Genomic DNA, 288358 nt, shown 5'->3' on the forward strand with positions numbered 1-288358 from the left:
ATCAGAAGCATTCATGTGATGGATGGGCATCTGCAATGCCTTTAAACAATCCATCTTTTTGCACTTCGGGTGAAAATAAAAACGAATTTTTGAAAGAAGAATAGTTTCCTGCAATAGGTGCAATCACACTTCTGTCTGGCTTTCGGCCCTCTACAGCTAATTAGTTTTAGCAAAGGTCAGGAGAGGATGGACTGACTCATTCTGAGATCTTCATGAATGCCTAGAGGGCTCTTCAAAACTTATCAACTAACTAATTTTGGATGTCTCCAGAGAAGTTCTGACTCCTGCACGTTCACAAGAGTATGCATTTCTAAGAGCACCAGCCACATTCTGCTGAAATAAAAACTCCCATTGATTTCAGAGTGACTTAAGATCACAAATGTACAGCATTTTGTACATTTTGTGCACTAAAATGTTCTGTAGCAATTCCAACAATACTACTGAATATAACATCCTTAGTAAATGAATAAGATCATTATTGAAAAGTGTGGTTTAGGATCTGGATATTCAAATACACCGTAGCTGAATATTGTTCACAAAATCAGGGCTGACATCAGGGGCAGCCTAGTAGGGCACCAGGTGAGGCCCATACGTCAGTGGGGGGGTCATGGCCTTCAGAGCCCCCTGGCCCTATTCCTCCTTCCCCTTGCTGTATGTTCACCTGCTCTCTCCAAGCGCATGAGCAGTAGGAAGAAGGAGCATCAGCCTCCACTGGCGTTGCCTCTCCCTCTGGGCTGTGGTGCAGGTTGGACCTAGAAGGAGAGGGCCAGAGAATGGGCAGAAGCAGCAGGAGTGAGGAGGAGATGGGATGTCATTGGTCAAGACATCAACTGAGGATGTCTTGACCAATGACCTCCCAAAAATCCGGAACTGACACTGCATGAAATGCACCACTTTCTTTAAGAGGGAAGAAAAAATGTATTTTTCAAGACCTATAGGTACTACCTACCAGCTAGCCCAGCATTAGCACCACTAAAATAAGCTGGGGCTGTGAAAGGACAGGCTTCATTTCCTTCTTAATTATTATTGATATTAGTCAGGATCTGAAGAACTGGGAAACCAGTTGTGGGAGCCAAGGAAGGGTTTAGACTTGATTTGCTCAAACAGGACCTGCACCCTGCCCCTGGTCTGTTCCACATGACAGTCTGCCTTTGAAACTGAGGGGGTTTGTGGTATAAAGGGCATGGGGATCAGGTTAAAGGTGTGTTTCTTAAAAAATCATATTATTGCCATGGGTTGCAATGGGTAGGATCCAATGGTGTCCTAGCGCTGGTGGCCAGCGCTGCCAGTTCCCTTTCATTTTGGAGAGGCACCATTACTTGGAAAGGAGAATAACAATAACTTCAAGCTGAGCAATTTGTAAGTTATGCAACACATTGCAGAATACAGACTGATTTTTAGCATTAGTATTTGTTATTCTTTGTTGTTTTATATTGTCTAGTTGGAAATAAATGTTTAAAACTCCTGTTAATATGATCTAGTTTTTAATGTACTGAAAAGTTCTAATAAGATGTAAAAAAAAAAGAAGAAGCATAAACAAAAATCCCATTGCACTGGAGTAAGTCCTTTCCATGAACCTGAACAGTTCTTTAGATCCTGGCCATTATGTTTAAGACTAGCTGCACTTGAAGCCCAGCGAGAGCGATTCCTCTTCCAATTTGAAAAGGTCAGCTTGCGGCCCAGACAGAAATCCAATTGATACATCCTTTATTACATCTTCCTTTCACAGTTGTCATTCATTCACCCAAGAGCAGAAAGAACTGTACTTGGTATTGGGTGTGGGGTGTGGGGTGGAATCCACATTTCAGTTACCGCTAACATTAATTTTGCAGATGCCAATACATCGTCATCTTCCTGACTAAGTCTCAAGCTCCCAAGGGAGAGAGCGAGAACAGCTGTGAAATTCTGTCTTTGCAATGTCTGCTTTTGAGTACATCAGCGCAGCTTCCTAACTGACTGTCATCTACGTGTAAAAGACAAACATACTCTCACTGTAATAAGTCGGTCCATAAGTGACTGGAAGAGTCCAAAGCTACATATCCTGATACCCCAAGAATAGCTGACTTAATCATGACAAGTCGGTAGCTCATCGAAAATGCTATTGTGGTATGTTAGAATTGCTTTTACGTTTGTACTCCACCCGTCCCTTCATTGCACGAGCACGTGATGATGTAAATGGGTTTATCCCACATTATTGTCACAGAACCATATAAGGTACATTAGACTAAGCCTGGGATCCTAACCCTAGCTGTAGTCCAAATCCAACACTTCATCCTTCAGTTTGCTCTCCCACCATTATGCAAAGTAGAAAAGCAGCATCAACCTGCTGTCCTCAAAGAAGGTGGAGGTGCTACTGAGATCAGTGGGATTTCGGAAAATAGCAACAGAGCTGGATATTGAGTTGGTTTTATGACTGGTATTCAGGCCTGTGCTTTTCACGGGAGCTGGTTGTGGGAGGACAGAGTTTGCTGTTTTGTACCCACTGCTTCCTCCTCTACCACATTTACCTTTTATATTAAAGCCCACGTTTAAATAGTGATGCCATGCTGGTCATCATATTCATTTCAATATTGTGGCCATTTTTAAATGCCTGCATCGCCTTAGAAAACAAGCATTGTGGTGCCCAGTAATGAACAAGTGGACTTGGATTCGGGAGACCAGATCACTGTTGGCAGTTCTGCCACTGATTTGCCATGTGGCCTTGGCAAATCACTTTCCCTCAGACCCAGTTCCCACCTCTGCAAAATGAGGCAAACTGATTTCCATCTCAGCAGGACATTACAAAACAATATGACCTGTAAGGCACTTTGAAAATTCAGCTTGCAATCCTCTACTCACTTTCCTGGGAGTAAATGCCTTTGAACTCAATGGGTTTTATTCCGAGTAGACACATAAAGGATTGCACTGTAAACTGCGCTTTGAGTGATAAACAGCAGCAGCAATGGCTGCAGTCATTGGAAATACAGGGCAACGGAGAGTAGGAAAGGTGTTGATGTTCTGAACCAGTCAGAATCTTGTGACCTTCAGAGTCCAGTTGTACATGTGGATTGTCTTCTGGTTCTGCTCCTGTGCATATCAAAGTGTGTTATGTAGGCTAAACAGTGTACATATGCTGCAGCCACTGGGAACTGTGTGCCCAGTGATCTGTGCTAGAGCAGGTCAGTGCACACACCGGCCAGACAGATAGACAGCTTTGCAATGCCAGTCACTTGTTTAGTGAGTAGCGGTGCAATTAAGTCATTTTAGGGTGCAGTCCTATGCATGCTTAGACAGAGAAAAGTCCTACAACTCCCACCATGCCCCAGCCATTAAGTCCAGACTCTGGACTTAATGGTTTGGTGAGGCTCCCCTCTTTAGGTGGCTAAATGGATCCCTTCACTGACTTCAGAATGCAGTGAGCCAGCCCGGCTGCGTTGGTGGGCCCTCCTCACTCGCTCTGGTGAGTGGCCCTGGGCTTCTACCCCAGAGTCCTGCCCTGACAGCACCACTGGGTGGGAGGACTGAGTCCAGGGCCGTGTTTCCACGACAATGGAAGGAGAAGCTAATGGGAGAGTACCAGATTTTTTTTAAAGGAAGCGGCTTGGCTGTGAGCCGGGTTCTCCGGACCAGTAAAAATCGCTTTACAGAACATACTTCCTGGTGGGGGTGGAGGTTGGAGTGAATGTCATCTGACTGGCAGGGGCTGCTCAACCAATAAGAAAGGCTTCCCCCCTCCTCCCTTCCCCTGAAAGTCCAGATGCACCTGCATTTCAGGAGCAGGCCTCATGGAGCACAGTGGTAGTTACTTCCAAGTAGACACACACATGCTTGTGCTGGGAAAGGGGGGGAGAACACAAAGAGGGAAACCAGCCCCCATTTTAATGCAGAGGACCTCATTGACCACAATGGGAGTTACTTCTGAGGAGACACTAATGGCTTTGTTGCAGGAAAGAAAGCATATACAAAGGCAGCAACCAGCCCCCATTGTAACCCATAGGATATCTATAAGGAAGCTGTGAAGGAGTTAAGGCAATGAATTGGAGCCTGGAGCCTCAAGATCGGGCTTAACTGCATTTAAGGAATTGGGCTTTGATATGTGCCATGTCAGTTGAGGGGGATCTCTGTAAGTTCTGATGTGGGTATTCAGGGGAGAAGCCTTGTTGAGCACAATGGGAGTTACTTCTGAGTAGACACTAATTGGTTTGTGCAGGGACGGGAAACACACAGGAAGCTCCCCTTGTGCGGGGGCCACGGTGAAAGGCACACCCCTGGGCAGGGCTCGCATACCCGAGGTCAATGCAGGAGTTGGGGCACAGAACAACTATACCAGGGAAAACCCGACTTGAGGAAAAGAATCGGACTTGAAGCAGTCTCAGGAAATCCGGTTTTCCCTTGATAGGCTCCAGGGTGGCTGCTGGATGGCCACGACGTCATATATCCCTGACGACCTCCACGCACAGCTGGCTTGGAGTAAATTGCTGGTGGAAACACCCCCCAGGATTCTGTCCCCTGCCCATTTGTCTGGTACTGTCAATACTGACCCCCCCAGTCACCTGTTTGGTGGGAGACGGCCAAGCCTGCTGCTTCTGCTGCACTCCAGAATGAGTGAATCAGGATCACAATCAGTACATGCAAGCGCAAAGTATTTTCCTATGCGCAGCTGTTCTTCCCTTCTAGCGAACTTTTCTCATACTTGGCAGCCAGATCTTGATAAGTCATAGTATTCTTCTAGCACCACCTTCCCTGACCCAGTTGCCCTCCAGATCTGTTGGATGACAAGTCCCATCATCCACAACAGCACAGCATAGGGGTTGTAGTCCAACCCATCTGGAGGGCACTGGGTTGGGGAAGGCTGCTCTAGCGCAACTTTCTGGTGCAGGACTGTGAAAGAAATCTTAGTGTCATGATCTTGATGTTCCTATGGCACCAAATTTCAGTTCTGAAAACATGTCATCCATCAATCAGCAGGCCAGGGGAGTAAGGATTCAGTTTCACAGCCCTGCCCAAGCCCCAGAGCCCACCTTTGTAAGAGCTCCAAGGAAGTAAAAGGGCAGCTCTGCACAGCTCCGCTTGTGCAACTGCACGTATACTATGCATGCAACTGCTTCACGGTACATACAGGTCTAGGGTTTGGACATGTGAGTCTCTTAACAGCTAACAAATATATGCCAGATTTATACACAGCCAGCTTTATACTTATGTCAAAGGTGAAATATTGAAAGATCTTCACTTTAAAAGTTTGTTCCCAAATATTTGCATTCAAGTCCAAATAAAAATGCTCAGGCTTAGATCTTGAGTGCCTGGGAACTGAACCCCACTGATGTAAAGGGGGGGTGTTGCCCATTCTCCCCCCCCCATCCCCCTTGCCCCTGAAAGTCTGCTCAAGAGGGTTTGGGGGGAGCTCTTTGGAATAGCATGGCGAGTGGCATGGGGGGCTACAGGGGGAAGGGCGAATGGGTGAAAATCCCCCCCTCCACTGGATTGAAAGCCCTTCTGTTTGCAGGAGGGTCACTTTGGATAAGTCCCAGATTCTGTGACTGAAATAAGTTGTATATTTAAGTGATTTATATTATTTTGTTGATAAAAGATGCTGCTTCCTCCAGAATATTTTGTTCCAGGTGTCTGTACTGTGTACTCTGAAAAGGGGGCGAGGACTCAGAGCCCTGGGCGAGGGGGCAATATGGAATTAAAGGTGGAGGAATCAGGGCAGGAACTGGAGGCCCCAGAGGTTATTTCTAAGCATTTCACAGAGACGGCTCACTTAATAGTATCTTCCCCTCCCCAAGCCCCCCAGATCATGAGGGCTAGAAGCTTACTCTTAAGTAATGAAATCTGCTTTGGGATAAAGGTGCAACTTAAACATTTTTTTAAAATACTATAAAATACACCTCAAATTTGTTGGCACTTCACAGGAGCCAGCCACCAACATACAACACATACAACCTTGGGAATCATTCCAAAACATACAGTCATGGCATTGAACCTTACAGTTATTACTCATCCAAACACTGGCCCTTGTTTGGCTCTTATCTTGTGCTTTGCTCAGACAATTGTACCAGCATAAAGTGAAATGCACACGATGCCGTTTTGATTCAGGGCTATTTTATAGCTGCTTGGCACAAGCCGCAGCAAAGTGGCTGTGTGTGCAAACAGTGTGGTCTCTGAGTGGCAATGACTGACTTTAGGTGAAGGATAGAAGCAAAGAGATTGCACATAAACAAATTAATCACATCAACCACACCTCCCAGCTCAACCTGTAGCAGCTGCCAAGAGACTTGTCCTGCAAATACTTCTGTGAGATTTTGGGCTTTCTGCTTCCATTTTAAATGCAGGATCACAACGGACACTGTTCACATGTGCTTCCTTCCCCCGCTTCCATATGTTTCATGGATCAAGCTCCTCTTCTTGCGGCTTTTCCTTTTCCATAGAGGGAACTCAAGCGGAACACAAGCGGGGTAATTTGATAACTCATTATCGCTGATCGATTTTAAATAGAATAAAGGTCATTTAGTGCTGGAGATGCCCTGGAGGTTAACGGCATCATCTAAAGGGCCCACAGACTTCCCTGAGCGAGCAATCTCAATAGCAAGATAAAAGCTCCGTATGAAGAAGCCATCTGACAATCCAAGAAACATATAGGAATGACAATGCCGACACCCAGAACCTTGTTGCAACTCACCCAGTGCCAAAGCAGCTCCTCCTGATGTTCTGAGCTTTGCTGCAAAAGCTGCTTCTTTAGGGAATGTCTGCAAACCCCCCAGCCCCCACCCCAGTCTTCCACTGACCAGTGCTATCTTGCCACACTGCACTAGCAGTTTCATTGCATTACATGGCAAGACTTCAGGGGTTTGCAAGAATTTTTGTTTGTTTTGTTGATCCATTTGTTTTTGTTAATAAAAAACATCATTTCTTTAGCTGTTCAGTCATTTAAAGTACATTCATTTTTGTTACTCACATTTGTTTTTGTTGGCTTTCTCCCCTTTCCATGGCCTTCTTTGCCACTTTATGTGGGCATGGCAGCTGGTGCCACTGCAAAACTAACTTTCATGGCCACTTCTTGGTGGCTACCATTTAATTTTCCCAGAATGCCCCAGATGTTGCATCATCATTCCAGGGCATTATGGGGAAAATGGCTGCCTCTACTGGCAACTGCCATTCCACCACACACACTTAAATGTCGGAGAGCAATGCATCATCTGGGACATTCTGGGAAAACAAAATGGTGGCCAAAGAAATCAGCTGCTGCCACTGAAGAAAGGTAAGACACCCTCCCCTGAATGAGTGACAAATGGGATAAGAAAAACAGAAAGTCCCTTGTTACGACAGCTTCACTGGCTACCGGTTTGTTTCTGGGCCCAAATCAAATCTGCCTGCCTTGTCTCTCATACGAGTCTTCCTGAGTTTTAACAACTTTGGGGGAGGCCCTTCTCTCAGTGCTGCTGCCATTAGAAGCGTGTTTAGTGGGGGCATGTGAGGGGGCCTTCTCGGTGGCTGCCAATTATGATGGGGTTATTTAGTAATGATGCCTCCTGTTAGAAAGGCAATTAGCAGAGAAAAACAAAAGACAAAACAGATGAGCGTTTACCAGTCCCACGTGCATACAGGCTATCTTACCATAATAAAAGGAGACCACACCCTTCTTTGGTGAAAAAAAGGTAAAATGGTTTTACTCACAAATGTTCTGGCATATAAAATGCAGGTACAGCATAGAGTCTCAAAAGAAGTTTGTTCAGTCGATTTTGTGCTCCGTTACACAGGCAGGAGCGAGAGCAAATACTTGTGCTTCCAGCAATGGTGGAAGTCGGGCGGGGGGCATGGAGAGGAGCAAAAGCAAGAAACAACAGGAAACCACACTGTAGGCTATAGAGATCCTAAGGCTAGCTGTTGTCAAAAGTCCCATGAATTAACTAACTACAACACTGCCTGCTTCCAGTAACTTGCAGACAAGGTTGCAACATTCCCAGCAAATTAAAGCGCATTTTGCAGCGATTCCATCTTTATCTCTTTAATGGATTTTTCATAGTAGGAAAAGGCAAAAGAAGGGGTGGAGAAACACAGGAGGGTTACCAATGGGAGATGTCCTTGTCTGGACCCCTCCTAATATTCTGTGTTTGAAGCAGGCCGATTGCTCCATAAAAGCAAAGTCATAGGATCATAGAATCATAGAATAGTAGCGTTGGAAGGGCTACTATCCAAGCCCCTGCTCAGTGCAGGAATCCAAGTCAGAGCATCCCTGATAGATGGCTGTCCAGCCTCATCTTGAACGCCTCCAGTGTGGGAGAGCCCACCACCTCCCTAGGTCATTGATTCCATTGTCGTATTGCTTTAACAGTCAGGATGTTTTCCCTGATGTTCAGCCGGAATCTGGCTTCCTGTAAGTTGCGCCCATTATTAAGTGTCCTGCACTCTAGGATGATCAAGAAGAGATCCTGGCCTTCCTCTCTGTGACAACCTCTCAAGTATTTGAAGAGCGCTATCATGTCTCCCCTCAGTCTTCTCTTCTCAAGGCTAAACATGCCCAGTTCTTTCAGTCTGTACTCATAGGGCTTTGTTTCCAGTCCCCTGATCATCTTTGTTGCCCTGCTCTGAACTCTCTCCAGCTTGTCTGCATCCATCTTAAAGTGTGGTGCCCAGAACTGGGCACAGTACTCAAGATGAGGCCTAACCAGTGCTGAGTAGAGGGGAACTAGTATTTCATGGTCTGGAAGCACCTTTGGTCCCATTTTTAGAGTAGCAACATATGCTGTTTGTCATCTTTTTTGCTGCGTTTGTGATGACCATAGGCTTCAGATCTTGTTGGCGTTGTTTGAGAGAGAAACACTGCAGCCGTCCTTTCACTTGTTCTCATTCGGCATCACCATTTGGTAAGAGTTTAAAACCCACTTAATCACCACCATGCTCATCTTGAAGCCAGCAATGATAATGCGTGTCAAGTAAATTTTAACAGAGGCCGAGTGTTTACGCTTTGTAGCTTTTGTACATTCTTAAGTAGCTTAATTAGCAATGTAATTTCCTGTAGACCCCCAGTGCACTTCTGAGAACAGAACAGAATTACAATTACAGCTCTCCTCCATTGACAGCGAGGAGCAGCAGGCAAGATCCAACAATGCACAGTCATTTTTTTCTGCAAAAGTGGCATAATGAGGAAGTGGCAGTGAGCTAATGCAAGCATATGGTGCTATTCATAGGCATGGCCTGTAAAGTAAAGGCACTGTGCGTCATTACATGTTCAGCAGCAGAACAAGCAGCTTGTGTGGTGCAAAGAGAAAGAACGGGCGTGTTATTAAAATAGAGGAGCAGCAGCCAAGATATTTGCTCTGGTTTGATTTGTATTGGGAGTTCAAATAATCCGCATCAGCCTTCCCCAAGCTGGTGTCCTCCAGGTGTTTTGGACTTCAGCTCCCATCAACTCCCAAAGCCAGCATGGAATGCTGGGGGTTGTAGTTCAAACCACCTGGAGGGCACCAGCATGAGGAAGGCTGATCTACCAGGAGCCACTGGTTACTCCGTGTTCTACTTCGCAGAAGCCCCTGGATGCACAGCCTACAGTTGGTCTGGAAGTTATACTCACTCTGGGGAGTCGCACCCCTGTGGCATGTTCATCGCATCATTTAAAACATGTAGGCCTACAAGAGTGCCATGAGAAAAGTCTCCTGTGAACCCAAAGCACTTGCCCACAGAACAGTCTGTCTGTGTGAGCCACTGCTCTGGCTGGCTGGCTGGGACCCCGACTCCAACCCCTGAAACATTTTGCTGCAGGTCCCAGCTCCTTCTCCTGACACAGCAAAAATCTCTGCAAGCAGAAGAGGAGTGCCCAGAACGGTCACTCACACCAAAAGCATCAGCAGTGAGGGTGAGTAGTTCTGACCCTTACAGCAGGGGTGGGGAATCTTTCTGGGTCCAGGGGCTGAATTGCCCCCCCAGTACCAATGCAATGGAACATGAAGTGGTGAGGCCCCTTTCCAAAAGCCCCTTCCATGATGTTGTCTTCCCCCACCCCACCTAGTTCTCCTTTCTCTGTGCAGAGAGGGCCATGGAGTGCCATTTCTCTCTTTCTCTCTGCATGGTCAAAGGGACTTGGCCCTTTGGAGTTGTTCCTCCAAGTGCCAGCCAGGTCGAGTGCCTTTTGGGAGCGAGCAGCATGGTAAGGGAAGGGCCTCAGCTGGCGCTTGGAGGAGCTGCTCCTCTAAGTGCTGGCCAAGTTGGAGACCTTCTTGGGGCAATCCGCCACTTAGGAGGGAACTCAGCCCGCACTCGGAGGAAGTCCTGTAGGTGCTGCCTGAGTCCCATTCTCTGTGCAGAGAGCTGTGTGCCTCTCTCTGCTCAGAGAAATGTACAAGTGGGCAGGGAGGATGTCAAAGGAGGGGCAAGACCCATGAGGGAGAGGGATGAATTGGGGACCTCTGCAGGCTGAATTTGGCCCCTGGCCTTGAAGTTCTCCACCGTTGCCTTACGGACTTCAAAAATAAATTGCTTTGTGTCAGAGAGTGCCTTTCCTTTCAACTCAGAAAAGAAGCATGTCTCAGCTATCAAAAGTTTGGGAAACACCCATTTCAAGCAACTCGCGCACTAAGCTTAGAACCGCAGTCTCCCGACCATACATGGGTTGGAATTATTTTTCTCTACACCTATCAACTGCCAGGAGATGATGCCCCAAACCTGGCCTTTGTTAAATGTATTACTTATTTATCTAAGTCATTTATACCTCGGGGGTCTACATATGATTCGCCAAAAGGGAGGAATACATCAGCAAAAAAAGAGGACAGCAATCTGTATAAAGTTTGCATATGCGAATTTATCTGTACAGATGCAAATTTAGAAATAATGATTCTAACTGAAATAGAAAGACAGCACCTCTCTCGCTACTGTGTGGGATAAGGCTGGCCCGGGTGGCCTGTGTGCCTTGCCCAGTCTGCCGTTCAGGTGCTGTTGACGGGCAGCGTCAAGGCCCAGCTCCTCCTTCTGATGGCCCTTTATCTTTAAACTGGACTTCAACCAGACAGTCATTTAAAGAGAGGACACCTCCAAAATAGAGGACAGTTGTCTGGCAGCCCTTCAAACGGAGAACTCTGCAAAAGAAGACACCTGCAAAAGAGGACACCTGGTCACCTGCCTGCTCTTCAGCTGGAAAAGTTCCCAGAGCAGCTTATAGATGAATCAAGACATTCCCTCCCCTCAGGTTTACAATCTATAGAGGCACAAAGATGGGAAAGGAAAACAAGAAAACTCAGGCGCCAATTCTTAATGTGATGCGGTTCCTATAATGGCCAGCTGGGATGGAAATGGGCTTCTCAAGGTTTAAAAACGGGCCTTGGTGGGCCTCCAAAGAATACCCTGGTGACCTGGCCTTCCTCAAATGGCTGCAATCACCCAGAAGTTGGTGGTCTTACAGGGTGAGGCCTCGATCTCGTGGGGCCTTGCTATCTTCTCGCCACGACCACCACTGCAGGCAGCGGGAAGGAGGGCAGGGCAGACGGTACCACCCCAGTCCTCAGAGCGGATGGACCTGCTGCTCTTCCCCACAGGTCTGTTGGTTTCAAAGGCCTGTGTGGAGGGTGGGGGAGACCCAGCCCAGCTGGTGAAAGCAGCGGTGAGTAGAGAGGGCTGTCCCTGGCTGGCTGTGGCTGCTGCTTTGACTTGAATCTATTTGGGGATTCACTGATTGTCCCCCCTTGTGAGTCTTACATGTCCGCTGTCATTGTGTTGTCTTACCATCACAGTGATAAATCCACTTAAACAAACACAGCACCGAGCAGTTTTCCAAAACTGAGTGGGCTACACAAAGAGAACAATGAGGCTATACATGGATTATCCATGGAGTAACACAGGGAGCAAAAGCAGGAGAACAATTATAGTAATAAACCACCTGCATCTGTGAGGTTTCAAGGGTGACTCATGTTTCTGGGGCTTAGCCAAAGGGATACGACAATCTGTCCCACTGCAGCGAAACTCCACCCACATTAAACACATCTCTAACCTTTGACAAAGACTGGGTGAGTACTCAAATGTGCATCTGGAATCTGAACTGGGATGCAAATCCACATTAGCCCCACACTGATCTTCCTTCCTTGCTGGGTCAGAGAATCTGTGTTTATGTTTGCCTGTTAATTAGCTCAGCAATGCTAAGATAACTGGGTTATCACTGAATATCTTTTAAAAGTAGTAATTATTTTAATATGGTGTTTTTATCATTTTATCCTATTTGTATTTTTCACCTCTCCAGAATCTGCCTGGGTGTGGAGCAATATACAAATGTTGTAAATAAAATAAAATAAATAAATAATTGAACACCATCATTGTGAATGGTAACTCTGCTGTTTTGCATGTGTTTAAACTTCTATTGAATCATAACAGATGACTTCTTTCCCTCCTTTTGTGCACGCACACTGGCCCTGTTCCGATGCGCATGGCGGCGGGGTGGTTAGAGTAACTACCGGTGTGTGGGGGGATGTAGCAAAACCACAACATGTGTGCCTGTCACATGACTGGGAACCACACGGCACTGCATGGTTCCCCAAACCACTCCCCTCCATAGTTACCTTAGTCATCCCCCTACCGCTGCTAGTGATTCCAGCAGCCACTCGCAGGGAAAACATGTGTGCCAGACACTCTGCCTGTTCCGATGTGCCCATGACAGTAGAGAAAGTCCATGCTGGCTAGAGCATCGCCAGAGGTAACAGACACTCTAGGCCACTGTCTATATGGCCATGGCCGGTAAACCCTCCAGAGGCTGTTTTAACCACCAGGGAGCACAACAGATGTCATGGTAAGCTACCCCGGGGCCCCTTAACCCTGCTGCAGGGGGGTGGTTAGTCCATGGTAGTTCCAAGAACCACGGTTAGTGAATTTTTCTCTCTGCACACAACACGCAAAGTCACCGTGGTTAGCGCAAATTCCCTAACAGTCATGGTTTCGTGTTATGTGTGAGCAGGGCCAGTGGGTGTTTCTACCAACACAGGAGAATGTTTTGTGCATCTGATGAAGTGGACTCTGATCCATGAACGTTATGCCGTAATACATTTGTTCATCCTTGAGGCACTACAGGACTTTCTGTTCTTTTTTGTTTCAGCAGACTAAGAGCTTCTTCACACGGAGCGTTTATCCTGCTATTGAGATTGGTTACTAATGGAAGTTTGCGAATCCTTTAGGTGACGTTGTTAACCTCCAGGGCGTCTCCCACACTAAATGACCTTTATTCCATTTTTTTAAAAGGTCGGTGATAATGAGCTATCCAATTACCCAGCTTGAGTTCCCTCCATGAAAAAGGAAAAGCCACAATAAGAAGAGCTAGACCACAGCGCCATCTAGCAGCTATATAGTGAAACATATGAAAGACTCAGATAAGGGGGAAAAGGAGGGGGAAGGGGGGGAGGAAGTGTGTGTAAAGGGAGTCTGTCATGATCCTGCGTTTAAAGCAGAAGCAGAAAGCCCTGTTTTAAATGTGGGATTTTAGGCTGGTGTAGAGATGCTCATACACAGCCAACCCTCTGGAAGTTATAAAATCATTGTACATGTACACTCACGATGTGCATGTGGCAAGTACACGTTTGCAAACATGTGTATTATATATGTACATATATCAGGAAACTGGGATTGGCCACCACTTCTTCCTATGTGTATTCTCTGTGTACCCATGGAAGCAAACAGGCAGTCAATAGGTACTCACTATATCAATAATAGTTTGATGCTGGCCAGTGTGTTGTTATGTTTTGTTTTATCATGAAAGCTAAATACTTTTTTTTCTTTTTAAGCAAGGTGGAATTTTTCCTCCAGAAACTAGCAGGTGCCCAAGAGTGGAGCCCTTCTCCTTGTGTGTCTTGTCATTTTGGTTTGTGAACCTGTCTCTCTCTCTCTTATTGATGTGAGCAGCTTTGGGGGACAATAGTTGTCTGAAAAGCAGGATAAAATAAATAAAGATGCAAACACTGGTGCCGCATCTTGGAAAGAAGTACCACAATGGGCATAAAATGGTTGTCTATTACTGTCATCCCAGAAAGATAGACAAATGGACCTGTAGCACTGCTTACTTACTGCATATGCTTTGGAAGGCAAGAGTCTATTTCCTAAAAAAAATGCATGAAATAGAAATGCATAGAAATGTTGGACTCGATGGTCTTATATTGGCCCTTTCCAACCCTACTATTCTATGATTCTATTAAATAAGTAAGTAAGATAGTCTTTAGGACTACTCTCTTTGTTCTCGTGTAGGAGGTGGATTTGGAATATGATATAAATTGCATAAGGGGCGGGGAGATGACACCAACTTAAAGAGCTTTCTGACAGACCCCTTACAATGGCAGAGGTTTCTCTTATCATCCTGCATTGAACTGCTAATGTTCTTGGCACCTCTCTTTAACACATATGGCCAGCTTGCCCTGGCTGAACATTGCATAAGAGCTTTGGCTGGTGAATGTCAGGAAGCTGCTAATTTGGCAAGAAGGTGTCAAGTGGTGACATATCTGCCCCTTCGGATTTTCCTCAGCTTGATGGGATATACACTCTTGGAATGGTAGCATCAATTTGTTGTCAAGGGCTTAGAAGCATTTTACAGTCACCTTTTGCCTTCTCTCCAAGAGAATGCAGAGCTAAAATTGGACCTTATATAGTCAGTTTTCACCGAAGGTACACATAAATTGAGTTCAAATGCTTTCTGACAATAACATACCTTTCCAGAGAAGGAGCCATGTTAGTCTGCTGTTGCATCAAAAATAATAGAGTGTCTTATTATTAGTCATGTTAGTCTGCTGTTGCACCTTAAAGACTATGAGTTGGATCCAGAGATACATGGGTAAAATAAATTTTGGTGGTGGTGATGGGGGTGGCACTTCTCTACAAACTGTTGTGCAACAGCTAGCAGAAGACTTTGCACAACACAGATTTTAATGCAAGCATACATCGTGAGACATTGTGCAAGACCTAACTGCTTGAATCTTGCAGATGAGAATCTGGCACTGTTAATGCCCTTCTGCTAATGGAAGACTCTACTGTTTGTGAAAGGGCACCTCTGGATTCAATCCTAACAAATTTATTATGGCACAAGCTTTCTAGTTCATAAAAGTTTATAGCATAATAAATGTGTTAGCCTTTAAGGTGCCATAAGACTGTTGATTCAACACAGATTGCATTAGTTTCTTCTTTCTCTGATAGCATGACCTGTGGCCTAAATCCTGATCCCAGGCCCTATGCTCAAGCCATGCATACCACATTCACCAAAGGCTAGGGCCAAATTACATGTTACATTAATCACACTTTTTTCATGCTGAACACTGCCATTTTTATTTTGAAGGAAAAGCAACCACAGGTATTTGATCAAGCACCACGTTCCCAATCTGGATCAGGGCTCATATCAGTATCCTGCCAAAAATCTCCCCATCTCAGACTACTTTTTACAACTGAAGATGTGAACTGCCCAGAGAGCCTTGGCTATTGAGCAGTATAGAAATGAGATGATCAGAACCACCACCACCACCAAACTGATACCAAACTTCAGTTACCAAACACGCCACCAGTAAGTGTTAAGGCAATTGCTTTTGAAGGGCACACTCCTCTCCCAAGGCGGCAGCAGTAACGCTCACCTCACAAGTCTTACAGAACAGGGTTTTGTCATGTCATTTAGCAATACAGACCTCCCCCCCGCCCGACACACACACAAACCACAGCAGAACAGTTATGTGATGTGGGCTCTAGTGTATCCTTTAAGAATAGTTTTGAGCTCACTCCTCTATCCCATCTTCTCTTGTTTTACAGGATTATCTCATGCTCCCCGTCTCTGAAGTAACCTAATTTTAAAGAAAAGCCATCTTTTCCAAATTCAGAATATTGACTAAACAACTCTTCTTCAAAAAGTTAGCTTAGGTTTAATTATTTTCATTTTCATCTTGCATCCAATTTTGCTAGCAAGGATATTCCTGAAAAAGCCAACCACTCTCCTGCTGTCTTCTAATAATTGTTAGTTCTGTATAATGGCTCCTGCTATGTTAGGTTGAAAATGCATGCATTTTAAGGCCCTTTAATTCACTTGAGAATCTTTCCCTACTTCGTTTCATGTGCAGATTATCACCATTCCCAAGCTACGCTTTCCCCTCTCAAAATGGCACCAAACCACTTCCACTTCTCCTCTTGCCCATCTTGGATGGTGCCCTGTAACTAGGCTTGGATAAAATCCACCAGTGTCCTTCTAGCCTTCTCTGCCACCATTTCCTTCCCCTCTACCACCCCTTGATCTCCAGTGAAACTGACATGGTGGAGAAAAAGTTTGTCAGTGTTTTAAAATAAAAATACAGCATTACTGTGTATGCATGAGTACTGGTGCATACAAGCCCTAAAGGATCTGGGTACCTTATGGCCCATGTTTTCCCACATGAACCTACCTGTGTATTAAGATCTTCCTCAGAGGCCCTTCTCCAGGTTTCACTGCTGCTGTGTGAGGAGGGTATTGACTGGAGCAGACAGGGCCTTTTCCATTGTGGTACTCTGGCTTTGGAAGCCTCTCCCAAAGGAGGCTCAACTGGCACTGGGTTTGAGAGAACTTCCAGTGTCAGGTGAAGAGCTTAAAAAAAATCCCAGGACTCTTAGATTTGTTTTAAACTTCTTATGCTGGCATGCTGTTGCTACTTTATTTTACTCTGTTGTTACTGTTTCACTCGTTTTATTGCTTGTGTTTTTTCTTGGAAGCCACGCTAAGAGTCCTTTTAAGGACTGAAGGGAGGGGATCAAATATTTAAAACAGAATAAATAAAGGGGAAAAAAAACCTCCTTCATTTCTCAGCAGCAAGGAAAATGGGGTGGGCTGATGAACTTTCCCTGTAGCTTCCCCAGCTTACATCCACGGAGAAAAGGTAACAATGTGGAAAAGAGCAATTCACAAATGTGTGCAACTCTATGGGGAAAAATAGATGGGTGGGTGGATGACAAATGCGCTTCTGATGGAACATATTTATTCATAACTGACAGAAAAAAAATGCAGCAAGGTTTGAATGCAACTGAAAATGCACATTCCATGGCCATTAAACAAACTGAAAAACCCTGACCCAAGAGCTGCATTTCTGTCTCTTGCCTATGCACACCAATGGCCAGACAAAGACTCAAAAGTGCCATGTGTGAAATCCATTTTAGCATTTTCACAGAGTCTCTCCCCCTCTTCAACATCCCTCTTTGCAAAACAACAACAACAAAATCTTAATCTTGATAGACTGGAGCGCTGGGCAGAAAACAACAGAATGACATTTTATAGGGATAAATGCCAAGTTCTGAACCTAGGAAAAGGAAACTAAATGCACAGTTACAAGATGGGGGATACGTGGCTCAACAACACTACAAGCGAGAAGGATCTTGGAATTGTTGTCGATCACAAGCTGAATATGAGCCAACAATGTGATGTGGCTGCAAAAAAGGCCAATGCTCTTTGGGGCTGCATTAATAGAAGCATAGCTTCCAAATCCCGGGAAGTACTAGTTCCCCTCTACTCAGCACTGGTTAGGCCTCATCTGGAGTACTGTGTCCAGTTCTGGGCACCACACTTTAAGAAGGATGCAGACAAACTGGAGAGGGTTCAGAGCCAGGCAACAAAGATGATCAGGGGACTGGAAACAAAGCCCTATGAAGAGAGACTGACAGAACTGGGCATGTTTAGCCTTGAGAAGAGAAGACTGAGGGGAGATATGATAGTGCTTTTCAAGTACTTGAAAGGTTGTCACAGAGAGGAAGGCCGGGATCTCTTCTCGATCATCCCAGAGTGCAGGACACGGAATAATGGGCTCAAGTGACAGGAAGCCAGATTCCGGCTGAACATCAGGAAAAACGTCCTGACTGTTAGAGCAATATGACAATGGAACCAATGACCTAGGGAGGTAGTGGGCTCTCCCACACTGGAGGCCTTCAAGACGAGGCTGCACAGCCATCTGTCAGGATGCTCTGACTTGGATTTCTGCATTGAGCAGGGGGTTGGACTTGATGGCCTTGTAGGCCCCTTCCAACCCTACTATTCTATGATTCTATGAAAACACACACACATATGCAGCCATATTTAGAAGCTGTTCAGAGGTAAGCTCCGCATATGACAACAATTTGGAAGACTGGTGAGAGGAAAAACAAACTGAGCCACTGTTTATATTTGTCCTGTACAAAATATTGTTACAGGGCAACATGAACATTTTAAAGTACTTTAAGGAGAGATGTTAAGAAGAAGGTGGGAGCACCTGTACACTGAAAGTGAGGAAAGGAGTAAGGGGGTTAAGCTTCAGGAAAATTAATGGAGTCTTTTTTGCAATGCAGATTACATTCATGGGAGGAAAGTGTTAAAGCCTCCTAATGTCCACACTATAGTCCTGCTCCGGAGCCCATGCTGGCTATTTGTCAAAAGCAACCACAACGCTGCATAAGGTTTGTGACTGCCACTTATAGGAGGAGAGGGTGAACAGCTAACGTCCACCTGGACGGCTTCTTTCTCTTGCCAATAGGGTGGCACCCACAACAGGGGCACTCCACGCCTAAGACAACAGGGCGTTAAACACCTGTGCACTCCAAGCCACTCTCCCCAGCTTCAGGAGGGAGTTGAAGAGGTTGTCACCTGTTATTCAAGTCAGTTAATGGAGGCTTTGAATGTGAGAAACTCACCCAGTTTCCCACACTGATTGGATTGGCAAAAGAACTGAGAAACCCTTACAACCTTTTACACACACCCTTTCCTCAGCCATTTATAATAATGTCCTTTCTATTCCAATTGTTAGATAATTTGGTCAAAATTAATACTTGGGGTAATTGTCTTCTAAGCGATTATGGCTTTGAAGGGGCGGGGGTGGCTGGGTGGGGAAGAACTTGTCTGTAATTAGCTTAACAATGAAAATGAGAATTCACATTGTACTGGTGCTGCCATTCACTTTCAGCGACAGTGTTTATCAACACAATAAGGTAAATAGTTTTTTACCCCACCCCCAAGAAGATGGAGAAGAAATGCATTGGTGCCAGAAAATAGAACTGGGCAGGAATACACTCCTCAGGGTTTTACTAGGAAGACAATTTAAAAGTTGAGCTGCAGATTTTCCAAGCAGTTATTTACAACTGCCTGACTGGAATTCTCGATAGAATAAGGTTCTCCACAATACTACCCAAGCATTCTGAAATGATGAGACACTGACTTGCTTTTCTTTTGATATCCCGGCATGTGCAATTTTTGTAATATCATTGATGTGGGGCTCTCAGAGAATCTCACGCACTTGTGCCACGTAGGTTCAGAATGGCGTTATGTATTAGTACAATCATTTAGGGCACAATCTGTTACACGTTTAGACAGAAAAAAAGTCCCACAATTCCCAGCAGGCCATGCTGGCTGGGGAATGCTGGGAGTTGTGGGCCTTTTTTTGTCTAAACATACATAGGATTGGCGCCTCCAGTGCCTCATATTTGCACTGTGTTGCTTCTAGGGCACAGTGCACTCACTGCTTACTGCAGGGCGTTCAGGGAGAAACTAGAGGTGACCACACATTTGTTTAATTTGCATATCTACCCCATTCATAGATATGAAATGGCACAGGTCAGGAGAACCAAACTTCTCCCCCGCTCCTCCTTATTTTGCTGTGCTCGATTGCTTCAAGCATTTTTCTCCCAGCCTGGCTCTCTTCCAGTATTGGAACTCAGATGGGAGAAACACAATCTGCCCCATCACCCTGGACATATTTAGAAAGCTGTTAAGGTTTCCCCAAAAAACTGTGCTCACCCTGTAAAGTGACTTTTAAGATGGAGAAGACACAGATCAAGCAAGGGACTACACAGAACTGTCAGGATCCAACTACTACCCCCCCACACACACACACTTTGGTTAGAGAGTTTTCTGTTAGTCTTACTTAGCAGCACCTTTCTTTCTTTTCTTTCTTTCTTTCTTTCTTTCTTTCTTTCTGCAGAGCACTGTTTTTTATATGTAAAACCTACTATAAGCTTACCTGCAATCTGGGCCTTCACCCTGGACCATTTAAAATGCTGCTAGGGTTTCCCAAAAACTATGCTCACCCCTGTATTGTTAATCCCCACACTGAGATGTAGAAGACAGACACAGATAAGCAAAGGAGTCTACAGAATATCAGGATCCAACCACTATGTTCCCCTTTGTTGTTAGATAATTTTTTTGTTAGCCATACACTCTAGACACATTTAAAATGCTGCTAGGGATCCCCCCAAAAAATATGCTCACACCTGTAAAGTGACTTTGTATCATTAATTCCCATTTTGAGATGTAGAAGCCACCCCGCAGATCATTAAGGTTATATTATTCAAAGTGTTGTTGTTGTTCAGTCGTTCAGTCGTGTCCGACTCTTCGTGACCCCATGGACCATAGCACGCCAGGCCTTCCTGTCCTGCGCTCTCTCCCGGAGCGTGCTCAAGTTCATATTCATTGCATCCGTGATGCTATCTAGCCATCTCATCCTCTGCCGTCCCCTTCTCCTTTTGCCTTCAGTCTTTCCCAGCATCAGGGTCTTTTCCAGGGAGTTTTCTCTTCACATTAGGTGGCCAAAATATTGGAGCTTCAGCTTCATTATCTGTCCTTCCAATGAGCACTCAGGGTTGATTTCCTTTAGGATGGACTGATTTGACCTCCTTGCAGTCCAGGGGACTCGTAAGAGTCTTCTCCAGCACCACAGTTCAAAAGCATCAATTCTTCGGCGCTCAGCCTTCCTTATAGTCCAGCTCTCACAGCCATACATTACTACTGGGAAAACCATAGCTTTGATTAGACGGACCTTTGTCGGCAAGGTGATGTCTCTGCTTCTTACTATGCTGTCTAGGTTGGCCATAGCTTTCCTCCCAAGGAGCAAGCGTCTTTTAATTTCATGGCTACAGTCACCGTCTGCGGTGATCTTGGAGCCCAAGAAAGTAAAATCTGTCACTGCTTCCATTTCTTCCCCTTCTATATGCCAGGAAGTGATGGGGCCAGATGCCATGATCTTCGTTTTTTTAATGTTGAGTTTCAAACCAGCTTTTGCACTCTCCTCTTTCACCCTCAACAAGAGGCTCTTGAGATCCTCTTCGCTTTCTGCCATTAGGGTGGTATCGTCTGCATATCGGAGGTTGTTGATAATTCTCCCAGCAATCTTAATTCCGACCTCTGATTCATCCAACCCAGCATTTCTCATGATGTACTCTGCATATAAGTTAAATAAGCAGGGTGACAATATGCAGCCTTGTCGTACTCCTTTCCCAATTTTGAACCAATCGGTTGTTCCATGTCTGGTTCTTACTGTTGCTTCTTGACCCTCGTACAGGTTTCTCAGGAGACAGGTAAGGTGGTCTTGTACTCCCATCACTTTCAGAATTTGCCACAGTTTGTTGTGATCCACACAATCAAAGGCTTTAGCGTAGTCAATGAAGCAGAAATAGACGTTTTTCTGGAATTCTCTTGCTTTCTCCATGATCCAGCGAATGTTGGCGATTTGACCTCTAGTTCCTCTGCCTCTTCGAAACCCAGCTTGTACTTCCGGTAGTTCTCGGTTCGCATACTGCTGAAGCCTAGCTTGTAGGATTTTGAGCATCACCTTGCTGGCATGTGAAATGAGCGCAATTGTGCGGTAGTTTGAACACTCTTTGGCGTTGCCCTTCTTTGGAATTGGAATGTAAACTGACCTTTTCCAGTCTTGTGGCCATTGTTGAGTGTTCCAGATTTGTTGGCATATTGAATGCAGCACTTTAACAGCATCATCTTTTAGGATTTTAAATAGCTCGGCTGGAATACTGTCATCTCCGCTAGCTTTGTTGTTACTAATGCTTCCTAAGGCCCACTTGACTTCACTCTCTAGGATGTCCGGCTCAAGTTCAGTGACCGCACTATCATGGCTATCAGGGACATTCAGATCTTTCCTGTATAGTTCTTCTGTGTATTCTTGCCACCTCTTCTTAATCTCATCTGCTTCTGTTAGGTCCCTGCCTTCTTTGTCCTTTATCATGCCCGTCTTTGCACAAAACGTTCCCTTGAGATCTCCAATTTTCTTGAAGAGATCTCTAGTCTTTCCCATTCTGTTGTTTTCCTCGATTTCTTTGCATTGTTCATTTAAGAAGGCCTTCTTGTCTCTCCTTGCTATTCTCTGGAACTCTGCATTCAGTTGGGTATATCTTCCCCTTTCTCCCTTGCTTTTCGCTGCCCTTCTTTCCTCAGCTACTTGTAAAGCCTCATCAGACAGCCACTTGGCTTTCTTGCATTTCTATTTCTTTGGGATGGATTGAGTTGCTGCCTCCTGAACAATGTTACGGACCTCCGTCCATAGTTCCTCAGGCACTCTGTCTATCAGGTCTAATCCCTGAAATCTATTCCTCACCTCCACTGTATATTCATCAGGGATATGATTTAGGTCATACCTGAACGGTTTAGTGGTTTTCCCGACGTTCTTCAATTTAAGCCGAAATTTTGCAAGAAGCAGCTCATGATCTGAGCAACAGTCAGCTCCAGGTCTTGTTTTTACTGACTGTATGGAGCTTCTCCATCTTTGGCTGCAAAGGACATAATCAATCTGATTTCGATATTGACCATCTGGTGATGTCCATGTGTAGAGTCGCCTCTTGTGCTGTTGGAAAAGAGTGTTTGCTATGATCAGCATGTTCTCTTGGCAAACCTCTATTAGCTTTTGTCCTGCTTCATTTTGTACACCAAGGCCATGCCTGCCTGTTATCCCGGTGATTTCTTGACTTCCTACTTTAGCATTCCAATCCCCTCTGATGAAGAGGACATCTTTTTTTGGTGTTAGTTCTAGAAGGTGTTGTAGGTCTTCATAGAACCGATCAACCTCAGCTTCTTCGGCCTCAGTGGTTGGGGCATAGACTTGAATTACTGTGATGTTGAATGGTTTGCCTTGGATTCGTACTGAGATCATTCTATCATTTTTAAGATTGTACCCCAGTACTGCTTTTCCCACCCTTTTGTTGACTATGAGTGCTACTCCATTTCTTCTAAGGGATTCTTGCCCACAATAGTAGATATGATGGTCACCTGAATTAAATTCGCCCATGCCTGTCCATTTTAGTTCACTGATTCCCAAGATGTCGATGTTCAATCTTGCCATCTCCACCTCCACCTCCAGACCACCTCTGGAGGTTTGACCACCTCCAGCTTACCTTGATTCATTGATCTGACATTCCAGGTTCCTAAACAATATTGTTCTTCACAGCATCGGATTTTCTTTTCACCACCAGACACATCCACAGCTGAGTGTCTTTTCGGCTTTGGCCCAGCCACTTCACTCTTTCTGGCGCTACTTGGAAATTCCCTCTGCTCTTCCCCAGTAGTATATTGGACACCTTCCGACCTGCGGGGCTCATCTTCTGGTGTCATCTCTTTTAGCCTTGTGATACGTTCCATGGGGTTTTCTTGGCAAGAATGGAGTGGGTTGCCATTTCCTTCTCCAGTGGACCACATTTTGTCAGAACTCTCCACCATGACCTGTCCGTCTTGGGTGGCCCTGCACGGCATAGCATATGGCTTCACTGGGTTACGGAAGCCCCTTCGCCACAACAAGGCAGTGATCCATGAAGGGGTAAGGGTTTTTAGCTGGAGGATTTAAGGATAGTGGTGGTGGTTGGGCTTTTGTAGAAACCTAAGTATTTGCAGAAGCTTTGTTAAGTTTGTTTTGCCTTGATTCAACCTCCAATCATGCAGCCTTTTGACAGGGCTATAGATTTTTAATCCTTCCCCCGAATCTCAGAATTTTGAACTGTTGAGAGACCTGGTAACTTAAAAACAAAAACAAATCTGCAGACCACCACTCTTGCTGAGTAGCACAAGATAGAAACTCGCGAGACCTTTGGCCTGTGTAATTTTTAATGCCATGTAAAGCAGCATAAACCCTTTTGGCCAGGCATACGTACTTCCACAGGGTTCTTTTTTAAAAGGTGTGATTTATAATCATTCTCTGGAAATGAGGCTTTTAAGTTTGTTTGTTTGTTTGTTTGTTTATTGCATTTATATCCCACCTTTTTTCCACCTTAAGGAACCCAAGGCGGCATACATAGTCCTCCTTCTCCTCCATTTTATCCTCATAACAACAGCCCTGTGAGGTAGGTTGGGCTGAGAGCCTGTGACTGGCCCAAAGTCACCCAGTGAGCTTCCATGGCCGAGTGGGGCTAGAACCCAGATCTCCCGACTCCCAGTCCAACACTTTAGCTAGCCACTACACCACACTGGCTCTCTTCATGCAGGTTTGTGGCTAAGAAGTTAGCATCTAAATGCTTTCGGTCTTACAATTTTTTTCCTAATGTATTCTTTTACTTTTGACCCCACATCTGAGAGAGGAATTTAACTTTTCTTTTTACAAAGATGCTGTGAAACCTTTAAGCTTTAACACAAAGCCTGATTATCTGTGGGATTGGTTTTTTAACAGCGTGGTTGCTAACGTGTAACTCGCTTTTACACATGTAGACCTCCTGATTTTAAACATGTGATGTGCTTTGTCAATTAAACCCCTCTATTAAAACATTATAGTTAGACTGGAGTTGCCTGCAATCGATTACTTTAAAAGACTTTATTATAATCCATAGAGCATCTTATCTATATCAGCCTCAATTTATTTGTGGTTGGATGGGGAGAGGACAGCAGGGTAGGGGGTTCTTGGTTGTGGGCCATATGTAAGGGTGACAGGGAGCTTCTTGCAAAATCTCTACAGGATGCAGCCTCCAATCTTCTGGGCAAAGTACGTCCCCATTTAAAATTACGTACAATGTAGCAACACTATGTTTTGCTACTTCTTTGTAGCTAATTCAGGACAGTAGCGCCTAAGTCTTATTTTGATCAGGATAGCAAGCTGCCTCTGTGTACCACCTCTTTATTATAGTTTCTTTCTTTCTGATTAGCTCAAGACTTCCCAAATCTGCTGGAAGCGCAGCATCCCGCATACAACAATCTTTGGCTGTATCCCAGCCAAAGACCAATAGGTCAAGGGAAATAGCATTGTCTTAAATATTTGTCTTACGACGTCCTCCCCCAAAGATGTAACTTTTGTAGTTGTTTGCTTGTAAGACTAGAGTCAGATTGCTTCAGCCACTGAACTTCAGAAAATATAGTTCAGATAGCTTGCGGGGGGCAAGCATCACTAAGATGAGATCCCCAAAGCAGGGGGCATTTAGCAAGAGTTGGGATAGTGACACTGTACTTTAAAATGGAAATAAATTCTCATTTTAAATGCATGTTGCCCACGTTTCCTTGTAAACTAGCTGTTAGCAGTTTGGTAAATTTATCAATCCAAACACCTATTCTTAGAGAGTGCAGGATTCCCTTATTCCTGAGTGTTTTAACAGGCTGCTTACAGCCTCCTCAAATTTTCCAGGAATTCTGTAAAAATGTCTACAGGTATGTTCTCTGCCACAGCTGCATCTTTTCTAGGGGTGTATGAAACACTTACCTGGCTGGGGCACTGCTGTGGGGGGGGGAGGCACTCGGTCCCCCCCCCCCGGAATCCTCCCCGGCCAGCTCCGCTCCACTGCGACTCTGTGGAACCACAGGCTGGGGCCGGCCATAGCTGGAATTCTGGCTGCTGCTGGGCTGCTGCGGCCACAAATGGTGGCTGCTATGCCGGCTGCCATTTGCGTGGCTGCCTTTTTCGTGATGGGCTACATAAATACTTACGTAGCCTATCGCGGCAAAGAGCAGGGGTGCAAATGGTGTAACGGCTGCCATTTGCGCCCCTGCTCTTTGCTGTGATAGGCTGTGTAAGCCATTTGCGGCTGCAGCAGCCCAGCAGCGGCCAGGAGACCAGCTGGAGGAGCTGCTGCCGCATCCGCTGCCAGAGCCACTGCTGCTGCCGCTGGAGCCACATCCGCCGCCAGGTAAGCTCCGTCCTGGGGGGATTCCATGGTGGGGGGAAGCCGTTCTGCCACGAATTTTGGGGCCCCGGATTCTAAAGAATCCAGCCTCACTGGAGTCTGTGGCAGATTTCTATGACATCCCTAATCTTTTCTTCTTACATTCACAGGAGCTATAGTAGGCTCTCCCTTTCTAGTTCTTTTTAAAAGTGTGTAGGCATTACTTGGCTTATGGTAGGGATGTTAGAGAATTCTGTCACGGATCCCAGGGGGGGCCGAATTCCAGTGATTTTGGCGCCACAGATCCCAGGGGGGCCAAATTCCAGTGAATTCAGCCCACCCAGAATCCGTGGTGGAACGGAGCACCCTGCCCCTCCACCCCGCAAAAGCCCCATGAAACGGAGCCTACCTGGCTGTGGCTCTGGCTGTGGCTTTGGCTCCAGCAGTGGTGGCAGCGGCGGCTCTGGCTGCTGCTGGGCTGGTGTGGACGCAAATGGCGTCCTGAGTAGGGGACACCATTTGCGTCCCTATGGTAGTCCGTGATAGGCTACATAAATATTTACGTAGCCCATCACGGCTAAAGCAGGGACGCAAATGGCATCCCCCACGCCATTTGCGTCCCCACTTTAGCCGTGATAGGCTACGTTAATATTTACGTAGCCTATCACGGGCTACCATAGGGACGCAAATGGCGTCCCCTACTCAGGATGCCATTTGCGTCCGCACCAGCCCGGCAGCGGCTGGAGGCCCCGCTGAGGGTTGGCCCAGCTGGTGGCTCTGTGGCCTGGCCGCGGAGCAGAGCCGGCCAGGCAGGATTCCGGGGGGGGAGGAACGGATTGCCTCCCCCCGCGTCGAGGATTCTGGGGGGGAGGAACAGATCACCTCCCCCCACCTGCGGAACCCGGCGGAGCCAGGTAAGCGGGGTTTCATATACCCCAAGCTTACAGCCTTTCTGTGGTTCAATAGTCAAGGGTGCCTGGCATCTCCATGTTCTCTATGCAGGAAACATGTCTGGACAAGCTAAATGGCTACATTGATCAAATCTGGCTGCACCTCTTCTGTTGGCTGATGGGGGTAGGATGTTTCTGGGCCTAAAATTGTTCCTATTGGCTGGTTGGGGGGGTGGGGATGTGAGCGTGTATGGTTCCAGGGCCCCTGCACATGTCAGGGGGCTAAAACCTCTTCCTATTGGTTTGTTGTGATGGGGCGAGTTCTTAGAGGGGTCACATGAACCCTCTGGGCCAATCCAGGGAAGGTTTGGAAATGGCCCTTTGAGCCATTTCTGCACCCGTACGTATTACGGCTATAAAACCTCATCCTATTGGTCTACAGTGGCATGACGAGTTTGTAGAGGGGTCACATGACCCCCATCAGGGTCATATGACTGGCAGGACTTCTGAAGGTGGGACTTCCAGCTAGGGCAGGACATCTGGTCTCCCAAAGGGGGCGGGGCACCTGTCACTTTTGGAAAAAGGGCATGGTTTAGAGTTTGATGTGAGGTACTCACTTTCACTACTTAAGCTATCAAATTACAGCACTTGAGTTCTGCTTCAGTTCCTTCCATGAAAAAGGAAAACCTGCAATAAGAGGCGGTAGGCCAATGAAACATATGGAAGACTCCGATAAGGGGGAAAGGTGGGGGAGCGCATGTAAAGGGAGTCCGTCATGATACTGTATTTAAAATGGAAGCAGAAAGCCCCTTTTTAAGTGCGGGATTTTAGGCTGGTGTAGAGATGCTCATGGTGGAGTGAAGTGAAGGCAGTCTTACTGCTGCACCCACAGCTTTTTCCAATCTGGGTGCATGCATGAGAGACACCAGTGGAAAACAAGGATAGCTGGGAAAGGACTTTGCCATTATGTTTCTTTCTTAGGTTGGGGTTGCCAGTCTTTTATAACAGCATTCCGACACCAGAATATCACTTCAGAAATGGTGGCAACTTGTATACCTGAGATACTTCTGCCTGGAGCATCAAAAGGTGCCAGGTTCCATCTCTACTTTCAAATGTAATGGGGGCTCCTTAGTTTTCCCACAGAGCCTGGGAACTTCTAGTGACGTTATATCAGCAAGTTTCAGAGGCTGAAGGATTTTGAGGTGGCTTCCATGAACCAGAAGATGACCTCACCAGAGGAAGGAATAAAGAACTCTTATAAAGGTTAATTATAAAGTTGTTTCTGTCTGAAAGCCTTTCCCTGCCTGGTTACAGCAGGGAAAGTTCGCATATCTTCCTATGCTTAATTCACTTTACATTTTAATCCTTATAGTTGACCTTTAGCAAAATGCACATTTAGGCAGAGAGAAAGGGGCCTGACAGTAATTTAAGCAGCCAGCAGCAGTCAACTGTTACCAGCAGAGCTTGAAAGAAAATGATGTTTTCTCCTTCACCTGCCAATTCAGGTCCAGCATCCTAGCATAACCCTTTGGCTTTAGTATGTATGTGCGTCACGGACACACCAGGTGGAATATTTCAAATGGGCCAAGGATTTCTTACAGCTCCGGTGCTAAAGCCTCAAGTATCGGGCCATGTGCGGGTTGGAGAACTAAGCACATAGTTCATTGTAATCTGGGGCTGCACAGAAGGTTTTTATGATTATTAATGTTGTTGTTGTTCAGTCGTTAAGTTGTGTCCGACTCTTCATGACCCCATGGACCATAGCACGCCAGGCCTTGTCATTATTTTAAAAAACTTTGTTTAAATTCCCATTTAATTCCTCAATGTCACCTGCCCTTCCTTTCAACACAGTCCTTGCGATTTCAAAACTTCTGTAAGAGTTCTTCCCAGTTTTTTTAAACCTAATTTTCTAAAAAGGAAGCTTTTTACACATTCAGCTACTATTCATATCTCCCTGCATATTAAAGAGAGAATCAGAATAACCAGAAAAGCCTGAAAGGGGGGCGGGGAGAGAGAGGTAAAAAAATGGGGAGAAAACCAGACAATCCTCGATAGAGCCTTCTTTGTACATTGCATTGATGTGCAAAAACGCCCCATATTTTCTCTCTCTCTCTCTCTCTCTCTCTCCCCCATATCCAGATTTTTATTAGGGATGAACAAATCTGTCCATTTTGTTTTCTCTCAGTTTCTTATTTTTCTAGTCTTAGATTCGGTTCATGTTGAACTTTGAGAAGTTCTCCAAACTTAAGTTCAGGTTGTCAGAAAGTTTGAGGTTTAAAAAAAAAAAAGTGTGGATTTCGTCTAATACATACATTTTGTATCCACTTTTGCCTAATGTATTTATGGCAAGCCATATTCCCAATATAATGCAATTTTGATCATTATTTCCCCTAACATATGCAGTGTTTATTGGAAAACTCAATTTCCCACGGGCAGCTGGCCGGCCACTCTGTGAATAGAATGCTGGACTAGATGGTCTGCTCCAGCATGGCTCTTATGTTCATTGCAAAATTCAGAGATTGCAAATTTGGAAGGATAACTGAGTTGTAGTTCAAAATTAGGTATGTTTGCATTATAATTTCTCCCCCATCCCCATTTTTATATTCTCTTTCTTCATTGACTGCCAGATTCACTAACTCCTAATAACTACGTATCTGGTTCAGTTTCACCTTCCCATGTATGTAGTACCTGCCTTTTGGCAACCGGAACTGCTCTTTTGAGCCAAGTCTGCCATTCCTCATATTCCAAACAGTTAGGGATGGACGAAAGGGACTTACCTTGTCCCGCAGCTTGCTTCGCGGTGGGGGGGAGGCGCTTCGCTTCTCCCCCCGAAGTTCAGGCCGGGGGGGGGAGGCACCCCACCTCGCCCGGCCGAAATTCAGGCCGGGGAGAAGCGCCCTGTCTCCCTGGCCGTGAAAGAAAAAGTGGGAAAAAAAACACCCCGTGATAGGCTAGGTAACGATTTACGTAGCCTATCATGGCTAGATTTCCAAAGTCAGCCATGATAGGCTACGTAAATCGTCACGTAGCCTATCATGGGTGACTTTGGGGGGGAAAAAAAAGCGTGTATGCATATGGCGGCGCCCCATGGGCGCCGCCATTTGCGTTCCTTATTTTGGCACGTCTAGTCTACGTAAAGATTTACGTAGACTACGGCGAAAATAAGGGAACGCTATTTGCGTTGCCCTTATTTTCGCCGTAGTCTACGTAAATCTTTACGTAGACTAGACATGCCAAAATAAGGAACGCAAATGGCGGCGCCCATGGGGCGCCGCCATATGCATACACGCTTTTTTTTTTCCCCAAAGTCACCTGTGATAGGCTACGTGACGATTTACGTAGCCTATCATGGCTGACTTTGGAAATCTAGCCGTGATAGGCTACGTAAATCGTCACATAGCCTACCACGGGTGTGTTGTTGTTGTTGTTTTTTTACTTTTGTATTTTGTAATGGCGGTGGTGGCAGCCGGTCGGGAGACCGGCCGCTGCCCCCGCCCTCACCAAAACGCCGCCGGGACCCGCCGCCAGGAGGGACATTCGCACAAGGTAAGTCCCATCTGGGGGGGGCGGGGGGCCGGCGGAGAATTTCCCCAACACTTTCGGGGGGCCGAATGCGTCGGCACTCGGCCTCCCGAAGATTCGGGGAGAAATTCTCCGCCATCCCTACAAACAGTAGAAGCTTGCATAGAGCCTGCTGCAGTTCTGCGGATGATTAGGAGTGAGGTAGACAAAATCAGAGGCAAGTGAAAATACCACTTTCCTTTCAAAGTGCCCATTGTGTCTTACGTGAGAACCAAGACTGCACCAACTAGATCACAGGCGGTGGGAGGGCCCCAGAGTAAAGGCCAATTGGACTTTTTCCACCTGAACTAGATGGTTATCTGGGAATTTGTTTGAAAGGTGGGGTAGAAATCCGTAAAGTAAATAAAATAAAAGAACCATTACTCAGGAGTCCCTTTATTTATAAAATAATAATAATTTATTAACTATTTATCACTATCAGTGGGCATGGGACTTTACAAAGCACAAAGTGACAAGTCCCAGCCCCAAGACATCTAAACATTTGCAATCTAAAATTTGCCACAGGTGAAGCAAAAGAGGAAGCAAAGGAAGTGAAGGTAGCTGGGGTAAACGGGAGCAATATGCTGTTATTTCAGCTGCATGTGCTTCAACGTAGTTATAGGCTGACTTATAGTAGGCCTCGGGTAGCCTCTCCAAAGTTTTAGACTACAACACCCATGGCCCCAGTCAGCCATGGCCAAGGCTCATGGATTATCTGAGTTGTAGTCCAAAACAAGAGCTGGCCAGGGAGTGGTCCAAAGGTTTTGCTGAGAGGAGAGGGAGGAAGAGTCATATTTCACAATGTTGTAAAGCAGGGGAGGACAACATGTGCCCCCCGGGTGGCATGCGCCCCACCCCTAATGCCCCCCACAACCCAAGAAAAGTTTTTTTGTTTAAGTTATGAAAAAAATTAAAAAACGATGTCTGGAGTACTATGAATTTCTGAAAAGGTCAAATCTAGCTTATTTGCAAGCTAGATTTGGCCCTTTTAAGGTTGTGCAGTTACTACAGAGCCCTAAAAGGGTCAGATTTAGCTTGCAAACAAGCTAGATTTGACCTTTTCGGTGCTCCATAGTGCTCTGGATGCCATTTTTCATAATTTTTTCCCAACTCATTTTTCAGGAGACTGTGGACTGTGGTGGTAGTGGGGAGTTGGGGGCAAAAATGGCCCCAGGAATGCCCAAAGTTGCCCAGCCCTGTTGTAAAGGGAGAAGTGGCATGACTTGGTGACAGACTGAATATGGAAAACAATGGAATGAGCGGAGTGAAAGATAAAGTCAAGGTTGCACGCTTATTCCCACGTCAGGGGAATGCATGTGGAGAGGAGGGTCTGGGAAGAAAGAGAAATATGTTCAAGATGGAACTTCCAACTTTGCGACAAAGTCTATAACTGTAGTGTGAAAAATCTACAAGAGTGTACATTATCTTACTTGTATTCAGTGGCTCAGAATACTAGTAAGGTAACCCTCTACCCATAAGAACATAAGAGCCATGCTGGATCAGTCCAAGGATTCACACAGTGGCCAACCAGCTGTCGACTGGGAACCCACAAACAGCGCTTGAGCGCAACAGCACCCTCCCACCCAGGTTCCCCAGCAACTGGTGTACACAGGCACACTGCCTCTGATACTGGAGGTAGCACATAGTCATCAGGACTAGTAGCCATCGATAGCCTTCTCCTCTGTGAATTTGTCCAATTCCCTTTTAAAGCCACCCAAATTGGTGGCCATCACTACATCTTGTGGAAGTGAATTCCATAGTTTAATTATGCACTGTGTGAAGAAGTATGTATTAAATGTGCACCAAAAGATTTATGAACTTCATGCAATTTTTTTTTTAAAGGTGGAAGCTTGTGGGTTGGACACAACATGTGCCAGTTTGGGGCCTATTGCATTCTCCTCCTCACCAGTTCCACCATATCTAAAAACCAATTCCATCATCAGGGGCTGGTGGGAACAAGGCTGGCTCCAGGTTTCTGAGGGCCCGTGGGCGAGACACCCCCAATGGGCCCCTCCCGCAGTGCGGCCAGGCTCTCTCCAGCTGCTGCTGCTGCTGCTCCTCATTGCTATCACTCGCTGGCTTGACAGGCAGAGAGCCAGTGAGCAAGGAGGCTGTGGCATCTCCTGCTCCTCACTGCCACCATTGTCTGGGCCAGAGCGAGAGGCAGATGAACAAGCAGGTTGCCATGGTGAAGAGCAGGAGCAAGACCAGGTGGGCTCTTGTCAGTGAGCCCCTGCTGGGGTGTGGGCCCTCAGCTAGTGCGCAGCCATGCTGGCCCTTGGCCCTGGATGGGGAAAAGGTGGATTATAGTTGAACAGAGCTGGCTTGGTATGGGCAGGTTCTCTAGGAAAGAAGGATCTTCATCATCCATATCCTTCATCACATCGTCAAAATTTTGCCTGATGACAGGGGCTAGGTTTTCATTTAATTTCTTTAAATAATGAAGATGAAATTGTCAGAACTTCTCCAGGGTTCCTGGGCCTAGAAAAAAATGCATTGCAGACCAGAGCTCTATTCAGCACTGTATGCGTAGCTGGATGAACCACAGGGCTAAGGGGGCTGTAGCCGCCAACCCAGCATCTCAGGGGGCCCACTGGCCAGCCCAGGTTCCCAGCTTTCCAATTAAAAAGAGCAAGTCTCTAGCCCTTGTGGTGGCCCAGATATGGGGCAAAACATTCAGACACGGTCCAATCATTTTGTGAGAAATGGACAATCATGTTGCTCAATTGTTTTGTTAGAAATGAGCCTGCTACCACCTTTCAGTGTGTTTAGCCAACCTTTGGCCACGGAGATAAGTATAAAGACTTGTCTTCAGAAGGGACTTCTGGGTTCATTTTGAACCCCCCTTTTTTCTTTGGGGGGTCTGTCCTTGTGGAATAGTGATTACTGCCCATAGAAAACAATTGGAAATAGTGTAGCTGTGATTGGGCAGTAGCATATCCAGCCCCAAACAATGGGTAGCATGAATGACAGGAGTCCATGTTCTTTCTAGCTCAGGTCTTATTTCGTGCAAAATAAACAAACAAATCACTTTTTTACTGCATTTGTAACAATTTTAAAAAGCCCTTGCCAATGTAAAGAAAATCTGCCATCATACCTTTACAGTGCGCGCGCGCGCGTGTGCGTGTGGGGTGGGCGGCGGCGGCACTGCGGCTGACTACACATTACGTCAGCACTGCAAAGTAGTCCATGGTTGTTATGTCAGTATTGCTGGGAGAGAGAGTAGTGGATGATATCACGGCAGAGCAGTCCAGCGTTATTAACTAGCCTGCTAGTGGGTTGGGCTTTGGGCGGGGGGAATGCCCTGGGGGTAGGCGGGCTGTGAAGTATTTAATAAAAAGAAGGATACTTTTCTTCAATACTTCCTGCATTTCATTTCCTTCTAACCTCATTGTTTACAGTTCTACCCCCACCCCACCATAGATACTGTATATAAACCTGAAAAGCCCCGTAGTGCTCCATGCATCTTATGAAGTGGGCTGTAGTCCACGAAAGCTTATGCCAGAATAAATGTGTTAGTCTTTAAGGTGCCACAAGTTATTATTATTTGTTATTTTTTTTACTGTTAATAAACTTTCTTTGAGTTGATGTTCATGCAGAAGATGCAGGCATGGGGTGGGGCATATGAGAAGCAAGAGGATGCTTTTCAAATTTTGAATGTTTTGTTGGTCAGTCGTTCAGTCGTGTCTGACTCTTCGTGACCCCATGGACCATAGCACGCCAGGCCTTCCTGTCCTCCGCTCTCTCCCGGAGCGTGCTCAAGTTCATATTCATTGCATCGGTGATGCTATCTAGCCATCTCATCCTCTGCCATCCCCTTCTCCTTTTGCCTTCAGTCTTTCCCAGCATCAGGGTCTTTTCCAGAGAGTTTTCTCTTCGCATTAGGTGGCCAAAATATTTGAGCTTCAGCTTCAGTATCTGTCCTTCCAATGAGCACTCAGGGTTGATTTCCTTTAGGATTGACTGATTTGACCTCCTTGCAGTCCAGGGGACTCGTAAGAGTCTTCTCCAGCACCACAGTTCGAAAGCATCAATTCTTCGGCGCTCAGCCTTCCTTATAGTCCAGCTCTCACAGCCATACGTTGCTACTGGGAAAACCATAGCTTTGATGAGACGGACCTTTGTCAGCAAGGTGATGTCTCTGCTTCTTACTATGCTGTCTAGGTTTGCCATAGCTTTCCTCCCAAGGAGCAAGCATCTTTTAATTTCATGGCTACAGTCACCGTCTGCGGTGATCTTGGAGCCCAAGAAAATAAAATCTGTCACTGCTTCCATTTCTTCCCCTTCTATATGCCAGGAAGTGATGGGGCCAGATGCCATGATCTTAGTTTTTTTAATGTTGAGTTTCAAACCAGCTTTTGCACTCTCCTCTTTCACCCTCAACAAGAGGCTCTTTAGATCCTCTTCGCTTTGTACCATTAGGGTGGTATCGTCTGCGTATCGGAGGTTGTTGATAATTCTCCTGGCAATCTTAATTCTGACTTGTGATTCATCCAACTCGGCGTTTCTCATGATGTACTCTGCATATAAGTTAAATAAGCAGGGTGACAATATGCAGCCTTGTCGTACTCCTTTCCCAATTTTGAACCCCTTGGTTGTTCCATGTCTGGTTCTTACTGTTGCTTCTTGACCCTCGTACAGGTTTCTCAGGAGACAGGTAAGGTGGTCTTGTACTCCCATCACTTTCAGAATTTGCCACAGTTTGTTGTGATCCACACAATCAAAGGCTTTAGCATAGTCAGTGAAGCAGAAATAGACATTTTTCTGGAATTCTCTTGCTTTCTCCATGATCCAGCGAATGTTGGCAATTCGATCTCTAGTTCCTCTGCCTCTTCTAAACCCAGCTTGTACTTCCGGTAGTTCTCGGTTCGCATACTGCTGAAGCCTAGCTTGTAGGATTTTGAGCATCACCTTGCTGGCATGTGAAATGAGCGCAATTGTGCGGTAGTTTGAACACTCTTTGGCATTGCCCTTCTTTGGAATTGGAATGTAAACTGACCTTTTCCAGGCTTGCGGCCACTGTTGAGTGTTCCAAATTTGTTGGCATATTGAATGCAGCACTTTAACAGCATCATCTTTTAGGATTTTAAATAGCTCAGCTGGAATACTGTCATCTCTGCTAGCTTTGTTGTTACTAATGCTTCCTAAGGCCCACTTGACTTCACTCTCGAGGATGTCCGGCTCAAGTTCAGTGGCCACACTGTCATGGCTATCAGGGACATTCAGATCTTTCCTGTATAGTTCTTCTGTGTCTTCTTTCCACCTCTTCTTAATCTCATCTGCTTCTGTTAGGTCCCTGCCTTCTTTGTCCTTTATCATGCCCGTCTTTGCACAAAACGTTCCCTTGAGATCTCCAATTTTCATGAAGAGATCTCTAGTCTTTCCCATTCTGTTGTTTTCCTCGATTTCTTTGCATTGTTCATTTAAGAAGGCCTTGTTGTCTCTCCTTGCTATTCTCTGGAACTCTGCATTCAGTTGGGTATATCTTCCCCTTTCTCCCTTGCTTTTCACTTCCCTTCTTTCTTCAGCTACTTGTAAAGCCTCATCAGACAGCCACTTTGCTTTCTTGCAGTTCTTTTTCTTTGGGATGGATTTCGTTGCTGCCTCCTGAACAATGTTACGGACCTCCGTCCATAGTTCCTCAGGCACTCTCTCTATCAGGTCTAATCCCTGAAATCTATTCCTCACCTCCACTGTATATTCATAAGGGATATGATTTAGGTCATACCTGAATGGTTTAGTGGTTTTCCCTACGTTCTTCAATTTAAGCTGAAATTTTGCAACAAGAAGCTCATGATCTGAGCCACAGTCAGCTCCAGGTCTTGTTTTTACTGACTGTATAGAGCTTCTCCATCTTTGGCTGCAAAGAACATAATCAATCTGATTTCGATATTGACCATCTAGTGATGTCCATGTGTAGAGTTGCCTCTTGTGCTGTTGGAAAAGAGTGTTTGCTATGATCAGCATGTTCTCCTGGCAAAACTCTATTAGCTTTTGTCCTGCTTCATTTTGTGCACCAAGGCCATGCCTGCCTGTTGTCCCAGTGATTTCTTGACTTCCTACTTTAGCATTCCAGTCCCCTATGATGAAGAGGACATCTTTTTTTGGTGTTAGTTCTAGAAGGTGTTGTAGGTCTTCATAGAACCGATCAACCTCAGCTTCTTCAGCATCAGTGGTTGGGGCATAGACTTGAATTACTGTGGTGTTGAATGGTTTGCCTTGGATTCGTACTGAGATCATTCTATCGTTTTTAAGATTGTACCCCAGTACTGCTTTTCCCACCCTTTTGTTGACTATGAGTGCTACTCCATTTCTTCTAAGGGATTCTTGCCCACAGTAGTAGATATGATGGTCACCTGAATTAAATTCGCCCATGCCTGTCCATTTTAGTTCTCTGATTCCCAAGATGTCGATGTTCAATCTTGCCATCTCATGTTTGACCACCTCTAGCTTACCTTGCTTCATTGATCTGACATTCCAGGTTCCTAAACAATATTGTTCTTTACAGCATTGGTTTTTCTTTTCACCACCAGACACATCCACAGCTGAGTGTCCTTTCGGCTTTGGCCCAGCCGCTTCACTCTTTCTGGCGCTACTTGGAAATTCCCTCTGCTCTTCCCCAGTAGTATATTGGACACCTTCCGACCTGCGGGGCTCATCTTCTGGTGTCATCTCTTTTAGCCTTGTGATACGTTCCATGGGGTTTTCTTGGCAAGAATACTGGAGTGGGTTGCCATTTCCTTCTCCAGTGGACCACATTTTGTCAGAACTCTCTGCCATGACCCATCCGTCTTGGGTGGCCCTGCACGGCATAGCGTATTGCTTCACTGAGTTGCGCAAGCCCCTTCGCCACAACAAGGCAGTGATCCATGAAGGGGTTTGAATGTTTCGTATGAGCTATATGAGTGGGTGTCAGTCTTCAGGTTCCCTCCCCAGGGTCTCTATAAGTTAAATTTTCAAGTGGGGTGCTTGATGCATCTTGTCTCTATTGCATATGCATGTTCAGAAGAGACTTCAGTGTGTGGCAGCCCCCGTTTTTTGGATCTCGCTGCCCCTGGAGGTCAGGCAGGCACCAAGACTGTGTTGTTTCTGGCGCCTCCTGAAAACAGCACTGTTCCAGGAGGCATTCCTTTACTGACCAGCCATGGTTTCTATTGGCATCCTGTTTTTTAAAAAGCAAAATTTGAATATGGTGTTTTAATATTTTTATTCTTTTACTGCTTTTGTGTTCACGGCTTCAAAATCTGTTTTAGATATGGAGTGGCATGCAAATCTTGTGAATAAATAAACAAACAAGCAAATAAGTGCACACAGTAATGCAATGCATAGATGGTTATTTTACTTGCTAGGTGGGTATATTATGAACATATTGCAAGACAACTATGTTTTTCTACTATAGAATTATTTTTGTTTTATTGTATTTACGTATTTCTTTTCCTACAGGAACTAAGGATCTCCCCCTTTTTACCCTCACAACAATCCTGTGAGGTAGGTTAGGCTGAGAGGTGGTGACTGGCCCAGATCACCCAGTGAGAAATGGGAGGCGTTTGCTCCTCAGGCAGCAAAATGTCCTGGGCCAGCACCGGCTGAGTCTGTGTGTGCCTCGTTTGGCTGTTGTGTCTGAATGAGTCAGTTGATGTCTTTTCTTTGAGTGAGTGAGTGAGTGAGTGAGTGAAAGTGTGTGTGTGAGAGAGGGCTTCAATGTGCATTTATGTTTTCAGTGTCTGTGTGCTGTATGCTGCAAAAGGGGAAGCTTGTATTTGTATTTGAGTTCTCTACTACTTAGGCTTTTGCTTCCAGGAAAGCATGGAAGAGGATTTCCACTAAAATATATACTGAAAATTTTTTGCATTATTATCGTATACTGTGGACTCTCTCTGTCTCTCCCCCCGCCTGCCCCTGTGTATGCACAAATGTTGTACGTGAGTTCAGTACTGGAGATAGAGTGGGGGCCCACTATAGACAGCTAATCCCAGGGCCCATCATGGACTTGATCCGGCCCTGACTGCATGACAAAGCCAAAGTCTAATAAGCATTTTCTTTCTCCTCCTACTATGACAAGGAGCAAAAGTGTGAATTGCTTTAATTGTGCGTGCGCCCATCTCAACGGTACAGCATTTCACTCACTTCACAGGAAGTTGCAAGAGCTTTTATCACTGCTTCTGTGGGCTTCGTATCTTCTGCTTCATCAGGCAATACAGGACAAGTAAGGAAGTGACAAAGCAGTCTTTCATGGTACCTGGAAAACATTTCACAATCTTCAATCGTAGCACACTGATTTGGGTGCAGTCTTTGGAGGAAAGGCAGCCTGATTTATCAAGACAGGAAGGGAGATGGGCCAGAGGCAGGTATACTAGGAGCTTTTTCTCATAAGGAATATTTTCCAGAGTCTCTATTAAAGCAGGGATAAATCATATGGCTCCTTCAACTCACTTTGTCATAGGCTGGACATGAAGGACATATCCTGCAACTGCTGCAGCAGTACAGCCCAGCCTCAGTGAGAACAAGGCCCCCATGTCACAAAAATGCAACATTTCTGTTACCAGGAGCAATCACCAGGTTAAATACCATGAGGACCTAGGACACACCCACTAGCAACTAGTTGCAGTGTACAGATGTGGGGTTTCACTTCCAGCAAAAAATGTCAGTTTGTAATAGTGCTGTGCCAAAAATTTCTCCCACATTATTTTTGATCATTCTTATTCAATTTGATAGAAAACAAATAGCTTTCAAAAAGAAATTGAAAAGAGAATACATTTTGGAGAAATTCTCTTGGATTGGGTTCAGGGTTCTTGTGCTTGCCTTGCAAATGAAGTGGCTAAGGAGTATGCATGAGTAACCTCCCTTTCATTGCACAATCATCTCTCCGCACCTTAGAGACAAGTTGTATCTGGAATTCATCCTCAGAAAATTAACATTTGGAAGATCCTGGGGAAGATGCTGAACCCTAAAGAACATCAACTAGAGCTCAGCCAAAATTTCTCAGAAGACATTTTCCTCAGAAAAGTCCTGAGAATTTTTTTTCTTACCCCCCCTAGAAAAAAATGCTACTTTGCAAAATTTTCCCAAATTTCTTCCCCATTTTGGGATGAGTTTCACCTTCCCTCCCTACCACAATACCCCAGAATGATGCTAGTTATGGGGTATTGTGGACAATGCAAAATGGCGGCTAGGTTGCCAGTACAGTTGCTGCTACTGCCACTTGCAATGGCAGTGCAAAAAACCCACAAAAAAATCCTTAGGGGGGAAAAAAAGAAGAAGCTGTGCTACAACCCCTGCATATGGTGAGCCCTACCTGTGAGAAATTGTCGGAGAATTTCTCCTCCCCTAGGAGAAATTTGGTGAAATTGTCTCCCCAATTTCTCTGCCCACAAATAGGGTGGAGGATTTCAAGAGGTCATTTGTGCACAGCTCACAGAATGCTGGACTAGATGGACCCCTGGTATGATCCAGCAGGGCTGTCCTTATCTTCTTCTGAAAGGAACTCTATGGATGCCCAGTTGATGAGTGGCTACTAGTCATGATGGCTATAGGCCACCTTCATGTCCCATGTGCAGTCTTCCTGGAAACATCTGGTTGGCCACATTGGAAAATGGGATGCTGAACTAGATGGACTTCTGGCTTGATCCAGTAGGGCTCGTCTCCATCATCATCATCATCAACCATATTCTGACTGGAGGAAGTAGAGCACAGGCACCCCAAAACTTTTACAGCTTCATTACCTGCCACCTGCCCCAGTATATTGGTAGTCAGACATGTTATTTTCAACATTGTGGCTTGGCACAAAGGAGAGGTTTGCATGATGCACCAGTTCCATTGTTTAAAAGTCCACTCAGAACTTAATCCTACAACTATCCTAAACATAATTGAATGGTAGTAAATCCCACTGCTTTCAATGGAACACGGGACTCATCCACTCAGCTATTTGGCTCTGTGATAGCTGCTATTTTTAGGCCGCAATCCTATGCATGTTTAGACAGAAAAATCCTACAACTCCCAGCATTTCCCAGCCAGCTTCCCCAGAGATGCTGGTTGGGGTGATGTGGACTCTTAACCATATTGTTTACATGCGATTTTTCTTTCTTAGTGTCTAGCTGTTAGTCTTTAAAATGGGAGCCTATGCAGCTTCAGCACAAATGCACCTGGCCTTTTTCGGGCTGGGTTCTTGCATTTCTCTGCAGTGGGAGGGAGCTGCAGCAGTGCTCTTCCTTCTCATGATGCTGGTGCAGCACATGCAGGAGAAACCCATGAGCACCTCCTTCCCACACTTGTAAGTCGCACTAACCCTTGGAAAATGGGGTTAGCACTTGCCTAGGAAGGAGCCCTCTCTTACAGAGTTTTCTCACCTACTCTCCATGTCTGACTTCCTCCCAGCAGCATGCAAAGGAGTAGCACTGCTGTGGCCCTCACCCCACAAAGGTAATAAGAATCCAGCACTGAAGGTCTTTGGGTAGTTGAATCTAAAACAGGGGGTTAGGGCTGAATTCCGAGAGCTGAATTCCGTCTTGGAGAAGCTCTTGGGGACCGCATTCCAGTGGTGGCTAAAGGCAGAAGGGGAGGGCCAAAATACCAGCATATTTTAGATTAAAGCTCTGCCAGCACCTAAGCTTTAGGAGAGGCATTTGAGAACGGGATCACAAAAGCCAGGAAACCACCAAATTATCAGTGGCCAGGGGAAAGAGGGTGGGGCCAGGGGAAGGGCTGTGGTCTTCTGGGGAACCCCAGAGAGCCCAATTGGGACCCCAGATGGGCCAGAGTTGGTCCCTTGTCCTGAGGTTCTGCACCCCTGACCCAAGGAAGCAGGCTGTTGCTGCCAAACAGCATGGAAGGGCATCCTCTTATGAAGTGATCTTGTTCATAATCTTGAAAAACCTGTTCATCATACAGAGCTTTTGTCATGGGTTGCAGCCGCTTCCCTCACCCGGGCCTTGTACAGGGAAAGACTAACATCCACAAACCTGCCCCACATGTACCAGCCACTCCTGTGTAAATCTCACACCGTACAATGTTTTGTGATTGTGCTTGCACCTATGCATACAGAAAAGCACAAGGTTTATTCCCTCTCCCCGCTCCCACAGCCCTCTTTTGAGCAGCCTTGACTGTGTGCGGTTGCAGGGGTTCAACCAGAGAGTAAGAAAGGTACTTACAATGTCAAGAACATATGTTTCCATCCCTTCAAAGTTGCAGAGAATAGTGTGCAAAAATATGATAAAGGTCCTTAGATGCTCCGAACCAGAGCTTCGACAGATCGAACAAGTATAGAAGATGATGGAAGCTTGGGGATAGGGAAGAGCTCCACAGACAATCTGGTTGCATTATTGTCTTGGTGTCTATAAGTATTAGTGTCCATAAACTGCTAGGCCACCACCTGCTCACAATGGAAGAGGCAAATGCCTTTTAATGTAGCCTTTCCCAGCTGTGGGTCCCCAGATGCCGTTGGAGTACAACTCCATCAGCCAGCCAGCCAGCATGGCCAGTCATCGGGGATGATGGACGTTGCCATCCAACAGCATCTGAGGATCCACAGCTGGGAAAGGCTGCTTTAATCCCTGCACTTGTCTGTGGCCTTTGTGGCTGAAACAGGCTCCCCAGGCCTCTTGAGAAGAGTCATCTCATCTGCTGGTTCCAAGACCTGATGAAACAGCAGTTGCCATTTGGCAGCCCTTTGAGCAGAGACTGTGCGGCACTGAGGATTCGTCCTAAGAGCATGACGACCTTGTGGAAAGCAAACTGTTCTCTCTGCTTACCAGAATCGTCACAGCGACTTGCCTCAACCCACATAAAATGTGGATAGCAGCTTGAGAATCACAGCATGGTATTTTTTTTAAGGGCTTGTTTCCGAGGGGTGGGTGGAGGGAGAAAGGGAAGAGAAGGAGATACACGGAGCAGGTGTAGTGGAGGTGTGCTGTGAACAACTCACTTCAGTCAACGAAGCTCTTAAATAGATCTATGAGCAAGTTGGTGGCTTGAGCTAGCATTCCTCAATCCCACGCTGGGTAAGACTTCCTGCAACACCAAGTCTCCAATGAAGAGTTCGTAGATACAATTCATCCATTTAATGTTCAGAGTCTAATGTTTAAACCTGAGGAATTTCATACCAAAAACTCCTTTTGAACATCTGGATACTTTTGTTGGAGACAAAACAGAATGGCGGGAGTTAAAGAACTGGCACAGCAAGAGGAAAACAGATCTTTTGCATGCAAGTTATTAGTGAGAAATGTTAATGCAAAGCATTCAAAAGCAAAAGCAACTTTTCAGACTGGAAATTCAGGGCCTATTTATAAACAAGAGGACTGCATGAGCAGAGACAAAACTAGATGGCAGGACAGATGGCAGTGTGGAGTTCACATCACAGACAGGAAGAGAAGGAACTCCCTCATATTCTGGCTCCCCCTTAAGAGAGCTCCCTCCCTCCTTGCATGAGGTCAGAACAAGCAAAGGAGAAGCAGGATGGGGCCAGTGTCCCCAGTACAATCTTACACTTCAGCTGTCCTCCATTTGTTCCAAGGCTGGTCTTGCAACAGCAGGACAAGTATGAAGTGGGACTTTGCTAGAGCTCCTTGATACCCATCACCTGGTTAACATTTGAATAAGAGAGGTCTCTTCCAGAGTTCAGATCAGTCTTCCCCCAACCTGGTGCCCTGCTGGCTGGGGATGATGGGAGTCCACCTGGAGGGTGCTGGGATGGGGAAGGCTAGCTTGGATCCTTTCCATCAGTCACTTCACCATGTTTCAAGAAGCACGGCTGTTGAGAAATTCCAGGGGGACAGCCAAGTTAGCCTGTTGCAATCTGCACATGCCCCCCCCCCATTTTGGCACATGGAACTGTAAAGGCTTTTTTTGGGGGGGTAGATAACTGTGGGCTCCTGTTTGGTAGTCCATACAGGTCAGGAAGCACATTGCACACTTGCCCTGCCTCAGGAAAAAAAAAAAAAATCCATCAAGGAGGGGAAGACAGAATAGCTGCACGGTGCTCTTGGATTGGGAGCGCCAAGAGTCATCCATCTAAAAGCACACTCGGGTGTCCACCATTGTGTTGCCTGAGGAAAGGACGACGCTCCATGTACAGAAGCCAGCTAGGTAGGCAGCCTTATTTTAATACTGGTAATGGGATAGCATCCTCCACCGCACCGGAGGCAGCAGGCGCGTTTCAGGGCCCCAGGAGAGGCTGTGTGGCAAAGGGAAACAGCCAGGGGCGGCTGTCACTGACCCCCAGCATCTGCTGCCTGAAGCAGTTACCTTATTCTGCCTAATGTTATGGCCGGTCCTGGTTTTCCTCCACTGGACCCCCAATCCACCCATTCAAATTTCAGTTAAAGGATTTCAATTTATCTTCCTGGTACATGCTTCAGTGCAAGGCCAAAATGGGATTAAACCCAGTGAACATCAAGGGGATTTTGGTGCATTGCCTGGACTGTTAAAAATGATGCATTGTTTTGAGTAAGATCCTAATGATACTTCCTTGCCCTCCCGCAAACAAAATATAGTAATACTTGAATGAAGCTTGCTCCTAAGTGTGCTTTAACAATCAGAGCCTTGCAGCGAAATCCTATGCATGGTTTACTCTGAAGTTAGTTCCACTGTGCTTAATGGGGCTCACTCCCAGGAAAATATGCTTAGAATTGCAGCATTAGTGCTTGCAAGGCTGAATTGTTGCTGCCATCTGCTGGAAGTTTTAAATTTATTCCAGAACAAGAGCTAAACTATTCCAGAAGAAAAATAAAGATGCTGCAGAAAACCTGTTGTATTTTTTAAATGATCCAGTGTGTTTTGAGATTAACTGCTTCCCTCCTCAAAAAAAGAAAAGGAAAAAAGTACAGCCACAACCACCATCATTTTTAAAAGCATTGAAACACATCAGGGCATTTTGAAAATAAAGGTATTTGTTTATGTACTTTTGGATATTTTCATCTTGGTTCTCCTGGGTTTTAGGTTAAACCCAATTACTTTGCCAAAATACACTTCCTTTCCCACCAGGATTAGGCAGACAAATCCATGTTAAGAATATCACAAAGAACTGATAAGGGTTCCCATTTTCCCTAACTCAGCAGAATGTAGCTTCATCAATATAGGAGGACATATTCTGGCTGGGGGACAGAACAAAATCATGCTAGTATGAAGTTCTATTTTTGTCATTGCTCATGGTTTATCCCTGGCTCATTTTCATCCTACCAGTCTACATAAATATGGTCAACTGCTCAAGGAATAAGCTATCTTGTAGACCGGGGTGGGCAACTTGTGGCCTTCCAGATGTTTTGGCCTACAACTCCCATCAGCCCTAGCCAGCAAAGCCAATGGTGGGAGGCAAGGGGAGCTGAAGGCCAAAACATTTGGAGAGTCATTACTTACTTACCCGTCATAGACCCTGCTGTAGAAAGAGGATACCTTTGAAATAAAATAAACATCAAGATGACACATACTGATGTCTCTAGATCTGCTCAGGTCTCTTAATTTGCATACTTCAGAACATGTCATTTTATGGAAGTTAGCCCAGTGGAGCCTTTGCCAACCTGGTGCCCTCAAGATGTTTTAGACTACAAACCCCAGCATTCCAGACCATCAGCTCTGCTGGGTGGGGATACTGGAAGTTCATGCCTAAAAGATATAGAGGACACCTAGTTGGGGAAGGCTGGCTCAGTGCATGGAAAGTGTTCCCATCTCACACCCTTTTCATTCCCAGGGGACAAGTATACACTGTTTTTTGGGTTAGTTCAATTCTGATTTGTCTGGTAAGGAAAACACTAAGTAGGAAAGGATTTGAAGAAACCTTTAACTCATGAGCATCACGTTGGCTTGGAACCAAACTGCCGTGTGTGTGAGAAAATCTTTCCCCACCTTCCTCCTGCTGGTTGCAACTCCAAAGCTGAATTTCATGCCATTTTAGGGAAACCCCCAATGATTAGCAGCAACTTTTCTGAGCGTGCAAGAGAATCAAGATGCATGATTCTTTTGGGTCTAAGGCACTACTGTAAAATGAGATGGGCTCAATGTGACTTTTGTACAGCAACTGGCACACTTTGGATAATATTTCAAAAAGCTGCCAGAGTAGCTGTTGTAGTTGCACTGAGCATAGAATTGGACTACATAACTTCCAGTGCTCCTTCCAATTTGGAACTTCTTTTTTGAGTTGTAGAAAGTCAGCATTTTCTCTTCCACTCAGATTTAAAAGGAGTGTCTGCTACAGAATGAGAATGGTTGCTCAGAGCAATGCATCTTTGGATGCTATGATGGACAACACCTTCTAAGATATGTGCACATTTTTTCCCAACCTCTGGACATGCAGGAATTAAAAATCACACACCAAGAATCACAGGACAAAAAAGGATGGCAAAATCCTGGCATGTTAAAATTTCAGTTTGTGAATGTTATGAAACCAATTCCTGCAAGCTCTCAAAGCATATCTTCCAGTCCAATCATGTTTGAATGTGCTGGAGGAGCCTGTGCTTGCCCACCCAAGTGGAAGAGAACTACTTCAGTGGGGCAGCTTTCCTCCAACTGGCTACTCTGAGCCCCCTCCCACCTCAAGAACTTCAGGAAATGCCAGAGACCCGTAAAGATCTTGCACATGCCAGGGTGGAAGATCACTGCTTGAAGTCCTGCAACATTTCTAACATTATGGCACACCCCCTCCCTATATGTTGTCTCTCTCCACCCTCCTCCCCTCCCCCTGTTCCATCTGGAATTGCCACTCCTTCATCCAGAAAGCAGACAGTCCAGAATCTTTTCTGAATCCCTCAAGCTACTCCCTTGCTTGGGGGTCATTCTCCCACTCAATTCACCTTAGAGGTCGTGCCATTGGGCCTGCTTTCCAAACTCTTACAGTTGGGCAAAGACAAACTAGAAGAATTTGGATTTTTTTTCAGTTTATCGTTATGCATCCCTCTGCTTTTCTACTTTTGATATTCAGTGTGTTAGACTATACCCTCCTTTGCATCTCTGTATTGTTGTTCTATATTGCCTTCGCAGCAGCCTCTCAACCATTTCAGACCTCAATGTCTTCATCTCTGACAATTTCCCTACTTTGCTCCTTGGCAATTTCAACATCCATGTTGATAATCTCTGACCCAGCAGCCTCCTGTCTCCTCTCCTATCCACCTCCTTCAATGTCTGGCTTTGGGCAGACTCCCACACACTGTCTTGGGCATTCTCTTAATCTTAGTCTTCGCCAAGAACTGCTCTGTCTCTGACCTCTCTGCTGTGGAATTTCCTCTGATGATCAATCTATCTCCTTCAGCATTGCTTACTGTCTGTTTCCCCCAGTTTTTGCATTCTTTTCTTTCCATGACCAATCCATTGATTAATTGGTGTTCTCCAAAGCATTGTCCTCCCTGCTGTGGCTACTTCCTGTTCGTTAGGCTCTAAACTTAAGAGTGGATCAGACTAAAGGCCTATATAGTTCAGCATCCCATTTCCCCACATTACTCTTCATAGGTATAAATATACAGAATGTGTATGTATTTTTTAGGAACATAGGAAGCTGGCTTATACTGAGCCAGACCATTTGAACATCTCGCCCAATATTTTTGATACTGACTGGCAATGGCTCTCCAGGGTTTCAGGCAGGAGTTTTTCCAGCCCTACATGGAGGTGCTGGCGACTGAACCTGCGGTCTTCTGCATGCAAAGCAGGAGCTCTACCAGTGAGCTACAGATCCTCCCTAGCTGTGAGAAACTAAAGGTGATAATAAAATAAGGGACAACAGAAGGAAAAAGGTTTTTTTTTATTTCAGTGTTTCTTCACTGTCAATACTGTCCTTTTCAATGCAACATGTTGCAAACAAATCTCCTCAGCTTTCCCCAGTTTTAAACAGCTACAATATTTACAAGCTGTTTCGAACAACACACACGCAGACACACACACGCACACACACTCACTGACACACGCCAAGTACACATACCCTTATCCCTGGCAAGATCTCCATATGCTGGTAGATGCAGAGTATATATTCTACTTTCCAACTTGCTATATTTTCTCCCTCCTCCCTCTATATAATCATTAGCAGTTCATTGTCAGGCTAAGGTTCATAAGGACACTAACATGTTTAACCCTCAAGCTATGCAATTTCCATGTGCTGAAGTCATAAGCTGAGCGACTTTACTGGTTTGTGTGTATACAGAGTAGAAACGTCTAAATGGCCTTTTTTTTTTAAGTGTGTGCCTATGAATGACGCATTACACCTCTGAAGCATTTTGGAGCAGCCATCTTAAAAATAGCCTTTAAAAAAATCTGGGTGAGAACTAGTCAAGGGTAGTAACTCCCACCAAGGTGTTATGTACCCACAAACATTTTACTAAGGCACATCTTAAATACTGCTATAATTTCTTACGCTGTCTAGCATTACAGAGCAAAGGGCATCAGGTTATCAAACACCGAGTAAGGCCAGACAAGTAGAAACCTATATAATAGGCAAAAAAATCCCTTAATAAAACTAGGTATATAATACCATGGTGGCTTAACCCCATACCTAATATGAAGTATTTCTATAGGCTTTGAAAGTATCTTCCATTTATACTAACTACTCCATTTGGTAGAGATATTACCATTTCTTAAAATGGCTTTGAACAGGAGGACTGACATCACTGGGTTATTTGGTCTCAGAATAAGACATTTTACTGCCTGCTTTGCTAACATTTTGTCCCAAAGCAATGTTTTCAAAGTCCTCTGTTGTACCATTCCAGGGCTATGTCTATTTAGCATTTTCACATAGTTTTGCAGCCACTGCCTCTCCAGCAGCAAGATGGGGAGGTAATGCCAAAAAAGAATTAAGAGTAAAAACATGTCAGATGCTCTTATAAGGGATGCCATTTTTTAAAGTACTTCTCTTCTCCTACTCAGGACTCTTCCATTTCCTAGTTTACAAGGAAGTCTACAACTCATTACTCCAACATTTGGTATGAGTAGGATTGTGTGTTCTTTAAGAAAATCAAAGCATTTCAAAATGAGGTAAGGAAAGTTCCCACTTTGATTTCCCAGGACATTAACCAGGAAGTTAGGCATGCTTTTCTGTTCAAAGACTCACCCCTAGATAGGTAGTCAGATTATTAAGTATAGATTTATAAATATCCACTGTAGAAAAACTATCATAAAATGTTCCTAGATATACATTACCGGATATTATTTTAAAAATAAAATAAATCTAGTGGATTAATCTAGTGGATTACCAGCTTCATATAAACATTGAGTATTAATGGCAAAGAGTTTTGAAAAGTTTTAAGAATTCAAAATATTCTTGCACATTTTGCTGGAGAAGTTATAATAAATCCACCAAGGTGATGAATTGTATTACAGCGCCACATAATGAAAGCTGTGTAGCAATTTAATCTTTTTGGCTTACAAACCCACCTAATGCAGTGAGCAAAAAGAAAAGCAGATGAGCTTTGTGTAGAAATTCCATATGCACTAAGTAGGTTGTCATACGTTAGAAACGAAGAATCCCAGAGCTCAATTCCCAAATTAATGGGATATGGGCAAATTAAGAAACCTGAGGGTAAAACTGCAGTTGAGTATCTTCTTGTGAGATATTTACTGCTAACTGGATGAGATATATAACCAATACTGGTGTAACTGAAACCATGTTCATCAAATAACTTGCAGACTGGAGACATGTGTTCAACAACTGAACTTATCAAATTATAAATGGGTCTGCATATGAACACACCAGAAGCCTTAAAATTACCATCTTTCTCTAAATTCTACTTTTAAACCTCAAATTAGATAAGTAGTGTCTAATATTCTAAGTCACAGAAATGTAGGGTGTTTGTTCCCAGCTAGATGTTAAAAATGGGTAAGCAAAATCCTGTTCTCAGAGAAATCGAACACAGGCAACTTGCCATATTACACTGAGGTTCATTGTCTCTTTCAAGTTGATACTTTAAAAAAAGTTTACTGATTGATGTAACTATGTGCAAGATCACCGATTATCTTCTGAAAAGGCTAGTTGCTCTTCCCCTTACAATCCTTGGGAAGCTCAAGATGTGGGTGATAAATGAATAAATATGTAATCGTCAATTGAGAAGGAAGCCAAGACCCACCACAATCACAGAGGTTGGTTTTACTGATGCCTAAAAATGATAAAAATGCAAATAGAGTCAGGTGCTAAATTGAAGGCATTTAGACACTCATGTCATAATTCACGTACACAGGCAGTAGCCCAGACCAGAGCAACAAAATCTTTTCAAAGGTTTTCTTTCATTCATGCATGTATGCTGTTGATTTTCCAAAATTAAGTATGGGATTTCACACTCATAGTATGAGTGATCTGCAGCAGTGAAAACCACAGTACTGGGAAATGAAAAACTCTGCATAGTGTGTGACCTTATCAAGATCATAAGTTCAATATGCTAGGAACAATATTTTCACCTTATTGACACTTTGCACAGCACAAAGGCTATTTTTCATGGCATCAGACAATGTGTGTTAGAACATTCCTTCACATTTTCTCACATGAAAACTTCAACTCCTTAATTAGGTATGTAATGATTTTGATTTCATAGTAATTCTTCCCTTGCAAGATCACCCATAAATCATTTTAACTTAATATTGGGAAAGTTAAACAGAATAAAAGATGGCTGCTTCTAAAAGCTACAATTGCAGACTGTGTTCAGTTTCCTATTGAGCCCCACAGAGTTCCAGATCATACACAGGAAACAATCACTACATATACAACTTTTCATGAATGCTGTGAGCAAGTCATAGAAGCAGCAAGTTAAGAAGCTGCAGCTTCCTCTCCTCACCCTGTTACTATTTGAGTAACTTGTTTCCCTGAAAACACACACTAAAATAACCTCAAACACAGTAAAACCTAAGATATGCAACATAAATCAATTTCACAGTTATACAAAGTACAATTATTATAGAATATATAACCACTGAAAATAAAATTCAAGTCACAAAAATAATAATGACTAAAGGGAGCTAAAAGGCGAAATGGTACAAGTAATATGACAGTCTGGCTGTGCCTCCTATATTTTTCCTTTAATTAAAAAAGCTCAAGTTGTTGCACCTGACTGAATATAGGAAGAAGCCCCAACACACAGAGAGACACACAATCCCATTTAAAATACTGGATCCTATCCAGTTTCCCTCAAGAAAGCAAACTTCTTCCAAAGGATGCTAATAGCATATTTTAGCTGGCTCCAGTTGGAAAGCAGCCGAAGGTAAAGGAAGAAAATGCACAATTGTGTGATTGGGCCCACCATAAAAGGGTGACATTGCTGCACATTTGCACCATCAATTGGTTTCACCAAAAGCAAAATCCTCTGATGTTTTATTCTATAGTTATTGGTACTCCATCATATATTGTGAATAGGACAGTATGAATGCACTGGTGTGCAATCTAGTGTATTAAGCCAAAAATGAATTAATGGCACAGTTCCTACCATCAATATGAATATGGAGTGGGAGGGGGTTAAATCCCAAAGGCAATTTAAATAATGGTTTTTTCTTCTTTTTATATATTTATATACATATAATATATATATAAATAAATGTTCTGAGCAACCTCAGAGGTTTTTTTTTTTAGTGCATTGCCATAAAAAAAAGTATTAGTGCAGTTTTCTCATTAAAATTTTTCACTCACAAGGAATAAGAATCTTTAAGTCTGGTCACTCTTGCCATGAATAAACCCTAAATTCTGCTTTACACTGAATTCAAAATGTGTATGCTACTCAGTGGCTTAAAAAATTAACAGAATCCACATTACTGTGACAAAACATGGCCATTTTTGGCAAAACATTTAGAAAAATGAGATGTTCCTATCTTAAAACTGGAAAATGTGTTTTTTAAAGCATTGCAATGCATAAAATAAAGTATAAAACAAAAGATATGTCATGTTTACCATTCATGCACAATGGTTTCCTCAGTAGCTAACTTGAAAAATACCCCCCAAAGCCCTGTTATTTATTTGGGGCCAGAGGTTGACACACCCACCCACTTGGTTTTCAAGTCTTTTCTTATTTCTTGAGGCATTAGGAGCATCCTCTTGAGATCCCCACCTCATTTCTAAACTTTTTGGAGAAGGGCAACAACTAATTAACTGTTAAAGCAGGTCACACTTCAGCCCCAAGTTCCAGGACTCCAGTTTCAATCACAGCAACGTATTTGTCTTCAATCTGGACAAGCAGGATGGTTTTGTCTATGTGAGATCTACTCCCTGGATCTCTGCTGCAAGGCACCCAACGGTGAATCACCTGGTGGTAGGTCAAACAAAGGGAAGAAAGAAAATTAAGGCAATACAGCAAAGTATAACTTTCATCAACCTGACATATTGCACTGTTCTAAGACAAGGCCATGACCCAAGATCAGCTGATCATGCCCTAAACTTCTCCTTAGGTGGTGGGGGTGGAGATTGAGATTAGGCTTCCATGTCCCATCCATCAGGTGTTCCTGTCTCACCTCAGAAATTGCTCAATGTCCACTCACAGAATTAACATTTGAACAGAACATACTCTGGTATTTTTCCTGATCAAAATGGTGGGACTGTATTTCACAAGAAACCTCTAGAAAGGCATCAAGAACTGGAACAGGAGACAAAGGGCAGCAAAAGTTATGATTTTGTGAATGGTGCAATTCTCTACCTTATTACATGTACAAGTGCTTTTTTTCCAATTAGCGTCTTTTGCATTGGTCTGCATAGGTATACTTCAGCTATGGGCCTAAGCTTAGCCTGCACACACAGAGAGCACTAAAACCCAGGGTGAGAGGTATTTTGTGATCTCACCTTCCAAGTGTGAAACTTGTACTGGGTGCAGAACTGACCACCTGGCATGTCTCAGGATTTTTTTTTAAAGTACAGGTTTCTAAAGATTATGGCTGTTAAATTCAGCTTGGAAGCATGTCAGGAAACTAAATGATTAGGAGCTTGGGAAAGATTTTTGGTGCCAGGTGAAGACCTTATTTTCCCAGGCATTTTAGTCTTTCAGTTTCTGTTTTAAATCTGTTGCTATATTTTAAATCTTTGCACTGCTGCTAGGTTTTATTTTGGTTTTTATATGTATTTTATACTGTAGTTTTAAACTTTTATATTTTATCATGTTATATTTTATGGTTTTAATTGTTTTGAACTGCCCAGAGAGCTTCAGCTATTGGGCAGTATAGAAATGCAATAATTAAAATAAATAAAAGTACCAGTGGTGAGACTTGCAGAAGCAGAATTATGAAAATCCCCCTATATTTGCCATTATTTACAAGTTGCAGAATTGGGCATTTTCTTAGTGCTCAAATTTACTTATTTTTAAACAAAAAGTATACAGCCCTGTGCTGTGTATGCATTCAACATGACCTTTACAACAAACATGCCAATCTCAAAAGTAAGTTGCAGGGTGGAACTTACATGGCCTTCCATGCCTTCCTGAGGACTCCAGTCTTTCCAGGCATTTCTCCCAGCTTTTAGCCTTATCATCTCATCTGGCCACTGCAGTTCCTTTCGTTTGGATAAGTTGATCCCTTCCAGTACCTGGCTGGGATCCATTATCTGCAACAGAAACAGCTAAAAATATTGGGGAACCAACCAATTTAAACAGAGGTGTGGAACTGGTGGCCCTCCAGATGTTGTTGGACAACTCCTATCAGCCCCAGACAGCAGGTTGAGGGGAGATGTTGTCCAACAATATCTGGAGGCTCTCCACTCTTGATCTAAAGGGAAATTAAACGCTTTCCCCCATCAGCTAGATGAAAAAGGATATGGTGCTGTCCTCCTGAGTCTGTGCCATTTCAAACCACAGGGCCAGGACTGCATAATTTAATGTCCCCTCTTATTATAAATCCCCTCTACACAGCTTCCAAATGTTGTCACCAGAACTCTGTTCTCTACACAGTCAACTCTAGGTATGCAAATCTATTCAGCATATAAACTTTGGTGCAAAGAGTAAAATAAGAACAAGTACTGCTGAAATTCTAGCCCATGTCTATAGGCACTGTTATCAAGTCCAAAAGGGCTGGTGACCTCAACTCAAACCAACCTTGTCTGTATGCAAAGGTATTTATTCTGAGCATAAACTTGCATTATTCATCGCAACAACCCTCTATTTGTCAGAAACTGCTAGCCACGGACTGAATCATATACATTTACTATTCAACTTGGGGGATGGGGAAAGAATGGGGGATGGCAACAACCCCAGGGTGGCCTTGTAGTCTTGGAACAGTACTGGAAATATATGAACCCCCCCACCCCAGTTTTATAGTTTCTTTGGTCAGCTACTTGGGGCCTGTACATATTTTTTAAGTAGCAGAATGCTAGCCCCTTAAATTGAATCACCTCTACAAATACTTTACAATACAAACCACAGCTCCACTCTATGGTGTGGCATTATAAAAGTGCAGGAGTGGTAAAAAAAGTTAAGTGTACCACAGGCTAGCAACAAAGGCTAGTGCTAAAGGTAAAATCAGATCTATTCTTCTGATTGATTCACCTGGATTCTGTAAACAACATCATCCCTTTTGGCTTGCGTCTGGTTTACAGGGCTCACATTTGTGCCCGGTTGCGTATCGCCAACATTGTTCATTCCATCTGTCCCTAGAAAGCCAACAAGGGCATGTTGTTTGCAGGCTGGGATGCTTTGACTGGAACTGCTTGAAGAGGGTAAGCCATGCTGCACATTGACAACACCTGTCTGGCTAGGGGGCTCCATTTGGTTCACCATGGACAGACGTGACTGGATGGATGATGGAAGGTTGCGAAGGGAGAGCTGGCTGGTGGAAGAACGTCGGCAAGGTACAAAGCCAGTAGCGGACGTGCGGAGGGATGAATGACGACTGCTGTAGCAATAAGATGACTGGCTGGCAACTGAGGCACGAGCAGGGGAATGTCTGACAAGGCTGGACTGCACAGAGTGAGCACTATGGCTGGTGCCTAAAAATGAAATAAATATGACCATGAGAACAAGAAGTAAATGTTAGTTTTTGATATGCTATGGATTTATTTTAAAATTTTGATATACAATTCTCTCTTGATCTAAACTTGATGGGCAAACTGGAAAAGCCTCACTTAGATACAACAGGGCTGGCTTTGCCAAAAAGTAAAACTGCAGTCTAGGTCAGTGCCTTCTAGAAGTTGCAGCAGCTATTATAGCTTTCATTCATACATTGGGATAAGAGATGTTGGACAAATGTTTTGAGATTACTCTCAACTTATTTATAATAAACAGTTAAGTTTCTCTTTCATGTCTTCTCTCAGGGCTGGTACACATTACAGTTGCCACATCAACGATGCTTTACTATTGCTCTACATGGCAGCTGCCACCACGTTATCAGCTATTTGTTTGCATTGGTCACTACTTGGATTGCGCAAAAATTTTCCATGCTACCAGATTTTGCTTGGCTTGGGGCATGACATGGAGAAAACCGACTGACCCATGTGGTGAGTTACTGCACATACAGAGCTCACCGAGGGTAGTGAAAACAGCCATCCAGAGCAATTTAAAATGACCTTGGCATGGCAGCTATAATGTCTGCAACAACTCCAAGTCCTTTGCTGGATGAATAAAATGCAAAAGCAGGCCAAGATAAACTTATTTCCACCAAACTGCTATTTTAGGTTTGATCCAAGAAGACCGTTCGTTAAAGTGAATGCTACTCCATGATAGGCCTATGAATAATTTGTCAAAGAATTTCTGGATCTTCTGTACATGTGCTGATCTTCATGGAAAAAAACCCCTCCCTCTCTCTTCTGCGACCCTCCACACCATGACCAAAGCAGTAAGGCACAGATGGGAATCTGTGACTCTCCAGATGTCGTTGGACTACAATTCCCGTCCTGCTGAGGCTAATGGAAGTTGGAGTCTAACAACAACTGGAGGGCCATAGGTCCCCATCCTGACAGTAAGGGATTTAAATGCTCTCTCTTTCATGCACTGGTTCAGCTTTACCTAGAGTAGCGGGGTGAGACGTGACAGGAGGCTGTAGCCCTGTTCCAGGTCCCTGTCCAACTGCTATATTCCCTCCTCCTCCTCCACCTTGTGATACGCTGCTCTGAGAGTCATTGGCATTTGCACTGTTACTTGTGCAGGAAGCGCCACCACCAGCATCCGAGTCTTCAATGTTTCCCCCACTGTTACAGCCAGCACCACAGCCTTTACGTAACCTGAACAACAATGGAGACCCAAGAGAAAACAGACTAGAACAGGAGTAGGCAACCTTTTGGGGTCTGAGGGCACATTTGTAATTTTTTTCTGGGTCTGGGGGTGCATTTGTAACTTCTACTGTTTTTTCAGGATTTCCTCATTTTTCCCCCTTCCCTGAATTTCCTCTTTTCTTCACCTGCTTCCCTATATTTCTTCTTCTCTTGCCCCCAGATTTCCTTCCTCCCCCCACAGCTCAGGATTCTCCCCCCGTCACCTCTTCTCCTGTCTTCTTTCTACCCCCTCGTCCACCACTTCTGCCACCACCACCCCTTGATGGCTGGCCCCTCACCCAAACGCCCACCACTTCTACTGCTTCACCTGTGTGCCTGATCACCCGCACACTCCTGCTGCCGCCTCCCTCGCCCACTTGCTTGCTTCTTTCTCTCCCACCGCCGCCGCTTCTTCCTACTGCTGCACTCACCTCAGGAACAAGGCAGAAGGAAGCCTGCCAGTGTCCTGCTTCCTTGCTGCTGAGGTGAGTGCAACAGTAGGAAGCGGCAGCAGCAGCAGTGGGGATGAGAGGAAGGGGAAATGGGGGTCCCGGGGGGGGGGTGCAGGCTCCAGATTCTAATACAAGCCTTTCAGAACTGTATAGAAAAAGCCATTCCCACTGTAATATGTTGGAAAACTTACTGTGGCCCTGACTTCCTCATATTAGGTAGCTGTCTCACCCTGCTATTGGTTGATGTTGTAGGGATAGGGAGATGCACAACAGGACAGCATTGGAACACACACTGTAGAGGGGAAGGGTAGAACTACAACATGGAAATGCTATTCCACCTTGAATTTTAAATTGAGTAAATGTTTTGATATATCTGATATATTTAGCAAACATTCCATAAGAATTTACAACAATGAGCATCAATAGACTTTTTATATTTTCAAGTTCTATAAAAGCAGAATCTCACACAACTGTCTAGTGTCTAGTTTTGATTGAGCTGTGATGAAGTATATTGATTTCAAGGAGCTCAGTCATGTACTTCTTGGTAAGCGGGCTCCAGGGACCCTCTGGATCTTTAGACAGACTAAGGGAGCAATCGTATTGGGATAGGCACTGCCTCTGAACTTGGAGGTGACTGCCTATCCAATGCAGGGAGGGTGGAGTGCAGAGGGGATCTTCGCAATAGGAAGCGTCGTACTGGCACTTCTGCACTCCATGTCCCTGGGAACACCCCCTTTTGCCCCACTCCGTGCTGCTCATCTGAGTGCGGACCTGGGGACGATCTGCACTGCCTATGAGGCAGCGGGGGAGGGGGCAGGGAGGTGGTTTTCCGGGAACTGAACAATCCTGTGGCTGTCTAGCCACTGTCTAGCGGCCACAGGATTGCTCCCTTCTACACTTTGTGATTAATTCATTTCGCAATGAATTCATTTTGAATAGAAAACAGGCACTATGCTCAGTTAACTTACACAGTAAGTTAGTGGGACAGCTGGGATAAACCCTCTGGGCATAAGCCATCCACACAGAGTTTTGTTGTGAATCAGCAGACTAAATATAAAACTCAAATTGACAAGGTGATTGAAATGGGCTTTTCACATCTCTAAAACTGTGCAACTCCATTGTTACAGCAAGAAACATATCTTGCATTTGCCACATAATGGAAAGTAGCGAAGCACAAAACTTTTGTAATTTAAGCTGCGTTCTAAGACAATTGCAGTGAAACATACTGATTTCAACAGACGCTCTCTGGAGATCTCTTGAATAGCTCACCTGTGCCATGTAGATACTATGAAGTTCTTGATGTTTCCCAAACTGATGGCGCCTCCAAGAATCTCTTTCAGCTGTTCATGACTGTCTGAGTAAGAAGTCGTCAGAGGTGAGACATAAATTGGATATCCAATAGGCTGATCACAAGATGAGTTTATCATGTTCCTCAAAGCTTGCTTCGCATTTTGGATGCTCCCTCTTTCTGGGTTCCGATTGCGCAAGAAGACCAGCTCCTGCTGCTGCCCAGCCCAAAGGCCACGCACACATTCCTTATTTACCTACAAGAGTACAGAAAGAAAGAAGGTATGTCATACTAGAAAATTCAGCATGAAAAGTAAGAGGAAAGAAAAAATAGTAGCAGTATATACCAGAAGTTATCAAACCTTGCTATAGTGGCTTTACAGTACTTGAGTGTTATGAGAACAATTTTTCACTGCCAATTTCACCAACTACTTGTATAGATAGATACACAACGATCTTAAATTGCACCTTTTTTTTAGGCGTGCACGCGCACACACACACACTGCAACACAAAGTATAAAAATGTGAAATGAGGCCAGCTTACCTTCTCCTACCTTATGGTTCTTAAGCTACAATCCTGAACACACTTTCTAGGGAGTAAATTCCATTGGACTCTGTAGGACTTACTTTTGACTAAATATTTATTTATTTAATTACATTTTTATACTTCCCAATAGCCGAGGCTCTCTGGGCAGTTCACAATTAAAACCATAAAATACAATACAATATAAATATGCTGAAGATTGTGATGGTAAGGTTTTACCTTTTAAAGATTTGTTTAATTTTTCTCCTCCTGTTTTAGGAATTTTAAACCAAATCCATCCCCACTTAATTTTATGGAAAACACACACCACTACTAAAAATCTGAAATCATTTGCCAGCTTTTAAAAGAAACAAAAAACCCACAAACGCCAGCTTCACCACCATATTGAGAATGGACCCCCATGTGCTACAGCTCACCCTGGAAAGTATTTGCATCAGTCGCACCACAAAAAACAACTTACTTTAATGACTCTGAAGATTAGGTAACGCTTGTTCAGCATGATGATTTTGTATTCATTGGTGCCATCATCCATCACATGGCGAAGGGCAAGCAAGGAGGGAGAATTAGAAAGGACAGCACTTCTCCAAGCAGGGTCCCCTTCATGAGCTATAACCAGATTTTGCTCATGGGATGTGATAGCTTCATAGAGAACAGCAGGGTCGTCGTATTCATCTGGAGAAGTGAAATGATCCTACACAGAGGAGTGAGAACAGCATTGTGCAGCAGGGTTTTTATTGTGAAAAGGAGAGTTAAAATTATGCAATTTTAGAACTATGCAATTATACAATCACCCCTACCATTTCACCAGCCCTCTAAACTGTTTATGGCAATATCCATGCAGATTAGCACAAATGTGTTTGGTAATTTTTTAGAGTTAATGTATTCAACATTTCAGAGACTGCTATCTAGATGTAAGAGGTAGGACTGGCTATGTATTCCACAAAAAAATTTTGTACTTACGAAAATTGGCCTACTTCAATAAAAGAAAGATTTTTCAAATTTAGGCTCTTTTTGGAAGTAAAACATGTACTTGGATAAGCTCACCTGAATCAACTGACAAAAAACTGTGCTTCCATTTAAAAAAAAATGCTGCTAAATGACATGTGAGCTAAGAATAATTCATACTGAAGTACAGCACTGAGCCAATTCTTATGGTACTTTTTGGCAGGCCAACTTTTCTATTAAATATTTTCCTCATATATTACTACATATGTGTTGTTTCCCCACCCCCATGGCCAAAATTTGGCCCCGACCTAGGTCTTTATGCTTAACAAGTCTCTATACAACAGCAGTGCAGCAGCACACTTACACACAACTTGAACTAGACTGACCTATCCTGTTTTCAGCTCTGATGCATACAAGCACAAGCAGTCTTCATACCTGATGCAGTTTTAATGACATGCGGATTCCAGGGACCACCACTTTCCTTAACAATTCCATGTCTGCAAAGATCCATTCGTCTCGAATTGATGAGATACGAAAATCTCCTTTAAACAAGGCATGGAGCCCATACAGAAAGGATTCCAGATTACTGTTTAGTTTGGAAAAGAAATCCACAGCATTAAAGTATTCAGCCTTCTATGTTAGCAGAAAAGAGCTGTAAAGAAACAAACACTTCCAATTCTATATGTACAACTGCCAATGCAGATTAGAATTGCCGTTATAAACAAGGTGATTCAGAAGACTAGGGAAAAACCTACAATCATTGTTTGGTTCTTTATTGGCCCTGGCTGAGTGTGAAGGGTCAGGTTGAGATGCCCAAGGGCAAATAATTGTCCTCAAGTTACCCTGCAGACAGCAGCTTCAATCCTTCTGATTGACAAGGGTAACAGCAGCAGTTCTATGTAGGAACTCTCACTACACTGAAATCTGCAATTATTCATTTGAAAACATCCACCTTATCCCAATCTTTACCAAAATGCTCTGATGGTTCCTGAATCTTTCACTTCCCTCAGTATTACTCTTACACATACTTTGTTCTTGAGAAGGTCAGGTGGAACTGAGATCTCCTGGTGCCCCTGAGGTCTCCCCATCCCTTGAGTTGTATTCACCAATACAATTTTGCTACGCTTTCAGAGAGAATGGCAGTATAGGCACAAAGTCATATTATTTAATACTGTCACTACTTTTAAACAGATGGAGCTTTCCACTGGAAAATAAGTCTCTTGAAATGGTCTAGATGAGACTGCTCCAGCTATCTTATACATGAAGTAAACACATTCTCTCTGTAATTACTATGAGAGGCTAGGCTCATTGTCTCCCTTTAACACACTGCAGGAATTAGTCATTTACTTTTAATCACTTTCATCTGCAGGCACTTATCAGTTACTCAGATGTTCGGGCTGCCTCACACAAGCAGTTTGGGATATAGGTTTACATACAAAAATCCCAGGGGCTGGCAAATGGAAAGAGGTATGAAATGACATAACTTAAATGATCTGAAGTTTGTCTTCTGTCAAGTTCTGGAATAAGGGATTTACATTACCTAGACATATGATGTGAAGCAGTCCCCAGAGCTCTCCGACCAAGAACACACAGACCATAGCAAAGAGTCACCACGGAAGAATCTTTATCTGAATTAAGGGACTTCAAGTAGAGAAGGAAGTGAATGGGTTAGGCAAAACAGATAGTAAGTTACACAACAGGAAATACTATTATGTTTACATGCACCTTAACCTGCAGCAATACTATCATTTTATGAACAATTTCCCACTATGATAAGAAAAACATCTGCTCTTTCAAGACACATTTTCACTTTAACAAAGGATGCTGAGAGGCTACCTATCATACATCTTAAGGAGATGGGATACTGCACCACTGGTACTGGATTTGGGCTAGTGCTAATATAGCATCAATAATAAAGAGCACTGCTTCTCGTACTACCTGGAAAGCCCCTTCAACACCTTCATTTACCTGGCACCCTGAGACTAATAATCTGTGCTAGTGTCCTCTGTGTGACTTGCTGGAATAACATCCTGGCAGCATCACTGTCATCCCATGTTGCAAAGGAGACTGCATTTGGGTTGCAGTCAGCTGAGGCACTCTGCCCAAGCCCTTATTTGCAGATGGAACAAATCTTGGTATCAAATCTTGGAAACACACTGCAAGCCATTTTGAGTCAAAAGCAATATGGCTATGGAACCTTTGATAAAAATGCAATGAATGTGTAAACACCAGAGTACAAGTGGGGATGAAAAAGGTGAATTCCAGGGCAGGAATTTTTAGGAGAGGGGCTAGTATCGAGAATGCAGCAGCTGCATTTGGAACTGTGTACAGTTGTGGATGCCATCTCAAAACTAATATTGCAGAACAGAAAAAAGTACAGAAATAGTACAACCAAAATGCTCAAGATGCTGGACACTTTTTCCTACGAGACAAGGCTGAAGTGGTTGCAGATTTTCTGTTTAGAAAGCCAAGATGACTAAGTAGTGACAGAATAGAGGTTTGTAAAACTATGCAAGGTATGGAGAAAGGGGAGACATGGTTACTGTTTCTCCCCTAACTCAGGGTCACCTAATGAAATTGACTGGTACAAAAAAGGAAGAGGTTCTTCATACAACACATAATTCATTTGAAAAGCTTGTTTCCAGGTGGTCCCTATTGGCCACTGGCTTAGACCTCTCTTCCATGAATTTATCAGTGGTTATTAGCCATGGCAGCTAAACAGAATCTCCATCTTTACAGGCAGCATACCTCTAAGCATCAGTTGCTGGAGGACAGACAACTAGAGGGTGGGGGGGGGCACAGCTGTTGCCTTCATGCCCTGCTTGTAGGCTTCCCAAAGGCATCTGACCACTGTGGGAAATAGGATGCTTGACTAATTTACTCTTGGTGGTGATTCAACAGGGTTCTTATGTTCTTAACCTATATTAAACTCTTCTCTGGGTTCCTTTACCAGGGGAAGTTTGTTATGTAGGAACAAGGGAGAAAGTCTTCTCAGCAGTGGTAGCCTATCTTTGGAATGCCCACCCCACAGAATCTTGAGTGGGACCAATGTCACTATCATTCCAGGTTAAATATTATTTGCCCAGGCATTGTAAAGCTTTCAAGTGGTTTTGCGCTTGGTCTGTACTGCTGTTTTATGCTTCTGATTTGCTTTTATTACAAAGCTCTTTTACTGTTTTACTGTATTGTATTTGTGGCATGTTTTAGTTTTTCCATGCCTGTTGTACACCACCCTGGTATCCACTCGAATGGTTTAAAAATAGTTTAAGTAAATAAATAATTACATTGCTTTAACGTGAATTCACTTCTTCATGTGCTTTTACCTTTTTAATATGTACCATTTGTCAGGGTTTAAATACTACTGGACCAGTAAGACATCGGATCTTCCTATTAGTCCTGAATAATTTAGAAGTGCTTACTTTTTCTCTCCGAGAGCAGCAGTATTCTATCCAGTTAAGATAAATGACACAAAAACTCTCTCTGGAGATCCCTGCTAAACGGTGGTCATAATCCTCATCAATATTAGGATTGAATGTAGGGTCCACATCAACATAATGTTGCTCTGCACATTGCTGCAGCCCTTCCTGCATTGTTTCATTTGATAACCATTCTTCTAGCTTGGGAGAGGATGTTACGTAATAGATGATACCCTGAAAAGACAAAAGGTGAAAGACATTAATACATGTGTACCTGACCACAACTCTTTATGATGATTTGTATATATTCTTGCAAAATGTCAGGTGAAGCAACATGAGCATACGGTGAAACTGTTGAGCCTATTTAATTGGTTTGTCCATAATTTCCTGACTAGGGTAGGGAGGAAAGAGGAAGAAGAAGGGGAAGAATGCAAAAATTGTCCTGATCTATTCAATTGTTCAGAAGCTTTACACAAACGACATTTTGGAGACATCTAATAGAACAGATATGTAAAATACTTTTGGAGATGGGTGAGGGGAGATTTGTACTTGATGTTCAGTCTATGCATGCTCTTTGTTGCATGCATTAAATTTCAAAGTAACTTCACTCAAGGCTCACGAATCCATTTCTAGCCATTTGTTTCAAAGGTGAAGCTCCACCTGTCCTTTTGAAATTAACTAGAATAGTGGGTATCGGTAACATCAACAGCTGGAACAAACTACATTATTATACGTTTGTGAAGAAAATGATTCTGCTTCTTTGGCTTACAGATCTTCCACTTTTTGTATAATACTGCATAACTTGTCATGACGATCACACTCTTCACTTTCAAGAATGAGTGTGTTAGGTCTGGAATTGTACCTTCACATAGTAAGTGGTGAGTATCTTCCTCAGATCAAAGACTTGAAGCATGGAAGCAGCACTGTTGTCCGTGATGCTGTAGCCCTCCAACACGTACTTTGTGACCAGAACCTCCCAGGCCAACCAGCGCTGGCCAAAGGCAGCATTGAAAGATAGCATGTGAGGGATGTGACCAGGTTCACAGCAACAAAACCCTTCATCTTCCTCTACACCCTCAGTGATAGCTTCTACTTCTCGTTGCTGACAATATGTTCCTGAAGTGAAAGAGAGTGACTCTTACAAATAGCAGTAGTAACTACAACAGCTCTACAAGGTAGACTAGTCATTATTATTTGTATATACACAGAGTAATGGAGGGGGGAAGAGAGATGTTGGGGTGGGCAACTAAGGTCACCCAATGAGTTCATGGCTGCCTTGAATCCGAGACTTTGGGCTCACAGCTCAGATTCTTAACTGAGGCTATAGCTCGGAAGAAAGATGCCAGAAATTACGAAAATGTGACCCAATTACTATAAAATTCAATAGCCTTGTGGTTCAAGTATATTAAGGAAAGTAAGATTGAAATGGTCTGATACATAATCTTTTACGCTGAATGTAGAAAAGGAAGCTTGTTCGCACCTACTGATTTTACCCAAATGGAGACAGTACCTTCTGACATTTAAAAAATGCATCGAACCAGAGGGCTATGCTTAAGTATGTGGCTTGCAATTTGAGATTTCTGAAGCAGGAAACAGGTTCAGGGAGACTGAATAGATGTTTATCCAAGTAGTTATTACCTCTAAATTCAAGTCCTCTCAGTTGGAAGGTGACCAATCCATTGCCTATCTCTATAAGGTGTACTAATGCATTGAGGTAATCGGAAGCAAGGATAAAGCAGTCTCCGGTAGTGTAGTTCCCCCATCTCCCCAGAAGCAGGTCTCCGCACAAGCTGTGCTGAAGGGACCGGGTTAAGTGTTCATAGAAGATTGAATTCAAGTTATTGTCATCTGAACCTGCATGGAAAAAATCCAGTTAACACTCATTGTTAGAAAGAAAGGTCTTTTTAAAATTTTCTTTTGCATCCCCTATTATAGGAACAGGGGACACACCTGAACCAAAATAGTCTAAAAACAAACCAAGCATGCTGATACGAGACTGTTTTATACGAAAAGATCATTAAAACCCATGAGATTAATGTGCAACTTAAATCTCTAGTGTCACTAAAAGGAATATGAACTTAATGATGTGCCATTACACAAAACAGCTAGAAGAATCAAGTGTCTGCTTTTGAGAACAATTACCTGGATTTCTGTCAAGCTGGGAAGCCAGTCTTGTGTTTGAGTGGTCCACTCGTTTTGTGCTGAAGAAAATGACAAAATATGAGGCATTTGTTCTCTTCAATAGCCTTGAAATGGAGCGCTGCAGAGTTGTTACCCACTCTCTGCTCCCGTTGCTGCTTCCCTCTGATTCTACCTACCATAAATGGGCTCCCTACCACCATGCATTTCCCCAGGACAAATGAGGAAAGAATTCCATGCAGAAACTAGAGCACCCAATTTCATTATCCCAACTGGTGACTATTTCAAATCCCCGACACACTGTTTGCTAAAAGAGAAATTGCTTACGAAGTAGCCAGAGCACTGTGTTGGGGAAATGCAATCAAATGCTATGGATACTGTCAGTTTCAGTCCTTCATTTCTCTGCCTGCCTGTCTCTCCCGCAAGGCACACTGACAGAGACTGCAGCCACAGCACTCCACTGTATTCTTCTGCACGAAGAAACACAGTTTGGGCATTGTGGCTGCTGTTGGGCTTGGTGCACCATCTCTGTCAGCAGGTGTACAAATGCAGTCACTACAGCTCTTCCGACTGGAGACAGACACAGATGTTGTGGGCTGCAGTGAGCCTAAGAAGGTCTTTGGACTCCAGGCCAAGTTTATATGCTTTTCAATCTTTGGAATCAAAAAACATCCCACCAGTGAAATCTTTTGATGTGGTTAGAAATTCTCACTGAACCTCAGAAAAGTCTCCCCACCTCTCGAAGTGCTGAATGACACTTATGCGAAGTTCACAGGAATTGGAAAACTAAAGTTATGGTTGCCATGAAAATCTATTTTTAGGGAAGCAGTAGCAACAACCAAGTTGAAATATTGACAATTTCAACTAAAAGACAATTAGACTGGGTGATAGGAATCACAGCACTTGAAGAGTTAACTTATCAAATTGGCTAGAAAAAGTACTGATTGTCCTGCAATTTAAGTAGTAACTTGAACTTCACACAGAGTGTAACTCTAAAATAGTTTGACTAGTTTTCCAGTGAAATTATTTTCCAATACATGAATGCACAAAAAGCTTATTCAAGCATCTTAGACTAAGCCAGGGTATTTCTGACATTGTACTCTGAAGTGTTTCCACTGTTTTTAGCTAAAGGTAGGCTGAAGTGAGGATATTGGTCAGCTTGAAGAAAGTAGTCTTAATTGTGCAGAAGTAGAGTTCTCCTGGATAACATGGAACTCTGAAATTCTTTCAACCCATTGCAAAAAGTGATTTGTCAAATACGAATATTTGAGGCTCTGCCAATTCAAATGCTTTTTTAACATTACATGTGCTTTTTAGTAAGTATTAACAAAAAGAGCACCAAGGCAATGCAAATACAAAAAGCCTGCCTTAAAAACTTGGTATGAACTACTCTAGTAATTGCATCCAGAAATATCACATTTTGTAAGTTTAAAAAAAAACAACACCCTTCATTACTACAGAGGGAGGATTTTAATGACTTCAGCATCACCTACTTGTAATCTCTCTCCCAGAACTTGACAGGTCTGACATAAGAAGTGATGAATATTGCACTTCCCAAAAAAGGGTTTAGTGGAGTAGAGAAAAAAGCAGACACAGCTGCTTGGACAAACAGCATTGCAGAATCTGTAGGGTAATAGAGTTAAGGAACTATTACCTGATTCCTTTGTGTCAGGTCAGGATGACACAAAGCATCAGAAGAGCTCAAAAATTACCCTTTTGGTTAAGAAAGATCTACCATAACCTACACTTGGCAACGACTGTATGCAAGATTAGAATAACTTCATTTCATTTCTTACATATCTATACCGCCCAATAGTCAAAGCTCTCTGGGTAGTTTACCAAGATTAAAAACCTTAAAAATACAATACTGTACATAGTATAAAAATTGCACGCACATATACACATGCATAGATCTAGCAATTTTAAACCATCAACAAGAAAATCCAGGACCAGATGAAAACCTTATCAGAGGCTACCAAACGCCTGAGATAGAGAAAGGTCTTAACCTGGTGCCAAAAAGATAACAATGTTGGTGCCAGGGAGGCCTCGTTGGGGATATTGTTCCATGTTCCAGAACTGGGGGGCCACCACTGAGAAGGCCCTCTCCCTTTTTGCCACCTTTGAACCTCCCTCGGAGGAGGTACCTGGAGGAGGGCCTTAGACGATGAGAATAGTAAATGGGCAGGTTCGTGCTGGGAGAGGTGCTCTGTTAAGTATCACGGTCCTGAATTGTGTAAAAGCTTTATAGGTCAAAACCGCCACCTTGAATCTAGCTTGGAAATGTACAGGCAGCCAGTGCAAGCAGGCCAGAACTGGTGTTATATGCTCAAAACGTCTTGTCCCTGCTATCAATCTGGCTGCCGAATTTTGCATCAGCTGCGGCTTCTGAACCAGCTTCAAAGGCAGCCCCATGTAGAGAGCATTGCCGTAATCTAACTTGGAGATTACCAGAGCATAGACTATTGAAACCAGATATTATTATTATTATTATTATTATTAAATTTATTAATCGCCCATCTGGCTGGTCACCCAGCCACTCTGGGCGATGTACAACATACAATAAAACAGTTTAAAACAATAAAATTCTACCATAAAAACATGTTCTAAAATACCCTAACCCACCCCAAATGCCTGCCTAAACAACCACGTTTTTAATGCACGACGGAAGCTCATTAAAGAGGGGGCATGGCGGAGTTCCCTAGGGAGGGAGTTCCACAGAGTGGGGGCCACCACAGAAAAGGCCCTCTCCCTCGTCCCCACCAGTCTAGCTGTCCTGGCTGATGGGACAGAGAGAAGGCCATCCGAGGCTGATCTTGTTAAGCGGCCTGTCTGGTGCTGCTGGAGGCGCTCCTTAAGATAGGCTGGGCCGGAACCATATAGGGTTTTAAAGGTCAAAACCAGCACCTTGAATTTGGCCTGGAAAACAACTGGTAACCAGTGCAACTCCTTCAGCACTGGAGTGATGTGATCTCGCCGGCGGCTGCCTTTAATCAGGCGAGCCGCCGCATTCTGTACCAGCTGCAGTTTCCGAACCGTCTTCAAGGGTAACCCCACGTAGAGTGCATTCCAGTAGTCTAAACGAGAGGAGACCAGGGCATGTACTACCGATGGGAGCAGATGGCTGGGAAGGAAGGGGCGCAGCCGCCGTATCAGATGGAGTTGATACAGCGCTGTGCGGCTCACAGCTGACACCTGAGCCTCCATGGACAGCTGGGAGTCCAAAATGACCCTCAGGCTGCGGACCTGGTCTTTCAAGGGTAGCCGTACCCCATTCAACACCAGGTCAACATCCCCTAGCCTCCTCTTGTCTCCCACCAAAAGTACCTTGGTACCAAAAGTACCTTGTCAGGGTTCAGCTTCAGCTTATTCCTCCCCATCCAGCCACTCACGGTCTCCAGACATTTGGACAGGGATTCTACAGCCAACCTTGGTGAAGATTTGAATGAGAGGTAGAGCTGCGTGTCATCCGCATATTGATGACACTGCACCCCAAACCTCCTGATGATAGCTCCCAGCGGCTTCACATAGATGTTAAATAGCATTGGGGAGAGGATGGAACCCTGTGGCACCCCACAAGTAAGTGGCCACGGGTCTGAAACCTCCTCTCCCAGGGCTACCCTCTGGTACCTGCCGGAGAGGAAGGACCAGAACCACCGCAATACGGTGTCTCCAATGCCCAACCCCTCCAGGCAGTCCAGGAGGATACCGTGGTTAACGGTATCAAAAGCCGCTGAGAGGTCGAGGAGAACAAGGAAGGAGCATTCACCCCTATCCAGAGCCCTCCTCATCTCATCTACCAAGGCGACCAAGGCCGTTTTTGTCCCATGCCCAAGCCTGAAGCCCGACTGAAATGGGTCTAGATAATCAGTTTCTTCCAAGTGTGCCTTCAACTGCACCGCCACCACCCGCTCAATCACCTTGCCCAAAAATGGCAGATTTGAGACTGGGCAAAAGTTGTTCAAAACTTGAGGATCCAAGGAGGGCTTCTTTAAGAGCGGTCTTATCACTGCCTCCCTGAGGGCTGATGGCATCACTCCCTCCTCAAGGGAGGCGTTCACCACTGCCCTGATCCCCTCACCCAGTCTCTCTCTGCAGCCCATAATGAGCCAAGATGGGCAAGGATCAAGTAAGCAGGTGGTCGGCCGCACAGATGAAAGCACCTTGTCCACTTCATCAGGAGGAAGAAGCTGGAACCGATCCCAGGGGTGATCGAAGGGGTGTAGCTTCCAGCAACTGAAGTTGGTAGAAGGCACTTGGTGCCACTGAGGTCACCTGAGCCTCAAGTGACAAAGATGGCTCCAGGAGAACCCCCAAACTATGAACCTGCTCCTTCAGGGGGAGCACAACCCCATCCAGAACAGGTTGAACAACCTCCACCCAGTCTGAAGAACCACCCACTAACAGCATCTCAGTCTTGTCTGGATTGAGTTTCAGTTTATTAGCCTTCATCCAGTCCATTGTCAAGCTAGCACAAATCCAGCATATGTAGCCTCACTTGATGAAGACGAAAAGGAGAAATAGAGCTGTGTGTCATCAAGCATATTGATGGCAACGTATTCCAAAACTCTGGATGGCGACACTCAATAGTTTCACGTAGATGTTGAATAGCATGGGTGACAAAAACGACCCCTGCAGAACTCCATACTGGAGAATCCATGGGGCTGAGAAATATTCCCCAAGCACCACCTTCTGGAGCCATCCATCCAAGTACGAGTAAAACCACTGCAATGAAGTGCTCCCCACTCCCAACTCAGACAATCATCCCAGCCATTGTCGATGGTATCAAAAGCCGCCAAGAGATCAAGGGGCATCAACAGGATCACACTCCCCCTGTCTCTCTCCTGACATAAGTCATCATACAGGACGACCAAGGCTGTTTCCACACCAAAACCTGGCCTGAACCCCAACTGAAATGTATCTAGATAATCAGTCTCCTCCGAGAACATGTGAAGCTGGCTGGCAACCACCCATTCAAGAACCTTGCCCAGGAAAGAAACATTTGCCACCAGCCTAAAATTATTAAGATTCTTCAGGTGTAGGGAAAGTTTCTTCAGGAATGGTCTCACCACCGCCTCTTTCAGGCGGCCCTGGGACACCCCTCCCCCCCCCTCGGAGGTAATCACCTTCCTGGCCCAGCTGCTTCTTCCCTCCCTGCCAGTTTTTATAAGCCAAGAGGGGCAAGGATTCAGTATGAAAGTGGTTGCTTGAATCTCTCCAAGCACCCTGTCAACATCCTCAAGCTCCTATTTAACCCACAGTGAACCGCAGTGCCTGCAGGTGCTATATCCAACCCCCACTCAGGGCCTGTCATGCTGCGCGAACCTGGTGGGCGTGGGTTATGTGAGGGTTAAACAACTCTCACATAAACCATGGTCTCTTTTAGGGTTATGCGAGGGTTGTTTAACCTTCCCATAACCCATGCTCCCCCTTCATGGATCACTGCCTTGTTGTGGCGAAGGGGCTTGCGTAACTCAGTGAAGCCATAAGCTATGCCGTGCAGGGCCACCCAAGACGGACAGGTCATGGCAGAGAGTTCTGACAAAATGTGGTCCACTGGAGAAGGAAATGGCAACCCACTCCAGTATTCTTGCCAAGAAAACCCCATGGAATGTATCACAAGGCTAAAAGACATGACGCCGGAAGATGAGCCCCTCAGGTCGGAAGGTGTCCAATATGCTACTGGGGAAGAGCAGAGGGTATTTCCAAGTAGCGCCAGAAAGAGTGAAGCGGCTGGGCCAAACCCGAAAGGACACTCAGCTGTGGATGTGTCTGGCAGTGAAAAGAAAATCCGATGCTGTAAAGAACAATATTGTTTAGGAACCTGGAATGTCAGATCAATGAATCAAGGTAAGCTGGAGGTGGTCAAACATGAGATGGCAAGATTGAACATCGACATCTTGGGAATCAGAGAACTAAAATGGACAGGCATGGGCGAATTTAATTCAGGTGACCATCAGATCTACTATTGTGGGCAAGAATCCCTTAGAAGAAATGGAGTAGCACTCGTAGTCAACAAAAGGGTGGGAAAAGCAGTACTGGGGTACAATCTTAAAAATGATAGAATGATCTCAGTACGAATCCAAGGCAAACCATTCAACATCACAGTAATTCAAGTCTATGCCCCAACCACTGAGGCCGAAGAAGCTGAGGTTGATCGGTTCTATGAAGACCTACAACACCTTCTAGAACTAACACCAAAAAAAGATGTCCTCTTTATCATAGGGGATTGGAATGCTAAAGTAGGAAGTCAAGAAATCACCGGAATAACAGGCAGGCATGGCCTTGGTGTACAAAATGAAGCAGGACAAAAGCTAATAGAGTTTTGCCAAGAGAACACGCTGATCATAGCAAACACTCTTTTCCAACAGCACAAGAGGCGACTCTACACATGGACGTCACCAGATGGTCAATATCGAAATCAGATTGATTATGTCCTTTGCAGCCAAAGATGGAGAAGCTCCATACAGTCAGTAAAAACAAGACCTGGAGCTGACTGTGGCTCAGATCATGAGCTGCTTCTTGCAAAATTTCGGCTTAAATTGAAGAACGTCGGGAAAACCACTAAACCGTTCAGGTATGACCTAAATCATATCCCTGATGAATATACAGTGGAGGTGAGGAATAGATTTCAGGGATTAGACCTGATAGACAGAGTGCCTGAGGAACTATGGACGGAGGTCCGTAACATTGTTCAGGAGGCAGCAACGAAATCCGTCCCAAAGAAAAAGAAATGCAAGAAAGCCAAGTGGCTGTCTGATGAGGCTTTACAAGTAGCTGAGGAAAGAAGGGAAGCGAAAAGCAAGGGAGAAAGGGGAAGATATACCCAACTGAATGCAGAGTTCCAGAGAATAGCAAGGAGAGACAAGAAGGCCTTCTTAAATGAACAATGCAAAGAAATCGAGGAAAACAACAGAATGGGAAAGACTAGAGATCTCTTCAAGAAAATTGGAGATCTCAAGGGAACGTTTTGTGCAAAGACGGGCATGATAAAGGACAAAGAAGGCAGGGACCTAACAGAAGCAGATGAGATTAAGAAGAGGTGGCAAGAATACACAGAAGAACTATACAGGAAAGATCTGAATGTCCCTGATAGCCATGATAGTGCGGTCACTGAACTTGAGCCGGACATCCTCGAGAGTGAAGTCAAGTGGGCCTTAGGAAGCATTAGTAACAACAAAGCTAGCGGAGATGACAGTATTCCAGCCGAGCTATTTAAAATCCTAAAAGATGATGCTGTTAAAGTGCTGCATTCAATGTGCCAACAAATCTGGAACACTCAACAGTGGCCACAAGACTGGAAAAGGTCAGTTTACATTCCAATTCCAAAGAACGGCAATGCCAAAGAGTGTTCAAACTACCGCACAATTGCGCTCATTTCACATGCCAGCAAGGTGATGCTCAAAATCCTACAAGCTAGGCTTCAGCAGTATGCGAACCGAGAACTACCGGAAGTACAAGCTGGGTTTCGAAGAGGCAGAGGAACTAGAGATCAAATCGCCAACATTCGCTGGATCATGGAGAAAGCAAGAGAATTCCAGAAAAACGTCTATTTCTGCTTCATTGACTACGCTAAAGCCTTTGATTGTGTGGATCACAACAAACTGTGGCAAATTCTGAAAGTGATGGGAGTACCAGACCACCTTACCTGTCTCCTGAGAAACCTGTACGAGGGTCAAGAAGCAACAGTAAGAACCAGACATGGAACAACCGATTGGTTCCAAATTGGGAAAGGAGTACGACAAGGCTGCTTATTGTCACTCTGCTTATTTAACTTATATGCAGAGTACATCATGAGAAATGCCGGGTTGGATGAATCAGAGGTCGGAATTAAGATTGCCGGGAGAATTATCAACAACCTCCGATATGCAGACGATACCACCCTATTGGCAGAAAGCGAAGAGGATCTAAAGAGCCTCTTGTTGAGGGTGAAAGAGGAGAGTGCAAAAGCTGGTTTGAAACTCAACATTAAAAAAACGAAGATCATGGCATCTGGCCCCATCACTTCCTGGCATATAGAAGGGGAAGAAATGGAAGCAGTGACAGATTTTACTTTCTTGGGCTCCAAGATCACCGCAGACGGTGACTGTAGCCATGAAATTAAAAGACGCTTGCTCCTTGGGAGGAAAGCTATGGCCAACCTAGACAGCATAGTAAGAAGCAGAGACATCACCTTGCCGACAAAGGTCCGTCTAATCAAAGCTATGGTTTTCCCAGTAGTAATGTATGGCTGTGAGAGCTGGACTATAAGGAAGGCTGAGCGCCGAAGAATTGATGCTTTCGAACTGTGGTGCTGGAGAAGACTCTTACGAGTCCCCTGGACTGCAAGGAGGTCAAATCAGTCCATCCTAAAGGAAATCAACCCTGACTGCTCATTGGAAGGACAGATACTGAAGCTGAAGCTCCAATATTTTGGCCACCTAATGTGAAGAGAAAACTCTCTGGAAAAGACCCTGATGCTGGGAAAGACTGAAGGCAAAAGGAGAAGGGGACGGCAGAGGATGAGATGGCTAGATAGCATCACCAATGCAATGAATATGAACTTGAGCACGCTCCGGGAGAGAACGCAGGACAGGAAGGCCTGGCGTGCTATGGTCCATGGGGTCACGAAGAGTCGGACACGACTGAACGACTGAACAACAACAAACCCATGCTCGCAGGGTTCACATGACACGACAACCCCTGAGTGGGGACTGCAGATTTAAAATGGAGCCTGCAGGCACCACGGCTAGTTGTGGGTTAAATAACCCATGACGAACCATGGCATGTTGCCCAAACCCGGTCACAGTGTCACTGTGGGTTAAATACATAGGTGTGTGACCTATGGTGGACTGTTGAGCAAACAGCCCCAGTGTTTTGTCTCTCCCCTGCCCTCCAGGTAACATCCTTTCCCGAATGTACATCCAGCACAACCATCCTTTCTAAATCAGAGATTAGTGCCCCATCAGTATTGGAACATAAATGAGTAAGATAATCTTCATTTCTGTATTCACTTACTATATCTATTTATCTACTACTGGGATTTAGACTTTGGAATTTCTTTTTCCTGTGATCAAATAAAGTTAGACTTAATATGTTTGAGCTTTACAAAGGATACGTGGCACAGCAAAAGGTTGGGCAAAAGCATGGAAAGCAGATCCCCATGTGATTTGCCAAGGAGCAATATAAGTGTACACAAATCTCAACTTGTAAAAGAGCTCCCAAAGCTACAAGGAAAACAGAAGAAAACATACATTTGTGATCATTGTTGGTAACACAGAATCAAAGTGAGTCAGTGATTTTATAGTATTCAGACACACATATGATTTCAGTTTCAGAGTAGTCGTGTCAGATGCACCACCACATCCCTTGAACAAACTATGCTGCCACATTGAGACAAACAAGCCCCTAAAATCCAAAAATGTAAAGCATAACTTTGGATTAAAAAAAAAAGTTTGTAAAAGTATGCATTCTGTATGTCATGGAAAAACAACTGATTCAATGTTGAGGGGTATGAAACATAAGAAAAGTAGATATCCCAGCGTTTATCAAATTTATCAAATTAAGTATTTAACCAAAGCAAGTGAGGATTCTCTACACCAGTTTGCTGCTGAGAGGATAAAATGTCAGAACACAACAACTGGCAGGTTTTTCTTCAACAAACAATGGAAAGAGGGAAGTGAGAGAATACCAAATATTTTGGCACTGATATTAACTCAACATATTCCAGTTCATAAGTCAAACTTTAAGATGATAAGACTGCCATCAAAACAAAACAAAGTGGGGATACTTTTTGGATGCCTTTTAAGATGGAGGGAAATATGACCATGACAGCTGCAAGATTTACCTTGCATCTGTAAAAACTAGAGAGGCTACCATTCCATTTTTATGGTGTGGAATACCAGAGTTTGGGCAATGTGTCTTATCTGACGTTACCTTGCTGAAGAGTATGGACATGAAGAACAGGTCTAGCAGCATAGTCTCCGAGAAACGTTTGTAGTCAAATGTAAAGAAAAGCACTGTGAAAATGACAGTAACATACTGGTACGTTGGGTTGCTGAAAGAGGAGCGCAGCAGCTTCATACCAGCTATAGTAATAATTAAAGCACCAAATCTACAATGAGAAAAGATTTGTCAGGTGTTGTAAACATCTGCTGGTTGAACAAGCTGATCTTATACTGCTCACTATCTCTTAAATAGTTAAAGTGATTACTATATTTTCTACTTTCCTTTAACATACATTACCAAACTGCCTCTGATCCTGGGGGAAGCATATAGCCATTGTAACTAGTAGCTATTGATAGTCTTATTAGTCTAGGAAAAATACACTTCAACGTGGGCAAAATTGTAACAGAAGTATTTGAAAGTGTTTTCCATTCAGAAATAATAGCTGATTAACATATCCAAAATCTGCCAAAATTGAAGCACAGGAACACCCTCAAATTTGGATTTCAAAATGGTGCTTATCTGCAGGTAAATGTAATTTCTACTTAAACTTTATTTTTCAATTTTGTAATATCCCAGTAATTAGTAATTGATGGTAAAGGTCTAAGAAATACAGAGGCTCAGGAACATGGTACTGCATTTATTGTATATAATAACTATATTATCTATAATAAAAGAGAATAGCACCAAGACTGTGAAACCTAGACACCTGAAACTTGGCATGTATATTAAGGGGATCCAAGGTGTATGCACCTTAGGGTTATTTGGTTTCTAAAATGCATTAATTAATTTTTATTAATTTAAATACGTCCACCTTTTTAAAGCCTGAAGTTACATTTTCAGTCAGTAGTTGGCAAATGTCCCTAACCAACGTATAGTTTTGCAGTTGATACAGTTTGAAGCCAGGGGAGATAGGCCAAGAGACAGTTATATGACTTCTCCCTCCCACCCCCTACTGTGGGGCAGTCCCCCCCTCCTCTCAAGGGGCTGTAGGGGTGCACCAACGCAGGGGCCATGAATAGGGGTGCCAGCGGGCATGTCTTCATTCAGGTGGAGTGAGCACAATGTGTCCTACTCTGACAGCTGTGTAAGTTTGCTTGAAGGTAGGGATGGGCAGGTGCCCCCCTTTCCGAGTTCTCCGGGCACCTGCCCAGCCCCTGCCCACACGTACCTGGACCTGTGCTTGTGCTCCCTGCTGCTTGCTGAGGCACCTGCACTCACCTGGGCAGCCTTGTCAAGCTCCGCGATTGCCATTGTTTGAAAAATAAAATGGGGATGTGAATGGCCCATAAACGCAAGATTACAGGTATTTGCTTGCCTGTAATCTTGTGTATATGGGCCATTCACAGTCCTGTTTTGCATATACACAAATGCACACATTTTCACAAATGTGCACATTTACATATGCACGCTGAGTAATGGGAAGAGGTTCCAGAAGGGAGAGAAATGAAGGGCCCGGAACCCCAGAGGCAAGGTGGCTGAAGGAAGAGTGTAATGAACTGAGAAACAGGGTAGATGAAGGAGGAGGGCTCGTTATGACAGCAGAGGGCTGGATGTGCTCGATCTCGTCTGATCTTGGAAGCTAAGCAGGGTCAGCCCTGGTTAGTACTTGGATGGGAGACTGCCTGGGAATCAGGCTTCCTGCAATGAGCAGGGGGTTAGACTCGATGGTCTTGTAGGTCCCTTCCAACCCTATGATTCTATGACAGGATTCTAACACCTTCTATGGCTTGAGGGAGAGGAAGTTGTAGGGAAGGCTATCAATGATTACTAGTCATGATGGCTATATATTACCTCCGGTATCAGAGAAAGTATACCTCTGAATACTAGCTGCTAAGGAACATGAGCAGGAGGGTGCTATTGCCCTCATGTCCTACTATGGGCTTCCCCATAGGCATCTGGTTGTCCACTGTGTGAACATAATGCTGAACTAGGTAGGGCTTTGGTCTAATCCAGTATAGCTCTTCTTATATTCCAATGAGTTTGGGGAATCTGAAGAAACCTCACAATGCTTAAGATCAAGGGGGGGTTCTATAATAGTGCTAGAGTGCTAAGGGACCAACCAAGCAACAGAGACCACCTTTTCAACATGCCATTTAAAAAAAAAGAATTAAAATAATAAACGTGCCATACATGCTCTTTTCCACTTACTCTGTATCCAGCCTCTTTGGACTACCAATAGCCTTTGCACTGCTGCTGAGCTCATTGAGGACTATCAAAGGGTAGATTATGTTCTTCTCCACAAAAAGAAGCCATATATGAAGTTTCTCAAACCACATCACATGTGCAGCATCTAAAAAGAATTCAGAGTGCAACATGGAATAAAATAGCTCAGGAGCCAGGAGAGAGTATCAGCAAACAAACCAAGCTCAACTGTCTACCCTTCCAATACTGCTATCACTGAGATAAGGTATCTGAACTACTTTAAACTGGTACAAAGTTATAACTTTTACTGCAAGGAAAAAGGTTTCTATGGCAGGAAATGAGCAGATGTGATTTAACTGTAGATGCAATGTTCTAATATCTTGTAGAATCAATATATTTAATGATCATAATAGCAATATTTAGTTAGACATGATGAATTGCAAATTGCCATAGGACAAGTCTTAAGAAAATTGTATACTTACTGCGGACTTCAAATTGATAATATTCCTTGGTTTTCAACAGTGGATGAGAAAAACAGTGCCAAGGGAGCTGTTTCCGGAGTTGAGGCAGCACGTAATGGGTCATAAAGCCTATGAAGCCCACCAATGCATACAGAACATAGCTCAAGACAGGCTAAAGGAAATGTTTAAGAAAAAAAGGCTCAGTCTCAAAAATCAGAAAATAGCAATTCCCTTCATATATTGTGTTTCTCCATTTTATGTGCAGAATGGTAGTGCTGGCTGAAAGGGTGTACTCTCCACCAGCTGTTCCTCTTCACTTCTGAAAGCATCCTAGGGCATATCGGAAACACCTGTCACAGCTCCACATCTGATCTCTCTGGTGTCCCTGGGTCTATTTTGGAGTTTTGTTATGGGGAGAAAATCAGTATCTCATTAAACAACAGTTTCCGGCATTACTCCTTGTGATGCCAGACAGACAGTGGCCAGGTTCACACATAATGATAACCCAGAGTATTGGTTGAGTATGGGTTGTCATTGAATTGCAGGTTGTCATTACATATGAACCCTGCACTATGGTTTAACAATGGGTTGTTAACCATGAACAACCCAGAAAGATAGCCCATGGTTTGTCACTGAGTTGTGAACTCTGGGTTGTTCGTGGTTAACAACCCATAGTTAACCCATAGTGCAGGGTTCACACATAATGCCAACCCACAATTCAACAACAACCCATACTCAGCTCAAACTCTGGGTTGTCATTACACGCAATCAGGTCATTATAAGGAATATGGTCCCTGCAAGCTTGCCCTTCGGATGCAGACTGATGTGCTTACTAACATCTGATTCCTGTTCTCCTTCTTCCAGCATTTCCTTCTTTGTGGCATCAGAGTACCAGACAAAAAAATTGAGATTCTTGACTGTTCAAGTAGCAAAGCTCCAGGGCATTGCACCTGTTTAGCATCCTAATTTCCTCATTTGCTCACATGATTAGATACATCAATTTGGATTGAGAATGTTAGTTATGGCAATTCTATTTCTAATCTACAAGAAACTCCTGGGGACACAAGTAGGAACATGGAGAAATGAACAATCTTTTGCATCTTCTGGGTAGCCAATGATCCTTCCTTGCCCCTACACAGTCCCGAAAGGCACGTAGCTCTTAAAATGGGAAAAGAAGGAGGGGCTTAAGAAAGTCAACCTCCTACATACTAAACCAGACACTATTAGCCAATGCAGTTGAGCAATCCCAAAATGTAGTAACATTGATATAGTACAGATGTCAAAACAATATTGTCCAAGAGGCACATACAAAAGAAAATGAGACACAAAAACAAGTTACCTGCAATACTGTGAATACTGTGCTGACATGAATTGCAAAGTAAAGTATACCGATGACTATGCACACAACAAGATCAGACTGCAAACGTTCACTCTAGGAAGAAAAGAGAAACATCAAAAGCACGCTAGCTTATTAAGATGGCGGCAAAAAAAATTTATGTTAGTTTTAAGTTCTCATTGTACGTATAATATAAGCAAAGGTTTTAAAAAAATATTTCCTGGGAATGCAAATGTAAGGCACTCTTGGAATAAGTGTTGCAATTAAACATTTACAGAACTCTCAAAATCAACTTGCTCCCATTTTCGTCTCAGTTTCCCTGCTCATAGAATTCTTGAGTGGAGGTACATAGTGACCACTATGTGGTACAGACATAGGGCAGTATCCAGAGGGGCACAACTACTAACATAAGTAGTATAACTTATAGTAGTTAGTAACATAACTACTGACATAAACTACTCTAGAGTAATGGCAATAGAGTTCCCTGGCATGCCGATTTCCTGGGGAATCAGTGTGCCAGCTAACACAGTTAGTGTTGCGCTAGAGTAGTTTACATTACCACAATGTAATTTATATTAGCAGTTGCACCCCGCTGGATAATGTCCATGATCACCTTTTGAAATTTTAACAGTTAATAAGGACTAAATATCAGAAAACCTTAATATAATCTGAAAAAGCTACTAGCATCTAACTAAATAGATACTTCTTTCTCTGAAAATTGCAGTTTCAAAAATACACTAAGCATTTAGGTCCCTAATATTTAGCACTCATAATAGCAAACTGGTCAACACCTTGATTAATTTGAGAAATGAACCAACTTACCACAGAATTTTTAAGCTTTTCAGGTAATGGGTCTTTAACTTCAGACAGTGGATCCTCTGGATTTTTATCTTCTGAAGTAGGAAAAAGCTTTGATTGCACTAAAGAGCTAAAATACAGACAAATTGTTTTCTTCATAAAAATTGTGCACTGATTGGAGTCCAAAACAAATGATCAATTTTAGAAAACAACTGCCAGTGTTTATGTGCTCTTTGTCTCCTTTCATGACAAAAGTCTCCATATTGAATCACCAACCATCTCACAGGTACCCATGACATTCACAGAACAACTTTCCACATAACACGTCCAACAGTATGGAGAACATTTTGCCACGGTTACAACTACAAAGGATGCAGATAACCACACAGCTGGACATGATGGGTTAAGAAAATGTTCTCTCTCCTCTTAGTCCCCAAATTCCTGATTAGGTAGAGATGCATGATATAGTTCTGAATATCATGCGAATAAATGCTACGTATTAAGACTATATGTCCACCAGAGCATGGTGCCATTTGATAAATGGCCATCCCTATCCAGCCACTCATGGTCTCACTGAAATTAATGCAGCTTGTAGGTCCACTACATTGTACTGTAAATGGATATTACTAGGTCACTATTAAGCGTTCCGCTATTGGATCTTGTCACAAATTGTTAAAAATGCTAAAATAAATTAATTCAATAGAACCCTTGCTATAATGTTATTAAACATTTAAGGAGCAATCCTATGGCCACTAGACACTATCTAGAGGGCCATTGGATTTCTCAGTTTCCGGGAACCAAGGTTGGAGTCAGGGATCTGAACAGGGCTCCCAGAAACTGCACTCCCTGCCCCCTCCCCATCATAGCTGGCACGGTTGTCTCTGCACCAGCTATGCCTCCGCGCTTGGAAATGGAGCGCAGAGATGGGGAAAAGGGGGCGGTCCCAGGGGTGGAGAGGAGATGGTGGAAGCTGCATTACACAGCTTCCTATGCACCACATGGCCTCCTTCCCTCCCCGAAGCTGCAGCTAGTCAGCCAAAATCAGCTGTCTAGCCAAAAATGCAGGGTGAACGGAGCAGGAAGGCGAGCATTGCTTCCGTGCTACAGCTGCCCTGCAATGGATACTTGGCAGCCTCCGACTTCAGAGGCTGCTGACTATCTCAACAGGATCGCGCCCTTAGATAATTAACAGATTCTGGCTATCTAAAGTTTTTCGGGCTTTTATTCCCCATGACTTTTCAGAACAGATTCCTTCTTCCTTATACAAATAATGGAACTTGACTATTCCTGGGAACATCGTATGTTTTGTACCCCTAGCCTCACTAGACAGATGACTGCAACTATTTAGAGTTGCAACTTCTGAGCAGCATCTGGTACCAGAGTCCATGAGCGCAGGACAAAGAATTATCTCCTTCTACAAGTGGTTCTTGCAGTATCACAATGAAAAGAAGCCATGCTTGCAGTCCTCATACATACAATTGGTCTAATGAATAGAAGACATAGTTCCAGTCCCCGTACATGCATACATACATAGAATTGCTTTAGGATGCCATTCTATGCCATGGTCATGTCAAGGATGGCATTTTCCAGGAAGAAATCTCAACCAAGTAAACAGCCAATGTATGTTTACTCAGAAGGAAATCCCACTGAGTTCAATGGGACTTATTCAGAAGTGTACACAGGACTGCAGTCTTAGGCTTTGAAAAAACGTTTTATACTAGTGTTTTCCAATTATCATAGTAAGACTACTATATAATATATGAACAGGTAGTTACCACTCACAAAAGCACAGAAGGATCACTACTTTGTCTGCTGAGATGATAGGATATTGCCACTAACATACCACAGAATACTGAAAAGAGCACTGGAATATGTTGACCATCCCAAGAATCCTGTGGACAGATATATATGGCATCACCAAAATTATTAGTCATCCAATGGAAGAAAAAAATCATAATTTTTAAGATTACAAAATCAGTGATCCTATTTATTTTATGTACTTGTGAATTAAAGAGCATCAGTGTGTATCGTTGTTAATATAACCACTATGTTTATTTACTTTTGAAAATGTTTTAAACATTTATTTACCTTGCATTTTGGTTCAATGGGTCTATAAAGTGACTTAGAAATTTTAGTTAAATATACAAATTAAAAATATCACAGCGTGCAATACAGTACAACAAATGATTAAAACAGCTAAAACCCAAGCAAGCAGTCCCTCAAAACAGAGAGCTCCAAAAACACTATGAAAAAGGACAGTCTTAGCCTGCCATCTAAAAACCAGGAGTGAGGAAGAGTAACAGACCTTCCCCAGGAAGTTGTTCTACAACTGGTGCCACTGCTGAAAGGGCCCTTTTCCAAATTGTCATCATATGTTCCCAACAGTTAACTCATGACAACAATGTCAGAATCAGATAGAGGAAGCTGACCATATCCTTTAGGTAGGGGTAGGCAACCTGGTGCACTGCAGATGTTTTGGACTACAATCTCATAATACCTGACTATGGGCAATGCTGGCTGAGGCTGATGGGAGTTGTAGTCTAAAACATCTGGGGGGCACCAGGCTGCCTAACCCTGCATCCAGAAAAACATATTATCTCACATACTGAAGCGGAAGAAATTCACTGTCATTCAGTCTAATCAACATGAAAGACCTAGAGTGACTTGGACACAGTTTTAATCACTTGGGGAAAATACAGTAAAAATTATGGAGCTATCAAATCTGCTCAGTATTTAAGTACCACAGATTTTGGTCAGTTAGAGAGTCAACACTACACTACCCCAAGCCATAAGCAAAATCAAGACTAGGGCAGAAGATACAAATGTGGGACAATCCTAACTATAGATATCCATGCTCTGATAACCTCTCATTTGGATTACTGCAATGCATTATACGTGGGGCTACCTTTGAAAACAGTCTGGAAATGCCATTTGGCCCAAAACACGGCAGTGAGATTGTTAACGGAGACTGGCCAACAAGATCACATTACGCCAGTACTTTTTCAGCTGCACTCCATGTCCAGGCCCAATTCAAAGTGCTGGTATTAACATTAAAGCCCTAAATGGCTTGAGGCCAAATTATCTGAAGGATCACCTCCTCCCATATGTACCTGCCCAGACCCTACGATCATCTTCAGGGGTCTTCCTCCAGAAGCCCCTACCAAAGAAAGTGAGGTGGGTGGCTACCAGGAAGAGGGCCTTTTCTGCTGTGGTACCCCAGCTGTGGAATGAGCCCCCTAGAGAGGTTTGTCTGATGCGTACACTGTACTCTTTCAGGTGCCAGGTGAAGACCTTTTTCTCTTCCTAGCATTTTAGCACTCTGTTCTTTTAGCTCTGCTGTTTTAAATCTGTGTTTTAAATCTCTGCATTACTGCTAGGTTTTATTCTGGTTGTACTTTTATACTGTAGTTTTAAGCTTTCATATTTCATATTGTTTTATGTTGAACTTTGTGGTTTTAATTTTTGTGAACCACCCAGGGCGCTTCAGCTATTAGGCGGTATAGAAATAAATAAGTAAAGCCATTTTCTAAAATGAAAGAGAGACCTGAAAAAGGAGAACCACTTAATTATTTACTACCTGGTGCTCATACATACATAGCATAATAAGAGCCCAACTGGATCAGACCAAAACTCTATCTAGTTCTTCTCACAGTGGCCAACCAGAAGCTTCCAGGAAGCCTCCCATATATACCTGCCCAGATCTGAAGATCAGGTTCAGCAGTCATCCTGCGGGATCCCCTGCCAAAGGAAGTGAGATACTAGGAGGAGGGCCCTTTCTGCTGTTGTGGAATGAGTTTCCCAGAGAGGTTTGCCTGGAGGCTACATTGTGCTTGCTTCAGCACCAAGTGAAGACCTTTTTATTCTTCCAGGCATTTTAGTTTTTTTTTATCTGGTACTCTATTTTAAATGTCTTGCTGTTAGCTTCTGTTTGTTATTTTTATATTGTAGTTTTAAACTTGTATATTGTATTTTATCTATATTTTATTGTTTTGTATTTTATTGTTTCAATTGTTGTGAACTGCCCAGAGAGCTTTGGCTATTGGGTGGTATTAATGAATTAATGAATGAATGAATAAATAAATAAATAAATACAAGGGGTGCCCGTGGGCGCTCGTCATAACACAACAGCCCCTGCCGGTAAATTAACCTACAGTAGGCTGTCATGATGTGTGAACAACCCCATTTCCTCTGAATCTGGAGGGTCCATAGAGCTATCATGACTATTAGCCACTGATAACCTATCCTACATGAACTTATCTAATACTCCATTGACGCTTTCTAGGCTAGTGGCCATCACCATATATTGTGGCAGTGAATACTTTAAATTGTGTGAAGATGTACATTCTTCTGTCTGTCCTGAATCTACGATCAATTAATTGCACTGGAATACTGCTGTGTTTTATTATTACGGGAAAGGAAGGAAGTCCTATCTCCATCCACCTTCTCCAGCTATAACTATTATGAAGTCAAAGTAATAGCAACATTTATCAGTTTTACAAAGTGATAGGAAGCGAAAGCATCCAACCTAAATTTACTGTGCAAAAATATAGCACCTATGTTACTACACCTATATATTAGTATTACTCACCTTTAGGGCACCATAACACAATCCATATAATAATGCTACTGCCATGATACTACAGATAAAACTGTAAAGTGCTGCAAGCAGGCTTGTGGTGGCTAGAGAATAAGCAAATAATGAAGACATGTCACCAAAAAAACTTGACAGTAGAATAATTAAGGTTGAAAGAATTAAACATTTAACCCTTTGATTTTTGTTTCATGGCCACCTCTATTGGGAAGCTAACTTATAACACTAGAGTTCTGTAGCAGACTCTGTCTCTTAAAGCATACTACCTTCAGGGATTATTTTACTGCTCTGTAGTAAATAGAGTCTATTGTTAGTAGAACTTTTTTTCTGGAAAAGATAATTCAAAGATGTGATTTTCCCCACTGATTGTGAATTGAGGGAATTTACAGACTATTATAACACCAGCACAACACACAGCCCTTCATTTGCTGTGTAGGATTTAAATGTTCTATCTTTGGAAGCATTTTTGATTCAGGGATACTGTATCCCTCCAGCTTTCAAATAAAAATTTATTAAGGAAAATATGGTTATTTTTGTGGTTAACAGAGCCATTGTAATTTGGGGGGCTGTCTGGAATGTGTGTGTGCAAACGCAAGCGTCTTCTGGAGAGCAATCGGATACTTAAGTGCAACACTACTCAAATGTGGGGTAAACCCCTTCATTAGGTCCCCCCGCCTCCTCCAATTAGGCAAGCCTTCAGGTTTTTCTTTAATAGTTTTACTGAGCGTGCTGCTCAGGGCTTCTTTAATGGCCCAGGGCAGACTTAATGCCAAACCACAGTTCAGCAGTTCAAGAACAAACCCAAAAGGAGCCTTGAGCTCAGGCAATGTATCCTCCCTTGCACACTACAATTCCCTCTCCCCCATCCTAGTTTGCAGCAAACCACAGTTTGCCTTTACATCTCAATTAGCAAACTATGGTTTGCACTTACCTTGCAAACTAGGGAGAGAGGTAATCATAGTGCATGAGAAGAAGAGGGAGTGCATGAAACCAAGGCTCATTCCAGGAACATTCACATGGCACCAAAATATGGTTTGACATTATGTCTTAACTGAGCCACAGTTTTGCCTAGACAATTTAGTGCATAGAAGCTGAAACTACTTGGATATCAGGCAGCTGCCTTGAATGAGGACTTGCAGGATTATTCTGCAGAAACTAAAATGAATTAATGACACACTTAAAATTGATTGTCTGGATAAGCCCTCAAATGACTTTTTCAGAACAGGTCTGGAAGCTCTTTACCACCCATGAAATGAAGACACTGAACTTACCATTACCACCAAAGACATGGATATCTAACTGTTCACAGAGGTACATCACAAATGTGTTCACCTGAGGCAGAAGACCAATGAAGAAGACTATAGGGAAACATAGTGTAAACACTGCAGAAAACAAAAGTAACAGAAAAAACTAGTAAGAACACATAGAACTATTGGCTAATCTTCTAATTTTAGCTAGGGGGCTACACCAATTTCATAATTTGCAGAAGAAATGGTTTCACATGATGGGGACACTGCTGTTCTTACTTGTGACATCTTCATCAACTATCATTGTAATTGTCTCCCTGATGCGTCCATCCCATACCTCTTGTCTAACTTTTGCCCTTCCAGCTTGGAAGCCCACTGAGAAGGTTATAAGGAGCTAAGCTGGAAGGGGAAAAATTAGACAAGAGGTGTGGAGTGGAGGCATCAGGGGAGACAATTATGGTGATGACTGATGATGATGTCATGAAGGAAGAACTGCAGTGTCCCCACCAAAGAGATCCACTTAGGGAAAGCATGTTTTGCTATAGTAGGTGAGTCAAAAGTAGACATCAGCATGTTAAAAGCAGGCAGCCATGCCAGATCAATTGTACATCGGGTGACAAAGAGGATCTGGGTGGATTTTGGTGTATATTATGTTCAAACTGTGTCCACATCAGATAGCCTAATCCATACAGTGGCATATGACCTTCAAAACAACCTTTAAAATAATTGTTTAGGGTGGCATCCACAGACACCTTTTTTTGTCACTCTAAATCTGGCATGAGTGCCTGCTTTTAACATACCAACACCAAAAGATGTAAAAAACTACACTGTGGCTGGCTTATTTCTACAGGTGATTTCAGTATGGCACTGCTTCTGGCCTGCAGACAAAATTGGCCCAACAGGAACAAATCTGTGGCACTCTGTTGCTCTCATTCCCACTATATGACCCCCACCAATTACAAGTTGGCCAAGGGAAGTGTTATAGCACATGAATCAAGAGGTGCATTGCAACTCATTGCACCTCTCGACACCAAGAGGTATATCACTCTACTCGCTGCAGAGTATACGGAGATGCAACGGTCTACTTACGTACTGAGGGCATAATAAAGGGATTAAAGACATGAATACACTTTTGCTTACTCCTGCTGGTTTTCCTTTAATGGGTCTGCTAAATTCTCCAGCTTGTGAACCCTACATGTTCATCTAAGCTCTATCTGTTCAAGGACTTTCATGGGGCTTACACTCAAGAACCACTTGTTCTCCCATTTTTTAAAAAACACATTTTTAAGACAGAAAGAGTAGGCTGCATGTATTACTTGTGTTTCCTTAAAGAACAGAAGCCTAAATGGTCTTTGTCATGGTAAAGTGGCAATCATAACCCATTAGTACCAACCATCCAGATTAGGGTCATATGGAAAAGTCACTCACCTATAATCAAATCCCTTGCTGAAAGCAGCAAAATTGGATTAGTGAAAGCCATTCCATATAGCCGGAACTTTGCAGTAAAAGTGCTCTTGCTGCCATAGTCCAATAGCCAAATGAGACTGCAGCATATACAGAAGTAAACGGGCCTGCTATAGGCTATAATTCGGTTATGACCCTGGAACACAAGTTTGGTTACTGCAACTTAAGTTACAAATCATAACTACTCTTTTCTTCAAAAGCCAGTTCTGAAACTTCACCATTCATGCCCGTTCAAATGAAAATCGTAGTGTGTGAAAGCCATGTAAACTCAGTGACGCTAGAATGTGGGATATACACATTCTAGACAAGGGAAAAGTTCATTCTCAAAGTTAATTAAGTCAGCACAAAGCATTATTTTAATTCAATACCAGTTACACAGGATATATGTTCCATCCTGTTAGCAAAGATTCTGGAAATATTCATTTCCACTCCTGACACTTATACTTCGTGTATTCATTAGACTTCTTTGCAACTTCCATTACATCATCGTGGTTTTTAACATCAGGCATATGGTACCATTAAGAAACAATTTTTAATCCAGTTGTATTCTTCAAATAGTATTTTGTTGTTTTCCTGTAATTCCTTTAAAACGCCATCATTCTAAGTAGACACAATTAGTACAGTAATATTAGCTGTACATGTATTACCCTTGGGATTTATAACGATAGATTGCTTCCAGATGGAGATGTCATTTCTTTCTCTTTCTCCTTAATGGCAAAATCTGAACCAAAAAGAACCTGTGGCAGCAGAAACTTTAGGCTTGCTAAAATACTGAAATTCCGTATAGGATAACTTACATGTCGAGGTGATGAAGAATCTGGCTGTACACTCTAAAAAAGACGGGAAAGACAAGAGTGCAGTATTATTTAAGGTTTGATATCTTCCAAGTACAAAACTCTTAACGGGTGGGACGCAAATGACCTCCATGGACACATCAAGGCATCTCAGGCTTCACATTTCAATTGCAGCCTCTCAACCCCCACAAAGAAGTTGGAGAAGTCCCTGGAACGGCTTCCAATGCAATGTGATGAGCTGAGGTGGGAAGTGAACTTTTTTTTTTAAAGAACCTAAGAGAGCCCCCAAAGAACCTAATGGGAAGAAGGGTAGACATACTAATTTTCTAAGGGGTCACCATCATCACCACAGTAACAGGTATGTGCAAAAAGCAAAGAAAGAAAAAGAAAAAAATCCCAAATCCTCAGCTAGGAAATACCCTTATTAGGACTAACCAAAATGACACAAAATAGTGAGCAAGCTTTTGATTTCTCCAGAACTCTGGATGTTTCTTTTTTCTCTCCCTTCCCTGCTTTCCAATTGTTTAACATACAGTCTGATGAAAAGTTATGGAGAACACAAAACTTTGCTCATTATTTTGCGACATTTTCACTGGTCCTAAGAAAGGTATTGCCCGACTGTGGATTTTAGTAATTTGTATGGTTACAGATTTAAAACATCCTATAGTTATTTTTAAAGATCTAGCTGGGGAATTAGTGATTTTTTGTCCACTGTGCAGAAATCATGCCTACAGAGATTTTAAAATACGGACTCTTAATTTGGCATGCTGATCAATCAGTTCTGGCTGTATCATGCTGTGTATACTAAACTGGTTACTGTTCTCCATGATACCTGAACTAGAAGAACTGTGGTTTATTTAAACTATGCTTAGTGAAAATAAACCAGGATCAAAACATTGTTTCAGATCTTCGGTTGTTCTCAAACCATAGCTTATTCAAATCCCAGAGTTTGTACATCACAGGGAACTGTGGTTAGTTTAAAAGTGAAAGTGGATGCCTTCAATCTCCTCTTCCAGCACATGAAATTGGAGAGAGGAGTGTGAGGCTTGGGTAGATTCATTTATGGGAAATCATGGCTTCCCATTACAAATGAACTGGACCAATATTTCAAGTATTTCCTAAAATGTTGATATATTATACAGAAATAAATTACAGAACCCAGAGAGCTTTGGCTATTGGGTGGTATAGAAATGTAACAAAATAAAGAAAATGAAGAAGGAAGACTTGCACATTTTGAAAATGCCAAGCCTGAAGAGTCAGTTAAGCAAAAGACATTAAACAATGAATTAACATTTAAACCATCTAACAACAAGGATAGAAGTTACCTTGAGCAAGGAATACTGGCAGCTGGCAATCACCAGGCAAAATTGGAAGACCCAGATATCCTTGAAGAAGCCTTCTATTAGGAGTACAGAACCCAAGAAAGCCACTTGAATAGCTAGGATGACAGCTAACACATTTTCCAGGATCTCACGATTCCTATGGAGAAGGAGAAATATATGGCACTGGGAGTCTGAATAGGTTTACACAATAAGAACAAAGGATGCAGGAATGCAAGAAAGCAAAAGAACGAAATCAAACATGACCTTGCCATCAGTATTCAAAATCTGAGAATGCCTTTGCTTACTTTTGATTTTAAAACAAGTTCGAGATGGACCAATGAGAATTTTATCAGAGTTCAATGTGCTCATCTTATTCAATAGAATCAGATGGGATCAAAATGTCATCCAGTCCAGGTCCTAATGACGAGAAATCTATCCATCCCCAACTCCTCCCAACAAAATCTATGTCACAAGAAGAAGCTTCCATAAAGGTACTGCAGAGAAATTAACTCCACATGGACAAGCAAGCAAAATAGGTCTGTAAAGCAATATCCAAGGTTACTCAGAAAAAGTCATACTGACCAGAACTGAGGCCTCTTGCTGGATGCCCAGATGAACATTATACCATTAAAATCAGGCAACAAAAGGACAGCTTATTTGCACAAATCCATGCTTTGAATAGAAAGTGTGCAGTGCATACATTAAAGTTGTCTCTACACAAAGCTATGCAGATTTAAAATGCAAATTATCCTTATCACAAGTAAGACCTGTAACAAAACATTGCAGTATATCTTTCCTCCTAACAGGAGTGCCTCTGTTCCAGGTTCAAGCCAAGCATGACTTCCTCGAAGATACTCCATTCAATCACCACCCCTCTGGTTTTCTAGTTTTCCTTTCCAACTGACATTCAACATTCTGTGGCTACTGAGCATGCTCGGTCCTCACTGTGTGTGTGTGTGTGTGTGTTGGGGGGGTAGTTCTGCAGACCTTTGGGTTCTCTCAAACATGCTGATACCTCCCCCTTTGTTTTAGTGGCCCCATGTAGATTCCATTTCTGTTAGCACTGACTACCTGAGTTTGGCATTAGATGGAATGATCATCCATTGAAACATTTTTTTGAATACTGCATTAGCATTGATCACTAGCATATGAACGAAGTCAATGAAAACCTCAAGTGGACACTTTAATTTCTTCAACTCAAACATACACACATACACAGACATCTCACCTGTCAAACAAGGCCAATAGAGTCAGCCTATCAAAATTGATGCCAATCCAGATCTTGGGTAGGATCCAAAAGCGGTAATAGTGTTTAACTTTTTGGGCTGCTTCCTCTTGAGGTTGCAGATGGTCCTGCAGATCAGGGCTTAGGTCAATGTCCTGATGCTCTAGGAGATCAGTGTCTATGGTCAACAGCCTGTTTAATCTGATCTGGGGGAGGGAAAGCTACAAGAAAGTCAATAATAAATTGCTTTCATAGTTCACGTCTTCAGCCCATAAACTGCAGCACTGAAGAAACATAAAGTGTCATGGGGCAGAATCTGTAACAGGGAACTACCCCTTTGGCCCCCACCATCTTTACAAGGTTCTATGAGCACTGTGTGTGTGGGTGGATGGATGAGGCAAGCGGCAATTAATCTCACTCCAAGCAGAGATGCCTGATCAGCAGCTGTTTAAGACCAGCATTGATCCTTTATAAGGGTAAATGAAACTGCAGGAATGGTGCATATGCAATCCAGGCTTCAGCTTCAGGGACCCATCCCCTAGGCAAAATCAATTATTTCAGAGTATTTCAGTTCATGAGAGTAACGTCTAGGAAGCTGAAGAATGACACTTCAAAGATCAAAATAGTCTGAACAAAGTCTTGAGTATGGATAGTATGCAATCGATTCCATACATAAAGCATTGCTTGGACACCACTTTCCCATCTCCACAACAGTAGTAGCATTGTGCTCCCCATGGATAGGATCTAATAGGGGCCACATGCAGGCGGCCAGCCTCACCATATAGCACTTCTGGGGACAAGCACTGACATGAGCGGAAATGTTTGTTTCTGGAAGGGACAGGTCGGTGCTTGCCCCTGGAAGCACTATAGTGTGGCCGTGCACAAACCTGGGCTGGTGGGGTGGGTACGTGTGGACTAGGGCTGGCTATGGGCGCATGGTCCCTATTGGATACTACCCCATATTAACACACTTCAGGACCCACATTATTTAAGGTATTATAATGGCTGTCAATATTCCAATCACTGGCAGCACTGAAGACATGGTACTGTTTAGCTGCTGATGGCTTGAACTGTCAAGTCCTGTGCCCATTTAACAGGCAAAAGTACGTATACTGTCCCAACAAAATAAATGCTATTTTATCAACTGCTTGCAATAAATAGGAGCAAATGCAAAAACTTACTAAATCATGAGGATAAAAACGAACTGAGGTAGAACTTGATACATGAGAATCCGTGTCACTATAACAAGAAGAAGATGACTTTAGTTTGATATCTTATTCTGGTCTCAAATTCAAGTCTATTTTCTACCTTAACACTTTTTGTAGTTTCTAGGATATTCAGTACCCCAAATTAAATAAAGGCGCTACAAGGAGGGCAGCACTGTTTTAACCAAAGGAAAAGGAACCTGTACGCAATTGTGAGAGACACGTTCCTGGCAGGACAATGCTGCCTTTAAGAAGAAAAGGAGGGCCTAAGATTATAACTTTATTATTGCTTTATTTGAAAGGGCTTTCTGCCCAAAGTAGCCACGCCAACCAAGAACCTCCGCTGGAGCAAAGAGGATGGCCCCAGACCTTTAGTTCTTCTCCATGGCTTGGGGTGATGCCTGAAGAGGCTTAAGATTGTGGTGGGGGTGGCAGCTACGAAAAATAGTAACTGTTAGCTGATTAAAATGCTGTGCAGGACTGAACATAAAATGTTACCCCCATTCAAAGGCATCCAGTGATTAAAAGCATTTAAAAGGAGAGATCTGAAAACTTTCATACAAATGTGGGTGTTTTTTTTTTTAATAAAAAGTAACGGTTTAAAATAGAAATAAAATTGCAGTAAACAAAAGAGACACTTATTTTGTGGGGAGGGCTTAGAAATAACATGTAGATTTAATATTTTATACGAACAGAAGAAAGCTAAGAATTTGGAGAAAAAGCTCAGAAATAGAACATCCCTAAAATGCAATGAAACTTGACACTGATTGTTCTGCAAGAAAAAGAAGAGCATGATACTGGCCTACTTTCAGGGTTCTAACAATATAAGGAAAGTTCTTTGAACAATTGACATGACTATATAAGCATGAAGATGAGGTTGGTTCCTAGTTCCCAATTACTTATTCAACCCAGAACTAACTTTAGTTTCAGTACATAAATAAGCATTCTTATTTGAAAAAATATAAAAGAACCAAAATGTAAAAGTTCCCCTGTACACTAAACCTCAATTCTATAAGTGTTCTAGGCTTCCATAAGAATACACAGACACTTAAAAAGTGCAATCTTATGATTTATGTCCTCAGTTCTCATAAGCCTCTGAACTCAGAGACTTACAAGCATCCAGTGCAGAGCAGGAGGAGCAGTGGGGCAATCATAGCCCCTGCTGCTCCTCCCGCTCTGCATTTTCACTAGACGGGCTTTTTGGCACATCAAGCTGTGGCATTCTAGAGGGGGAGGAAAGGAGGCTGGAGAGGCCTTGGGATACCTCATATCCTGGCCTCTCCGGTCCCCCTCCCTGTCCACCAGAATGCCCCCTTTACCCTCTCTTCAAGGTCAACTTCCTGACCTCAAAGAGGCAGCCAGTGTGGTTCTTTCCATGCCAGCTGTGAGGGGCAGAGGCAGGCAGAGAACAGATTCCCAGATTCGAAATATCCCATGGCCCCCCCAGATGCTGTTTGGGGCCATAGGATTGCTCCCTTACGAATATTTCAGAATTGTTTCCTAATCAAAGTTAAAATCAGCATTGCTGCAATTGGCTTTCAAAAACACACCAGATATTAGATGTTCTTCTTGCAGCTGGCTCAAAATTCACAAGCGACATATCACAGCCCCCTGTCTCGTAGAGGGTAGAACTGAACTTACCTGTTAAAGAGAAAGTCAAGATAGATTAAATACTGCCACATCTTTGTAGATTGTAGTAACAAATATATATATGCTATATAGCAAACATATATATGCTGTAAGTTCCTCTTACACAATTCTCATCTACATAAAAAAATTATAGATACACACAAACTTCATTAACCATAAGTGGGGAACATTTTATTGGTCAAGGGCAAATTAGACACAAGCACGAATGCAGATTAACACAGGCAAACAGTTCCTCAAAAGATTGTGTAATGCACACCTTTCATTACCCTGTCTTTGGTCTACATAACTGACTGACACAGCTGATCAACAAAGAAATGAAACAGCTTGGCTTCAATGCATTAAAAACATCTATGGTGTTTTTCTTCAGAAGACTGCCCTCTCCTTAATTTACCACACTCCAAAGCATTAGAGTATCTTCCCTATAAGGAAAAGCTAAGTAGGTTGGGCCTATTTATCTTTGGAAAAAAATAACCAAGGAAAGGTGGCAATTTAGGAATTGTGACAAGAGCGGAGAGAGACTTTTCTAATGCATAATACTAGAATTCAGGATTCAGTCAATGAAATTGATTGATAGTATGTTTCAGACAGACAGAAGGAAGTACTTCTCAGAGTAGCACATACTAACATATGGCATTCATTGTCAGATCTAGCTTAGGTGGCTTTACAAAATTCATGGATGATAGGCTTATCATTGGTTCTCACCTCCTACTAGTAATACAAACAAGGGGCAACTGCCTTCATTAGGGTCTGCATGTGGGCTACCTAGTGGCATCTCACTGGTTATTGTTAAAACAGAACGCTAGATTAAATGGGATATTGCAAGGCTAGAACAAAGACAAGATAGAAAGACAAGTGGCTTTGAGGTTCCTCATACCTACCCTAATCTAAACAGCATTATGAATGCTAAACGTTGTATAATGTATATCTATTGCTAATGCCTGTTCTATACTGTTTTTATCTACCATTTGATAAATTACATGAATTAGAGCATACACACACAGAGACACTTCCTCTCAAAGTGCTTATTCTATTCTTAAACAGAGAATGGTAGATTCACACAACCACGGTTTTGTCAATTTCTCTCACCACAAGGCACAAGAACCAAATCAAACAAGCCCCCACAACCCAGTTCTGACCTATAACAATTCCATAAACTGAATAAGGATAGATTAATACAATAATCTCAGTGGCAAACTTTATATCAGCTTTACAATTACTCTGTTTCAGCAAATGCATACTATATTGTTTAATCCTATGTGCAGATTAAAACTTGTAAATAGCCACTTGCCTTGTTGCCTATGGTGAAAAAGAATCATATTCAGATCAATAGGCAGGAAAGCTTTTGCAAATGGTAATGGCTAGTTCTTTTATTTTCCTTCTAGGCCCTTGACATGCCACAACTGACAACATATTTGTGGTTCAGCAAGCCAGTAACTCTTGTGGGCTTATTTGCACGGCTGCCAGAGATGCTCAGTTGCTTTTGAGAGGCCAGTGTGAACGGAACCCTAGAATACACTTAAGGCCACTCCACACAATACCTAAAAGATATACTTCCAGGTATCTATACAAAAATAATGTACATTGACATGAATATAGACTACACACATATCTATTTTTCCACGGGCACACACTGTTAGAAATTACAACACAAGGACAGATGGCACAACACACAAGCACACAATATTCACACACAATGGTGTATATCTTTCCCTATACTTGTGTAGATGTCTAACATCATGTTAGAGGTAGCCACGATTTGCCCCATGGATAAAATCACAAAAATAGTACTACAAACATTCAGGGGACATAGCCAACAGCTCATAAACATCAAATATTTAGAAAGGATAAACTACTGTTGATGATCCAGCAAAACACAACACAAGAATGGAAAGAAAACAACAACATCTAAGAATGAGCCACCCTATAAAAAATTATATTTCTAAGACTTTAATTATGGAGCTGCCACCACCATTTTTATTCATATACAAAACCAGCAAACCCCCTCACTACAAGAATGGTCAAATTCTAAGCTATTAAGAGGTTATGATCCAGACTGAATTCAAATGTACAATCTGACCAACGAATTTAAATGTGGATTTGGCCATGCCTTGAATGAAAAGTTATTTCTTGGATGCAGTTCCATAACCCTTGTCAGCACTCTTACACAAACATAGTACCATTCTTCCTGCATTGCTCAGCAAATAAATGGCATCCTGATCCATGTCTGGAGAAACCTAACTGAGAGGGAAAGGTTTTGCTGAGAAACAGAAAGGGCGGTATCCAATAGTATAAGGGACTTTTAGCACGACACTCACGTGTTAGATGGTACGATGGGTTTTTCGACGAATCCTGTCATGTCAGCTAATGCTATTGGTGTTATACTAGAAGTCCCTTATTTTAGCATTAGTGTCCAACTAGATACTGCCCCAAGTAGGAAATGGCATCCAAAGTCTCCCCCCGCCCCCACATGTTATTCAAGGCAAATCAGGTATGAGCTCCTCCGCAGTCCCTGGCAGCTAAGAAAAAAGAGTCTCTATGGTTGCTCAGGGATAACACATTCTTACCCACACTCTGTCCCCAGAAAGTCTCCTCCTCAAAAACAACGACAACAAACCCAGGCCATAGGTCTGTGGTAGAGCCCCTGCTCTGCATGCAGAAAGTCCGAGGTTCAATTCCTGACATCTCCAGGTAGGGCTGGAAAAATTCCTGCCTGGAACTCTGGAGAGGCGCTGCCAGTTAGTGTCAACAATAGTGGGCTAAATGGACCAATGGTCTGACTCAGTATAAGGCAGCTTCCTATGCTTCTCCTACAATTTAATTTTAAAACAGGAAGAGATTAAATGGAGAATATGTTGCCTTTCCAGGCTCACCATCCTAGACAAGTTATTCAGCCTAAAGATGGAGGTGCATGATTAAAAGGAAGTAAATTAACGACAGTGCTTTTTTTCTTTTGCAACAGCATTAACCGGAATGTATCAATACTACAGATATAGACTATTTACCACCGGTGGTACTTGGTGGTGTACCAGCCCAGAATGCTTAAGCTTTCTCCCCTTTCTCAGGAGTAAGTTTATCACTACCGTTAAACTCAATGTGGCTTCAATTCTAGCCATCATTCACCTTTTCCCAGCATCACTGCTTTGACCATTGGAGTATTGAGGGTCTTGGGACTGAAACCAAAGTGTGAAATTATTACACTATAGCAGGATATATAGTGCAGCTGTGTTTGGAGGAGATACTTTATTAAGCGCCTAACTTAAAAACAACAAAAACACCTATTTATGGTAGGATTCAGACTGAGAACCACAGTAGCTACTTCTAGATGGCACCGTAAGGGGACATCATTATCTGAATCTTCCGATCATGCAGTTACCATCGCTCTTGGTACTTCCTTGCGCAATTCTAGTTGTGATCCAGAAAGTCCTTTAAGTATATGCAATAGCTTATTAAGACACAGTGGGAATTAATTTCTCTCTTTCGAACAGCAGTCCCTGGTAATGCAAAATGCTTTTGAAATTTGGTCCAAAAGCAGCTTGTGACATAGCACAGGTAGCTTCTGCTGGAGGGTGAAGAGAGAGAAATGAAAGAGTTAAAAGCCTTACTGCATGTCTGCAATTAGCCACACCAGTTCCTGGGTCTAATTCCTGTTCTGATGTTGGACTCTCAGCCAGCAGAGTGGGAAGCTCTCCAAGTCATAAAGTGTTAAATTCTGAATAAAAGAATTACAATTTAATGCTTTTGCAAGCATAAATCTTCCAGCAGAATGCACTGGATGAAAAGGTAGATGTAGCTGTGACATCTGCCAGCCAGCAACACAAGAACACTGCCTTGGTTGCACAGTCTCTGCAGCCCTGCCCATCACCTCCAAATATAAACAGGAAAGTAGCAGATTCAGTCATGACACTAGGCCAAAACATCCCCATGCAACACAACAGAAATAAAACTACAGTTTATATGGTGCACCCAGAGAACAGTGATGGACACTATATACTGCTCTGGCTGGGGGCTAGTAACATTAGCCACATCCAAATGTTCACAGCCATAATAAAAGCACAAGAAAAACCCTAACATAACTTGATTCTGCAGTATTTCAGCACAACAGTAGATGGCACCTGATCACATTGCAAACCTTCCTAAGAGGTTTCTCTGCTGTTTGAAGTTACACAGTGTTTTTAAGAACAAAGCATACAAAAGGAATTCAAAACTGCCCCAAGTTCTCAAACTTACCTAGCTTCCCAGTGTCTGATTTAATGCTGTAGCACTAAACCACAAAAGAAGGGTAAGGGAGTGAGTGGTACCTTGTGGAAGAAACAACCAGCACACTCTTTTGGACTGTGCTACCTGAACCTGTCCTGCTATGCCCACAGTCTGCCCTTCGGGCTAGTCACAATCAGCATGGTTCTTGTTTACCTGCTGCTGTCAACTGAAAAACCCTCCATCTGGAAGCTTCCAGATACTAATACAATGTTTTTAAGCACTCACAAACCTTTGGAAGTAGCATTAATCTAGGATAGTATTTCCTAAACTAATTTGGCCGTGGAACATCTTGAGCTTGAAATATACTGATGGAACCTATAATTGCTGGTCTGGGAGGGGGGCTATAGAATACCCATGGCATAAAGGGGATTGGGGAAATTTTGGAACAAAATAGAGGAAATTAAGCCTATTTTCATGCCAATAAAATCCCACACATAAATCTCAAAATGCATCTGATTTTTTTATTTGATTTTTTTAAAGTTAGTTTTGGGGGGATAGTTTATATTTTACAAAGAACAAATAAAGGCTGCAGCATGGGTAATTATGCAAGTTACAGTCGCATGTGCAACAGGAGCAGGGGAAGAAGCTGCTGGCTTCTTTTACCCCCATGATCGTCTGAACACCCCCACAGAGTCACACAACAAAGAACACAGCAAGTTGCCCACAAAAGGAGGGGGGAATTCTTTTTAAAACACTTCAAATTTTAAAGGCTCCCCTTTTAACTATCCGATATGCACAAGCTCTACAGTGGACCATTTCATATATTTTCTCAATAAAGGGTAAACTATCCACTCAATCAAGGATGAAGCACTTAAACATTTCTGTGACTTTGCTGCTACAAATTGAGCAGAAAACAAAGAATAAAATCCTAAAACTGTTTTTTGTTCATCAGAACTCCTTAACCCCTGTACATTTTCCCCTAAAATTTTGCAGGATTCTTCCTTATGGGCACCTCTACAATGTATGTATACAAATTGCCCAGAAACACAAAGGGCAGGATAGTGAATCCCCCTTTTAAATTTTCCCAGATCAACTTTAGAGGTGCCCAGTACAAAACTCCCTGAACATATCCTTCTGAAATGTTGGACATTTCAACCCTACGACCACCTCTATGATGTACGCCATCTTCATACAAACTCCCCCCAAACTCCCAGGGGGATCTAAGTGAATCCTTTTTTTTGGAAATCCCTCAAACTGAAAATGCTGCTCTTGCATGAAAATCTCTGTACCTATCCATCTGAAATTTGGCAGGCTACAACCCCATATCTGCAACTATGTAGCTGCAACTATCATCCAATTATGCCTGGACATTTAAAAAAAAAAGATCCTGTTTTAAAAATATCAACATTTAAAGATGCCCAGCACAAGCCCCCTTGCACCCATTTGTCTGACATTTGGCAGGCTTCATTCCCTCAAAAGGGTTAACTATGCCTGCATATTTCATTCAATTCTGTCAAAAAGTGAAAACATTATACCCATTTGCTGCTTTTTAATTATACTCTTTGGGGAGGTATGAAACTTCAGGTTTCCAAAGTGAGATTTTGATTTGTTTCTGAGTCGAATCCCGAGGCCCACCAAGCTGTTCCAGCTGAACTGGGCTGTCGTCTGAATTGACAAATTGGGGTCTAAACCAAATCTTGTGGTCAGGGCACACTCCTACCATAAGCCTAATTATTTAATTATCAGATTCAACACCTTCCAATAATACAGCTAAAAACCGTGGAGTGCAAACCTAAGCTTTGTCTACTCTGAAGTAATTCCCACTAAATTTGATGAGACATACTCTTAGAAAAATGTGGATAAAATAGCAGAATAGCACGTTTTAAGCTAAGCAATATTCTGTAAAGATCCTTGCAGTGTGCAAGTTGCCATTTTAATGGTAAAGATCCCCTTCCTATCCACTGAACCCTCAAGGCAGTCACTAATATAATATTCCTGTTTTATTGTTCTCAGTTAATCGTGTGATGGCAACACGAAATTCCAAAGTTTATTTTGTCACGAGGAAAAAATAGTAAAAGTTTTAACAGACAAGAAAATGAGACATCTGGAATTCCTAGATTATCTGTGAAATTCTAAAACTTGTCAAAATGAAGAAAAAATTATATTTAAAGAAACCACTACTAATGTTATGTGAATGCATGTATGTAGGGGGTGAAAGCTCACCCTGATTACTTTGCTGAATATCTTGATGTTAAAGAGTTCTAGACCAGCTCAGAATAAAATAGTATTTTCATGAGATCTCTAGAGCATCTTACATTAAAATCAAAATTACTTAAAATTAAATTCAAGAGTGCTTTTATATTCACGGTGGGCTTGTGTGAGGTCCCCCCCATCCCGACACACACACACACACACACACACACACTAAAAAAGGAAAACTGCCAAGCAGTAACTGTTTCCCTACAGCTTAAAATATTCTGTATAAAAAAATCTGATAATTCAGCTGTCATCATATAACATTTTGTGCTCTGGTACAAATACAACAGTCCAACATTAAACACTATTTGCAAATTATTCCTATGACAAACTGTAATTAGACATTAATTCAAAATCAATTTGTTAAAAAGTTACTAATACTATGTTTTCAACATGTCACTGCTTCAATTATTTAAAAAAAGGTTACGTGATACACAGAGCACCATGGCTTTCCCATCTTTATAGTTCCCTAAATCCAGTCATATTTTCAACTACAGAAAGTGGATGTTTTGATCAATATTGCAAAGCAGTTACAAGTGTCCATGCTATATTGAGAACTGCAAGTTAATGATTTACAAGTGTAGCATTTAATACAAAATAGTTTTATTACTGGCATTCTGGATATTAGTGCTGACATCTAAATAATACATTCTTGATCTACGAGTGTTTACCACCACTTATAGCCCTATGTCTGATTAGAGCCTTTAAGAACATTGCATAAAGCTGAGGCATGGTGTCTTGAAGTACTCTGATGTGACACAATACAGGACTGAAGAATTAATTCAGTATCTTCAACACTGATTCAGTTCTAACATAATAGTTTAACCTATGAAGTGTGGCAAACAAGAAAGAAAAGGACCAGAAGCAATTTCCCACAAGAAACACACCCACAACATTCTGAAATGAAGCTAAGACTAAGCAAGTTACAGTGCTTTATAAGCCATAAATCTGCATCATAAACACTTTGATTTCACCAAGGTTACAGAAGGCCTGCATACCAAGTTCACCGTGCAAACTGCTGCCGCCGACAGCAGATGCATTGTCATGTGATGCTTCTAAGTGGACACTCCCATTTCTCACCAGCAAGGAGGCGCTAGCGCTGAGCACTGCTGCCTGGGAATGGGGGCGGGGCTGGACTTTGACTTGGGTTGTGGACTGCTGCCCTTGCTGAACATCTTGAAGGCTACGAAAGAACATGGATGGTGGAGACATTACAGGGAAAAACACAGAAACAACAGCTAGAAACCAACTTAACACTTCTTTATATTTAAAAAAGTTTAGCAAGAAGTATACCATAGTGAATGAGCCTGTATACAAAACGAGCATGTTACAACATGTCCAGGATATTAGGGAACAACAACAAAGATCAGCTGAGTACTTATTCTGAGAGACCCCTAAAGTAGTACCTTGGAATTATTACTTCAGAACTTTCTCTGTCGCACGCAGTCCTATCCTAAGCAGGTGTCATGGTGTTAAATATCGAGAAGTGATATAGTATTTCTCTTTAAAAGTAATATGTGCTCTTTTTTGCTAACAAACTGCAAATTTCACTCTTTCATCCAAGTTCAAAGCCAAAGTATAGGAAGTCTTAATAGTAAATGCGTAATGCAGTTGCTTTACCAAATTAAAATAGGTTTTAAAATAATTAACAATAGATATTTATATGCAACCATGCTGTATATAGTATTTCAATATATTTGAATATTCACATATTTGGGGTGAGGGAAAAGAGCTTATGGTTTCCTGGAAGTTGAATAATTCCAACAGAACTGTGTTATTATTAAGCATGCTGTGAAACTGATATGCTCTGCAGATATTGGCAGTCTAATATATTTTAGTTCTGGATTCAGTTCATGGCTGCTTAACATCAGCTGTTCCATCTGTAAAACATTAGCAGTAACCTACCTTATAGCAGAATTGTGAGGACCACATACAAATAAAAAATTATAAAGCTTTTACCATCTAAAGTGTTATGCTCTTGATGTTGATGTATTTTAGGCAGAAGTCATAACATACTTTTGATTAAGTATCCCTTTGAAAGAAGATTTAAATGTAACTAGCAATACAATCCTATGCATGTTTACTCAGAACTAAGTCCTACTGAATGCGATGTGACTTATTCCTAGGTAAATAGGTATAGGATTGCAGCCTAAGCTGACTTTGTGGTTTTAATTTTTGTGAAACGGCCAGAGAGCTTCGGCTATTGGGAGGTATAGAAATAAATTAATAAATAAATAAAATAGTGGACAAATATATTTATGTATTTATTTACGCAAGAAGTGTGTTATGAATTCATACAACAATACACTTGGAACAAAGCAGCAGTTTGGGGCAGGTGATCACCTCGATGGCACAATTTAGTACAGTCCTTATATAATGTATTGGGGGACAAAATAAAACTAGTTAAAAGATTACAGGCATCCAATACTGTTGCTGCGCTGGTGGGAATGACCGCTAGTGCAAAGGGAAGCTAACACTGGCTAGCGCAACCAGAAACTAGCCAAAACTACTGCTTCCAGGATAGGGATGGCAGAGAACTTCTCCCCGAATCTTCAGGGGGCCGAGCGCCAACGCATTCGGCCCCCCGAAATCGGCGGTGAAATTCTCCGCCCCCCCGGGACGGGACTTACCTTTGGCGAATGTCCCTCCCGGAGGCGGGTCACGGCGGTGGTTCGTCGCGGGCGGGGGCGGCAGCCGGTCTCCCGACCGGCCGCCGCCATTGCAAAAAAACAAAACAAAACCCTAAAGTAAAAAAAAAAAACACCCATGATAGGCTATGTAACGATTTACGTAGCCTATCACGGCTAGATTTCCAAAGTCACGTAAATCGTCACGTAGCCTATCACGGGTGACTTTGGGAAAAAAAAAAGCGCGTACGCAAATGGCGGCGGCCCATGGGCGCCGCCATTTGCATTCCTTATTTTGGCACGTCTAGTCTACGTAAAGATTTACGTAGACTACGGCGAAAATAAGGGCACGTGCCAAAATAAGGAACACAAATGGCGGCGCCCATGGGCTGCCGCCATTTGCATACACGCTTCCCCCCCCCCCAAAGTCACCCGTGATAGGCTACGTGACGATTTACGTAGCCTATCCCGGCTGACTTTGGAAATCTAGCCGTGATAGGCTACATAAATCGTCACGTAGCCTATCAAGGGGTCTTTTTTTTTTTTTTTACTTTTTGTTTTGCGGCCAGGGAGACGGGGCGCTTCTCCCCGGCCTGAATTTCGGCCGGGCGAGGCGGGAAGCCTCCCCCCCGGCCTGAATTTCGGCCGGGCGAGGCGGGAAGCCTCCCCCCCTTCGCCTGAACTTCGGGGGGGGGAAGCGAAGCGCCTCCCCCCCACCACGAAGCCAAGCTGCGAAAAGGTAAGTGACTTTTGTACATCCCTATTCCAGGATGGAACAGAGCTTGCAGAAGGGAGCTCTGCTGACTTTTCCCATTCTGGAAGCACTGGTTTCAGCCAGCTTCCTCATTTGTGCTGGCTTCCTGTTGCACTAGCGGTCATTCCCACTAGTGCAACAAGTTTACAGCAGGTGGATTGCCAGCATTAGATACTGCCCACTGAATTTAACACTGACAAAATACTTGCTACAGTAATTCAAATATTAAAAATGGACAACACTTTAGAATGGGAAACAAGTTTTTAGCTTGAAAGTTCTTCATATAAAGGACACAATAATATAAAAGATACCCTTGCTTCTATTAATTGGAACAGGCTTTTTGACTCAAACAGAAACTATTTACAAAATAAAAGAACAAACCCCTAATAGCTGGATTAAGTTATTATTTATTATTTCAATTTATATCCCACCTTTCTACATGTATTTAAGGCCTGGGCTCAATTTGAATTTGTTTTTTGAAAGCTCACTGTTGTTTGTTCATTTGTTAATTAGGCTACTTTCTAATGACTAAAAAAAAAGCACAAGTTATTTGTAAAATAGGAATACTCTTGTCTACAATTGCTTTGTAACATGCATTCCTTTGTAAATATAAAGCAATGCATTCTAAAAAATGATCATGATTTTTGAATTTTCCGATCAGATTGTTTAATAAATTAATGAATACTGCTAATAGAAAAATGCAAAAATTATTATATAATAACTGAAGCAATTCTTCCTTGGCATCTTCCCATCACTGTATTCCCATTCCAAAACACTGAACCTTCTTAGTAACTAAGAACACTCCTAAAAATAGTATCAAATCTGACAAATTCACACTACTCACATAATTGAAGCAACATTGTAAGCGCAAAAAAAATCTGCAGGAAAATGTTTTTGTAAAGCTTTCTTTTAAAGATCTCTATTCCTTCTTAGTGTGATTTACACGCTTACCTGGCTGCCAATATTCTTTACGTTATAGAGATATGGCTGTATGCTCTTGTCATCAGCATGCACTTAAGATAATGTATTAGACAGGTACAACTTGAGAGCTGTATGCACATAGACCCAACTTGCACATCTTTCCCCTCACTCTTGAGGGGAACTGTATAACAGTTGAAGAACTGTGCAAAATTGGATCTCCCTAAGGAGTGTCTGCTTCAATTATCTTAGGTTCACGATTGAAGAGAAGGCAAGCACAACCACTCCTCACCATACAGAGGATAGTTGGCTGCATTCACGTGTAAACTGGCCCTTCTGATGTGCAATGGAAGTCTTTGACTAGCATTTTCATTGCAAGTGGCACAAAAATGTGCTGCAAGATGAATTCAAACTACTGATTTCAGTGACATTAAAATGTTAAGGGTACTTTCTTAAGAGACAATTGTGAAAATACCTGTTTTAATTTTCAAAACTGTCCCATTATACCATAATGGGTCCTGCATTATGAATGCTTAAATGTTACTCGTGTTGAATAGGCACACCCTTAGGATGGTAGTTCACATGTCATATTTCAACATGGTAAAATTGATCACTGACAGTTAATAAGGCACATTTTTAAGACACAGCCTGCATAGAGAAACAGAACAGCACACTGCAACATGACCCTTCAAAAAGGAAAGCCACATTTCTTTTTTAAAAAGTTATTATTAGCTGCCCATCTGGCAGGCTACCTGGCCACTCTAAGCAGCGTACAATACTAATAACAAATTTACATAATCAACTGAACAACAACAACAACAAACAACGCTGCTCTAAAAAACCCCTAACCCACATCAAATGCCTGCCTGAACAGCCAGGTTTTTAAAGTCCAGCAGAAGCTCATCAAAGAACTAGAACTATTCTGGAGTTTAAAAATGGCTGTTCACACACTACTTGTTGTATTAATCATATTCAAACTTAAACCCTGTGTTAGAAGCAGAAAAGCATTTACTGTCCTAACCAAGAGGTCTAGTTACGTTTTGTTAGTTGTAGATAGCTTCTGTCGGAAACCTCTTAAAATATTTTACATTTTAAAGAAGTGACTTATGTAATTCAGTGTAAATACCAGTTCCCTCAAGACAACATGAAAAATGAGAACTAAGAGGCAGTATCCTACTGTGTCAATGTGCTAATGCAAATTATGTTGTGCTAGCATAAGGGATCTCAAGTGGAACACCAGTAGCGTCAGCCTGCGCAACAGATTTTTTTGGGAATCCCATTGCACAAGCTAACGCTATTGGCACTGTCCCTTACAGAAGCGCAATGTAATTTGTGTTAGTGCAATGATATGGTAGGATACTGCCCAAGGGAATATGGGAATGGAGAGTCTCTTTAGCGCGAGAGCATATTTTACCATTGCCACTTGTAAAACCCCTTTAGAAGAAAACACTTGGGAAGCGGGGGGGGGGGGGGTTACAAGAGTCTCTCTTTCACTGGAATAGTTGCTATCAATAAACCTATAAAAATGAAATGTAAGAAAATGAAATACTCTACATGGCTTGGTTGTTTTTTTTTTTAAAAAGCCAAATTGGATTTTTCTGCTGCTGTAGATGTTTTTGGTAACATTACTTGGCAACAGGAACCTCCAGGAATCAAATTTTAACAACCACTATTACCCCAAAATCTTTAGCACCCCCTACTGTTGCATAAAACACTACAAATTAAAGAGCTTTATATGACCTATAAGTTGAAGGTAAAGAAGAATTACAATTTATGTCAACTCTAAGAAAATATTCAGCAGGGTGTGAGGAATCACAATGAATATGAAATGCTACCAATGAATCCTTGCAGTCATGTTGTCATTCACATTGCCATTTTTCAAGGCAGATGCCTATATATTGCCACACCATGTACAGGCCAGTAAGAACACTGTCAGAGAGAGAGAGAGAGAGAGAGAGAGAGAGAGAGAGAACGAACACCTCTACCACTCACTATGGCTTAGTATAAGGCAGCTTCCTATGTGCCTACTGGTTCCTTTCACTGTCTCTCTTATGTTTTTGAATTTTGTTTGGAACAAAAACGAAACAGTATTGCCTAACTACCTTGGGTAATATACAGAGTAGGGTATGTAAATTACTATTCTGGCCATTGCCAAAAATCAAAGTAAACATCACCTCTTCTTTCAACATCACCTCTTCTTTCATGGTATCTATACTGCAGGCAGTAGGGTGACTAAATGCCTTGAGACTTTCTTAGCCCTTTCTAAAATATACACATTTTCATTTCTTTGACAGGATGGAAAGGGAAAGAAGATAGGCATGGGCTCAGGGAAACTAGACATAAGGGCTGGCAACAGTAGTTAAATATTTTGGCTTCATAGGAGAAAGCTATGAAAGCTCATAGTAAGTTTGTTACTTAGGAACGTCCTGCTTTGTTGAAAGGGCAACAGAAGATGCGCATGATGAAAGGGCAAAATGACAATAACTCACAAGAATAGTTAGCATGGGGTTGATAATAACATCTACTGGTCAGAAAAGTTAACACCACACATTTTTGCTGTCAAAGGTCATTTTCCCATGAATATTTACTTCAATTTACTTTTCTGTAAAGTGATAAGGGAGCAAAGAAGGAGTCCATTTTCATACTTCTGAACATGATTTAAGTATGGCCTCACTTTACTGCTTCCAAGGTGCCTGTCCAGAGAAAGAAGGAATTGTCATTAAGAAAAGAGAAAAACCATGAAGGTTATCATCACCTTGCTTCAAGAAATGGGATTCTCCCTGTTGGAAGAAGTGCCTAGCATCATTCTAGTAGTATTAAATAAAAATAGCAGTAGTAATGGAGTACTAAATAAAAGTAGCAGTAATAATGGTTGTAAATAGGACACTTATTCCTGTATATAACTGTATGTGAACAGAATAGAAGGCACATCACATTTAAGTACCTCACACCTCTTCACTTTGTTTGGATGAATAGAATCTAAGGTTCTTGTCTTATAATATCTGCCACCGAAAATACAATCCGCACAAATAGCTTTCCATAAAATTATGACCCCATATGAAACAGGTCTTTAAGCATTTGGGGCAATTTTAACCACACCAGAAAAATCCTGGAGTGGCAGGTTTAAAATGGCATAAAACCACTTCCCACAAATAGGTTCTCACACAGTTAAGGGAGTAATTTGACACTACCACTAACTTAAGTTAGTTGGTTGGTTCCAGGATAGTTCTGAGTATTTAAGGATAAATGATCAACCTAGGAGCTGACAAGTTTTACAAGTCTATTTACTCGTCCATATGAAGAAAACAGGCACTATTACAATGTTGTTAACTATCAAGAAATGTTAAATAAGGGCTTTTAATCTCACGTACAGATTAGCATGAAATAGGCGCAACGAGTACTCTCCATTTCATGTGTATTTTTAATTTGGAATCCAAGAAACAAACATCTCGCGGGTTATCAAATGCATTAATGGATTTGCTCAGTGGCTTGTAAGCTATGGCTACAATCCTGGGATGTTAAAGCTTTGCATATGGTGGTGCAGACTGCTGTAAAAACAACATGTTCTCTGGGGACTACAAACAATATTTTATCATCTTCTGCCTTACCCTATAAGCAGTGATGCTTTTTAAGCATTTGGGGCAATTTTAACCACACCAGAAAAATCACATGATGTTTTCATGTGAAATAACTTGTATATTTAATATTTTTGCATATGCACATTATCTTGGTATATTACAGCTCTTATTTGGTATAGAAATGTGTTTACTCTGTATTTTTATTCGGCCCATTACCCTATAGTTTTATTCTATAACATTTATACTTCTATTTAGTTTCTTTATTCTGTATTTTGCTTGCTCTGTTTCAGTACCTTATTCTTTAAAATCGCATCATATTAACACTGATTCTTGCTGCTGTAGATAAGAACCCAAGAACAAAGGGGATGATGGTTTTTAAACATTCAGAGATGTTCTGTATGAGTGGAAAGGCATTTCCGCTTGACCATGGCAGCCCCACTGAAGTCCCCCGCTTTCTCTATCCTGCTGCAACCCTCTGTGCCCACATCGTACGCCATTCCAGAGAATCCCTCAACCCTCAGGAATTGGTTTGGCAGAGACACAGGGGTCTGTTGTCTGTATGTTTATGTAGCCAGCAAAGTCCTATTGCTAAAGCAGAGTTCCACTCATCTAACTCTGGATCCAAACCAACAACCTGGATTTCAAAGTTGAAAATACATGCATGAGCCTGTAAAAATCTATTTGATGCCAAGAATTTGAAATATTTTTCCAACTCTTTACCAATACATTCCCCACTCTAAAACATGTCACCTTTCTTTTGAATCCAGTAGCATAGATGCTAGGAGAAACATGTGGCATCATGACATTTCTTTATGAGCATCAAAATTACAGCAGTGCTTTAAAATCAGGTATTTATTTTAGCCTTTTATAACTATTTAAATTTTAAGAATTATTATACTTCTAAACACGTTTGGGACATTTATTCCTTGGTATCTGACTGCTTCTTAAATGTGTTGTTTCACCTAGAATTTAAAGTAGAAATGCACATGACTGAGGATTTAGAATTTAAAATTGTGAAAAGGGTTGAAATGGGCAAATAGCTTGAGACATACATCACATTAAAGGATTGGTTTTAGATTAACCTGCTAATAATGTCCCCAAAACATTATTCGAGTCTAAGAATAGCTAATGTGTATGTGTTTGTTTTTTGCACAAGTTGAATTCTGCTACCACATAGCCCTTGTTTTCAGATTTGTCATTATGGACAGATGCATAATGTAATGCAATTACTACATTTTATGTTTGTGGGAAAAGTGGAACTGAAAGATTTGACAAAGTTAAATGAAAGAGCTAGTTTTATGTCAGTTTGTTAGCACTTTGGCTGACCTAGACATCATTCACTGGCCTACTCATTTTGAAGGAGGAGGGGAAGAAACGAATAACGTAGTGTACACATGCACAATCCAAAAAGATCACAAATGCATGCAGTAACAGCTCAAAGAGATTGGTTGGTTGGGATGGGGAGGGAGGGACGGCAAAACAAAGCATTTCTGCAACACCGTTGGGATTGGGAAGCAGTGATCAGCTGCATGCACGTTAGATACGGTGGAACACAAATACCATACCTGAGGGGTGAGCCGATGAGCAATGAAGGAGGGGTAGGGTTACTCCCTGCATTGTGACGGCGCCGTACTGCCTGGCGCCTAAATGTGCTGCGTTCACGACGAACTGTGACCGCCTCCTCACTGGCTTGTGCTGCTGCATCAAGACAGACCAAGTCAAATTGGAGACCAGTCCAGTTATGTTCACAGCATCTTATGCTTTCCCCCCCAAGTTAAAATAATTGTTCCTTCTGTTGCAAATAAGTTGACTGGTTTGAGTTCACTCACAAAGAGACGGTTTAAGGGTGGAATTATCATCTTAAAAAAAACCAATAGCATACAGCAGGGGTCCCTAACCTTTTTGGACCTGTGGACACATTTGAGACCATGCTGTGGGCACCACCACAAACTGCCTAGTCCACGGATCGCTACTTTGGCATCTACCTATCTCGTCTATGGATCTTAGGCTGCATCTTATTCAGCAAAACCTTTGTTTCATGTATACTGGACACCACGTCTCTTTAATAAGGGATTGCCTAATTCAGCTAATGCTTCTTTTAAACATATGTTTTGGCAATGTTGAGTAGTTGCTTCTTTTGGGGAGGAGGTTATTACACAGATATATTTTGTACTGGAACAGTCTTTAATACTCATTGATGTAGAAGCTCTTTTAAATTATCTACCTACTCCATGGAAATTAACAAATGGTTAATGTAAATGGATTCTCTGCATCCTCTTGACAGCTAATAGACTGATATTACAACACTGGAAGGATAAACACTCACGTCCTATAATGCAACGGATTGAGGATCTTACAATGCTTTCAATATCTGAATGGGTGGCATATAGATGCCACCCTTAAATGGATACTTATTTGGATATTTCATCCACTTTTTAAACCCATGTATAATTGCTAGAAAGTTGTATGTATTTCATACAAATCCATGTATGTATATTAAAAAAAAAAATTAAGAATTCCGTGTGCCCATAGGTACCACATTGGGGACACATTCACAGGCACCACTGAAAGAGCCTGCAGGTGTTGTGTCAGGGATCCCTGCCATCCAGCTATATTTCTATTGTCCCAACCAGGAAGGTTAAAAATCCATTAAAAATAAATACATCTGATTTTAAAGAAATGCTATTTTAAGTGTGCTGTTTAAAATATAACTTGGTTTTAAACAAAAGTTGAAAACAAAGCCCAAGTCTACACGAATCAGTTAGACTGAACTCATGAACCTCTAACACAACACACTGAGTTAGAGCCTGCTTTTCTATATTAAAATCTAAACCACTGGAGAGGAGTTTAGAGAAAAAAACCCTAAATCCCCCTTGGGTTAATGAAACAAATTTCATGCTTCTTTGGACCTTGGCCTTAGTCCTTGCACATGTGCAGAAAGCCAAACAAAAATCAATTTCACAGTTGCCCCCTTGCCTCCAAGCAAATATAATTCTGTAGTGTAAAAAGCATGGGGACTGTATGACCAACAATTCTGGAGGGTGGTGTACAGAGGCTCCATTTAGTTATAAAGGAATATGTTTGAACTGTTCTAGCAACTAGTTAGCAACCATGCCTGTTCTGGAAATGAATGTATTACAAAATGTGGAACTTAATTTAAATCACTGGTTTAAATTATGCTTTTTTTCTTTGTGATTTAAATCATGTTGATTTAAATCAATTCACCCTGGCTCAAATAGGCCCAACGGCAACACACAAAATGCAGTTCTTTGTCTCTTTTAAAGGTAAATCCTCCTGAATTTGCTTAGTAAGGAGATCAATCCACTTCCTTCCTAATGCAAGGGGGAAAAAAAAACTAGTTGGACAACTAATAGCTACTGTCACTATTATAGCCATTGTTAATACAGGCCAATGGACAGAGAGTTGAGTTTGGATTTTGGAGACCACTGTTTTAATTCCAACTGTAATATAGCCCCAGTGCGTGACCAATTCACTCTTTCTCTGCCACAGTTACCCATCTCTAAAATGTGAATAATACTGGCCTACCTTACATGGTTGCTGTGGAAGCCACTTGGCAAGTTAAAAATACTGTCTAAATTAAGCATAGCAGCAGCACTGAAGAGTGTCTAAGAGTGTCTAAAGAGTTCCTACTTTGGAACCCCTTCTCTCAGGCCAAGCATTTCCAGAAGTGATAGAAAGAGCATACAGAAAGTGGTCCGAGCCCAGCAGGCTTTTGTTGCTTCCTGTGGTAGTTTTTCCACTTAGTTTAATGCTAGATGTTTATCACTGCTCATCCTGAGCCTTTGGGAATAGGACTGGTTAGTACTCCCAAATTTATTTGTGTGCATGTGTGTGTGCGGGGTTGCCAACTTGTGATTTTGAAAATGTCTGGTTCGGGGGACAGAGCCTGGTAGAACTTCTTGTCAGGAAATGGCACCCTATATGTCATATGCAGATAAGTAGGGGTGTTGTGGTACATTACTAGTGAGGCTTCATCCACCCATTACCCTTTTTTACACCCAGGTAAAGCTTTTTTTTCCTTGGGGAAGGGGAGGTTCCACCAACTGAGCTTTTAGAGCGTTCCTGCTGAATGCCCACAAAGTCCTGGACATGAGTTTCCTGCCTTGCTAGAGACCAGGGGCATTGGACCCTGGTTAATTTGTGGAGACTGGCACAAAATTTGAGGGGGGGGGTACTTTTCAGTTTATATATTTATAATTTCTAAAAAGATGTATTTTGGTTTAAATGTTTTACTATTTTCTCTAGGAAGTTTTGACACAGCATGTGATATAGCAACATTTACTATTGTATAAACTGACATCATAAAATTACATTGAAAAGCCACCACTGAATTGTACTTTTGAAGAATTACACACTCTGAAACACATCAATTATAAAGCGCAGTCCCATATGGCCATGTAGTAATCTGTAAAATAAACTATTTTCCTGGATTTCAGACTGTGGGAAACCAGAGCACAGGATGGGCGGAGAGGGGACCAGAAGTGAACAAAGGGCAAGTTCAACTGGTACCAAACCTTGGTTTAGCATTAGGCTGAACTGACCCCAAAGCTGTAATCCAGACAACACTATGTACTGCAGACAGCTGCAAACCTATCCTTTGCTCAGTCTTCTCTCAGTGCTGGAGAGTGGAATCCTCTCATAATACTAAGCTTGAGCTGAAATGGGAACTAGTGTGATTAGTTCAATATAAAAAATAACTATTACGACATCCTTGGAAAAAATGAGAACAGATTTTTTTGCTGGATCAAGGTACAATTCACACATGGATCTGCTATTGTAGTGGCCAGCTGTGCCACTGGTTCAAGGGATGAAAAATCCATCACAATGGTCTAAAGGGATGCAATATCAATAGCAGAATGGTGTCGTGAATCCTCTCCCAGTTCTAGTCATCACTAGGTTATGCATGTTGATTTCTACTCGATTCCAATCAGTAGAATTCTATATATAGTTGTTTCCAAAACATGGGAAGCAACACCAATCTGTAGGTATGAATTACTGCATTTTAAAATAAAATAGGTATGGAAGTGCCTCACAGTGCCCCACTGGTTTTACTATAGTGATAGTTCATCACCCACTATATGCTAAGAATTCAAGCACTGGAGTAGTTTAAGAAAACAATGCAGAGTACTGCATGGCTTCACATTATTAAGACTATGATTACAGTATTTTGTAAAGGTTGACAGATGACCCTCTCAGGCAGCCTTACATATCATGAATGTTCCTTTCTACTGGAAAAACAGAATAATTTGGCAAGGTTTTGAAGTGTTAAATGACATGTAAGACTATATCCTTTAATTATTTGATGTGCTAGAGTAGTCTTGCCATTAGATATTCATCTTCAATAGCCAATTCTCACCTGCAGATTCATGCTTTAGGTAGCCTACCAGCTGTGAAAACTCACAATTATTAGTACACTGTTACATAGGATGTAAATAGGTTGTGTAAGAACATTCAATGCCATACAACAGGAGGTTTTTGATATTGTACTGACCACAGAATCAGGTCCTGTTTGGGGATCCTCATTCAGGACAAGGTACTCATAAATAGATAACTATGTTGTCTCCCTCCCCTTTTGGGTGGTAGGATGTGTGTTCATTATATAGACTTGCTCTATATGTCTCCTCAACATGTCTTCTCAAATTACCTATGATATGTTTACAGTTATATACATGTTTATTTTACAGAACAATTGGTACAATTGTTATGGCTAGTGCTATAATATCATACTTAAAACTTGGCCTTTTCAACTACATAACACCCCTGATTTCTTCAAGTTAGACTCAATTTTAAAATTCAAGCAAAACAAAAGTTCTTGAATATTTATGTTTTTTCAAAAGCAGCAGAAATGTCTTATTATTCAGATTAAATTGAAAGTAACCCGTTTTTTAAAAGCCACAGAAGAGTAGACATAGTGGGCCGTTTGCATGACATTTTAACCCACAATGAGCCACAGCATGTGCCTGACACATGTGGCCACCATTTTGAATATGCAACCTGCAATTGGGAGTTACGCCATATCATACAAACCTGGCCACCATGGGTCATTTGAGGGTTAAACAATCCTCGCATAACCCAACTTAATCAAGAGTTATGTGAGGATTGTTTAACCCACGGTGGCCAGGTTCATACAACATGGCGAAACCCCTAATTGGGGGTTGCATATTCAAAATGGTGTATTTAACTGACAATAACCTGTTGTGTTGTGCAAACAGGATCACTGATATGCTTTAAACAAGGTCTGGGCACCTTGCTTGTTTTGGCCTACACCTCCCACCTCCCTTACCATTGGCTATGGTGGCTAGGACCGATGGGAGTTGTAGGCCAAACATCTGGAGGGCTACAAGTTGCCCACCCTGCTTTAAACAAATCTCCAAACAAAAGAGGGAAAATAGTTAAATTAAATGTTGAAGCCTGAATTTTAATCCTCAAGGTATTTTAAAAAATGACAACAGGCAACATAGGAAGACCATGTATTGTATAAAGCAAGATATTAGGTACATGGCAAATAACAAAATAGCATTTAAAAGTGCAGCTTTAGGTGGTTCTCTTGGTGTGTGTTTTTGTTGAGGCTGATCTGAATTGAATTAGTATAATTCTATATGACCTGGTTGATTTTGCATACAAGATACATTTTTATATGGAAAAAAAATCAAAGAAAAGATGGATTTCTGTACATACTTCCCTGGTGCTAAAGCTTTTAGGAAATGGTATAAAAAGGCTACTATTCTTTAGTGCATGATGAGGCACATTGTTGACAGGTTTCATGATAGAGCCATACAAGAACAGCAGTTTCTTAAACCTGGACATTATGGAGTAGTTATTTAAACGTTTCCCACTGTACTCACACAGAGTCCTATCTGCATTACTGATTGATCAACTTGTTGTTCTATAATCATAATGAATCCAGGGATGGCTCTGGAGCATTAACGAGTGAATTATAAGTATTGGCACATTTCCTAGGCAGATACTTAACATATAACCTTGATAAAACAAATGCATAGTCCAGTTAAAAGCTTTGTGGAGGAGTAGTGAGGATTTTGCACCTTCTGATGGATCAGTAAGCAGCCAGTAAACTCGGGCCCTATCTTTGCTGGCACAAATGTAGATCCAGTTCATTCAATGCATTCTAGGAAATCTACTCCAGAATCAACACTATCTTCTACAATACTTGTCCTAGAAAAAAACCTCCCATACTGCACTCTGTTCTAAAGACAGCTTACAGTTTCCACTTAGAAGATTCTGTACCACAGCAAAAATATCAGAGAGAATTTTATCTGCCAAAGGAAAACAAGCAGTGGTTGTTAATAGAGATCCCCTGTGGCCCTCACATGTAATCTGCTTGTGCACTCTTCAGAATCACACTGCAAATGTATCTGTCTCCACACAGTTTCTATTCAGTGCCCTTAACATATGCGTCTTCCACATGCACTTTGTAAGGCAGAAAACTAACAGAATAAGTAGCAGGCAACACATATTAAGTATACCAAACAAGTTGATCATTACAGTGCAAAAAGCTAAACAAGTTGCGATAGAATTTATAATGTATAGAAAAGATTCAGCATGTGAAAATGCCACTGGGAAAGCAAGCAGTAAAGAACCTGCACATTCAGCCTTGTAAATAAATGCACAAAAGTTACTGGCCTGCAAAAATGTTTTTCTGGGCTGCTGGCAGCCAGAAGAGGCGTAACAGAGAACTCCATCCATCTTGTAGCAGCCCACATAGTTTCTATGCTGGGCACAGAGGAGGGTGGGTGCTCAAACTCTCCTCTGTTAGCCCACTCTCTCACCTGCATGGAACTCCATGAACTTGCTGGCATGCAGTTCCTACTCACCTATGGCTACCAGGCTTATGCTTAAATACAAGCTTGCTGAAACTGTGTACTGTGGGGCTAGAAGCAATGGGAACCCTGCGGCATGAGAATTAGCCTGGCTCTATTTGGATCAGAGAATGGAAATCTGTACAGGTTCACTGAAAATATAGGTACAGCTCTGGGCTGAGCTCTCTCACTGCTGAGTCACAAACTGAATTCTATAAGCTGGTATCCCCAAGTAGATGAGATTTCCCAAAATGGATGTATAGCTGTTAATGACATGCATAGTTATTTAGTGAAAAGGATAGGACTGTTGAAGATCAGGCTCTGCTGCTGACTGTATGAAGTGAGTCCTGATCCAAAACAAACTTTTGGGTAAAGAAGCACAAGACTATTCCATTTGTGTTTTTAAAGCTATAGCAGTTTGAAATAGTGGAGATTGAGAGAGGGGTGTGTGTGCATCATTCTCAGTTAAGGAGTAGATGGCTGCTCCTTAGTAAACTTCCAAGCCAGACTTGGTTCAGCAAAGATTCAATCTTCTTGTGCTCTCTTTTCTCTTGAGAGCACCAGAGAGCATATTTCCCAACTTCCTGCACATTTCTGCCTCAAGCCCACCATGGGATAGAGGAGCACAAAGTAACTCTTTCATCTCACATCCTGACCAAAATTCCCAAGTCAATGACAGCAATATTGCCTAAAGGTTGATATCAGAAGATATGAATAGTAGGTGGTTTATATAATGTATGTTAAGGTAACCACAGTGATAGTTCAACACACCAGTTCTTTATAAACATAAGATAAATTAATGTCCACTAGAAAGAATGATGGTATCCAATTGATTTCAAAAGTGCTTAGGTACACCACAAATTCTCGCTGGATTGTGTGATTATATCTTCATTATATTTGCAATCCAGTTCTGAGACACTAATCATTTACAGTATTATGCTGAAGGCCTCACAAGTAGGAATATACATTACTCCAAAACTTTAAAGTACACACTGAAACAATTCTTCCCTACTGCACCTAAAGCAAGTAAGTATCTGTGACCTACTCTGCACAAAGTTTAGTGTGGTTAACCATCAAGAGCAGGTACTATCTAAAGCCTATTCATTAATCAGTTATTCTTCCAACAGCTGTTAACACTAAATAGTCAGGCTTTGTTTTGGCGGTATTGTTATCACATTGGCCTGATGCCAACATAATACTGCATAAGTTCCTAAACATGGATGAAATCCCACATTTTTTTTCCACTGACAGAACTTCTTCATCGGTGGAACTGACAGTGGGACAACTGTCTTCCCCCCTACAGCATCCTGTGCTCCCTCAAATCTCCTGTGGAAGGTTGGGGGACCCTTGGGAGCAGATTTTCATGGGGTGTGGGACTGCAAGGAGGAAGAGACAGACAGACAAAGTCCAATTGTTTGAGCGGACTTCTCTCAACAGATCTCACCAATAAATTATTATTCTAGCCTCTACAAGAATGAACAAAAAAGAAAACTGAGTGGTGAGACCCAAGACATCTTAGTCCAAGACTAGAACAGACCAATCAGAAGAAAGGTTAACAGGCCAACAGCATACTTAAACGATCAAAAGCAGTGACACCAAGGAAAAGAAAGCTTTCCTGGATTTCAGAAGTGTCAACCAGCACAAGTAGAGGAGGACAGAGAGCTGATCTAATTGCCCCCTTTTTTTTTAATTGACTTGAGCAAAAAAATGTGCGTCTACTTCAAGGGCCAATAGTTACCGCAAGAACTATTTTACTAGGCATTTCAGAAGATGAAAACAAGCTCCATTTTACACTTTATACTATATTGTCATTAAAGTTACATCCATGTTCCTACAGAAGGAGTTTGGTGACAATGAATATTAATCCTATGGCAAATAAACACCTTTCTGCTAATGAAGGCAAACTTACACCAAGAACTAATTGTACGATGCACACAGATTAGCCATGCTGATAAGTTTTTGATACCACATTTTACAGGAAAAGAAAAGAGATCCTTTTTTGATCAATAATGGCACAAGTACACAGAGAGGCCCTTGCCTATAAACAGCACAGGATATAAGCTAGATATGAAAGAAATCAAGAAGCACTGCAAGTATACTGACTGGATGAAGAATCCAAGTACTTACAACATTAAGCTTTTATGTTAAAGTAATTAAATGATTTGAGATAAAGCAAAAAGAAGGTAAGTATTAAGCTAGGTAAACCAGTCTAAAAGATTTATACACACATTTTTAAAGTGCCATATTTTTATGTACTATTCAGTTTATGTCTAGAGAACCAATAAAAGTAGTAATACCATGCTACTATTTACAAAACAGAAAAATAACTCAAAATAGTATTAATATAAAATGATCTTGTAGTATCCAAAGGTACAAGGCTTCCATATAAAGGCACTGGCTTCATACTAGAATACTGTAATTAATTAAAAGCCAATAGAAAGGAAGCTATTAAGCAAACAATTGCAATGACTGGCAGTGCTGCATTTCACAATCTTGATTACTTACCCACACTTCCCTGTTCCTGCTCTTCCCCTTCAGCAAACATAGTCTGGCTTGGTAAGCTATTCCTAGAGCGAGTGACTGATTCTAGTTGTGAAGCCCTTCCCAACAGAGATAGCTCATCAAGCACCTCTCCCTCTTTGGCCTCTAAGTCAGATTTAGAAGTTGTTAGTTGTTTTATGGTATCTGGCATCATTAGATTTGGATCATTCAAGCAGGCTACAGTACCACTGTCCAAGCTTAATACCCTGGTACGACTCTTGGCACTGTTTGCGTTGGAAGTCCGTCGTGTTGAATGTTTTTTGCCATTTCCCTCAGAGCCCAAGTGGATTTTGTAAGAGTTTTCCAAGTCTGTGCCCCTCTCTCTTACAATATATTTGGTCTTTAGGGCATTGTACTTTCCTTCGGGAGATTGGCATGAATGGGAGGTGGTGCTGGAAGAGCTATCACTGCTGAAGTGGTGGGCTGACTGCATGCTCGAGGTCCTGCTCAAGTCACTTTGATCACTTGAGTCCTCGTCATGGCAAAAAACGGCACTGTGGGGTTTGGTACCAGATACACCTCGGAAGGAAATATATTCCTTGTGCCGACTTGTGTCAAAACTACTAGCCCGTTTTTTCCCTGTCCTCCTCCTGCTGGACTTGTGAGCGGAAGCTGTCCGGTGAATTAAGCTACAAGATTTAGGCCGCACATCCCCCTCTTTTTGCTTTCCAGACATCTCCTTACAAGTTCTTGCGTCAACCATGGAAGATTTCTCTTTCTGCTCATCTTTTTTCTCAACAAGTTTCCCAGGAGGCTGGTCTGCTTGTGTTGTCAGTTCATTTGCATGAGGATTCTTGTTTGCTTCTTCTGAAGGAGAGGTACTAAGGGCCCTCTGATTGTGCATCTCCTCTGATGCGTTCAAACCTCCTTGCTCCTGAATGCAACTACTAGCACTCATTTCTATAGCAGTTCTTTCACTACTAGTCCTTTTGTCAGTAGCAAAGCTACAATCATCAGAATCAACAGAGCAGTCCTTTTTCTTGCTGCTTTTCTTTTCTTCTTTAGGGGACTCCTCGTGCTCCGACAACATGCTTTCTATGTGAGTGGAACTTGTCTGCTCACTTTTGTAGCTACTGACAGTACTGATAGTATCACGATCAGTCCCACTACAATAGCTCTCTGTTGAGCCACTACTTCGAGTACTCAAGCTTCTGAGACTATCCACGCTTTTGTCTGCTTGTAAGGATTTACTTTTGCTGCTTTTCGTCAGCAGCTGTGGGCTGCTACATTTCAGAATATCATCCAGTTGAAAGACTCCAGAAATACAGGAGTTTTCAGTTAAAGATTCTTTGGATCCAGATCGGGGTTTGGAAGCTTCTAATTCACTAACAGTATCCAGCCCTCGCCTTTGCTGATAAAGGGGAAAGTCATTTAGTGATACATCCGGAAATGCAACAGCTGAACTAGAAGTCCTTGGAACCCCTCGTGGCCTATGGTCTTTCCTATAGGAGTGTGAATGTAAAGGTACAAGGGAAGCCATTTCAGTGTCACATGCATTAGATATAGATTGATCTACGTGGTGGTTATTAGGGAGGCACACTTTGTCACTGCTATCCCTTGGCAACTCCTGGGCAGATGACAATGATGGTTGAATGGAGACAAAGGAATCAATGGAGACCAGGTGGAAAGTCTTCCGATCAGCTGCCAAATCTGTTTTTTTAAAAATAAAAAGGAACATTCAATCAAGTACGCAAATTAAGCTATTTGAGTTACATGTGGTAGTTTGAGTTCAGACATGTAATTTCTACATGATACAATTAATATTTGTATGTCCGCATTAAATAGCTGCCACAAAGTAACTGTTATTCTGAATTCCCATTTTAACTAACATGTACACCCAGCATCTGTTCTAATGACCACTATTAAATGACACATGAACCTTATGTCTATCACCTTCTTAATTATCCACCATGTAAGCAAATCTATTTGAGAGAAGATCAGAGCCCATCAATGCAGTGCAATAAACAATGGTAACTGAGACAACTGTTATATGGAATTAAGATTAATGCAGGTGATATAGGGTCTGTACAGGCATTATATTCAGGGTAAAATTCTCCATCTGCTATTAGTCTTGGGCTCTCACACATATTTTACCCACTTACTGTGGGGGGAAAGCAAATGGACTGCACTTTATTTGAACACAGTATCTCCCTAACCACTTTATCTGAAAATAACTGTTCAAATAAACAAAGCATAGTGCAGTTCATTTGTTACATCTCCTTGTAGTGAGGAACATGCAGTGTCCATGACTAATACCTTGGGATGCAATGCTAGATTAGACCCAAATAGCATGTTATTTTAAGTGAAGATATCAAATCAAATTATTATTATTATTATTATTATTGGAATAATATTACTTTTTAAAGTCTGGTGCAATACAAATTTTCCATGAGCTGAGTTCTACTTACGGAATGCTCTGCTGGAGAAAGGGGTGGGGCAGAGTGATATTTGCCAATTCCTCCTTTCCCCTGCAGTCCGCAGTGCCACTTCCCATGCTATTCCAGAGTGCCCCCTGACCCTCTGGAGCAGCGTCTCAGAGGCATAGGGAGCACAAGTTTTATCTCCCACCATTTTCTCCAGCGGGAACCTCCACTGGATCAGGCTCCCTTCCCTGAGTGGAAGGAGTCCTTCCATTTGCAGATGGGCATATCTAGATCCAATCCACCACGGTGAATGTTTGGGTGGCACATCATTTTTATGGGTTTTCTTTTCCACGTAAGCTTAACAGTTTTTATCATAATCAAGTCTCTTTTCCAGCGTCTCTACAGCTCCCCAGCATGGCAGTCACTTGCAAGTCTTCACTGATAAAAGCAACACAGAACATATTGACCCCAGGCTTAAAGAATGGAAGCATGAAGGAGGCACAGAGAAGAGAGCTTAAAATAGAATGATATGGAAATCTGCACATTAGAAAACAGAACGGAATGTTTGGGACAGAGGGCAGACTTTCACTGGGCAAAACTGTGAACAGTTTTGTCATACATTTACTTACACACACACACACACACACACACCCATCCATGGAGAATATCAGCACATCACCAGAAATTCTGCAAGAAGATTTTCCAAATCTCATATTGTTTATAGGAAAGTTTGCCTAGAAACAGGGCTAAGTTGTTCGCATATAAATAATGGTTTAAATCCAGATGAATAAAGGACCGCTCAGGCAGAAGATGCGGTGTTGCACAGATTCCTATTTATATTAAAATGTACACATTACCGCAACAGTAGTTGTTTTTGGTCCTGGGTGTGTGTGTATGTGTGTGTGCGCTCGCGCGAGCAGAAATGAATACGTACACTGGTCTTTACAGTGTGTGTATTTAGAGCAACATACACAAGTCAACAATTCTTGTTGGGTGTAGTGTTTTGAAATATCCTGCAAAATGTGGAAGTCTTCATATGTGGTAGTGTCTGAGAGGCTCCAGGGCCTGTTTATGATTTGTGTGCAGGCATGCGAGATGCTCAATTGGTGTTGTATAATCCTATATCTAGTTAACTTTAGAAAATAAGGAGGGATAGGTTAAGGGAAGTATTTTGAGGAGTAGGATTTTTCCGGGAGCGCTAACTCTGCTTGTAGAAATATGAGGTCCGGCCAAGCATAAACATACAAGGATGAAATAAGGTTGCTAAATTTAAATGAGGCTTGAAAACGTATTTGTTTGACTCAGAGCCGCAGGCATTGGTGTATGGAGTGAGGAATAACCGGTTTGAAATTGGTTTTTCAGTCGGTTCCTTGTTTTAATTGATTGGTTGTAACTTGTTAAAATTTTGATTAGTAGTTTATCTAATGTGTAATTACTGAATTTGTTTATATTAATGTGTTGTATGTTTTGGGGTTAATTGGAATGTGCTCTGGTATAGAGTGCAACATAAATTTGTATTATCATCATCATCATACAGTTGGAATGGACCCAAGGGTGTCTCCTCCAGACCTGGGTGGAGCACAGGCAGAGGTCACCCAGACTTGCGTGGAGGGACTTGTATATTGCACCTGCAGTATTATTCTGCCTGAACAAGAGCATCATATGTAAAACCTTAGATTAGGGTTGGGTAAACTGTAAATCTCTAGATGTTGTTGCACTCCAATTCCCATCATCCCTGACCACTGGCCATGCTGTTGGGAGTTGCAGTCCAACAACATCTGGAGGGCCACCAGTTCCCCACCGTGCCTTAGGTAGTTAGAGTGGACTAGTCAATAACTGCTCTACAGATACAAACCTATTATTCTTGGCATAAGACCAGTGAGAAGACGATCAAGCCAGAAAGGAGCCGAGACCCTATCCATCTGTTTCTGACCAGACTACAACTGGCTGGCCTCCCAGAATGACTGGAGGATTGATAAGATAATATCGTACCAATCTGCCTAGTGCTACGTAGGAAAGTTAGACAGGAGTTGCCACTTTTGTGTGTTGTATATCCTGTGTGTAAATTAAGCACTGAAACGGCATACTAGTGATATGTTCCCTTTTAAATCAAGGAGGGCAAGAGAAAAAGTTTCATAGGTGTCTGCAGGAAGTCTTGCCTTTGTTAGGCGAGGTGACTTTCTGGGGCAAATATCAAATGGCTGCATGTAACAGAGGGGACACACAAATACAATCTATTATAAGAAATAATACAAGAAGTCAGCCCTGATAGTTAAAATGAATTGACTTTCTGCTGGTGAAGTCTTGTGTAGCAACAAAAATAATTGTGCACATCCAATCATGAATGTTGCATGAATGTCATGCTGAGTATGTAAGTTCACTTTGCAAAAATGCTGCAGATCTAAAAGTGTGTGAAACATGCCATATGGTTATGTGGGAAGTTCTCTTCATCATGTCTGTTGCAGACAAACCTTAAAACCATCAATGTTTCATTTTAACTCTTTGCAAACTACATTTATGAAGATTCATATCCTCTGTATAGGAATCCACAGAGGAAAACACAGTACATCTAACAACCACTACAGGAGAAAAATGGAACAGGCACCAGACAGCAAACTTTAAAAACATTAATTACAAGGGTTTTACAGACATAAAACTGGAGCTGCGACTGTCACCATCACTTTAGGATTGCTTACCGAACAGATATATGTCAATTAGTGACAGCGCACTATGCAGTTAAACTGCTATTACCATGCAAAATAGTAATTTCAAGACTGCTGATGCTCATTTTTACCAAAATGGCATCTCATTGACCTTAATATATAACACCTTGCACAAGCCATACCTTGCTCTTCACTCCCTTCTTTACAGAGACTAGAACTCTGGCCAAGACTCAGACTGATGTCATCAGAAGTCTTTGCAGTGTCTGTATCACCTGTATATCAACAAAAATAAAGGGTTAGTTTACAAAGCACTATCCTGTAAGCCTAATAGAATGCATTTTTGAGAGGTGTTATTTCTAGCTGGGAAGCCTAAGTGCTACATATGATTTTAATGAAATAAATTCTATCCTGCCAGTGTACCACATGAGTAAAAGAGCATTGGTACTTGTATCAATGCAACACTGCACAGTAACAGCACAGCTAACTGAACTCATTTTATAACCATACACTTAGAGCACATGAATTTATGCTGTACAGTTATGCTGCTGGTACAATGTTGGTGCAAGTACAAAACTGGGCAGAGAAGGGGACATGGCAGGGAAGACCAAGTGGTGGTCAGTTAGTCAGCAACCTATCCACGATTCTAGGATAAGACTACTTCTTATGCCAACACTGTGCAACAACACTGTATTTCAGTGCACACCTATTATTCCCAATTAACAGCCCCAGGCCTTCCTTCAACAGGTAGCACCAGTGGCTCCCACACAGATGTCACATGGTGAGGATACCAAATGCAAGTGAGGTTCCACATGGGCAACAAATCCTAAAACCATGGGCAGTCTCATTCCTCTCAGGGGAATGAAACAGCACACAACACTCTGCCCAATGACACTGATGGCCCCTCATTCCTGATCCCATTCTTCCCTGCAGAAGCACACTGAGGATGCACAGAAAATCAAACAGTGACTAGAGCCAGCTTGCTTCCATTCACAAAGCAACTGTGGTCCCCAACACCATTACCTCACCCAACAAGTATACCCTCAATGAAAACAGCAAAGAGTATACTAAGTGACCATAGGAGGGAGTGGAATGGGGACACTGAATTATGCTTAAGGAAGAGAGAGAAGAACATCTGCATGGAGGCACTGTCAAGCACTGACTCACCCACCCTCCCTTCATGAGCAGTTCTGTACTATCAGCAGCACCCAATGATCTGCAACTGCAGTTTTTACCATGCATCTATTGCCTCTCTACAGAACCATCCAACATTCAGTGCTGGATGACATAACTCAAGCAGTGGTGCTTCCAGAATAGGAAAGTAGAGAAGGAAAATTATCACCAGACACTTGTTAACCAGCATGTGCTTATGGTGAGAGAAAGAAATGAAACCTGGCCAAAGTGGCCAGGGCAAACTGAGAGGCAAGGGGGCCCATACATCACTCAGTGGCAGCTACTCAAACTGGTAGTAGCTCTGTGATGTCTTAGTTGGAGAAGCCTAGCCCCTTAGGACCCAGCCTAGCCTCTTAGGACCCTGTAAAAAAAGAAACACCAGGGACTGAAGCTAAAGAATACACAAACAGTGTTTTACAAAGCTACCATAGCTTACGGGTTCTACCGTGCTGGGAAATAAAGCCCAGGGCTGCGGGGCTGTGCATGGTTTTATGAAATAGTGGTCAGGAAAGGTGTGTCACAGGATAGGCCTCTTGGATGAAGCTGTGCATCTTTTCTTATCCAAATCATTGGGCAGCAGAAGTCACATCAGGCACGAGTAGTATGGTCAGACCTGAAGGGGTGCTAAACACTGTAGCGATCAGGTTGGTGGTTCAGCAATATTCATACATGTTAGGAGGTAAGAGTTACTACGAAGGGTAAGATGAAAGCATTGCAGTCTTTAGTGGTTGGCTATCTTGCTGAAGGCAAGAACAGTAGAAAGTAAAGGTCATCAACTGGCTCTCTGACTGCAAGCTTAATGTCACAGAACACATTAATAAGGGATGTGCATAGTCACTGACAAACAAATCACTATTTTCTGGTTTATAAAGCCATCTACTCCAAAATATTTTGGCACAGCACTCTAGAATAGGAGCCTTCACCTTTGAAGGCAGCATGTTAGTGTAATATGGTAGCCAATGACTACAGGGGGGAAAATGAAAAGGAGAAATGTAACTCCTGTCAAATCCATTTTATGGACAGAGGCAAGTATTTATGGAAACAGGTTGAAGTAACATTCTATAGCTTATTCTAAAGGTACTTCTTACTAGGTCTCAAGGATCATTAAGGATATTTTGTTTCCTATAATGTAGCCTTCTTCAACCTGATGCCCTCCAGATATTTTGGACTTCAACTTCCATCAGCCCTGGCCAGGATGTACAATGGCCAGGAATACTGGGAGCTGTAGCCCAAAACTTCTGGGTGGCACCAGGTTGAGGAAGACTGCTCTACTGTGTGGAATTTTCCGCTGTATCAACTATATATTGATAGAAATGCCAAAATGGAAAAGCTGCTTGACACCAGTAGTGACTGCTGAGGCTACCTGAAGATGAATTTAAGATCAAAGTCTTACCTTTAATGGTAGCTGCAGTTCCATGACGAGATAAACTAGATCCAATCTAAAATGGAACAGATGAGTTACAGAATCCTTTTTTCTATAGAAAAAAAATCTGCCTAAACAAAGATGACTGATAAAGCAAACTTGACTGATTTCCCCCTTACTTGCAGCAGAAATATGGTGGCTGAAAAGTCTTTAAAAAAAAAAAGCTCTCCTTGTAAGAAAAAGAATAATAAATCATATAACTGCTTGCTTTTACTTTGCAAAACAACAACCATGTTGCTACTTATGCTCCTATTCTAGAAAAAAAACAAATTCTTGAACACCTCACAGAATACATTTTTAGAGGGCGGCAAACAAAGTAGTTTGCAAGTTATCAAGAGACCCTCAGTAGTTAATGCACAAAATAACTATAATATATGCAGGCGCGCATATATATATATAATTTTAAAATATGATAATTCCTTTCACCAGAATTGCAAAGTAAAGAACTACCAATAATTATTCATTTCATATGCGCAAACATCTTCCCTGCCTCCTACAAAACATTTAAGTCTCAGACAAGAGCAAGGATTTGCTGGGAAAGAAGCATCGAAGTTAGTATCTTTCCATTCTCACAAGCTCATCTTCCTCTTTAAAGTGGACTAAGTGTTTCAAAAAGCCAACCCAGCTCAGAATGAAAACAAACAGTCACAAAGAAGAGCAACAAAACTGGTTATTTCAATGCAGGAATGTCTTCAACAAGTTAATAAAGAAAAACATTTTTAGGGTGCAATCCTAGGGTGCATGCTTGGAGTCGTAGAACTTCTTTCTGTCTAAACATGCATAGGATTGTATCCCTACTTAACAGTTTTAGATACACATGACCTTGAAATAGGCAAGAATCTTGTAAATCTTGTAAAAAGTTGAAACAACCCACCCAGCAATAAAGAACACTTTAAAAGGCAAAGAAAACACAGTGAAGACAGAAATAATAAACCAAAATATGACATCGTGTTTTGGTGAATTTTTGAACTGATCTTAACTGGAAAAAGTAGTCACCATTATAACAGTGCATAAACAGAATCAGTTGTTGCAGGATTAATTCTTACCTGGTTATTTAACTCTAGGCCAGCAAAGGAATTTCGTGAACTACAGCCTACTGGTGGAGTAGCTTCTCGAACAAACTCTGACATCTCAATCCCTCCGCCAGGATCACTAAAATATGAAGAGTTCTAATAAATTTTAGATATTATCCTAGTTAACTGTGTCAATTTAATTCAAAAGGCACACTTGAGGTAAGTCTTGCTTCAACTGATAACAATCAGCTCATCTATTGAGAATATATAGAAAAATCAGCACTGCTGCCAGCAAAGTCAAAATGGCTGCAGAGATTTTGCTCAGTTCCTTCCTCATCTGAATAACATTAGGCAATACTGCTTGCATACTTTCAAGATATTCCCCAGAAAAATGTAAACCAGGATGTCAGGCTAAGTAGAAGATCTTAATTCTTTCAAGCAGAATGGATGAACCTGAAGTACTATGATCATGGTTACCGAATTTCTATAGGTAAAATGGCAGATAGGAATGGTTCAAATGGATAGAGCAATTCGCAACTTAATTCTTGTTTCAGTCCATACTGCTTCTTTTAAAAGCTGTTTTTAAAATAGAGCTGTTCAACAAAGCATAACAGGAGTCTAATTTTATATTCCCATCAATACAAATGTAAGGATGTCCATTTTGGTTTCTATAATTTTTGAACTTTTTGAAGCACAACTTCATTCCATCCCATTTCTGCATCAGTTTGAAAACATATTTTGGCAAAACCACACAAAAATGCCTATGTGTTTTTGTGTGAATTTCTTCCAATATACGCATTTGTTTGCATGGAGGAGGCACAGCATAGCATGAGAAGGAAGAGAAGTACAGTGGGGAGAAGCTGCAAATGGCAGTGAAATACACAGGGAGAGTTGTCACTGAATTTTCATCACAAATCTCTGCCCTCCCCAAAAGCCATATAAGTGTCCCCAAAGGAAGTGACTGGGCTTGCAGTCAGGCTCTACTCAGACCAGAAGGCAGTTCTGTCATCTGTTCGGGTTTCTTATCTACTTCTCAAGGTGAAAAACCTGTGGCAAAGGAAATGGAGCCACTAGAAAGTAGGTAGGTATGTCAACTGAAGTTTATGGCACAGTGGCAGATGGGTCATATTGTGCCATACACTAGTCTTATTGCTCTGGAGTTACTGGAAATGATGCACCTTGTATGCTCAGGTGATCACACCCCAAATTTCTCATTAAATAGAATTACCCTGATGTATGATCCAATTGATATTAAATAAATTAATGTGTTACCTTGCTTTGAGTTTAGTCCACTAATTTAGGCCTTTAGGTCATAACAAAGAATAAATGATATATTATGTGTACATCAAAAATGCAGACACAGAAGATTCCTTACCTAGGTCCATTGCTATCCTTTCTCCTGGCAGAAGGGTTATCTTGCTCTGTTTTCGCACCTCTGTCCATACGCTCACTGGCATTCCTTTCCACAATCTCACCTTCATCAAGTGCTCTGTGCAGACGGTAGTTTACCATCTTCAGAACAATGAAGAGAGCTGCTATCACTGGGCAGTAGATTGCTACAATCACCATGGAAGAAGGAAGGGCCTTTCAAAAGAGACAAGAAAAAGAAAAAGAAATAATTAAGGTAATTGATGAAAATAGGAAAATCAGTTGTGACTAGATTTTCAATTTACATATGATAATCTATAAGTGCCCCCTATACTGGAATTTTCTATCACTCTATGCAGAGTTGCCCCTATGGAGGTCTCATTCTGAATATGAGAAAAAACCCTAGATCACATTCTAACACTGACTTAAGCACACCCAAGTCCATTCACACTTGAAATTGCACTGAAATCAAGACTTTTATCTGCAACATCATGGATGCAAACGCTATGACATTGTCTCTTGTGTTTTTAATAAGAGGAATAATATTTCTCAGTATAGGGATGGTATAGATCTGTACCCATGTTTCCATAAAGTATCTCATATTTTGTACTGGATACTTCTTTTTAAAGCAGATTTCTAGGTCATGCTAGTAAAACAAACACACATACACACACACACACACACACACACACACTTAACATAAGTAATAGTGTCAGCTGAAGATGCTGTTGCTCATCCCTACTTGAGGACTGCCAGTTCCTTATCCCTGCTCTAGAACCTAGAACAGAGATTTCAAGTGCATCTCATAGCTTACAAGTTTTTAAAAAACCCTTTAGGAATGTGCATTGGACCTTTCTCAACCAAATCCTTTTTACTGACCAACAAGTTATTACACAAAGATCACAAAATGTAGGCTATGACCAAACTATTGCTTTCCAACAGCTTAATTAATATTAAGGGGTTAAAAGGTTGCACTGATTGGAATTGCTTTTCTGACAAGATGTAATTGACTTTTACTCACTCAACTCGAGCTGATAGCTGGGACCAAGGCACCAAAATCAGTAAGTTCTTAGCAACTGTTAAGTCCTCTACACAGTTTCTAACATTCTGATATTTTTCCTGGATGTGCAATAGTATAGCACATGCACATTATACTCCAAGTCAGTGTTCCCTCAAAGCATTATATGGCAACAATGGAAAAATATGCAAAAGGCATGCTCCATGCCCCTCCACCCCACTCCTTTAAGTTGCCCAGTATTTCCTTATATCAGAATGTACACACCCCAGCAATACTTCCTGGATGCTACTACTACACAGATATATCTTATGTCTCTTTTACTGTGTCCTTCCTATGCACCACCCACCTGGCCTTTAGTGAGGCTCCCAGGGCACTATCGAGTAAACTGCTGTTTTAAAGGAATGGATGCTCACCTTTAATTAAGTACCTTTTACTGTGAGCACTCATTCATTTTGGAAAAATACTGTATAAATCCTTTAGATTTTGTTTTACTATCAAGTTTACATCAGGTTCACTGACTCTAAACTTCATCCATTTCAACCATTCCTGATTCAAAGGTCCCAAATACCCACCACCACTGCCCATCATAGTTATGTAAAGGAAAAAGGATGTGCTGGTCTGAAAGACTCCAGGCCTTGAACTGGGAAACGCAGAGCTCCTTTCCTCAACATGGTACCCTCCAGATATTTTGGACTGCAACTCCTATCTGTCCCATGCAGCATTGGCAAAGGTAAGGGATGATACGAGTTATAGCCCAAATCATCTGAAGTGCATCAAGTTGGAGTCTGAACCTAATGAACATCTTGGGACTATGTGCTCAGGTGTCAGAGACCTCTTCATGAACAGAAAAGAACAGGGATGTGCAACATTGGTCACTGCGGTTTTCATAGTAGGAACCCTTGTTTGGTCAACAGAGCAGTACTCACTGCCTGCCCCCCAATGCCTATCCCTGGCAAATGACTGCAGAGCCCAGATCAGGTCTGCTTTTAGGTAAGGCTGTGCATGGCCCTGGCCTGGCCCTAACACACAGCGTTTTGGAAGGATGGAGAATCTGGCAGTTAGAACAACGCATATTTTAAGAAGCTTTATAAAAAACAGAAACTATTTGGCAAGAAAATATACATTAGACATAAGTGGACTTTTGAATTATTAGTGTTTAAAATAGAACTTGCACTCTCCGTTCATTTAGTGTCAATTAATAATAAAAAGATTATTCACAGGAGTGCTTGAGGAATGACTGCATTTTACAATAGATACATTTTATGTAATGCATTTAATTGATAGCTTCCACCACTATTCTACTCTCACAGCAACTACGGTTGTATTCTCCTGCAGGGCCTGCAGGAGAAGCTACCACCACCACCGGGGAAGAGGCGTGCGTGCTGCTGCTGGGCCTGCTGCTGCCACCACCGCCACCACTACCACCAGGCCTTCCCTTTAGACTTCTGCCTGGCAGACTGCCAGTCCCTGCAGGACCAGGCCCCCAGGAACCGAGCCAGCTGTGCTGCTCCACCTGCCCCTCCCCGGAGGGGCTACATAAGCTGGCTGGCTGAGGTGGCCTGGGAGAGCCAGGGCCTGCAGGAGAAGCTACCACCACCACCGGGGAAGAGGTGTGCCTGCTGCCGCTGGGCCTGCTGCTGCTGGGCCTGCTGCCACCGGGCCTGCTGCCACCGCCACCACCACCACCACCAGGCCTTCCCTGTGGATTCCTGCCTGGCATTATTTTTAAGGAGATTTTTAATTGCTTTTTGTTGTTGTTTTGTTTTTCTGGGGGATTCTGTTGTGTTTTTAGGGGTGGGTAGCTTGCCTGATAGGCGGGAGCGAGGGGGCATGTGTCCACCTGATGGAGGCAGTGGGGGGAGTGTTGGGGGCCAGAACATACCGAGGCTGGGCGGCAGGCGCTGGTGGAGCGCTAGGGGCAGGCCATGCCAGGTAAGGGGAACAAGGGAGAGATGTGTAATATCTGTCCCCTGCTCCGGGCCTGTCCAGAGCCAAAGGATGGTTGGGGGAGGCGTGACCCCATCTTCTGGCCTTCGTTTGCTGCTCTGCAATGCCAGGTCTGTTACCCAGAAAACCTCCCTCATCCATGACATGATCCTGGATGAGGGTGCAGACCTGGCATGTATTACAGAGACCTGGCTGGCCGAGGCTGCTGCTCCAACCCTTGCAGCCATGTGTCCAGCTGGATTTTCGTATGCACAGCAGCTGAGGGCTGGGGATCGGGGAGGGGGAGTGGCTGTTATCTACCGAGAGTCCTTGGTCTTCACCAGACTCCCTCTCTGGGAGACCAAGGTTGCTGAGTGCATGTACTGGAGGTTGGGCCAGAAGGGCAGTCTGGGGATTCTGCTTGTGTACCGTCCACCCCGCTGCACGACTGACTCCCTGGCTGAGGTGCTTGAGGTGGTCTCTGATGTGCGTGTACAGTCCCCTAGCTTATTGGTGTTGGGGGACTTCAACGTACATTCGGAGGCCATCCTCACAGGAGCACCTTGGGACTTCATGGAGACCATGGCCTCCTGGGAGCTGCACCATATTCTAACTGGGCCCACCCATGTAGCCGGTCATGCACTAGACCTTGTATTTGTTTCTGGAGAAGTGGGGAGTGATCTGGAAGTCGGGGGTATATCCATCACCCCCTTGTCACCAGATAGTGATCTGACCATGACATTGGACTTCTCGGTTCCACAATCCCTCCGCAGGGGTGGAGGACCCATTAAAATGGTCCGCCCCAGGCGTCTTATGGATCCAAATGGATTCCTGAACGTGCTTGGGGATTCTCTGGGGCACGCCAACGGCCACTCGGTCGAGACCCTGGTGGGTGGCTGGAATGCTGCAATCACTGGGGAACTAGATCGGGTGGCTCCGAAACGCCCTCTCCCCCTGAACAGGGCTCGGACTGCACCATGGTTCAATCCGCGGTTACGAGCTCTGAAACAGGAGGTGAGACGGCTAGAGCGCCGGTGGCGGAAGTCTCGCTCCAAAGACGATCAGACACGGGCTAGAGCTGTATCTTCAGCCTATCACGTGGCGGTGAAGGCAGCAAAAAAGGAATATTATGCTGCCTCTATCGCGTCTGCAGAGTGCTGCCCCAGGAGGCTGTTCCAAGTGGGCCAGAGCCTGGTCAGTCCTGTGGCTCCGGAACCACTGGAGCATTCTAAGGCCTCCTGTGAGGCCTTGGCAAGGCACTTTGCAGATAAAATTGATCAGATTAGGTGTGTTAGTCTGCACGCTGTGGATACAGTTAGTGAGCAAGAGGTGGCCTGTGGCAAACTGGTTTTGTGGGATCGGTTCCAGCTTCTTCCTCCTGATGAAGTGGACAAGGTGCTTTCATCTGTGCGGCCGACCACCTGCTTACTTGATCCTTGCCCATCTTGGCTCATTATGGGCTGCAGAGAGAGACTGGGTGAGGGGATCAAGGCGGTGGTGAACGCCTCCCTTGAGGAGGGAGTGATGCCATCAGCCCTCAAGGAGGCAGTGATAAGACCGCTCTTAAAGAAGCCCTCCTTGGATCCTCAAGTTTTGAACAACTTTCGCCCAGTCTCAAATCTGCCATTTTTGGGCAAGTTGATTGAGCATGTGGTGGCGGTGCAGTTGAAGGCACACTTGGAAGAAACTGATTATCTACACCCATTTCAGTCGGGCTTCAGGCTTGGGCATGGGACAGAAACGGCCTTGGTCGCCTTTGTAGATGAGATGAGGAGAGCTCTGGATAGGGGTGAATGCTCCTTCCTTGTTCTCCTCGACCTCTCAGCGGCTTTTGATACCGTTGACCACGGTATCCTCCTGGACCGCCTGGAGGAGTTGGGCATTGGAGACACCGTATTGCGGTGGTTCCGGTCCTTCCTCTCCGGCAGGTACCAGAGGGTAGCTCTGGGAGAGGAGGTTTCAGACCCGTGGCCACTTACTTGTGGGGTGCCACAGGGTTCCATCCTCTCCCTGATGCTATTTAACATCTATGTGAAACCACTGGGGGCTATCATCAGGAGGTTTGGGGTGCAGTGTCATCAATATGCGGATGACACGCAGCTCTACCTCTCATTCAAATCTTCACCAAGGTTGGCTGTAGAATCCCTGTCCAAATGTCTGGAGACCGTGAGTGGCTGGATGGGGAGGAATAAGCTGAAGCTGAACCCTGACAAGACCGAGGTACTTTTGGTGGGAGACAAGAGGAGGCTGCGGGATGTTGACCTGGTGTTGAATGGGGTACGGCTACCCTTGAAAGACCAGGTCTGCAGCCTGGGGGTCATTTTGGACTCCCAGCTGTCCATGGAGGCTCAGGTGTCAGCTGTGAGCCGCACAGCGCTGTATCAACTCCATCTGATACGGCGGCTGCGCCCCTTCCTTCCCGACCATCTGCTCCCATCGGTAGTACATGCCCTGGTCTCCTCTCGTTTAGACTACTGTAATGCGCTCTACGTGGGGTTACCCTTGAAGACGGTTCGGAAGCTGCAGCTGGTACAGAACGCGGCGGCTCGCCTGATTAAAGGCAGCCGCTGGCGAGATCACATCACTCCACTGCTGAGGGAGTTGCACTGGTTACCAGTTGTTTTCCGGGCCAAATTCAAGGTGTTGGTTTTGACCTTTAAAACCCTATATGGTTCCGGCCCAGCCTATCTTAAGGAGCGCCTCCAGCAGCACCAGACAGGCCGCTTAACAAGATCAGCCTCGAATGGCCTTCTCTCTGTCCCATCAGCCCAGGACAGCTAGACTGGTGGGGACGAGGGAGAGGGCCTTTTCTGTGGTGGCCCCCACTCTGTGGAACTCCCTCCCTAGGGAACTCCACCATGCCCCCTCTTTAATGAGCTTCCGTCGTGCATTAAAAACGTGGTTGTTCAGGCAGGCATTTGGGGTGGGTTAGGGTATTTTAGAAAATGTTTTTAAGGTAGAATTTTATTGTTTTAAACTGTTTTATTGTATGTTGTACATCACCCAGAGTGGCTGGGTGACCAGCCAGATGGGCGATTAATAAATTTAATAATAATAGTAATAATAATATTAATAATAATAATTGTATTCCCTTCTTTTTTCTTTCAACGTTCTTGACTCCCTTACCTGTAAAAAGCTGACATTTTCTATGTGGGAATTACCACATAATGATTCAAGATTGACTATAAATAGAGGATTCCCAAAAGCCTTCCAGCAGCTGACTAAGTTACTTTAAAACCCTAGATGGCTTGGGATCCAAAGACCTGAAGGAGAGGCTATTCCCTTATCAACCGGCCCATGCTGTAAGACAGGGGTGGGCAACATGTGGGTTGTGTGGGTCATATGCAGCTTGCCACAGGTGCCCCAGTCCCCATTCTCCCCACCACCACCGCAACACAAGGTACATGAGAGGAATCATCCTCAAATGCCCCATTTTCCAGCAGAACTGGGAGTACTGGGAAGGAGAGTTTGTCAGGAGAGTTATCCATACACATCTTTTTTCTCAGTTAGATCGTTGCAATGGGGTCGGGGAGAAGTTAGACCCTCTGCTGAGGCCCTTCTCCAAGTACCTCTTCCGTCAGAAGTACCACAATCATCTACGAGAGAGAGAGAGAGAGAGAGAGAGAGAGAGAGAGAGCGCTCTCAACAATGGCATCCTAGTTATCACCAGTTTTGCCTGGTGCAAACATTGCTACCATTTAGGCAGCAGGCAAAAATATTTTTAGTTATGCAGGCATTATAACAGATTTTAGCTGAGCTAATTGAGTAAGTTTCAAACAAAGTTTTATCTATTGCTTTTATCTTTGCTGTTTTATAGTCTGCTGTATTGGGGCAAAATCCATCTTCATATTCTACTTGCACAATGGCAGTCTCCCTGCCTCTCCTCCTGAATAAAGCCCCCACACACACCCCAAAATACCCAACCCTCCAGAGCAGTTTTTAAGAGCGGTGTGTGTGTGGGGGGGAATTACGCCTTCTTCATTCTGCTGACAGAAGCCATTCTGTCCACAAGAGGGATTAATTGGAGAACACACTTGGTTTTATTCTGCACATATATCTGAAATCTAATATGATGAAGGGCAGTGTAAAAAATGCTTATTTTAAATATTTATTTAAATATTTTAAATAAAGTTACGCGATTTGGCAAAGACTATAGATTATGATAAATTAAGGGACCAATCCTATCTAGATAGATGGCCGCCTCGGAGTTCTGCCTATCCAAAGCAGGGCAGAAGCACGGAGGGGGTCATTCCCTCTGCGCTCCTCCTGCCCTGCATTTTCGGCTAGACAGCCGATTGTGGCTGTCTAGCCGCGGGAGCATGGCGCGGAGAAGGAGGCTGCTGTACAACACACAGGATGGGTCGTACAGGCAGTTACACTCTCCCCACCCTGGAACGCCCCCAGCCACACCCCTTTCCAGTTGGTCCGTGCTCCTCTTGTGAGCATGGAGGATGGGGCTGTTCCACGCTGCCTCTGTGGCGGCGCAGAAGTGTGGGGAGGTCAGTTCCCGGACAACAACATATCCTATGGCTGTCTAGCCGCTGTCTAGCGGCCATAGGATTACTCCCTAAACTAAGTTATGGTCTAAAATCCATAATTCTGCAGGAGTACTGCTCTAGCTTAACTTGCAAATGTGTACAAATTAGAATTCCTGAAATCAAGAGCACGCTACTGAAATCCAAATATATTGGCAATCATCATCATCTACAATGAGATGAAGGCTTATTGTGAACCCAAATTTGGATCTTGAACCCATCATATTTACATTTGAGTAATAGCTGGTTAATTTTTTTTTAATGCTTGAACCCACTTCCTAGAGATGTAAAATTTCCAGAAATTTTGAAGACATGGGAAAGTTTTTTTTTGTTTTTTTTTTAAACTGTTTCCCCAGCCCTGGAAAAACATGAAAATTTTGAGGGAAACTGATGTTTATGTAATACTTTATCAAACCTAAACATATTGCATTGCTTTAACATAAAATACATCATTTATAATGTAGCATGTAAAATTGTACTATTTGGCATATATAGAATTTACAGAGCAATTTTATTTATTTAGATATTTTTCGAGGCTTTTTTTTAGGGTAGGAACTCTTCCAAGTCAGCTTATATGAAAGAATCCTATAAATGTTTATTCAGAAGTTAGACACATTCTGTTTAGTAGAGCATACTCCCAGGGAAGCATGTATAGGACTTTAGCCTCAAAAGTATAAATGCCTTGCAGTACAGTCTTATACATGTCTACTGAGAAGTAAGCCCCATTGAATTAAGTAGGTCTTACTCACAGATAAGTGGGTATAGGCTTACAGCTTTAGTTTTGCACAAGCAAAACTGTACGTGTACCCAGCACTAAGGAAAAAACTGCAAAGTGAAGCACTGCCATCTGAGAAGCAGAAAAGATAAACCACATATTTTGTAGTAAACAAAAGAAAGAGTATTATTTAGACCTAAACAGTCTTATACAGTCACAATATTAAGAACTAGCAGCGTATTTGGATATCAAATTAAACTTATACCAATATTGAAAACACTGAACTCTCTTCTCTAATGCTGTAGGTTGTCCTATCTAAAACAAATATTCATCCTACACATTTTGAGTGAGCAACACCTTGTCTTTTTTTAAAAAAGCAATTTACTTAATCCAAATCATTCATGGGTGGGGTGGGTAGGTAGAGTTTCCCAATGTTCACTAAAATTTTCAATTTTTCTATTGGAAAAACCAGAAGTCCTCAGACTTGTTTTCCCCTCATTTTTTCTAGTTTTTCCAGGCCTCCACATACCTACTATTTCCATAGTGCTGCTATTAAAACCACCTTTGTATTTTGTAGTTTTCTTAAACAAGCCACTGGACAGGCTTCCAGACACATGAAAATTGCAACACTTCATCTTGCTGAGCAAAGCAGCTGGATTAGGTTTTAATGCAGACCTGTTCCAGGCTGCACATCTGGACCATCAAAATCTACTACACTGCAATAGCCAAATGCAAGATACCTTTACAAGATCTTTGCAGGTTCAGTCCAGTTACAAGGACATACAGAATTTCACATACCTGGTAGTCATTTCAGCACTAAAAAATGCAGTTATACGTATACATTTAAAAAGTGGTAAAAACTTTTGAATGCCTGTATGAAAGATGTTCAAGCAGATACTAGTGCATCAAATACACCTTTCAAATCCCTTAGGAAGTTCAGAACTATGATTAAACATTGCTATTCAAGTGAATACATTCTCTACCAAACTCAAGTGAAATGTTTTTATTTTGGCAACTGGCCTTCAAATTTGCACACTGATAATTACATGTAGCTTCCCCACCCCACCCCGCCCTTTAGCTCAGTGAGTTTAATTCAGCATATTCAACTGTCAAAGCCCCTTCAAATATTCAAGATTTCTTAGGGCACAATGTACACATAACACTTCCAGTCCCTTATCTATTATTAATAAGAGACTGGACCAAGGGTTTGTGCACTTTGCACCCACCCCCAGCATGAATTCCTCTTGCAGCCTCAATCATAGTTAAGGCTTACATTTGTACCCATCATAATCATACGTAATGCTACCCAGGGTAGTCATTAGTGAGGATTTGAAACAAGGGGTTGAAGGGGTTTAAACTCATTTAAACACTCTGATTAACATGAACCATCGTCAGCATTAACCACAGTGTGTGTGTGTGTGTGGGGGGGGTGTTAGAAAGATAATGAGCACAGAGTCGTTAAAAAGATCAAGAGAATAAAAGTGTACTAGCAAAGTGCATTAAATTGGGCTTCCACATTTTTTAGTCACCACAACAAGTGTGGTGCCACTCTCTGGCAAACATGACAAACAACTTTGAAGCTACAGAGGAGGGTGGGCATCATCCTGGCTGTTGTGCAACGTTCCTCACCCACACTCACCTCCAGAATTAGTTGTTTGGCAACTGAAAAGCCAATGTACTCTTGAGAACCGCTTGCCAAACCAGCAAGCCTCACTCTGCTTTCCTGCTCTGGAGGAAAACTTCTTGGCTACTGTTCAGCAGCAGCATTTCAAGTGCCACTGCCCAGCAACATGGTCCCCATACACCTTTTCCACAGGGGGGCTTCCTTGGCTACTGCTCAGTGGTGGTGCTCCAAGCACCTCCTCTGAGAGGTGGCCAAGCCAGCAGAATGGTCCTGGGGGAAGAACCTACAATTTCTGTTTGACCAGCAGGGCCAACCAAAAATTGTGGATCTCAGCTGTTAATATTTATTCAGTACAGGAGCATAGAAACGCACATACTGTTTTCACCATATTGGTTCTCCCTTACACACTAGGAAGCCTAGAAAGAGTCAATCAATTCAGGAGACTTGCGCAAAGTGTGATAAAAAAAAACCCAACCCCCAAAAGAAACACATAGCATTGCAGTCTGTAGCAATGTCCGTAATAAGTCTCAGTGATTATCTTTAATATACAGTTTGCTGTATTGTTTTTGCAAGCAGAAAATATCCATGTTGCAAGAAAGAAGCACAATTGCTTCGCATGATAGATTAAGCTGGGCTCTGAAATTTATTAACTACATATGTAGTTAACAAATTTAACTACATATGACTACATATAAATCATAACTACATATGATTTTTACACAATGTTAATGTTTTCCCCAAAAACAAAAAACACCCTTTATTTCTTAGAAACAGAAAAGATTTATTAGAATACTTTTGTTTTATAAAGTTCACATTCTGCATTATTTGCACACCGCATCATGGACAAGTGGGGAATTTTTTTTTGAGCTGCAGCATTTTGGTCCTGACAACACCAGTAAGCAAATCTTATAGGTACTTTGGTATATGCTTCCTATAAGCTCTACACATGCTGTAGAAATCAGTTCTTTGGTGAACAAGATTGCACAGACAAATCTATTATTAATAGATACATCCTCTACACTGAACTGACAGCCATCTCCTGTGTCATTCCCAGGAGATACCTTGGCTTGAAAACTAGTTTTGAAATTGACAATTAATTTAACCTCTTGGTCACACTAATCATTTAATGTTCTGAAATTCCCTGCATCATAACCCTTTTTCTGGACTAGGAAGACTGCCACCTTGTCGTTTCTTCTTGAAGCATCTTCATCTTGCTAGACTGGCTCAAGCTTGTGTGCTCCCCACCCTGAAGCACCATGGTGATGAAAACAACACTGCAATACCTGATTGCCTCAACATCCCCGGAGATATACCTACATAAATGCAGCAACTTCTTCAGTCATGTAAATTAACACAGGTAAGGTACCTCTGAATGTTCATAAACAAAATTAAAGGTGCAGAACCCAAGTTATCAAGCCTCAAAAAGAATCTAGGTACCCCAATGCTGGAATAAGAATATAAGAAGAGCCAAGCCAGATCAGACCAAGGGTCCATAGAATAGTAGGGTTGGAAAGGGCCTACAAGGCCATCGAGTCCAACCAACCCCCTGCTCAATCTAGTATAGCATTATGTTCACACAGAGGCCAACCAACTCGGGGAATACCTACGGAAATATCTTTCAAACCAGTTTAGGGCGAGAACCTAAGAAATGAATTCTCAATCCCAGGACTTTAAAATATTTTTGTAGCCCTACATATTCCTTAGACCAGGGGTTGGCAGAACATAGACCTGGATTTCCTGGTTGATCCTGGGGTGATCTGAAAGAGACCAGCAAGGATTTCTGGCTCCCATTTACTTAACGATAGCAGCAAAATGACTCCTTAAATTATACTACTGAAACTAAGCAATCTTGCAAGCCAGAGTGGATTTGCAGTCAGAAGGACTGTGAGTTCCATTCAGTCTGGAGCTCAAAACTAATTGCTAGGCTCAGAATTCTTTAATTCTAAGTGTATGCCTTCTGTACCAGCTCCAGTCGCTGGACCTCAGTGATCCAGTAAAAAATCAAGTAGATCCTGCAAGCCTGAAATCTGCCCATTCGTGCCTTATACTATGCCTTTGAAAAAAATGGGCCATAGACCAGACAAAAGAGATTACCTTTTATTTCTCCCTAAGCAGTGCCCAAGATTTTGTTAGGGAACTGCTATTAACTACTTCAGAATAATTATCCAAAATGCTATCAAATTCAACATACAGTATGTGTGAGTGGAAAATTGTTTGGAAAGTCCAGTATAGTAATATTTCATTTTATAAGAGAGACTGTCTCAAAATTGAGGGGATTACTTAAAAGGAGGTTGAAAGGGAGAGTCAGACCCCTTCAGGTAGCTTGGGCTTTATATAAAACTGCTATAAGAGAGACCCAGCGTGTTTCCACGCCACCAGCTTCACTTTCTTTCCAATTTTGTTGCGATGTTCCCCCAATTCCATCTTCTCCTTTTCCAGTTTCCACAGTGCTTAAAGTCCTGGCTTATCACTGCTGTGGCCTGGGGCTCTGTGCTGTTTCCACTGAGCTGTAATTGAATTATTTTCTTGACAGCTGGGTGGAGTTTGAGTGGAGTCCAGGTTGGGTCTGATTCATCCATGTTCCTGCCTCCTCAGCTGTGTTTCCAGGAAAATGGAAGGAGAAGCCAATGGAGGAGCACCAGATTTTTAAAAAGGAATCAGCTGTGCTGTGAAGAGAGGCTTTCCCCCTCTCCCCTTTCCCCTGAATGCCCAGATGCACCTGCATTTCAGGAGCAAGCCTCATTGAGCACAATGGGAGTTACTTCTGAGTAGACACACACATGCTTGTGCTGGGAAAGGGGGGGGAGAACACAAAGAGGGAAACTAGCCCCCATTTTAACCCAGAGGACCTCACTGACCACAACGGGAGTTACTTCTGACAAGACAGTAATGGGTTTGTGGTGGGAAAGAGAATGAAACCAGCCCCCATTTTAACACACAGGATCTCTGTATGGAAGCTGTGAATGGGTTACGTCCTAAGGCAATGGACCGAAGCCTCGAGATCGGGCTTAAGGGCATTTAAGGAACTGGGCTTTGATATGTGCTATGTCAATTGAGGGGCTTCTCTGTTATTTCTGTGGTCATTGAGATGGCAAGCCTCATTCAGCACAATGGGAGAAAACACCCCTTCACTGGGGTCATGGGCTGTGTTCTAGTGCTTATTTTCAATGATGTTGAAAAGTTGGTCCCTCAGCATCCTGCTCCAAAATGGCGATGAAACTTCTGGAAAACAGGGAGGGAAAGGGTTGGGTCACTGAGGTCAGAGTGACACATCCACAAAGGCTGGGCTGCACGCCTCATGGGCAGGGCTAAGACAGTAAAACCCAGTGCAGTTGTGGAAACAGGTCAGTAAGGGAGCCGCGGTAAGCTAGAAAAGTCAGACTATAAGCAGTCTCAGAAGAAGCAGGTTTTCAGCGATAACATGCGGGGCTGGTGCTGAATGGCCATGACGTCATGGAAACAGAGATGTCACCGTGCAGCCAGGTTGGAGTAAATCACTGGTGAAAACACAGTCCCAGATCAAATGTATTCCACAGATTAGAAAGGGTAGAAATCAGTCCAAACGGATGCCAGCACGGTTAAGTAGCAGTTTCAAAAAAACTATGAACATCAAGGAGGCTTCCTTTACGAAGCAGAAGTCTTTCCCTAATGAGGAAAATAAAAAGATAAAATAAAAGAGCACAAACTTTGGTAAAACAAGTGTAAGTTGGTGCTAAGGCAACCAAACAAGAAATTTGAGATGCAAAAGATCCACCAATAAACATTTCTTTATAAATACACCAGGAGCAGGAAAACAGCTAGGAAGCTGGCAGGACCTTTAGATAACAAAAGGTGTGAAAGAATGATAAAGTGGGACAAGATTACAGCAACACTAAATTAATTTTTTGCACTAGCCTTCACTGTAGAAGGTGCTGGAGATACCCACTTCTCTATCATTGTTTATGGTGAGGGCATACCTCCTCCTACATCAAACAGAAATGACACAGGGAGAAGTTTATAGCTAACTGACAAACTACAAATCAACAGGTCAGACAGCATTCACCTGAGTGCCGTTGAACTCAAGTGTGAAATTGATCCGATCATTTAACAAAAATATGCAACTTATAATTAAAATCAGCCTCCAGACCACAGCATTGGAAGGTAGCCAATGCAATTTTTTTTTTTTTAAGGGATCCAGGAGGAATACAGGAGACTTCTGTCCCAGGAAAGCTAATGGAAAAATCACCGAGGCTAGAATTCTTAATGAATAATGAGGATGAATAGACATTGATTCTACCAAGGGATGTCCTGCCTCACTAACCTCTCCCTATCTCATATTTGTTTTATTTTAGTTATTTCTATCCTGGGTTTGCAATAACATTCCACAAAAAATATGATATCAATAAGAATTACAAAAAGAACAGAAACACAATAAAACCATAAAGCAGCAAAGCAGTAAAATCTCAGAAGCAACAATAAAATCAGGATCAGTGCTCAAATAAAAGCTTGGGCAAATAATTTGACCTAAAGCTACACGAAAGAAGTGCCAAGCAAACATCTCTAGGGAAGTCATTTCACATCCAGGCCAAGTCCTCTCCTTGATCACTGCCCACCTAACCTCCAAAGGACCTCTGAAGGGGTTATTGACCCAGGAAACTCATATGGGAAAAGGAGGTCCTTTAGATACTTGGGTCCCATGTTGTATAGGGCATTAAAGGTCAAAAAGGGCTGTAGTGATGACCAATCGCTTTTAAAAAGTTAGACGTTCATGGAAGATAGTCAATGATAGCTCTATCAGCCATTAAGAACACAGAACCTCTATGTTTAAGAGTGGAATGCCAGATGTTGGGAACATATAATAGGGCAGATTATTGCCTTCATGCCCTGTCTCAGGCCTTTCCAGCAGCACCTGGCTAGCCACTGTTGGGAAAAAAAATGCTGGTCTAGATGGACTCCCCATTTGATCTAGCAGGGCTATTATGTTATTACACTACTTCACCATTTAAAGCTACCAAGTATGTTCTGCATTGATAGAAATCCTCTTGTCTGTTAAATTTCCCTACACATTATATTTTCCCCAGCTTTAGACCATGATTTCCTCTCATGCCTTGCCAACTCCCTTCCTGTCTGTATCAGAATTTAAAGCACATTGAATTCTCTCGCTGCATATATATTACTTGGTTATGTCTGTGCAGCCTAGGAACAGGTCAACAGCTGGTGTGAAATTGACAATGATATTTAGACAAATTGGGGCATGGAAGGGAGACACCAGCTTTTCTAAAAATTGAGGTACTCATTGATCTAGTTTATCAGGCAGCCTAGGATAGTTCTAACATGTCGAGTAAGAACTCACAGGGGCTGAGCTGCCTTTGAATGTTTTCTGTACGCTGCAGAATTCAAAACAAACCTTATGTCAACACAGCAGAGATGTACCCTTGCATTGAAAATGTTATATCCAGGCTTTCACAATACAATTTCCTTTCACCACTCTGTTGACAAAGAGTTTTGCTTGTCTGCTACTTCCAAACATAGTCCTTTCAAAACTTTTTTAGCCTTACAGAAATGCACAACACTAATGCAGCATTTTGCAAACTTACATAAAGGCACATAAAAAGCCCTTAGCAAACTAAGAAGAAAACAGGCTCACAAGGAGGCAAACATTTTTTGCATCACATGGGCTGCTAACAGCAGCAACGGGGGAGGCAAGGGAGCACACAAGCAGAGAATGGCTCAGCCTACACATAGCAACTAAGACAGCCAAGTCAGAGATTAATTCAGAATTTCTATATCAATACATCTGTGCGTGGCATTACGACTAGAGGAAAATTTACCTCTTTGAAGCAAAGCTGCATAATATAGTAGCTGCTGGTACTACACTGGTTCTCAGATGTTTCCAAGGTAGGAACTGCTACTGTGACTAGTGATGTGGGTTTTCCATTTCATAAGTTCATTAGGAACAATGGCCAGATTTGGACAATCGGCAGGGGAAACAACACAATATGGGTTGTTTCCCCTGCCCATGGTCACACAATCGATATTTCCCTAATTACCTGCACACATGTCATGGGTTGCTGTGTTGTCTGAACCTGGCACGCAGCTCAGTGGGGGATACTTCTCACCCACCCCACAACCCCTGCTGCAAGCCATGGATTGTAGGGTGGGTAAGAAGCCATCCCTGCTATGCTGCACGCCAGGTTCAGATGACACAGCAATCTGCAATACAGCAGGGTAACTAGGGAAATGCTGGTTGTGCGTATGGCATGCACAAGGGCAGGGGAAACAACCCATACTGCGATGTTTCCCCTGCTGTTCATCCAAATCCAGTCAATAAATGGATGCCAATTGCAAATACAATATTAGGCAAGCTTGGCAGTTTCAAAGTTGTAATTAATATTTTTCAGGTGATTATCCCTAGCAAGTATGTGAGAGAACACATATATGTAATTGAAACACATATGTCAAAGTGTGAAATGGAAGTAATAGGTACTGAAGCAAAAATGAAGGGGCCCGAAAAAAACCTCAATGAAAGAGAGTTGAAATATATGAGTGGCTGTCAGCTTTGGGTTGCTAAAATGTATTAGTGTGTCAACAGTTTTCACTACCTTTGTTTTTTTCTTAAATTTAAATAGCATAAGGCAAGCAGATGCTATTGTCTACGTTTTTACAAGTACTTCAATAAAATGTCTAAATAATATAACATTTAAATCACATTAAGGGCGCAATCCTATGGGGATAGGCAGCCGCCTCCAAACTCGGAGGCGATCGCCTATCCAAAGCAGGGCAGGAGAAGCACAGAGGGGATCGTTCCCTCCGTGCCTCTCCTGCCCTGCATTTGCGGTTATAGAGCCGATTTTGGCTGTCTAGCCACGGGAAGGTAGAGTAGGGGAGGAGGCTGCTAGACAACACATAGGATGTGTCATACTGGCATTTCCACTTTCCCCGCCCTGGAACACCCCCCAGAACACCCCGTTTTGGCTGCTCCACGCTCCTCTTGCAAGCTTGGAGCAGCGTGGATGGGGGGGAAGGTCGGTTCTCCAGGAACCCAGAAAACCACATATCCTATGGCTGTCTAGCTGCTGACTAGCGGCCATAGGATTGCTCCCTCTGTGTGCTTTGATTTTCACCCCTCAAGTATTTCAAGTCAAATACCTGTGATGTATTGGGATAAAAATTCAATCACTTGAATTGTTTTTGATGCAAATTACCCCATATAAATTAGCCCAGTCTGCACAGGATTTTTTTCTGGAAAATTTTCCAGTTCAAAATTTTTCAGAAAACACACATCACTAACTGTGACCCAGCAAAGGTTTAACTCGCCAATCAATCATATAGTTAGAAGGGTCCTTGGAGGTAATCTAATTCAACCTCTTGCAAAATTCAGGATCAGCAATGCAACATACAGCTACAGCATCACCCACAGATGACAGGCCAGTAAATTTATAACACAGACAAGCCATTTGAATCAAATATAAAAACCTACAGTAATCTTTGAACATTTATTTATTTATTTATTATTAAATTTATTGATTGCCCATCTGGCTGGTCACCCAGCCACTCTGGGCGATGTACAACATACAATAAAACAGTTTAAAACAATAAAATTCTACAATAAAAACATGTTCTAAAATACCCTAATGCCTGCCTGAACAACCACGTTTTCAATGCACGACGGAAGCTCATTAAAGAGGGGGCATGGCGGAGTTCCCTAGGGAGGGAGTTCCACAGAGTGGGGGCCACCACAGAAAAGGCCCTCTCCCACATCCCCACCAGTCTAGCTGTCCTGGCTGATGGGACAGAGAATTTTTTATAGTTTTTTTATGTTATCTACAGAAGTCATACTCACTAGTGGACTTCCTCAAGCTTTGCTCTTTTGGTGGGAAAGACTAGCGGTTGTCACTTCATCCCCAAGGCCACACAGGGATGCAACTTCCCCTCACAAGGACACTGCTGCTCATGGAAGCCCAGAGTGAGCTCAAACTCAGTGGAGTGTACTTCCTATCTAGAGAGGAGTTCTAGAAATCGTTCCTACTACTGCTAATCCAATGCATACCTTCTAGTTTCAGGTTTTTCCTACAACATTAGGCGTATATCCTACACTTTTGTTTGTTTCTTAAAGGCACATAAATTTAGGCCTAAAATTGAAACATCAGCAATGGGGAAATGCTTCTGAGGATATGTGTAGAGATTCATCCTGAATGTGGGGAGGGCTACATCCGTCAACATAGCCACATCCATTCTGCACTTCAATCAGCAACACAGTAGGGCTTTTCTGCAGAAATCAAGAAGGGTTAAAGTTGCCTGGCTTAGTGAAAAGTGCCTATAGCCAGATAAATGAGGGCTATATGCTACATGGGCTACATGCAACCCGCACCCACCCTCCCTATTGATTTGTTTAACAAATTTATATACCGTCGAACATATTTAAAAATATTTCAAAGCAGTTGCGACCATGCAAACCTGGAAGGAGTTTTATCTCCCCTGATGTCTAGTATTTGTATTCTTAAAAAATATGAAAAGTAAAATTCAGTATGTAATTTTGAAGCTAATTGCTCCTGTACACAGTCACAAGCCACATCCTAAAATTCTCCGGCTTCCCCAATGTGCTGTAAATATTGCTGTATTGTGCAACTGCTATAATGGCACAGAATGCCAACAGTAAACAGTACTTTGAAAGTAAGTAATGAGATGACCACAGTGGTTCTATCTATTTAGAATATGTCTAGACTGCACTCGCATAGCAAAATGTGAAAAACATAAAGACATTTATGATTCAAGCTGTTTTCACTTGTGACTAATTGGCCTACAATCACTGCTAAGGTAAATGGCCTTTCTTGTTAGTCAAAGGTCGTGCAAAATCACACAGAGAGAACATTTCACCAATTATATTTTGCCTCCTTTTTCCTTATTAGTAGGCACCAGAGACTAACAAGAACGTTACTTACACTTATCTCAATGCAGACAGAGGCCCCTAAAACAGTTATTGCTCCAGCAACAGTTCTGAAATGTTAAATTCCATCACCTTGTATATTTTTCTCCTGACAAAATAGATCTCTTAAATTCACTTTGTATACATGCAAGCCTCCAAGTGTAAGACAGAGTGGTTTGGCTAGTATTCTTCACACTAAATACAAGACATGACAAGAGCGGGCAACCTCTTTTGCATACCCCACTGAGATACAAAGGAGAATTTGCATGAACGGAGTAGACGATGAGCCAGTGACAGCTGATAGATACCCTCACACTAGATGGAAATATCAAAATTCTATTGGTCAAAAATGCTCATAATCATGATATAATATCTTAAATCATGACATTGAAATTATGGGATCTGGAAACCCTGCACATGTGAGACTCATTACCTTCTTGTTTGTTTGTTTGTTTGTTAATAGCACCTTTCAAAATACCATTCAAAATGTTCATGTTTCTCTCTGTATCCTTTAGACTTAAAAAGCAACATTAAAGTTGAGAGATTTTAAGGGAAGGCTGCAGGCCACACAAAGGCTCCTTGATAGTCATCCAATACAGTAATCTTTCACACCGATACAATAATCTTTCACAACCATACTGGCTCAGAGTGCAGCTTGAGTGGATATGTACAAAGCTTGGCAAACAATTGTATGATTGCTTCAGCATGTTTGTACCACTTGTCCAGCCTTTAAAATCATCCTACATTTACTATGCTACTACAAAGTTGCTTGATGTGGGTTGAATGCACAATAATAACAGTATATTGTGAATGCACAGTAATCATAGGTTAATTACAATAATCACTGCAAGTGGACATGTGGTGAAGCAAACACATGACAACCACACAGTGTGTCAACTTCTGTAGAGATCACCCCAAACACATTCCAAATATGTCAGTTTGGTCGTGTGAACTGCCTCTAGTACCACCATAGAACCAAAAAGACAGCACTTGATCACTTGAAGAGGTAACCCTTCAAAAAGATTTCTTGCCTGATAAGGAAACTTTTAGAAATGCGATTATAGCTTTTGCTAGGAAATGTTTAGTCATAAGCAAACTACGACTGCTCATTCATTACACATTACAGCCTTAGATAGAAAGCCATGATATATCACTGTCTGCTGTTTCCTTGCAAATATTATATTGCTTTCAGTCACGTCAAAAGTCTGTTTTTCAAGTGATAGAATACTAAAACAAGATATACTGAAAGGGCTGAAATTCTGGTGCCCACAGACACCTCCCCCTGCACCCATGAAGTGCCATGCTGATAAACTGATTTTTTAAATTTTAATTAAATTTTAATGTTTCAAAGTGATGCTCTGGCCTCCAGCTGCCTGCCATATTTATTCCCCTAAATGCCTCTGGCCCCTACATGGACTCAAACACTTTCTTAGGAAGTAAAGCGAGTGGGCATCTGGAGGCTGGTGCTTCATCCTGAAGTGCTCCCAACCACCTGAAAAGAAAAGAGACAGATGCCATTTCCACTGCCTGGTAAAGGGGAGGTCTTGGGATGACAGTGGTGAAACCCAGAGAGGGCTGGGGATATTCTGGTGGAGTGGAGTGAAGAAATGGAGAGACTGGAACTAGGCTGGGAGGAGGAAGCGAGCCGACAGAGGTTAGGATGGGGATGGCTTGGGAGTGACATGGCAAGGTTTAGAAAGGCCTGTGGGATGACCCAATGGGAGGGAGAAAGTAAGAGTGTGTGTGTGTGTGTGTGAGAGAGAGAGAGAGAGAGAGAGAGAGCACGTGTGTGTGTGTGTGTGTGTGTGTGTGTATGTGTTGCGGAAGATGCTGAAAGAAATGGGTGAGTGGAACTTGTATGCAGGGAGTTTGGGTGAGAGAGAGGGGAGGGAGAGAATTTGAGGGATGATTCTGAATGAGAGAGAGAATTGTGGGTTCAAATGAGTGTGTTTGGAGACTCAGTCTACACCTGTTCTATGTATTCATATTCTTGGACAAATTAATTGTCTTTTACCCTCACCAGTTCGCCTTTGACTGCTTTGTGATTGCCACGCCCACCATGACGCTCATCACACTTATACAATTTCAAATGTGCCTACAGACCAGAAAAGGGCTGGAGACCCTTCACTCTTCCTTAGCCACACCCCTTCCCCATTATTTTGTAATTGCAAGTAGCCTACGCTGTCAAATTGCAGTACTCACTAATGAAACAAGTAGATACAAGCATTGAGCTCTTCACTCTTGTAGTTGCAAGCTCATGCAGAGTTCTCCCTGGAGTCTCGTTTGATGAACCACATACATCTTTTACAAGTCAGCTTTTGCTACGTATTGTCTATTTGCTTGAATATGGCAGGAATGAAATGTGATCAGTGTCTGGTTGCCACAGCAACAACACACTCACCCAAAATTATTTTATTTATTTATTTATTCATTTCATTTCTATACCGCCCAATAGCCGAAGCTCTCTGGGCGGTTCACAAAAATTAAATCCAAACAACAAATCCAAACAAATTAGTCCCACATATAGTGGGCAAAATAAAGTCTTGGGTGGGGAAGCGACAGCATCTCTATGTGTCAGACATAACTGGGAGATGTTCACTTCCCAGTTCCACTCTAGAAACATCCTGCATGCTATGAACAGACATCATGGGGGCAAAATGCCTTAAGGTAGGACAAAGGGGGAAGTATAACATGAAATGCTGGGCCTGGACTAGGCTGCAGAGTCTCATACCCTGCATACTGTCAAATGTATTGCCCATCCATGTATTTGATAAGTATCTTACAGCTAGCCTATAAATTCATAAGGCTAAACATAACAGCAAAGTTATGTGTACATAGTATCTTATATGTATATATAATATCTAAAAAGAATCCAGTTCAGTTCACCATCCCAACCAGCCCATTTATTAATTCACAATATACGAAGGTATACACATTTAAACCATACTAGGGGGATGTGCTGTAGCTTATCAAAAGAGTATGCAATCTTTGTCCATTTCCCACAGTAATAAAATGCCCGAGTTCTGGCCCTTCTAGTTAGTAGAAGGCGCATCTTCCTATGCTTTTTGGATCATCACAGAAACAAGTCACCTAGTTCAGACACAAACTATTTTTTTTAATTTGAAAAGCACAAATAAAGGCATCCTACAGTGATGCCTCTTAGCTTAAACCTATCCATAAACTTAAAGATGTCTAACATTCCCTGGGGACTAGGCAATAGTTACAAGCTAAGCATAGCAACAGACATAAACTCGGACAAAGATGAACGCAGCTGAGCCAAGGGCCTCATCAGATGGGCATTGATCACATCTCCAGATGTGTTATTCTCTGCACAAGAGAGAGCATCTTCCACCCCACCACAGAAGCATATATCCAACTGTGTAACATTAGCTTAACATTCCCCCCCCCCGTTTCTATACTTTTATGGAGCCTGTCTCGTAACCCTTATGAAGATGTGCAATATTATTTCTATACACAGGCCTTTTGCTGCACGGTGCTCAGCGAGCCTACACATGTTGGGAAGCTGCAGCCAATAGTGAATTCCGAGGACACAGACGCACAGCAAAACACCCCACGTGTGAGACTGCCGCCCATTAGGATTTACACGCAAATGGATCATTAATTCCTACACAAAGCGTTTTCTGTGAAAAAAAATCCCGTAACGTGTGAAGTTGCTCCAAAGCCGCCAACCAGCCCTTGTTTATTCCAGAAAGTCACAGAGCCCTTATACTCGACGGGTCAGACGTCACAGCTCCAGAGCTCCTTTTTCTGTTTACATTTTGAGGCGGCAGGAGAAGCAGCCTCCGTTTGCCCGTTTTCATATTTACGCAGGCCGGCCAGATGCAAGCGCTTAACCTGAACGAGCAGGCAATGGCCCCTTTCCGACTGTATCGCCCTCCGCCTCCAAGAGAAGCCACAAAAATAAAGCCGGCCTCGAGAGGCAGCTAGCCCGCCCACCGTGGCTAGGAAGGCTCCCAAACAGACGAGGCATAAGCCAGGAACCGAGAGCCCTGAGGGCGGTCCCCGCCAAGCCCCTTCCCTTCCTCCTCCCTTGGCGGGCGAGAGTTAGGCCGGGTCCCTCACTCACCATGTAGAGCGTGAAGGGAAAGCCGAGCAGGAAGAGCCACAGGTAGAGGTGCAGCGCGTTGACCCCGGCGCCCTGGTGCGGGTCCTGGTACCAGCCGCCGCTCAGAGCCGCCCACACGCCCTGGCGCAGAATCTGCAGCACCTGGGAGCCCATGACGGCCTGGCCCGAGCCCAGGTCCTGCCAGCCCCGAGCCCCGCTCGCTGCTCTATCCGCCCTGCGAGCCCGGGCACAACTGCCCGCCGCCTCGACAGCCCGAGCCTCGCGACAGCCACAGGAGCCGCCACCCCCTCCTCCGCCTTCTTCTCCTCCTCCCCCCCGCCAACGCCGCCGCCATCTTACGTCCGGGCCCCGGGCCGCCCGTCCGCCCGCCTGCCTGCCTATAGACCGGCAGCCCTTGCGGCAGCCTCTTCGACCGCATTCCCCATTCCTAGTTCTCCTCCCACCGGGCGAAGGCAAAGGGCGGCGGCGGCGGCGGCGGCGGAGGAGGAGAGCGACATCCCAGCCTCGGCGGGAGTAGCGCGTGTTCTCAGCTTCTCCCGCAAGCGAAGGATAGGCGTGCCTGGGGAGCCCAGCGCGGCGAGGGCAATTTCCTCCGCCACAGCGCGCTTCCCTGTGAGCGGCTTTGAGAATGCAGCACCGGGGGAGGGCCGAGGCCTCCGCATGTCCCCCTCCCGCAAGCGGCATGTTGGCAAGACCTGTTGCCCCAGACGTCGCTCCCTCCACGGCTCCTGCCAATTCTGGGTTGGCAACTAGAAGGCCGCGTAGGGTTTGTTCATCCCATGGAAGAGTTTGCTGCTAACGGGGGGGAGTGCGCCAAAGTGACACCTGCTGAAAGAACGCTGTGGGCAGAAAGGTGCTTGTAAAAGACTACGATGTGAATCTTGGGGTTGTGTCGAAGCGCTAGTCATGTCAATGGGTCTACTCTAAGTAGGACACACATTGGATGCAACCCTTTATTATGTTTATCTTGTCTATTTCGATAATCTAGTTTTCATGTTTTCACTTGCCGCTTTTCTTTTCCTCTCTCCTTTTTTTTATATAGAAAAGGGGGTTTAGGATAGAAGTGCAGAATACAAAAACTGCCCTCACTCTTGGCTTGTGCGTAAGGCTACTTCGCTGATGGCAGCCGCTTCCAGCACCAAGCCCTCTTTTGTCTGCTGTGGGGCGCTCCCTGCTCCCACTGAACGGGTCGTTCCGTTCGTCCACCAAGAGCACAACCTGCAGATTTATCTGCCACCAGTGGAGACTGGTGGCTCCGATTTCGGTGGGCCTGTGATTCTATTCAGGGTTTCAGTCAGAACCAGCCAGACCTCTAAAGGAGCGATCCATGGTACTGCACCCTACCCTCAAAATAGGTTCAGCGCCTTGGATCGCTCCTTTAGAGTTCTGACTGCTTCTTACTGAAACCCAGAATGGATTTATAGCCCCACCGAAATCAGCGCCACCAGCTTCCACAGCCTGCCACCGCTCAACCCACCGGTGGTGTGATGGGCAAAATTGTACATTTGCGATAGCTCTTTAGCTGAGGGTTTGGAGATTTGAGGCGATAGACGAAGTAGGCGTGTAGGCAATAAATAACGCGTATCTCGCACACCGCCCTTAGGACTTTTTTCGTCCCCCTTTCCCCAACTGAAGAAGGCTTGCAAAAGCTGCTGCAGGATTCTGCAGAAAACGATCGTGCATTCCCACCCAGTCGATGGGAAAGAAATACGCAAAGAAGGGATGGAGGAGCGGACGTGCTCTGGCTTTCTTTTCGAGGCTGGGGGCGGGAGCCTGTGGCGGCGGAGGCGGCTCCTGCATGACGCCCGCCTCCGACCTCCACTTCTCGTGGGAGTGGCCGCTCCTGCGAGAACGCCGCAAAGCGTCCCCATCGCCATGGCGACGGGACTGTCCTGAGCCCTTTTGCTTCCGGCTGCGGCGCTGAGGGGCCGCTGGCCGAGGACGTCCCGTCCCCTGAGCTGCTGTGTCGTCGCGCGGGCAGTGGGCGAGGGACGGCCGGCCACTGCCCAGGCCGGCGAGCTGCTTTCTCCTGCTCGACATGTCGCTCCTGGAGGGCCAGGGATGAGTCACCCTGCCGGTTGATCTAGCTTCCAGGCGCTCGCTCGCTCGCTCTCACACACACACATTTTTTGAGGCTATTCCGCCACTATTGTGAACTCTTGTGAGGTATAATATGGTCAAGCACCACAATAGTATGACGCTGTAGCGTAGGTGAAATGTAATGGATATGGTGGCTTGTTGCAAACAAGATTGTGAAGTGTAGTTATAAGTATTGGACAGTTTCCAAAGGCTCAGGGGAAGGAGAAACTGATGTAGCGCTATAAGCACAACCAGCTAAAACGAGCATACATATTACTGCTGAAATTAAAATGTTGGAAGCACATTTGCATCCAAGGTTAATGGAAAACCTGTTTCTGTGGGTTTGACACCTTTACCATCAGCAGGTCCTTCTGCTCCTTCCCTCTTGGTATGAATGTAGTAGGCGGCTTTTGGCAAGCCACTATCTCTCAGCTCTTGAGGGGGAAAATGTTGACACAGGTGGCTGTGGTACACCACTGGTGGTAACCTTATGAGCAACATTACTTCGCATTTAATACTTTCAAGTGTCCGAAGTACTCCATATGCATTATATTGTTGTAATCCTTAAAACAAACCTAGTAAGACAGGCCAATATCTCCAGTGGTGTAGTGGTACATTTCGAAGTGCAGGTGGTCATCATGACAAGTCCCCAAATTCATTGCCTCCCAGATACTGTGAAGATTGCAAATCAGCTCAGGGAAACAGCAAATTCTGAAGGGGGTGCTAGATATTGTCTGCTAATAAAAAAAAAACTGGTGGTACTGTGCCCCTGGCTCTGTTACACCACTGATTATCTCCATATTGCAGATGGAAAGCTGAGGCTTGGAGAGAGTGGTTTGCCTAAGGGCAACACTGAGTTCATTAAGGAGGTGACATTCAAATTTCCTAATTCATAGGTCAGCCTCTTAGCCACTACACTAGCTACTGCTGTTTGTCAAGTGGGTTATAATTTCCTGGGGAAATCTAAGGGGTGGTGGTGAGGATAGATTTTCTGTGTGTGTGTGTGTGTGTGTGTGTGTGTGTTTTTCTTAAAATAGGAAGTATGTGAGTATCTGTTTTGAGGAACTGGAAATAAATTGATGAAGACTACACCTCATTAATACAAAGATGAAGGGGAAATGTGGAGCTCTGTGGAAACTGCATGTGGTTCCAGCAGGCCAAAAAACAGCTGGGGTGAAAACTGGCGGAACTCACTGCAGGGCTGAACAGATCAGAACTGCATATAGCTAGGCTTCCAGGAGGGCAAAGGATTAGTTCTTTACTCAGCTGCCTGTCCACTGTTTTCTTCCCCTCTCTATGTCATCACACAGAGTTTCAATCTTCTTTTGTGTTAATTGAGACCCCACAGGACTACCGGAGCCAATTAATGAAAACTCCTGCTGGCCAGAAGATTTGCACTTCCACTGAGAACAATAGCCTAAAATGAATTCTGGAAGGTTACTGGAAATGTCATGTTGTACACTGTCTCCTTGAAGCAAATGTTAAGACAAATTGGCCAATGAGTGAGGGTGTGACTACCTAACTTCTACACAGGAAAGTCTCAAAAGTCAGTGATTTATGAGGAAGGGCATAATCATGCAAGTAACATATTTTTCACATTCTTATTTCCAATGTTTTGAGGAGAGTTAATTGCTGAGTTGTGCTCCATCTTTAAGGAAACCTAAACGGTACTAACAATCTACTGAAGCCCTTGCTTGTCTTCCTTTCAGATTGGGTATGGAATCTAGGCTAGACTTTTCGTCTTGGTCAATGAAATTAGAAGGGGAAATTCTATCCTAGAAACTTTTCTGAGGCTTTTAGTAATGCTGAAGACAAGGTCTTAGGGATAGTGGCAAGTATTGGTGGTTCTATTAATTCTTAACATGAAGGCGGAATATGGTGCTCGATATCTTGCCCAAGGACTTTCTGTATGGAGATCCTCGGAGCCCCATCTTTTTCAATACTTGCATAAATCTCAATGGAAATATGGAGTTTGGCTCCCACATTTCACTCATTAGGACCCACAGGGGGGCAGGGGGGGGGAGGAAGGGGACTCTTTATCCAACCACAAAGGTCCAGGGATGACTTGGCCTGGGTTGCAAGCCCATTATTATGAGGAAAACATAGAAACTGAAGAATGTTTATGCAAACCTTTTACCTATATGTATATGGGTTTTCCAGATCTTGTGAGACTTGGATTAGAGCCAGTGTTAGAACAGAACAAGAAGCATTTTGAATAGTGAGTTCCTGGCCAGATCTGCTTCTAGTACACACACACACAGAGAGAACACATTTGTATAGGAAACTAGGAAATATGAGAGGCAGAGAGGTGTGCCCCATCCCGTGCCTCACCATCTTCCTGTTGGGCTCATCCTGGAACCAGAACTGGATGAGACCTTCTCTTCTAGTGCACTATGGAAACCAAGGGTAATCAGCAGACAACCCCCCTTCAAGGCCACTATTCCAGAAAATGTGCCACTGTGGGAGTCTGAGGAAATGGGGGACACAGTGCCTTTCCGTAGTTAACCACCCAAGCTTCAGACCTTCGGGATCCCTTGGATCTCAGCAGCAGAGACAGTGATGAGTCTGAATTGAGGATCAGACTGGAATACACAGGACTATTTCTAAGAAATAGAAATTGGAGATGAGGAAACAGGACCTGGAGGAAGAGCCAAAGGGATAAAGACTGCCTGTGGCTGATGTGTGTGTGTGTGTGATGCTGTCCCTATCCTACTTAGTTATATTGAGCCCCCAAATTGTTTCACGACTAAATATAATGAAGATTAGATTAAGTGCAGGCCTATAGTAACTTGATAGTATAACAATAACACAACAATATATGATTATTCCTATATCTCAACTAGAATGGGTTTAAATTCCCTAATATTACATAGCAGCAGTTTAGACCATATATAAAATGCAAAAAAGAGAGAAAAACATATACTGTACTGGGTTTTAACTGCAAAGCAATTTTTTACTATTCTGATTCAATTTGATAGAAAAGAAATTGCTTTTGGAAATATATTCAAAGGAGAAGAACTTTTCAGAGAATTCTGATGGGTTACGTTGGAGGTGTCTGAGGAGTGTGCACAAGTGTCCTGTCTTTCATTATGCAACCATATTCTGGCAGCCTGTAGCCTCCTAGGCTTCCTGCATTTCAATTAAAGCACAAGGGAAGACATCATGAGGTAATTCCTCTCAGGGCTTTTTCAGATCAGGAAACAGGCAACCTGGGAGGCTGCAGAGCAATGGGGAGATATGGAACAGAAAGAAAACGCACACACAGTCCCCTCAGCTGCCTCACAATGATTAGGTAAGCTCGACATCACCACAAAATAAAATGTAAAACACGCTAAAATGAGGCAGAACAATGACAGTCCCCTTCACAGGGGAAGAAAACATTCAGGAAATTGGAGGACAGATTTTGGCACAGCACTAGCTCCACCTCTTACCTGTAGCTAGACACAACACTGCTGCCCTCACACCTGCATTGTGGTGGATGCAAAATGGGAGCCAGCCTGCCAACACAGTTGATGCTGTTGCCACTTGTGGTGGCAGCACAACCCCCGCCCCAAAAGTGCTTAGGAAAAAAGCTGTGCTACCACCCCTCCAATCATGAACCCTACCTGTGAGAAACTGGTTAAAATTTCTCCTCCCCTTGGAGAAATTCTATGAAATTGTGTCCGCAATTTTTCTGCCCACAAATGGGATGGAGAATTTCAAGACACCATTTGTGCACAGCTCTAATATAAGCACCATTAGAAGCCAACACAATTACTCTAAAATTTTCTTTTAAAGCCATCTGGCCAGCCACTGTTCAAGAACACTGTTCTATCAGCTTTGGTCTGATACAGCAAGAAAACTTCATGGGAACTTTATTCCATGCTGCTTTATTTTTCTTTGTTGTTGTTGTTCAGTCATTAAGTCGTGTCCGACTCTTCATGACCCCATGGACCATAGCAGGCCAGGCCTTCCTGTCCTCTGCTCTCTCCCGGAGTGTGCTCAAGTTTTTATTTTTCTTACAGAGATGTTATTAACTACAGTTATTATTTATGCTCTGAGTCCACAAAATTGGACCGTGACCTGCCATAATGCTTACTAAATTATTGGTGCTTTCTTATCCAAATAAGTGCAAATTAAGCTTACAAGAAAAGTCTGTGAAATTTGCTGGAGGCCTCTGGCTTCCATTTGTTTCAGATTCCTCCTATGAAGAGATTGTGCTTGCTTTGGTTTTCAAGTCAAGAAATCTATTTGTTGTTGTTCAGTCGTTCAGTTGTGTTCGACTCTTCGTGACCCCATGGACCATAGCACGCCAGGCCTTCCTGTCCTGCGCTCTCTCCCGGAGCGTGCTCAAGTTCATATTCATTGCATCCGTGATGCTATCTAGCCATCTCATCCTCTGCCGTCCCCTTCTCCTTTTGCCTTCAGTCTTTCCCAGCATCAGGGTCTTTCCCAGAGAGTTTTCTCTTCGCATTAGGTGGCCAAAATATTGGAGCTTCAGCTTCAGTATCTGTCCTTCCAATGAGCACTCAGGGTTGATTTCCTTTAGGATGGACTGCTTTGACCTCCTTGCAGTCCAGGGGACTCGTAGGAGTCTTCTCCAGCACCACAGTTCGAAAGCATCAATTCTTCGGCGCTCAGCCTTCCTTATAGTCCAGCTCTCACAGCCATACATTACTACTTGGAAAAAGAAATCTATAGCATCCATTATTATCAACTCAAGAACTTCCAGCACATTTAATCTCTTGCTGCAGGCAGGGTTCAAGGCTGGTTTTTAAAGCCCCCCCCCGCCCCCCCCAGCTCCAGACCTCCATGCCAATGGAGGTTGCTGATCTCTCTAAGTCAGGGGTGCACAACCAATGGCCTGTAGGTGGCCCCAAGCCCTTTTATGTGGCCTGCAGCTGCCACTGAAAAAAACATGCTGCTGCTGATGAGAGTGCTGCTAAGAACTCCACAATGCTGCTGCCTGCTGCCACTGTTGCCTCCCTATTTATTTATTTATTTATTTGCTGCCTATTTGGCCGGCTACCTGGCCACTCTAGGTGGCGTACAATACTAATAACACGAAATACAACAAATTTACATAATCAACTGAACAAAACAGCATAACAAAACAACACTGCTCTAAAAAAAAACCTAACCCACCCCAAATGCCCACCTGAACAGCCAGGTTTTTAAAGCCCAGCAGAAGCTCATCAAAGCGGGAGCATGGTGGAGGTCACTAGGGAGGGAATTCCACAGCGTGGGGGCCACCACAGAAAAGGCCCTCTCCCTAGTCCTCACCAGCCTAGCGGACATGGCTGATGGTACAGACAGAAGGCCGATCTTGCTGAGTGGCGTCCTTGGTGTTGTTGGAGGCGCTCCTTAAGATAGACTGGGCTGGAACCATATAGGGTTTTAAAGGTCAATGCCAACACCTTGAACTGAGTCTGGAAAACAACTGATAACAAGTGCAACTCCTTCAGCCCTGGAATGATGTGATCTCGCTGATGGCTGCCTTTAACCAGGCGGCCCACTGCATCCTGCACCAGTGGCAACTTCTGAACCATCTTCAAGGGTAACCCCACATAGAGTGAATTACAGTAGTCTAGGCGAGAGGAGACCAGGGCATGAACTACTGATGGGAGCAGATGGTTAGAGAGAGAGGGATGCAGCTGCCGTATCCGAAGGAGTTGGCACAGCGCTCCCCTGCTCATGGCTGACACCTGGACAGCTGGGAGCTTAAAATGACCCCCAGACTGCGGACCTGGTCCTTCAGGGGTAGCTGCACCCCATTAAATACCAGGTCAACATCCCCCAGCCTCCCCTTGTCTCTCACAAAAAGGAATTTGGTTTTGTCAGGGTTCAGTTTCAGCTTTGTCCTTTCCATCCAGCCACTCACCAACTCCAGACACTTGGACAGGGTTTCTACAGCCAAGCTTGGCGAGGATTTAAATGAGAGGTAGAGTTGCATGTCATCTGCATATTGGTGACACTGCACCCCAAACCTCCTGATGATAGCTCCCAGTGGTTTTATATAGATGTTAAATAACATCGGGGAGAGAACAGAACCCTGTAACACCCTACAAGCAAGCAGCCAAGGGTCTGAAGTCTCCTCCCCCAGAGCTACCCTCTGGTACTTTCCAGAAAGGAAGGAACGGAACCACCGTAATACGGTGTCCCCTATGCCCAACTCCTCCAGGCGGTCCAGGAGGATACCGTGGTTGATGGTATCGAAAGCCACTGAGAGATCGAGGAGAACAAGGAAGGAGCATTCGCCCCTATCCAGAGCCCTCCCCATATCATCCACCAAGGTGACCAAGGCCGTTTCTGTCCCATGCTCAGGCCTGAAGCCTGATTGAAACGGATCCAGATAATTGGCTTCTTCCAAGTGTGCCTGCAACTGCAAAGCCACCACTCGCTCAATCACCTTTCCCCCAAACATCAGAGTTAAGACTGGGCAAAAGTTGTTAAAGTCTTAGGGATGCAAGGAGGGCTTCTTTAACAATGGTCTTATCACCGCCTCCTTGAGGACTGATGGCATCACTCCCTCCTCAAGGGAGGCATTCACCACCACCTTGATCCCCTCCCCAAGTCTCTCCCTGCAGCTCATAATGAGCCAAGATGGGCAAGGATTGGGTAATCAGGTGGTCTGCCTTAAAGATGAAAGCACCTTGTCCATTTCCTCAGAAGGAAGAAGCTGGAACCGATCCCACACAACCGGTCTGCCACTGGCCACCTCTTGTTCACTAACTGTATCCACAGCGCACAGAATAGCACTCCTGATCTGGTCGATTTTATCTGCAAAGTGTTTTGCAAACTCATCACAGGAGGCCTTAGAATGCTCCATTGATTCTGGAACAACTGGACCGACCAGGTTCTGGACCACTTGGAACATCCTCCTGGGACAGCACTCTGCAGACACGATACAGGCAGCATAAAAATTCTTTTTTGCTGCTCTTATCGCCATGTGGTAGTCTGAACCTACAGCTCTAACCCATGTCCAATCGTCTTCAGAGCGAGATTTCCACCACTGGCACTCTAGCCATCTCACCTCCCATTTCAGAGCCTGCAACTATGGGGTGAACCATGGTGCAGTCTGAACTCTGTTCAGGGGGAGAGGGCATTTCAGAGCCACACTGTCTAATGCCCCAGTGATAGCAGCATTCCAGCCATCCACCAGGGTCTCGACCAAGCAGCAGTTTGCATGCTCCAAAGAATCCCCAAGCACAGTCAGGAATCCGTTTGGATCCATAAGACGCCTGGGGCAGACCATCTTAATGGGTCCTCCACCCCTACAGAGGGGTTGTGGAACCAAGAAGTCCGACCTCACCAGGTAGTGATCTGGCCGTGACAAGGGGTGATGGATATACTCCCAATTTCCAGATCACTCCCCACCTCTCCAGAAACAAACGCATGACCAGTTACTTGGGTGGGCCCAATTGGAATAGGGTGCAGCTCCCAGGAAGTCATGGTCTCCATGAAGTCCCGAGGCACCCCCACGAGGATGGCCTCTGAATGTATATTGAAGTCCCCCGACGCCAACAAGTTAGGGGACTGCGCATGCACATCAGAGACCACCTGAAGCACTCGGCCAGGGAGTCTGTCATGCAGCGGGGTGGACGGTACACTACTCTGGGTAGTGTTCTGTGGTTCCATGAGAAACTGTACAAGAACCCAGATTCATGCATTGTTTCTCATCTTGGAGCTTCCCATTGAATGAAGAGTGCACCTCAGAAACCTCAGTGATATTGTAAAGGATTCTAACATTCACTTTTAGCTTGCATGGAGCACTAATCATTCCAGCAGTAGTGCAAGAACATGGGTTTGTCTAGCATCAATGCATGCAGTCCATGCAGCTGCCTTTTTGGACTGCATGCTCCTAAGGTTGCATTCTCTGACATTCTTAAGTATGCCCAATTTGGTTAACCTACCTTGCCTAGAGGACTGCCACCAACAGCCTGATTTGAGCATCCCTTTCACTACTGACACTATACAGTCCTTGTGGTGGTTCTGTTTCAGTTGGGTTGTCCCACTTCACACCTACTTTAGGTGAGATGAGATTTTCTATTTTTAAAGAGGCTTCTGCAGAGAATATTTTAAAGATTATATTGATACTGGGGGACAGCAATCCTATGACCTCTAGACAGAGTCTGGGCAGCCACAGGATAGTTCGGATTCCTGGATCCAAGGTCAGAGAGAGTGCTCCAACCTCACAGCCAGGAGTCCAAGCATCTTGCCCCTTCCCCTTCCCAGCTGGTACCGAGAGAACTATGCTGGCTGCCTCTCCGAGGTTGCAAAGAGAAAGGGGGTGGCTCTGTGGGCAGGGCGGGGAGGGGAGGGGACTGGGGAGGCTGTCTTACAAAGAATCTTCTGGCCTCCCGGGCCTCCCCAGCCTCCTTCCCTCCCACTCTGCAGAGCCCTGGCTAGACAGGTGAAAAAGCCCATCTAGCTAAAATGCCCCCACCCCTTGTCCCGCTCTTGCATTGGATGGCCATAAGCCTCTGAGTTCGGAGGCTTATGGCCATCCCCGTAGGATTGCGCCCTACATCACCATAAGATACTCTGGCTGTATTGAGCATCTGCCTGGACTCTGATCTTCCATACCTTCTTTGTGTCCACCATAGTCATGTATCTTCATAATGTGGTGCACAGTGGATGCACAGTGCGATCAATTCAAGGTGTTGGACTTAACCTTTAAAGCCCTAAACAGCTTTGGACCTAGCTATGTAAAGGACCATCTGTCTCATTATGAACCTGCCAGGGTATTAAGATCCTCAGGAGAGGCCCTTTTGAGGACACTATTACCTGCAGAGGCCCATTTGTCAGGCACACATGAAAGGGCTTTTCCTGTGTTGCCCCAAACTATGGGATGCACTCCCTCAAGAACTATGATTGGCCCCACTCTCTTGGCCTTTAGAAATGGTGTAAAGCTGCATCTTTTCAATTTAGCCTTTAAAAATGTATAGTTTTAAATGTTTTTATTGTTTTTCATATTCTTGTTTTTATTGTTTTAAACTATTGTACACCGCCTTGATATCTTTTTAGCAGATAAGGCAGTATATAAATGTTAATAATACTTAAAATAAAATAAAGTGCTGAAATTTGAGGGTGGTTTAGTTTCTCTCTTCCTGCCAGTTCCTGGCCCCTTATCTGAAGATATGCAAGACAACCCTAAGCATGTTTTCTTAGAAATAAGTCTTGTGGAATTCAATGGGATTTACTTATTTAATGAGTGTACTTAGGACTGCAGCCTCAATATACATATTTGGTGATGAATGGGAGATCCAGCATTGGATCCAGATTTAGTGATACTTGTCATGATATAATCATGACTAACATGAATCCGATTGATTTCAATGGGTCTGCTCTGACTAAATCTGGATCCAGTCCCAGACTTTGGACTCAAATGTACATGTACAGCACAGTTAAGCAAAGTAGTCCTCTCTCACCAAACTTTGTTTCATGTTTCAGACATGAGCCTCAAAGTGGGTTGTTGTTGTTTTGTTAAATCAGTGTGTAATGCAAATTGAAAACTACATTAGCTAGGAATGCTAATTTGAATGATAAATGACACATTAACATAGTTATTGCAAGAAATGCTCAAATGAAACTGAAGACAAGGCTCACATATGGAAACACTTTTAATCATAAGGGGTGAAGCACACAGATCTCCATGAAAAGATATAGTTATAAATGCAAATGTACCAGGAACCCTAAACAAAAACTTGTTGTTCAGTCGTGTCCGACTCTTTGTGACCCCATGGACCATAGCACGCCAGGCCTTCCTGTCCTGCGCTCTCTCCCGGAGCGTGTTCAAGTCCATATTCATTGCATCAGTGATGCTATCTAGCCATCTCATCCTCTGCCGTCCCCTTCTCCTTTTGCCTTCAGTCTTTCCCAGCATCAGGGTCTTTTCCAGAGAGTTTTCTCTTCGCATTAGGTGGCCAAAATATTGGAGCTTCAGCTTCAGTATCTGTCCTTCCAATGAGCACTCAGGGTTGATTTCCTTTAGGATTGACTGATTTGACCTCCTTGCAGTCCAGGGGACTCGTAAGAGTCTTCTCCAGCACCACAGTTCGAAAGCATCAATTCTTCGGCACTCAGCCTTCCTTATAGTCCAGCTCTCACAGCCATACGTTACTACTGGGAAAACCATAGCTTTGATTAGACGGACCTTTGTCGGCAAGGTAATGTCTCTGCTTCAATTACCCAATGCAGCTTCTTCAGGAATACCAGTATACCCCTCCAAAATGAGAAGGATAACTTTGCAGCTGGACAGTTTTTATCACTGTGGTAGCGAAGTAAATACAGAGCCCAACCCCAGAATCAGGAAAGCTTTATACCAATTATTTATTTATTTATTCGTTTGACAATATTTGTATACCATTCCACAAGATTTCAGAGTGGTGAACAGCAAATAGGATAAAGAATAAAAACACCATGTTACAATAATTTCTATTTTAAAAAAGTAACAGAGTTCTGATAAAACCGAGTTCTGATAAAAACCGCAGCTTATTACTCAAGGAAGGCTTCCTGAAATAACTATGTTTTCAGGAGGCACTGGAAGTGTTGCAGAACCCAGAGTCAGAGAGACCACGGAGTGAAGGAAAAAGAGATTCTTTATTTAACGCGCGGGCTTAAGGCTGGAATCATTTCCAAAGAGCCAGAAGCCCCGAAATACATCAGCACATTGGTTTTATAGACATTGTGACACATATGAAACGGCTCCTCCTCCCCCTCCCGCGTGGGGTTGCAGTCCTCAACATTTCTTCTCTTAGCACCATTGTTTATAATACAAGAACTGGGTTATAGGGTAGCCATGATAAGGAGAGAACAGAAGAGAACAGCAGGGAACAAGATATACAATTGTATGACCTTTGACAAGATAAGGAATTCCTGTGTCTCGTCAGCTTACAACAATATATTCAAGGGAGAAAGAGCTCAGCAAGAACATGAAGCATGAGACTGCATGAGGCTACTTAGTCTGACCCCCGATATGGCTGCTACAGAAGCAATGCAACATTGGCACCTGCCTGACCTCCAAAGGCAGGGAGAGGCCCACCACACTGAAGGCTCTTCTCCAGTGGACTCCAGTCAGGCCATAGGTCCACGTGAAACCACCAGGAGCATGCCCTCTGATGACCTCAGTGACTGGGCAGGTTGGTAAGGAAGGAGGTGTCCTCTCAGGTATCCTGGTCCCAAGTTGTTTAGGCCTTTGTACACTAGTAGTAGAACCTTAAACCTGGCCCAGTATCAAATAGGTAGGCAGTGCAGTTCCCACAGCAAAGAAGTTGCATGCTGAAAAGGGGCAGTTCCCAACAACAGCTGAGATGCCGCATTCTGCACTAGCTCCAGCTTCCAGACCAGCCTTAAGGACAGCCCCACATAGAGCACATTGCAGTATTCCAGTCTTGAGGTTGCTAATACTTGTACCACTATGGTCAAGCTATCTCTGTCCAGGAGAGGCTGTAGCTGGCGAACCAGACAAAGCAGGTAAAAGGCACTCTGAGCTGCCGTGGCCATTCGGGCCTCCAGCGACAGTGATGGATCTAGCAGTATCCCCAGACCATGAACCTGATCTTTCAAGCAGAGTGCAACTCCATCCATAACAAGCAATGAGCCTATTTCCCAGACTCGGGAACCACTCACCCACAGCGCTTCTATCTTGCCATGATTCAGCTTCAGTTTATTGGCCCTCAGCCAGCCCATTACTGAGTCTAGGCACTAATCCAGGACTTGCACAGCCTCTTCTGACTCAGATGTCACAGGGAGATAGAGCTGTGTGTCATCAGCATACTGCAGCATTTGGCTCCAAATCTCCTAATGACTGCTCCCAGTGGCTTCATATAGATGTTAAATAACGTTGTAGACAAGATGGTACCCTGAGGAACTCCATAGCAAAATAACCAAGGGGCCAAGGAATAATCACCCAATGTTACTTTCTGAAATCGTCCCCGTACATAGGACTGGAACCACTGCTTGACCTAAATTAGGGACATCTCTGTTCAGGCTCTACTACTTACACTTTGGTTCTGTTGAGCTGCCTGGTGGACAAGTGACAAACATTAATATTATAAATCTTTACATCACAGAGTTTAACTTATGTGACTCATAGCATGATCCTAGGCATGCTTACTTAGAAGTAAGTCCCATTACATTAAGTGGGTCCTACTAGTAGGTATTTAGAACTGCAGTCTTACTTGCCAGTATGTGTGTCCAGGATATCAGCTTTAACAATATTAGGGCCAATCTACACTTATGGGTTTTTTCGCTTCCAATGAGGTTTCACTGCCCGTCTTTCACACTACACAGTACCTGCCTCGAATTGGAACCAGAATTTCCTGCTTCGGTGCTCCTTTCAATTCCCTGATATCTCGGTATTTCCCCTTAATGTGCTCTGATTTTCCGCCTTCACTACCATATCTGGTCGTAGTCCCTTCCCCTGCCTGTCCATATACGGTGGTGTTTGTATTTCCCTCCTGTCCAATCACAGCTCTCGAAGGCCCCATGTCGTCTTCTGGCTACTGATCACATAGCTTCCTCAGCACTCAATGTTTCCTCAGCAACAAGTAAAGGGCTGGATGTGCGCGCGCTTGTCTGATCGCGGAAGCTAAGCAGGGTCAGCCCCATCATTAGTTGGATGGGTGACTGCCTAGGAATCAGGCTTCCTGCATTGAGCAGGGGGTTGTTCTATCCCTTCAAATGAGACTAAGTTTTACCCCCTTCTATCCCCCACTTTGGCTTTTTTCTTTTAAATTAAGGTGTTATCTTCGAAGAATCGTGACTTCTCCGTGATCTTTTTTTTTTCTAATTCAGGCATGACCTTTGAAGATTTGAAGATGTGAAGCTTCGAATCTTCAAAGATCATGCCTGAATTAGAAAAAAAATTATGGAGAAGCCATTATTCTTCAAAGATAACGCCTTAAATTTTTTTTTAAAAGCCAAAGCAGGGGATAGAAGGGGGTAAAACGTAGTCTCATTTGAAGGGATAGAACAACCCCCTGCTCAGTGCAGGAAGCCTGATTCCCAGGCGGTCACCCATCCAACTACTGACTGGGCTGATGTGAAGCTTTGAATCTTTGAAGATGCCAGCAGCCAAATGCGAGCGCTGGGTGCCGCTGCCACTGCCCCTCTTCCTCATGCCGACTGTCAAGGGCTGGCGTGGGGAAAAGAGCATTGGCAGACACCCCCCAGCTGCCCACCCTGGCCTCCAGCAGGTGGGGGGGGAGAAGAGGGTAGGTGCCTCCCCTCCACCCCCACCTGCTACAGCGGCGGCAGCAAGGGACAAGCTGGTCGTTTTTCCCAAGGCCAGGAAAACATGCAGAAAACAACAAGACTCTCCCGCGCCACTGCCGCGCGGTGGGTGTGGAATCAGCAGAAACAGGAAGATCCTCCAATAAGAGCCGCCATCTTTAAGAGCAGGCAAACAGCACAGCGCTCGAGTGTGAACCGAGCTCACGCATTCGACGAAGCACCGCAACGGGGAAAATGGCTGAGTGTGGATAATCACATTTTAATGCGAGAGCGTTTAACCTGACAGGATACCAAATTTGTTGCGATGGCGGGCACAATGTAGATCGGCCCTACGATGCGAGGCACTTCCAAGCATGTAACAGACTCCTGCCTGGATGAAGTCTACAGCTAAGGTATCTTTCATATAAGCAATGGCTTCACTCATGAGGATTATCACAAAAGTAGATGAATAAAATAGGATTTATACTGGTTATAAATTAGCTGGCCAGGTGGGTGGCTAATTAATCTAATAAATAAATAAATTCAAACCCTGAAAGCGTTGGATTCTAGGCAGTGCCACATGAGCAGATTTCTCCTTTCTCTCCACCCTCTCCAACCCCAACATTTGCAGTAAAGCAGTTTCTCCATCTTTAGTTGTTCCCATAGCTTAAGAAAGCAATTACAGTCAGATTCATAAAATAATGATTACGGGTTCTTATATATTATTACTCTTCAAAGAAGAGAAGAAAACATAAGGGGAGAGGTTGCATTTGCAGGGGCTGCAGCTGAGTGGTTGAGTAACATGTGTTGCATGCATGAGGTCCCAGGCTCGATCCCCGGCATCTCCAGGCAGGGCTGGAAAAACTCCTGTCTGAATCCCTGAAGAGCCGCTGCCAGTCAGCGGAGACAATTCTGAGCTAGACAGAACAACGGTCTGACTTAATATTGTACCTTAATTCCTGTGTTCCTTTGTAGCTTATATCCACAGCCCACCATTTCCTGTCAGTGGCTTAAAAAGGTTGCATGCAGTGCAGGCCTATGCATGTTACTCAGAAGTAAATCCCAGTGTGTCAAATGACATTTACTCCAATGTAACTGTATAGGACCGAAACCTTATATATTGTTACCACGTATCTGCTCCTTTGCTTTGTTTGCAAAGAGTGTAAGTACTAGCCGTATCGGCTGTATAAATTCACAACTCAGTTGCTGCATCCAAATTATGGAATTCTTTGCCAGGTGAGGCTTGGTTGGCCCCCTCCTTTGCTGTGTTTCATCGAATGGTAAAAACTATCTTATTCTAGCAGGTCTTTGTTTTATGGGGTAGATAAGCTTGTTGTTATTTTTATGGAAGATTATTGTATAATTGTTCTTAATTGCAATAAGCCACTCTGAGTGGTGTGTAAGCACTAGAAGAGTGGGATATAAATCATTACACAAGCAAAGCAAACTGAGGACAAAATAGCTTGAAAGCCCCCATATGTTTTAAAACTAGTGGGTTGCATCCCACTTTTTGGGGGATCCTCTGGAGCAGATTTGGTGGGGGTACAGGTGGGAGGAGAAGAAGGGGAAGTCATGTCTGAGCAGAAGTTCACCGACATGACATTAAATGCAATCCAGTATTTAATCTGGTAAGCCATGCTGCATCCTGACCTGATTCTAACCTTTTTATGTTGTAAAAAATTTTTTTTCTTTTATTTATTAAACATTGGGGAGGTGACAAATCAAACAACATTCCGATATTTAGAGGCTATAAAATATTTAGCAACAACTTTTCAGTTTCAGTTATGCTTCCAATCAGTTTAACTTAAAATAGATGTATTCCTTTCCCCCATTCCCCACACATATATCAGAGGAAGGAACTATTTTTTTATTATTGCATTTATATCCCGCCTTTATTCCTCTTGCAAGGAACCCAAGGCGGCTTACATTATCCTCCTCCCTCTCCATTTTATCCTCACAACAACAACCCTGTGAGGTAGGTTGGGCTGAGAGTGTGTGACTGGCCCAAAGTCACCCAGTGAGCTTCCATGGCCGAGTGGGGACTAGAACCCAGATCTCCCAGCTCCCAGTCCAACACTCTTGCCACTACACCATACTGGCTCTAGATCCATACTAGATCCATACTAGAGGATCCATACTAGATCCATACTAGAGGATCGGCTGTCCTTGACTTGATCCTAACCAACAGAGATGACTTAGTGGGGGAAGAAGGTGGCACCCACACGCCTGCTAGGGGGCTGGGTTCTTTCAATTGGATGTTAAGAACCACTTTAACTTCATTAAAGACAGTTGAGCAACGGAGCAGGTCAACTTGAGCTTCAGGGACCCAGCCAGCGTAGTAGTCCACGCTCCAGTGAGAGCACCAGAGCCCTATTGGCACATGGTAGCACGGGAGAACTTTGTGACTGAACACCTGCTTGGGAAAGGAAAAAAGATCAAAGGGACTGGGGGGATATTCTTCAACTAACCTGTCAGCCCAGGAGGCCATTTACACTTCTAGATACCAAAAGATAAAGGACAGAAGGAACACCATCAACGTGTCTGTGATGGCTATTCATTCATTTCTATTCAGTTCAGCACTGGCCATCATCTGCAAAACAAAAAGTATGCAGGGAGCGTTTGGGGCCAGTCTTCCCCTCTCAACAAGACTGTGTATGTATTCCCTGGGCCTTGATACAGTACCTCTCCTTTAGCTGGGTCTGCACTCCCAGGCAAATGCACCCACACTCGCCCACCAGTCGATCCAAAGCCACCACTGCCTCGTGCACTTGTGTCTGCAGGCGGCTCCCCCTCCGTCACATGCAGGGTGAGAAGGGCCTTCTCCGACCCCAGCTGTGCTATGCGTTCTCCCTGCTCAAAAGAATAAGAATTTGGGGATAGGTTGTGCAAAACAATCTTCAATTCCCCGATAGTCTGGATCAATAACCCCTCCCAATACGGCGATGCCCTTGGTGGCCAGGCTTGGCCTGGCTGCTAGATGCCCATATGTGCCAGGAGGGGTCTGGATTCCAATCCCCACTGCTCTCGTGGCAGTTTCCCCTGCATCCAGCTTGAATGCACAGAGAGTACATATGTCTAGGCCCACTGCCCCCGGAGTGCTTTGAACAGGAATGCAAGCTTCAGGCAGCAATTTCCAGACTTTCAATCCTCCACCTTTGGGGGGAGGGGGAGGATTCACAAGCCTGTCCATGGGCGAGCTCCCTCCTGGGAGGCTCCTTTGACTGAGTAGGTGGACTTCATCTAAATGTCTGCGCCACTGCTTTAAATCAGCTCTCCCAGTTAATAGTTTTATTTTCTCTTTCAACAGGCCATTAACCATTTCCACCAAACCTGCAGCTTGTGGATGGTAGGGGATATGGTAAATCCAAGTCACTTTGTTATCCTCTGCCCATGTTAAGATGGCTTTTCCCTTGAAGTGGTTTCCATTGTCGCTCTAAATTTCTTGGGGCGTGCCATACATCTTTTCCAAGGCCCCTTTTCCTCTTAGGGTGTTCTGCTGCATTGCATGGGCATATGGGAAAGCTTGGGTCACTCCACTGAAAGTGTCCACACACACAAGGCATAGCAGGCGCCTTGGTCTTTAGGCATGGGGCCAGTGTAGTCAATTTGCCAGATTTGCCCAGGCTTGGCTCCCCGAGCTATGTGCCCCCAGTTTTTCTGGCCAGCTATTTTATGCTGCTTGACTTTGCTACAAACAGCAGTTTTGGACAACTTCGTCAATGTCTTTTTTGGTTAGGGGTAGGCCTCTGTGTTTGGCCCATTCCCAGGTAGAGTGTCCCCCCCCCCCCGGTGCTCACAGCATGTGTGAGCCCAGTCAGCAAGGGCTGCTTCTGCTCCTCTAACTTTCACAAGGTTGTCAGCTACTATGTTGCCCAGTGGGGATGTCACAGCATGAGAGTCCACATGCCCCACATACACCCCACCCTGACGTGCTATGCTGTATATCTTCTGCCACATATCTGACCCCCAAACTGGCTGGCCATAGGGGGCCCAGTCTTTGGCTAACCAGTTGGTTATCTACTGGGTGGCTCCTTTGAACACTGCCCAGGAGCCCGTGTATATGCGCAGGGGCTTCTGTGCTTCCCCTGTAATCACCATCCGGACAGCTCGCAACTCAGCGCATTGGCTGGACTGGCCCAGTCCTTCAACCCAATACAGGGTTTGTTCTTCTGGCTGGTAGGCAAGTGCTGCCCATTGGCACGCCCCACCTGAGTCCCGAGCCGAGCCATCAGTGAACCAGGCTCACTGCTGCTCTTCAGGTGGGAACTGGTCCGGGGCGGGGGGGAGGCTCTTTGATGGGTGAGCTGGGGACCAGAAGCTCGTGCTCTCTTTGTCTTCAGCCTCCCATGCGACAGCCCCAGGATATGTTGCCATCTGATCACTAATGGGGGATGCCACCATGTGGCTCTGCTGTTGCAGGTATATTCTCCACTTCGCCAAAGTGGGGTGCTGTGCTGTTCCTGTCCGCCCCAGCTGGGTATCTGCTACCCAATTGGCAATAGGGTACTGTGTCTTTACTTGGACCCGCTGGGGTCCAGTGGTCCGCTCTGTGTCTAGCAGCGCCTGGTAGGCAGCACATATCTGCTTCTCCAGGGGACTAAAGTTCTCCTGGGCTCCCTTCCACCTGGCAGACCAAAATCCCACAGGCCTCCGCTTGGCCTGTGTACAGTGTTGCCACAAGCCCCATGCCACCCCTTCCTCTGTGGCAATGACATCTAGTTCAAGGGCTGGTTCAGATCTACTGGGTCCAGTCTGGCATGTTCACAGACGAACTGCTTGGCTGCCTTGAAGGTGGCGTCTTGCTTCCCCCCCCCCCCCATTCCCACGCAGCTTTCTTTCTGCATAAGTTGTGAAGGGGGTGTATTATCTGTGCCTGGAAAAGGAAAGGTTCCTCCTGTGCAAGCACCGGGTCATTACTGACCCGTAGAGGGACGCCGCTTACGCTGGCATTTTCATGGCAGACTATAGCCAACATAGGCACAAAAGGCTGCCAGAATCCCAACAGGCCTAAAAATGACTGTAGCTGCTTTGTGCCAGTAGGTGGCGCTGCTCCCTCAATGTTGTCTAGTGAAAATATCAAATATAATTCTTTGCTGCTGTCCTAATAAATCCCCAGAAATTTCACACTTTCTGCTGGATCTTGGACTTTTTTGGGATTTACTGCACATCCTTGGCTCTCAAGGTGTTGCACGATGGCATCTAAGGCTGCTTGGACTGCACCACGGTCACTCCCCATCACCGTGACATCATCAATATAATGATACACACGCACCGCTGGTGAGAGCTGCACCTCTGCCAAGTCCCGTGCCACCATTCCGTGGCACATCGTGGTGCTGTGGACATAACCCGCGGGCAAGATGCAAAATGTAAACTGTCTCCTCTGCCATTCCCACGCGAACCGATCTTGGCTCTCAGGCATTATGGGTATCGAAAAGAAGGCATTGGCCAGGTCCAACACAGCGTGCACAGTGCCAACGTTCTTTGCCAAATCTTCTACTAACGTCACTATATCGGGGACGGTGGCATGCAAAGAGGAAGTAACTTAGGAAGTAACTCCTTCACAGCTTCCTTATAGAAATCCTGTGCATTAAAATGCGGGCTGGTTTCCGTCTCTTTCCCACAACAAACCCATTACTGTCTTGTCAGAAGTAACTCCCATTGTAGTCAATGAGGTCCTACGGGTTAAAATGGGGGCTGGTTTCCCTCTTTGTGTCCCCCCCTCTTTCCCAGCCCAAGCATATGTGGGTCTACTCAGAAGTAACTCCCACTGTGCTCAATGAGGCCTGCTCCTGAAAGGCAGGTGCATTTGGACTTTCAGGGGAAGGGGGGGGAGGAGGGGAAGCCTCTCTTATTGGCTGAGCAGCCGCTGCTAGTCAGATGACGTCCAATCCCCACTAGAAGTATGTTCTGTGAAGCAATTTTTACTGGTCTGGAGAACCTGCTCATGGAACCCCGCACACAGCAAAGCCGATTCCTTTTAAAATTCTGGTACTCCTCCACTAGCTTCTCCTTCGGTTGTCGTGGAAACATGGCCTGGGACTGGGGCAGAGGTTCACCTTCTAGCAGGGCAATGACCCTAAACGCACAGCCAAAGTTAAGTTGGAGTGGTTTGAAAACAAGAACCTGAATGTCTTAGAATGGACCAATCAAAGCTCAGACCTCAGTCCGACTGAGAATCTGTGGCAAGATTTGAACATTGCTGTTCGCCAGTGGTCCCCATCCAACCTGACAAAGCTTGAGCGATTTTGCCAAGAAGAATGGGCAAAAATTACAGGATCCAGATGCACAAAGCTGGCAGAGACTTACCCCCAAAGACTCACAGCTGTAATTGCTGCCAATGGTGCTTCTGCCAAGTATTGACTAAAGGGGTGAATATGCAACCAACAAATGCCAGTTTACTTCTGTTCAATTTAACTTTTGTGCCGCAATAAAAATTGCACTTTCAAAGTGTTATGCATGTTGTGTAAAGTGAATGGTAAAAATGCCAATTGAGGGCACAATCCTATCCAGATAGGTGGCCGCCTCCGAACGTGGAGGTGACCGCCTATCCAAAGCAGGACAGGAGAAGGACGGAGGGGATCATTCCCTTCTCCTGCCCTGCCTTTTTGTCTAGACAGCTAATTGCGGCTGTCTAGCAGTGGGAGGACGGAGCGGGGAAGGAGGCTGCTGTATGACACATAGGATGCGTCGTGCAGGCAGTTACGCTCTTCCCACTCCAGAACGCCCCCAGCCACGGCCCTTTTCGGCTGCTCCACGCTCCTCTTGCGAGCATGGAGGGCGGGGCTGTTCCACACTGCCTCCAAGGGCTAACATGATATCCTAAGGCCATCTAGCCACTGTCTGGCGGCCATAGGATTGCTCCCTGAATCCATTTTAATTCTAGGTTGTAACACAACAAAATGTGGAAAAGTCAAAGGGGGGTGAATACTTATGCAAGGCAATGTGTGGAGAGAGAGAGAGAGAGACTTATAAAACAAGTCCAGTTCTTAAAAAAAAGAAAATCAAACCCAAAACAAAATGGTCTTCTCTCACATACAGGAATACTTCTTCAAAGACTGTGCCTGCTGCAACATCATCTAGAAACAAAAGTTTGCTTTTTCTTCTAAAATACTGTATTCATATGCAAATATACAAAGTTTTATTTTATTAATTGAATCAGCTGAGATTTTTGTAACTAGGCTGCAGCCCTCAACTTCAACTGTGCCGATTTAACTGTAACACTTCCATAGCCTCATAGTCCCCAACATATAAACGCTCTGCAGCTTGTGCTTCACCACCAGGACTAGATGAATCATCTTCTTACCTGTTATCTGTTTTCATCCTGTGGGTCTCGGACTTGCAGTTCTCTGTTGGGGTCTCTCAGCACTGTTTTCTGATTGTTTGTTTTTTGGCCAGAGCTCCTCTCCCACACGGCTCTTTTAGAGCTCTGGAATGCAGACCTCTCTGTAATCCACAACTTCAGCTGAGGATCATTGCTCCAAACTCTGGCTGGTGCTAAGAGCTTCTTCCTCAGGGTAGGCCTATTGTTTGAGGTTAGTAGTTTGCTGTGGAGGCTTGCAGAACTGAAAAAGCAAATTGCAAAGATGTTTTCAAATCAGCTGCACCCTCAAAGCATTTCGTTCTTGAGTCAAATCTATGTTTTTGGACAGTGGTTTAATGCATAACCCCTCAGGATTTTAAGATGCTTTTAAGTATAAAAACTAAACCCTCTCAAGGCAGCTTAAAGAATAAAATACAAACAACAGTAACCATCAAATATTAATAAAAGCCAGTGCTAACAATAAAACAAACAACCACCATGGTTTTATTCATGCAACTATAATTTTATTTAATGATATTTATGGATCACATACATTAAATTTCTAAGCAATATACAAAAACAAGTTTTCATACAGAAGATAGAATTACCTTCCTGGGAATACCTGTTGGAAGCTGTTTACAATAGGCACCAAAACCCCAGAAGAATTGGCACCTGCCTAATTTAGGGTGCAATCCTATGGCCTCTAGACAGCGACTAGATGGCCATAGGATTTTTCAGTTTCTGGGAACAGAGCTCGGAGCCAGTGCTGCAAGGTTGGTTCCCAGAAATCCAGCTCCCCGCCCCCACTGCTTCATAAGGCACACTCGGAAGAACAGCACGGAGTGGCTGAAAAGGGGAGTGTTTCTGGGGGCAGGGAGGGGACTGGAAGTGCCGTTACGACGCTCCTCATTCACCATCCAGCCTCCCCCTGCCTGCTCTGAGGTGCCCCAGTTAGACAGCTGAAATCAGCTGTCTAGCTGCAAATGCAGGGTGGCCGGAGCACAGAGAAGATCCCCTCTGCGCTCCGCCTGCCCTGCGATGGATAGTTGGCCACCACTGGATTCAGAGGCAGCTGACTATCCCCATAGGATTGCTCCCTTATAGTAGTAGGAAGTTCAAGGGCGTGGGCGCTATGATACTAATGGCTCAAGCCATGATTTTAGAATGCTCTATTATATTTCTGTCTTGCTCTAGCACTGTTTTTTCTTCATCCTTTAGTTCTCCTTTTCGATATTTGTTGGCTAGACATGTGGCTAGATGTCCACTGAAGCTACCTAAGAAAACAACATCAGCAGGTGATAATGGTAACTTCTGTCAGGGCCAAGAACATCTTCCTCTTATAAGGTATGGCTAATCTTATTAGTATATCTTAGAATATCCAACATAATACTGGCTCTAAAAATTGCTCAGAAATTATCACCAAAACAAATAAGTAGAAAACAGACATTGTTTTTGCAAAACAAACAAACAAAACCCACTTTGAAATAGCTGTCATAGGCATACAGAGTATAGATGGGCAATGAAAGTGTTCGTAAATGAAACACCTTCCGGAGAAAGAGGTGTGGCCATACTCATGCATTAAAGAATTAAACTTCTAAGAACTGGCATGTAAAAATATCAATTATAAAAGGAAATGATTTTAATGAGGTCTTTAATCCTTTATAGACAGAATGCTGCTCGGGCAGAATCTCTTGGGATTTCCTTGACTTGCTGTAGCAGCCAGGTGATTCCTGTCTAAGTCACGGACTGGAACATAGGAAGCTGCCTTATAATGAGTCAGACCATTAAGAATATAAGAAGAACCCTGCTGGATCAGAACAAGGGTCTGTCTATGGCTTCGGACTGCAATACCTGACAGCACACCTCTCCTGTTGTTGTTCAGTCGTTCAGTAGTGTCTGACTCTTCGTGACCCCATGGACCATAGCACGCCAGGCCTTCCTGTCCTGCGCTCTCTCCCGGAGCGTGCTCAAGTTCATATTCATTGCATCCGTGATGCTATCTAGCCATCTCACCCTCTGCCGTCCCCTTCTCCTTTTACCTTCAGTCTTTCCCAGCATCAGGGTCTTTTCCAGGGAGTTTTCTCTTCGCATTAGGTGGCCAAAATATTGGAGCTTCAACTTCATTATCTGTCCTTCCAATGAGCACTCAGGGGTGATTTCCTTTAGGATGGACTGATTTGACCTCCTTGCAGTCCAGGGGACTCGTAAGAGTCTTCTCCAGCACCACAGTTCGAAAGCATCAATTCTTCGGCGCTCAGCCTTCCTTATAGTCCAGCTCTCACAGCCATACATTACTACTGGGAAAACCATAGCTTTAATTAGACGGACCTTTGTTGGCAAGGTGATGTCTCTGCTTCTTACTATGCTGTCTAGGTTGGCCATAGCTTTCCTCCCCAGGAGCAAGCGTCTTTTAATTTCATGGCTACAGTCACCGTCTGCGGTGATCTTGGAGCCCAAGAAAGTAAAATCTGTCACTGCTTCCATTTCTTCCCCTTCTATATGCCAGGAAGTGATAGGGCCAGATGACATGATCTTAGTTTTTTTAATGTTGAGTTTCAAACCAGCTTTTGCACTCTCCTCTTTCACCCTCAACAAGAGGCTCTTGAGATCCTCTTCGCTTTCTGCCATTAGGGTGGTATCGTCTGCATATCGGAGGTTGTTGATAATTCTCCCGGCAATCTTAATTCCAACCTGTGAGTCATCCAACCCGGCATTTCTCATGATGTACTCTGCATATAAGTTAAATAAGCAGGGTGACAATATGCAGCCTTGTCGTACTCCTTTCCCAATTTTGAACCAATCGGTTGTTCCATCTCTGGTTCTTACTGTTGCTTCTTGACCCTCGTACAGGTTTCTCAGGAGACAGGTAAGGTGGTCTGGTACTCCCATCACTTTCAGAATTTGCCACAGTTTGTTGTGATCCACACAATCAGAGGCTTTAGCGTAGTCAATGAAGCAGAAATAGACGTTTTTCTGGAATTCTCTTGCTTTCTCCATGATGCAGCGAACGTTGGCGATTTGATCTCTAGTTCCTCTGCCTCTTCGAAACCCAGCTTGTACTTCCGGTAGTTCTCGGTTCGCATACTGCTGAAGCCTAGCTTGTAGGATTTTGAGCATCACCTTGCTGGCATGTGAAATGAGCGCAATTGTGCGGTAGTTTGAACACTCTTTGGCGTTGCCCTTCTTTGGAATTGGAATGTAAACTGACCTTTTCCAGTCTTGTGGCCATTGTTGAGTGTTCCAGATTTGTTGGCATATTGAATACAGCACTTTAACAGCATCATCTTTTAGGATTTTAAATAGCTCGGCTGGAATACTGTCATCTCCGCTAGCTTTGTTTTTACTAATGCTTCCTAAGGCCCACTTGACTTCACTCTCTAGGATGTCCGGCTCAAGTTCAGTGACCGCACTATCATGGCTATCAGGGACATTCAGATCTTTCCTGTATAGTTCTTCTGTGTATTTATGTTGCAGAACCCAGAGTCAGAGAGACCACGGAGTGAAGGAAAAAGAGATTCTTTATTTAACGCGCGGGCTTAAGGCTGGAATCGTTTCCAAAGAGCCAGAAGCCCCGATTTACATTAGCACATTGGTTTTATAGACTTTGTGACACATATGAAACGGCTCCTCCTCCCCCTCCCGCATGGGGTTGCAATCCTCAACATTTTTTCTCTTAGCACTATTGTTTATAATACAAGAACTGGGTTATAGGGTAGCCATGATAAGGAGAGAACAGAAGAGAACAGCAGAGAACAAGATATACAATTGTATGACCTTTGACAAGATAAGGAATTCCTGTGTCTCGTCAGCTTACAACAATATATTCAAGGGAGAAAGAGCTCAGCAAGAACATGAAGCATGAGACTGCATGAGGCTACTTAGTCTGACCCCCGATATGGCTGCTACATTCCCCCCTTAAATGCATAATTTCATTACAATTATAGCATTACTGATAACTATACAAAGCTTTTTGTGACATACATATTACTTAGCCTCTTGTTGGGCTATTAGAGCATAGAGGGCAGCAGTTTTACTAGCTGAGACATAAAACAGATTGGTTAAACAGCGCATAAGACAAGGAACGCAGAGACATAACAGAACTTTTATGAACAATACTGGTAGAATTAGGATGAACAATGCTTCAAGCCAGCTAAGATCTGGAAGCCAAAGGGTCAACTAATTGAGCTAATTGTTTTGTTTTATTGTTTTGTTAGCTACTATATTGTGCAGCTTGTTGATCTGTTCATCTACAGCATTGCCATTATTAGTTAAGTTAAAACAACAGAGCTTTTGGTGTGTCTCACAACTTAAATGATGAAGAAGGAAGAGGTAATCTATACTAGCTCTATTTTCTAGAACTGCACCTCTTAGATCACGCAACTCTTTATTTAACAATGACAATGCTCGTGAGGTGGCATTTATGCTTTTGGCTAAGCTGCAAGCTAACCAGTTGTTCTTTAGACCATTAGCCAAGGCTAAACCTGGAACCCCAACTAGTGACATTGCTAAGGCCAATTTTTCTGAGTCAGAATATAACTGCACATGACTATTACAATTTTTAGTTAGTTGGAGTGCTCGAGGCTGCCGTTGACGGATTTTCTCGGGCTACAGGGGAAGAATTGGCACCAGTTCAATTGGCGGCTGAGGCAACATGGGTGGTTATCAGACAAGTTGGCAGGAATGAATGACCAAGTGCAGGAATTACATGTCTAAAACTATCCATGAGGCAAAAGTATGTGGGCATCATTAGAAGATATGTTTTGAATTTTATTACAGTGGAAGGGGGCCAGGGATAGCTTTGTATTTTCTGGAAAATTTTTTGACAATTAAGCATTTGTGCACACGTAGCATTTGTTTCAGCAATGATGGGGGTGCGTAGAGTGAACTCTGTAGGGGGTAGGATCTTTGCAACCACGCCCCAATTAGCATTTTGGGAATAAGTTAAACTTACACCATAAACTCTTAACATGGTATCTTTTTGAATTTTCCCAGGATGTCTACAGACAGGTATTAGGCAAGAGCTAATAAGCCTGTTTGCAGGTATACCTCTTGGCAAACAAAAATGTTTTACTCTCGTGATGTTAGCCAGGTGAAGCCAGTAATTGTCAGCAAATCCCTGGGACAAACTTTCTCTTTCAGGGGCTGGCCCCCCTTTTTGCACCTTATTAAGGAAACACAATGCAACACTACTAACACTACAACACGCATGTTTGATCTTCTTTGGGATCTGACCGTACGCTGGGCAGCTATTCACCTGGCAAGCTGCAGTAGGGTCTAGTCCCCTTCTTCAATTCTCCAGTTGCAGGTCTGACCGTACGCAGGGGGACAGTTTCCCGGTGTGTCCACAGTAAGGTCTAGCCTGAGTCTTCTTACTGCTTTTTCAGAATGATTTTTAAAGGATTTTCAGGATTTCTGTTTATGGTCTACTTTCCCCCTCTCGCTCTCTTGACTCGTGTCCAATGTATCTAGGGTTTAACTCTAGCTGCTTTCATAGCTGCGGGGGTGGAAAGTATGACAGTTTTCAGTCTTCTCTATCTGGGAGTCAAAGGGTTATTTTTCCCTCTTTAACTCATACTTTAACTCTTGGTTGGAAAGGATGAACTTCTGTGATGGGAATGGCTTATTTTTTTAAGACAAAGCGACGCTGGGCTTGAAGACCTTTGCTCAGTGTTTGGACTTCTTGTTTAAGGCTAAAGTTTGCTTGCTCTTGATGCCACTCCAGTGTCAATTATGAAGTCAATGTCACGGCCCCTCACAGTCAATATCACGGCCCCTCTTAAGCTGTCTCCCTTTTCGCCCATTCTGGCCCCTTTGGTTTTCTCCTTTGTGTATTTGATTTATTTTATTTGGGCATTCATGCCACTAATGTCCATCTTGTCCACACTGGGCACACTGGTTCTTTTTTTAAGAATCTTCTGCCTCTGCTGGGTCTTCTTCTTTTCTTTTTTCGTTTACGTCTTCTTGGGCCTCTGGGTCGAGGGGGGTGTACTGGCGATAGGCATTTGAAAGATGCTCCAAGTACACTCTGGGGCCTCGGTGGCACCTTGCAGCACTTTAGACACTTTGGTCATATTAACTGACTTCTTCATACCTGCTTTCATGGCTTCTAACAGCAGGGTTTGATACTGGGTGAGGCGCTCTAGCCCAACTTGTGTTTTGGGATTCCAGCAGGGGGGGGGTACTTACAAGGAGACTTTATTGGGTAACTTACAGCACACAGGCGTACTTAATTTTTGGATCAGACAGCTTCTCTGAACCACGAGCTATTGGGCTAAATGGGTTTTATACCATACATGTTACCCATGAGGCAGCACAACACTAGCAAGCATTTTCAGCATAGGCTAGAAGTGTTTGGTTCTCAGGCACAGCTTCCTGTAAACAATTTCGCTTCTCAGAGTGCTTGATAACACTTTTATTTATTAGTATGGGAAGACAAATTTTTTCTCTTTTTTTTTGCTTTCTTTTTCTTTGCTGATCTGCCTGTATTGCAGATCATGTTTCAAACTTTTTATATAAAACTTTCTGCTCCATGCACCAGCCTTGTCTCTTTATTTGTCTTTTTCAAGTTAAACTCACTCACTTAAACCTTTCTGCCTTACACTAGTCCCACTGACACACATTTGGGATAGGCTCTTCTTCTCTTTCTAGTTACATTTTCTTCATTTTAAAGAACTATTACATTATTGTGGCTACTTTATTCCAGGTAATAAGCTCCAGGCACAATCAGCTGCTTTTAATTTACCCTGGGGGCAACTATGGCCACGCTTCTTTTTTACAAATGTTTTTTCTTTGCCTTTTGCCTTTTCTTTTTCTCTCTTCTCTGTCTTCTACTTTCTCTATTTTTTTTTTCTACTTGCTTTTGTCTTTCTTTTCTTGTCATCTATTGGGAACCACACTTAGTATCATTTGGAGTTGCAACTAACACTAATCTGCAAATATCACATATACTTTATGATATTTAAGAAATCATAAAATATACACAACAAACTTTTTCTGCAATTTAACACAATGAATGGAAAACACTTTTTGCATGGTAAGGCATGATGGAGCAGATCCAGCAATTATACTGCTCTTCTGGCTGAAAGCTCAGGGCTCATCAAAATCAAGGGAAAGGCATACCCACACACACAAAGAGTTCTAGGTCACCATTTTTGCATCGGCAACTCTATGCTGCATGAGTTCTGGCAGAAGGAAATCTAAAAGTCACAGATCAAACTCAGCCTGCTGTACACTGAGCTGACTACAAACATAGACACATGGTCCACAGCGATGAGAGTTCAAGTTTATCAAAAGCTTCATAGCACTGTCCATGGCAAGTTTGTGACAATTTAAAATTTTAGTTCATGTGCAGAGTGTCTCTAAAAAGCCCAGACATTGATGGAAGCAAACAGAGACGGCTCTGGGCAATGAAGATGTGATGTTTCCAGCAAAGGCTCTCCACTTTTGCATCAGTTTAAAAAGGGAAAGTGTGGCCCTACACCCCTTCTGACAGACAAGGGCCTTTAACTTTTTAGCAAGGCTTCTGTCTAAACAGAGCGGCACAGCTCAGCTCTCTAGCCGTGACACTTTAACCTGGGCAACTCCTCTGTAAATTTTATTTTACTTCTGTCAGGTTCTCTCACAGACATTTTAAAAACTTACTCTTTTTTTTTTTCTTCTAACCTGGTACACGAAAGCACTGAAACACTGAGTGCCGAAACTCAGGACGCTGGGGGGTGATGGGCATCGCTTTATACTTGCATTTTTCAGGCAGCCATTAATCTTCGGGAAGGCGGTGGGGTGATTTGCAGGACTTCAAAGGCAAGCTTCTCAGTTTGTTTGTATTTGTAAATCCCAAGCTCAAAACAGGACACGATGAGGTACAGGGCCACCAAATTCTTGCTTTGGCACGGGCAACAAATAACTCGGGTTAGCTTTCTTCGCTGGGGTCTCAAACAGGAAAACAGTCTTAATTTAAAGGTGTAACATCACTGACAGCGTCAGCCAGCCAGCTACACAGATCTCATTGTTTTTCAAGACAGTTGCTCCAATATCTTCTTTTCTTCTCAATCAGGTTGGGTCTCCCAGCTTACACAGTTTATTGCAGCTTCCAGGAGCATGGCAGTAGCGTGATTTTGGCTTGGCCAGGAACATGCTGTCTGGTTTCTCGGTCTCTTTAGCACACACACTTAGGCAGTGTAACACTGGACACTCAAATCAGTGAGATTTCTTCATTGCAGGGAATCCCACGGCAAAAGCTTAATGGTTACGCTCTTCAGAAATCATATAGCTGATGGTCAGTAGCTACAGGCTCTATGCAATTCTAACACAGTTCAAAGCTAAACACGGTTACCTTGACAGAGATCTTCAACATGGTCTTTCCGCTTCATTCTGCTTTGGGACAGTCTTATGGCACACTTTTCACTCGAAGAGGGGTCTAGCCTGTGCTCTGGGGGCTGATTCTTCACCTTTATTTTCTATTTTGCCTTCATCTTCTGGGTCTTCATTTTCAGTTTCCATTTCTTAGGGATTTTATCTCAATTAGGCGAGGTGATGATGTTGCACAACTCAGAACGTTGTGGGCAATTTTCCTGCCCCCCCTCTCTCGGCGCGCTAGGCTAACAGCTACTTTTTCGGCCTTACGCTCTCACGCTCCCACGCTTTGTTAAAAGCCAGACTGTCCTGCAACATTTTTCTAATTAACAGCCTCAGATCTTGTTTTTTTTTTCCTCTCAGCTCGACCTTGAGCTTTTTGCTGTTTTCTCTCTTTATTCTGAATCTTTTTAAAAAAACCTTTTTCCTTCTTTGTTTGACATACATCTCAAGGGGGTGCAAGGTTTGCTTCCCCCACCACCCATAGCCTCCCTCCTAAATTGAAGACAGACACAATTAGGGAATGGGAATTGGTCAGTGAGTAAGGGGTCTCACTGGCCGACACAAGAGGATTTTTCACACCACGCACTTTGCTACTGGCCTGGGCACCCGGACGGTCAACGGTATGCGTCAGAAACCGCAGTAGCCACTCACACAATCATCAATCTCTCCACTACATCCATATGTCCCTGCCACCCACTTTTCCCACTTTTTACCAGAGCGGAAAACGGCTTCCCCAGCTTCCTCAGCTTCCTACTGAGTACTGGCGTGCTAGGTACTGGCGCCCACTCGGGGGTGTGATCAGGCCCCCCTTCTACCCGCAAGGAGTAGGTTCTTTTGTATACGTATACCACCAACACTGACCTTCTTCATAAGGCGGGGCCCTCTTTTTTTCTGCCCAGTGGCCTTTCTCCCTAAAGGCGGGGCCCTCTTTTTCCCATATACTTGCCTTTCTCCTGAAGGCTTCCAATGTGGGTTTCAACTCAATTGCAGCTGCGATACAGGCAGGGCTCAAGTTCCTTCCTCCGCTTCCCAGGGTTCTCTTGCTGCTCACTACCGTTTGGGCGATCCCGGTGCAGGCTTTCTCCCATTCACTCGACAAAAAGGTCGGTGGCGCCAAGAAAGGGAGGCATGCGCCGAGCTCGTCCTCCTGGTGCGGCGATCAAGAGCAGGCAACTGCCACCTGTCTGGCTCAGAGCCTGCCACATCCGAGTCACGGCACCATTTATGTTGCAGAACCCAGAGTCAGAGAGACCACGGAGTGAAGGAAAAAGAGATTCTTTATTTAACGCGCGGGCTTAAGGCTGGAATCGTTTCCAAAGAGCCAGAAGCCCCGATTTACATTAGCACATTGGTTTTATAGACTTTGTGACACATATGAAACGGCTCCTCCTCCCCCTCCCGCATGGGGTTGCAATCCTCAACATTTTTTCTCTTAGCACTATTGTTTATAATACAAGAACTGGGTTATAGGGTAGCCATGATAAGGAGAGAACAGAAGAGAACAGCAGAGAACAAGATATACAATTGTATGACCTTTGACAAGATAAGGAATTCCTGTGTCTCGTCAGCTTACAACAATATATTCAAGGGAGAAAGAGCTCAGCAAGAACATGAAGCATGAGACTGCATGAGGCTACTTAGTCTGACCCCCGATATGGCTGCTACATTCTTGCCACCTCTTCTTAATCTCATCTGCTTCTGTTAGGTCCCTGCCTTCTTTGTCCTTTATCATGCCCGTCTTTGCACAAAACGTTCCCTTGAGATCTCCAATTTTCTTGAAGAGATCTCTAGTCTTTCCCATTCTGTTGTTTTCCTCGATTTCTTTGCATTGTTCATTTAAGAAGGCCTTCTTGTCTCTCCTTGCTATTCTCTGGAACTCTGCATTCAGTTGGGTATATCTTCCCCTTTCTCCTTTGCTTTTCGCTTCCCTTCTTTCGTGAGCTACTTGTAAAGCCTCATCAGACAGCCACTTGGCTTTCTTGCATTTCTTTTTCTTTGGGACGGATTTCGTTGCTGCCTCCTGAACAATGTTACGGACCTCCGTCCATAGTTCCTTAGGCACTCTGTCTATCAGGTCTAATCCCTGAAATCTATTCCTCACCTCCACTGTATATTCATCAGGGATATGATTTAGGTCATACCTGAATGGTTTAGTGGTTTTCCCGACGTTCTTCAATTTAAGCCGAAATTTTGCAAGAAGCAGCTCATGATCTGAGCCACAGTCAGCTCCAGGTCTTGTTTTTACTGACTGTATGGAGCTTCTCCATCTTTGGCTGCAAAGGACATAATCAATCTGATTTCGATATTGACCATCTGGTGACGTCCATGTGTAGAGTCGCCTCTTGTGCTGTTGGAAAAGAGTGTTTGCTATGATCAGCATGTTCTCTTGGCAAAACTCTATTAGCTTTTGTCCTGCTTCATTTTGTACACCAAGGCCATGCCTGCCTGTTATCCCGGTGATTTCTTGACTTCCTCCTTTAGCATTCCAATCCCCTATGATGAAGAGGACATCTTTTTTTGGTGTTAGTTCTAGAAGGTGTTGTAGGTCTTCATAGAACCGATCAACCTCAGCTTCTTCGGCCTCAGTGGTTGGGGCATAGTCTTGAATTACTGTGATGTTGAATGGTTTGCCTTGGATTCGTACTGAGATCATTCTATCATTTTTAAGATTGTACCCCAGTACTGCTTTTCCCACCCTTTTGTTGACTATGAGTGCTACTCCATTTCTTCTAAGGGATTCTTGCCCACAATAGTAGATCTGATGGTCACCTGAATTAAATTCGCCCATGCCTGTCCATTTTAGTTCGCTGATTCCCAAGATGTCGATGTTCAATCTTGCCATCTCATGTTTGACCACCTCCAGCTTACCTTGATTCATTGATCTGACATTCCAGGTTCCTAAACGATATTGTTCTTTACAGCATCGGATTTTCTTTTCACCGCCAGACACATCCACAGCTGAGTGTCCTTTCGGGTTTGGCCCAGCCGCTTCACTCTTTCTGGCACTACTTGGAAATACCCTCTGCTCTTCCCCATTAGCATATTGGACACCTTCCGACCTGAGGGGCTCATCTTCCGGCGTCATCTCTTTTAGCCTTGTGATACGTTCCATGGGGTTTTCTTGGCAAGAATACTGGAGTGGGTTGCCATTTCCTTCTCCAGTGGACCACATTTTGTCAGAACTCTCCGCCATGACCTGTCCGTCTTGGGTGGCCCTGCACGGCATAGCTTATGGCTTCACTGAGTTACGCAAGCCCCTTCGCCACAACAAGGCAGTGATCCATGAAGGGGACACCTCTCCTACCCTTACACTATCTTCAGCATCTAAGGTCCTCCTCCGAGTGCCTCCTCCAATGGAAGCTCAGAAAGCAGCAATGAGGGAGAGGGCCTTCTTACTGGTGGCCCCCCATCTGTGGAACAAGCTCCCTGATGAGGTTCGCCTGGAGCCAACATTATTATCTTTTCGGCACCTATCTCTTTTCCCGGCATTTGGCAGCACATGATGAGGTTTAATCGGTCCTGGATGTGTTTTTAGTTTTGTCTGATAGCTCAAAGTTGTTTTTAGTTATGTTGTTTTGTGTATATTGTTTGTGTGTTTATGTGCTTTTTTGTAAATGGCTTTTAAATCTTTATATTGTATTTAATGTTTTAACTTTTGTAAACTACCCAGAGAGCTTCCGCTATGGGGCACTATAGAAATGCAATACATAAATTCTAATCCAGCATTCTGTTCACACAGTGGCCAACCAGCTGCCTCTGGGAAACCCACAAGCAGGACACGAGTGCAGCTGTTAGTCCATCTTGCTGTTGTTCAGTCGTGTCTGACTCTTCGTGACCCCATGGACCGTAGCACGCCAGGCCTTCCTGTCCTGCGCTCTCTCCCGGAGGGTGCTCAAGTCCATATTCATTGCATCGGTGATGCTATCTAGCCATCTCATCCTCTGCGTCCCCTTCTCCTTTTGCCTTCAGTCTTTCCCAGCATCAGGGTCTTTTCCAGTGACTTTTCTCTTCGCATTAGGTGGCCAATTAGCCCAGTCTTATCTCCACCGATTGGCAGAATTTCAGGCAGGAGTCTTTCCTAATCCTACATGGAGATACCGGGGATTGAACCTCGGACCTTCCGCTTGCAAAGCGTGCGCCCTACCGGCTGAGCCACGGCCCCTCCCTGACTGCTTGCCGATCTCACGTGCCCGCCTGAGAGAAATAATAAAAGTCAGAGCGAGCGTCTTTTCTAGCAGGTGCACACGGGACTGCCGGACACAGTACAGCCTTGTCATTGGACAACAGCGATCCCGCAGTCAGCCAATGGTAAATAAAGAAGCCGTCTTCTCAGTTATCCGCCCAATAGCAATTAAGATCTCCCTCTCCCAGAGCCGCCCCATTCCCTGGCAGGCGAGGCGGTGCTGAAGGAAAGGGCCACCTTCCTTTCTAGCCAAGCGCTAGTCTCCGCACTCGCACTGACGTGCAGCTCTAGCCACTGAAAGGCCGCCGACCGGCCGTAGCGGGCCAATAGGGAGGGCCGCCCGGAGCGCGTGCGAAGCCCCCGAGCGCGCGTCGGGGCGGAGACTGTCCGAGGAGGGGGTGGTGGCCAAGGGGCCGTGGCTCTTCAATCAGGTAAAGGAGAGCGTGAAGGACTGCCGCGACTGCGAACGGGAACAAAGATCTGGCCGGGGGGGCGGCGCTTCGCGGCGGCGGCTCCTCCTCCGCTCAGCTTGCCGGTCAGTCAGGTGGCTCAGGATGCGCGGCTGGTGCTTCAGCCTGCGGCGGCGGCGGCGGCGGAGCGGGCGGCGGCTGTGGCGGAGCCGCTGGGTGTCGTCGCCGCCGCCGCCCCGTGACGGGCCGCGGCGCTGTCCCGCTCGCGGCCTCGGCGCCCCCGCAGGGGCGTACCTGGCGCCGGCAGCCGCATGAGCCCCAGGCGGCGGCTCCTCCCGCGGGCAGGGCCTCCCCCCGTGCGGAGGGGCCGCTCCTTTCTCCTCTCCCCCCATGGAGCCTTTCGCAGCGCGCAGCCCGCGCCGCCCCCCGCCGCCGCCGCCGCCGGGAGAGGGCGAGGATGGCGAGGAGCGGGCGGCGGGCGGCCCTGGCTGGGGAAGCGCGGGAGCGGCCGCGGCCTCCGGCGGCGGCGGCGGGAGCGGCCTCTGGACGGCCGTCTTCGAGTACGAGGCGTGCGGCGAGGACGAGCTGAGCCTGCGCCCGGGCGACGTGGTGCAGGTGCTCTCGCAGGACTCCCAGGTGTCGGGTGACGAAGGCTGGTGGACGGGCCAGATCGACCAGCGCGTCGGCATCTTCCCCAGCAACTATGTGACCAGCGGCGGCGGCGGCGGCGGGGCCGCCGCGGAGCTCCGGTCGCACTACCCGCAGACCCCGGTCATACAGTGTAAGAGCGGGCGGGGACGGGGCGGTTGGGTTGGCAGCTCGAGGAGAAGCCCACCGCGCAGAGCCGGGGTGACTTCGTATGCCTTAAAGCCCTTGGTCCGCTGCTTCTTGCGAGAGGTTGGACTTCCCCGTTTTTTCTGACGCATGAGCCCATACAGACGATCATTCAACCACGCGTAAGAGCTCTTCTCGCTGCTTGGCACGGTAAGGTGGAGGAGCAAGCTGCCCTGTGCTGAGGCAGCTCGCCCTGGGGTAGTTTGACCATGTGTATGGGCTCCATGCTTTTGATTAAGTAGGATTTTAACCCACTTGATTGTGGAAACTTTTCCCTAGAGATGGCAGTTTTCCTGGCGTAGTGAGACTGCAAGGACGTGATCTTGCCTATGTCCTACGGAAGACGGTCTGATGCTTGCAGAGGAAGCAAAGGAAGGGGTGTGGCCCTGGGGGCTTGGCTATGTTTATCCTCTCGCTGTTTTTTCTGTGTCTCCCTTTTGATCTCAGCAGCAGTGAAGAGCTTGGGAAGAGCTGTACATTCTGCCCTCCCACCTTTTCTCCTCTGGGTTTCTCGGTAAGCTAATTAAATGCCAGGCTGCTTCAGGTCAGATGAATGTTATTCAGTCTAATGACATTCCACTGTATCCGCTTGGTGATGGATTACAGCACTGCAAACTGGTGGCTATGCTGCTGAATAGTGTATGTACTGTGTGAGTGCTTTGCCTTTTTGTTCTTGGAATCAAGAAATTGTCTTGTCACTTAATGGAAATCAGTAGTTGCGTTGGACCTACCTGTTCAGCTGACTGTTCTTTCTTCTTTGTCAGTGCCCAATTCTTTTAAGTCTGAAGTGATTTGTGTCTTTAATTTTTTTTTTCATTTTCAAAATAGTTGAAGGCTGACTCAGTCCCCACCTTCTCTTGTTGGCTTTTTATATATGATAACAAAGGAAACTTGTTCGTAAGAAGTTAAAGCATGGATAACCTAAATTTCAATGCTAGGAATAGCTAAAAGACATAGAAAACCTATTGTGGTGGATTCTTGAGTAAATTGCATTGATTCTTATTAGGAAGATGCAAATGCATTGTGACTTCCTGTGTCTTCTGACATGTCTGTAACTATCAGAGGCTTGTAGACTTCCTCCCCTTTTTCTGGTGGTCTTACTATCTCTGCATATGAGTCCAAAATCAAACCCATTGCTCACTCTGCTTGGGATCTTGGGCTATGGGCCTCTGTTCTCTTAATCTGGACTTCTTGTTCAGAGGATGTCTTCCATCATGCTGCTGTGGTACTCTCCTTGTACCCAAGCAGATGCCAAGAAACTGAAGTGTGTAATGTCAGCATTTGAAATTCACTAGAGGATTGTGGCTTTTATTTTTTTGTATGCAATTATTATCTGGAATATTCTTGTATTGTATTTCCCAAATGAAGATATTTGCAAGGAACTGTTAGTGTTCTTTCTTTCTTGGGGTATAACCCCCAGTTTGCTGGATCAGATTTTTAGACTTTAAATGCTTGTATGAGAAAGGGTGTATACAGATATGTAGGAAAGCAAATTAAATGTACGACCACCACCACACACATACAAAAAGGAAAGCAGAGAAGAATCTGAAAGGGGAAGCTATAGCAGTTGCCACCATTGCTGTCTTCATTTGGACTTGTGATGCTCCTTGTTCTGAAGAAAGCATCAACAAGCAAAGTTCTTTGCTTATCTTCTAGCTTTTCTCCACCTTCTGTGGGAAGGGGCGTGGATAGATTCATCATTATTGTTGCCTTTGGACCAGGAAACCCAGGCAACTAGTATTAGCATAGTCATTGCTATCACTATGTCATTTTGCACATGAGACTTTTTGTTCTGTCTTAAAGGGCTAGCAGTTTCTAGAGAACAGAGTCACACATGCAGCCTTACCTGATGGGACAAGTCCGATCTCTTGAGTTGTGCATGCAGCCAGTTCAGTGCTCACCTGATAAAAATTGAGCCTGATTTTTCCACTAGAGGCAAGAGAGCTTGGCTCAGTTTATCACTTGGGTAGTTGCTTGCATGTAATTACTATTTGTCCCTGGTGAAAGTTAAGTTACAAACCTAGAATGCCTGTTTTGTAGGACATTTTACTGTCTCAGCATGCATAGGATTGTGCCATAAATTACTTATTGCTTTACGCTAGATATAAACCACTTACTTTTCTATATATCTGGTGCAACATAACCTTGATGATGATGATAATGTGTGCTGTTCTTTGTGCTACAGAAAGTACCCCCTCAAACCTTACTGAAATAAACATGCTTGGTTTCCAGACCCTACCTGGCTGCATTTGAGGCAGGAAAGGTCAAGGTGTTTAAATCTGTACCTGAGTAATATATTAATTGGAAGGAAAACAAATTGACTTACCAAACTTTGAGACCATACTAAAGCAAAGAAATCCAAAAAAGGCTGGGGATGAAGCTAGTTTTTAGACTGGATGTGTATGAAACTGCATTGACTGGTCTTTCCCACTTATTCCATTATGAATGTACATTCCCAGCATAGCCTTCAGCATAACTTGGGTATTATATAGCTGTGAGAGCAGCTGTATTGATGTGGTTTTAGGGAAACAACAAAGATTGGGTTCAGAAAGATCACAGGTAATATGGGTGCACAAGTTTACATTACATTAATTTACATTCAACTGTAAATTAATACAGGTTTCTATAACCATAGAACATTTTCACTGGTTATGAAAGTTAAAGCAGGACTGCCAACTTTGAATGTCCGTGGTTTTTGGTGTATGAATAAATTTTTATGTTTTTCCTTCTGAGGAAACGTTGCTGTTGTTTTTCCTACATAAATCATCCACCAGTGACTAGAGGGCTTTTCAGTATACAAAAAGATTAAGGTTCAGACCTTCTGTAAATTTGTATGTTGAGAAAATACAGTTCAGCTGCTTGTTTGCAACCCTTCTGGAAATGCATCACCAAAGGAGCTGTCCATTCAGCACCCTTTGGTTCAGAACCTTAGCTTCCCACTGTTATCAAGAAGACATTTAAGGAATTTTTTGCCTGCCCCTGCATTATGGCAGGGGCAGGCAACCTGGTGCCCCCCAGATGTTTTGAATTACAACTTACATAAGCCCAAGACAGCATGGCTAATGGTCAGATTATCGGAATTGTAGTCCAAAACATCTGGAGGGTACCAAGTTGCCTACTTCTACCTTATGGTATGTTACATCAAAGCAGTACATTTTAATAGAACTTTCAGGTTCTCTTGAAATCACTTAGCAAAGGACTTAATCAAATTATGTCAGCCTTTCTAAGTAAGAACTTCAGATATATAATTTCTGCTCTCTTGTCTTATTATGACACACTCAAACTTCCTTTTCCCTAGTACAGAGGTATATGAAGAGATTTATGTAAACTGCAAGAGCATTTCCTGATACTGCTACACAATTTACTGTTTTCCTTTCAACACAAAGTTCCTGTGTGACTCTTGCACTTAAGAGTTCAGGATACTGCTTTTTGTGTCTGTTCAGTGAGATTTCAATTGAGATGGCTCTTGATAAGATGGACTCTTAATGGACTTCCTTTAGTATCATTAACCATCTACCTAAAAGAGAAGACTACTGGTCATGTTGCAGTTTCTGTATAGGTTTTTATACCTTTCATCCTGTTATGCTGCTAGTGCTTCTTCTTTAAGAGCTACTGGGGCTGTGGGGTTTAACAGTATCTGCTGTAGGGCTTTGTTTGAATTATTTCAGAGCATCAGCTGAGCAGAATTTTCCTGATTTAGTATTTATTTGTTCATGAGAGTCCCACTGAAATCAAGGATATGTTTTCACTATAAACTGCTCTGATGAAATTGTTGAACGGTGGTCTTAAAAATACCTATAATAAATTTTAATAAATCACACACCATCAGTGTGAAAAACAGAAGCAGCAGAGCAATAGGAAAACATCACGCAGTGCCACTAAATGTGCGTTCAGACAAAACTGTTTTAACCTTCTGTTTGAACACATTCAAGGAGGTTGAGAATTAGACCTCTCTGGGTAGTGAATTCTATAATCTGAGTGCTAATGGCAAGAAGACCTGATCATGTATCCCTATCCTCCACATCTTACATGGTAGAGCATCATGTTGAAAGTCTTCTTCTCCAGGTGAGTTCAGCATATGGTTTGGTTCATGCCAAGGGAGATAATCCTTCAGACATCCAGGCCCTGAATGTTAGGGCTTTAGAGGTAAGAACCAACACCATGAATTGAGGTTAGAAACAATTGGGGAGCTAATGCATTCGCTATAACAGTAGTGTAATATGACCATCCTCCCATTAGCACCTTGGCTGGCATATGTTGCATAACAGCAGTTTCCAGGCACTTTTCAAAGGCAGTACTACATAGAGTGCATTACAGTAGTCTAACCTGGAACAGTGGTGCAGCTAGATAAGAACATAAGATGACGCATGCTGGAACGGACCAATGGTCCATCTAGTCCAGCATTCTGTTCACACAGTGGCCAAGCAGCTGTTGACCAGGAACCAACAAGCAGGACATAAGTGCAAGAGCACCCTCCTGCCCATGTTCCACAGCAACTAGTGTACATAAGCTTACTGCCTCTGGTACTGGAGGTAGCACATAGCCATCAGGACTGGTAGCCATTGATAGCCTTTTCCTCTAGGAATTTGTCTAACCCCCTTTTAAAGCCAAACAAATTAGTGGCCATCACTACATCTCGTGGTAGCAAATTTCATAGTTTAACTATGGCTGTGTGGAGAAGTACTACCTTTTATCTGTCCTGAATCTCCCACCAATCAGTTTCATGGGATGACCCCGGGTTCTAGAATTACATGAGAGGGAGAAAAATGTCTCCCTATCCACATTCTCCACACCATGCATGATTTTGTACATCTCTTGTCATGCCTCCCCTTACTTGCCTTTTTTCCAAGCTAAACAATTCCATTGTAACCTTCCCTCATAGGGGAGTTGCTCCAGCCTCTTGATCATTTTTGTTGCCCTTTTTTACTTAATGGGCATTGAAGAGTAAACCCACTGAGGTGCCCTTGGTAATAGTATTCAGTCCTAACAAGAAACCATTAATTAAGCTATCGAAATAGCGAGAACACTTGGCCTCCAGAAACCCACATAAGAATCCCAAATCAGCCCCAGTGGGTCTTAGCATGCCCAAGCTGGCCCAGGTGCTGATGCTGGGCCTGTTTGCTGCTGCCCCATCACCTGTCACTCTCTGGGTGGTCATTTGCAGGGGCAGTGTTGGTCATTGTACATTCCTCCTACAGTGTTGGTCATTGTAGAAGGACACCAGGTTGGGGAAGGTTGCATTTAGCAACATAAAGCATCCTTTACATTCCTAAAGTTATATTATGTATAACTGGGTTTGAGCATACAATTATCATATGTAAAATACTTTAAAAGTAAATTAAGTTAGTAAATCTGTAATTATTCTCTGAATAAACGTTTAAGCAATCTCAACCAATTATTTGAGGAGTGACATTTTATTCACTTTTATAAATAATTCCCGTTAATGAACATCTTTTTTTTGCAGGGTCTGGACTTTGGTCCCAAGGTCCAGCCCTAGCTGCACCACTGACCTGGAGGTAACCATGGCACGTGCAGTTATAGCTCTAAAATGTACCTAGCCTTGGTCAATAGGGTGAGTTAAAGTATAAACTTTATACTTATACTTTATACTTATACTACAAAGTTTGTAGTGTTGCTGCCTTTGCCTAGGAGTTTCTCAGCAAAACTAGTCATAGTTCTGTCCATTTCTTGCAGTATATGTGCTATATCATGTTGCAGCCTTGGAGTGCATTCAGATATAGCTTGAGATTCCAAGAGACTGCGTGTGGCATTTGGCCAGTTAAAGGAAAAGTTTAAAATGTTATGTCTGTTTAGAGCAAGTTGGAATAGTCTGCTGGCAGCTGTTCGTTTTTATAGGTCTGCTTGTATTAAAACGGCAGCAAATGAGATTTCCACATTTATAAAGCTTTTTTTGTAATTTAAATCGGGGACAGTATCATGCCGGCCTGTAGTCAGTCTAACATTTCTGGGGTGGGTACGCCAAAAAAGTAGGGGGGCAGTTCATCTAGTCTGCAGGCCTTTTAAAGACAATATTGGGAACTGTTTTTTAATTACTCCTTTGTAAAACAAAATTAGTAGGGGCAGAGAAAATTTAGGGGTGGGGGCTGGTCACCCCCCTCCCCCAGCTACAGGCCTAGAGATACAAAGTTTCTAGAAATTTTGAAGCCATGAAAAAACACTTTTTTTCCTGGAAAAAAATGGAAATTTGAGGGGAAATGGAAAAATGATATTTATTTATTTATTTATTTATTTAGTACTCTTTACAAGTCACTTTGGTGCTTTAGGAAAGCCTTTCCCAACCTAGTGCCCTCCAGATATTTTGGGCTTCAGCTCCCATCAGCCTCAGGCAACATGGCCAATGGTCAGGAAAGCTTGGCATTGTAGTCTAAAAGTACAATATAGTCCTCCTACAGTGTTGGTCATTGTAGAAGGACACCAGGTTGGGGAAGGTTGCATTTAGCAACATAAAGCATCCTTTACATTCCTAAAGTTATATTATGTATAACTGGGTTTGAGCATACAATTATCATATTTAAAATACTTTAAAAGTAAATTCAGTTAGTAAATCTGTAATTATTCTCTGAATAAACGTTTAAGCAATCTCAACCAATTATTTGAGGAGTGACATTTTATTCACTTTTATAAATAATTCCCGTTAATGAACATCTTTTTTTTTTTTTTTACTCATTTTGAAAGATTGTCTCCAGTGGTTTCAGTTCCATGCATATGCCAGAGGAAGCAGGCTACTGAGTTGCTTTTAGGTAGAGAGGGTTTATTCTAGTGGCAGCAGTTTAAAGGTCTTCTAGCTAAGGCAGCATTTCCTAGTGGTGAGGTTTATGAGAACTTTATTAAAAACAGGGGCAGTGAGTTCTATATACCCAAGCCTCAAGGTTAACTTTAAAAAATCTCACAGGTGGGATAACCCACACACTGTTCCATCACATCTACAGTGTTTTTTCACATGTGGGTTTTAGATTAGAATTATTTTAATTGACTGCTACAGCATCTAACCTTGAACAAGCCCCCAAACACAGGACTGTGTAGAAAAAACAACCCCAGACTGTCAAGAATGTGCATTTTGTTCCATATTATGATATAGTGACTCTACTCACATGTTGGGAAAACTGAGCATGACTTGGAGCATCCCTAAATGTCTATCAGTAAAAGATACATTAGATCAATACTTTTAATAAGGAATGGAAGAAACAACTATGCTGGGCATCTTACAGAGAGAATTAAAAAAACATTTTCCCTCATGGCTTCATTATTTCCAGACATTTTACATCTCTAGTCTTTCTATAAAAGACTTATTACATAGTTTTTAGAAATCATTTACTGGGAGTTAAGTCTGGATAACAATATATAAACATCTCATCTTAAATTCTGAAAGACAAGATTTCATAATCCAAAGCTGTTTATTTTTTTCAATTTTTCAGGGAAAAAAAGGTCCTTGGAAAAAAGCAGGGAGAAAACATTTTTTTCCCGGAATTTTTCTGGTTTTTTTCTAGGCCTTCACATGTCTATACAGACCTGGTGTCATGTTAATCTGAGTTAGCACAATTGATGATGCTGACAGAAATAACCACATGGTGAGAGCAAGCAAAGAGCTAACATGCTTTTTGTTTTTTAGTTTTTTATAACCGCAGGTATAGCTAGATGAGATAAGCTTTACTTGTGAACCATGTTGCATCTCTTTATCAGTATTTTTGTGTGAAACGTTTGTTTATGCTTTGTTTATTTTATATTTTTCTCGTCCTGTAAACTGCCCAGAGTACTTTTGCTATAGTGCAGCCTGTAAATAAGACTAAATCAATGAATAAAATTGTTGTTGCTTGCAGCAGAATTGTATACAAATGTAAGACGCTGTCATGATACTACTAGTTTTTCCTGAGAAATGCTGATAGTGGTAAGGCTACAGGAATGAGCTGACCCATACATTTTTACTGGGTAAGTATGAGGCTAATCTGTTAAATTAAAATGTCATGGTTGGATTATTTTAGGCAAGGAATGAAGCTATCGTGAATATGTAATCTTGTCAGAAATATCGTGAATAGGTAATCTTGTCAGAACTTAGATATCTTGATTTTTCTATTTCTAGTGCTAGAGATTGACTTCTCCGAGCTGGTTCTGGAGGAAATCATTGGCATAGGAGGCTTTGGAAAGGTCTACCGTGCGATTTGGCTTGGAGAGGAAGTTGCTGTCAAGGCAGCTCGCTATGATCCAGATGAAGACATCAGTGAGGCTATTGAGAATGTCCATCAAGAAGCCAAGCTCTTTGCTATGCTAAAACATCCCAACATAATTGCCCTTAAAGGTGTATGTCTAAAGGAACCTAACCTTTGCTTAATCATGGAGTTTGCCCGTGGAGGGTCACTAAATAGGGTGCTGTCTGGTAAAAGGATACCACCAGACATACTTGTGAACTGGGCTGTCCAGATTGCTGGAGGAATGAATTACCTGCATGATGAAGCAATTGTTCCTATTATCCATCGGGATCTGAAGTCAAGCAACAGTAAGTGGGGAATATAGAGGGTGTTTGGAATGTGATTTCAATAGCTTTCAGAGAGATTGGGGATAAAGAGAGCTCTAAGGTAATATGTGAGAGCAGCAAGAACAGTTACACGTGACCAGGCGGATGGTAGTAATGAAATGTTAGCAATCAGAAATGTTTTCCAACCAATTAAGCTTGAGAATAGAAGTAATGGGTATGATGGGGGGAAATGAAGAGGGGGTGTAACCTTTACATTAGACATACTCCTAAGGAACTGCTAATGACTAAAAACAACTGAAAGAAAAACAGCTTTTGTTTAGAGTAGAGCCTGCTAGTAGAAGTTTCTCCTCTGTCTTCCACACCTGGTACTCTTCAGATGTTTTGGACTTCACTCCTATCTGCCCCAGCCAGCCTGGCCAATGGTCAGGGATGCTGGGAGTTGTAGTCCAAAACTTCTGGAGGGCACCAGGTTGGGGATGGTCTAGTGGGTTTCCTTTCTTGCAGTCTCATTTCTTTCTTTTAGGACTCTCTTGTCAATTGACTCCTCTGTCATGTGTGGGGAGACCTTAAGCACATTGAATAGAGTTGAAGAGATGATGGAAGATTAATTGCCCTTGCTCATTTAGATGCTAGAGCTGGCAGTGGCAAAAGCATTGTGATGCAGACAGTTTCCCCCTTCCCTACTCCAGTCTTTTTTCTTCTCAACCTGATTTCCACAAGAACTGAGCATATCACCAGTCTGTGATGTTCAGACGAGCTCCACTGAGTCCAGATTTCAGGATTTCTATGAACTATAAATAGTTTTAACTTTGAAGCTGGTTCTGTAACTTATCACTTGTATGGCCATTTAAGACAAGTTACAATGGCTTCCACTGCCGTGGGGCTAGAGCTACATATGCAGCCATCTTTAACACTGGGCTGCTCTATGAAGGCTGCATATGCTGGTCTATTCCTGCTGTCAGTTTGATCCCTGGGATGCTACCAGGAGGTGGGTGGGCAGCAAGTCTGAGCAGGCAGTTAAGCCTTTGCTGTCAGCTGGAATGATGTGTGGATAAATCTGAATAACTTACTATTTCTAAAAGGCACGTTGGCATTTGCGCTTGAAAAAAGTAGATTAAAGTTACTTTTAGTGGGCCTATGTTCATGGACCTCGGTTATGTATAGATTAAACCACAACATTTGAAGAAGCTTGTGTTTTGTCAAATAACTGTTTGGCAGAAGAATTAATCTAGTAAGTTATGTATCCTAGAACTTCATACATACTATATTGAGATATGTTTCAATATGGGTTGGTATAGCAGCGTTAATAATTAAATGTTTCCTTCAGCAGTATGGAGTAGTCCTAAAATGTCTGGACAGCCTTCGAAAGTGTGTGTGTGAGAGAATGTAGGACAGGGAGGAAGCATAGAACAAACTTGGGATAGCTGTGTGAGACTCTTGGTGAACAAGTATCCTAGATGGATAGTGGAGGAGAAAGGAAACCACTGTGTTAACTTACTCCATTTCTATAGTGCCCAATAGCTGGAGCTCTCTGGGCAGTTCACAACAATTAAAACCATAAAATACAACATGATAAAATATAATATAAAATTTTAAAACTACAGTATAAAATAAAATAAAAACCAAAATAAAACGTAGCAGCAGTGCAAATATTTAAAATACAGTTACAAAATTTTCATTCTGATTTCTCGCTTCCCCCCTCCCCCCATTTCTGCTAAGATATATCTAGGACAATAAAGAGTATGTACGAGTAGTGGGGCGGCGGGGGCGGGGGGAAGAGAACTTTGTATTTTTGGTGCAATGGGAACAGGAACAGTTAGTGCGGAAATGTGTGGGGAAAGTGTGCATGGGCAGTCAAACTTGTAATTCTGTAAATGTTAAAAGTAAAATGCAAATGTTGCAGCTACTTGATGTTACAATTCTATCAGGTACAAAACATGGGTGCACAACCTTTTCAGTCCAGTTGGCCACATGTGATGTTTTGGGCTTCACATGCGCACACACCCCACAATCCTGATATTGACTGCTGTTTCCTCACTGCTAGCAGTAGTGGGGAAAGAGCAATCTGTATACAGATTGCTGGGAGAGGGAGTAGAGAGAAGGATAACTATGTGTGGAGCTGCATATGAGGCCTTGGGGAGCCATGCATTGTGCACCCCTGGTCTAGCATATGCCTGCTAAAGAGTTAACATGTAAAGAAGTCCTTAGATTTCACTGTCTTTTGCCTGTTTCTGACACTGTTCTTCTACTCTGGGTAAGTCACTCAGTATATACAAATCTAGGTAATGCTTGCTCATTTCATGAGAAGGTAGGAGATATCCCTGATGAGGGTGGGGTTGGGCAAGACTTTAAAGGAAAAAAAGTTATACAAGTAAGCATAAAGGATATTCCTGAAACTCTCCTATAACTTTTATATTCACCACCAACTTGCTTCTTGAAATTTGTGGAGAGTGCCAGTAAGTGAAGTTCACTAACCATAACATTGAAAATATTATTGAGAAAATAACATTGTTGCAGCCAAGATGTAACTAATTAAAAAAACTGCAAGAATAAACCTATTAGCAAATCTGCTCTCTGTTAGTTTCCAATATAATCAGTGAGATGCTAGCTGTCAGTGTGTGTTAAATCTCTCTGACCTTGGGAAGAATTTTGTCTTAACACAGCTTAGGTATATGTTGCCATTGCATTAAGGAAATGCCTATTTGAGTTAGATTGGAGGATAGGGCAATACTTCATAAGGTCTGTTTGCTTTGTGGCCTCTTTGGGTAAGCAAGCATCCCTACTGAATAATTTTGTTTATGCGAACTATTTAATTAGTTGAATATATCTACTATAGTTGCCCCATACTGCAATATATATATATATATATATATATATGAAGGTTGTTTTTTGTTTTTTTTTTACAAATTATGGTAGAGCTACAATTACATTTTTCCTTCCATGTTGTATGAAGTGATTGCAGCACACTTCCGTTTGGTCAAAAAACTCTGGCATGTCCTCAACCATAGTTCTTGTAAGTATATCTGTGTCAAGGGGGCCACAAGTTTTTGCTTGTCTTAGTAGCCAAGCAAAACTTGTGGCTGTGAGGACACTGCTCCTCTCCTTGTGCCTGACCTTATACTGTGCCTCCCTTCCCCAACCCCCAGATTTGGGTCTGGAAAAGATTGCAGGGGTTTGTCCATTTTGGCCATGTGTCATAGTGTACCTCAGCAATGCAGCTGCCAAACACTCCGCTCTACAATGGTGATGATGGTAATTTTGGTTTTGCTTGTTTTTAAAGGCAGTCTTTCATTTTAGCCTTTTGCAATGCATGAATCTTTAGGAGTAAAGATTTCTTATCTTTTCTTAAGGGTAACACTTGGGAGAAAATGCTTCACTAGCTTTTTTGGCAGTTAATGTGGAGCTGGAATACCAGGCACTCGCAGACCTGGCTTTGGGGAAAGTGCCCGGGGAAAGCGCCAGGGGAAAGCGACCCCCACTCCCATCTCCTGCTGCTCCCCACAAATCATTCTCTCCCCCCACACGCACACACATTATGGAGAGGCAACAGCTGGAACTTCTAGCCCATGTTTGCTTCTAAGATGTGCTTCAGGCTTGTAAATGTGTGGTCATCTGTAACAAGTAAGCATTGCCATCAAGTAGGGGGAAATTATTTGTTTCTTTTTATGTTATAAATAGCTAACATAGGTATGTGCTGTTAGGTGGGCTAGCAAAAAAACTCTCACCCTTCTGTAGGCTAATAACTTCAGTGAACTTGTAAGGCTGGTATTGCTCTACTCTTAGTTTAGAATAGATCAGTGATGGGCTTTGTCTAATCTAGAATGTAGTTTATTCTGGACTGCATTAATTGGCTGCCAACACTGGAGCTTACCCCACGTATTAAACACTTTATTTTTCTCTGTGAAGCTTTTAGCTGAGTAATCTCCATAGGAGTAATTGGAAATTGTACTGTACTACCAAAGCAATCACATCTATTTCAGACTGGGCAAATAAGGGGTCCAACTGCTATGTGTATCCTTCTCTGTGAGACTTCCCAACCTCCTGATGCTTTACATTATTGCTCAACATCTCAATCTAAGGATTGCCATGATGCCTTATCCGTTATATCTTCATGTCTGAAACAGGACAGTTGCGAACCTTTTGATGGTAGTCACACATACCTGATGATAATTAAGATGTTTTGCTTTCAAGATGTGGGCATTTTTTCTCCCTTCTAGTGTTATAAATAATATTGAGTTTCAGTGTGGCATATTTGTTGGCTGGTAGAGTCAGAATTAATATTTTCTGGATGTGGAATTTTGAGGCTGGCCGCCAAATTCTTGCTGTATAACTATAGTGAACTCCTTAAGTTGTGAGGTCAAATGCATACCTCATGAAAGCAGGTAGAATTTGATAAATCAGTGGTACTTTGCCCTCTGTCCAGGTGCTTAAGCAAAACAGTGCTCAATCCTATTATGCTTTTAGTTCCTGACATTATTCAAGGAATGTGCAAAGTCTGATTGGCTCCTTAGTTTACCAGTTTATCTTAAGCAGGAAGGGAAACAGCTGAAAGTCAAGTGGGGACAAAAACTAAGTATGAATGCAACCAAACACAAGTAAGAATTCATTATTGAGCCTACTCTGTGACAATGTTAGCAGTGAAGAAGAAATAGTGTTTCACTACAAATGTATACTCAGCATGCTGTCCAGCAGACATTTTCTGAATGATTCAGGTGAAGCAACCTTTGGCACCTTATGATGCTGTTTACCTTGCTAAACATTTCAAGATAAAATCGCTCATATCAATTTCAATGTGGGTGCAGGTAATTCTGTAGTACAGCCTAGGGAAGAGTCCAGAGCTGTGCTTGGTTGTTTTTTACTGGATGAGTTCGCTGCAGCCTTATATTTAAGCACTTGCCTTGTAGCCATTGGCTACATTCAGGTGAGTGAGCAGGGTGGCTGGCAGAAAAGGAATAAAATGCTCTGTTCCTCCTCCACACCCAGCATAGCCCCCAGCAGGTTAGGTTGCAGGCTAGTACCTTTTGTGGGCTTATTTCAGCTACCTGTAACCTCTATAAGGGTGGGGGACCAAGTCTGAAGGTCCACCCGCAGAGGCTGATGAATTCAGATGGATTTCTTAGGTCTCTCAGGGATTTTCTTGCAGGCTTAGCCAGCGATTCTGCCAAGTCCCTGGACTCCACTTTGAATGAGGTGATGACCTGGGATATTGATATGATCGTTCCTGAACACCCTCGATCCAGTCATAAAACTGGATTATTTGCCTTGGCATTCTGAGGAGCTGAGGTCATTTGCCTTGGTATTCTGAGGAGCTGAGGTCAACGAAATAACTGTTAATTGTTAGAGTGCAAACGGTGGAAGACTCATAATGAATGATTGAACACAGATAAGAATCCATTTATGAACTTATTCTTTGGTGGTGATGATGGCGAAGAAACCACTATTGCATCTGCGCAGTGTCGTCTGGTGGAGCTTTTTCAGGTGGTTAAAGGCCTCTTGAGTGTAGGATTTATTTATTTATTTATTATTAAATTTATTAATCACCCATCAAGGTGGTCACCCAGCCACTCTGGGCGATGTACAATAATGGAAACAGTTTAAAACAATAAAATTCTACATTAAAAACATATTTCTAAAAATATCCTAACCCACCCCAAATGCCTGCCTGAACAACCACGTTTTTAATGTGTGGCGGAAGCTCATTAAAGAGGGGGCATGGTGGAGTTCCCTAGGGAGGGAGTTCCACAGAGTGGGGGCCACCACAGAGAAGGCCCCCTCCCTCGTCACCATTTTAGCTGTCCTGGCTGATGGGACAGAGAGAAGGCCATCCAAGGCTGATCTTGGTAAGCGGCCTGTCTGGTGTTGCTGGAGGCACTCCTTAAGATAGGCTGGGCTGGAACCATATAGGCTTTTAAAGGTCAAAACCAACACCTTGAATTTGGCCTGGAAAACAACTGGTAACCAGTGCAACTCCCTCAGCACTGGAGTTGATGTGATCTCGCCGGCAGCTTCCTTTAATCAGGCGAGCTGCCGCGTTCTGCACCAGCTGCATCTTCCGAACCGTCTTCAAGGGTAACCCCACATAGAGTGCATTACAGTAGTCTAAATGAGAGGAGACCAGGGCATGTACTACTAATGGGAGCAGATGGTCGGGAAGGTAAGGGTGCAGCCGCTGTATCAGATGGAGTTGGTACAGTGCTGTCCGGCTCACAGCTGACACCTGAGCCTCCATGGACAGCTGGGAGTCCAAAATGACCCCCAGGCTGCGGACCTGGTCTTTCAAGGGTAGCTGTACCCCATTCAACATCTAGAAAACAGCTTGAACCCTCAAAGGTCCTCTGTGAGCAATTTGCTGGACATTTTGCAGATAAAATCACTCATATCTGTTCCATTGTTTTGACAGAGTCTAAAATGGATGGGGCTAGCACACCATCTAGTCACATTATGGATATCTTTCAACCTGAAGATGTGGACAAGCTGCTTGGAGGACTAAGACCTACTATTTGCTCCTTAGATCTTTGTCCATCCTGGCTTGTGAAATCTGCCAGAGCTGGGCTGGATATCTGGACCTCTGAGTTAGTCATTGCCTCCTTGAGGGATGGTGAGGTTCCTGAAGCTTTGAAAGAAGCAGTGGTGAGGCTATTGTTGAAGAAACCAAATGGAGATCGTACAATTTTGGATAGCTACCTCCTTGTATCAAATTTTCCATTCTTAGGCAAGGTGCTGGAGTGTGTGGTGTCCTTGTAACTTCAAGCGGTGTTGGATGATACTGGTTATTTAGATCCATTCCAATCAGGTTTCAGACCTGGTTATGAGATGGAAATAGCCTTGGTTGCCCTGGTTGATGAAGTACACCAGGGAATGGACACTGGGAGTGCAACCTTGTTGGCGCTTCTGGACCTCTCAGTGTATTTCAGTACAATTGACCATGGTATCCTTCTGGATCGTTTATTTTGGTTGGGCTTAGGAAGCACAGTATTAGGTATTAGATTGGTCTTAGGAAGTATGGTTCTGGTCTCTGCTGGAGGAGCAGCCTAGGTGGTGTGTGGGGTGCTACAAGGTTCCATCCTGTCACCTATGCTTTTTAACATCTACATGAAATCGCTAGTGGAAGTCATCTGGAGGTTTCGGCTGAAGTCTCATCAGTATGCGGATGATATTCAGCTCAACCTCTCATTTCTGTCTACTCATCCCAGGGAGGCTTTGGAACTCTTGAACCAGTGTCTGGAGGCTGTTTTGGGGTGGATAAGAGTGAACAAACCGAGACTTAATCCAGATGAGATGGAGGTACTAAGGGTTAGAAGACCAACTACTCTGGATGGAGGTTACAAGTGGTCTTAGATGGGCTTGCACTCCCTCTAAAGACCAAGTGTGTAGTCTGGGAGTTCTCTTGGACTCTGCACTAAGTAGGGAAGCTGAGGTGGCTGCGGTATCCAGGACTGCCTTTTACCAGCTTAAGCTGGTATGCCAGCTGCAGCCCTATCTGGAGAAGATTAACTTTGCCTTGATTTTCCATGCACTGGTAATGTCCAGGATGGACTACTGTACAGGATGTACGGGTTACTGTAATGTGCTGTAAGTGGGGCTGCCTTTGAAGATGGCTCGGAAACTTCAGCTGATGCAGAACGTGGCTGCCCCAGTACTGGTGGGGGTGAGGCAGTCAGATCACATAATGCCTATACTGTACCAGCTGCACTTTTTACCAGTGCGTTTCTGAGCCCAATTTAAAGTGCTGGTTTTGATCTTTAAAGCCATTAACAGTTTGGGACTAAATTACTTGAAGGACTGCCTTCACCCATGCCAGCCTGCAGCAGAGGCCCTTTTCATTTGCCCACCTTTGAGGGCAGTTAAGTGGGCAAGTATACAAAAGAGGGCCTTTTCCACAATGGCCCCAAACCTTTGACAATGAGTTTCCATTGAGGGTCTGTCAAGAGCCAACATCTCAGGCTTTTAGGAAGGCTCTGAAAACCTGCTTGTTTACTCTGGCCTTCTGCTGATAATGTGTGTGTGGCTTTATTGTTTTTATTAAATTCTATCAGTCTATTTTATTGTTGTAAGCTGCCTTGGAGGGGTCCTGCCCTGAAAGGCAGCCTAGAAAATAATAATAATAATAATAATAATAATAATAATAATAATAATAAATTTTTTACAAGGCTGACCTAATGGCCAAAGTAGACTGATGCTAATTGTATAAATACAGATAATATGCACATTTTAAAAATGGAAATAATAGCCATGGGGTGCTAGGATAGGGGTAGGGTGCCATTTTGGTTGGGACTATGTGAGGAGGGGGGAATAGTTAAATTCTCCCTTCCCACCTGCTGTTTCTGAGCACAATTCAGGGTGCTGGTGCTTATCTTTTAAAGCCCTGCATGGCTTGGAGCTAGGGTACCGGAAGGAATACCTGCCTCCCTATCAGCCTGTACATGTGCTGAGATAATTGTCTGATAACCTGATCATGTGCTTCTGTCACCAGAAGTGAGGCAGATGATGATTGGGGATAGGGCTTTCTCAGTGGTGGTGCCAGCTTATGGAGGTTTGCCTTGGCCTAGGCATCAAAAGTGTAGCAAATATTTTCTCAAGCTTAATTCTTAAATGGTTGCTGATTTTACTGCTGACAGTTCCTATTCTCTGGTTTATGTATTTGTATTATTTATTGTATAAGCCACCTTGAGAAGTTATCTTGAAGGGCAGCATATACACTTTAAAAATAAATAAATGTTTTGATCACCCCATGTGAAATATTTAGTGAGACAGAAACCTTGGATATTTGGCTGAGGGGTTATTAAGTTCTGTATGCCTGCATTTTCAATGGTCTCTTGCAAAGTCTCTCACTAAACTGAGCTTACTAACAAAATACAGGCATATTGTCAGGGGCTGGAGAAATCTTAGGTTACACATATATATAGACCTTTGCTACTGCCATGGCAGAACTGACACATTTCTTCAGCTGTATGCAAGCTTGCGTTTAAAACTGTGATGTTGCTGATACAAATTTGAAATACATCTTTGGCTCAAACGCTCAGAAAAGGAACCTGTTAGGATTTGAAATAAAAATGATTGTGCATAAATATAGAATATTCCATCTATAATTGTCAAAATTTCTTCTTGTTTCCTGGGTAATTTTTGGAAGCACGAAAGCCCCGTGGAACAAGTGGTCACTCCTGAGAGTGCAGTGGAACTAGTGGAGGTGGATATTGCCCACGGTGTTGCAGTGTTCAGTCTTTATATCCAGACTCTGTCTCTTGATACTATATAGAAAGCCATCCAATCCTAAGGCACTTGAAGCCCAAGCAAATGTTGGCTAGACCAATTGAACTTTAACACTTCTGTGCCTTTAATTTGGAAGATAATACCTAAACTTTTACTGAGGCTTTGAATCCTTTGTTTAAACCCTCTTGGACTCTTATATGCCCCTTACATGGAAATGCTGCCTTAATGAGAACTCCCTTCCTCCTCATTCTTTCAAGGGTCATCTTGAGTCTCAAGGCCTTTTTCCAAATCCAACAGCTCAGTGTTACTGAAGGCAGAGGCCAAGGCCCCACTCTCCTCCCTGCTCTTTTTCAACCTATAATTTCTGCAATTAGTTCTCAATGGCAGTATGCAGTCAAGCAATCTATTGACTGCAACATTTTTTAGCTTTTCAGATCATGTGTAGAGATAAATTGCTGAGAGCTGACCAGAGCCACCAGGATAGGTGGGAATAATGTTATAATGTTACATCCATGCAGGAATTTGCTCCAAGTCAGACTTGTTTTGTCACAACATCTCTGACAACAGCACATTCTTGCACCTGTGAACATAAGTTGTTTTTAACAGTGGTGTGATGAGTCCCCTTGTTGTTGTTCAGTCGTTAAGTCATGTCCGACTCTTCATGACCCCATGGACCATAGCATGCCAGGCCTTCCTGTCCTCCGCTCTCTCCCGGAGTGTGCTCAAGTTCATATTTATTGCATCAATGATGCTATCTAGCCATCTCATCCTCTGCCGTCCCCTTCTCCTTTTGCCTTCAGTCTTTCCCAGCATCAGGGTCTTTTCCAGGGAGTTTTCTCTTCGCCTTATGTGGCCAAAATATTTGAGCTTCAGTTTCAGTATCTGTCCTTCCAATGAGCAGTCAGGGTTGATTTCCTTTAGGATGGACTGATTTGACCTCCTTGCAGTCCAGGGGACTCACAAGAGTCTTCTCCAGCACCACAGTTGGAAAGCATCCATTCTTTGGCGCTCAGCCTTCCTTATAGTCCAGCTCTCACAGCCATATATTACTACTGGGAAAACCATAGCTTTGATTAGACGGACCTTTGTCGGCAAGGTGATGTCTCTGCTTCTTACTGTGCTGCCTAGGTTTGCCATAGCTTTCCTCCCAAGGAACAAGAGTCTTTTAATTTCATGGCTACAGTCACCATCTGTGGTGTTCTTGGAGCCCAAGAAAATAAAATCTGTCACTGCTTCCATTTCTTCCATTTCCCCTTCTATATGCCAGGAAGTGATAGGGCCAGATGCCATGATCTTAGTTTTTTTAATGTTGAGTTTCAATCCAGCTTTTGCACTCTCCACTTTCACCCTCAACAAGAGGCTCTTTAGATCCTCTTCACTTTCCGCCATTAGGGTGGTATCGTCTGCGTTATCTGAGGTTGTTGATAATTCTCCCAGCAATCTTAATTCCTACCTGTGTTTCATCCAACTCGGTGTTTCTCATGATGTACTCTGCATATAAGTTAAATAAGCAGGGCGACAATATGCAGCCTTGTTGTACTCCTTTCCCAATTTGGAACCAATCGGTTGTTCCATGTCTGGTTCTCACTGTTGCTTCTTGACCCTTGTACAGGTTTCTCAGGAGACAGGTAAGGTGGTCTGGTACTCCCATCTCTTTAGGAATTTGCCACAGTTTGTTGTGATCCACACAATCAAAGGCTTTAGCATAGTCAATGAAGCAGAAATAGATGTTTTTGTGGAATTCTCTTGCTTTCTCCATGATCCAGTGAATGTTGGCGATTTTGTCTCTAATTCCTCTGCCTCTTCGAAACCCCGCTTGTACTTCCGGTAGTTCTCAGTTCACATACTGCTGAAGCCTAGCTTGTAGGATTTTGAGCATAACCTTGCTGGCATGTGAAATGAGCGCAATTGTGTGGTAGTTTGAACACTCTTTGGCATTGCTCTTCTTTGGAATTGGAATGTAAACTGACCTTTTCCAGTCTTGTGGCCACTGCTGAGTGTTCCAAATTTGTTGGCATATTGAGTGCAGCACTTTAACAGCATCATCTTTTAGGATTTTAAATAGCTCAGCTGGAAGACTGTCATCTCTGCTAGCTTTGTTGTTAGTAATGCTTCCTAAGGCCCACTTGACTTCACTCTCGAGAATGTCCGGCTCAAGTTCAGTGAGTGCACTATCATGGCTATCAGGGACATTCAGATCTTTCCTGTATAGTTCTTCTGTGTATTCTTTCCACGTCTTCTTAATCTTCTCTGCTTCTGTTAGGTCCCTGCCTTCTTTGTCCTTTATCATGCCCGTCTTGGCACAAAACGTTTCCTTGAGATCTCCAATTTTCTTGAAGAGATCTCTAGTCTTTCCCATTCTATTGTTTTCCTCGATTTCTTTGCATTGTTCATTTAAGAAGGCCTTCTTGTCTCTCCTTGCTATTCTCTGGAACTCTGCATTGAGCTGGATATATCTTCCCCTTTCTCCCTTGCTTTTCGCTTCCCTTCTTTCCTCAGCTACTTGTAAAGCCTCGTCAGACAGCCACTTTGCTTTCTTGCATTTCTTTTTCTTTGGGATGGATTGAGTTGCTGCCTCCTGAACAATATTACGGACCTCCGTCCATAGTTCCTCAGGCACTCTGTCTATCAGGTCTAATCCCTGAAATCTATTCTTCACCTCCACTGTATATTCATAAGAGATATGATTTAGGTCATACCTGAATGGTTTAGTAGTTTTCCCTACGTTCTTCAATTTAAGCTGAAATTTTGCAAGAAGCAGCTCATGATCTGAGCCACAGTCAGCTCCAGGTCTTGTTTTGACTGACTGTATGGAGCTTCTCCATCTTTGGCTGCAAAGGACATAATCAATCTGATTTCGATATTGACCATCTGGTGATGTCCATGTGTAGAGTCGCCTCTTGTGCTGTTGGAAAAGAGTGTTTGCTATGATCAGCGTGTTCTCTTGGCAAAACTCTATTAGCCTTTGTCCTGCTTCATTTTGTACACCAAGGCCATGCTTGCCTGTTATCCCGGTGATTTCTTGACTTCCTCCTTTAGCATTCCAATCCCCTATGATGAAGAGGACATCTTTTTTTGGTGTTAGTTCTAGAAGGTGTTGTAGGTCTTCATAGAACCGATCAAGCTCAGCTTCTTCGGCCTCAGTGGTTGGGGCATAGACTTGAATTACTGTGATGTTGAATGGGTTTGCCTTGGATTCGTACTGAGATCATTCTATCGTTTTTGAGATTGTACCCCAGTACTGCTTTTCCCACCCTTTTGTTGACTATGAGTGCTACTCCATTTCTTCTAAGGGATTCTTGCCCACAGTAGTAGATATGATGGTCACCTGAATTAAATTCGCCCATGCTTGTCCATTTTAGTTCGCTGATTCCCAAGATGTCGATGTTCAATCTTGCCATCTCATGTTTCACCTTCAGCTTACCTTGATTCATTGATCTTACGTTCCAGGTTCCTAAACAATATTGTTCTTTACAGCATCGGATTTTCTTTTCACCACCAGACACATCCACAGCTGAGTGTCCTTTCGGCTTTGGCCCAGCTGCTTCACTCTTTCTGGCGCTACTTGGAAATTCCCTCTGCTCTTCCCCAGTAGTATATTGGACATCTTCTGACCTGAGGGGCTCATCTTCCGGCGTCATCTCTTTTAGCCTTGTGATATGTTCCATAGGGTTTTCTTGGCAAGAATACTGGAGTGGTTTGCCATTTCATTCTCCAGTGGACCATATTTTGTCAGAACTCTCTGCCATGACCTGTCCGTCTTGGGTGGCCCTGCATGGCATAGCTTATGGCTTCACTGAGTTATGCAAGCCCCTTGAAAGGAAGCAGAATATATATATATACACACACACACACACACACACACACACACATATATACCTGCTTACTAGTAACATGCTGGAATTTGTTATTATCCTCCCATCCATTCAGCTTTCCTAGACAGAGAGCCAAATTATCCTTTACTTTCAAGTGAAGAAAATAGGGCCTTCTTTCCTATGCAATTTTCAGGTAGGGGTGTGCGTGTGCTGGGCTGAGGCTATAGATTGGTATTACAGCAGGGGGCAAAGAGTTAAAGCCCCCTACACCCTACACTAAGGTCCTGGTCCCGACTGAGGATCTTGTGTGTATTGAGTAGGGGGAAAATATGTAGCTTCTACCTATGCCTTTAAAAAAAAGGGAAGGGGATGCAGTGGGTCTCCACCATTCAAGAGTCTTACAGTTGCTGAGATGATTGATATTTGGGGGGAATGTCATTTTGTGCTTTTTGTAAGCTTGATGTTAGACTACTGTGGCATGTTGGCTACAAGGTGCCGCTGATGACTGTTCTCAAGCTGCAGCTGGTACACAACTTGGCATCCTGCCTTCTCTCAGAGTGGTTTGTCAGGAACACATTACATCAGCACTGCAGTGTCTGCATTAGATTCCTGTAGCTTTCCTGAGTATACTTCAAGGCACCTAGCTTTCAGGTAAACAACCCAATAAAGAAAAATAGCTATGATGGTAGAAAGCTAGCAGGGGTATGTGTGCTATCCAGTGTATGGCATAGTGTCACATGTATGACTATTTTCCTGCTGGGCAAACATTGTGGGTGTAAGCTCCTGGCCCTCAGGGAGCAAGTTCATTCCCTTGACGCCAAGGCAGCTGACCTAGAGAAGCTGAGAGAGGCAGAGAGGATGGTGGATGCTTCGGGGACATAATAGTGGTGTCAGGGATGCTATTGGAGATAAGAAGGCTTCCTTCAGAAAATTAAAGTGTTGCCCAAATGAAGAGAATAAAATGGTACACAAATTTACCCAGAAGGAATGCAAGCAGATGATAAGAGTTACAACAAAGGATTTGAAGGACCATATCACTAATAACATTAAGACCAACAATTAAAAAAATATTTAAGTACATCAGAAGTAGGAAACCAGGAAGGGAGGTGGTTGGACCGTTGGATGACAAGGGAGTTAAAGGAGTACTAAAGGAGGATAAGGAGATTTCAGAGAAGCTGAATGAATTTTTGGGTCTGTCTTCACTGCAGAAGGGTGGATACCTGTGCCTGAACTGGTATTTTCAGGAAGGGAAACTGAAGTTCTGACGCAAATTGACAGAAGATGAAGTTCTAGGCTTTACTGACAAATTTAAACAAATCACTGGGTCCAGATGGAATCCATCTGCGAGTTCTTAAAGAACTCAAATGTGAAATTGCTGAATTGACACTTTAGGCCAATTAGCTTAAAGTCTCTACCAGGTAAATTGGTGGAAAGTGTTATTAAAGATAAAATTATTAAGCATCTAGAAGGACAAATCTTGCTGAAAAAGAATCAACATGAATTCTGCAAAGGTAAGCCCTGTCTCACTGGTCTTTGAAAGTGTCAACAAACATGTGGATAGGGGTGATCCAGTAGACATTGTTTACTTGGATTTTCAAGAGGCTTTTGACCAAGTTCCTCACCAAAGACTCCTCAGGAAACTCAGAAGTCATGGGATAAGAACAGAGTCCTCCTATAGATCAGTAACTGGTTAAAGAACTGGAAAGAGAGAGTAGGAATAAATGGACAGTTCTCACAGTGGAGGGATGTCAACAGTGGATTTCACCAAGAATTTGTGTTGGGACCGGTGCTTTTTAACTTGTTCATAAATTAGCTGTAGTTTGGGGTGAGCAGTGAGGTGGACAACTTTGCTGATGACACCAAATTAATTAGGATGCTTAAAACAAAAGCATCTATCTAAACTTGGGGAATGAGCATTAAAATGGCAAATGTAGACATGTTGGGGATCATTAGGAAAGCAATCTAAATAAAACTGTTAATATCATAATGCCTTTTTATAAATCTATGATGTGACTACTACACTTGGAATACTGTGTATAGTCCTGGTCACTGCGCTTCAAAAAGGATATTGCAGAGCTGGAGAAGGTGCAGAAATGGGCAACCCAAATGATCAAGGGGCTGGAATACCTCCCCTGTGAGGGACATTCACAATATTTGGGGCTTTTTAGCTTAGGAAAAATGGCAAGTAAGGGGGAAACATGATAGAGATGTATACAATAATGCATAGTGCAGATAAAGTGGAATCCAGTGGCAGAGTCAGGATAGATAAATGGATGTACTTCCTCACACAATGCACAGTTAAATTACAGAGTTTGCTACCACAAGATGTAGTGATGGCCAGCAACTTGGACAGCTTTAAATGAGGATTAGACAAATTCATGGAGGATAAGGCTATCAAAGACTTCTAGTCAGTATGCCTCTCAATACCAGTTGCTGGGGAACATGAACGGTTTTGATCTTTAAAGTTGTTGGAGTCGCCAGTAAGCTTGCTGTATTCAGCTGTTTTAGTGTGCAGTATCATGTTGTTATCCTTTTGTTCCTGCATTGTAGTGGGATCATATATTTGTACCCCGAAAGTTCTTAGGAATGTCCCATGTTGCTCCGCCACTTGGTTTCTTAGTCCTCAGCCTGGGATGATGCTTCCAACCCTGTCAGGCAGTGATCCAGAGAGCCTCTTTAGGCCTATGTAGTAGCTTGTGCAGTAGCAGAGCTCTCCCTTTTCCAACGCTACAAGATCTAAAAATTGCAGACAGACATTTTTGCTGGTTGGAGAACCAAGTATAAATTATATGTTCACTATGTGTGAACTTATACTGCACGTACATTAATGTTTCTTTCTCCCTCTGCTCCAGTATTGATACTTGAGAAGGTGGAAAATGGAGACCTGAACAACAAGAACCTGAAGATCACAGATTTTGGCTTGGCCAGAGAATGGCATAAGACAACCAAAATGAGTGCTGCTGGGACATACGCCTGGATGGCTCCTGAGGTCATCCGTTCCTCTATGTTCTCGAAAGGCAGCGATGTGTGGAGGTATATTTGTTAGCACTCAAAATGTTTTCTGGAGGGTTAAATTGTAGTTATCAAGGGACCACAAGTTAATGTAGTCTCTGCCCGAGACTAGGCTTGTTTGCTGAATGTCCAGACATTTGATTTACCAAATGTTGTGTATGTCTTGTGTTCTGGGCAAAAGAAAAATGGTGACCTGTAATTTCTGGATTTTTAAAAATGCCACTTTTAGCCTGGAATAGGTATGTTTTAACAATGGGATTGTGTACATTACTAAACTTTTCTTTTTTCCTTATAGCTATGGTGTGTTGCTTTGGGAACTATTAACTGGGGAAGTACCATTTCGAGGAATTGATGGCCTAGCAGTAGCATATGGTGTTGCCATGAATAAACTTGCCCTTCCCATTCCTTCAACATGCCCAGAACCTTTTGCCCGACTGATGGAGGGTAAGAGTCGACTGGACTGGACCTGACAAAAATATTTTGTTACTGGAACATAGTTCTGAATGAGTGCTGATTTTATAAATGAAAACTGTAAACCACTTTGTTTCTGTAGTTCCTTAACCCGGCTAAGGTGGCATGTTGGTTACTTTGCCTACTTCCAGTAGAAAACTGCTTTTGCTATATGTAAGCTGCTGTAAGATCAAATTGCTATGTAGATAAGACTTTTGGCCAGGAGGGGGCAGCACCTAGCAAAAATTGTGCCAGAAATCCTCACTTGTACTCTGTGTAATCCATTCTGAACTTCCAGGGCCTGCACATATAAACACAGAACAAAAGTCTCAAGAGATACTATCACTGGAACATTTATATTCATGAGGCTTTGGAAATCCCATCTGTGTTCTGAATTTGGCACCAGCATATCGTTACCCAATAAATCTAAGAAGAGTCTATCCATATAGTGCATCTCGCACACTTTAGGAAATCTAAGAAAATACTGAATGTTTCAGTGCTGAAAAGTTTTGTGATACCTTAAAGAGTGACATATTTATTTATTTATTCTGGCATAAGTTTAAGCTTTCAGGGACACCACTTCATCAGATGCAGTATCCACAAAAGCTTATGCCAGAATAAATCAATTTGTTAGTCTTTAGGGTGCCACTAGACTCTTTGTTGTTTTTGCTGCAAAAGACTAATATGGCTACCCCTCTGGTAAGTGCTGAAAGTTTATATCAACAATGTAATGGCATGCATTTTGAGTTCCTTGAAACTGAAATGGGTTGAAAGTAGAGATGACACGATTTTTAAAAATCTAAATGGTCTATTTGGTTTTTTTGTAGTGTTTGCTGGAAATGAAAGCTAGGTGAAGAGAAAAACCTCTATAAGGTGCTGCTCAAGCCCCCTAGTTCTCTCACTACATAATTCTTGCTCCAGATTTGATTTTGTTCTTGCATTAACCCTGCTGGTGGGCTTCACTTGAGTTGACAACACTGAACATGCCCTCTTGTCTCTAAAGAGATGTCTGGATATTATAGAACCTCATTAGCGCAAGAACTGTGACAGATTCAGGCCTCGGGAAGTGAAAAGCCACAGGCCACCTGCATACTTATCCTCTTTACTCATTCATGCATTGTGCTGGCAACAAGCACTTTGTGTTACAGTGTCATGTTTTCATTCCGCTTGTTTTAAACCTGCTGTAAAGAGGCAGGGATAATGCTGTCTCATGATGTGGTTGTATTGTCCATTTCCAGGAACTGGTCAGCACAGGGGAGAAAAGAGTAGAAAAACGGTGCTATGGGGGGAAATGCCTCTTTTCTGTGTCACTTTTTAATCTAGTTAAACCATTATTTTTCTTAATTAAACAGGTTCAAGTAAACGTTAAATCTGAATATCCAAATGGAGATCCCTAGTATTTTAAAAAATATGGTACAATAGTGAAAAACAAAACTGGGTGAAAAAATTAGGGCTTGCTCCATGGGATCCTTCAGTTTAAATGAATTGTAAACATAGCAATGTTGGTATGGATCATTAACAGTTGTATTGTGATTTGCATAAGCCTTGGCTACATGAGCAACAGCAACGATGCTACTGTGTTACACTGTCACTCATCTTGAAATGTAACAGTTGAGCCAAGAGAACCCTATAATAATTCAGGGCTTGGTTTCCTTTCAGCTTGTTTCACTGCACTGTCCAGGGATCAATGAACAGCTGAAATAGAAATATAAGCAAGCTGGAGAGTTTGACAGCTCTAATTGTCCCTTTAGAAAGCATTCATTGGGACAACTTCTGCATATCCTGTAGGATACAGAGGGAACTCTCTTGGTTACTGGAGTCCTTGCCCTGTATTAAGGTGCTATCTGAAGTTATATACAATGTCCTATGAAAATTATGTTGGGGTCAATGAAATTTTTATTTAGGCTGAAATACAATCATGTTTGCTGACGGAACAGCATCTGCTAGTAGAGAAGATCCTCTCGCTGCCTGCAGCCCCATGCACTCCCCTAAATCTGCTCTGGAGGGTTGGGAGACCCTCTGGAACAGATTTGGGGAGGCTGGCAGGGGGAAGGATAGGATGGGAAAGGGTTGTTGCTTGAGTGGAAGTCTACTCATGAGATGTTGGATGTAGCCCTTATTTTTTATTTATTGAAAATATTTATATACCCCTTTTCTGTTAAAAAATATCCGAAACACTCTTTATGGTAACGGCGTGCTGTAAAGAACAATATTGTTTAGGAACCTGGAATGTCAGATCAATGAATCAAGGTAAGCTGGAGGTGGTCAAACATGAGAGGCAAGATTGAACATCGACATCTTGGGAATCAGCGAACTAAAATGGACAGGCATGGGCAAATTTAATTCAGATGACCATCATATCTACTATTGTGGGCAAGAATCCCTTAGAAGAAATGGAGTAGCACTCATAGTCAACAAAAGGGTGGGAAAAGCAGTTGTTGTTGTTCAGTCGTTCAGTCGTGTCCGACTCTTCGTGACCCCATGGACCATAGCACGCCAGGCCTTCCTGTCCTGCACTCTCTCCCGGAGCGTGCTCAAGTTCATATTCATTGCATCGGTGGTGCTATCTAGCCATCTCATCCTCTGCCGTCCCCTTCTCCTTTTGCCTTCAGTCTTTCCCAGCATCAGGGTCTTTTCCAGAGAGTTTTCTCTTCGCATTAGGTGGCCAAAATATTTGAGCTTCAGCTTCAGTATCTGTCCTTCCAATGAGCACTCAGGGTTGATTTCCTTTAGGATGGACTGATTTGACCTCCTTGCAGTCCAGGGGACTCGTAAGAGTCTTCTCCAGCACCACAGTTCGAAGGCATCAATTCTTCGGCGCTCAGCCTTCCTTATAATCCAGCTCTCACAGCCATACATTACTACTGGGAAAACCATAGCTTTGATTAGACGGACCTTTGTCGGTAAGGTGATGTCTCTCCTTCTTACTATGCTGTCTAGGTTTGCCATAGCTTTCCTCCCAAGGAGCAAGCGTCTTTTAATTTCATGGCTACAGTCACCGTCTGCGGTGATCTTGGAGCCCAAGAAAGTAAAATCTGTCACTGCTTCCATTTCTTCCCCTTCCATATGCCAGGAAGTGATAGGGCCAGATGCCATTATCTTATTTTTTTTTAATGTTGCGTTTCAAACCAGCTTTTGCACTCTCCTCTTTCACCCTCAACAAGAGGCTCTTTAGATCCTCTTCGCTTTCTGCCATTAGGGTGGTATCGTCTGCATATTGGAGGTTGTTGATAATTCTCCCAGCAATCTTAATTCTGACCTGTGATTCATCCAACCCGGCATTTCTCATGATGTACTCTGCATATAAGTTAAATAAGCAGAGTGACAATAAGCAGCCTTGTCGTACTCCTTTCCCAATTTGGAACCACTCGGTTGTTCCATGTCTGGGTCTTACTGTTGCTTCTTGACCCTCGTACAGGTTTCTCAGGAGACAGGTAAGGTGGTCTGGTACTCCCATCACTTTAAGAATTTGCCACAGTTTGTTGTGATCCACACAATCAAAGGCTTTAGCGTAGTCAATGAAGCAGAAATAGATGTTTTTCTGGAATTCTCTTGCTTTCTCCATGATGCAGCGAATGTTGGCGATTTGATCTCTAGTTCCTCTGCCTCTTCGAAACCCAGCTTGTACTTCCGGTAGTTCTCGGTTCGCATACTGCTGAAGCCTAGCTGAGGTTGATCGGTTCTATGAAGACCTACAACACCTTCTAGAACTAACACCAAAAAAAGATGTCCTCTTCATCATAGGGGATTGGAATGCTAAAGTAGGAAGTCAAGAAATCACCGGGATAACAGGCAGGCATGGCCTTGGTGTACAAAATGAAGCAGGACAAAAGCTAATAGAGTTTTGCCAAGAGAACACGCTGATCATAGCAAACACTCTTTTCCAACAGCACAAGAGGCGACTCTACACATGGACATCACCAGATGGTCAATATCGAAATCAGATTGATTATGTCCTTTGCAGCCAAAGATGGAGAAGCTCCATACAGTCAGTCAAAACAAGACCTGGAGCTGACTGTTGCTCAGATCATGAGCTGCTTCTTGCAAAATTTCGTCTTAAATTGAAGAACGTCGGGAAAACCACTAAACCATTCAGGTATGACCTAAATCATTTCCCTTATGAATATACAGTGGAGGTGAGGAATAGATTTCAGGGATTAGACCTGATAGACAGAGTGCCTGAGGAACTATGGACGGAGGTCCGTAACATTGTTCAGGAGGCAGCAACGAAATCCATCCCGAAGAAAAAGAAATGCAAGAAAGCAAAGTGGTTGTCTGATGAGGCTTTACAAGTAGCTGAGGAAAGAAGGGAAGCGAAAAACAAGGGAGAAAGGGGAAGATATATCCGACTGAATGCAGAGTTCCAGAGAATAGCAAGGAGAGACAAGAAGGCCTTCTTAAATGAACAATGCAAAGAAATCGAGGAAAACAACAGAATGGGGAAGATTAGAGATCTCTTCAAGAAAATTGGAGATCTCAAGGGAACGTTTTGTGCCAAGACGGGCATGATAAAGGACAAAGAAGGCAGGGACGTAACAGAAGCAGATGAGATTAAGAAGAGGTGGCAAGAATACACAGAAGAACTATACAGGAAAGATCTGAATGTCCCTGATAGCCATGATAGTGCGGTCACTGAACTTGAGCCGGACATCCTAGAGAGTGAAGTCAAGTGGGCCTTAGGAAGCATTACTAACAACAAAGCTAGCAGAGATGACAGTCTTCCAGCTGAGCTATTTAAAATCCTAAAAGATGATGCTGTTAAAGTGCTGCATTCAATATGCCAACAAATCTGGAACACTCAACAGTGGCCACAAGACTGGAAAAGGTCAGTTTACATTCCAATTCCAAAGAAGGGCAACGCCAAAGAGTGTTCAAACTACCGCACAATTGCGCTCATTTCACATGCCAGCAAGGTGATGCTCAAAATCCTACAAGCTAGGCTTCAGCAGTATGCGAACCGAGAACTACCGGAAGTACAAGCTGGGTTTCGAAGAGGCAGACGAACTAGAGATCAAATCGCCAACATTCACTGGATCATGGAGAAAGCAAGAGAATTCTAGAAAAACATCTATTTCTGCTTCATTGACTACGCTAAAGCCTTTGATTGTGTGGATCACAACAAACTGTGGCAAATTCTGAAAGTGATGGGAGTACCAGACCACCTTACCTGTCTCCTGAGAAACCTGTACGAGGGTCAAGAAGCAACAGTAAGAACCAAAGATGGAACAACCGAGTCGTTCCAAATTGGGAAAGGAGTACGACAAGGCTGCTTATTGTCACTCTGCTTATTTAACTTATATGCAGAGTACATCATGAGAAATGCCGGGTTGGATGAATCACAGGTCGGAATTAAGATTGCTGGGAGAATTATCAACAACCTCCAATATGCAGACGATACTACCCTAATGGCAGAAAGCGAAGAGGATCTAAAGAGCCTCTTGTTGAGGGTGAAAGAGGAGAGTGCAAAAGCTGGTTTGAAACTCAACATTAAAAAAACTAAGATCATGGCATCTGGTCCTATCACTTCCTGGCATATAGAAGGGGAAGAAATGGAAGCAGTGACAGATTTTACTTTCTTGGGCTCCAAGATCACCGCAGACGGTGACTGTAGCCATGAAATTAAAAGACGCTTGCTCCTTGGGAGGAAAGCTATGGCAAACCTAGACAGCATAGTAAGAAGCAGAGACATCACCTTGCCAACAAAGGTCCGTCTAATCAAAGCTATGGTTTTCCCAGTAGTAATGTATGGCTGTGAGAGCTGGATTATAAGGAAGGCTGAGTGCCGAAGAATTGATGCTTTCGAACTGTGGTGCTGGAGAAGACTCTTACGAGTCCCTTGGACTGCAAGGAGGTCAAATCAGTCCATCCTAAAGGAAATCACCTCTGAGTGCTCATTGGAAGGACAGATACTGAAGCTGAAGCTCCAATATTTTGGCCACCTAATGTGAAGAGAAAACTCCCTGGAAAAGACCCTGATGCTGGGAAAGACTGAAGGCAAAAGGAGAAGGGGACGGCAGAGGATGAGATGGCTAGATAGCATCACGGATGCAATGAATATGAACTTGAGCACACTCCGGGAGAGAGCGCAGGACAGGAAGGCCTGGCGTGCTATGGTCCATTGGGTCACGAAGAGTCGGACATGACTGAACGACTACAACAAACTATTTGTAATCCATTTGTAATCTGCCCAGGGAACATTAGTTATTGGGCAGATTAGAAATGTAATAAATAAATAAATAAATAAATAAATATGCAATAATTAAAAAAAAATACAAGACACAACAACAAATACAGGACAGTAAATAGCAACAGATTAACATTCGAATAATAAGCAGCTGAACACAAATGGAAGTTTATTAAGCTCCTATCCTATTTAAAATTCTTGTGTTCAAACTATTCCAAGGATTAATGGCCTCTTACCTTAGTTACCTTCCTCCTTTATATATTCAGTATTCTGTAGGTAGGGCTGTTGATCCACTTCTTTCATCACCTGCATGCTTGGTTTTCTAATGTTCTAGACATAAGGATAGGAGACATTCTGGTAAGATAAAAGAGAACAAATTATAGGTGATGGTAGCACTGCCCTCAAACCAGGGCTCTTCCTAATCAGAGCCAAAAGGATCCAAATTCTGTAGCAACAAAACTTGAATTCTGTGCTCAATATAAATAACATAGTTTAGTAAAACATAGTCAGAATTGTTCATCTGCAATAGTGCCTAAGTATGATCAATTTGCATCCTTCATTTTGGGCACTTTTGCTTTTAGAGAATTTGGAATTTTGTGTAAGCAATTGTATGGAGTCAGAGGTATAGGAAGGGTTAGTAGAGGCATACTGAATGAAAAAGAGCATATAGCTGGGTCCTTTATTGACTAGATTTTTATGACACTTTTTAGTGTTGTGAATTATGGAACAAAAATAATGAGTGACTTCTGTCTTAATCACTTATTAGGAGGCTGTTTTTTTTAATGTAGAAGGTTGCGCATTCATAAGCTTTCCTCTGGAAAGCTTTGTAAGATGGGGCCAAAGTAGATATAAAGTGAGAGATCCATCAGTAGGTTTTTTGTTTGGTCATTGTTATCACTAATGTGCGAGTGTCTAAATGTTAGAAAGTTTGGGATTCTGTAATGCAGAAGCACGAGTGCTATACGGGTTGTGGGGGGAGAGAATCTAGTCCCCTGTACTAAAGTTTGGACTAAACAAAAAGAGAAATGTGGTGAGCTGTATGTAACCCATGTCCCATGGATGCTTCTGCAGCTTCTGAACTAGAATGTGCATCTGCCTTTTTCCTGTTTAGATTGTTGGAATGCTGACCCTCATTCAAGGCCATCTTTTGCCAATATTTTGAACCATCTAACCAATATAGAGGAGTCTGGTTTCTTTGAAATGCCAAAGGACTCCTTTCATTCCCTGCAAGAAGACTGGAAAGTTGAGATCCAGGAGATGTTTGACCAACTCAGAGCCAAAGAAAAGGTAAATGGGGCTGGATATGGGTGCATGTGAGAGATAGCCCTCTCATAACTCTGATAGATATAGTGCATCTTGGGTCTCTTTGTGTGGTCTTATACAAACTTATACTCAAATTTAAAATTTCATATGCTGGGTTCAGGTGGAATAAAGAAGTTTTCAACATTTCAGTCATGGCAGCAATGATACCTTAAAAGCCCAAGAAGTTATTTACTTCATCTCATGTTGGATTTTCATTAGCCTAGGAATCTCTTCAGCGTTTAGACCCTATTTTTAAAGGAGGAATATAACATCTTGTTCTTCTTCATGGTCTCTGTGCATCACACATATGGGCTCTGTGCCTGTGCAGAGCCTCGATCGGGTCTCTCATATATGAGGAATTTTTGGCAGAAACCCTCTCCCACCCCCCCAGTGTGCATGTCTGCAGTCGTTTCCTGCATATTCCCTCAGTCCTCTTTCAACAGCCATTGTGGCAACCTTGTAGGGAATCTTCTGTGTTGTTCACTCTTCCTGAGGGAAAATTAAAGAGTGGAGGTTTTGTAGGTTGGGGTTTTTTGTGTCTTCCTTCGCTCTTTCTAACTTCTGATTTTCTCACTCTGATGTTTGTTTTGCATTCTATTTTTGTTCATGATCTTTGTGATTGTCTGAGGGCATATGGCCCCTTTTGGGCCCCTTTTCGCAAATATACCTGTTGTGGCAGTAAATTCCTAGCATCTCTACAAACTATTCAGCAGCCCTGGAAGGCTCCTTCATCCATTTCCCCTACATCAAAGCACTTTGAACAGATGTATGAAGAAGTCCAAGAGAGGACAAGATGCGGAGCTTTTATTTTTACCGCAATACCAAATTCTGTTGTTGCAGAAGCTTTTCAGGGGAAGTTGCACAAAGTTAATTCTGCCCTTGTAGATAAAGAAGGCAGATGTTTGGACCTGATGGAGTGATGCATTTACTCCTCTGCTGCGCTGAGATTGAGGGCAGAAAATTATCAAGATGCAAAGTCCCGAAATCAGCTTTTCCTGTGGGAAAAGATGGGGTCCCTTTTTGGACATTTCCCAGTGTATTAGTGGGACTTGGCATGCATATTCCAGAATGAGGCAATGTACCTCTCTCACCAGCAGATAAACACCTCTAGATACATGGCAGATTGCAATGTGAAGCCAATGGTGGGCTGCATAGCCTTGAGGAGACATACATGGCTGAGACCTGCAAGCCTACCACAGGAAGTCTGCTCTACGATAGTTTGATGGAGAGGCCTTGTTAATACCAAGACAGATGAGGCCATGGACTCAGTTCAAAAGACTAAGACTATAGTGAGGCGAATGGGTCTTTGTCAAAGTCATCCTCATATCAGCAATGGAAATGGCTTTGGCAGCTGTCTTACAAACAGTCCCGTTCTCCAGCTGGACAGTATTTTTGTCAGGAGCTGGCACAGGTTCAGAGACGCCAGTTCCATTTATCAAAATTCCAGTGAGGGTTCTCGATGACAACGGAAAGAGACAGAAGGAGAAGCCAATCATGGCTTACCCGAATTTTTGAAGGAGCCACCTTTGCTCTGAGCAGGGCTCCACAAGCAAGGATATCACATCAGTAAAAGTTGCTTCATAGAACATACTTCCTGGTACGGGGGGTGGGGGGGGTGAACATCATCTGATGGGCGTGGCTGCTCAACCAGTGAGAGAGGCTCTCCCCCACCAGGCTCTTCCCCCCTTTCACCTTCGATAAAATCCCAGGAGGTTTCCTCCTGTGTCGCTACATAAATCTCTCTCTCTCTCTCTCTCTCACTCACTCACTCACTCACTCTCCCTCCCCCACTTCAGTAAGCATTATTTACTTCATTAAAGAACAATCACTAAAAGAACACAATGTTCTTTCTGCCCCGACCAGCCAATGATGTGATCAGTTGAAGCTTTGAAGCTTCAACATTAAGGGTCATTAATGTTGTCTCGATAACTGCGTTGTCTCGATTCATGGGGATCTAGTAACTCTGGGAGTGCTCATTTTGGGGACAAGCCTCATTGACTACAATAGGAGTTACTTCTGAGTAGACAAACATATGCTTGTGCTGGGAAAGACAGAAGGTAAACGAAGGGATGGGAAACCAGCCGCCCTTCTAACCCGATGCTGTGCAGGATCCACTGATCGCGGGTGGAAGTAGTTACTTCGGAATGGCAGTAAACCAAACAGCAGAGAATCACAGTTGTGGGGAAAGCGCTTTACAACCTTTAGGGAATTAGTGCTTTAAAATCTGCTATTTCACTTGAGGAGAATCTCTGTAAATACTGGTGTGCACATTCATGGGACAAGCCTCATTGAGCACAATGGGAGTTACTTCTGGGAAGACAGTAATTGGCTTGTGCAGGGATGGGAAACACACAGGAAACACCCCTTTACCGAGGTCATGGTGAAAGGCACACCCCTGGGCAGGGCTAGTATACCAGAGCTATATGCAGGGGTTGGAGCTATACTGCAGTGAACCCAACTTATGGAAAAAGGTCAGACTTTAAGCAGTCTCAGGAAATCTGGTTTTTCCCTGATAAGCTCTGGGCTGCTGCTGGATGACCACGACGTTATATATACCTAACGATTTCCAAATGCAACCAGCTCGGAATAAATCGCTCATGGAGACACCCCCCAGGACAGCCATAGGAGTCAAGGCAGCAACAATAAATGTCACCTTTGACTCCCCCATCTCCTTTTTCATCCTTCTGTCTGTTACCCCACCTTTGGCGCTCATCTCTCATCTCCCAATATGGAAGCTGATAACATCAGACTCCTGGATCCTCTGTATTGTGCAAAGGGTTACTGAATAGAGTTCGACGACCTCTCTCCAAACAGTGCCTTCAGGACCACTGCTCCTTCAGAGATGCTGCTAATGGAAGTGAACGTCCTTCTGGCCAAGGGAGCAATAGAATGGGTCCTGAAACACTTACTTCAAGATGGGTTCTATTCCTGTTACTTCACCATTCCAAAGCAGAATGGAGGCCAATCGAACTGCTTGCTAGGTAGACCTCTGCCTTTCCTGGAATATGGCATTTTTAGTGGTGATTACTTCAGCCCAGAGGTTGAGTGCACTGTGCACTTGCATGTCGATCCACCCTATATGATTTTTCAATGTGACATAGTGGTACTCCATCTTGATGTCACTTTGCTGCCTATGGTCATCTCTGAGTTTCATCTGAATCAAGGCATAGTCTTGCCAGCTTTCTTTCCATTGCCTTCCACTCCTCTTAAATCCATGCCTCACACCCTGGATGTTCAGTGTGCACTGGTTTTTTATAGATCCTGGGCTGAGTCTATCCATAAGTTTTTCTTCATGGTCTCTGTGCATCACACACATGGGTTCTGTGCCGGCTTGGAACCCTGTTTCAGGAAACTTTTATAGCTGAGGAATTTTGGTGGGTTCCTGCTTATTCCCTCAGTTCCTTGAGACTGATGTTGTAGCCTTGGAACCAAGGTAGATCTTTGGTGCTAACATCGAACTCAAGTATGACACTGAAGAGGGGATGGTGGGTGGGTTGTGTGAGTGCACAGAACTACAATTACAGGTAAGCAACCTGTCTATCTTCTTTGTGGTGTCTGTGCATCACACATATGGGTGAGTAATAAGCTGACTTACTGGAGGCGGGTTGGTGTCCTACTGCAGAACAGAAGAGAGGACAGTGTGACCAGTGGAGCAGTTGGCTCTGGCTTGAATATCTAGCTGATAGTGCTGAATAAATGTAGACAGCCTTGACCAGGTTGCAGCCCTGCACAGCTCAGGGATGGTGACTCCCTTGTCGAATGTGACTGATGTCACTACCGCATGAGTAGAGTGAGCTTGGACTGGGGCAGATGGTTTGAGACCAGTCTCCTCATACCCTAGCTTAATCATCTTGATGACCCATGAGGCAAAGCATTGTGTTGAGGCCGAGAGCCCCTTATTTTTGCCACCATATTAGTCAAAGTCATTGAATGACTCATAAAATCATAGAATAGTAGTGTTGGAAGGGGCCTACAAGACCATCGAGTCCAACCCCCTGCTCAGTGCAGGAATCCAAGTCAGAGCATCCCCGACAGATGGCTGTCCAGTCTTGAATGCCTCCAGTGTGGGAGAGCCCACTACCTCCCTAAGTAATTGGTTCCATTGTCGTATTGCTCTAACACTCAGGAAGTTTTTTCTGATGTTCAGCTGGAATCTGGCTTCCTGTCACTTGAGCCCATTATTCCGTGTCCTGCATTCTAGGATGATAGAGAAGAGATCCTGGCCTTTCTCTCTGTGACAACCTTTCAAGTACTTGAAGAGCGCTATCATATCTCCCCTGAGTCTTCTCTTCTCAAGGCTAAACATGCCCAGTTCTTTCAGTCTCTCTTCATAGGGCTTTGTTTCCAGTCCCCTGATCATCTTCGTTGCCCTCCTCTGTCTCCAGCTTGTCTGCATCCTTCTTAAAGTGCAGTGCCCAGTACTGGACTCAGTACTCCAGATGAGACCTAACCAGTGCTGAGTAGAGGGGAACTACTACTTCCCAGGATTCAGAAACTATGCTTCTATGAATGCAGCCCAAAAGAGCATTTGCCTTTTTTGTAGCCACATCACACTGTTGGCTCATATTGAATTGTGATCTATCACAATTCCAAGATCCTTCTCACTTGTAGTGTTGTTGAGCCACGTATCCCCCATCTTGTCACTGTGCATTTGGTTTCTTTTTCCTAGGTGCAGAACTTGGCATTTATCCCTATTACATTTCATTCTGTTATTTTCTGCCCAGCACTCCAGTCTATCAAGATCACTTTGAATTTTGTTTCTGTCTTCCAAAGTATTAGCTATCCTGCCCAATTTTGTGTCATCTGCAAATTTTATCAGCATTCCCTGCACCTCCTCCTCCAAGTCATTAATAAAAATGTTGAAGAGCACTAGGCCCAGGACTGAGCCCTGCGGTACCCTGCTCATTACCTCTCCCCAGTTTGAGAAGATCCCATTGATAAGGACTCTTTGAGTCCGATTCTGTAGCCAACTGTGGATCCACCTGAGAGTTGTTTCATCTAGCCCACTTTGAGCTAGTTTGCTCATCAGGATATCATGGTGCACTTTGTTGAAAGCTTTGCTGAAGTCAAGGTATATTATGTCCACAGCGTTCCCACAGTCCACAAGGGAGGTTACTTGATGGAAAATTAGATCAGATTTGTCTGGCAGGATTTGTTCTTGACAAATCCATGTTGGCTTTGAGTAATCACTACATTGTTTTCAAGGTGCTTACAGATGGATTGCTTTATAATCAAGGACTCAGTCCTTGACTTGAAAAAAGCCAATACCAGTGACCATCCAGAGTGTGGAGGGCCAACTCAAGTGGAATAGACAGTGAGTAAAAGAAAGCTGGCAGTGTGACATCCTGGTTGAGATGAAATTCCAACACCACTTTGGGAAGGAAATGTCTAGCAGTCACAGAGCCCATATGTGTGAATGCACAGATGACCAATCAAAGAACTACAGTTACAGGTAAACAGCCTGTCTTAGCCTCATCGTTTCTTCTGCTAAGGTAGCAAGCAACAAAGATTGCCTATGTCATCTCGGGGATTATCTTCTCGGGTGGTATGTACCATCAAGCTGGCAGGTCTCCCACTCCTAGACTCTGTTCAAGGGCATTCCAGCCAAGCAATGGCTACATCATTGGCATTCGCCAAAGGTATTCCTCTTCCAGAACTGTGCTGCATGGCTACCTGGTCAAAGCCATCCATGTTCATCAGTCACTGCAAGATGGATGTCTGGGCTAGAGCAGCTTGCTTTTTTGGACATGCTGATCTATCAGCTGATCTACAGTAGGACACCAACCCCACATCCGGTAAGTCAGCTTGTTACTTGGCCAAATGTGTGATACACAGAGACTACAAAGAAAAACAGATTGCTTATCTGTAACCATAGTTCTTTGCATGGTCATCTGTGTATTCAGAAAACCCACCCCCTTCCCCACTTTGGTGTCAATATTGATATTGCCACCAGAGGTTTCTTTCAGTTCCGAGGCTGCTCTGGTAGTCTCAGGGAACTGAGGGAATGGCAGGGTGGGGGGACCTACTGCAGCCATGTGCACTGGGACAGTGGGGGAGGGCTCCTGACAAAAATTCCTCAGCTATAGAAGGTTTCTGATCAAGGCTCCACACAGGTGCAGAGCCCATATGTCTGAATGCATAGATGACCACTCGAACTACAAGTACAGGTAAGCAATGTGACTTTGTCTGTTGGTCAAATATCAGTCCATCTCTAATCTTTGTAGTGCAGCTAATGCAGTGGGTAGCAACTCTGCTGCTGCAATTGCACCTTTATACTGTTTGTTTTCAGATCCCTGTCCAGTGATTATTCAACTTTTGAAGGAAACCCTTGTTAAAATTGAGGATATTACTGAATTTGAGAGACCATATAACCCTAAAACCGTATTGTTCTGATTGCACCTGAGGACATGCCCTGTTCATGCGTTACTCGTGTGTAGGGTGTCCTCCAGCATTGTGTGTGCGTGCTCCAGCATCCGCATGTTGAGCACAATTGAATTAAAAGGTGCTTCAACACACAAGTAGCTTCTTGTCTGTAAGGGCTCCGTATGATCGGGATTCTCCGACGCATAGAGCCCCTATATGTGAGCAACAGCTCGCCTGTTGAGGCTGCGTTGCAAACAGCTGCACTCAGTGTGCAGATGCAGAGGATGGATGCACAACAGGGATGAAAGTGGATCCCCGCTTCACATTCAGCACTGTGAGGCCTGACCCACAAGTAATGTGTGAACAGGGCTTTAGAATTGGTTGCATGTCCCAGCAGCTCCTAGAACTTCTATAGCAGCCTAACAGAAAACTCAAATCCCCCTTCCATAGTTAGGAAGCTGCCTTATACCGAGTCAGACCATTGGTCCGTTGAGCTCAGTGTTGCCTACATTTTTTTCTGAGATGCCAGGGATTGAGATGCCAAGGATTGAACCCGGGACCTTTGCAGTCAAAGCATATATTCTGAGCCATGGCTTAGTAAAATCTGAACAATTGTTTGCTTCTGCAAGCTTGACTATATGAAAGAATGAATAATGACACTTTTTGTGGAAAAGTGGGTTTTATTAATTAAGCATTGGAATAATAAGTAGTGCATTAATAATCAGTGGGTAGGATCCAGACTTAGCCATAGTTAGACTAACAAGTCCCACTGATTTTGGTAAGTCTACTCTTACGTCAGAATTCAACCTAGTGTATATAGTTCATTGAGTAAGATCATTCATTGAGTAAGATGGTATTGAATAATTTTATGTATGTACGTAGAAGTAAAGCACACACAGGAAAAAAAAACCCTGGTCAGCCTATCTTAACAGATCAAAATTTGAGTACATAGGAAGTAATCCAAAATGGTCAAAAACCTTCTTTGTGAAGGGATATCAAAGGGCTGGGTATTGGATTAGAGAGAAGCTAGTTACAGAATGTAATGGTGTAGCTAAAAGATTAGAACGAAATAATATCTTTTTCATGCAGCACAAATTAAGTTTTGACAGGGCTTATTATGAGGTTTGTAGAAAGTGTTAGTATTACTGACTGCAAAATGAACAGACAAATGGCAAGAATAATCAATCAGGGCCCCATCTATATGGCACTGCCTTGACCCCCCCCCCCCGTCGCAACTGCGTAGAAATGCAGCTTCGAGTCAGCATGCCCTGCGATATGCTCGCAATGTACTGCGCTTCCCTTACAGACTCGCCATACCCCTTTTTTGGCCATTTTACTGAAATGCGCAGCTGTGCAGTCCCATGAGTGTGGGGGTATGGCACTTCAGTGGCTGTTTTGTATTTGAGGGGTTCTGCTGTGTCTTTCTGTCCCTTTTTAGGTAAAAAGTGGGTGTTTTGTGCTCCTTCATTTCTGCACCATCAGTTTGTCAGTTCCCCAGCCTGAGACTCTCGTGATGGTTCGCACTCACAAGTGTGAGCGCTGTGTGTCTAGCCATCCCTCTGAAATGGTGGCCAGAGCGAAGTTGTTCCTCCCCCAAGACCCCTCCCAGGCCCCTGGGTACTGAGTCTAAAAGCAAATGTTGCAAAGTTACGAAGCTGCAAAAATGTGCGAAAGTGTGATTAAATAAATGAAAACGCCCCTCTGTGCCTCTGTAACTGCGCAGCTGCGAAGGGATGTGGGGAGTAAAGGGATGGCACAGAGTGATGCAGGCACTACGCATGCCTACAACATGCCCACTGCAAAAAGCGGTTCGGGGAAGGAACAGACGGGAAACCCACAGCAAACCCAAAAAATTGCAGTAAAAGAACTCCTTAGAACGCCACTTTTTCTGGGCTAAAACCACAGAAGGTTGCAAAGTCACGACTGTGTCATCTATCACGAGGGACCTCAACTCGCACCTGCCCCAGAGTAAAAGCCCTGTGTAGATGGGGTCCAGGCTATCTGCCTCCTGCACTGATTACTCCACATTTTTCCTTCTGGCTGTGCTTCCTTTGAAGATTTGGTTACTGTCTGTTAGGAGAAGTAGCATACTAAATAAAGTAGATTATGTTGATTGAGTTTAGTATTTAAAGGCTTATCAACATTTTATTTTTTTAATAAATCATCACTTATGACTGATTCTCCTGATTATTGAAACTGGTGATATATATAACCAAGCCAGCACAGGAGGCTACAGTTGCATAGATTCACCATTTCTGTATACTGCCCTGAGAAAGAAAGTGTAGTCATTTTTTCCCTGCTTTTTGCATTCCTAGGCCTTGAAACTAAAAAGCAGGAGCAATAATAGAGGCCAGTCATTTTTAGATTGGTATCATACTTCTGAGATGGGATTTTGTTTTGCTTCTTTTCAGGAGCTGCGGACATGGGAAGAAGAATTAAGCCGAGCAGCAGTTCAGCAGAAGAACCATGAGGAGCTGCTGCGGCAGCGGGAGCAAGAGCTGGCTGAACGGGAGATTGACATCTTGGAACGAGAACTCAACATAATCATCCACCAACTGTGCCAGGAGAAGCCCCGTGTGAAAAAACGCATGGGCAAGTTCAAGCGGAACCGGCTCAAGTTGAAAGATGGCAATCGCATCAGTCTCCCTTCTGGTGCGTCCCAGCACAGTAGGGCTAAGTGGAGCTCTGTCCCTTTTCCATAAGTGTTCACTGTAACTTCCCTCAGGAGTCATGTGTATAGAACATGCTGTTTGTGAACTTGATTGTCTGCTGGTACGAAGTAATTAAAGATGACTTCTTATACAAAGAAATCCTGTGAATAAAAAAAAGGATTTGAAGTGTCTAGAAAGCACTATTAAAATTCTATTTTAGGATGCATATCAAACTGACAAATACCTGCAACGTAGGCAACGTACAAAGTTAGCAATATCCTTCCATTAGAACAGCTCTTCCCCATTTCTCTTCACCAGGTCAGCTTGGTACAACTATAATATAAGTTGAGTTTTAATTCATCGTTCTTCACTGTGTGCTCTGGAAAAGGCTTTCAACATGCTCTTGTCCATGCTTGTTCACAGGCCAGAGTTCAATAATTGTTTCATTATCAGCTCTTTCTTTGAGAGTGTGCAGTGTGCTCCACAATAGGCTAGAGTGTCTTGATGCAAAAGAGGACAAGGCTCCTGTACCTTTTAATAATTGGGTAGAAAAGAGAATTTTGGTAGGTGCAGCTTGATTACCCCAGCACAAGGGTAATAAATTTGTCATCTGCCCAAAATCCCTTTACCACTCAGCTCTGGAAGATACAGGAGCCTTCCCTGTCTTTGTTTTCTGGGTGCCCTATAGTAGGCCATACTCGGCAGAAACGATAAGCTGACCAAAAATGGCAGAAAGCAGCAGGATATTGAGGTAAATACTTCAATATGCAGATGTGTATGGCTTATATGTCTGCATGGCTACTTCCTGTTATTCTCTCAAATCTTTTTAGGAAATGAGATGAGTTTATAAAAATGGTTACGGCCACCATGGGCTTCTTTGCATTTGGTCCCAAATAGTTATACAATTTTCTCGGGGAAAAGGTGAATTCATTGCAAGTACAGACTGGATCATTTAGTTCAGGGCTGGGCAGAAAGTAGATTTCCAGATGTATTGTTCTTCAATTCATAGCATTCCTGAGCATGCTGGCAGGGGCTTCTGGAAGTCCAAAATAACTGGAGCTCTACCTTCTCACTCCTGATTTAGTTAGTGAAAAATTTTAATCTCTCTGGGGATTAATAATTGAAATCTCATAATTACAATGCTGCTAGTGCATTAGTAGGGGGAATGAATATATTTCCTTAGGTGTTGGCAGTACTTTTATGAGTGTATTTATCATGATTTGTTTTGTTAACAGATTTCCAGCACAAATTCACTGTGCAGGCATCTCCAACCATGGATAAAAGGAAAAGTTTGATCAGCAGCTGCTCCAGCCCTCCTGCTAGCCCTACCATCATTCCCCGGCTCAGGGCCATCCAGTGTAAGTAGTTTGTTATACAGTACATCTTAACTACAGTGTTATATGAGACAGATGGCCAATACATAGCTGTGGTTCCTGTTCAGGACACAATGTCGCAATCCCTGTATGAGGGATTTTTGTTTAGATTCAGTTTGATTTTTCAGGCTCCTGTGGCCACCCCCAGTTATTAGTCCACTGGGAGGCACCTTTGCTGCTCATTACCAGCACGTGTGTTTTTACCAACTAGTTACCAGCTCCCATTTTTCCGTAATTTGTACTCTTGATACTGTGGGCCTCTTCAAATAAATGAATAGTTGTGGCTTGTTTTCTTGTAGGGCAACTAGACATTTCTACCCAAGAAAACCCTTCTGGTGTGGGATGTCTCATTTTCCACAGCGCACAGTGATCTTTTGTTGCTAAAAAAATTGGATTCTTCCCTTAGCCAATGCATTAGTTGCATGAGTGAGTGCGGTGCGAAATATTGATTGGCTAAATGTCACAGGTCTGTTGGATAGTGCCCATGACATCACGCTCAGTGAACAATATAACTCCTCGCTTTTCAATAGCAGTGCTACTGTTGTGGAATAGTCCCCTAGAGAGGGGAGGCACCAAGCCACTTCTTCATTTAGCTTCACTCACTAAGGTAAACTTACTTTTCTGTAATAGCTAGTATAGATGTATGTAATGGTACCTGTGCCGTTACATAGTGAAAGGATTGGGATCAGGGCATGCATTTGTGTGCTCCCTCCACTTGAGGGGATGAATTATATATACTACCCTTCACCATGGGTAGAAAAAAAACAATGCTAACCAGGGCTCACTTCTATCCTATGATTTGAAGCTTCATGGCTGTACCACTTGAGGATGGACACAAGCAAATCTACAAACACACACACTTCTGCAGCAAAACTTTGGCATTTCATTGCTTTGTTTTTTGATACCCTTTATTTGAATGCTGTGCAATCCCTTTCCTTGTAATACACATCTCTTCTTTTTCTAAAAGAAAAGTGGCAAATGGCTGCCTTTTCCACATAAGGGCCCTCCCCCTCTCCCTGGCAGCAAATCTAATATTTCCATTACGGGAAGCGGGGCGGGGGTAGATTTAATGCCACCAGCTGTGGATCAGGGCTAGGTGAGAATGTAGTGCAAACAATAAAACCCAGGGTTTGTAATTTTTCAGGGAAGACCCCCTAATCTTTGCCTGCACTGTACAAAGTACTACCTACTACAAAACTGCTGTATAAATGCTTGCTTATTTTTACTGTTCCCTCCTTCCCCTGTAGTAACACCTGGTGAAAGCAACAAAACATGGGGATGCAACTCTGTATCCCAGAAGGAGGAGGAGGAGGGGGGAGAAGATGAAAAAAGGGGCCAGAAAAAGAAAGGTCGGACATGGGGGCCAAGTTCACTTTGTCATAAGGAACTAATAGCAGACGAGAACGGGTAAGAACCCTTCTTAACTTCCACTGTGTCATAAAACACAGGCATAAAAGCCTGCCTACCTTTTACTCCACAAAACTGTCATGCTTCTACTGCCATAATTGCTTGCCAATTCATCCACTTCCATTTACTTTCCATTTGTTCCAATATTTATACTTCACCGCTCTAGTTAACAAACGAAGTAGATTGCAAAAATGTAAAATTCACATCATAGCCTACTCACTAAAATTAAAACAGAAGATTTGTATGGGTCAGTACTTGGTCCAGACTTGCAACCCACCCCACTAAGACCTGCTGAGACAAAAATGCTCATCCCTTTAAGTGCCAGCAACAGTAGACTTTTGTGGGCCTTTGTGAAAAGGTTCTTCTGTGAGGTAGAGCTGTGACAGACAAGATATTGTTTCTTGCTCTGACAGTATTAACAGTGTAATCTGATGTTGTTTGAAGTTGCTTCTTCTCACCTGATCATAACACATGGAGGTTCATATGGGGAGAAGTTTCTCTCCTATGCATAAAACGGATGGGCAACATGTGGCCCACAGCGTGCAGCCCCTGCCCCCGCAGATGGCATCTGGAGCGCCCATAAAGTCAAATTTAGCTTTGTAGTGCTCTGGATGCCATTCCCCCACCCCCCAAAAAAAGCTTTAAAAATTCTTTTTAGGTTGCTCAGCACAGCATGGCCAGCTCAGGGGGTGGGGGGAAACCTAGGGGAAATAATGCCCCTGGACCTCCTGAAGTTGCCCACCCCTGGCATAAACCATACAATATCAATTAGCCCATCAATAAGAGATGGATGTTTAAGATTTCTTTGCCCAGGCTAACTATCCTGTAAGATCTCTGCTACTTAGAAGCTTGTTCTATAATCTTAGTACTTCCGATGATCAGCCCCCCCCCCCCCCCCCGTATATAAAGTTCCTTTTTTCCCCTCTGTGGACATGGTCTGGCAAAATGTGGTCCACTGGAGAAGGAAATGGCAACCCACTCCAGTATTCTTGCCAAGAAAACCCCATGGAACGTATCACAAGGCTAAAAGATATGACGCCGGAAGATGAGCCCCTCAGGTCGGAAGGTGTCCAATATGCTACTGGGGAAGAGCAGAGGGTATTTCCAAGTAGCGCCAGAAAGAGTGAAGCGGCTGGGCCAAACCCGAAAGGACACTCAGCTGTGGATGTGTCTGGTGGTGAAAAGAAAATCCGATGCTGTAAAGAACAATATTGTTTAGGAACCTGGAATGTCAGATCAATGAATCAAGGTAAGCTGGAGGTGGTCAAACATGAGATGGCAAGATTGAACATCGACATCTTGGGAATCAGCGAACTAAAATGGACAGGCATGGGCGAATTTAATTCAGGTGACCATCATATCTACTATTGTGGGCAAGAATCCCTTAGAAGAAATGGAGTAGCACTCATAGTCAACAAAAGGGTGGGAAAAGCAGTACTGGGGTACAATCTTAAAAATGATAGAATGATCTCAGTACGAATCCAAGGCAAACCATTCAACATCACAGTAATTCAAGTCTGTGCCCCAACCACTGAGGCCGAAGAAGCTGAGGTTGATCGGTTCTATGAAGACCTCCAACACCTTCTAGAACTAACACCAAAAAAAGATGTCCTCTTCATCATAGGGGATTGGAATGCTAAAGGAGGAAGTCAAGAAATCACCGGGATAACAGGCAGGCATGGCCTTGGTGTACAAAATGAAGCAGGACAAAAGCTAATAGAGTTTTGCCAAGAGAACATGCTGATCATAGCAAACACTCTTTTCCAACAGCACAAGAGGTGACTCTACACATGGACATCACCAGATGGTCAATATCGAAATCAGATTGATTATGTCCTTTGCAGCCAAAGATGGAGAAGCTCTATACAGTCAGTCAAAACAAGACCTGGAGCTGACTGTGTCTCAGATCATGAGCTGCTTCTTGCAAAATTTCGGCTTAAATTGAAGAACGTCGGGAAAACCACTAAACCGTTCAGGTATAACCTAAATCATATCCCTGATGAATATACAGTGGAGGTGAGGAATAGATTTCAGGGATTAGACCTGATAGACAGAGTGCCTGAGGAACTATGGACAGAGGTCCGTAACATTGTTCAGGAGGCAGCAACGAAATCCATCCCAAAGAAAAAGAAATGCAAGAAAGCCAAGTGGCTGTCTGATGAGGCTTTACAAGTAGCTCACGAAAGAAGGGAAGCGAAAAGCAAGGGAGAAAGGGGAAGATATACCCAACTGAATGCAGAGTTCCAGAGAATAGCAAGGAGAGACAAGAAGGCCTTCTTAAATGAACAATGCAAAGAAATCGAGGAAAACAACAGAATGGGAAAGACTAGAGATCTCTTCAAGAAAATTGGAGATCTCAAGGGAATGTTTTGTGCCACGACGGGCATGATAAAGGACAAAGAAGGCAGGAACCTAACAGAAGCAGATGAGATTAAGAAGAGGTGGCAAGAATACACAGAAGAACTATACAGGAAAGATCTGAATGTCCCTGATAGCCATGATAGTGCGGTCACTGAACTTGAGCCGGACATCCTCGAGAGTGAAGTCAAGTGGGCCTTAGGAAGCATTAGTAACAACAAAGCTAGCGGAGATGACAGTATTCCAGCCGAGTTATTTAAAATCCTAAAAGATGATGCTGTTAAAGTGCTGCATTCAATATGCCAACAAATCTGGAACACTCAACAGTGGCCACAAGACTGGAAAAGGTCAGTTTACATTCCAATTCCAAAGAAGGGCAACGCCAAAGAGTGTTCAAACTACCGCACAATTGCGCTCATTTCACATGCCAGCAAGGTGATGCTCAAAATCCTACAAGCTAGGCTTCAGCAGTATGCGAACCGAGAACTACCGGAAGTACAAGCTGGGTTTCGAAGAGGCAGAGGAACTAGAGATCAAATCGCCAACATTCGCTGCATCATGGAGAAAGCAAGAGAATTCCAGAAAAACGTCTATTTCTGCTTCATTGACTACGCTAAAGCCTTTGATTGTGTGGATCACAACAAACTGTGGCAAATTCTTAAAGTGATGGGAGTACCAGACCACCTTACCTGTCTCCTGAGAAACCTGTACGAGGGTCAAGAAGCAACAGTAAGAACCAGAGATGGAACAACCGATTGGTTCAAAATTGGGAAAGGAGTACGACAAGGCTGCATATTGTCACCCTGCTTATTTAACTTATACGCAGAGTACATCATGCGAAATGCCGGGTTGGATGAATCAGAGGTCGGAATTAAGATTGCTGGGGGAATTATCAACAACCTCCGATATGCAGACGATACCACCCTAATGGCAGAAAGCGAAGAGGATCTCAAGAGCCTCTTGTTGAGGGTGAAAGAGGAGAGTGCAAAAGCTGGTTTGAAACTCAACATTAAAAAAACGAAGATCATGGCATCTGGCCCCATCACTTCCTGGCATATAGAAGGGGAAGAAATGGAAGCAGTGACAGATTTTACTTTCTTGGGCTCCAAGATCACCGCAGACGGTGACTGTAGCCATGAAATTAAAAGACGCTTGCTCCTTGGGAGGAAAGCTATGGCAAACCTAGACAGCATAGTAAGAAGCAGAGACATCACCTTGCCGACAAAGGTCCGTCTAATCAAAGCTATGGTTTTCCCAGTAGTAATGTATGGCTGTGAGAGCTGGACTATAAGGAAGGCTGAGCGCCGAAGAATTGATGCTTTCGAACTGTGGTGCTGGAGAAGACTCTTACGAGTCCCCTGGACTGCAAGGAGGTCAAATCAGTCCATCCTAAAGGAAATCAACCCTGAGTGCTCATTGGAAGGACAGATACTGAAGCTGAAGCTCCAATATTTTGGCCACCTAATGCGAAGAGAAAACTCCCTGGAAAAGACCCTGATGCTGGGAAAGACTGAAGGCAAAAGGAGAAGGGGACGGCAGAGGATGAGATGGCTAGATAGCATCACCGATGCAATGAATATGAACTTGAGCACGCTCCGGGAGAGAGCGGAGGACAGGAAGGCCTGGCGTGCTATGGTCCATGGGGTCATGAAGAGTCGGACACGACTGAACAACTGAACAACAACAACAACAACAAACTGGGGCTAATCTGTCCACCCAGGCCTATGAAGCTTCCAACAGGAGGGGACAGGGACTTCTGACTTTATGATGAGCTTCGCTCCCAGCACAACTAGGGAGCGGGTGAGCCCCTGCCCTCCTCAACAGCTGAGGAGAAGAATGGAAGCTTGTCACCACTGTGTGAAGCTTTGGAGTGACTCTGAGAAGGCAGCAACAATTGTCACAGCTCTCCAAGGCTCAGTGTGGCCCCAGTGAGAACCTCCGCCATTCTCCTGTGCTTCTAAAGTGGACCTGAGTCCTCATGCTTCTCCAGGCGCAAAAGGAGGGCAGGGGCTCTCCTTGATTCTGATCTCTCAGCAGACTGGAAGATGTACTTGTGAATGGTGAGCTGGTGAATGCACAAATGAATCCTTGTTTACAACAACCCTCTCTAAAAATGGCCCTTTTGATTGTTGATGCTGTTGTGCTTCATTTTGCTTTGTCTCATATTTTTTTAAAAATTGTACACATAAGCTGAGCCTGATGTTCCAAGAGAGAAGCCAAAGAGAATTGCCAATTCATTAACTTGTTCATATGTATTGACCTTTTATAATATTTCATTATATTTTAATTACTTTGTTTATGTTGATTTAAATCAACTTTTTGTCCAACAATGTAATGCTTTAAAAAACATTCTTGATTATTATTTGACCATAGTTGATTGATCAGTTGGCTAACTCTTTTTTGATCAGTCAAATGTCCAGCCCTAATTTATCATCTTCTCTCTCATTGTAACCTTGGCTAGTGTATCTGCAGTGCAACACTAAACCTCAGCTAGCGTTACCATGGGTTCCAGAAGCTAGGTTTGGAACATCACTGCTGTTATGCTTCCAATGGTTAATGTTTGTCAGTCACAATGCCAAATTATGGATATGATGGGGATGAGGGGTGGAGAAGAGAAATCTGTGCGTAAGGATGGAGGACTTGGGAGGGAGTATATGATACAGAGTCCCTAAGGCCTGCTATTACATCATGCCTGTACTGGTTTCCAGAAGAATAGAGAGAAGGGCTGTCTGTGTGCACACATCACACCCTATAAGCTTTCTGAAAAGGCACTTGACTGCAAAGGGGAATACCATACAGAGTTATAAGGGCTTCTTCAGTTAATCACTAAGGCAAAATTAGGCCCCCTATTGTCCATTAATTTTCAGCATGTGCAGCTCTTTTTCCTGTAAGCACTGGCCCACAGCCATCTCTGCAGCATTTGTTCTATTAATACAGCAATAACATCTTGGATTTGGACAAAGTCAGCACTTTGGGGAGACAAATGGATATATATTTCAAGTTAGTTTTGTGTTACTAGCTGGGCTTCACTGCTCAAAGATTATAGTACAGTACTAAACTGTACACGAGTCCATGCAGATTGGCTGTGTGTGTGTGTGGGGGGGGCAGCTGGGAAGGGTGCCTGTATTTGGGTGTGCGTGTGTGTGTGTGTGTGTGTGTGCGAGAGAGAGAGAGAGAAGGTGTGGCTGCGTGTGTGTGTGTGTGTGTAGGGTGTGTGTGGAATGTGCCAACAGTGGTTCGGCCCACTTCGGGCATGTGGCTCCTGACATCCTGTTCCATGGCCAATTCAGCCCTTAGGCCAAAAAAGCATGCCCTACCACTGATCTTGAACTTAATTATTGCTGAGCTATATATGCAGTTAATATATGTGGCCAGAATAATGATACAGGGACTGCCTTTAATGAGAATATAGCATTATTTTCTTGCTGTAGTATACGGTTTAATTAAGTTTGCACAAGAGCTAAGTATAACTGATACCTTGTGAAAGGAAAATGCGGGAATAAAGGTGGGGCTGGTTCTGTAAGGAAAACTCTCCAGAGAATTTGAGGGGATGGCTCATGGGCCCTCTAGGTGGTTGCATTAGGGAGCAATCCTACTCCCACTGGAGTCTTTTTCAGTCCTATTGAAGTGAATAGGACGATGAGCGAGTTGATCAGATTTGGTAGGCCTGTTCTTTCTGAACTGAAGTTAGCACTGAGTTTTCTCTAGAACAGGATTTTTCAAATATCATACTTGTTAGCCTCCCCCAAATGAAGGAGCATGTGGTCTGAGCTTTGCCAAGTGAACCAAGAGCCTCTCCACACAACTACATCAAATGGTCTATAAACGCATTTTAGACATTGTGTCATTTCAGTGCCATAGTGCAGTATCCCATCTACATGTAATGGGAGAGGGGAGGGAATCTTTAGAAGATACAATATTAATCCAAGAAAGCATAACTTGGGGGCGGATGTGAGGATTTGTGCTCACTAAATGAGAAACAGTGAGCCCCTGCAGCACAAAACAGCTGATTTTATGGGAATAGTTGTTGGGCTATCTCTCTGTTTCTTCTGGCTCTTTAAACCTTGGAAAAGGAGCTGGCATAGCTCTGGGGTCCTGCTCTTCATTGGGCTGGAAGGAGCACCTGTTGGAAAAATAAGGATAGACTTGCAACACATTGGAGAAGACCCACAACCGTGTTGGAGGCGCAATGAGGGGGAAGCATGTGGCAAGGTGATGAGCAGGCAGGGAGGAGCGATGCCTGGAGGAGAGTGCCGCAGTGGTGGTGGAGCTGGAAGGAGAGGCACTGTTGCCCCCTGTCTACTTACCAGGAATCCAGTTGGGTAGAAAATTGTGAACCGATTCATTTTTATTTATTTAGACTATACATTCCCTACCATACTCCTGGTAGACTGTCATCTACATTATTTCTCTGAAAGTGGGCCTTACTTCCAAGTAGCTATAGGATCAAGGTATAAATTATATTTGCTTGATTCAGATGGTAGCTGAAGCCTTGTAAATTATGTCCTATTGGAACTGAAAGACTCAAGTTGTATTCTAGCACCCTCTAGTGATCTCTTTGGGGAGTTTTAAGCAGCCATTGTGTTGTTCTGATAACTGAGAAAGTAGTATAATTTTTTTCCCCTCCAGAATAGGAGAAAGTAATTTTTCTGACTCAGTTTTCATTAAAAGTTGAGGCTTCCTTAGCTTAGCCAACAAATGTTGTTCCTCTACTTTTATGAAAGAAGCAGCTATGTTCTGCCATGCCACAAAGGACAACTCGGAACATTGTGCAACCTTCAAGACTGTGATGAGGGATCGACCTTGGCAGCATAGGTTTGTTGTTTTTCTCCCTGCAGCTGTAAACTGAGAAATGTAGTACACTCCTTTAAGTTGGGTGGAGGATAGGAATCCAGCCTCCCGCCAATTTACATGCCTTACCAAAGGCCTTGGCTTTTTTTCCTTTTGAAGTGAGCGTGCCAGCTCCACTTATCTGCATCTGCCCTCCTTCTGCTTGGTATCTCCTGCTATGTGGCATTTTCTGTAGGTGTTTTTGGTTGGGAATACTGTAAACTGCCTGGATGGGTGACCAGCTGGGAAAAATATCTAAGATAATCTGAGATCTTTGGATGAAGAGCAGGGTATAAATGATAGGATGCTTTTTCTATAACCCTATTGTTTTTTGGGATGAATGACACAGAATTGTGCACTTGCAAAGGCAAGTCCATAAAATACGTATTACTAATATATAGGACCTAGTGTGTCACAGAACTGTGTATGGTAACAGAGTACCCTAGCATGGGGGCGGGGGGGGGGGAGGTAGAGGAGCTTTATCCCTTCCCCCACACACATTAGGCCCATTTACACATTAACCCATGATTTGCTGCCATTATGTATGAGCCAAGTCATTGGAGTCCCAGTCCAGATTGGATCCTCCACACCTGCAATTTGTATTGGAAAAAACATCTAAATGGAGTGAGTGGGAGGTTTTCCTTTACTTTTATGAAAGAAGCAGATATGTTCTGCCATACCACAAAGGACAACTCAGAACACTGTGTAACCTTCAAGACCATGATGAGGGCTAGACCTTGGCAGCATAGGTTTGTTGTTTTTCTGCCTGCAGCTATAAACTGAGAAATGCAATACAATCCTTTAAGTTGGGTGGATAGCAAATAGCGGTCGTGGAACCTCTGATCTGGATTGGGATCACAGCAGGGGTCAAAGGCTTAATGTCCCCAATCCCCACTCTAGGGTCCTGATCCAGACTCTCAGCACCTGCAATTCATTGCTTTTCTGTGCTGGCTGGGGAGGAAGAGAAGCCTATCCCTCCCCAGCCAACACAGAACTTGAGCAGGAAGAAGTGGGGCCAGAAACGGCCTTGGTCGCCTTGGTGGATGATATGGGGTGGGCTCTGGATAGGGGTGAATGCTCCTTCCTTATTCTCCTCGATCTCTCAGTGGCATTTGATACCGTTGACCATGGTATCCTCCTGGACTGCCTGGAGGGGTTGGGCATAGGGGACACTGTATTATGGTGGTTCTGTTCCTTCCTCTCTGGCAGGTACCAGAGGGTAGCTCTGGGGGAGGAGACTTCAGACCCTTGGCTGCTCACTTGCACTTGTGTCTGGAGTTGGTGAGTGGCTGGATGGAAAGGACTAAGCTGAAGCTGAATCCCGACAAAACCGAAGTCCTTTTTGTGGGACTTTGTGAGACAAGGGGAGGTTGGGGGATGTTGACCTGGGGTTTAATGGGGTGCGGCTACCCCTGAAGGACCAGGTCCACAGTCTGGGGGTCATTTTAGACTCCCAGATGTCCATGGAGGCTCAGGTGTCAGCCGTGAGCAGGGCAGCACTGTACCAACTCCATCAGATATGGCAGCTGCGCCCCTGACTCCTTAACCATCTGCTCCCATCAGTAGTTCATGTCCTGATCTCCTCTCGCCTAGATTACCGTAATGCGCTCTATGTGGGGTTACCCTTGAAGACAGTTTAGAAGTTGCCGCTGATGCAGAATGCAGTGGCCCGCCTGATTAAAGGCAGCCATCAGCGAGATCACATCACTCCAATGCTGAAGTAGTTGCACTGGTTACCAGTTGTTTTCTGGGCCCAATTCAAGGTGTTGGCATTAACCTTTAAAACCCTATATGGTTCCGGCCCAGTCTATTTTAAGGAGCGCCTCCAACAACACCAAGGACGCCACTCAATGAGATCGGCCTTGGTAGGCCTTCTGTCTGTACCATGCCAGCTAGGCTGGTGAGGACTAGGGAGAGGGCCTTTTCTGTGGTTGCCCCCACTCTGTGGAATTCCCTCCCTAGTGACCTCTGCCATGCCCCCTCTTTGATGAGCTTCTGCCGGGCTTTAAAAACCTCGCTGTTCAGGTGGGCATATGGGGTAGGTAAGGTTTTTTAGAGCAGTGTTGTTTTGTTATGTTGTTTTGTTCAGTTGATTATATAAATTTGTTGTATTTCATGTTATTAGTATTGTATGCTGACTAGAGTGGCTGGGTAGCCAGCCAGATGGGCCGCTAATAAATCTAATAAATAAATTAAATAAATAAATAAAGGTGGAGAGGCCCCGGGGCAAGATGGGAATCGTCCCAAGGGCTGCATCCAGCCCATGGGCTGGGGTTTCCCTGTTTATTCATTCAGTCGCTTCCGACTCTTCATGACTTTCTGGACCAGCCCATGCCAGAGCTTCCTGTTGGCCGTCGCCACCCCCAGCTCCCCCAAGGTGGAGTCCGTCACCTCCAGAATATCATCCATCCATCTTGCCCTTGGTCGGCCCCTCTTCCTTTTGCCTTCCACTTTCCCTAGCATCAGCATCTTCTCCAGGGTGTCCTGTCTTCTCATTATGTGGCCAAAGTACTTCAGTTTTGCCTTCAATATCATTCCCTCAAGTGAGCAGTCTGGCTTTATTTCCTGGAGTATGGACTGGTTTGATCTTCTTGCAGTCCAAGGCACTCTCAGAATTTTCCTCCAACACCACAGTTCAAAAGCATCTATCTTCCTTTGCTCAGCCTTCCTTACGGTCCAGCTCTCGCAGCCATAGGTTACTATGGGGAATACCATTGCTTTAACTATGAGGACCTTTGTTGTCAGTGTGATGTCTCTGCTCTTCACTATTTTATCAAGATTTGTCATTGCTCTCCTCCCAAGAAGTAAACGTCTTCTGATTTCCTGGCTGCAGTCAGCGTCTACAGTAATCTTTGCGCCTAGAAAGACAAAGTCTGTCACTGCCTCCACGTTTTCTCCCTCTATTTGCCAGTTATCAATCAAGCTGGTTGCCATAATCTTGTTTTTTTTGAGGTTTCACTGCAACCCAGCTTTTGCACTTTCTTCTTTCACCTTCATCATAAGGTTCCTCAGCTCCTCCTATTCCTGCCTTAAGGCGTGATCAGAAACTTCAACTAGTACTGAACACAGCTGGTAGGATACTAATTAGGGCCAGCTGGTGGGATGTGCCCTAATTCCTGGTCTGTTTCTGGGCACAATTCAAAGTACTCCTAGTTAACTGTGAAGTCCTACATGTCTTGGAGCCTTCTACCTGAAAGACTACTTGCTGCCTCATAAGCCTGCCCAGCCTTAAAATCTTCATCAGAGACCCTCCTCTGAATCCACCACCACGTGCCAGGAGGGTGGTGACTTAGAGAAGCCTTCTTGTTCATAGAGCATTTAGGATGCTTTCCCCAGATGTCCACTCTCTTTTTTTTACTCCACATTAAGTTTTTTTTAATTTGCCCAAGCATTCAGCATGTTGGTTAACTGACTTTAATGTTTTATGGTTTGTCTGGTTTATTGAATAAGATGCTACTGTTTTAGGTCTTTATATTTTTTTACTGTTGTATTTTATTAATTCTTACGTTCTTTTAACTGTATGTTGCTCTGGGAGCTTATGCCGAAGGATGCCCCATAAATTACCTATATAAACAAATACTTGAGGTGAATGTCCTCGTTCTTATACTAATCTGGACAGTGAGTCATAAAACTGCACAGAAGAAAGCAATTTCCTGCATTTATATTTTTTTTTATTTTAGGCTAAACTCCCTGGTAGATGGATCCAGGCAGTGGTCATCCAGTGCTCCAAACCTAGGAAAAGTCCACAGAACAATAATACCTTTTCCAGGATTTACAAGCCTAACGGAGATGGGTAAAGTACTTGTTACGTTGAACTATGTTACGTTGAATGACGTTGAACTAGGGATGGCGGAGAATTTCTCCCCGAATCTTCGGGAGGCCAAATGCCAACGCATTCGGCCCCCCGAAATTGGTGGGGAAATTCTCCGCCGGCCCCCCACCCCCCCCGGGATGGGACTTACCGTGGCCGAATGTCCCTCTCGGCGGCAGGTCCCGGCGGCGGTTCGTCGGGGGCGGCGGCCGGTCTCCCGACCGGCTGCCACCGCCACCATTGCAAAAAAAAAAGTAAAGTAAAAAAAACACACACCTGTGATAGGCTACATAACGATTTATGTAGCCTATCATGGCTAGATTTCCAAAGTCAGCCGTGATAGGCTACGTAAATTGTCACGTAGCCTATCACGGGTGACTTAAAAAAAAAAAAGCGCGTACGCAAATGGCGGTGGCCCATGGGCGCCGCCATTTGCGTTCCTTATTTTGGCACGTCTAGTCTACGTGAACATTTACGTAGACTACGGCGAAAATAAGGGAACGCTATTTGTGTTGCCCTTATTTTCGCCGTAGTCTACGTAAATCTTTACGTAGACTAGACGTGTCAAAATAAGGAACGCAAATGGCGGTCCCCATGGGAGCCGCCATTTGCGTACGTGCTTTTTTTTTTTTTTTCTAAAGTCACCCGTGATAGGCTACGTGACGATTTACATAGCCTATCACAGCTGTGTGTGTGGGTTTTTTTACTTTTTTTTTCGCGGCCGGGTAGACGGGGCGCTTCTACCCAGCCTGAATTTTGCCGGCGAGGGATGGGGCACCTCCCCCCCGGCCTGAATTTCGGCCGGGCGCGGCGGGGCGCCTCCCCCCCTCGCCTGAACTTCGGGGGGAGAACCGAAGCGCCTCCCCCCCACCGCGAAGCAAGCTTCAAGAACAGGTAAGGGACTTTCGTCCAACCCTACATTGAACAAACTTCATTCTCTTAAATCCACCTACACTTGGCTGTTTAAGAACAACTCAGATATATAATATTTCTGTACTCTAATTTCAGGATGTTCACACAAATACTTTTTAAAGTTTATTCCATCGGCCTGGCTGAGGCCAACTGTAATTTGGCTCCTCAGCTTCCAGAACTCTCAAGTCACTTCAGGAGGTGGGGATACTCAGAGGAGAGCTCCATAGGGTGGGTGGTTTGTTTGTTTGTTCGTTTATTTCATGTATTTTCTGCCTTTCCTCCAAGGAGCCCAAGGTAGGATACATGATCCTCCTCCTCTCCAATTTTATCCTCACAATAACCCTGTGAGATAGATTAGGCTGAGAGTCAGTGACTGGCTCAAAGTCACCCAGAGAGCTTCATAGCTGAGTGGGGACTTGAACCCAGGTATCCCAGTCCTAGTCCAACACTCTAACCACTACACCACACTGGCTGTTAGTGTTAACAATTAATGCATAGTTGGTACATGTGGGAAAAGGCCATTTTTCAGGTACTTAGGTCCCAAGCCATGTAGGGTTTTAAAGATAAACACCAGTACTTTGCATTATGTTCAGAAAAGAAACAAAAGCCAGTTAAGTTTTTCAGAACAGACTTGATGTGATCTCCTGGGCCAGTCTCGGATTGTAGCCTTGCAGCAGTATTTTAAACTAACTGAAGTTCCAAGAAATCTTCCAAGGCAGCCCCATGCATAACACATTACAGTAGTCCAATCTGGAGCTTACCAAAGTATAGATAATTGCAGTCAAGCTATCTCTGTCCAGGGGACTTAGATGACACACCCAAGTTCAACTAGTGAAAGGTACTTCATACCATGGAGGTCAGCTGTCATTGCAAGACAAAGCTGGATCAATTAGCACCTCGAGAGTGCAGTCCTGATTCTTTGGGGGGCAATGCAACTCCATCCAGAATAGGTTGAATTCTACCTCCATCCTCAGATGAACCACATACTGACAGTACCTCCATCTTTTCTGGATTGAGCTATGTAAGGGTTAGTACTTGAACTTGCTTACTTTCCTCTTTCCTTTCCCCTTGATATCGTATCTGAGACTGTAAGCCTGCGTGCAGGGCCTGTATTAATTTTTTGCACAATGCCTAGCAGTTCTAGTTGCTTTATAAGTAACGGATGAATAACGAGTACGTGTGCACACATGTAATATTTGCATATTAATACATTTGTACAAGTATACTTTCCAGGTTTTCCTCCATAACATATGAAGTAGCCCCCCGTTTATGCAAGTATTGGCTTTTCCCCTCTTTTGCATTTTCTGCATTCATTTTAATTTTACTCATCGCAGCTCAGTGCTTGCTTTTCTAGGGTGGGTGTGTGTGTGTGTGTGTGTGTGTGTGTGCTGTCATTCAGTGTGTATTTTTTCCTGACAGAGAGATTATCCATGGAAGTGGTGGGCTGTTTGAGAGAGACATCTGCCTAAAGATGGGCCATTATCAATACTTCCCCTCACCCCACAACACCAGCTTTTGTGCAGAAGGGATCCCTCCCCTGCTCCGTTCTACTGGTGTTGCTTCAGCTAGCTGCATGGAAAGAAACTCTCCTTGGAAACATAGTTGACTGCCACAAGTGGCCTCTGTGGGGCAATAAGCGGCTCATCTGTGTTTAGCTATGCATTATTTCAAACCTTTTTTAAACTGAGGCTCATTCGAGTGTTAATCTTGAGTTTGAACCCCTATAGCAGGGCTGGCTCTCTCTCTCTCTCTCTCTCTGTGGCGCATGTATTTGGATAATCAGGCACAGAATGTGGCTTTCTTACAGTGTTGTCTTCTTAAAAAAAATAAAAATGATTTGAGTCCTTATAGTTGCATAGAAAAGTTTGATGTGTGGCAAGTATCTCCTGAGAATTTACAAAACCGAAGGTAGCCTGTTGCGGAGCTTTTCTAGGCCAAGGTGTAGAGCATCTGTGTTCTGTGTTAACATTCTGTGTTAAACACAGCTTTCTGTGGCAGCAGCGTGTTTCGATTTGCATAAACATGGGGAATGTAACTATAGTGGGTTACACCGGAAGACATGGTGAGGAGTATAGGAGCATGGTGAGTTTCCACAGCCATGTTCTGCACAGTTTAAGTGAATAGAGACCTGTGTTAACTTAGAATAGAGAAAAGCTTTTAGATGATTTAATAGGCTGTCTCACATAAGAAAGTTGGTACCAGACAAGACAAATTTTGTATGTCAACAACGCGAAGCTGTTTGATTCTTGCCAGGTCACTATAATCTCTCTCAGATGTTATGTCTCTATGAAGAGCTGAGAAGCTTTCTAGCTTACATTGGGATGATGGGGCCTCTTTCTCTTTGGGGAAGGTAATTTATTGCTCTGACTGTGATGCTTTACGCATCCACTAGGGCATATAAGAAAAGGTATATAAGCATTGTTTAAAGCATGCCAAGTTGGTCTCACTCTAAGGAGAATAGCATGCATACCAACTTGGAGAATTGATTATCGGACTGTGAAGAGATGTCCTGTGTATCTTGATTGGGGCCCAGATACACGCGTGGCTGTGGGGGAAGTTGCCTGCTTTGGTCAGCACAAGGGACATGTGAGGTGCTTTGCTTTGCTTTATTTCTTCATCCATTTACTATCACATGCATAATCAATAAACTGTTAAACAGATCCATTTGTGACTTTGTCTCACTTTGCGTTATCCCGAATCTATTTTGATAAGGATCCTGACAAGATCAAGATCCTAGATTAACACAGTAACCAATTCAAATTTCTAGTGAAAATGGCAAGGAATCATTCTTTGTGTATGTATGTCTGTTGCAGAGAATGAAGACAGCGATTCTTTGAAAAATGGAGAGAATAAGGTGCAGCAATCCCCTGCGTCTAATCAATCATATCTCTGCATCCCATTTCAGAAGAATGAGGACTGGGATGGCCAGTCCAGTGATGCCAATGAGGAGATCACTCCGATGAACTCTGCCACAAGCACCCCTCAGCACACCCCCACCAACAGCCTCAAACGCACGGGCTCCCAGCACAAGCGGTGTGCGCTTGCCTTTCTCAGCTGTGGGGCCGTGCTAGCTGCTGCTGGCTTAGGCTTTGATCTCTTGGAGGCTGGCAAGTGCCAGCTACTAACCCAGGAGGAGCTGGATGCCCCCAAGGAAGAGAAGAAGAAGCGTGAAAGTCTCTTCCAGCGGGCTGGGCGCTCCCGCCGGAGTACCAGCCCACCCTCAAGGAAGCTCTTCAAGAAAGAGGAGCCTGCACCGTTGCTGGGTGAGCCATCCAGCTCTCTGACCCTGCTCTCCTTGTCTTCCATTTCTGAATGTAACTCCACCCGTTCCCTGCTGCGCTCAGACAGTGATGAGATTGTGGTGTACGAGATGCCGGTCAGCCCTGTGATAGTGAAGGCTCCTTTGCCAGTAGTTAGTAACCCTCTGGTTAATATCCGTGTTGAGAGATTCAAGCGGGATCCCAACCAGTCCTTAACTCCCACACATGTGACTCTTTCTTCAGAAGCCCCGCAAGGGGGGCACAGACGCACTCCCTCTGATGGTGCCATAAAAGTGGCCGGTCTTCTTGCCCATGGATGTTCTTCCAGTACTTCTCCAACAGGAGCAGTGGGAGCAGGTAGGTTATCCTCTTCCATCCTTGCACCCCAGTGATTAAAACAAAAGCCAAGAAACAAGCGCTCTTGCTAGTGACTTCCCATATTGCATTAGAACCTGCAGATGTTGGCTCAGAGGTAAATTGAAGGAAGGTGACAGCTGAAGTAAACCAGGGGTGCTATGCATAATCAGTACTTCCGCGCTTTGAGGCTGGAGCTGCCCTTGTGTGGGTAGGGCGAGCAGCAGAAAAGATTCCCCCATGTACTGAAGCAATGAAGGCTACTTCTGTCTGGTCTTTATTTATCTTTCCTTGAACCTTGCAGCTCTGTCCGTTATTTGTGGCTGCCAGTTCCAGCTTCCCTCCTACTTTGTTTCCCTTCAATATTGTTTTCCTCCTTGTACACGTTTTACCCCCATGCCATACAAAACTGCACCTTTAGATCCACTCCGGCTCTTCCTCAAGTGCTTTTGGCATTTTCTTCCCCACAAGAATGATTGCTGCCCTAATTTCTGCTGAAAAATAATTAAAAAGTTTGTTTTGAATTAACTGCAAATGTAATTCAGATTTGGCACTGGAAGGTTTTTAGAATTTCTTATCATACTTGATTAAATGGGCTTACTTTTACTCTAAGCAGTAGGGTTTCTGCCCTTTCATCTATTGTTTTAACAGCAAATGAGAGGTCATTGGGCCTTCTATCTGTGATAGTTTGGGCCAAATTTCAAGGGAACAATTTCAGTGTTTGACACCATAAACCCCTAATCTACCCCCTCTGCCCCTCAGGCATTTACTGACAGTGTTATAGACATCTGCTGATGGATTCATTTTCAGCACAGGCTTGGATTCTCTGTGCCAAAACACAATATTAAAATTAAGGTTGGCAGCATTAAAGTTTTAGATGATGACAGAAGTGTAATTTCTGTGGTTACAAATGAAGATTCCTTGAATTCTTAGAGGGCCCATAGCCATGCAAACCATGTCATGGCATTGGTTCTCCCATTTATTGAAACATTTATATACTGCTGTTTATTCTGTTTGGATATCAGGGCAGCGTACAACATAACATTAGTACAATCAAGCACAAGAGCAAGAACAAAATAAAATTAAGTTTCTTTCCCCATAAAATATTACTTTGGGGAGTATCCAGTGAAGATTGCCCATGAGCAGGCAGCCCTGCTGATTCCCTTCCACAAGTGGCATCTGCCATTTGCGGAATGGAGATTTAGCGCTTCCAGGGGCAACTTGAAACAAGCTGAAACACTCATTCCTGGAACAGGACAGGCTGGCAGAGCTAGTTCCAGAAACAAGTGTTCCCTTTCACTTTGGGATTTACCCTTGGAAACCCTAAATCTTCATTCTGCAAGCAGTGGCACCGTTGTGGAGGGGAATCAGTGGGCTGGCCATTTGTGAAACGGAAGTAGCAGTGGGCCCTCTTGTGGTTGGGCAGCATTGGATACTGGCCTATGTGTTTCCAGTTAATTTCTATAGCTAGTAGTTGCTAGCCTGCTAGTATGAAACATCTGTAGTACTCCTAAGAACTACTTGGTTATGTTTAGAAGTGGCTCTGATATGCTACTGTGATAGGAAATATTTTGTATTGTTCCTAGATTTAATGAAAAAAATGAACTACCCTTTTTAAGGGTATAATTACAATTGCAGTTTAAGAGAAACTTCAGATTCTCAATTTTGAGGCTTTGCAATATGTAGATTAATTTAAATGATATCAACTAATTTATGAATTGTCTGGATTTCAATCAATTTAGGAAAATGTATTTAATCAGTAGACATCCCTGGTAATTTTTCATCTCTTCAGATGACACCATTCCTACCAACATGTCCTGCCTTAACATTCTCTTTCAGTGTTGCATGGTTCCTACTATAACAAATAAACTGATGTGGATGCCAGACAGCTGGTAGAATGTGGCTGTTGTGGGCACAATGAGCCAGCCACGAGAGTAGAATAGCACAACCCTCTATGCTCTGGGAAGGACTGTGACATTCCCTTAGCCAGGATAAAAGGCAGTTCTTCAATCCTGCCATTAAAAATGGGAGATATTCCAAGCCGGGTGTGTTCCCTTTTCCCCTTGTTCTCCCCGCAACACACACACACATTTTTATTTGAATGAATTAGTTCAAGAATGCATTACTATATTTCATATCTAACAAGATAAAATGCATAATAAAATAAGGTGCTTAATAATACATGATAGAATTACTCATATTTACAAAATTTACAGTGCAATCAGACAGACGCACGTCCCAGAATGTTCAGTATGGTTTTCACCCAGGTAAACCACACTGAACATGTGCATAGGATGGCAGTCTTAACCCATATTTTACATCCTACCTAATTCATTAATATAAATATAATGGGTAAAACCCAGCATAAGTCCTTGTTAGAGTAAACCCATTGAAATGAATGGGTCTACTCTACATAGGGTTTAGGTTGCATTTTACCCAATACAAATACTATAATAATTCCATTAATGTATACTCTGCCAATCTTAAAAACTGTGTCACTTCAAACATGTAACTAAACAACAGTTTATACATCTTTAATAGGTCCTCAGACTAAATAGCACATGTTGTACTAATTATATCTAGGCACTTTCTCTTAATCTTGGGGCTGTCCTTTTTTAATCACAACATTCTAAAATGGGAGCCACTGAGCAGAAGCTCCACTTCATTGTAAATCTTGCATGCTGCCCTGAAATACGTTTGCATAACATTGAGATAGTAATAATGGCTAGGGAGAGAAGCTTCACAATTTTCAGCGGTTTTCTCTGGCCTTGGCATATGTTTGCCACTGGTAGAGAGAGCGACCTGAGCAGAAGAGTTGATGACTTTGCAGACTTAAAGTTGCAGCCAGCTCAATGCCAGTGCAGCATTTCAAATCCTAATAAATAGAACTTGCACTAAAGGTTTTATAGCACTGAGGCAAACTACCCTCATAAAATTCATGTTCTCTTATATCTGAAGATATGCTGGAAGCTCTTAGTTTTGAATGTGTACGTGCTGTCCTCTGACTTCCCCATTTATAGCTGTATCCACACTGGTGGCTGCACAGTTTAGCATGAAGCTGCCAGTGTGGGAAAGATGATCTAGGAAAAAAGTGCAAGATGTACAGTCAGGGCCAGAAATATTGGAACAAGGATAACTGCTTTGGCAGTTGGCCTCTGTACACCACCACATTGAAGTTGAAAGGAAACACACACAGATGGGAGCGAAGTCAGGACTTCCAGCCGTAATGCGAGGGGTTTGACAAAAGTGGGGCACTAACCATTCAGGAAGTACAGCCAGTGGCATACACTCCCTCCCCATCGTTGGTGGCTCATAAGTAATGGAACAAGCCAACATCATTTCAAACTTAAGTATCGCCTTTAATACCTGGATGAAAATCCTTTGCAGTCAATGACTGCCTGAAGTCTGGAACCCATGGACATGACCAAATGCTGAGTTTCCTCCCTCGAGATGCTCTGCCAGGCCTTTACTGCAGCTGCCTTTAGCTGCTGCTTGTTTGTGGGTCTTTCTGCTTTCAGTCTTGTCTTCAGTAAGTGAAAAGCATGCTCTATTGGGTTAAGATCAGGTGACTGACTTGGCCATTGAAGAACATCCCACTTCTTTGCCTGGAGAGACTCTTGGGTAGCTTTTGCTGTATGTTTTGGGTCATTATCCATCTGCAGTATGAAGTGGCGTCCTATCAGTTTGGCAGCATTCGGCTGAATCTGAGCAGAACGTATAGCCCTATACACCTCAGAATTCATTCTGCTGCTTTTGTCAGCAGTCAGGTCGTCAATAAACACCAGTGACCTGGTTCCATCGGCAGCCATACATGCCCATGCCATAACACTGCCTCCACCATGTTTGACAGATGATGTGGCATGCTTTGGATCATGAGCTGTTCCTTTCCTTCTCCATACTTTTCTCTTTCCATCATTCTGGTACAAGTTAATCTTGGTTTTATCAGTCCAAAGAATCTTATTCCAGAACTGGGCAGGCTTTTTTAGGTGTTTGCTGGCAAAGGCTAATCTGGCCTTTCTGTTCTTGAGCGTTACCAGTGGTTTGCACCTTGTTGTGAAGCCTCTGTATTTACATTCATAAAGCCGTCTCTTGACTGTAGATGTTGACAAGAGCATGCCTACCTCCTCAAGACCATTCTTGACCTGGCTAGATGTTGTGAAAGGGTTCCTCTTCACCATGAGCAGAATTCTGCAGTCATCCACTTTAGTTGTCTTCCATGGTCATCTAGGCCTTTTGCTGTTGCTGAGCTTTCCAGTTAAGTCCTTCTTTTTCAGGATGTTCCAAACTGTTGTGTTGGCCACTCCCACTGTTTTTGCTATCTCTCTGATGGGTTTATGTTGTTTCCCCAGCCTAATGATGGCCTCCTTCACTCGCATGGACACCTGTTTGGACCTCATGTTGGGAGTTCCAGTGAACAGCTACCAAATGCAAATGTAACACTCAGAACCACCTCCAGGCTTTTTATCTGCTTGATTGGTCATGGGGTTTCCAGGAAACAGGCCACACTTGTCCATGTAGCTGCTTGTCAGCCATTCCTTCCATTACTTATGAGCCACCAACGATGGGTGTGTGTGTACACCACTGGCTGTACTTCCTGAATGGTTAGTGCCCCACTTTTGTCAAAGCCCTTGAATTACAGCTGACAGTCCTGACTTCGCTCCCATCTGGGTGTGTTTCCTTTCAACTTCAGTGTGGTGGTGTACAGAGGCCAACTGCCAAAACTGTTATCCTTGTTCCAATATTTCTGGCCCGGACTGTATGTTGAGCATTTGTGGGGAAATTCCTGGACAATCTCATGTCTGGACAGCGCTGGCCTGGCTGGCCCTGCTACTCCTCACATCTGCCATATGAGTTTGCAGGGATCAGCATGAAGATCACTGCAGCTCCTGTGAGGTTTGTATGCATTAGGTGAACTGAATCAACCCTCTGTCTGACCTCACCCTTTGTTTACTAAATGAGCCCAGGATCTCATTTCATCAGTGTTGTCTAACTGGTTGGTATCTTTCTTCTCTCCCTCCCCCCTCCTTTCTTGTGTTTGTGTTTTTTTTCCCTGGTGGGGGAATAGGTATGTTAAAAACTCCCAGTCCAGGTCAGGGTCCAAATGAAGTCCCTCGACTACCAGACCCCAACCTCATCTTTCCTCCAACCCCCAGGCGATATAATGCTCAGCAAGATTCCATGCTGGAGAGACCCAAGACCTTGGAATTCCTGCCTAGGCCACGCCCCTCTGCTAACAGGCAGCGTGTTGACCCCTGGTGGTTTGCATCCCCCAATAATGCTAGGGGTGAGTCCTCTGCTAATAGCTCCAGTACTGAAACTCCCAGTAACCTGGACTCCTGCTTTGCCAGCAGTAGCAGCACTGTGGAAGAGAGGCCTGAGCTACTTTCTTTCCATGTCAGGCTGCCTGAAGAGGAGCGGACGCTGTTGGACATGGATGTTGAAGGTCAGAGCCAGGACAGCACTGTGCCACTATGCAGAACTAAACTCAGAACACACACACCTGCAGCATATGAGCTCAAGCAAGAGTTTTGGTCCTAGCATGAAATCTGCAAGGAGTTGGTAAGCTCCTTTTTCAGTTCAGTCCTACTTCTTGCACTAAGAATGCACTTTGAAGACAGTTGAAGTAGAGAGATGCTGCTGGGGTCATAATGCAGTACTGTGTCCGCTACAGAGATGGTATTGGTTACCCATTTAAAAAAAAAATTGTAGCTGCATGTAGCTAAGCTACACAGAGCAGCTGACTCTTGTGGGGTTTCCGGTAGTCTTCCTTATCCCTTCATTAGTGTTAAACTGCAACAAGTAATGTGGCATATCTAAGCCTCCTTTCTTGCCCTTCAAGAACTCAAATACCCTGTACTGGTATAGGTTTGCAATAACCTCAACACCAACTTTTTAAATGCAACAATAAGCAACAGTGTTCGTTTACAGACAAACTGCAGGATTATGTGTAAAGGTTTGGGTGTGTCTGCACCAGCAGTCTGATCACATTTCATTTTGCTTTTCTCCCTTGGTGCCCAGAACGATCCTTTGATCATTTTTGGTATGCATACAATTCCTCCTTTCCGAAGTGATTAAGCACTTTTGTCAGTGTCACCCATACCACCCCCACCCCAATGCACTTGATGCATTGTGCGGAAAAAAGGTGGGGCAGAGAGCCTTGATTTGTTCTGGTAGTGGTGATGTTGCCTGTCTTTTATTTCCCAAAATAAGTATTTTAGACAAATGGATGCCAAAGTGCAATGGTGGAAATTCATTGGTGGGTGGTGGGTGAAGGGAAGGAGCAGGGGTGGTACAAGGTGAGCCCTAACCAATCAGGCAAAAACCTGTATCTCTTTAATGAAAAACAAGCCTTTTGCACAACCAAGAAGTAATGAGACGCTGATCAATAACAAATGTTCACTGAATCTTATTTTGATTATTAAATCTGGGAACTAGCCATCTAAAATGACCTGTCTCCAATAATGAGCGAACATTAGCCCCATCTATCTGAATTGTATGCTTGCTGAGCTTTATCTACAGAATCTGGTCCTGGTGAATAGACATGCCATTTGGTCTTCTACTCGGGTCTACCATTTGCACATCTTTTTAAATCTGATGAGATCCCCTACTCTCAAAGCCTGGGAAACGGGGGGGGGGGGCGCTCTCCCTCAGAATGTCGCAGCACAACATCTCAGTGCGTTCAGGGTATCTCCACATCTTAGAGTGAGACAAGGAGGAGATCTGGTTTTGGAGATGCCCTGAGCACTTCTGAAGCGAGCGTGATGGGGCGATGACCCCACCAACACAGTCTCTCCCCCTATCTCAGAATTCAGGAGAGCTTCAGAGTCCCTCCAAAGATCATTTTTTTTTGTTGGACAGGAAGCCTTGCCTTGCCTGCAAGGGAAGGGCAGGATCTTCGGTGAGCATGGATTTTGGCTGTCTACTGAGGCCAAACAAAATGTGTGGATTCTTGCTGCTACCATCTCATTTTGTGAGTAGGTTTTCTCCCTTCTGATTTTAAATTGCTGCCATATTAAAATAAGATACTGGCATATTAAAGACCTGTCCAGTACTACTGTAGTTCTGGAAAGGAATCTGAGGAAAGGGTGTTGAAAAAGCTCTCATATAGACTCTTTAGACTCCGAGGCTGACATCCCTTTTGCTTTGTCTGTTCCTGACATCTCTCTTCCTGTATTGTATTTACTGCTGTTAACTACTTTGCTACCTTTTTCAGTAAGAAGTGACTCTAGTTCATTATTCTGAACCATAGCTGGTAACTCGTAAGGTATTTGGGGTAAACCTGTGGCACCATTGTTTAGGAACTAAATTTGAAATTGTATCTGTTCAGATTTAGTATTGGTTCTACCGTCAGCTTGCTGTATGACATTAGGCAAATCACTTTGCCACATGTGCCTCAGTTTCTCCATCTGTACCAATAGCTACCTCATGCAGCAGAAGTGTAGGCTTACTGTGCAAGTTGAAACCTATCCCTATGCTTTTGATAGAAGTGGGATTATGCTTTATGTTAAGTAATCCCTTAAAATGATTTTCTGAGTTCTTGTATATACTAAGAAAGCAGTCCCTTTGTGGCAGAGTTTAGGCTAGATGCATCGTCTGCTAGTTAAAGTATATTTGTATTTGTTTGTATTTTCTCTAAGCCCAGCCACATGAACAAATCTAAACAGTTGTGGTGAAATGGCTCATTCCATCTTGGGGTCAAGCCCTGCTCTTTAGTATGCTTAGCACGTAACTTCTGCATTGTAGCACTTACAAGCACCTACAAGTGTAGGCTAGATCATTCCTGATCCTAGTACTGGTGGCTTGGAGCGAATGACTTTCCTTTTGTCTAGATTGGTCTCACCTGATTTTTTTTAATGGAAGCGGTCATGGTCTTAGTCCTGATGCAGGTGCGCAGAGCGTTCTGAGCTTAGGGAGGGAGGTGCTGAGCTTTCAGGGTCAAACCCTCATTTTAGGCAGCGGCATAGATAAAACTGCATGGTTAGCATTATGGTACAAATAACAGAATTTGGTTCCCAGGATAGTAAACTGAACAAATTTCTGAGAACCCCAAATCTCATTTTTATATTCTGTTTTATTTTGTTTATATTTACATTTATACCCCCACCTTTTCTCCAAGGAGCGGTGTACATTTTCCATATACACACACCCATTGTACCTTTGCAACAACACCTTGAGGTAGGTTAAGCTGAGAGATAGTGACTGGTCCAAGATCACTGTTATGGATCTGGAAAGGAGGATGACTTTGCCTACTGGTGGACCCCTTCTTTACACGAGTGTCCCCCCCCCCCAAAAAGAAGTATTGATAAGTTGCCATCAGTCATGATGAAGCTTCTGACACCCTAGTCTGTCCAGCTGGGAAGTTTGAAGCCCTTCTGCCAAGGACTCCACTATTCTGCTGAGCTTTAAGAAAAGTAAAAACAAAGGTGTTTTGGATTCTCTTGCCCAAAACCCAGACACACAGAACTTAACACTTTGTGAAAAGCCTAAGAACACACATGATAAGCTTTGCAGCTGTGCAGTCCTTCATGTTGTGAAGGTTTTAGTGAGAAAATCCCTTTCAAAACAATGCAGCCAAATGTCTAAATATAAAAAAACCCACTTTATTTGGGAAAGGGAGGAAAAAAGGAAGAACAAGGCAAGTCAACAATCTCACACATGGAATTCCAAATAAATTCAGTAAGATCACTCTAATGTACGTAGTTCCATATTATCTACTTGCATAGAAACTTGGGTTTCAGAGTTCATTGCAGAGAGGATGGTCTGAGGGAGAGCATCTTGGCCTCCTGATTAGGTGATGATAGGAGACGACCAGGAGTAAACCAACTTGTCTATTGGGCAGTATAAAAATGTAACAAATAAAAATTTACTGAATATGAGTTCAGTAAAAGTCAGCCCCTCAGCAGAGAGTGATCATTGTTTTGTCCAGTAGCATGATACCCTCCATTGCTGGTGTGAGTGGTCTAGCCAGCAAATCAGAACTGAACCCACCTTTGTAACAACGCTAAATGAAAGAGCCAGCCTGTTTGAACCAGTGAACTATTATTAGAAAGAAAGAAAGAAAGAGAGAGAGAAAGAAAGAGAAAGAAAGAAAGAAAGAAAGAAAGAAAAAGAAAAGAGCTTAGCGTGCAGAGCTTTATCGGAGAACAAAAAGTGCTATTAGGCCTATTCAGGTTTTCTGGCAGGCTACTAACTTACCAGATACTCTAGAGGGCACTGTTGAGCTTCATCAGAATATGGGCGTTGTTTGTTGCAGTCACCCACTGAGTTTCTTATCTAAATATAGATTTGAAGCTAGGTCTCCCCAATCCAACACTAAGCACTGCACCACAAAAGGCGCATGACTGCAGAGAGATTCTATGAAAGAGGAGCTCAGTGTCTCTTAAGAGCATACTCCAATGCAATGTTTACTCATATATGTCCAATGAATTTCACTGGGATATCTCAAGTAAGCGTGCATAGGATTTGTTGTTCAGTCGTTCAGTCGTGTCTGACTCTTTGTGACCCCATGGACCATAGCACGCCAGGCCTTAGAATATAAGGAACCTGGAATGGGTTTTCAGTTGAGGTACAGTATTTCCTAAAAACTATTTCCACCTCCCATGCCGACCTCTAGCCAATGTCTCAGCCCTTGCCTTTTTTGTTCTGACTGCAATGTTATTTTGTGGTTAAGGTGGAATACTTGATGTAGCATGTTGTTCAGTCATTAAGTCGTGTCCGACTCTTCGTGACCCCATGGACCATAGCATGCCAGGCCTTCCTGTCCTGCGCTCTCTCCCGGAGTGTGCTCAAGTTCGTTTTCATTGCATCGGTGATGCTATCTAGCCATCTCATCCTCTGCCGTCCCCTTCTCCTTTTGCCTTCAATCCTTCCCAGCATCAGGGTCTTTTCCAGGGAATTTTCTCTTCGCATTAGGTGGCCAAAATATTTGAGCTTCAGCTTCAGTATCTGTCCTTCCAATGAGCAGTCAGGGTTGATTTCCTTTAGGATTGACTGATTTGACCTCCTTGCAATCCAGGGGACTCGTAGATGTAGCATGAGCAGCGCTGATTTGAATAAGGAATGATAACTTTTGCAGAATTTAAATGGCATTTTAGTGTGAGTGTGCATTATTTTATTAGAACATATAACATTAATTTTGCACAACGTGCATAATCTTAGTGCAGTGAATGTGTCAGGCTTTTGGTTTTTGACATGAAGAAGTAAACAAAGGTCCTTAATTGTCCCTTACAGCCACTGACAACGATCTTGCCTTCCATCTTGTTTGTTTTCTTTGACCCAGATAAAGTTTGCTATATCTGGCTGTGACTTTTACCCAAAACTTAATCTATTTTTCTTTAAGAAGAGAGAACTAACCCAAGGGTTTAATTAATCTGTGCCACTTTATTTTTTCAAAATCCCCCCCCCCTTTTTTTAGGCCTTTGGAGAGAGAGGAAACTTCTTTCTGTGGCAATGGCAATATGAATTGTTTTGTTTCAGTCTCTAATAGTAACCTAAGAGTTGTGGATGTTCAATTGGTTAGTCTCATTTTGTAAACAAACATTAATTGGTAACTAAGGTCTGGGCTGAGGTGATGATCCTTTTAATTGAAACAACAAGCATCTGATAGCTAATTCCTTCAACAACAAATCACTTGAGCTTAAGTGATAGTTTTAGAAAAGAGTATGGAGGTGTTGAACTGTAATCCCTTTGCTGCAGCTATTTATTGCCTTTTAACTCTGGTCCCACAAAAGCTTCACATATATCCTTCAACAACAAATCACTTGAGCTTAAGTGATAGTTTTAGAAAAAAGTATGGAGGTGTCAAACTGTAGTCCCTTTGCTGCAGCTATTTATTGCCTTTTAACTCTGGTCCAGCAAAAGCTTCACATATATGAAAATGTTAAATATATAAATAATCAGAACTGGATTTGTAATTGGCTAACATAAAATGGAGGATCTACATTTATTTATTTGCAATATTTATATACCGCTCACATCAAAGATTTTGGTGCGGTGAACAGCAAGATAAAGAATAAAACCCCATAATTAAAAAAGTTTAAACACTTTAAAAGAACAGATTCTGAACTTGATAAACTGCAGCTGGTCACTCAGGGTAGGCTTTGTAATGAACCCTTTGTACTCTGAGGCCATACACACGACCAAACTGTTATCCTATGAGGATGGTGTGGTCGACTGCATCATCTTGCCAAGTGATTAGAAGAATTTTATCACACAGCAGGCGCCAATGTACTGTAAAATAGTTGTTAAAGGTTCTTATAGGGGTGTATGAGAAATTCATTTCAATGTGCAAATCATCAGAACCTGCCCCATTCATAACCCCAAATGTGAATGTGAGCATATTGGGGGGGGGGGGGAAGCTTTCACATTCCCAAACATGTGATTGTCTTAGAAAAATCCATTTTTTAATGTGTGCTTTAAAATATGAATTTTCCCCCAAAAATACACATTTTCATCTTTACATCTATACAGTTTGGCTTATTGCTTTCTGCTTTGAGGAGTGAACGTTTATTTTGCCACAGGAGAGCTTACAACTTAACAACCTTGGAGCTTTTTCATAATTGTCTTTTTTTCTTTTTTAATTTTTAAAAACATTTTATTGACTATCATTTAACAAAAAAACAACATATGCAAATCTAAAAGTAGAGACATCTTAATACAATCAATTAATAATCATGCTTTCTCAATTCAATACTTCTTTTGCTTTTTGCAATCAAACTTACATTATATTCAGTTATAGCTGTTAAACAGCTTCCAAGACCTTCCCTTTTATTCCAGTAATTGTTATTTACTGAATTTAAATTTAAGAATTTATTCATGATCTCCGACACTGAATAAACTTGTCCCATTGATCTAGAGAGCCCTTTTTGTAACTTGACCCTCCAATTTTTAATAGTATAACATCTTATGCATTACTACTCTAAGCCAAATATTATTTTCCCGTTCTTTTAGAGATGGTATTGCTTGTTTTTCTCCCAGTTTTTTCCTATTAGAATCTGAGCTGAAATCATGTTTGCAGTTATTCACTTATTTTTAGTTGCTACCAATCCATCTAACTTACCTAATAAAACCATTGGATCTAAAGGGAATTTATACCCTGTACTTTTTTCTATGTTCCTAATACATTAATCCAAAAAACTGTTACATATTTGCAGGCCCACCATATAGTCTGAAATCTGCAAAATCCTGACTGGCTCTTCAACCTAATGCATTAGGTAATTTATACATTTTCTGCAGTCTATGAGGTGTTAAATACCAGAAATATATGATCTTATAGAAATTTTCCCTTGCCGCTACTTCCATAACGTGTTTTGGACCTCGCATATGTACATCCTTCCATTGTTTATCTGATATAGTGATGTTAAACATTTTTTCCCATCTTGCCTTTATCCCTGTCTCCCACTCTTGTAATTCCAAAAGTATATTATATAATTTTGATACAAATCCCTTTTGGGAATCACAAATTATTAATTTTTCAAGCTTAGTTAAGGTTCTATGTATATTATTGATCCCAGCATTTTATTTAAGCAACTCCTTATTGGTAAGTACTGAAGTATTGGAACTTGAATACCTTTTGTTCTAAGTCCTTATATTCCATTATTCTCCCTTTCAAAAAAACACATTCTTTCCACTACTTTATGTTTCCCAAAAATCATATCCCAATACTTTTTAGCCTGCTGAAAATGATTCAAAGAAAAAAAAAATGACATTAGTGGAGAAATTCTGGGGGCTAATATTGGCCCAAGCTTCAACCCCACATGCATTATCACATCATGCACAATATTAGGATAAGTTGTTTGACTTCTTTCTGTTTCCCATATCCAATCTTTTAAAGGTTTTGGAACATCCACCTGTTCTAGTTCCCAGTGCACACTCTGATAAGTAAGCCAGTTAATCAAAGCAGATAAAGCAACTGCTTGGTAATATTGATTAATATTCGGAACTGCTAAGCCTCCATCCTTAGGGGTTTTTTTTTCTGGGTAGCCTTAAATGTTGTTCGTGAAGTTTTTGTCTTAGAGAGAATTTGATTAATACTACTTTGTATCCTTTTAATAATAGTTAGTGGAATCTATAAATGAATACACTGTAAAAAAAAAAAAAAACTTAGGCAAAATGTTCATTTTTACTGTTGCAATATGACCCAACCATGATTATTTCCCTCTTGACCATTTATCAAAGGCAGCTTTCATTTTAGTAATACCTCAAAATCACTTTTAACAGTATCTCCAGGTGTTTGTGCATAATTGTCTTTCAAGGAAAGGAAAATTAATAGAATCTTCTATTCTGGTGAGTTTTTTTTCATTTCATTTTCATTTCTATACTGCCTAATAGCCAAAGCTCTCTGGGCTGTTCACAAAAATTGCAACCAAAAAATACAGCATAACAAAAATGTAATATAAAAACTTTTACATGCAAAATTTAAAAACAATTCAAAACAGCTAAAAAACAGTTACAACAAGATACCAAGATCTAATAAAACAACTGACATTAAAAGCCCCATCATACACTGTCAAATGCCTGGGAGAAAAGAATCGTCTTAACCTGGCGCCGAAAAGGTGACAGGTGACACCAGGTGGACATCAGTGGGGAGAGCATTCCACAATCAGGGGGCTACCACTGAGAAGGCTCTCTCCCTTGTTGCCTCAGATGACGAGCATAATATATGGGTAGGCTCTGTCAGGTATTGTAGTCCTGAGCCATGTAAGTTTTATAGGTCAAAACCAGCATCTTAAATTGAGCTCAGAAACATACAAGCAGCCAGTGCACATGGGCGAGAATTGGTATTATATGTTCAGACCTCCTGGTCCTCGCTATCAATCTGGCTGCCGCATTTTGCACAAGCTGCAGCTTCCAAACTGTCTTCAAAGGAAGCTCCATGTACAGAGCATTTCAGTAAACTAACTTGAAGGTTACCAGAGCATAGACTACTGAAGCCAGGTTAGCCCTGTCCAGTTAGGAGCATAGCTGGGTGTCAGGGTGGAAACTGAGCCAATAGAGCCCCAGAGCAGTTCTGATTCTGTGGAGGAACATGAATCCGTGGGAGAGGAGCTCGCTCGTCTCTCACAGGCGCAGCAGCTGGCAGAGATTCCTCCTGCCAGCATTCCTGGGATAGATAGTGACCCTGGCAGTGAGAGAGCGCTGGAGGGGGGCTTGCTGGACGCTTGGCGCAGACGCAGGGAGCGATGACAGCTGGAGGGTGCGGAAAGGAGGCGTAGCGCTCGTTTGGCGCGCAAACAACGGTCGCGTCCCGAGGACCCAAGGGAAAGAGGGAGGATCTCTCCCTAGCCCATACTTTCAGGGTCTTCCCATGGTTCTCCTTCAAACAGGGACCATCTGCCTTACCTGGAGCTTAAGCTACTCTGCTATCTTTCCCCAGTGCTGTTCCTTGCTTTGTCGCTAGTGATTAGTATCTGAAAGAGTCATAAAGTAATAAAGGAATAAAGTCTCGGAAAGAATTCCTCGTTGTCTGTGTCCTGAGTTGGCTATTGGTGGGGAGTGCAAGAGGCAGCTAGGGCACTCCTGACGCTGGGCCACCAACCAAAGCTGGTAGGCACTCTGTGCTACTGAGGCCACCTGAGCCTCAAGTAACAGTGATGACTCCAGGAAAGCCCCCAACTACGAACCTGCTCCTTCAAGGGGAGTGCAAAGCCATCTAGAACCAGATGAACACCCTCCATCTGGTCAAAAGAACCACTCACTAACAGAATCTCATTCTTACCTGTATTGAGCTTCAGTTTATTAGCTCCCATCTAGTCCATTGTTTCAGGCAGGTACCGATCTAGCACATCCACAGCCTTGCCTGATGAGGATGAAAAGGAGTCATCATGTCATCAGCATACTGATGGCAACACACTCCAAAATTCCTGATGACCCCACTCAGCCGTTTCATGTAGATGTTGAATAGCATAGGGACAAAATCAACAGCTGTGGAACCCCATATTGGAGTATCCACAGAGCTAAGCAATATCCCCCCAATTACCATCTTTGGAGCCAACCATCCAAGCAGGAGCGAAACCACTGCAATGCAGTCACTCCCTACTCAGACAATTGCCACACAATGATGCCATGATTGATCAAAAGCCACAAAAAGATCAAGGAAAATCAACAGGGTCACACTCCCCCATCTCTCTCCCAACATAGGTCATCATTCATGGCAACCAAGGCTGTTTCCATGCCAAAACCCAGCCCAAACCCCAACTGAAATGGCTTCAGATAATCGGTCTCATCCAAGAGTGTCTGGAGCTAGGTGGCAACCACCCACTCAAGGGCCTTGCCCTAGAAAGGAACATTTGCCACCAGACTAAAGTTGTTAAGATCTTCTGGGTCCAGGGAGGATTTCTTCAGAAGTGGTCTCACCACCACCCCTTTCAGGAGGTCCAGGACCACTCTCTCTTGCAAGGAGGCATTAATTCTCTCCCTGGCCCAACCAGCTGTTCTCTTCCTGCCAGTTTTTATAAGCCAAGAGTGGCAAGGATCCAGTATGGAAGTGGTTGCTTGAACCTGTCCAGGCACCTTGTCAACATCCTCAAGTTGTACCAACTGAAACTCATCCAACAAAACTGGACAAGGCTGTGCTCCGGATACCTCACCTGATTCACCTGCTATAACTCTGGAGTTTAAGTCCTAGTATTCATATGGACAGTGATCCTGGACAGAGAGAGAGAATTCATATAGACCACAGCAACCTCCTCTCCCCAGTTCTGATGTCTACCCTGATGCTGAACCAAGTACCCCCGTGGGAGTGAGTACACGCTGAAATCTGAAACCCAGATTTCAGTTATACATGCCAGATTGGCTGCCTCATCCACTATTAGACCACTGATGAGAGAGCTCTTACTTTTGAACCAATCTGGCATTTCAAAGCAGCATCCAGAGACCCAAGAGCAGGCAGATAGGGCAACCACCAAAGCTGCAGGTAGGGCCAGAACACAGTACAGCCATTAACTGTTTGGGTCATGTTCCCCTTAACTGGCTAGCCCTTCTCTCAATGCCATACCTCCCTCTACCTGTAACCATGCTAATTGGGGCCCCCACTTGGCCTCCTATCCTCTCCCTCAGACCCATGATTGGGTCCTAACAGAGAAGCCAACCCCCTCCCCCCAAAACCACAAAAGCCAGACACCCTGATTTTAGAGGGGTGGCCCTTGCCCTTTCATTGCCCCCAAAGTGGCTCCCCACAAAGGGGAAGCCCCCTTTGATGCTGCCTCTTTGGTGGCAGCCCTGCCAGTGGTGGGCTTGCCCCCAGGCAGCCCACTTCTTCTGTGCACCAGCCCCAAGAGGCTGATGCCAGCTTTTTCCAAGTGGCAGGGAGTCCCCTGGAGAAAGTGCCAAATCACTGAGAATGTCTTCTTGGTTTAGATGTTTTTCAGTTAAATTAGTAGCCATTCTAAAGTGTATCCAGTAATATTTGAGGTATCCTCTGGCTGAAGTGTATTTGCATGTTTTATAGAAACACATAGAGTGAAGATAGTCAAAATCTGTTCTAAAATATTCTTATGTCTCTCTTTCTGAAAGTTCTTTGGCTCCTGAATTAGTGTCTCCTCATCCTTTTGTTTTATGCTGCATTTCTCTTCTGCAGCAGAAGCAGGATCTGGTGGACATCTGTAGTTTGGGTTTGTTTTCTCCCAGTAACAGATTCGGTGTTGCCTTGTAGCCGCTTTCCAGAACAGAATTTGCATACTTGTAACTGATATTCTCAGGTCATATGTGCAGGAGCACAATTCACACACCTTCTCTGTTGCAGGAGTATTGGGCTTTTCAGGGGTGGGGAGAGTTTCTTCTCAACCTTCAAAAGAGCTGAGTAGAAAGTTTCTCAAGGCATGCTCAGAGAGGCAAACTCTCTTCGTGAGGGGAGGGGGCAGGAGTGCCAGGTTGCTAGTCAAAGCTCTAGAACGGGTAGGCAAGCTGGTGCCCTCCAGATGTGTTGGACCAACTCTGTAAGTCCCAGCCAGCATGGCCAGTGGTCAGGATCATGGGAATGGTAGTCCAAAATGTCTCCTCTAGAAGGTTCCCATGGTTGCTGTGCACAGCTACAGCCCCCATACATGTGACTGTGCAGATGAGCACTTGAACATCCGTTACAAGTAAGTAATCTGATTTCTATTTTTTTGCACTTTGCCATATCTGCTCTAAGTATCTCCAGCTGGACCTTTTTGCTTGTTAAATCAACTTCCTTGAGCCCAAGTTTGCCAGCACTTACTGTCATAGTAGGGCCAAAGTCTAGCTGCTACTTGCATAATTTGATTTCCCTGGATCTTCCTGCCTCTCCTCCTCCTTACTGGGTCTGATTCTGTTTTACTGAAAGACTGTGTTCATGTGGAATAATTTCACATAGCTGATGTATCTCAGAGGCTAGTGCCTGTAGGGCTTTACATATCTAGGTGTAGAATGCTTTCAGTTTTGATTGATCTTAGTTTAAGTGCAGCATATCAAATTTTGTAAGGCATCTTACAGAGCAAGTTTGTTTCTTGGTATTTGCTGATTCAGTCTGCCATGCTGAAACCTCGTGGGGCTAGTGCCCCAATTACCATGTTCACAAAAAATATTGCTATATAGCAACAGCACTGGAAGGAACTTCTTTGCCCCTGATGTTAGTTTTTGTCTCCGAAGTACTGTGTTTTTCATTTGTGATAGTGGCTAAGTGATGTTGGAGGCTGCCTTTTAGCCATCTGCTCAGCAGTAAGTTGGGGAGGGAGAATAAGACTTCTTTTTCGTCAAGAAGACACAGCCTGTAGTCTCTTGACCCTTTGGGGCTTAAAAATAATTATTAAATGACATGAGTGACTGGTTTGTTCCACTGTAGCTAACACACTTTTGCATAATGTACTGTATCTCTGTTCTTCGTCAGTGTGTTTATGTGTATATCTTTGATACATTTTTAATTTATTTTAAGCTAGAGAATAATATTTAAATTAAAACAGAGCTAATTAAGTTGATCTTTTTGCTTTTCCTCTTTTTTTCTGTATGTATTGGGTGGGTAGGGAGTAAACCAAGAATTCCAAGCAGGCTTGGTTCGAAGACTACAGTTATTATTGTATTACAGTGTAATGGCCTTGTCTCAACATTAGAGCACACAAACTTGAATAAAACTGTAATAAACAGTCATTGTATGGTGATATTTTTATTTTCTCTCTTTACACAGTGTTGCCTAGAAATGTTGAAAACATCTTGCTATTGTACTTATTATAATGTCATGTTCATTTTTTTTTTTATCATACCCTATTTAGCTCTGCCAAAATGGGTAATTTCTGATGAAGAGCCTCCATTTAATATTCTGTGAATCCACATCATTCTACTATATGGTTCCTCAGCCTTCATCCTGAGCATGGTGGATTGATTTAAATGACGGTTATTTAAATCATTGTTTTTAATCAGATTTCCCATTTTGAAAGGCATATATTTCCTGAACAAGTATTACTTGGTAGTTAAACATACTGCTTTGCAACTAAATAGAGCCTCTTGCAACTTTTGGCCATGCAGCCTGCCAGGGTTCCCCTTATGACCTGGACCCCTGAGCAATTCCTTAAGGATCTCTTACCTCCTTAAGAGTCCCACCTTTTACCTTCTTCTTTCCAATAACGTGGGGTTTTGGTTGTAAGTGTGGGGTGATCGATAATCTAGATACAGGGTTTAACCACAGTTTTACTGGTAAATTAAAGCAAGCAAACCACAACTAAAGGTATTTTCACAATACAGCTGAGTGATACAAAAGGCATTAAGAGAAAACAAAAGTTGCAAATCACAAGTTCCTTTACCCTAGCTGTACTTACACTTCCCTAGGCTGCGTCTCCTGCTCCCTCTTCATGCTGTGGTCTCCATAAATCTCCCTACTGGCTCTCTCACTCTGTTTATAAACCCTCCTCCCTCAAAACTGAAAGTACTGTTTCAAACCTGAAGAAATGAAACTTTACCAGGGAAATGAAACTGCTCCTCTCTGAGGTACCCCTCCCAATAAAAAACCTCAGGACTCTAGGCCTTACTTTATTTTCCTTGCCTCTGTCAGCCTCAAACCTTCACACAGCCTGTGGGCCTCTTGTACTGCAGATTGTCCACTTGGATACAAGATATATTTCTGTTTGGCTCTTTGTACCAATCCAAAATAACTTACTTGAAGGTGAAAGCTGCAGATATATACATACTTATTGGGAAGTAAGTCCTGTTGAACCAGGTAAACACGCATAGGATATATGCCTTTTACAAGTGTCCAGAGCTTTCCATAAACAAAGGCTTATATTTACTGGACAAATTATCATTTCTCTGTGAAATGGAAAGTAAATGACAATGTGGCTTGGTTGGTAGAGTCATAAATATTGTAATTTTGAGAAGTGAATTTATTACAGAGCTCAGTTGAAGGGCCTAAAACAGGAGCCAAGTGAATGATGCTGGTGATATACAGTATGTCTTCAGAATTCTATCATCTGTGATGATCTCCTGGTCCCTGGATCCAATAGAAAGCCCAGAACAATATATAATTACATGAATCATTTATCATGCTTAATTTTGGGTCAGATATTTTCCTCTATTCTCTTCTACATGGAAATGTAGCCTAACTCAATATTTGATATTTAGTTATAATTCAATTTAAAGGGAGAAGTATTACATTCAGATTTCTTTCAATCCAGGTTATTTCTAAAGACTTAACTATAATTTATTTTTTAAAGAATAAAAACATCCAAAGTTGTTGTTTTTAATCTGCTTTTTATTCTTAAACTATTTTTTTACCCACCCTAATCCTGAGGCTTCAAATCACATTTCTTATAGAATAGTTGGGTGAATCCAGATGTCTGTAGTCTTAGAACAGTAGGAACATCATTACATCTTATTTCTTTTGGCCTAATCCAGGGAGCTAACAATGTAGTTATACTATGTAAACTTGGGAAACATTCAGCAGGCAATCTCAAAGTTGGTTAAATTGAAAGATTTGCAGAGTCCACTGAGATGATATGCAAGTGCATGTTCAAGTTGTGTGTTTATGCACCCTCTTCTCACTAAGATCTCAGCCAATGAGGTTCCATCTTTTCATAAGATTAAACCTGGGTAAGGGGTGAGGAACAGGGGGCCTTTTCAATGGGAATCATTACTCTGGAACTCATCCTGGGAGGATCATCCAGGCAATAACAAAACAGCAATACAACAACAAAAAAGCATACCAATACATCATTGTAACAGGACCTCATTACAATCATAAACAACTTATTTGTTTCTTAACATTTGTTACACAAGATTTTCTGGTCTTGTATACCATCTAGAGATAACCTTATAACAATTTTTCATTTAGGCTTGCACATAATGAAAAATTACGACCATTTCTCCCCGATTTTTCAAATTTATTGGAATCTTTTGAAATACAAAGTTAGCAAAAAGACTACCCCTTTGCCACTCTTCTGCTCTCATTGGCCATCCCTCCCAAGGCAGCATCTGATTGGTTCAGATCACTGCTACTCAAGATGTAAGGGGGAAAATGTTTTGCTTTGAAAAGGGAGTGGCATGGGCTCTGCCGGCTTGCCTGGCCAACTGCCACAGTGCTTCCTTTTGTCAGTGGGGCTGGCCAGGCTAGGAGGAGGATCTGAAGGAGCCGCAGCAGCAGCAACAGTCCAACCCTGGCAGCAGCTGCATTGGGGCCAGTACTGGGCTGAGCTGGGCTAAGTAGGGCAGGCCCTTTTGCTTCTCTGGGCCCTAGGCAGCTGCCCACCCATGCCAACCCAAATGGTCAAATGTGCCCTCAGCCCAAGAAGTTTGTCTACCCCTAAGCTATGGGTTCCAGAGAGAGGGTTGTATCCAGTAGTGCCATTCCAATAGCACAAAGCTTCTACTGCTTGTGGAAACCCCATTTTCATTCTTGCATGAGTGTCAAATCCAGTATCTTGATTCTGGTTGTGCAAAGCGTTCCATAGCTCATTATGACTTCTTTAGGCTAGGTGTGGCATGCACTAGTTGTTCTGCCAGTGGTTGTGCAGCTGCTAGCAGACCAGTACCATCTCTTGTGATTGTTATGCGAGAGAGAGAGAGAGAGAGTGTATATATATATAATCTCCCATAAGACAAACAAAACAGCCGAAAGTGGGCATCCTTGTCTTGTTCCTTTTGATGAGGTTTTTTTTTAATGTTCTGTTATTCACCATCTCCTTAGCTTCAGCATTCCTTATAAATTGCCTTGATCCATGTTGTGAATTTATTTCCAAATTTGAATGCTTCTAGAACCTTGAAAAGATATTCCGACTTGATATTATCAAAAGCTTTTCTTCATCCAACAACACGAATAGAGATTCTATATTTTCTTTTCTCGCACAGCTTAATACATTTGTCAACATTTGATTAATTCTTTTAGTAAAAAATCTGCTTGATCAGGATAGATATATTTACAGTCAGGGCCAGAAATATTGGAACAAGGATAAATGTTTCGGCAGTTGGCCTCTGTACACCACCACATTGAAGTTGAAAGGAAACACACTCGGATAGGAGCAAAGTCAGGACTTGCTTGAGGGCCTGTACTCCGGCAGGGGGCCACTTAGAAGAGCTCCCTGAACTTGCTGCTTCTTCATTATTGCAACCTGCTTGTTCACCTGCTCACCACTCTGGCCCAGATGACAGTGATAGTGGTAAGGGGAGCAGTAAATGCCATTGTCTACTTGCTTACTGACTCTGCTTGTCAAGCAAGCATCAACAATGATGAGAAAGGATGAGGAGCAATAGCAGCGGGTGACAGTGTCAGTGAGTCCACTGAGGGAGTGGGCCCATTGAGGGTATTGTTCCAAAGGGCCCTCAAAGACCTGGAGCCATAACTGCATCAGAATATTCGAGATCAGTTTCTTAAATATTTTATCTTACTATGACACTGCTAAAGAAACATTTTGCCTCTTTTTGTGTTCAATTTCTAACATCTAGCTCCTCTAAAATTTCCAGTCTCTTTCTTCCTTATATTATTTAAGTAGGAATGATATGAAATTGTCACCTTATAAAGACTGTACTGGCCTCACAGATAAGGCAGTGGTGTCCCAGTGCCAGCTGTAATGATGCTGTGCTAGCGGAGACCGATGCTTGCGCAATGTAGCTAGCAGCACAACAGGAAAAAGCCGTGATCTGCTGCCAAAATTCTGTGATGCAGCAGGAAAAAAGGGCGGCTTTTTCTTCAAAACAAGGTACACACTCTCCCTCTCTCCACCACCTCTAATGTAATTTTATTTATTTGTCTGTGGCACAAAGGCCATTATAAAATGCAATGCTATATAAAATATAGCAATGCAGAATACAAAATACTAATAAAAGTGAAGCAATCAGTAACACATATTTACAAAAGGTCTATAGCAGATAATCTTTATAGTCCACCAGAAACATCTTTTAAAAAATTACAACAAATTTCCCGTGTTGCTACTGCAAAGGTAGCAACCTTGTTTGTGATGGGTTTACTATAATCTGCCAGGGTCACAGATAATAGCCAGAGGCCATCTGGCTCTTATTTTCAAAAGTTCCTTCAGAACGCGAGTCCTGGGTTCCTTATATAGAGGACAATGTAACAGGCAATGCATTACATCATCTACTTCCCCAGTAACCTTTAATTGGATTCAGAAGTACTAGGTGTCAGGGTGGAAACTGAGCCAATAGAGCCCCAGAGCAGTTCTGATTCTGAGGAGGATCAGCAATCCATGGGAGAGGAGCCAGCTCATCCCTCACAGGCACAGCAGCTGGCAGAGATTCCTCCTGCTGGCATTCCTGAGATAGATAGTGATCCTAGCAGTGAGAAAGTGCGGGAGGGGGGCTTGCTAGACGCTTGACGCAGACGCAGGGAGTGATGAGCGATGGAGGGCACGGAAAGGAGGCGTAGCACCCTTTTGGCGGCAAGCAACGGCCGCCTCCCATGGACCCAAGGGAAAGAAGGAGGATCTCTCCCTAGCCCATAAGTTCAGGGTCTTCAAGTGATTCTCCTTCAAACGAGGATCAACTGCCTACTCTGAACATAGGCTACTCTGCTGTTCATTGCTTAGTCGCTGGTGATTAGCATCTGAAAGAGTCATTAAGTTGTAAAAGGATTAAAGCCTTGAAAAGAATCCTTTCGTATGTGTCTTGAGTTGGCTATTGGAGTAGATTGAAAGGGGCCGCCAGGGCACTCCTGACACTAGTTTTCCTCATTCATTCTCATATGCGATCCAGGTTGCATACCCTCACTAGTATTTGCTGAGAGCCAGCATGGTGTAGTGGTGAGAGTGCTGTACTGGGAGCCAGGAGATCTGGGTTCTAGTCCCCACTTGGCTATGGAAGCTCACTGGGTGACTTTGGGCCAGTCACAGACTCTCAGCCCAACCTACCTCACAGGGTTGTTGTGAGGATAAAATGGAGAGGAGGAGAATGTAAGCCGCCTTGGGTTCCTTGCAAGAGGAACGGCGGGATATAAATGCAATAAATAAATAAATAAATAAATAATTTAACCTGCCATTTCTTGCAATAAATTAGAAGGCTAGGCTCAAATTTCTTGAGGCATCCCCTTAAAAGTTAAATCTATTCTAAGTTCATAGTAGCCAGCAGATGGTTCTCACTAGAATATAGAGACCATCTAATTCCCCTATTTAAACCAAGCTGGACAGAGCAGTAGCTCATTATTTTCAGAAACTAGTACCTTTCCATGCACAATCAGATTAATGAGGGAAAGCTCACGCTTCTCCATCTGGCACAGCTCATGCTAATAAGAGAATTGATTCCTCTTAGTTTCAAATGAAATTTTGACATAGTTAAGGCTATTTAGGGATGGGAGAAGGGAAAGGGGCTGTCTCTCAAGGCATTCACCAACTTCATAAGAAACCTAATTGATTGTAGCAGGGTAATGCTTTGGTCTAGCATTACCTGCTGAGGAAGTGTACGATCACAGGTAGGAGATCTTGTAGCCTTCATAAAAAGTGCTATCAAATTTAATTTATATGTAAATGGAAAATTGCCAAACTAATCCAGCATAGACACATTCGACTTCAAAAGAGGGTGTGTCTCTAAAATGAGGGCACTACTAAAAATGAAGTTGAAAGGGAAAATTAAGAGGGTCAAATCTCCAAAATGCGTGGGCGTTACTCAAAACCACAATAATAGAACCTCAACTAGAATGTATATCACTGGCCAAGGTCATCAGCACAGTTCATGAGCAATGCCAAGGAAGCTATTAGAGATAAGGCTTCCTTCAGAAAACTGAGAAAATTCTCCCAACGAGAAAAGGAACACAAACATGCACAGAGGAAATGCATGCAGATGATAAGGGATACAGCAAAGGATTTAGGGGAACATACTGTATCAATAATAATATTAAGACCAACAATTAAATATTTAAATACATCAAATGCAGAAAACCAGATAAGTGGTTGGACCATTGGATGACAATGGAGTTAAATGAGTACTAAAGGATGAAATTGCAGAGAAGCTCAACTTTGGGGGTCTGTCCTCACCAGCAGCGTAGTGGTGGCAGGTTGCGCCGGGGCTTTGCTCTGGCACTTTTTTTTGAAGCCAGACCCCAGCTGGGTGGTCTGCTAGGGAAGGTGGAGGGAGGAGAGGGATTGCAGGCAGCTGCCTCTTGGCTGCCTCTCATCTGCTGCACAGAGCCAGCCAGACAAAGGAAGTGAACGAGAGAGGAAGCCTGAGGGAGCTCTGCAGCCTCCTCTTGCCCCCCTTCTCCTCAGCTCTTGGCTTCTCCGCCCGTCTGTGCATGTTTACCCAGAAGTCAGCCCCACTATGTTCAATTGCCAATTGGGCTTTCTCCCAGGTAAGCGTGCGTAGGACTGCAGCCTTAGCTGCCTTCCCAAGATCTCTGTAAATTTAATTCGAAATAAAGACCCATTGGATTGCACTGTTAATTCTTGAACATTAATTTCTGCAGTAAGCAGAATTGCCAAATGCAACCTGCTCTGTCAGCTACACTTTTTGGTACAAGACTGGCATGTACCTGGGCAAACAACCCCTGATGGAGGGGAGGGAAACAGAAAAAAAACCAGTTGAGGGGCGAGGAGAAAGAAGGGGTGTGTGTGTGTGTGTGTGTGTGTTTCACTCCAGCTGGGTGTGTGGACATTTCTGTTGTGGGATGGGAGAGATATAACGAAGGAGCTTAGGAAAGGCTAATGGGTAATGCTGGGGCGCTGAGGGAGTGTGCAAGGGCACTGTTTAAATGAGAAGGGATCTGTCCATGAGGGCTGAGTTGAGAGGATGAAGCTTCCATAGTGCTTTCCATCATATTTTGAAAACCTGTTTGCATGTTTGTGTTTGAGTGAGTGGGTGGGTGAAAAAGATTAGCACCCCTGCATTTTTCCTCAGACATCCAATGGAAACACCTGCCTTACTCTCAGCTGCACTGTTTTTGGATCCCGTTGAAGGCTGTACATCTTACGAGGTTGTACAATCTTAGAAAGGGTGTGGCTGGGAGGGGGCGTGGCTGTGGCTGTCACGAAGGGACCTGCACGTTTGAATTTGCCACTGCACTACTGCTCCTCGCTGCAGACTGTGTAGGGCAGGTACTCATATCTGAATTGACATTTTCACAAATGGGAGTCTGAGGAACTGAGGCAAGTAATTGTGAGAAGAGATAAAAGTTCTAGACCTTACTGACAAATTGAAAACAAATCACCATATCTGAGAGTCTTAACTCAAATGTGAAATTACCGATCTCCTGACAAAAGTATATAACATGTCCCTAAGATCAGCCTCTGTACCAGAGGGTGGCCAATGTAACATCAATTTTTTAAAAGAGATCCGGGGAGAGTTCTGGGAAATTACAGGCCATTTAGCTTAACATCTGCTCTGGGTAAGATGGTGGAAAGCATTTCTAAAGATAAAAATGTCAAGCATCTAGAAGGACAATTCTTGCTGAAGAATCATCATCATGACTTCTGCAAAGGTAAATCCTGTCATCTTACTAAGTTTTTAGAGTTCTTTTTGAATGTCAATAAGTATGTGGACAGGGGTAATCCAGTAGACATTGTTTACTTAGGCTTCCAAAAGTTTTTTTTTGGTAAAGATTCCCTTACCAAAGATTCCTGAGCAAACTTAGCAGTCATGGGATAAGAGGAAAAGTCCTCATATAGATAGATAAGTGGTTAAAAAAGAGAAAGCAGAGAGTAGGAATAAATGATCAGTTCTTGCAATGGAGGGAGGTTAACATTGGGGTCCCACAAGGATCTGTATTGGGAGTTGTGCTTTTTAATCTGGTAATAAATGATCTGGAGTTGAGGGTGAGCAGTGAGGTGTCCAAGTTTGCTGATGAAACCAATTTATTTAGGGTGGCTAAAACAAAAGTGTACAGCAGAGAGCTCCAAAAGGATCTCTCCGAACTGGTGGAATGGGCATTCAAATGGCAAATGTGGTTCAGTGTATGCAAGTGTAAGGAGTTGAACATTGGGGCAAAACCCCATTACTTCATTTATATGTTAATGGGGTCTGAGCTGGCGGTGACTGACCAAGAAAGAGAACTTGGATTTGTGGTGGACAGCTCCATGAATATGTTGGCCAAGTGTGTAGCTGCTGTGAAAAAGGTGAAGTTCCATTTTGGGGATCATTAGCAAAGGAATTTAAAAAGCTGCCTATGTTGTAATGCTCTTCTACAAATCAGTGCTGTGACCTCACTTGGAATACCGTGGACATTTCCAGTTGTTGCATCTCAACAAGGGTATTGTAGAGCTAGAAAATGTGCAGAAAAAGGCAACCAAAATGGTAAATAAGGGCCTGGAACAGCTCCCCTATGAGGAAAGGTTACAACATTTGGGGCTGCTTAGAAAAAGAGTGAGACATGATAAAAGTGTGCATACTGTGGAGAAAGTGGATAGGGAGAAGTTTTCCCCCCTTGTAATATTAGAACCTGGGATCATCAAATAAAGCAGAGTGGCAGGAGATTTAGGACAGCTTAAAAAAAACTTTTTCACACAGCACATAGTTAAAACTATGGAATTTGTTACCAGAACATGTCATGATGGCCACCAAGTTGGATGGCTTTTAAAGTGGATTAGACAAATTCAGGTAGGACAGGGCTATCTTAGTCATGTTGACTATATATTACATTTGTTTTATTTTAACTTATTTTATTACATTTCTATACAGCAGCAGGTACCACCTTAGGGGACTCCCTGTAGGTGAGAAGAGGGGGGAGTTTCTCCTCCCAAATAGCACCTACCACCTGCAGTTTTACTTGTGTGTTGTTTTTTAATCCAGTATCTGAGAAACTTCAGCACATTTTTAGTCTATCAAAACTCTAAATATTTGTCCATTTGAACTGAAAAAATAAATTAGGGTTGGCAGAAAATGAGGTACAGGACCCCACAAAAGCTTTAACAAATATTTTATAGTCTTTAAGCTTCCATACAACTCTCCCCCCCCCCCCCCGCAACAGATTGACATGGTCACCCCTCTGGAAATTACTTCTTTTTGTTTTTGCTGATGGCACACTAGATTTAGTTGAGAACATGTATTCATTGAGTAAAATATAGACTGTCTTTGTACACTTCTTTTGTGGCCAGGCTGGAGTCAACAGACAGTCAGTTTCTCCTCCTCTGAACCTTAGGTGTGTAGGATGGATGAACTGGGAGCAACCGTAGGGGAGCTGATGCTATTTTAGACTATGTGAGCCGGACTTGTGAAGCAGATCACAAATCTTTCTCATTTTAAAACTATTTAAAATATGTTGGTGTAGGAAGCAGAAGAGGGAAGCATGAGTGAGTAGATTCTGATATCTTGATAGAAGTGACCATATTATTGGGAGAGGGAAATTATCTTGTTAACTGATTTTAAGACATTGAGGAAAAAGAGGATGGATCAATACATTGATGAAATTATTTGAGGGGAACAGGAAGAACAGATTGAACTTGATGCATCTATCTAGAAGGTAAGATGGAAACTTGTGCATAGGAATAAAAATACCACGACTATAAGTGTAACTGAGTGTGTGTGTGTGTGAGAGAGAGAGAGAGAGAGAGAGAGAGAGAGAGAGATCTGTTGGGGTTCTTAATCTATGTGCTTGACGGATTGTAACAGAACAAGGGACAGATAAAAGGACAAAATTGAGAGATGGATTGGAGAGTGAGGCTGCTTTCCCCCAATTTGGCCTGTTGATATATGCTTGGGGAAACTCCCTGGACTGAATTGGTATGCACACCATGGGTGTGGAGGGAGTGATGGGGGTGGGGAATACTAAAGAGTCATCCTTGCCTTTCAACTGCTCATGGAGTGGGCAGAGCAGACTCAGCAATGCTGAGGAAAAAGTGCTATGCACGCAGGCACAAACACACTCTTCTGGACCATGCCTGGAGCATGAGTTGGCTCTTTGCATGGAGGGCAGGAGAGTAAGCAGCTACGCATAGGCCACATCCTTCAGAAAGTAGGGGAGGGAGCAGTGAAGAGAAGATCACTGCTGACCTGAAGCTTTCCCCCAATCTGGCTCTTCAGAGCTTGTCAGGAAGGAAGGAAGCCTTCTGCCCTATATTCTTATGAAATGTCTAGCTACTCTATTTTTGGATGTCTCCCTCTTTCCTTCTCATGCTTTATAAGACAGAGAGCATTGTGACATCTTTTAAAGACTAGGACAGTGCTTGTAGAATGAGTCTTCATAGCCACATTCACAGGTGATGATAGCCTAAATAATCTCAAGTGGGTAATGAAGGGATTGGAAGTGAGGTAGTTTCGCATGTGTGTTAAGTTTACAAATAAAAGCTCTCTTTAGATAAGGTTCCCACTAGCATGATTGGACCTCCAGAGGAAGTGTTTACCATAGCAGTGAGGCCAGGTATACACTCACCAGGGTATGTGTCCCTGGTCCTCTAGCGAGAAGGACATCCAGCACCATGCATCAGTAAGCAGCATCTTATCTCTCCCAAGCTCTCTCTTGAGCTGAAATCTGGAGGAGGTAAGAAACAGTTGGAGTATTTACCTTTCTGTTCTTTATCTTTTCTAAACCTCAGTGCAAAAGAGAGAAACTGACACACACACACACACACACACACACAGAATTGGGCAGAGGCAGGGGATTCTTTAACTTCTGCTGCTGTTTGGAGAAGGAAATAAAGAATAAAACGGCTACAGTCTCCTGCTGTTTCTTGCCTTTTCCAAAGCCCAACTCAAATGAGCATTATCCCTGCTTCTCCCCAAAGCTTTCTTCTTCATGGGGATTGGTGGTAAACACAAATAGAAGCTGGCTAGTAAACTAAGCTGGTGCTTCTCACCTTTGCTGTTCAAGTATGGCACATGGGTTAAACTAAAAGGAGGAAGTGTAGATCTCCATAATGCTCATGGTTTGTATATTGCTAGTAGGATGTTGGTTAGATTCATCCCTCTTTAAAAAAAACAAACCATTGCAGCTTTTCAATTTTAGTGTGGACCCATGAAGAGCAGAGGGACAGAGCAAGTTATTTTTTCTTACTTTTTACCCTTCCTTTCTATCCATCATCCATGCTTCCTGGTTTCATGGACAGCTGCCGCAACTCCTCTGCTTGTACTGGAAAGGATCTGGCTGGAGCAGAAAGAAGCTAACAAGCCTCTCCTGATTTGGCGGCTCATCTGCACAAGCTGGCATTTTTGGCTCAGGTGGAAGGGCTAGAGTGGCAACTGTCCAGCCATCACGGTGGCCTTGGGGCTGAAAGCAGGAGGGAGGTGCACACCTGCTTCCCCCACCTTCATCCCCCAGTCATTGTGGGCTCACGGGATGAACATAGTGAGCTGCAGTCGTCTCATAAGTTCAAGGAGCTCAAACCCCTGCAGTGACATCAGGGGCAAGGGAGCTTGTGCCTTCCCTTCAGCTCCCAAGGTCATGATGGTAGGCTGAGGGTGGTAGTAGAGGGAATTAGAAAGTACATAATCTAACCCTTCTGTCTGCATCCTCCCACCCCATTGCCCTTTAGGCTCCAAACTACTTAGAAGAAAGTGTGCGGTTTTTGTGTTATTTACAAAATTAATTGTAAATAACATGAGTTGCCATTCAGCCCAGAAAGGAGGCAAGGGTTACTTCGATTTAAAAACTTTAAAACTTAAAAAACCATGACAGATTAAGAACAAGAAAATAATTTCCAAAAAATAGAGCAGAATTAATTACATTTAGAACCATCTATAAGCCATGCAGAATAAAAACATTTTAATGGCCCTCCTAAAACTAAGATGAAGCCAGTTTAAACTTCCTAGGGAGGCAGTTCAAAAGTTTGGGTGCCATCACAGAGAAGGTCTTCTCACATGTTCCCACCAACCTAGCCTATTTTGGTGGTGGAACATACAGCAGGGCCTCTGAAGCAGATCTTAAAACTTGTTTCATGTCTCCCTTCTGAACTCCCAGTCCTGGTTGCCTGAGCGCTCATGCCTGCGCACTGCTTTCTGCTGTCAGGGGTCTGACACAGCATGAGCAGTTCATATGGGTAGCTTTCTGTCCCAGTCAGTTGAAAGGGGGAGGCTGGGAGGGCACTAAAGAAACCAAAGTTTTCCTGCATACTCGGGATGTCAGAGGAATTCACAATGGAATCAAATCAGTTTGGATTTCTATGAATCCAACCCACTGATTCCACAGCACACTAGCTTTTCCCAAGTCACACATTCCTCAGACTTGCAGACAGGTATTTTTGTTTTTGTTTTACTTTCCAGAATTTAATGCAAATTTAGTGGTAGAAAAAATCAATGGCCAAAAATGTGCATTTCCTCCATAGGCTAAAGCATGAAACGACGCATGGGGTGTGTGTGCAAATTTGGGGTAGAGATTTGCTCATTGGGGGGATTTGCATATTTTTGCAAGTGCAAATTTACACATATGCAAATTTGTGCAAAATTGGGAAATTGGGGGGGGGAACCAATGAGCAGACAACAGAATGAAAGGCGCCTAAAAATCAGCAAAACATAGAACAGATTTTACAAAATCTGTACATCCCTACTGCAAAGCTTTGGTGCCCCCTGCTATTCAGGATCTCCAGAATTCTCCCTCTCTTTTGGTGTTCTGCACATGCAAACTCACTTTACATTACTTTTTCTGCAATAGTACAAAGGGGAAGAAGGCAGGCCTCCAAGAGACATTGATGTCATAACCTTTCAGGTACTGTTCATTGCCAAAATGCTAAGTGCTGAATTTTAAAATCGTATTTGATTTACAGGCTTTTGTTATTGTATTAACATTTAATAAAGCATTTTGAACTGGGTCAAAGGACTATATTGGTGTTCCTACCATGTAACAGTTGGAAACGGAAGCAGTTTGTCTTTGTACCTCATATTGATTGCATGTCTTGCGAGTTAATTAAATTACTCTAATCTTCCCAGAGTTGCTTCAGCTTAAAGGGTTTGCAGACACGATGTATGATCTTTTATACTTAGAGATGATGTTTGTCTTCTGTTTTGATATTCTTATGGGAATGTGAAATCTTACCCAATTTTTTTAAAAACAAGATGGAGAGGGACATGGCCACAAACATTATGCCCTCTAATACTACCTATTCCTTTAACAAAACACAATTACTAAATTAAGAGGCAGTGTGGAAAGGGACATGAGTTTTTACACTGTTAATATTGCATCTCATAACTTTTGGGTAAAAAGCCTGCAAATGTTCCCTCTATATTCAGGTGCAATTTTCGCCTCCGCTCACTTTCCTCTAAAGTGTTGCTTTTTTATTTTTCTTATTCTAATAACGCATTTAACATGACAAGGTTATACAGAGAAAAGAAACAGATCACAGTAAAGACCTATTATACTGCCAGTTAGCATTCCAAAAAATAATTAAGAGAGCAATCCTGTGGTCACCGGAGAGTCTCCCAGGGTCCATAGAATTTTTTGTTTCCCCCCTTCTGAAGCCATAGACACCTCTACAGCTTCGGGAGGGGAACATACGGACCCAGTCCTTCCCCCTGTTCCCATCCCCTCACAGCCACCGTGGAAAGAATCAGGCGTCTGCTTTCTGGGGTCACAAAAGTGGCCTCAGAGGACCTCGTAGAGGTCAAAAAGGGTGTGTTCCAGCGGGTGGGAAGGAGAAAGAAGAAGCTGGGATACAAAAAATCCTATGGCCATTCCAACCTCAGCCCTGCCCACAGCAGCATGTCTCCTCTAGACAGGCTCCACAGTACAAATTTTCTGTTGATTTCCCATTCTTCTACATATACTTTCAGATAGCTTATCCATTTCTGCTATTTCCAGAAATAGTAAAGTGTTTATACTGTTTTTTAGTATAGCTGCATGACCTTGAACTGAAAAAGTTTAGCGCAGTTTAATTTACAAGCGAAAGGCAGCTGTCCTAGACTTTTCCATGGTATTCTAGTGGAGGTGACATAGCTATGCCAATGGAGCCCCAACCTGCCCACAAGACAACTTACCTTTTCAAGGGGCACAGATTGTGCGTGCCAGTGTGCAGCACCAATCAGGTTCATGTGATATGGATTTCTTAGCCCACTTCATGCACTGCAATTTCCCTTTTGTTCACACAGGACCATGAGTGGTAAAAAATAAAAATAGCTCACAAATATTCTATCCCATATGCTCCAACTGTCCATATTTTCAGGGACTTCTATCTAGTGAATTGCTGCACCTATTTTTGTCTTTTGAGGAGGCCTTCTTAAAACATTATCTCGGATTGCTAGAGCTGTCATTTCTCAGGGTTCAGTTTCCACCCTGATCTCTTAATAGTTACATTTCAGAATGGGTGCGAATGAACCTTTAAAGTAAAATAAATAAATAAAGGTGTCCCCAACCAGTCTTGTCCGACTCTAGGGTGCGGTGCTCATCCCCGTTTCTAAGCTGAAGAGCCAGCGCTGTCCGAAGAAGTTCAAATCTCCAGGGCCAGATGAACTGCATCCTAGAGTAATAAAGGAACTGGCAGAAGAACTCTCAGAACCGCTGTCTATTCTCTTTGAGAAATCATGGAGGACGGGGGAAGTGCCAGATGACTGGAGGAGGGCTAACGTCCCTATCTTCAAAAAGGGTAAAAAGGAGGAACCTGGGAACTACAGACCAGTCAGTCTGACATCAATCCCTGGGAAAATTCTGGAGCAGATGATAAAGCAATCCATCTGGAAGCACCTTGACAACAATGCCGTGATTACTCGAAGCCAACATGGATTTGTCAAAAACAAGTTCTGCCAGACAAATCTGATCTCATGTTTTGATCAAGTAACCTCCTTTGTAGACCATGGGAATGCTATAGACATCATATACCTCAACTTCAGCAAAGCTTTCGACAAAGTGCCCCATGATCTCCTGATGAGCAAACTAGCTAAAAGTGGGCTAGATGAAACAACGATCTGGTGGATCCACAGTTGGCTACAGAATCGGACTCAAAGAGTGCTTATCAATGGGACCTTCTCAAACTGGGGAGAGGTAACAAGTGGGATACCGCAGGGCTCAGTCCTGGGACCAGTGCTCTTCAACATTTTTATTAATGACTTGGAGGAGGAGATGCAGGGAATGCTGATCAGATTTGCAGATGACACCAAATTGGGCGGGATAGCTAATACTTTGGAAGACAGAAGCAAAATTCAAAGTGATCTGGATAGACTGGAGCGCTGGGCAGAAAACAACAGAATGACATTTAATAGGGATAAATGCCAAGTTCTGCACCTAGGAAAAAGAAACCAAATGCACAGTTACAAGATGGGGGATACGTGGCTCAACCATACTACAAGCGAGAAGGATCTTGGAATTGTTGTCGATCACAAGCTGAATATGAGCCAACAATGTGATGTGGCTGCAAAAAAGGCAAATGCTATTTTGGGCTGCATTAATAGAAGCATAGCTTTCAAATCCTGGGAAGTACTAGTTCCCCTCTACTCAGCACTGGTTAGGCCTCATCTGGAGTACTGTGTCCAGTTCTGGGCACCACACTTTAAGAAGGATGCAGACAAACTGGAGAGGGTTCAGAGGAGGGCAACAAAGATGATCAGGGGACTGGAAACAAAGCCCTATGAAGAGAGACTGACAGAACTGGGCATGTTTAGCCTTGACAAGAGAAGACTGAGGGGAGATATGATAGCACTCTTCAAGTCCTTGAAAGGTTGTCACAGAGAGGAAGGCCAGGATCTCTTCTCGATCATCCCAGAGTGCAGGACACAGGATAATGGGCTCAAGTGACAGGAAGCCAGATTCCAGCTGAACATCAGGAAAAACTTCCTGACTGTAAGAGCAATACGACAATGGAACCAATTACCTGGGGAGGTGGTGGGCTCTCCCACACTGGAGGCCTTCAAGACGAGGCTGGACAGCCATCAGGGATGCTCTGACTTGGATTCCTGCATTGAGCAGGGGGTTGGACTCGATGGCCTTGTAGGCCCCTTCCAACCCTACTATACTATTCTATGATTCTATGACGCTTCCATGGTCATGTGGCTGGCATGACTGAACACCGAGGTGCACGGAATGCTGTTACCTTTCCCGCCAAAGCGGTACCTATTTATCTACTTGCAGTTTCTTGCTTTCGAACTGCTAGGTTGGCAGAAGCTGGGACTGAAGACGGGAGCTCACTCCGTCACGCGGCACTTGGGTCTCGAACTGCTGTCCTGCCGACCTTCCGGTCTGCAGTTCAGCGTCTTAACCACTAAGCCACCGCGGGCCTTTTTACCTTTGAAGTACATGCACACAGACACCAAGGCGTTGCATGAAACTGTCAGCTGCTCATTGGGTGCTATAGTTAGTAGGTGATATTTTGAACTATTGCTAAAGCTTGTGTTTTTGAAATACACTGGAACCTGCATAACTTTCACAAGCATATCCTCTGCAGTAGGATGTTCAGCTCATCTGTGGTTCTGTGCAGGCTGATAAGCAGGAATGAAGCTCTGATGCTGCTTGCTTTTTGATGGTGCTTACTCCATACAGTCAGTAAAAACAAGACCTGGAGCTGACTGTGGCTCAGATCATGAGCTGCTTCTTGCAAAATTTCGGCTGAAATTGAAGAACGTAGGGAAAACCACTAAACCATTCAGGTATGACCTAAATCATATCCCTTATGAATATACAGTGGAGGTGAGGAATAGATTTCAGGGATTAGACCTGATAGACAGAGTGCCTGAGGAACTATGGACAGAGGTCCGTAACATTGTTCAGGAGGCAGCAACGAAATCCGTCCCAAAGAAAAAGAAATGCAAGAAAGCCAAGTGGCTGTCTGAGGAGGCTTTACAAGTAGCTGAGGAAAGAAGGGAAGCGAAAAGCAAGGGAGAAAGGGGAAGATATATCCAACTGAATGCAGAGTTCCAGAGAATAGCAAGGAGAGACAAGAAGGCCTTCTTAAATGAACAATGCAAAGAAATCGAGGAAAACAACAGAATGGGAAAGACTAGACATCTCTTCAAGAAAATCGGAGATCTCAAGGGAACATTTTGTGCAAAGACGGGCATGATAAAGGACAAAGAAGGCAGGAACCTAACAGAAGCAGATGAGATTAAGAAGAGGTGGCAAGAATACACAGAAGAACTATACAGGAAAGATCTGAATGTCCCTGATAGCCATGATAGTGCGGTCACTGAACTTGAGCCGGACATCCTCGAGAGTGAAGTCAAGTGGGCCTTAGGAAGCATTACTAATAACAAAGCTAGCGGAGATGACAGTATTCCAGCTGAGCTATTTAAAATCCTAAAAGATGATGCTGTTAAAGTGCTGCATTCAATATGCCAACAAATTTGGAACACTCAACAATGGCCGCAAGACTGGAAAAGGTCAGTTTACATTCCAATTCCAAAGCAGGGCAACGCCAAAGAGTGTTCAAACTACCGCACAATTGCGCTCATTTCACATGCCAGCAAGGTGATGCTCAAAATCCTACAAGCTAGGCTTCAGCAGTATGCGAACCGAGAACTACCGGAAGTACAAGCTGGGTTTCGAAGAGGCAGAGGAACTAGAGATCAAATCGCCATCATTCGCTGCATCATGGAGAAAGCAAGAGAATTCCAGAAAAACGTCTATTTCTGCTTCATTGACTACACTAAAGCCTTTGATTGTGTGGATCACAACAAACTGTGGCAAATTCTTAAAGTGATGGGAGTACCAGACCACCTTACCTGTCTCCTGAGAAACCTGTACGAGGGTCAAGAAGCAAGAGTAAGAACCAGACATCGAACAACCGATTGGTTCAAAATTGGGAAAGGAGTATGACAAGGCTGCATATTGTCACCCTGCTTATTTAACTTATATGCAGAGTACATCATGAGAAATGCCGGGTTGGATGACTCACAGGTCGGAATTAAGATTGCTGGGAGAATTATCAACAACCTCTGATATGCAGACGATACCACCCTAATGGCAGAAAGCGAAGAGGATCTCAAGAGCCTCTTGTTGAGGGTGAAAGAGGAGAGTGCAGAAGCTGGTTTGAAACTCAACATTAAGAAAACTAAGATCATGGCATCTGGCCCTATCACTTCCTGGCATATAGAAGGGGAAGAAATGGAAGCAGTGACAGATTTTACTTTCTTGGGCTCCAAGATCACTGCAGACGGTGACTGTAGCCATGAAATTAAAAGACGCTTGCTCCTTGGGAGGAAAGCTATGGCCAAACTAGACAGCATAGTAAGAAGCAGAGACATCACCTTACCGACAAAGGTCCGTCTAATCAAAGCTATGGTTTTCCCAGTAGTAATGTATGGCTGTGAGAGCTGGACTATAAGGAAGGCTGAGCGCCGAAGAATCGATGCTTTCGAACGGTGGTGCTGGAGAAGACTCTTACAAGTCCCCTGGACTGCAAGGAGGTCAAATCAGTGAGTTCTAAAGGAAATCAGCCCTGAGTGCTCATTGGAAAGACAGATACTGAAGCTGAAGCTCAAATATTTTGGCCACCTAATGAGAATAGAAAACTCTCTGGAAAAGACCCTGATGCTGGGAAAGACTGAAGGCAAAAGGAGAAGGGGACGGCAGAGGATGAGATGGCTAGATAGCATCACCGATGCAATGAATATGAACTTGAGCACGCTCCGGGAGAGAGCGCAGGACAGGAAGGCCTGGCGTGCTATGGTCCATGGGGTCACGAAGAGTCGGACACGACTGAACAACAACAACAACAACAACAACAACTGATAAAGGGACATGACTTTGCTGTTTCACTGAATTCATCCAAAAGGCTGTTGTGGCAGCTTGAAAGGTGGGAAAAAAGGAGGTTTATGTTGAAAGAATGCAGGAGAGTATTCAGGACTTCCACCTATGGGTGATGAATCTTCAAGGTATAAATTCTACAAAACAAGTAATAAATCTTGAAGAGATGTTATCCACTTGATTCCACAGCTTCATTAGACTTTTCACCAGATTATACCCCAATAATTAGATTTTAAGCTGAGTTTTTAAAGGAATTGAAGACGCCTGGTGCAGAGGAAATATCTGTATACTCCTGCTAGGACTCAGTAGACTGTTGCTGCCTCATCTTGAGCAATCCATGTGGAAATGTCGTTACTTTGAAAAGCTGGGCTTCAATTTCTTTGCTGCCAGTATCAGACTTACTGGTTGCACATTCTCCTAGGTTGGTTTGCAGATGATGCATATTTTGAGTATTGCACCCAAATTATTCCTATTGCTTCACATCTGAGAATCAATCAGTGTGTACATGCATCTTTTCACTAAGTTTTTATTATTTATGTATGCATTTGCTAATGGCTTCTTTAGAATGAGATGCAATTGCTAGAGAGACATAGCGAACTATGCATCACTAGTTAACAACAGAACGCTGGCTCTGGTAAAACTGATTTGGGAGCTAATGGATGCTTTGTCTTAAGCACTGAACTGAGCAAGCACCAGCAGGGCTAGGAAGTGTTAGATTAAAAGGGGAGGTCATAAGTAGCTAGTGTAGCTAGGGATGGCGGAGAATTTCTCCCCGAAACTTCGGGGGGCCGAGCGCCAACGTGTTCAGCCCCCCGAACAAGTTTCGGGGAGAAATCCTCCGCCCCCCCCGCCCCCCCCGGGACGGGACTTACCTTCCCTGAATGTCCCTCCCGGCGGCGGGTCTGGCTGGCGGTTCGTCTGGTGTTCGAGCGGGGCGGGAACGGCAGCCGGTCTTTCGACCGGCTGCCGCCCCCGCCATTGCAATGAAAGAAAAAAAAAAAAACGTCCCCTGATAGGCTACGTGACGATTCATGTAGCCTATCACGGCAAGATTTGCAAAGTCAGCCGTGATAGGCTACGTGAATCGTCACGTAGCCTATCACGGGTGACTTTAAAAAAAAAAAAAAGTGTGTACGGATAATGGCGGCCCCCATAGGGAGCCGCCATTCCCCTTCCTTATTTGGTCACTGTAGTCTACGTCAATGTTTACGTAGACTACGGCGAAAATAAGGGCAACGCTATTTGCGTTGCCCTTATTTTCGCCGTAGTCTACGTAAACATTGACGTAGACTACAGCAACTAAATAAGGAACGCGAATGGTGGCTCCCTATGGGGGCCGCCATTCGCGTACGCGCTTTTTTTTTTTTTTTAAAGTCACCCGTGATAGGCTACGTGACGATTCACGTAGCCTATCATGGCTGACTTTCCAGATCTAGCCGTGATAGGCTACGTGAATCGTCACGTAGCCTATCAGGGGACTTTTTTTTTTTTTTTTTTTACTTCCGTGTTCGCGGCCGGGCGAGGCGGGAAGCCTCCTCCCCGGCCTGAATTTCGGCCGGGCGAGGCGGGAAGCCTCCCCCCCCCGGGCCTGAATTTCGGCCGGGCGAGGTGGGAGGCCTCCCCCCCCTGGCCTGAACTTCGCAGGGGGAGCAGCGAAGCGCTCCCCCCCACCGCGAAAAAGCTGCGAGAAAAGGTAAGTGACTTTCGTTCACCCCTAAGTGTAGCTAGTGACTCGGTCATGTAGGCATGACACGACACGTGACAGATGAGTCAGCTTAAACAGAGCAGGCAAAGAAACAAAGAACAATAGGTCAGTTGATACTGAGAGCAGGCGAAAAGACAAAGAACAATGGGTCAGTTTAAACTGAGAGCATGTGCAGAGACAAGAACTGATGGAGAAGTATTGAGCTGTTAGGGGTGGGTATAAAAAGATTGGGCGCGCCATGTTCTTGGTCCAGACTGCTCTGTACCTGTTTTGCAAAACGATCAATAAAACTTTGTTGGCTCCACTGTCGCCTGCCTGGCCTCTCATTTGACCAGAAGCAAGAACGTTTTCTAACAATTTGGTGCCGTGACTCGGATCGGACCTTCTGGGGCGCGTCCTCGTGCATCGAGCCGAGGGGCCGCGGTGGGGGAAGTGGCCACAGGCGGTTAACTTATACTGCGTTCCCCTCCCTGGCGGCAGGGAGACGCTCGGGGACCAACGCCATTGTAAGGGAGACCGAGAGCACTCTTTTAAGGTGCCGACAGTGGATCCATGTGGCAGCTGGATGCAGCTGCGGGTGGAGTACTGAGACTTCAGGGTAAGTGGCAACTTACATTCGGGGAATTCGCGGGACAGTGGTGTGTGTGTGGGCTAAAACCACTGCTGTCATGGGCGGGTCCCACTCTAGGCCTGAAGAAAAGTCTCAGACACCCTTGGGATGTTGTTTGCGCAATTGGAATAAGTTTAAGTTACATTATGGTGTCAAGATGACAAAAGATGAGCTCATAAAGTTTTGTAATGGGGAGTGGGTGACATTTAGTGTTGGCTGGCCAACTGGGGGAAGCTGAAAAAATGTTGTGTCCAAGGTATATAATAAAGTGATTGTTGATAACCATAGAGAACAGCTAAAGAAAGAGATTTGTTTAAAGTCTTAAAGACTGTGGCAAAATTAAAAGAACAAAGACAATGTTTGAGTCTGTGTAAGCTTATCTCTGCCAGTCTACTGAGAGCAGAGCTAAGGGGGGCGGGGTTGCCTGGCCCCGCTAGAAGATGTCTGTAAGGACCTAATAGAAACAGTAAGATTTGCAAAAGAATTGCTCAAGTTAAAGCATCACAGCTAGAAAGCTGAGCAGTCCTTGCTCTTATCTGTCAAAGAATCTAAAAGAGGTGTAAGGTTACACCTTCCCCTTTTGAACTAATGAATGGACAGACAGCCTTTACCAAAAGCATCCCGTTTTATTGCCCAAAGCTTTTTTTGTTTGAATCCATTATTGTTTAAACTTTTAAGAGGCACTCTGCACATAGATTAAAACTTTAGACTGTTAAGGACTTGCCATAAACAGTACTGTAAGGCTTGTCATAGCCTTAAACTCCCGTTGTTGTAGTTTGCGTGTTTGTGATCAGATCAGTGCACAGTTTAATTTGTAACTTCAACACTCAGATAAAAAACTGTATTTCCAAGGCTTTAATTTCGTTTACCCTAATGAAGCATACAGATGCAAATTGCTAGAGATTCACAGACTACAAAGGAAACAGCCTTCAAAAAGTTCAAAGAGAAACTACAAAAGTTAGTTTCCGTTTAGAAAGGGGGGGGGGCAGTAAATTCTCTTAAGAAGTGAGAAAGAAAAATCCCCCCCTTTTCCTGTGGCACCTCTAAGCCCAGCTGTGCTTCTAAAGCCTGAGGAAGTTCCTGCCCCACGTATTCCAGCTCTTTCTCAAAATCTGAACTGTCTGGACACTCTATATGCTCAGAGGCAAGCCTAACACTCTGTCAAAATTCATGAAGTGTGGAGTTGCCGATGCAAAAATGGTGGCTTAAAACTTTTTGCATATATAGAAATGCCCTTCCCTTGATCTTGATAGGCCCTAACTATGCAGCCGGAGGAACAGTATGATTGCTAGATCTGCTCCACCATGCCCTACAATGAAAAAAATGTTTTTCAGTCATGCTGTTAGATTTCAATAGTGTGAAGCAGAAAAGGCAGGGAAAAAAAAGGTCAAACAGAATGCAGCTTTGATTGCAATGGCAGTCACAGGGCAAGTCCCTGATTAAGCAGACAAGGTTTAAAAAAAAAAGGATTTTGAAACTCGGAGAAAGCCGTGTTTAAAAGAGATGAATGTGCTTACTATAAAGAGGGGGGTGTTAGTAGAAGTGGGGCCCGTCTTACAAAAGGCGGATAGCCCAGAGAGTGGAGGGGAGAAGGGGGGCTCCACCTATAATTTGCGAAAGGATCCACAACCACCAACCAAACTGACGCTCCCCATAAGAGAGGTCCCAGATCCCACTGCTCAGCATCCCCAAGGGACTATGTTCATATATGTCCCTTTACGACATCTGATTTGTACAATTGGAAACAGTTCAACCCCCTTTTGATGAGGATCCTGGGCCGCTCGTATCCTTAATAGAGAATGTGAGGCTTACTCACAACCCCACCTAGGACGACACTCAAATGTTATTGAATACTTGTTTTCTCAGTCAGAAGCCTACTATTCTTGCCGGCGTGTGCGCCAAGCGTAAGGAGGAGCTTCCCTTTGCGAGCGAAGATAAGATAGCAGCAGTGTTGCCTTTAGGATGGCCTGATTGGAGAGTGGCCACCGCTGCACAAAGGCAGAAGCATGCCGAGTATTTTCGGCTCATTTTAGCAGGCATGAGACAAGCCGCGCGAAAGGCCCCCAATTTACCAAAGGTTTTAACATTAAAACAAGATAAGAACGAGCCGCCTGCAGCTTTCCCTCAGAGATTGAGGGAAGCCTTTGGGAAATGTACAGACATTGATCTGAGTGATCCCAATAATTTAAGAATTCTCACGACTCAGTTCGTGAGTAATAGTTGCCAAGATATTAGAAAGAAATTGCAAAAAGTCGAAGGAGGGTTGGCAGCGGACCTGGGAGTGTTAGTGGAAGTGGCCCAAAAGGTGTATGAGAGACGTGAAGAAGAAGAAGAAGAAGAAGAAGAAGAAGAAGAAGAAGAAGAAGAAGAAATGCATAGCAAATGGGAGGCAAAGCTTATGGCAGCTGTGTTTAAAGGGGAAAAAGAGAAAAAAAGAGAAGGGAAAAGAGGGAAAGGAAGGAGAAAGGGGCTTCCCCTTGGGAAGGATCAATGTGCCTTCTGCAAGAAAACTGGGCATTGGAAACATGAATATGAAGGGTTGAAACAAAAAGAGAGGGATGACGCTGAGGGAGGAGCTCCGAGAGCCCTCCATGTTAAGGAAGGCTAGGACAGACCGGGGCCCGGCCCCCTCCTGGCCATAACAGAGGCTAGAAGGGATCCTATGGTCAGAATAAAGGTTGGGGACCATCCTTATGATGCCCTCATAGATACGGGGGCCGCCCTGTCCATTTTCCCTCTTGCTCGGCCAACAGGGGGAACAGGAGGGACTACCACCATAATGGGCGTTGAAGGGAAAGCCGCCCGGGTGCCCTTGTCCCAACCACTCCTCACAAAGGTTGGAAACACCCATTTAGAGCATGTGTTTATCTGTACCCCCTCTTGTCCGGTGGCATTATTAGGGAGGGACCTATTGGCTAAACTCCAACTCGAGATTGCATTTACCCCAGATGGGAAAATGGAGGTGCGGCTCCCCAAACAGCAGAGTAGCAATTATCAGATGGCACTATTGAACACCATACCAGAACCCCATGCAGAAAAGGGGAAAAAATGAAAACAGATAGAAAACCGAGTTAATCCCCTGGTTTGGGCTGGAAAAGGAGGGGCGGCCCGCGCCAAGACAGCCGCACCCTACAGAATACCTCTTAAACCAGGAGCCAGGCCA

At 43.5% G+C, this 288358-nt stretch overlaps 2 protein-coding genes across 6 annotated transcripts; one reads left to right on the forward strand and one right to left on the reverse strand.

Moving 5' to 3' along the window:
- Positions 1–50722: 50722 nt before the first annotated feature.
- Positions 50723–172422, reverse strand: PCNX1 (pecanex 1). 4 transcript variants are annotated; one of them, XM_084847712.1, is made up of 36 exons: positions 172349–172422; positions 126970–127178; positions 125628–125733; positions 124552–124597; positions 122171–122260; positions 116927–118612; positions 108149–108281; positions 99705–99889; positions 92154–92244; positions 90580–90637; positions 89402–89619; positions 88177–88330; positions 86855–86887; positions 86022–86193; positions 84618–84728; positions 83344–83435; positions 80538–80647; positions 78780–78885; positions 77961–78053; positions 76643–76793; positions 76167–76308; positions 74007–74184; positions 73189–73297; positions 65588–65717; positions 64098–64156; positions 63594–63809; positions 62818–63071; positions 61959–62189; positions 60080–60180; positions 58975–59125; positions 58055–58285; positions 57033–57307; positions 55067–55281; positions 53612–54051; positions 52534–52674; positions 50723–51391 (listed from the first exon to the last, which is right to left on the reverse strand). In XM_084847712.1, exons 2-36 carry the CDS (start codon positions 127161–127163, stop codon positions 51251–51253), a joined length of 6843 nt encoding a protein of 2280 aa, XP_084703838.1. In that variant the 5' UTR covers positions 127164–127178; positions 172349–172422; the 3' UTR covers positions 50723–51250. The 4 variants fall into 4 exon arrangements, with proteins under 4 accessions (XP_084703838.1, XP_084703812.1, XP_084703830.1 ...); XM_084847686.1 differs by lacking the exon at positions 172349–172422 and adding an exon at positions 149773–150772; XM_084847704.1 differs by lacking the exon at positions 172349–172422 and adding an exon at positions 133397–133481.
- A 13018-nt stretch (positions 172423–185440) lies between these two features.
- On the forward strand, positions 185441–258591 carry MAP3K9 (mitogen-activated protein kinase kinase kinase 9). 2 transcript variants are annotated; one of them, XM_084847732.1, is made up of 12 exons: positions 185441–186074; positions 194226–194639; positions 210496–210676; positions 210951–211099; positions 218401–218576; positions 227366–227606; positions 228841–228963; positions 230226–230385; positions 241254–241366; positions 245110–245913; positions 250976–251469; positions 252769–252931. In XM_084847732.1, exons 1-11 carry the CDS (start codon positions 185684–185686, stop codon positions 251446–251448), a joined length of 3225 nt encoding a protein of 1074 aa, XP_084703858.1. In that variant the 5' UTR covers positions 185441–185683; the 3' UTR covers positions 251449–251469; positions 252769–252931. The 2 variants fall into 2 exon arrangements, with proteins under 2 accessions (XP_084703858.1, XP_084703852.1); XM_084847726.1 differs by having other exon boundaries at positions 250976–258591.
- The last annotated feature ends 29767 nt before the right edge of the window (positions 258592–288358 follow it).

Source organism: Heloderma suspectum, chromosome 1 (genome assembly GCF_057233095.1).
Source record: "Heloderma suspectum isolate Gila_16-S chromosome 1, 16-S_ref, whole genome shotgun sequence".
NCBI classification, from domain to species: Eukaryota; Metazoa; Chordata; class Lepidosauria; order Squamata; family Helodermatidae; genus Heloderma; species Heloderma suspectum.

Bases quoted from the DNA above. Each gene is read 5' to 3' on its own strand.
- PCNX1 (XM_084847686.1), bottom strand. From the start codon at position 150,456: ATGCCGCTTGCGGGAGGGGGACATGCGGAGGCCTCGGCCCTCCCCCGG. The intron at 86,888-88,176 runs GTAACTTCTATC...CGTCTTTTTTAG, and splicing joins GCCAGTATTCCTTGCTCAAG to AGTGTACAGCCAGATTCTTC. The intron at 62,190-62,817 runs GTACAATTCCAG...TTGTCTTTTCAG, and splicing joins TCACCACTTACTATGTGAAG to GGTATCATCTATTACGTAAC.
- MAP3K9 (XM_084847726.1), top strand. From the start codon at position 185,684: ATGGAGCCTTTCGCAGCGCGCAGCCCGCGCCGCCCCCCGCCGCCGCCG. The intron at 228,964-230,225 runs GTAAGTAGTTTG...CTTCCCCTGTAG, and splicing joins CCGGCTCAGGGCCATCCAGT to TAACACCTGGTGAAAGCAAC. The intron at 241,367-245,109 runs GTAAAGTACTTG...TGTCTGTTGCAG, and splicing joins TACAAGCCTAACGGAGATGG to AGAATGAAGACAGCGATTCT.